Source organism: Mustelus asterias, chromosome 20 (genome assembly GCF_964213995.1).
Source record: "Mustelus asterias chromosome 20, sMusAst1.hap1.1, whole genome shotgun sequence".
In the NCBI taxonomy this organism is placed as follows: domain Eukaryota; kingdom Metazoa; phylum Chordata; class Chondrichthyes; order Carcharhiniformes; family Triakidae; genus Mustelus; species Mustelus asterias.
Window position 1 is genome coordinate 53,657,026 of NC_135820.1, and position 288,358 is coordinate 53,945,383.

At 42.5% G+C, this 288,358-nt stretch overlaps 3 protein-coding genes and 1 pseudogene across 15 annotated transcripts in view; 1 reads left to right on the forward strand and 3 right to left on the reverse strand.

Annotated features, from left to right (window-relative positions):
• Window positions 1-19,208: 19,208 nt before the first annotated feature.
• LOC144508544 (uridine-cytidine kinase-like 1) lies at window positions 19,209-156,255 on the forward strand. 3 transcript variants are annotated; one of them, XM_078236574.1, is made up of 15 exons: window positions 19,209-19,556; window positions 84,166-84,359; window positions 90,796-90,902; window positions 92,067-92,237; window positions 95,788-95,859; window positions 105,867-106,056; window positions 111,567-111,628; window positions 130,599-130,615; window positions 139,323-139,421; window positions 144,170-144,263; window positions 146,015-146,077; window positions 149,033-149,155; window positions 149,678-149,785; window positions 153,104-153,260; window positions 155,234-156,255. In XM_078236574.1, exons 1-15 carry the CDS (start codon window positions 19,450-19,452, stop codon window positions 155,278-155,280), a joined length of 1,611 nt encoding a protein of 536 aa, XP_078092700.1. In that variant the 5' UTR covers window positions 19,209-19,449; the 3' UTR covers window positions 155,281-156,255. The 3 variants fall into 3 exon arrangements, with proteins under 3 accessions (XP_078092700.1, XP_078092699.1, XP_078092701.1); XM_078236573.1 differs by lacking the exon at window positions 130,599-130,615 and adding an exon at window positions 131,513-131,532; XM_078236575.1 differs by lacking the exons at window positions 19,209-19,556; window positions 130,599-130,615 and adding exons at window positions 71,939-72,253; window positions 131,513-131,532.
• On the reverse strand, window positions 101,875-102,039 carry LOC144508819 (U2 spliceosomal RNA; annotated as a pseudogene).
• Window positions 156,256-223,777: 67,522 nt separating the features above from the next.
• On the reverse strand, window positions 223,778-257,747 carry LOC144508538 (uncharacterized). 10 transcript variants are annotated; one of them, XM_078236557.1, is made up of 12 exons: window positions 257,411-257,747; window positions 247,496-247,644; window positions 245,485-245,650; window positions 243,799-243,894; window positions 240,493-240,726; window positions 240,370-240,392; window positions 240,161-240,285; window positions 231,767-231,937; window positions 228,918-231,460; window positions 228,226-228,522; window positions 224,782-224,884; window positions 223,778-224,306 (listed from the first exon to the last, which is right to left on the reverse strand). In XM_078236557.1, exons 1-12 carry the CDS (start codon window positions 257,576-257,578, stop codon window positions 224,212-224,214), a joined length of 4,170 nt encoding a protein of 1,389 aa, XP_078092683.1. In that variant the 5' UTR covers window positions 257,579-257,747; the 3' UTR covers window positions 223,778-224,211. The 10 variants fall into 10 exon arrangements, with proteins under 10 accessions (XP_078092683.1, XP_078092678.1, XP_078092679.1 ...); XM_078236552.1 differs by having other exon boundaries at window positions 228,918-231,236; window positions 231,285-231,937; XM_078236553.1 differs by having other exon boundaries at window positions 228,918-230,854; window positions 230,903-231,937.
• A 12,784-nt stretch (window positions 257,748-270,531) lies between these two features.
• Window positions 270,532-288,358, reverse strand: part of LOC144508540 (dnaJ homolog subfamily C member 5) — a 48,511-nt gene continuing 30,684 nt past the window's right edge. Inside the window, exons 2-5 of one of the 2 annotated variants that reach the window (XM_078236563.1) lie at window positions 283,463-283,575; window positions 278,309-278,522; window positions 274,759-274,933; window positions 270,532-272,176 (exon numbers count right to left, since the gene is read on the reverse strand). In XM_078236563.1, the coding sequence (XP_078092689.1) occupies window positions 272,085-272,176; window positions 274,759-274,933; window positions 278,309-278,522; window positions 283,463-283,569 (588 nt within the window). In that variant the 5' untranslated portion in view covers window positions 283,570-283,575 and the 3' untranslated portion in view covers window positions 270,532-272,084. Of the gene's footprint in view, window positions 272,177-274,758; window positions 274,934-278,308; window positions 278,523-283,462; window positions 283,579-288,358 lie in introns of both variants that reach the window. The other variant, XM_078236562.1, reaches the window with a different exon arrangement.

Here is a 288,358-nt window from a genome sequence, read left to right on the forward strand (position 1 = left end):
ATTGGTCTCCAAAGATTAATAGTTGGAATCGCTCCTGTGGCTCTTTGCATGTTGAATTCCTAAGCGCAGCAGTGTCGAGGGCACAGCATAGGATTGAGTGAAATTCCGACCTTTACATGCAGAGGAAAGTGAAAAGCCAAGGATCACTGGAGTCAATTCAGCAGGTTTTGAAAACTGAATTTGCTCAGAAAAATGACCTGCCAATTTACAGATGGAGAGACACTTACAATTTACTTCTCTGCAGAATTGCCTTTTTTTCAGAGTTTACAGGTTTGACAGCACTGAAGTGTAAGGCAATGCGTAACAATGAAATTACTTCTTTTTGAAAATCTAAATATAGAAACTGAAAATTTCTTATATTACGAGTACTTGAGACAATATTGTTTGTTTTTTAGTTGTATTAGTTTTGCTTTTTTGTGAACACAGCATTTGGAACCCAGTGACCTAGCTGTTGCTGAGGAACTATAAATTCAGTACTCAAACAAAAAGGATAGGGATTTTGTTCAGGGCCTCTCCCATTCATATGAAAAGTAATAAAGAAAACACAGATCTGGACAGGTGTCATAGCAAAAGAAGCACCCAAAATGCAGAAAAATTATGATAGGCATAGATCTTTAAGAAAATTTAAACTGTCTTTTCATTCATTTCATACTTATCGGCTCCTTCAATCCACCATCAGCCATTAATAATGGGTGTGCTATTGATATCTCTTATTGGTCCTCTTGACATTTGCAAGCTTCTGTTACACTCAGAATCTAGCTGAGCGGATCCAGAACCCTTTTTATTTTGGGGGTACACTGCTGTCTCATTTTGCTTTACAGTAATCTTCTCAGTCCATGTTAATTCTGCATTGACAGTGGCAGGCTACCGACTGCCACTCTGACTTTATCACCAAGAGGAGGATGCGAAGGTCAGTAATGATGCATCTTTCTCATTTTGCATCCCTCCCAATCTGGATGTATCTGAATTCTACCTAGCAATTTTCAGCAGCAAAATAGCTTAAGCCAAGGAAGTTTAAATACTTCTAACTCCCATGGGGAATTGTCAGCAGCTTCCACCATCCTTTTAACCTCTCCTCATTTCTCTCTCACTTTCCCTCCTATCTTGCATCTTTTCTGTCTTAACTTATTTTCACTTTCTCCATCTCCCAGTTTACCCATCTCATATTTGTTTCTGCAGCTATGAGCAGGGAGTAGCAGCAACACTGAGGTCGTGGCATCAACAATTTGGGTGGCCAGGTTAGAGGGTATTGTTTCTCAGGTTTGACGTGAAAGGAGGTTAGAATCTCTGTCACGTTCTGCTGTTTGTCTGGGAGAGTGGATGGTTTTCTATGAGGGTGCAGTTTATTGGTGATGTCTACGGGTACGACTATGCTCCAGAAAGGATCAATTGATGGAATGAGAAAACGAGTAAAGCATATAGATTGGGTAAGATTTTTATAGATGCATTCATAGGGGAGTTAGATAAGCATATGTTAGCAAAGGGGGTGGTTGCGACGGTAGATTTATCCAAAGAGAAATGGGTGGAGGTTCAAGTAAAACATTAACACTGGCATCGACTGGGTGGAGCGAATGGCCTACAATGTAAATACATCACCTTGAGGTGAGCCTTTTTCGAAGCTATTTTTCTCAGTTTGCTGCCCTCCCACTGAGCATTCTTTCTTGCTTCTAGCAAAGAGCCACAGAGGAATAAGAATAAGAATAAGAATAAGCACTCAGCTTCATAAGAACCCCCTCAGCAAAAAGGCAGGCTTCATTGCCTGCTCTGCGGACAAAAATGCCCAGGAATTGCCTTCTGCTTTCTCCAGAGTTTCTCTTCCCTTCCACTTTCTTCCATCTACTCCACTCTGGACTAGATAGAAGAAAGAGGCAATTGTTGGGACTCCCACTGAGATACCTAGCAGCATCGTCCATTAGAGCCTCTTTAAAACATATCCTCTCTTCTCCCTCTCCCTCAGCTGGGAAACTCTCGGGACCCTCTGCCCCAAGCATTTTTTCCCTGCACAAAGCTATGGAACCAACCTGATCATCTGACAAGGATCAGTGTGCCTGAGTTTTTGTCATGGATTCAGTTTTTGCTTTATTTTCCATACTCCACTGTCCTTTTTTGCACTCACTCCCTGTGCCCATCACACACTCTCATCCACATAACACTCTGCCACCAGAACCATCAGTCCACCCACATGTAACAATCTTTGGGAAAAGGGATAAGGATGAATTATTTGAAACAAAACGTAAAGAACACCATATTGTACAGATTAGTGAGTAGCAAAACTTTCAGCTACAAATTATTTTATAAACATTGACATCCTCGGACCACTTTATTGCACATTGCTGTCATACTCACTTTCTTCTCCAAACATTGTTGCAATACCCCTTGTTCATAAGTTTATAAGATATAGGAGCAGAATTAGACCATTCGGCCCATCGAGTCTGCTCTGCCATTCGATCATGGCTGATATGTTCCTCATCCCCATTTTCCTGCCTTCTCCCAAAACCCTCAACCCATTACCAATTAAAAGTCTGTCTAACTCCTCCTTAAATTTACTCGCTGTCCCATCATCCACCGCACTTTGGGGTAGCAAATGCCACAGATTCATAACTCTTTGGGAGAAGTAGTTTATCCTCAACTCTGTTTTAAATTTGCTACCCCTTATTCTAAGACTATGACCTCTCGTTCTAGAATGCCCCACCAGCAGAAGCATCTCTGCGTCTACTTTATCCATATCTTTTATCATCTTATATACCTCAATTTGATCTCCCCTCATTCTTCTAAATTCCAGAGTGTATCGGCCTAAACTGTTCAATCTTTCTTCATATGACAAACCCCTCATCTCTGGAGTCATCTGTGACACACAGTAATGTAGATTCTTAGCGCAATCCTAAATGGAGAGCAGGGAAAGGTCTGTCAGTCTGGTGCCTCTTGCTGGAAGAAGCTACAGTGCTGCATCTGTCTGATTAATTGATTATCTTTTTTCTCAATAGCAGACCAATTATTTCTGATGATGGTTGTCACACAGGTGAGTGCCATTCACAAATAATGTTCACTTCACTCAGATATACCATTGCTCACTGTTCCTGTTCACATTGACAGCAGGGCAGATACAATTCTGGTGGCAGGCCACAAGGTTGAACACAATTGCTCGACATTATGCTTCAATTGACACCACCAAGTATTCCTAGGGTAGTCAATGCATATTTGAGGTATAAAATCCACATTATCTGCCATAATGCACATCAAACTCAAAAGAACCTCCTAAGAACAACAGATTTTGTTACCTCTGTCATCAACTTCTATTTTACTATCCATGAGCCTGTCTCAATGTGTTTACCCAATTACTGCCAAACTAAGATGTTTATATTGTGTTGTGAACTTGCGTTCTGATTTTTAAAAAAAATCATTTAACTCTAGTTTCTGAGTTATAGATATTTTCTAACTGCATAATTCCAACTGTGAAAAGAGTACTGGATCCTCTCCTATCTATAATTTAGTTTATAGTACTGCTTAAAGATATATAATGCTATACATGCATAACTTTGTTTTTGAATGAAATTTTATAAGACATGGGAAATCCTTTCTTTTCACCTAAATCTATAAGAGTAAGTACCTTAGTGTACAATACACCTAAACATGCTGTTGGAACACCCAAATATATAGAGAAGTCAGAGTTTTATCGTGAGGACACAGATCAAAATCTTTAAGATAAAAGCAAAAAATGGTGGAATCTGAAACACAAACAGAAAATGCTGGAAAACCTCAGCAGAGGTCACGAAGAGTCATCCAGGCTCGAAACGTTGGCTTTTATTCTCTGTCCACAGATGCTGTCAGACCTGCTGCGATTTTCCAGCATTTTCTGTTTTTGTTTCAAAATCTTTTAAGTTTGAAGGAAAGGTGATTTGAGTTTAAAGATTATTTTCTGTTAAATGGAATGGATGTTTATCTTTAGCATCAGAGAATGTCAAAGGATATTGACAGCACTGGCTAAAATATTTAACAGTGTCTGTGCTATGTTAGCGCTACTAGACAATATTTCGTTTGAGTGGGCTCTGTGTTCCCATAGTTTGCTAGTCTGCATTGCTTTTTAACCACAATTTTGTATCCTGTTAAAAATGTATGTTTATTTATATGCAACAAAACAAGTGCACACAAAAGATTTTACTTCATAACAATTTCTACTGATGTTACTGTGTCATGTATGTTTCTAAAGCGTAGCTAGAAAATGAAAGGTAATTGTAATAGTGCTAGGTTACAGGGTGGCATTCAAATTGTGACCAATATACTGTTCATTTTTTTTTAAATATATTTAAGTCATAATTTCAAGACTGTTCAAAATCATATAGTTTTCTGTTACATTATGTAAACACAATCTCCTTAATAAAGTGATGTTAAGTACTGAGAATGTTTCTTTGCTTTCATATTGCAAGCAATGGACACTTATCACAACTATTTTGAACCTCTGTTTTGAAAAGATCACAAACCTTTCCTGCATTCAATATTATACAAAGTTTTATTTTGGGTGATTCTACCTTGACTTTGCAAAAAGCTCCCGGGAAAAAATAAATACCAAAAACAAGCATCACATAGTGGGCTATTCACCACCCTTAATCATGTCATAATACCGTTTTACAGATACAATAGCGACCACCTTTTCTCATTCGTGAACCCTGGAGAAACTTTCCAGTACAATAAAGTTTTTTTATAATGGCCAGAATTCTCTGGCCATTCACACCGCCAGGATTCTCCAGTCCCGCTGGCAGCACACCCCTGCCTGAAGGTTTTGTGCGGGAATTGCCATTGATAGCAGCAAGACCAGAGAATCCTGCAGCTAGCAAACAATGCGCCACCTCCCGCCAGCGGGAAACATGCGACTTGGAGGCCGGAGAATCTCGCCCAATATCTTTAAAACAGAAACAAGACATTGCCACTTGATTGCAGGCATTAATGTATTTTGCAGAACACAGTTTGCCCAAATGCAGGCAATTGGGACTAGTTTAGTGGTTAAAAAAAAGTGGCAGCATGGACAAGTTGGACCGAAAGACTGTTTCCATGCTGTAAACCTCTATGACTGTGGGCGGAATCTTACTGGCACGTCCGGCCGAGGTTCGTACGATCCCACCCGAGGCCAACAGAGAATGTCGTCCTCCGAGCCTCGCCCCCTGCCTCCCGGAATTGGGGTGGGCGTGCCAGTAAAATTCCAGCCTATGAGTTCTGTAGAAGGGTCATTTGAACTCAAAAAATAAACTCTGCTTCTCTCCTCAGATGCAGCCAGACCCACTGAGTTTATCCAGCATTTTCTGTTTTTATTTAACATATTTTGCTTGTTAGTTCAAACATTGATTTTCTCAAAGTAACCTGCTAGATCGTGCCTGAAATTTTTGTCTTGCAATTCAAAAATACAGTATCCAAAATTCAAATAGCAGTGTTATTGGGCTAAAAGGTTTTGTTAGTGTTCAATTCATTTCTCCAAAACAAACTTTCCTTTTTTATATATATACACAGAAACCACTGAGACTGTTTTCCCAATAGTTTTTTTTTTAAAGTTAGAGCTTGTTAAACCTTCAAATTTCTGGTAAATTTCTCTTTGAATTCTTGAAATAGCATATCGATTTATTTTATCAATTCCAATTTCAGAAACAGTCATACCCAGGCTTAGTGATTTTTAATGGTATTTTTACATCAGTGACAAATGTGCTTGCAATCAGTTTCGAGGTAACTTCCATATCTCCTGTGCTGAAACATTTGTCTTAGAAGATTTTTAAAAATGGTAATACATGGCCTGAATAGTTAATGTCAAGTCTCTGAAAGGCAAAGCAAATGTGAAGTCTTTTTAAAAATTATTTATTCATTAGTCACAAATAAGGCTTACATTAACACTGCAATGAAGTTACTGAAATTCCCCTAGTCGCCACAGTCCGGCATCTGTTTGGGTCAATGCACCTAACCAGCATGTCTTTTCAGAATGTGGGAGGAAACTGGAGCACCCGGAGGAAACCCACGCAGACACAGGGAGAACATGCAAACTCCACACAGACACTGACCCAAGTCGGGAATTGAACCCAGGTCCCTGGCGCTGTGAAACAGCAGTGCTAACCATTGTGCTACTATGCCGCCCCAGTTGATGCGTTTTTGAACTGGCAAGGCTGTGATCCCTTGCTGTGATATCAGTGCACGTGTGATCCTGGAGAGCTGTTTAAAAAAATTAAATCCCATTGTGGCTTCACCTAATAGCCCAACAGGTTAGTAATATTGGCCAGAATTCTCCAATCTTGTTCACCCTGCCATCGCTGCTGGCGAGAATGGAAAATTTGGCACTCCGCCAAAACCCCATTCGCTGCAGTGGGACCAAGAGAATCCCAGCCACAGACAAAGTCGGAGAATTCCAACCATTGAATCATGTCTCCAAATTTAGAAACTTAATATTTAATGATGTCCGAAATATATACGTTTAGCAATATGAATGCTGTGTGATGATGTTTAAGAAAAGCTGGCAGCAAAAAGAGTTAATTCTACTGCTTGTTTTTGCTGGGGGTTGGAGAAAACTCAGCATGAGATTGTATTACTTTTGTAAAAGCTTCCCCATCGAAAGAACCAAACTCTATTTTAAACTTGTTTCAATTTTTATCTTTTCTTCAAATTTGCCCAAATTTATGTTAAATTCCAATTCTTTCAAAATCTTTCAATGCTTTGTAAGATTTCTCACCCAGGTTTATTTTTCTGACAATCAGGATTCTAAGATCAAAAGCATTAAGGAGAGACATCAGGGGCGAATTCTCCAGCAGCCCCCCTCCCCCAACGCAGTGGGTTTTCCCATAGCGGAGGCAGCTTGCCATCGGCTGCCTGTGGGATCTTCCAGTCCTGCCGACATCAATAGTAAAAAAAAAATAGTGATAGTGATTTACTTTCCTTACCTGTATTGCCATCTGGGAATCTGCTACAGAGGGACTTGGCTTCAGCAGGACTGGAAGATCCTGCTGGCGGGAAGGGCTGGAGAATTCCGCCATAGATTCGTACAAGACTATGCTGCAGACTGACGAGCTGAAGAAAAGGAGAATGTTATGATTTTTCAAGGGCCCATCCAAACACTTTTTACAGGTTGTAAGGTTGAGGGGTAATGATTTTCCCAGTTTAGCTACCGCGGCGATGGATTGGTACCCAATCTGTCCCATGCCCTTAGGGACAGTATTGCTCACAGATGACTGGCTAGCTTCTGTCACACTGTCCTGTGGCTCTTCTGTGCTGGATGAGGTGTCTCCCTCATTATTTGTATGTTTGGGAACTCCATGGTACCTCTCTGAATCTAGAAAGAATGTTTCTGTGAGACACACTTTTGGCACATCTTTCTCAACTTTCATCTTTTCCGGTTTATCCATTTGACTTCCTTCAAGCTCTTTAACCATCTCCCTCATTGTCTCTCCGTTTGATTGGAACTTTCCTGGTCCCTGTTTAACTTTGAAAAGAAAGTGTCTGCCAGCCCAATTTATGGGTCATTTCCTTATTGATTTCTAAATTCCATGGGTCCTGCCCTGACCTCTTTTAATTCTGCAGGCCTGGTTTTGGCCCCATTAACATCCTGGAGTTCTATCATTACCCATTTTAACTCGGCTGGCCTAGTCTTGACCTCTTTTGACTCAAGTGGCTTCTCCTGAGCCATTTTCCTTGGATAGCACAATAAAGTGCCTCCTGTTCCCTGTGAGGAGTGTAACTGACGGTCCAGGAAGATTCTCCTGCCAGCCATCAGTTTCCTTTTGCAACTCATTGACTTGTTTCTTCAACTCCTTGTACTTTTCTCTTCGGCTCTAAGGCAAACACACGGACACCGTAGGTCAACCTATTCTGGACTTTTTTTAACTTTGTTTCCTTTCTGAACTTCCTTAGAAAGCGTATGAACGATACACTGATGACATCTGTCACAAGCTGCTCAGATATCTCTTGCTCCAGGCATGCCTGTTTTTTTTTCACTCAGACCATCATTCAGACATTCCCTAGCATACATCAATGCCATTGTGACTCCTGGCTTTACTTGACAACTACTCCACATGCATTTATTTAGCGATAACATAAGATTGTTTCATCTCAAATTCCAGGCAATGATACCTTGACCACCATGACAACACTTCTGACAGCATATCTGTAAGATTTTGGGTTTAGAAGCCACAGACACAGATAGACAGTCAGGTATCCATACGTAATTTTAAAGTAGTTTATTAAGAAGCAAAAGTTTATATATGGTGCGTTTGTCTCTCCGTTTGATTGAAACTTTCCTGGTCGCTGTTTAACTAGAATCCTCTTAGTGGAGAAGGAGGCCATTTGGCCCATCGAGTCTCCACCGACCACAATCGCACCCAGGCCCTATTCCCATAACTCCACATGTTTATCCTGCTAACTCCCCTGACACTAGGATCAATTTAGCACAGCCATTCAACCTAACCTGCATATCTTTGGACTGTGGGAGGAAACCGGGGCACCCGGAGGAAACCCACGCAGACGTGGGGAGAATGTGCAAACTCCACAAAGACAGTGACCTGAAAAGAAAGTGTCTGCTAGCCCAATTTATGAGTCACTTTTTTTTAGAATTTCATGGGTCCTGCCCTGATCTCTTTTAATTCTGCTAAATAGACAGAAATAGTATACAACCTGTGAGAGTTCAGAGTGGATCACTGATCCCAGAGGATGATTGGATGCTTGACACAAAGTGTGTTGATCTTAGTAGCTTGTGATGACAGCCTTCTATTCTCTAGCCAAAGTGTTTGAGAATGCTTTCCCCGTCTTCCTTACTCTTTCCTGGTCCATCTTTCATCTGAAGAAGGCAGCTGTCTGAAGACAATTCATTGATATATTTCATTTCTAGGCTGTTGTTTACAACAAACATTTGTTTGAATCTTTCCAACCATTGAATACAGGACAGGTACCCGAGATGTCAGGGTGGTTACCCCCCCCCCCCCCCCCGCCACCCTGCATCTATCACTTAGCTCAAAGCCACTTTTTAGTTTACCTCATTCTGAGGGTCATTTGCTAGATAAAAGATTACACAGGGCGCCTGAAGGCTCTCTGCTATTGGTTCTGGTGTATTTGTAGTCTCACTAGTGACCACGGTGTGGGGAGTGCGATCTTTGTGACCTTTGCCTCTACCTTGTTTTGATTCCTGACTCCTTAGAATTGTTCAGAGGATTAATGTTGTGCTAGTTAATTCCATCAAAGTTTTATACAATTCTAAAAAATACTATTTTTTAAAGGTTCCTGTTTCTTACAGCACACTTACCTACATTAAACTCGATCTGCCATCTTGTTGCCTACTCACTTTAACCTGTCAATATTCCTGCAGCCTCTTTGTACCTTCCTACAACTTGCATTTACATTGTATACAGTACTTTCTGGCCCGGATTTATTTGTAAGTCCTGCCCCCAAGCCTGGCATTTCCCATCTTTATGGGCACCAGGACTAGAGTTGGGCTGGGGTTCGCCATTTAAATCATGGAATCATGGATTATGGAAAAACAGGAGTGTAGATTTCGAGTGTGATTAGAACAGGTAAGAGGAGGTCTGAACTTGATGGATTTGTATGGGTAGTCAGAGTACCCCTTTGGAGAGGTAAGGTAGTCCTTTGGATAAAGTTCCAGAATACCTTTGGGAGAGATAGGGCATTCCTGGGATTGTTAAAAGTGAATATGATTATGCACTTTTTACGCACAAACTAATTGGAACTGTCAAGCTGCAAAAGAGGTGTCCAGCTGTCAAGGAGCTGTCCAGAGATATCCACTTATTAAGGAGACATCTAGCTGGCAAATCTGTCAGTGCTATCCAGGAAGTGCCAAACTTGTCAAATCTGTCAAAGCTATCTAGGAAGTGTCAAAGCCGTCAAAAAATGGTCCAAGTATACTAGGTAAGTTAGCTTGGATGGGGTAAGGGCAAAGGGTGATGAGGGGGCATGGATTGGCATGAGTTGGCACAAAGTTTGCATAGGTTGAGGTAATGGGTGGGTAGGGGCATTATGTTGGCACAGGATTAGGAGGGGCCATGGGTGTGGGACTGTGGGACATGGGTTGGCATAGATTGGCATGCATTAGGCATAGGAAGCATTTGGGTGGTGAGGGGTGAGGGATGGAAGGGCATTCCTTGTTTAGATTTTAAAAAAAATTTAAACACAGTGTCAGAGCAGAGAGGCAGTTCTTGTACCCAGCCCATCTCTGCACCCGGCAGCATGCAGATTCATTCCAGGATCACTCGCACCAGCTTCTACTTATGCGCACTCCCCTCACTAAAAATCCCGAGCCAGCAAATTTACCAACTTGGCTAGCCCAATGCAAGGATGAAAATCTGGATCTCTGTCTCTTCATCTAAGTCATCAATATAGATTATAAATAGTGGAGGCCACAGCACCAATCCTTGTGGCACTCCACTACTCACAGTCTGTCAATCTAAAAATGCCCACTTTTTGCTTCCTGTCTGTTAGCCAATCCTCTACCTATGCTAATTAGTCCAAGCTCCATGAGTCCTCATTTTGCCCTTTGTGTGGCACCTTATTAAATGCCTTTTGGAAATCCAAATGTACTACGTCTACTGGTTTCCCTTTATCTATCAAACTAGTTGCAGGATTGCTGCCAGGCCGGGCTCATCCCCTCACATTAGCCACCCTGCCTCCACAATCTGTTTGTTGGCCCGCTCAATGTCAGAGACAGCTGATTTTCCTGACGATACAACCGCAATCAGAGCATCTGATTGGCATCTGCAGTTCACTGGGTTTTTTGAAGCCAAGGCCCAAGGTGCAATTTTCTACACGTTGGGTCAATGTTCCAGGCACAATGCTTGTTTCATGTTGATTTCTAGTGTTAAGTGAATTTCACATGCATTATCCTGTGCAAATGATAACAAACTGGAATCTGCAGTTCACAAATGTCTAACTGCTATAGGTTGGAACATAAAAGGTTAAATGTGTCCTAATTTATGACCTGGACTGCAGGGAATCCAACTAAGTGGGAAAATAAATTCACATGACTCTCCTGTTGTTGCCTCTTACTCATTGGGGAAATGATCTGATGTTTGCTCTGGAAAAAGAGTGCATCAAGATTCTTTCTCAATTCATGGAGATTATAGACTAATGCTCCTTTTCCAGTCTGGGCTGAGCTAGGGAAGGTGAGGCAACAATAATAGCCTATGGTTAAGTGGAGGTCTTTTATCTGAGGAGTAATAGGCGCCTAGGTAGGCAGGTGTTACTTGTTTGCAAGTTGATTTTTTAGTTTCAGTGAAGGAAGTGTCAGCACGGGCCAAAGATATTATCAGCACACAGTTACGCAGCACATTCTTCGAAGCAGCTGTACAATGCTGATTGTGAAATTTGGCAAACCAATTAGTACAGACTGTTGATTATCATAGTTCAGTGTCTTAATAAACAGGAAATAAATAACCAGATCCTATAATAAACAAACTGGTTGCCACCACAAAAATCCTCCTCTGAATTTTTAAGTACCGTTGGTGGCCATGCTATTGGAAATTGGTGTTCAAGAAGTCAACTAAAACTTTATCCCCTTTTCCCAGACTCTGAACTGATTCGAGGTGATAACCCCTATTGCTGACAGTGGTTATATTTTGTTCAGTACTGATAAGATCTGATACATGTGCAAGTTTGAGCAGTAGTATCAAAGTGAAGCAGTAGTATCATTTCATGGTTAGCACAGCTGCCTCACAGCGCCAAGGACCCGGGTTCGATTCTGGCCTCGGGTGACTGTCTGTGTGGAGTTTACACGTTCTCCCCGTGTCTGCATGGGTTTCCTCCCACGGTCCAAAGATGTGCAGGTTAAGTGGATTGGCCCATAGTAAAATTGCCCCTTAGTGTAATGGGAATTAGCACGGTAAATACATGGGGTTACGGGGATAGGGTCTCGGTGGGATAGTTGTCGGTGCTGGCTCAATGGGCTGAATGGCCTCCTTCTGCACTGTAGGGATTCTATGATTCGATAAATATTTCACTTTAGGTAGAAGTGCGATCTCCATGTACATGCTCCCTGGTCTTCCCCAGATGCCAATGCACTAGTCACTGCAAATGTAAAACCTCTACAAGACTCTCTGCTTGGAGAATCCTTTCTTCTACTATTTTTAAACAGCAAAGTCTATGGAGACTAATTCAATCCAATCATTACCCAGCTATCATTCAAATGAATCAATAAAGGTAACTATGATGGCATGAGGCATGAAATGGCCATGATGGACTGGGAAACATTTCTCAAAGAAAAGACAGTGGACAGGCAATGGTAGGCATTTAAAGAATGAATAGGTGAACTCCAGAAAATTTTCTTTCCTGCTTGACACAAGAGTGGTAAGGAAACCATGGCTTACAAGGGAAATTAGAGATAGTATCAGATTCAGGGAAGAAGCATCCAAATTGGCAAGATAAAGCAATAGGCCTGAGGATTGGGAACAGTTTAACATTCAGCAAAGGAGGACCCAGGGATTGATTAAGAAGGGAAAAATAGAGTATGAAAGTAAGTTAGCGAGGAACATAAAAACTGACTGTAAAAGTTTATATAGGTATGTAAAGAGAAAAAGATTGACAAAAACGAATGTAGGCCCCTTACAGTCAGAAACGAGAGAATTCATAATGGGGAATAAAGAAATGGCCGAAGAATTAAATTCATACTTTGCTTCAGTCTTCACAAAAGACATGAATAATGTACCTGAAGGTCCGAGAGAAACAGGTTTTAGTGAGGAGCTGAAGGAAATCAGCATTAGTAGAGAAATGATTTTGGGGAAATTGATGGGATTGAAGGTGGGTAAAACCATAAGACCATAAGACATAGAAGCAGAATTAGGCCACTCGGTCTATCAAGTTTGCTCCGTCATTCAATCATGGCTGATACTTTTCTCATCCCCATTCTCCTGCCTTTTCCCCATAACCCCTGATCCCCTTATTAATCAAGAACCTATCTATTTCTGTCTTAAGACACTCAATGACCTGGCCTCCACAGCCTTCTGTGGCAAAGAGTTCCACAGATTCCCCACTCTCTGGCTGAAGAAATTATTTGAGGAAGTGGCCCTGGCAATAATAGATCTATGGGTGATTATTTTCCAAAATTCTTCGGACTCTGGACTGTTTCCTACAGATTGGAGAGTAGCTAATGAAAGCCTACTATTCAAAAAAGGGAGATAGGGATAAAACAGGGAACTATAGACCAGTGAGCCTAACGTTGGTGCTGGGCAAATTGCTAGTGTCCATTATCAAGGATTTCATGACTCAGCATTTGGAAGGCACTGGTATAATCAGACAAAGTCAGCATGGATTTACAAAAGGTGCTTGATGAATCTATTGGAATTCTTTAAGGATGTAACTAGAAGAGGTGACTGAAGAGAACCAGTGGATGTGGCTTATTTACACTTTCAGAAGGTTTTCAACAAGGTCTCACATAACAGACTACTATGTAAAGTTAAAGCACATGGGATTGCAGATAATGTCTTGAGATGGATAGAAAGCTGTTTAGCAGATAAGAAGCAATGAGTTGGCATAAATGGATCTTTTTCTGATTGGCAGTCAGTGACTAATGAGGTTCCGCAGGGATCTGTGCTAGGACCCCAACTGTTCACATTATATATTAATGATTTGGAAGAGGAACCTGAATGGATTATCTCCAGATTTGCAGATGATACTCAATTGGGTGGCAGGGTAAGCTGTGAGGAGGATGCAGCGAATCTTCAGCGTGATTTGGACAGGCTGAGTGTGAGGGCATATGCATGGCAGATGCAGTATAATGTGGATAAATGTGAGGTTATCCACTTTGGTAGCAATAATAGGAAGATAGATTATTATCTGAATGGGTGTAAATTGAGAGAGGTGGGTACTCAGCAAGACCTTGGTGTCTTTGTGCATCAGTCGCTGAAAGTAAGTGCGCAGGTACGGCAGGCAGTAAAGAAGGCCAATGGTATGTTGGCCTTCATAGTGAGAGGATTTGAATATAGGGATAGGGATGTTTTACTGCCATTGTATAGTGTATTGGTGAGGCCACACCTGGAGTATTGTGTGCAGTTTTGGTGTCCTTATCTGAGGAAATAAGTCTTTGCTATAGAGGGAGTACAGCGAAGGTTTACCAGGCTGATTCCTGGGATTGCAGGTCTATCAAATGAGGAGAGATTAAGTTGGTTAGGATTATATTGACTGGAGTTTAGAAGAGTGAGAGCGGATCTCATAAAAACTTATAAAATTCTAACAGGCTTAGACATGGTAGATTCAGAAGAAATGTTCCCAATGGTGGGGGAATCCAGAACTAGGGATCATGTTTGAGGATAAGGGGTTAACCTTTCAGAACTGAAGTGAGGAGAAATTTTGTCATCCAGAGGGTGTTGAATGTGTAGCATTCACTACCACAGTCTGATTTCAAGAAGAAATTAGATATAGTTCTAGAGGCTAAAAGGATCAAGGGATATGGGGGGAAGGGGGGATCAGGATATTGAATTCAATGATCAGCCATGATCATAATGAATGGTGGAGCAGGCTCGAAGGGCCAAATGGCCTACTCCTGCTTGTAGTTTCTATGTTTCTATTACAAAACTTGTCATTACACTGTTTGTGTCCGTGCAAACTGCATAAAACCATCAGGATCAATGGCAAGCTATTAAAACATGGTAGCTTTGACACTCGGGTGTCTTGTCTAGGATTCAAGGCACTATTCTTTTACCTGTCCACGGAGACTGTTTATCTCCCTGTTCCCACATAGCAAGTTGTTCTCAGTCTTGCCAGATTTCCGTTGAAGTCTGCCTTTTATCCATTTGGTAAATAAAGGCCCAAACTATCATTTCTCACCAAGTCACCTCTCAACTGTTTTTACCCAGAGTGTATTCCCTATAATACAAAAGAAGCTGATCTCCAGAGGTGAGGTGAGGGCGACTGCCCTTGATATCGAGGCAGCGCTTGATCAGGTGTGAAACAAAGGAACCTTAGCAAAACTGAGGTCAATGGAAATCAACAGTGGGGAGACTTTCCACTGGTTGCTGCAGGAGTTTCTCAGGGTAGTGTCTTAGGCTCAACTATGTTCAGCTGCTTCATCAATGACCTTCCCTCCATCAGAAGGTCAGAAATCAGGATGTTCAATATTCAGCGTCATTCGTGACTCTTCAGATACTGAAGCAGTCCATGTCCATATGCAACAAATCCCAAACACCATTCAGGCTGATAAGTGACAAGTAACGTTCACACCACACAGGTGCCAGCAAATGACCATCTCCAACAAGAATCTAAAAATCTTCCCTTTTCATCCATTGATATTACCATCGCTGAATGCCACAGTATCAACATCCTGGGGTTGCTAGAGTTCAGAAACTGAACTGGACCAAATCTGATGTAATGATTTCCAAGGATTCTTACAATCCCCTCAGCTTCCTAGGCCCCAAGCTCTCGGATTCCCTCCTGACACCTCTCAACATCACTTAACTCCTTTAAAACACTTGTCTAAAGCTACCACTCTGACCAGGGCTTTGGTCATCTGACCTAATATCTCAGTGTCAAACCTTGTTTTATAATGCTCCTGTGAGGGTTGTCTCATTAGATTAAAGTGTGGTATGATTGTAAACCAAAATAAATCAATTTCAGGCTTGCTACCCCCTCTCACCAACTTCATTTCAAGTGACTCATTTGTTTAAACTTCATCCCAGGGAATACGAGGTGGCATTGGAGAGTGGCAAATTCTTGCGAGTTGTGCCAAGCACACCCTCTAATTCTATCTTTTACTATCGTTCCATGCTTTTGTCTATTCTAATTCTTTTAAACTCTGCAACAATGCTTTAATTCAATCTCTTCTTCTCTGCTGCCATCAGACCCATGTTAGGTTGATCTTTCTCTACACCCTAGCTATGAGTGTATCACTACGTTCTGCACCCTCTCCTTTCCTTCTCTTTGTATGGTATGTGCACAAGAAGCAATACCTTTCACTGTAAACTAATACACGTGACAATAATGAATCAAATGAAATCCAGATGTTGACTGTCTAGTAATTTCTTCCCCTCCTCTCCAAACCACAGTACAGGGTTCAGGTTTGAAGTTCATTGTCAGTTTATTTTAAATGTCTACAACAGAAGCTAACTGTTAACAGGGTTGTCCATCCACCTGGACCTTCCTGCCAATTTTATATTTACACTGTTAATTACAGTGCTATAGTTTTGGCAACTTTGCATGTATTCCAAAGGTGTGCGGGTTGGTTTGATTGGCCATTCTAAATTGACCCTGAGTATCAAGGGATTAACAAGGTAAATACGAGGGTTACGGGGATAGGGCCTGGGTGGGATTGTTGTCAGTGCGGGCACGATGAGCCGAATGCCCTCCTTCTGCACTGCAGGAATTTCACTCTATTATATTCTATTCTAGCTCACTCCAAACATTAGGCATACCACACCCATATTTGCCTGCAGGATATTCAAATATGCTACAAAGGAATGTTACAATTTCTGACATGCATGCTCCCTTCTGCCTTTGCTGCTTGTTGGAGATGGTCATTTGCTGGCACCTGTGTGGTGTGAACGTTACTTGGTCACTTATCAGCCTGAATGGTGTTTGGGATTTGTTGCATATGGACATGGACTGCTTCAGTATCTGAAGAGTCACGAATGACGCTGAATATTGAACATCCTGATTTCTGACCTTCTGATGGAAGGAAGGTCATTGAAGCAGCTGAACATAGTTGAGCCTAGGACACTACCCTGAGAAACTCCTGCAGCAACCAGTCCGTAGTATCCTGCTTTGTTGTTCTACTTCACTGTTAACTTGTGATCAATATGGAGTCATTGTTCAATGTTTCCATTCTGCTTTCCTCCAAAACTAAACCATCGACTCAGAATTTTATATTTTAAGCTCTTTTCTCTCCTTACAGATGCTGCCAGACCTGCTGAGATTTTCCAGCGTTTTTTATCTTTTGGACTCAGAATTTTCCACTGAGTTCCAGCCGTAGACACTATTGGTTTACAGGGCTGTTTTGTGCTCACACAAAATCTCGCTCTACCAGTTTGAACTTTTTCTTAGCTCTTAGCTCTGATGAAGGATCATCTAGACTTGAAATGTTGGCTCTCTCTTTATATTGATATTTTAAGCTCTTATCTCTCCCCACAGATGCTGTCAGACCTGCAGAGATTTTCCAGCATTTTCTGTCAATGTTAAGTCATGTACGGGAACAGAAGTGAAGGAGGAATGGGATGATTATGAGAGAAAAAAGGAGAGAAAGGAACAATTAGAAATATATATATTACATGTAAAATTTGTGGTTGTTAGATCTTCCTGAAAAATTCAAAACTTGAAGGAATGAGACACCACTAGTGTAATAGTTAATTTTCAATTAAAGAGTTTGATTGTAACTATCTTATAGTTAAATGTGTATTTACTCTCCTCCAGTTACCGTGCCCTAAGAGGACATTAGGGACCATGGACTTCCATTCGATTGGTCCGTGATTATACTTGGCAAAGTACTGCAGTAGTTTGCAGTGTGCCTGACCAGGAAACTCTCCCCTCCGCTCTCTACCACCTGCCATCAGGCTTATTGAAAGGACTTACAGGCTGATAATCAACTTGTTGGTCCACATTATGTTCGCACCTTCCGAGGTAATCAAGTCCTGAAGGGAGTTAAAACTGGAGCTTCTGGCCTCGAGGTAGGGACCCTACCATTGTACCGTAAGACCTCCTACCTACTAATTACCAACCCTAAGTATCTACAGCATGTTTCGTTTTTAACTACTACACAAATTCAGCAATCGCACACCATTCAACACATGCCAGTGATGAAGCAGACAGCGAAATGCTGAAACATAAACAGAAAATACCAAATAAATTCAGCAAATGTGGCAGCATCTGTGGAGACAGAAACAGAGTTTATGTTTCGAGTTCATATGACCCTTCTACAGAATGAATTGTGTACGCTTGCAGAGTGATTAGCAGTGCTGCCTCACAGCACCAAGGACCCGGGTTCAATTCTGGCCTCGGATTACTGTCTGTGTCTGCATGAGTTTCTTCCAGGTGCTCCAGTTTCCTCTACAGTCCAAAGATGTGTGGCTTAGGTTGATTGGCCATGACAATTTGCCCCTTAGTGTCAGGGGGACTAGTAGGGTAAATACGAGGGGTTACGGGGATAAGGCTGGGGTGGGATTGTTGTTGGTGCAGGCTCGTTGGGCCAAATGGCCTCCCTCTGCACTATAGGGATTCTATGATTCTATGAAATGCTGTATTTGCAAAGTTAACTGTGGAAAGGTGCAATTTGAAATGCAGCCCTTCAATTCTTGAATTTACTCATGCATCTGTTCATCACCTGAATATTTTCTATCATTTGCAAATATATAACAGCGAGTACCTTCGCCTCGTTATTACTTTGACAGCAAATTCTGACATCTTGATTTTTTAAATTTTAACCCGCTACCAAATCCTCTTTACTAATAAAAACAGGAAATGTTGGAAAAACCTGGCAGCATCTGTGGAGGGAGAAACAGAGTTAGTTTCTTAAGAACCATTTTACCAATGTCTATTCCATTTGATAGTGGTCCCATTAAAGTTTATTAGTGTCACAAGTAGGCTTACATTAACACTGCAATGAAATTACAGTGAAAATCCCCTAGTCGCCACACTCCGGCGCATGTTCAAGCACACTGAGGGAGAATTTAGCATGGCCAATCCACCTAACCAGCACGTCTTTCGGACTATGGGAGGAAACCAGAGCATCCAGAGGAAACCCATGCAGACATGGGGAGAAGGTGCAGACTCCACACAGACAGTGACCCAAGGCGGGAATCGAACCCAGGTCTTGGCGCTGCGAGGCAGCAGTGCTAACCACTGTGCTTCCCTTACCTCAAGTCTCTCCAGAAAAGCTTTGTAGAATCATAGACTCATACAGCACAAAAGAGGCCGTTTGGCCCATCGAGTCTGCACAATTGGTATTATCACTTCAGATTTCACTTGCATCCAAATTCCTGGCATGTATCTACATTGGCATCTTGGGTCCTTAAATATTTATGCAAAGAAGTTGACCCACCAAACTCCAATGCAATTAGCACCACTTTCTTGCCAGATTAGCAATAATGCTTAAACATTTAAAATAGATATACATCACTGGACAAAAGGTCAGGCCCATTTTTGTAGCATGTTCAGCTTGTACATGTTACTAAAAATAAACCTGTCTCACCACTGACAACTGGTGGATCACAATGAGGAACTCTAAGTAGTCATTTCCCACGGATAGGCTATTTCAGTTCCCCGCCCCGCCCAGGCAATACACAAAAGCAGATTTTGATCTCCTGATCCAACTCGTTGGGTTTAACATTATTTGCAAGGGTGAAGTGGAAGGTGGAGTTCCGCTCAGTTGTGTGTTTACTTAGCAGTTGCTAATATTTCAACCAAGCGTCCAGTCGGCGCAGGGCCTTGGGGGAGTTGTAGTCCTTTGTGCCGGGGCTGCCGGGCTGTAGCGAGGGGCACCGTCTGCCCACCGAACTACACAACCCAATGCGCCCGGCTGCCCCGCTGCAGCGAAGAACAATGGCTGCAACTGAGCTGGGCAGAGCTGTCAATGATGCCCAGAGTGAGGAGACCGTGGCCACCAGATCCGACAGGTAAGCGTTCAGGAAAGGGGGAGAGTCTGGAGGAGCCTGTCTTCCGGCCACACTGTACGAGCCTGGATCTTTCACTTTCATGACAGCTGAGCAACCCCCGGAAGCTTAGGGGCAGAACATGTCTCTGTATTACCGCAGCCCTGAGAGTTTTTTTTAAATACAATGTTTGCAACACTGACACTGTATCACTTCACTCTGATACAGGGCAAAATGTTACATTGCTCTCTTTTAGTGCGCTTCGTGGCTATTGCATTTGTAACATTTAAAGCAAGTGAGTAAAAGTTGTCCGAAGTTCCTGCTTTTTGCCTGACAGCTGCCTTCAGCACTTTGGCTGCTGAAGGGACAATTTGCCATTACTATTTTGGGGATGGAGAAAAGAAGTTTTGTATTTCTATTAGTTGATTAAATCTCTCTGACAAGTGATACGATGCAGAACATAAGTCGACAGGGAAGGAGAGGGTGGCAGACATTCTAAGTTTCTATACTGTACAGTGTATATGGAGAGCTATATTTAGTTCAATGTACTTGCAATTTCAGTTATGTAGAGCTACAAATCTGTAAAACATACATTTGAGGATCCTTAAATCAACAGTATGTTTTAATATCGTTTAAACTCTGTAAAACCAGGGTTTGAGGGAACAGTGTGTACTCATCATTTGGCCTATCAAAGCTCATGCTGATAGATTTTGTCTGTTAACTTCTTTAAAAAAAGTTTTATTTTCAGAGAAACTTGCATCGGTTTACTGGTATGGAAAGGCAAATGGTAGACTTTGTGTAATTTTCAAGATTTTTAAGCCATGTCTTTCACATTGCATTATCTGTGTCATGTGTTGTATGGCAGTGAGAATGAGTGTGTGTGTGTGTGTGTGTGCGGGGGAGGGGCGGGGGTGGTGGTGGAATCCAGTCATATTCTTCGGGTTATTTCTGACCTTCATTACCAAGCTATTGCTGATCTATACAAACTTATCCAGCAACTGAACTGATCTATTTGACCTCCAACTCTAATAATTAACCCACAATTCACCCCAGGGTGTGCCTACTTTCAAGTTAGACCTTGTAGCTATAAAGACAGCTTATTACATTGGTTCAAATTAGCAGCGGAGTAATGCATATGCATGGGCCTGGTTTTTGCAGTCAGTATCAAAGACACACTGTTCACCAGGGAGCTGGATAAAAGCTACCTGGATAAAAGTGAGTATCAATTTCCTCCACTTCCGACCTGCCTTTCAATCTGGCGCCATCTATAGGGGGATCTGTGGACTCCAGCACCAGTGCCCCATCAAGCGACTGGTCAGCCAATCAGATTGAAGAATTCTCCCAGCTAGCAAACCACGAAGTAAAAAGCAGGCATTGAATTCAATTCTTAATTATTTAAAGGAAAGCAAAATAAAGATTGGGACATAGAACTATAGAAAAGTTACTACACAGAAGGAGGCCATTCAGGCCATCTCGTCCTTGCCAGCCCAAGGACACCCAGGTGCCCTTTCTAAGTTTAAAGTTTATTTATTAGTGTCACAACTAGGCTTTCATTAACGCTGCAATGTGAAAATCCCCTAGGCGCCAAACTCCAGCACCTGTTCGGGTACACTGACGGAGAATTTAGCATGGCCAATGCACCTACCCAGCACTTTCGGACTGTGGGAGGAAACTGGAGCACCCGGAGGAAACCCACACAGACACGGGGAGAATGTGCAGACTCCACACAGACAGTGACCCAAACCAGGAAGCAAACCAAGGGCCTTGGCGCTGTGAGGCAGCAGTGCCAACCACTGTGCTACCGTGCTGCCCTAATCCCACCTTCCTGCACCTGGCCCATAACCCTGCAGCTTACAGCACTTAAGGTGCAAATCCAACTATTTTTCAAAAGAGTTTAGGGTCTCTGTCTCCATCATCAACTTGGGCAGCGAATTCCAGACACCCACTACCCTCTGCGTAAAAAAGCTTCTTCCTCCTGTCCTCTCTACACCTTTTGCCACTTATCTTGAATCTATGACCCCTGGTTGTAGAATTCTCCGCTAAGGGAAACAATTTGATCCTGTCCACTCTATCCGTAAGTCTGAAGCTGAAATATCATGAACAAACTTCAAAAAATAAAACAAAAATATAAGTTTAAATAATTTGAATTCTTTTAAAATATCATCCCAATTTTAAGTGTTATTGTAAGAGAATGATACTCCACACTTGTAAAATTACTTGATCTGGATTGAGATGTTGTTAAAAATATCTTATTACTTAATTATAAGGTATTCAAACCCAGTTATGGCTCATCCATTAAGGCTTAACATTTTCCACAGCCTTTACAGTGATAATGCAGGTGCAGTGCATGAAAAACTAAAGTCAGTGATTCTATGTTGTTTGCAACTGCAGAAGCTACAACAACGTGCCTGTTAAAACAGGGTATTGCTGACAACAAATTCCAGACTTCTGCATTTAATTGCACAAACACAACTGCCAGGTTTACCACAGATGTTGTCAGGTTTACACACGAAAGATCACAAGTGCTGCCAGCTCTGCACATCCATATTCTGGGCCAGTTATTCCCGTTGTTACAGAATGAACTGATCATGTGAGCAACACCATGGGGAATGTGCCGATATTAACAAGCAAATATAGCTGATGATACGTAGAGAAAATGCTAGAATCCATAAGTTGCAAGCCGTTTTGAAAATCATAATACAATCAGGCAGAATCATTGTAGTTTTGTGAAAGGAAAATTGTGTTTGATAATCTTATGCCAAAATCTTGCTGCTGTTCACGCCAGGGGATCTTACGGTCCTACCAACAGTGCATCCCTGCCATGTGGCAAGGGGTGCATTCAACGGGCAACCCCGTTGACCATAAGATCCTGCCACCAGCGACTATTGCGCCAATTCCTATCGCTGCCAAACAGGCCATGGAGAGTTTTTTGAGGATGTAACAGGCAGGATGGATAACAGGGAACCAATAGATGTAGTGAATTTGGATTTCTAAAAATAAGTTTATAAGTCGTCACATAAAAGCTTACTGCACAAGAACTCACTCTGTGGGGATTGATATATTGGCATTGCTAGAGGTTTGGATAACTAAAAGGATGTGGAGATGCCGGCGTTGGACTGGGGTGAACACAGTAAGAAGTCTCACAACACCAGGTTAAAGTCCAACAGGTTTATTTGGTAGCAAATACCATAAGCTTTCGGAAGGAGCAGCGCTCCGAAATCTTATGGTATTTGCTACCAAATACACCTGTTGGACTTTAACCTGGTGTTGTGAGACTTCTTACTAACTAAAAGGAAACAGAGAGTCAGGAAAAAAGGATCATTTTCAGGTTGACAAAACTGTGCCAGTGGGATCGGTACTGGGGCCTCAACTTTTTACAATCTGGATCATGACTTGAATGAAGGGACTGCCTGAATTGTAGCCAAAATTTGTTGATGATACAAAGATAGCTAGGAGTGTAGTTGTGAGGATGATACGAAGAGTTCGCAAAGAGATATTGATAGGTTAAGTGAGTGGGCAAAAAAATGGGCAGATGGTATATAATATGGGAAAATGTGAGGTTGTCCACTTTGGCAGGAAGAAAAGAAAAGTAGAATATTATTTAAATGGAGAGAGAGTGCAGAATGCTGCAGTACTCAGGGATCTGTGTCCCTGTGCATGAATCACAATAAGTTACCATATTGGTACAGCAAGGAATTAAGAAGGCAAATGGAATGTTGGTTGTTTTTGCAAGAGGGATAGAGTATCAGTGTAAGGAAATCTTGCTGAAACTGTACAGGGCATTGGTGAGAATTTTGCGCACTTTTGGTCTCTACATGCAGACGGATATGTTTGCTTTGGAACCAGTTCAGAGAAAGTTCAACTGGCTGATTCCTGGGGCGAAGGGTTGTCTTATGAAGGAAGCAAGCTGGGCTTATACCCATCAGAGTTTATAATAATGAGAGGTGATCTTATTGAAAGATATACAGTTCTGCAGGCACTTGACAGGGTAGATACTGAGACGTTGTTTCCCCTTGTAGAGGAAGCTGAGGCAAGCAGATACAATGTGAAAATAAGGGGCCTTCGTTCACGAGATTGGAAAATTTCTTTCTTTCAAATGCTCTTTAAACTTGGGAATTCTCTCCCCTAGAGAGCAGTGGAGGCTGGGTCATTGAATATATTTAAGACTGTGTTAGATTTTTCACAACATGGAAGTCACAGGTTATGTGGAACAGGCAAGAAAGTACAGTTAAGTCCACAATCCCATGATTTTATTGAATGGTGAAGCAAGCCTGATGGGCTAAATACCTGCTCCTATTCAAAGAACAAAGAAAATTACAGCACAGGAACAGGCCCTTCGGCCCTCCAAGCCTGCACCGACCATGCTGCCTGACTTAACTAAAACCCCCTACGCTTCCGGGGACCATATCCCCCTAATCCCATCTCATTCGTGTACTTGTCAAGACGCCCCTTAAAAGTCACTACCATATCCGCTTCCACTACCTCCCCCGGCAACGAGTTCCAGGCACCCACCACTCTCTGTGTAAAAAATCTGTCTCGTACATCTCTTTTAAAACTTGCCCCTCGCACCTTAAACCTATGCCCCCTAGTAATTGACTCTTCCATCCTGGGAAAAAGCTTCTGACTATCCACTCTGTCCATGCCTCTCATAATCTTGTAAACTTCTATCAGGTCTCCCCTCAACCTCTGTTGCTCCAGTGAGAACAAACCAAGTTTCTCCAACCTCTCCTCATAGCTATTGCCCTCCATACCAGGCAACATCCTGGTAAATCTTTTCTGTACCCTCTCCAAAGCCTCCACATCCTTCTGGTAGTGTGGCAACCAGAATTGAACACTATATTCCAAGTGCGGCCTCACTAAGGTTCTATAAAGCGTCAACATGACTTGCCAATTTTTAAACTCAATGGCCTGGCCGATGAAGGCAAGCATGCCGTATGCCTTCTTGACTACCTTCTCCACCTGCATTGCCACTTTCAGTGACCTGTGTACCTGTACACCCAGATCCCTTTGCCTATCAATAGTCTTAAGGGTTCTGCCATTTACTGTATATTTCCTACCTGTATTAGACCTTCCAAAATGCATTACCTCACATTTGTCCGGATTAAACTCCATCTGCCATCTCTCCGCCCAAGTCTCCAACTGATCTATATCCTGCTGTATCCTCTGATGGTCCTCATCGCTATCCGCAAATCCACCAACCTTTGTGTCGTCCACAAACCTACTAATCAATCCAGTTACATTTTCCTCCAAATCATTTATATATATTACAAACAGCAAAGGTCCCAGCACTGATCCCTGAGGAACACCACTTGTCACAGCCCTCCATTCAGAAACGCACCCTTCAACTGCTACCCTCTGTCTTCTTTGACCGAGCCAGTTTTGTATCCACCTTGCCAGCTCACCTCTGATCCCATGAGACTTCACCTTCTGCACCAGTCTGCCATGAGGGACCTTGTCAAAGGCCTTACTGAAGTCCATGTAGACAACATCCACTGCCCTACCCTCATCAATCATCTTCGTCGCTTCCTCGAAAAACTCGATCAAGTTCGTGAGACACGACCTCCCCTTCACAAAACCATGTTGCCTCTCACTAATACGTCCACTTATTTCCAAGTGGGAATAAATCCTGTCTCGAAGAATCCTCTCCAATAATTTCCCTACCACTGATGTAAGGCTCACCGGCCTGTAATTACCTGGATTATTCTTGCTACCCTTCTTAAACAAATTCCTTATTCATAAACATATAAACATATTCCTTATGATCTTACTGGGCTCTGTTTTAAGCTAAATAAAACTAGTTCATCAAATTGGTGCAATTGGTTTTTTAATTATTTCATGGAATGTGGACGTCACTGGCTAGGGCAGCATTTATTTTCCATCTCTAATTCAGAAGGTGAGTGTCTTCTTAATTGCTACCACCCATGTTGCAGGATCACCTGCAGAATAGTGCTGTTAGAAAAGGACTTCCAGGATTTTCATCTGGCAACAGTGGTAGAATGCAATATAGTTCTTAGTCAGGATGGTGCATGGCTTGGAGGGGAACTTGCTGGTGGTGTTCCCTTGCCTCTGCAGCAGCTAGTGATGTCCTTGTCCTTCATGATGGTAAAGATCGTGGGTTTGGAAGGTGTTGTTGAAAGAGCCTTGGTGAGTTGCAGTAGTGCATCTTGTAGATGGTACATACTGCTGCCATTCTGTTCAATGGTGGTGGGAGTGAGGGTTTAAGCTGATGGATGACATGTCAATTATGCAAGCTGCTTTGTCCTGGGTGGTATCAAGCTTTTTGACTGTTGTTGGAGCTGTATTCATCCAGGCCAGTGGAGAGTATCTCTTCACACTTCTGACTTTTGCCTTGTAGCTGGTGAGAGGGAGTGAGGAGGTGAGTTAACCTCCACAGAATTCCCAGCCTCTGACCTGCTCTTACCGTTGCGGTATTTATATGGTTGGTCCTAATTTCTAGCTAATAGTAAACTGCATCCCCCTCTCCCCAGTATGTTGATAGTGGGGGATTCAGCGATGGTAATGCCATTGAATATCAAGGGGCAACGGTTGGATTCCCTCTTGTTGGAGATGGTCATTGCCTCACACTTGTGTGGCACAAATGTGATTTGCAACTTATCAGCCCAACATGAATCTTATCATGCTCTTGCTGCTAATGTGCACAGACTGCTTTGGACTTTCAGTGTGCAGATTTTCTATAATTGTCTGTTACCTCCTTAATGTCCACTTCATTTGAAATCAACTGAAGTTTTCGATTTCTGGAGTCTTCAACCCCTGATATCCATTTGTTCACTTCAATAGATAGAAAATAGATGGGTGGAGGCCAGTGCACAAGTGGAAGCACCAAACCTAACGGGGATCATTTTCCCAAAATAAAACTAAGTGCCCAATGAGCAGGCAAACGGGAGATTTTCCCGCCCGTCTTTTGGGCACACTTAGTCAGTTGAATTTCTGGCACTCTGTACCTAATCCTGCTCGAGAGGTTGGCATCAGCACAGTGAGTAGGTCACTGCATTGGCGTCAATCTCCCAATAGGTGCATTCGCACTGCTCCCTCCCATTGCCGACCTCCCAATCACCAGCCTCCCGATGGCTCCCCTGACCACCACCCCCCCCATGCCCCCCCGCCCCACCACATCACCAGCCCCCTCAACATCCCCGTGCCTAACCGCCATAAAAAATGGCCTGGGGAAGTCGCGTTCAGCTGAACGCTGGTTGCGAATCCCACTTCAGCCCTCCTGCTTACATTTCCTGGCCTGCTGCGTTACTTGAGCAGCGCAGTGGGCTGGGAAAATCGCGCCCAACATAACTCAAATTTTAGGGATGTTATCAAAACTAAAAATGTCTCATCATTTCGTACTGATGTGTTTCAAGGTTGCCTCTGAATTAATTTAGCTTGAGAATGCAAACCCTTGTGGCTGAGTTGTACTGTCGCACTCTTGACTCTAAGTCAGAAGGTTGTGGCTTCAGGTCCCATTCAATGACAAAATTACTCCTTGCAGTACCGAGGGAATGATGCACTGTCTGAGGCCCCAGCTGCCCTATCAGCGTGTAAAAGACCTGTGTCTCTCCAACTGTCTTATGTCCAGATTCGAGGAGCCCGTAGGATAGTTACTAGTTCACTGAAGGGATTGAGATAGAAGCACAGGATGGTAGAGAGGGACCAAGGTTAATGTTACCTTGTGGTGCTGTCCGTCTCTGTCCTTCCTCGCCCCGTCTCAATCGCTGACGCCGGTCGACCAGTACTATGTGTTTGGGCTCCTGGCTGGCTCGCCAATTGTGGAATTTGCTTTCGGAAATCGGATCAAAAACTGATGAGACACAGGTTTCTCCGCAAACCTTCTTTATTGCATCGGAGGAGAGATCGCGAGACCATGCGCATCAAGCATGGGTTCGTGAGTCTCTGTCTGGCTTCCAAAACAGTTTCAGTTATACACGACGGAGATACATCCACATACTTCTGATAGCCAATAAGGGCATAGCTGTATTGTTATATTTTGATTAGATTAATTTCAAGAACAAAAGGCCAATCCCTCCGAAGCCAGAACCACAATTACCTATTAGCAGTTTCTTTAACGTGATCATTAGTTTCGGTGAGCCTCGTCACCCTCGCCTCAGGCCCTTTCCATAACCAGTTTATCCCTCAACTGATTCCTAGTTACGCATCGCAATTTTAACCCTTTCCTCTTCTCAATCTACCTTATACACATTCTCACCACCACACTTCAAAATCTCTTCATTGGCTGTAAAGGATTTGGGATCAACAATGGTTGAGAAAGATGCTACATAAATTCAAGTCTTTCTTTTGAATTCTGGAAAGCTTTTGATAAACTGCTGCATGCGAATCAATGCTACGTGCATGTCATGGATAAAGAAAAGTCTACGAACCAATAACTAATGAAGAGAAATAGGCAAAAAGCAGTAGGATGCATTTATGGGCAACATTGTTTCCTTTGATATGCAAACAAGGAAGTGAAAAATGGAATTGGCCACCAGCGCTAATACTTCCTGCCGAACAGACGATGCACAGCACTAATACTCCCTGTCCAGATAAAGCACAGGACTAACACTCCCTATCCAGACAGAGCACAGCACTAACACTCCCTGTCCAGATAAAGCAGAGCACTAACACTCCCTATCCAGACAGAGCACTGCACTAACACTCTTTGTCTAGACAGAGCACAGCACTAACACTCCTTGTCTAGACAGAGCATAGCGCTAACACTCACTGTCCAGACAGAGCACAGCACTAACACTCCCTGTTCAGATAAAGCACAGCACTAATACTTCCTGTCTAGACAGAGCATACTGCTAACACTCCCTGTCTAGACAGAGCACAGCACTAACACTCCCTGTTCAGATAAAGCACTGCACTAACACTTCCAGTCTAGACAGAGCATAGTGCTAACACTCCCTGTCTAGACAGAGCACAGCACTAACACTCCCTGTTCAGATAAAGCACTGCACTAACACTTCCAGTCTAGACAGAGCATACTGCTAACACTCCCTGTCTAGACAGAGCATAGCACTAACACTCCCTGTTCAGCTAAAGCACAGCACTAACACTTCCTGTCTAGACAGAGCATAGCGCTAACTCTCCCTGTCTAGACAGAGCACAGCACTAACACTCCCTGTCCAGACAGAGCACAGCACTAACACTCCCTGTCCAGACAGAGCACAGCACTAACACTCCCTGTTCAGATAAAGCACTGCACTACCATTCCCTGTCTAGACAGAGCATAGTGCTAACACTCCCTGTTCAGATAAAGCACTGCACTACCATTCCCTGTCTAGACAGAGCATAGCGCTAACTCTCCCTGTCTAGACAGAGCACAGCACTAACACTCCCTGTTCAGATAAAGCACAGCACTAACACTCGCTGTCTAGACAGAGCACAGCATGAACACACCCTGTCTAGACAAAGCACAGTGCTAACATTCCCTTTCCAGATGATACACAAATCCAACACTCCCTGTCTAGACAGAGCACAGCACTAACACTCCCTGTCCAGACAGAGCACAGCACTAACACTCCCTGTTCAGATAAAGCACAGCACTAACACTCGCTGTCTAGACAGAGCACAGGACTAACACACCCTGTCTAGACAGAGCATAGCGCTAACACTCCCTGTCTAGACAGAGCACAGCACTGATACTCCCTGTCTAGACAGAGCACAGTATTAACACTCCCTATCCAGACAGAGTACTGCACCAACACTCCCTGTCTAGACAGAACACAGCACTAACACTCCTTGTATTGCCAATGGACAGTGTTAAACTTACTCAAGAGCTTTAGACAACACACAATGCTAATACGCCCAGACTGTGCAAAATGCTGACATTCCTCTGTTCAGATGATGCACAATGTTAAATCTGCTCCAGAGCTTTGGCCATACACAATTCACAGTGTGGATAATAGCTTTTAGGAAACACAGACAAAATATACTGCATAGTGACATGCAGCTCCAGACTCCTTTCGTTGCTTTTACTATTCCTTGGTCAAAAATCAGAGATCACAAAGTGACCATGGATGAGCAAGGCCATGCAACCCGCCTTAAAGAACAAAGAAAGAACAAAGAACAATACAGCACAGGAACAGGCCCTTCGGCCCTCCAAGCCTGCACCGATCATGTGTTCCTAACTAGACCATCCGTTTGTAATCTTCTATTCCCAGTCTGTTCATGTGGCTATCTAGATAAGTCTTAAATGATCCTAGCATGTCTGCCTCAACCACCTTGCTTGGTAGTGCATTCCAGGCCCCCACCACCCTCTGTAAAAAACGTCCCCCGCATATCTGTATTGAACCTTGAACTTGTGACCCCTTGTGTTTGTCATTTCTGACCTGGGAAAAAGCTTCCAACTGTTTACCCTATCTATGCCCTTCATAATTTTATAAACTTCTATTAGGTCGCCCCTCAACCTCCGTCTTTCCAGGGAGAACAACCCTAGTTTACTCAATCTCCTCATAGCTAATACCCTCCAAACCAGGCAACATCCTGGTAAACCTTTTCTGCACTCTCTCCAAAGCCTCCACGTCCTTCTGGCAGTGTGGCGACCAGAACTGGACGCAGTAGTCCAAATGTGGCCTAACCAACGTTCTATATAACTGCAGCATCATATGCCAACTTTTATACTCTATGCCCCGTCCAATAAAGGCAAGCATGCCATATGCCTTCTTCACCACCTTTTCCACCTGTGCTGCCACCTTTAAGGATCTGTGGACTTGCACACTCAGATCCCTCTGTGTGTCTATACTCCTGATGGTTCTGCCATTTATTGTATAGCTCCCCCCGCATTAGATCTACCAAAATGCATCACTTTGCATTTATCTGCATTAAATTGCATCTGCAATTTCTCCGCCCAATTTTCCAGCCTATCTATATCCTACTGTATTCTCTGACAATGTTCATCACTATCCGCAACTCCAGTGATCTTTGTGTCATCTGCAAACTTACTAATCAGACCAGCTACATCTTCTTCCAAATCGTTTATATATATCACAAACAGCAGAGGTCCCAGTACAGAGCCCTGCGGAACACCACTAGTCACAGACCTCCAATCAGAAAAGGACCCCTCCACTGCTACCCTCTGTCTTCTATGGCCAAGCCACTTCTGTACCCATCTAGCTAGTTCACCTTTGATCCCGTGAGATTTAACCTTTTGCACTAGCCTGCCATGAGGGACCTTGTCAAATGCTTTACTAAAATCCATGTAGACGACATCCACGGCCCTTCCTTCGTCAATCCTTTTCGTCACCTCCTCAAAAAGCTCAACCAAATTTGTGAGGCATGACCTCCCTCATACAAAACCATGTTGTCTATCGCTAATGAGATTATTCAGTTCTAAATCAGGAATTGATCTCTCTTTGGTTGAAGATTGATTTCTTCATTAGCCGGAAATCTGAATCTATTGGTCCCAGCACCTCCTCCTTCCCGTCGCGGTGACAGGAATTGCACAAGGTAATCAAAATGTGTGACATAAGTGCCCAGTTTGTCCAATAAAACATAACCATTTCTGCTTATTTATTTGACTTATTCAGTTCCTTGATAATATATTGTATTTTAAGGAGTGCATCCTCTGACAAGCAATACAGTGGATGGATTTTTGAGATGTAATTGAAAAAAGTGTAAAGCTATCACAGTTCTGTGTATTACTTAGTACAACGTAGAGTACTTTGGAGACTTCTATTCAATTAGATGGGAAAATTAAAGTCTGCTATGTTCAGTTAAATTGTGGGAAAGTAATACGTCCAACATCAAGGCCCAAACAGTGAATCAAAAGCAGCTGAAGAGATATATAATGGTTGTGTTCATGGTTGATGACACCTTAATGCAAGAATCACAAAAAGCATGTTTTTGGGAAAGCCTATGTATAAAGTGTAAAAGCCTATAGTCCCAGATGACCATAGGCTGCTTTCCCCCTCAAAGGGTGACTGGTAGTGATTTAACTGTGGGTCACCACACCTCAGGCAAGGGACAAGGTTGAGAAGGCATGAATAATCTCAGCTAGCCCAGGAATTGAACCCATGCCGTTGGCATTGTTCCGCATCACAAAACCAGCCATCCAGCCAACTGAGCTAACCAATATATAACATCGGTAACTCTTTAGAACTGGGTGGAATATTGTAGTCCAGTTTATCCAAAAAGGTATTTAATCTTTTTTTCATTGGGGTGTGCTATCATCTATTGATGGTACCGTATAAAAGATGGACATGCCAATGACATGCCAAACATGCAAGATCATTTCTGCAGTTAGTATCATGATCCAAAACCACATGTCACTGTCTGTGAATGTTTAAAGGATGCATGAGTCAATGTGTTGCACAGGCTGGGTCGTGAGCTAATTTAAACCTTGTAAAAATGGCTGTGATATGATCTGAAGGAATGTGTCAAAGTATTGAGTCAGCAACCCACCAAAACTCAATTAGTGCTTTGAATGAAGTGGAAGATGAAGCCACAGCAACCGTGCTAGTTTTTACTACCATGAATCATTCCATGTAAGTTGGACCTGGTGTATGAGAAGACCCATTTCTCCTGCGCCAGAATTCATGTTTAGGTGTAGGTGAAAAATTGGTATGATGGAAGAAGAAGGAATGCACCCTGAAAAAGATGCCCAAGAGCAGCGACCAGCCACTGGTCTGATTTGAGAAGCGTGAATTGCAATTAGTCCACAAATCATCAGTATGCTTACATTATCACCAGGAATGCCATGTGTACATGTACACTTAAATGGACCAAATCAAACCCTGAATCCATCAAAGATTTCAGAACGTCAGCTAGCTGGTACAGCTGTTGTATGGAACAAAAATATCTGGTGTCGCGGCAGAAGACCAAGATCACTCAGGGACTACCAAAATATCCAGAGGCCAAAACCAGACCAGTTTCCAGCATATTCATCATCAGATAGCCTCAAAAACACATGTACCCATCGTGTCACATCAACAACATGGATGAAAGCTCCCATCAATTTTGATATCCGAACTGTGGAGTGGAAAGGTTTAAAAACCATCCTGGTGAAGACCACAGGACATGAGAAGACAGGATTCACGGTGGTATTAGCCAAAGGAACATATTAAAGCCTATGGTAATTTTCAGATGCAAAACCATAAGGGAGTTTTTGCGATGCCCATGCCAATGGTTGGATTGATGAGGATGGGCTGATGTCGTGGATCAATAACATGTGGAATAGGCATCCCAGTGGCCTACGCAAAGAGTACTATTAATGCGGGAAACAGTCAGATTCCATACGTGAGGTGAAGAGAATCTATGAAGAAATAACATCTAATTTGCAATTTTGCCAAGGCAGCTTACGTCTGTAGTTCAATCTTTTGGATGGGTGCCTCAATAAGCCATTCAAGGATCATGTGCTGAATAAAATTTGTGAATGGTTGATGGAGGAAAAGATCTTCACAAAAACTGGAAATGTGCATGCTGGCTTACTTGATGTTTTGTGTGGCTGCATCATCAAATCATGGGATGCTACAAGTTGTTATCAGGTTGTTCAAAAAATGAGGAATATCCAATCCAGTGGATGAAGAAGAAGATTTGTTGTGAAGGGATGATTGTGAAAGTGAATGCGCCACATCTGATCCAGAGTGAGATCCTTCTAATAATGTCAGAACCAAAGTGACTCAAAACAAATTTGATGAACTCTTTGCATCGGATGCCAATGACTATGACCTTTTTATGACCACTTTTTGCATTTCAAACGATCCTTGTAGATTATTTCATTAAATAAACCTTGCCACACTGATTTAATTTGAACTACCAGTGTTATGTTTATTTTTCAAAATGGTGACCAACACTGGCAACTTGCTTCTCTTGTACTCCATGTACAACGCAATGAAAGGATGCTTTGAGGCTTCAAAGGTTGTGCCATGATTTACAGTAATCCACATCTGGATGATTTAAGATTGTGAGAAAGGCCAAGGATCCCAACACCAGATATTGATTGTCTGAAATTAATCCTTTAATTGCTACCTGAATTTATTTTTAGCGAAATGATGATCTACGTTGTTATTGACAGAAGAATTTCTGTCTATATTTATGTATATTGTATATATTTGTGTCTACATATATATCATTTTAAACACATGCTGACCTCATGTTTAATTGTATTGCCAGCACTACTTTCATTTATATTTAGATCTCAAATGGTTTTACAATTCATTGTAAGGCATCTATATGGTAAATGTGCTCTCTACATAAGCAAAATAGTATGGATACTGGAAACCTGAAATAAGAACAGAAAACAAAAGGAAAACTCAGCAGATCAGGAAGAGGAAAACTAAGTTAACATTTCACGTCAAATGATATTTCATCTAAAAACTCACAATCTTCAGGTATTAAGATCATTTATAAGACAAATGCTGGTAAATGGGATTAGGGAGGAGGCTAGGTGTTTCTCATGTGTCGGTGCAGACTCGATGAGCTGAAGTGCCTCTTCTGCACTATATGATTCTATCATTCTATGATTATGAGCCCATATGGCCTTTTGGTTCGTATATGTTGTTCATTTTAGGGAGGCTAGAGCAGGAAGAGATCACAATCAGCTCATCATGCCTCCATACTAATGCTGCTGAAGGTGATGAAAATAAACTTGGATGTTTTTCATAATGCAAGACACTCGCAGATTGAACCAGATCTCAGTAATTCTTCTTTCGTTTTGCTGTAGGCAGCAGCTTAGCATTGGTTCATGAATCATTTAAAAGTAAAGTTTATTTATTAGTCACAAATAAGGCTTACATTAACACTGCAATGAAGTTACTGTGAAATTCCCCTAGTCGCCACACTCCTGCGCCTGTTCAGGTCAATGCATCTAACCAGCACATCTTTCAGACTGTGGGAGGAAACTGGAGGAAACCCATGCAGACACAGGGAGAACATGCAAACTCCACACAGACCCAAGCCGGGAATCAAGCCCGGGTCCTTGGCACTGTGAGACAGCAGTACTGGCACTGTGAGACAGCAGTGCGGGGCTGTGACGCAGCCCCGTAGAACTTGCAGCACAGGAAGAGGCCATTCAGTCTATCATATCTGTGTCGGAACTAACCCAACTAAAGCCAACTACTCTAACCACTTTCTCTGCATTCTTTCAAATGATTTTTCAAATACCTGACTCTCTGTTAAATAATGTTATATTGTCCATCTAAATGGCTAATTACGGTAAATTATTCATTGTGTTAAAAACCTTTGTGGGGGGGGGGAAGAAAGAAACACTCTTCTAATTTCCATCTTGTTGCTTCCAATAATAACCCTCCTGTCTATTTCCTTTTTCTTACTGATTCTCCAAACATTGGAAACAATCTTTTATGATTGACCAGCTGAAACCTTTCATAATTCTGGAAGTCCTCGATGTCCCATTATCTTCAGAGTTACATTGAGTATGATCCCATGATATCTTCATAGCTGTCATCTTTTATTCCTGACATTTTTGCTGATGATTTTTCTTTGCACTCTTTCCATGGTTCTAATCATGCTAACTATGATGGGATATCCAGCCTACCCAGTATCTTGTATAAATTCACGAGATGTATGAAATCCTGAATCCCATCTCCTTTCTTCATGGCCTTTGCTATGGTACAGTAATCTTTGAAAATCCCTATCCCCAGTCTATTGAGAGTTAACACTGAAGTGTTTTCAACCTTAGTTGACTCTTTTTATACACCCTAGACCTAAAAATGAGGAAAACCACTCCATGATTAGGATCAATCAGGTCACAAAGTATACCAGTCCTTCAAGGCAAAGATTTTTAAAGAGCTAAGGCCAAGATTTGAACTCACTCTAAACCCATTGACTTATACAGAGTTAAAATTAGACCCTTAAATTTCCAAGTGTGTAATGACTCGTCATTATTACCGCTGATGCAGGAAGGATAGAAGCTCTCGGTACATTTGGGACATAGTGTCATCTGTGGGCCTGCAGTAGATGGCAGACCTTAGCAACATTCGATCAGAGAGAGGAACTGAGCTACATTGAACTTTCTGATCTCTCACACACCACCAGAGTGGCATGGACAGTCAGTGCATGAAGTGATTTTTGATTTGCTTTATTACTGTCACGAGTATTGGTATACACTGAAAAGTACTGTGTCTTGCATGCTATACAGACGAAGCATGCTGTTCATAGAGTACATAAGGGAGAAGGAAAGGTGCAGAATATAGTGTTACAGTCATAGAAAGATCAACTTAATATAAGGTAGGTCCATTCAAAAGTCTGTTGGCAGCAGGGAAGAAGCTGTTTTTGAGTCAGTTGGTCCGTGATCTCAGACCTTTGTATATTTTTCCCGACGGAAGAAGGTGGAAGAGATAATATCTGGGGTGCGTGGGTGCCTTGATTATGCCTGCTGCTTTTCCGAGGCAGGAGCAAGTGTCGACGGAATCAATGGTGGGAGGCTGGTTTGTGTGATGGACTGGGCTACATTCACAACCCTTTCTAGTTTCTGAACCAGGCCAAGTGGTAGAAAAGAGGTCTGTGAGGTCGACCATACTGAGCTAGGAAACAAAACGCAAAAATATAAGCGAGGTACATGTTCTCGTTGTGCAGAGACTTGGATTTGTTCGATGTTTATGCATCACGAGGAAAACAGCACACTGACAGCAAATTTGAATTTGAATTCACTAAAAAAATATCTGGAATTAAAAACCTACTGATAACCATGAAACCATTGTCGATTGTCGGAAAAAACCCATCTGGCTCACTAATGTCCTTTAGGGAAGGAAATCTGCTGTCCTTACCTGGTCTGGCCTACATCTGAGTGCAGAGCCACAGCAATGTGGTTGATTCTCAACTGCCCTTGGGCAACTAGGGATGGGCAATCTATGCTGGGTAGCCAGCGATGCCCATATCCTACGAATGAATTTTTAAAAAACGATTTAAATGTTATGCAGTCAACTCAATTGTTATGGCACATTGAATCTATCCTCTGTTGTTTCAAAGATTGGATAACACATGTTTAGGCCGTACATCCTTTTATCAAACTTTTTCTCATGATATGCTACTTCACGTTACTTTACACTGAATTGCAGTTGTCGCCTGGCTCCCCAGTTCACTGACTTATTTTTGTCACCTTGCAATTTTAAAAATCCTTTCCCACTGTTTTTCATGGTTTGATATCTTGAACATCTTCTGCTCTTCATCTATCTTGCTTTGTATTAATTCTGTGAATGGTACAGCTGCAGACCCCAATGGGGGTCAGATAATTAATTGTCTTCGGTGCTGAGAATCATCTTGCCACATGTCCTCAATTCTCAGAAAACAAGAAGTAGTTAAAATGACTGACAGCTAGAAATCCAGTAAATGCAAGAGTCACACTCAGTATAAAACTGAAAAACTACCTCAAATGAAAGCTCATTTACCTCTTGAGAATTGTATAGAAATAATGAAACCCATGTGGTTTGTTAGATGGTGAGCTGTGAAACCCAACAGGATGAAGGTTAAGGTTGTCCTGTTTTCTTGACTGCGTTATGGACGGATTTATTTTATTGTGTTTTTTTCTAAGCTTGTTACTGTAACAATACTGCTCATTGTCTACTTCTGATGTCCAATTTTATCACGACACCTTTCAACGATGTGACAAGATTCTGGGCAAAGCAATCTTGCAGAGAATTTCTCACTAGTATGTTTTAATAAGTACATATCCAGTATCATGTAAATAGGACAAGCATATATACAAACTGATAAAAGGCAAGTTCAGCATTTATCCCTTGAGAGAGAGAGAGAGAGAGGGAAAGTTAATGTTTTAGGTCGATAACCTTTTTATCAGAACTGGAAGAGAAGGATTTAACCATTTATTTGGAAATACAGGTAAAACATAGAATCCCTAATAGAAGGAGGCCATTCAATCCATCGGGGTGAATTTTCCCGTTCTGCCTGCTATGGGAATCGTATCTTGACCAGGAAAACGCCCGTTGACCTCGGGTGGGGTTTTCTGGTTTTGGGGCGAGTGTGGCCGGAAATCCCACCTATCGAGTCTGCACCAACTCTCCAACAGAGCACCTTACCCATGCTCACCACTCTGCCCTATCCCCATAAACCCCAACATTTATCTTGCTAATACCCCTCACCTGCACATCTTTCGACATCATAGGAACAGGCGAAAGCCATTCAGCACTTCAGTTCCACCATTCAATGAGATCATAGTTGATCTGTATTCTAACCCTATCCATCTATCTTAGCTCCATACCCCCATGACTGATCTGCCAGTCTCTGATTTATAATTAATTGGGCTATCAACTACTTCTATAAAAGATTCATATTTCTACATTTCTTCCACCCTTTTGTTACGATCCTAGGAGAGACCAATACCTTAAAGAGGTTCAAACCTCCAGATAGTAACTAAAAGAATGACAAGTCAAGATTTCACATTTTAAGACATTTACTGTAACAACAAAGTAAAAGCACTATTTACTAGACATGATCTTTGTAGGCAACTTAAATGTTAAACCACAGAATGGAATACCCTCCTTCTTGTTTGTAATTGAAAGAAACACACTTCACAGGTATACTTTACACTGTCCTTTACTTAGACATTCATGCTGAAATCTTCTGTTCTCTAAATGGTCATATACCGGAAGATGCACTGGAGAACCCCTGTAAGTCCTCAAGCACTGACTACATGGGAATTGCATGAGGAGTTTCAACTTCCGTTGGGCAATTAGCCTGTGCCTGGAATCCTCCAAAACTCTGAATTAGTGTCAGATGGTTCCGATTTATTTAGCAGAATAGTTACCCAGGAAAGCTTCGAAGGATTAAAGAAAGTGCTAACTCTTGAGTCCTCCTGGCTAACCCAACACCCCCCCCCCCGCACCCCCCCCCCCCCCCCCCCCCACCCACCCCAACTATTGTTCACTCCCTGACGGCCCCCTTGACCACCCGACTACTGCTCTCATCCTCCAACTACCCGCACCACCCACAAATTCCTGCCTTCATCAAGCTTACCTTCGACACTATCTTCTCTCTTAGCTCGGACATTTAAACTTGTCAGAATATGGTAGCTAGTGCTGTATAAAAGGCACATGGCTTCACTTCCCCCAACATTCTTACACTCCAAGAGATGGACTCCAGAAACAGCAGCCCTGGGTTGGAAGCCCAGGAGGGAAATAGGAAAGCTGCAGATTCAGGTAAAAAAAGTATGAAGGGAGTGACAGAGCTTTGGTGATTACCACTCCAGAGAAGCTTCGGCCCTCAATTTGCCCAGAATGAATCCAAAATGATTTTTAGCTCCTGAAGATTATTCTAGTTCTTTTCTCAGTCTGCTAACTTTAAATCTTGGAAGTGTCTTTTTCATAGTTAGGTTTCCTTTTTCCAGCAATTCTCCCTCTAGCCCAAGCTAGGCGACTCTTCCAGCTTTGTTTTAATTCTCCACAAATTTAGCGCGGCATGGTGGCACAGTCGCTAACATTGCTGCCTCACAGCGCCAGGGATCCGGTTCAATTCCAGCCTCGGGTGACCGTTTGTGTGGAGTTTACTCCAGTTTCCTCCCACACTCCAAAGATATGTCAGAAGGATTAGTGGGGTAAATTTGATTTTTTCCACTGGAGTGCAAACTCCAAAATGCATTCCTACTTGGCACACCATAGGAACCTTTTGGCTTCTCGCTGTTCCCTCCGCCCCCTCCCCCCATTCCCTCCAGATTCAAGTAAAAACATTGCCTGGTGATATTCAGCCCCCGGAAGCTGAAGGGCCAATGGGAGGTTCCCCAGCAGTGTGGTCGAAAGCCCTACCAACCAAAGTGTGAGCTGTTGACAATCTGAGCATGGAGACTAAGGGTCAAGTGAAGGTATGTTTATTTTTACTTTTCAAAGAGCCACAGCTGCCTGGCCATGATCCTGGAGGGGCAACCCCTTTGGGACAGCCAGTAAACCACAGCTGTGGCCTAGCTAACAGTCATTATGGGTCCTGGGGGATGTGGGGGAGGGATTTTGCATGCCCCCCCCACCCCCCCAACCACCATCCCTCCATGCTGAGCTCACCACATCGAGCTGGATATGGTCCAGGCCAACGTGGGCTACACGCATTGACTGGAAATTCCAGTTGCTGCAGGGATGGCAGCTGAAAATAATTGACTTTAATGGGCTGCCTCCCACTTACCAGTGAGCAATTGTTCTGTCTCTGAGTTGCCCTCTTTAAAAATGACTCGAGGCTGGATTTCATAGAATCATAGACCCCTACAGTGAAGAAGGAGGCCATTTCATCATCATAGAAATCATAGAAACCCTACAGTACAGAAAGAGGCCATTCGGCCCATCGAGTCTGCACCAACCACAATCCCACCCAGGCCCTACCCCCATATCCCTACATATTTTACCCACTAATCCCTCCAACCTACGCATCTCAGGACACTAAGGGCAATTTTTAGCATGGCCAATCAACCTAACCCGCACATCTTTGGACTGTGGGAGGAAACCGGAGCACCCGGAGGAAACCCACGCAGACACGAGGAGAATGTGCACACTCCACACAGACAGTGACCCGAGCCAGGAATCGAACCCAGGCCCCTGGAGCTGTGAAACAGCAGTGCTAACCACTGTGCTACCGTGCCGCCCTATTTGGCCCATCGGCCTGCACTGACAACAATCCCACCCAGGCCCTATCCCCGTAACCCCGCATATTTACCCTACTAACATCACTCTAACACGAAGGAAGAATTTACCATGGCCAATCCACCTAACCTGCACATGCTTGGAGTGTGGGAGGAAACCGGAGCACCCAGAGGAAACCACGCAGACACAGGGAGAATGTACAAACTCCACATAGTCAGTCCCCCAGGAATCGAACCCGGGTCCCTGGTGCTGTGAGGCAACAGTGCTAACCACTGTGCCACCATGCCGCCCCAATTTCTGGCTTATGGCTACAAACTGCATGGAGGCCTGAGGCTCCACATTCTGCAGCTGCCTGTCTCCAACCCCAACCCTGACCCCAACCCATTTAAAACTCCCAATCAATGATGTTATTTCTGATGTTATGACAAAGCTATCCAATTATTCCTTCTTCCTCCCCTATCGCCCTGTTGCATTATAGGCTCGACACCGCACTGAACTGGATTGTTACTTTTAGTAGCAAAATACGTTCACTAACCTCACAAAGATCAAGGACAAGATGTTAAATCAACCAAACAAGATGTACAGTGGGTATTTCCAACTGATTCAAAAGGAGATTCAGTGATTAGTCAGCAATCTTTGTTACCCAGTTTGTTAGAAATGGATATCCTTGTGACAGGCAATGATTCAGAGTGATTGTTGGGTCGCAAATCCACATAGTAGAATGTCAGCTTGGAAAGTTTGAATGCTCCAACTCAGAATGCTTGAGAAACAAATCAGAATTAGGGAGAGTTTACCCTCCATCCCAAAACAATACATCTTGGTTTAGATTAACTTTTTACTTCATTAAGCACCTGATTTTAGCTCAGTGTAGAACTATAGCATGGCAAACAGGGCTAGTGTCAAATTGGTGCTGACAAGACACTCAGTTCATCTAAACCTCCGGGCCTCTGTTTTCTAAGATGGGCCTGAACCCAGCAGCAATAAAAATGAGGCCTAGAATCCCTACAGTACAGAAGGAGGCCATTTGGACAATTGAGCCTGCACCAACAACAATCCCACCCAGGCCCTATCCCTGTAACCCCACTTATTTACCCTGCTAATCCCCCTGAAACTAACAGTCAATTTAACACGACCAATCAACCTAAGCCACACTTTTTTGGACTGTGGGGTTTGCACATTCTCCCACGCAGACAAAGGGAGAATGTGCAAACCCCACACAGTCACCTGAGGCCAGAATTGAACCTGGGTCCCTGGCTGTGAGGCAAGCAGTACTAACCACTGTGCTATTATGCTGCCCTGTTGGCAGGATTGGGATTTTGGGATACAAGAGGCCAAGGGGCTGGAACAGACCCAAGCACTAAAGTATACCATCATACATGGTACTGTAAGGAAAATATAACAACTTATTGAGCTTGATGTGAGTACGTTGGAAACAGTATTTTCTGAAGTTGTTATTTGTGGCACTCCAGGTTGAGGTGATTTAGGGAGATTTCCACAGTCCAATCTTCAGGGACTTTTCAGAACAGTGCCATTGCCTTCTATGGGCTTTCATGGGCCTGTCAAATGGAAGAATATCTTTGGTAGCTTGCGATTGAATTCCCAGTTAACTCATTCCTATTGTCATTTTGGACAGTCTGGGATGTCACGTGGATAGGTTTCCATGAAAGGGCTCAGATTGCCTCTTACTTCAAGTTGTTACATGTACGTCTCACTGGTATTTCACCCACCTGTTTGTTATTGGGACAGTTGTACTTGGGTGTGAGAGGTCGAGGGAAATGGCTCTTTTGGTGTTAGATGAGATAGGCGCATCAGGGCAAAAGTTGCCAGAACGATACTTTCTTCAGCAGGTAGAGTTGGGCCTGAGTCATTAGCAATTTTGAATCCATTAGTACTTTCTATGATCTCTGCTAACTGGAATGGTTTGTGGGGAGTATAACCCGAATATTTGTGCATTTCTGGTCACAACTCCTTCAGCAGCCCCAGCAAGCAATTGAGTTTGTGCATTTGTGGAATGTGGTATGTAGTCTTAAGATGGCCACCTTACATTCCAATGCAGGTAAGGGTTGTGTGCTATTTCTTCTGAATTTGACTCCACTTTCCCAGCTCCCCGACTCTGCTATTTCACAATCTTTTTGAAGGCCTCCCCCTGGGTTTTATATAGAACATAGAACAGTACAGCACAGAACAGGCCCTTCGGCCCACGATGTTGTGCCGAGCTTTATCTGAAACCAAGATCAAGCTATCCAACTCCCTATCATCCTGGTGCGCTCCATGTGCCTATCCAATAACCGTTTAAATGTTCCTGAAGTGTCTGACTCCACTATCACTGCAGGCAGTCCATTCCACACCCCAACCACTCTCTGCGTAAAGAACCTACCTCTGATATCCTTCCTATATCTCCCACCACGAACCCTATAGTTATGCCCCCTTGTAATAGCTCCATCCACCCGAGGAAATAGTCTTTGAACGTTCACTCTATCTATCCCCTTCATCATTTTATAAACCTCTATTAAGTCTCCCCTCAGCCTCCTCCGCTCCAGAGAGAACAGCCTTAGCTCCCTCAACCTTTCCTCATAAGACCTACCCTCCAAACCAGGCAGCATCCTGGTAAATCTCCTCTGCACTCTTTTCAGCGCTTCCACAACCTTCTTATAGTGAGGTGACCAGAACTGCACACAATATTCCAAATGTGGTCTCACCAAGGTCCTGTACAGTTGCAGCATAACCCCACGGCTCTTAAACTCCAACCCCCTGTTAATAAAAGCTAACACACTATAGGCCTTCTTCACAGCTCTATCCACTTGAGTGGCAACCTTTAGAGATCTGTGGATATGGACCCCAAGATCTCTCTGTTCCTCCACAGTCTTCAGAACCCTACCTTTGACTCTGTAATCCACATTTAAATTAGTCTTACTAAAATGAATCACCTCACATTTATCAGGGTTAAACTCCATTTGCCATTTTTCAGCCCAGCTTTGCATCTTATCTATGTCTCTTTGCAGCCTACAACAGCCCTCCACCTCATCCACTACTCCACCAATCTTGGTGTCATCAGCAAATTTACTGATCCACCCTTCAGCCCCCTCCTCTAAGTCATTAATAAAAATCACAAAGAGCAGAGGACCAAGCACTGATCCCTGCAGCACTCCGCTAGCAACCTGCCTCCAATCTGAAAATTTTCCATCGACCACCACCCTCTGTCTTCGATCAGACAGCCAGTTACCTATCCAATCGGCCAACTTTCCCTCTATCCCACACCTCCTCACTTTCATCATAAGCCGACCATGGGGGACCTTATCAAACGCCTTACTAAAATCCATGTATATGACATCAACTGCCCTACCTTCATCAACACACTTGGTTCTCTTTCCAACATGAGCAAATGGTGCAGATATATTTGAGGAGGTTGGTTGCAATTCCAAGGGGTTGATTCTGCTAAAGCTTTTGTATGAAGGCCTCCTACTGGAGAAAGTGTTTAATTTGTGGACAACAGCAGTGAAATCTTTAAGTTGTTAGCAGGTACAATAGTGGCATTTAAGGGGCATCTAGATGAATACATGAATAAGATGGGAATGGAAGGATATGGACTCCGTAAGTGTATATAGTTTTAGTTTCGGCAGGCATCATGATCAGCGCAGGCTTGGAGGGCTGAAGGGCCTGTTCCTGTGCTGCACTGTTCCTTGTTTTTTGTTAACTGATAATTTCACCAGCTAACCAGAAACATATTGAACTGATTGTCTTCCAGTCCAAATGGTGGTTAAGTGCATTGGCCATGCTAAATCCTCCCTCAGTGTACCCAAACAGGCACCGGAGTGTGGCAACTAGGGGAACTTTAGCAATTGGGAAGGGACCTGACTGAGGTCAAGGATACACTTTAACATGGTGGTGCTTTTCTTGAGGGAGGCCTGGACTCCCCTTGTGGTGACTGTGTCCTGGAGCTCTCTATTGCACTATAGTGGGAAAGGGCTAAAGGCTGTTTGGGACCTTCAGGAACGCATGCATTTCTTTCTCCAACTATTTGCACTCTGGCAGGCATGGAGTATTCCAAGATCTCGTTGGAATTTCTTCGAGGCTTCTTTGAAGATAGACTGTGCAAGTTTGGAGGCTCTGGTCTCCAGGATCAGCCCTGGTTTGCGTGGAGTGGCTGCTCTCCTGGAGATGTCCCTGAGTTTGGGAAAACTGAGCTTACCTTCATGTATTGGGAGCTAAAGACATTTGAGGAGTATTCATAGTTTCTTACCAACCAGCGGAAAGCTAGAGCACTCAGAATTGTTGGGGTGGCAGATAATGGCATCATCTGAACCAGGCTGGAGGGAGTGAATATATTCATTATTCTTTTGTGCTTATCTCTCTGGTAGGAACACGCTTAGGTTTTGCACCTGTCAGATTAGTATATGCGCTGACTAGGAAGAATGGGAAAAGATTGAGGTTTTCTCTTATCTTGAATAATAATATTGCTGATGTTCCAATCATTCGCCATGCCCTTGTAATGGTGACCTTTGAATAAATTGTCAGAATTTGGAGTTTTAATTGATGGTGCCATAAAGTGTGCATCAGGACAAAATGCAGTACTTTTGAAAATTTGCTTATTCTACACCATAGGCAGAATTATTCATTTGAATTCGCACCTCATTGCTTCTTTTCAGTTTGGAAAACTGCCAGCAAGACTCTGGCATAGTAATGGGTATTGCTACGATGCAGAGCTTGATCCCCTTTTGAGAAGCCATGCCGATTTCCCCAAAGCTGAATATCTCACTTCATAATCTGTTAAAAATGTTTGGGAAGGTGTTAACTGTTCTTCATTAGTGTTTAGAGGTTCATTAACAGAAAGACTGACACTCACTTTAGGCGAATAATTAACAAGCTATTTATTTAACCAACCGGGAACTTTAACGAAACAAGTAACGTATGGATTAAAGTAAGATACTTCTGGAGTGCTGTTCAAATAAATACAATGTAATGACCCAAAAAAGATAACAGAAATTTAGTCACTCTCAAAAAAATATACAACCAGATGTCTTGGCTTTGGAAAAACCTTTGGAGTTCTTCTGTCGATTCCGCTGGTTGTAAGCTCTTCCTGATTTTGTTATCCTTTGTTAGATAGATGGAGAGTTCTCTTAAGAGATATTTTAAGCTGGCAGGGAGCCACTCTTGCCTTCTCCTAAGTGTTTAGAGGTGGCAGCTCTTCAGTTGAACTGCAGGCTGGCAGTTGAGTTCATCTTTAAAACCCTGATGATGTAATCAACTTTCCTACACCAGGATTGGCCGGATGTTGTCAACAACAGCCAACTTCAAATTTGATAGGTTCCTGATAGCTGAGCGTCTTCTTTAAACTGAAAGGCTGTCCAAATTCAAAAGCCTGCAAAGCAGGTTACCAAGGCAACGCTGATGCTTGGTCCTTGTTACAAATGTTGCAATCTGCTTATCCTGTGTTTTAAACGTTCAAGCACTGAACACAAGACTAGCTTTTAAAGGGGGCCACACTTCACGTAGTCAACTTCACAACAGTACATATTCTACTGAATTGGTAGAGATTGTCATTTTTCCCAGTATAGGATATCTGTATGTGCGAGTCATGTTGTATTTCAATTTTGGCTAAATCTCAGAGAGATTTGATGGAAGAGGTACAGTTTGGCCACATCCCATTTCTGTCTACCTACTAAAAGTTCCCCATGTGGTTATCAGCTTTGGAACAGAGGAACCTTGCAAGAAAGATGGTAACATCTGTATTGTATTGTAGACCTTGTGGCAATCAATGCCAGAATGGCATAAGTAAAATATGAATATCTGCATGGTTACAAGACAAAACTTTCATTTGAGCAATTTAGATAATAGCATATGAGATCATCGGTACAGACGTACATAGAATATGAGTTACGAGCAAGAGTAGGCCACTTGGCCCATTGAGCCTGTTCTGCCATTCAATAAGATCATGGCTGATCTGACTGTAACCTTCTGCCTCCCTTTGATAACCGTGTTTATCAAGAATCTTTTTACCTCTGCCTTCAAAACATTCAAAGGGCCCTATTTTACCATTTTGATTCAAAGTGCTGGGCGGACTTGAAACTGGGAGTGTTTCAGATCCGACTTTTAGACCCGTTCTCAGGTGCCCCCATACGCACTCTGTCTGTAAAATATCAGCAATTCCGAATCATGCTGCAGAAGCTTGTGGGTGGGGCTTAATGCAGCCAAAATCCTGCAGCTCCAATCGGCACCTCCAACTGCGCATGCGCAGAAACAAAATGATAGAATGCGGCTCCCCTGCCACATCTCTCCCTGGCCGGATAATGCCTTACCCTGGCCCCCACAGATATTGCCCCATCCCCCAACATTACTGAACCCCGTATTCCCCACCACCCCCTCCACTACCCAGACTGATCACTGGCCCCTCCCCCTTGGCCCCCCACTGATCTCAGGCAGAGTGGTAGCGGACTCTCCTTCACCCCCGCTGATCTCAGGCAGAGTGGCAGCATACCCCGCTTCCCCATCACTGATCTCAGGCAGAGTGGCAGCATACCCCGCTTCCCCATCACTGATCTCAGGCAGAGTGGCACGGAATCCCCCACTTCCCCCTCACTGATCTCAGGCAGAGTGCCAGCGGACCCCCCTTTCCCCATCCCACCGATCTCAAGCAGAGAGCCATTGGACCCACCTCCACACCCCCCCATCTCCTCCTCCGTCAGACGCTCGGCACTTACCTCCTCTAACTGGAGCGCCCGAATTGGACTTTTGTAGAGCATGTCCGTTTCGTGCTGAATCTAGATGGGCGAACACGGTGTTAAAGGGGGAAGTGCCAGTAAGGTTGTGTGTGCAACCCATTAAGTCAATTTAAATGCATGCAAACGCATTTAAATGGCTGCAGTGCCCATTTTGGGCGTGGTTCCAATCGCGGCCATTTTCGGGCCTTGATAAAGGGGGAACCGGTGTGGCGGTGGGTGCGGATCACCCTACTCACCTCACCCCTGGTTTTACCAAGTTTTCACACCTGAAAACGGGCGCAATGTGATGGTAAAATCGGGCCCAAAGACTCTGATTCCACCACTTCTTGAGGAAGGGAGTTCCAAAAACAAAACATCACCTGAGAGATATACACTGGAATTCTACTGCTCTGCCCGCCATTTGATTTGATTTATTATTGTCACATGTATTAACATACAGTGAAAAGTATTGTTTCTTGCGTGCTATACAGACAAAACATACCATTCATAGAGAAGGAAACGAGAGAGTGGGCAAGGGGTGGACAATGGAAATGTCCGTTGACCTCGGGCGGTGTTTCCTGGTCTCGGATCGAGTGAATGCATAAAATCCTGCCTGTATTTTATTTTAATCTTATTTTTAAACAGTGACCCCTCAGTTCTAGATTCTTCCACATGGGGAAACATACTTTCCACATTCACCCTGTCAAGATTCCTCAGTAACTTATATATTTAAATCAAGTTGCTTCTTACTCTTCAAACCTTCAGGGAACAGAAGCCTAACCTGTCCAATGTTTCCTCATAAGACAACCCACCCATTCCTGGTATTAGTCTGGTAATCCTTCTCTGAACGGCTTCTAATGTATTTACATCCTTCCTTAAATAAGGAGACCAATACTGTACACAGTACTCCATATGTGGTCTTACCAATGTCCTGTACAACTGAAGCATAGCCCTACTTCTATATATCAATTCCCTTTTCAATAAATGAGAGCATTCTATTAACTTTCCTAATTACGTGCTATACCTGTGCACTAGCCTTTTGTTATTCATGCACTAGGACACCCAGATCCTTCTGAACCTCAGATTTGCAATCTCTCACCATTTAGACAATATACTTCTTTTTTATTCTTCCTGCCAAAGTGGGCAATTTCATAAAGTTCCCACATCATATTCCGTTTGCCAGATCTTTGCCCACTCACTTAACCTATCTATGTCCTTTGTCGCCTGCTTTGTAGCCTCTTCACAATTCACTTCCTTATCTATCTTCGTGTCATCTGCAAATTTAACAACCATACCTCTGTCCTTGCATCAAAGTCATTTATATAATTTGTAAAAAGCTGAGGCTCCAGCACCGATCCCTATGGCACTATTAATTACATCCCGTCAACCAGACAAATTCCCATTCATGGCTATCTTCTGTTGCTTGTGAGCTAATCTTCAGTTCATGCCAAAGTTTCCCTGACAACATGAGCTTTTATTTTCTGCATTTGGCATCTTATCCAAGTGTGAAAGCGACGCTTCATTCTTTTCTAATTATCACATCATCCTGCAGGATTATCTTATCAAAATAATTCTTTTGGTGTTTACTGTTTATTGCTGTATAATCTGTGAACTTCAGGTGAGGCCCTCACGCTATTACGGCTTGTTTTCCGAGTAGCAGCAGCCACAGGGGAGGCTGAATTTTCCATTATTTGTGCATGCTGACATTGACACAAAAGGATTACTGACTGTACTGTAATCACTGCAAATTCATCAGGTAATAGTCAACAATTGATTACCAGAAAGTCAATGCGTGTCATTAGTTCATAAGCCGGAAAAGACTTTCCAGTGATAAACTGCATACGACATTAAGTAGCAAGCAAGGTTAAGTAGCAGATGATGACAGTAGAAGATGGAGAAAATCTCCTTTACTTGCTTTCAGGCAGGCCCTATGATAAAGGGCCCATTTTTATTATTTATTCCTTTCATAGGACTGTGAGGCACTGCTCCTTCTAATGTAACCACACTTCTTTTTAAATCAAACCTCCAATTTATATAAAAAGATTCTGAAATATTGCATTGAATTCTTACATTCTATTCAATAATCCAATCATTTCTACTCCCTTCATATTATTTGCATCAAGTCTGTCCATCGTAACTAAATGTATTAATTCATTTTATTTGTCAGTTGATATCTTCAATCTTAAGATATATGTTGTGGTTCCACCTTTGCATTTGAAACCTCCTAACTCTGTCTCCAAGATAAATAGTGCTGTGGAGCTGCTGTTTATCGTACCACCCAAGTTTCCAGCAGCTAAAATCTAGCTTTAATGTTTCAGGCCCTGCCTGCTGCTTTTCCCCAACCCCACTGTCAATTGCCTTTCCCCTCTCCCAACGACTGAGTCCCAAGCCTGAACTTGAGACCCGAGCCATGAGACCACCATCACCCATTCCTCCCCCACTACCTCCAACATCCAGCAGCAAAAATGCATTCCTGGTCATTGCAAAATAAAAAGTAGCTTAAAAGTCTCCAAATGTTTTCACAAAGCTAGGTTATCACTAGAACACCCTTTTATGCAATACTGGGCTTCTCAGGTCAAATACCTGAACCCATGTCATTGGCACTTAAGGGAACCTTAAGGTGGAGAACTGTAACTGGCTGTGACTCTTGGCGGTTGGGGGAATTGGGAAAATCTGTTCAGGTTTGTTCAAGGTTAGTGTGACATGAGGTGTGTCACGGCAAAAGAAGGGTCTCTTAAACCCCATATTCCGGCACTAGCAGTGAAGCAACTCCTAATTCAATTATAAATATATAAATGATGCATTGGTTTCTCCAGACCATGCCATGGAGATGCATTTCTGGGGAATTAACCCAGTCTTTCCTCTTTACCACTCCTACTCTCAGCGTCCACATTCCCCCAAATCACTCCTGCTCTAACATGTGGCAAATAGTGACCACAACTCTGTTAACTTTAGGATAGTAATGGACAAGGATGAGTGCTGTCCTACGGGCAGGGTGCTAAATTGGGAGAAGGCTGACTATAGCCGGATTAGGCAGGAATTGGTGGATGTTGATTGGGAGAGGATGTTCGAGGGTAAGTCCGCGTCTGGCATGTGGGAGTCTTTTAAGGAACCATTGATAAGGCTGCAGGATAGGCATGTGCCTGTAAAAAGGAAAGATAGGAAAGGTAGGATTCGAGAGCCGTGGATAACCAGGGAAATTGAGGATCTGATTAAAATGAAAAGGGAGGCGTACGTTAAGTCCAGGCAACTGAAAACAGACGGAGCTCTGGAGGAATACAGAGAGAGTAGGAAAGAACTCAAACGGGGAGTTAGAAGGGCAAAAAGAGGTCACGAGATGTTCTTGGCAGGCAGGATTAAGGAGAATCCTAAGGCATTCTATTCATACGTTAGGAACAAAAGAGTTGTCAGGGAGAAAATCGGACCTCTAAGGGACAAAGGAGGGGAATTATGCTTAGAACCCAAGGGAATAGGGGAGATCCTAAATGAATACTTTGCATCGGTATTCACGAAGGAGAGGGGCGTGTTAACCGGGAGTGTCTCGGAGGGAGGTGTTGACCCGTTAGAGAAAATCTCCATTACAAGAGAGGAAGTGTTAGGTTTTTTAGGGAACATTAAAACTGACAAAGCCCCAGGGCCTGATGGCATCTATCCTCGACTGCTCAGGGAGACATAGAAACATAGAAACCCTACAGTGCAGAAGGAGGCCATTCGGCCCATCGAGTCTGCACTGACCACAATCCCACCCAGGCCCTACCCCCACATATTTACCCGCTAATCCCTCTAACCTATGCATCCCAGGACTCTAAGGGGCAATTTTTAACCTGGCCAATCAACCTAACCCGCACATCTTTGGACTGTGGGAGGAAACCGGAGCACCCGGAGGAAACCCACGCAGACACAAGGAGAATGTGCAAACTCCACACAGACAGTGACCCGAGCCGGGAATCGAACCCGGGACCCTGGAGCTGTGAAGCAGCTGTGCTAACCACTGTGCTACCGTGCCGCCGACGAGAGATGAAATTGCTGGGCCTCTGACGGAAATCTTTGTCGCTTCTTTGGACACGGGTGAGGTCCCTGAGGATTGGAGGATAGCGAATGTGGTCCCGTTGTTTAAGAAGGGTAGCAGGGATAACCCAGGAAATTATAGGCCGGTGAGCTTGACGTCCGTGGTAGGGAAGTTGTTGGAGAGGATTCTTAGAGACAGGATGTATGTGCATTTAGAACGGAACAATCTCATTAGTGACAGACAGCATGGTTTTGTAAGAGGGAGGTCGTGCCTTACAAATTTGGTGGAGTTTTTTGAGGAAGTGACAAAAACGGTTGATGAAGGAAGGGCCGTGGATGTCGTCTATATGGATTTCAGGAAGGCATTTGACAAAGTCCCACATGGCAGGTTGGTTAAGAAGGTTAAGGCTCATGGGATACAAGGAGAAGTGGCTAGATGGGTGGAGAACTGGCTTGGCCATAGGAGACAGAGGGTAGTGGTCGAAGGGTCTTTTTCCGGCTGGAGGTCTGTGACCAGTGGTGTTCCGCAGGGCTCTGTACTGGGACCTCTGCTATTTGTGATATATATAAATGATTTGGAAGAAGGTGTAACTGGTGTAATCAGCAAGTTTGCGGATGACACGAAGATGGCTGGAATTGCGGATAGCGAAGAGCATTGTCGGGCAATACAGCAGGATATAGATAGGCTGGAAAATTGGGCGGAGAGGTGGCAGATGGAGTTTAATCCGGATAAATGCGAAGTGATGCATTTTGGAAGAAATAGTGTAGGGAGGAGTTATACAATAAATGGCAGAGTCATCAGGAGTATAGAAACACAGAGGGACCTAGGTGTGCAAGTCCACAAATCCTTGAAGGTGGCAACACAGGTGGAGAAGGTGGTGAAGAAGGCATATGGTATGCTTGCCTTTATAGGACGGGGTATAGAGTATAAAAGCTGGAGTCTGATGATGCAGCTGTATAGAACGCTGGTTAGGCCACATTTGGAGTACTGCGTCCAGTTCTGGTCGCCGCACTACCAGAAGGACGTGGAGGCGTTAGAGAGAGTGCAGAGAAGGTTTACCAGGATGTTGCCTGGTATGGAGGGTCTTAGCTATGAGGAGAGATTGGGTAGACTGGGGTTGTTCTCCTTGGAAAGACGGAGAATGAGGGGAGATCTAATAGAGGTGTACAAGATTATGAAGGGGATAGATAGGGTGAACAGTGGGAAGCTTTTTCCCAGGTCGGAGGTGACGATCACGAGAGGTCACGGGCTCAAGGTGAGAGGGGCGAAGTATAACTCAGATATCAGAGGGACGTTTTTTACACAGAGGGTGGTGGGGGCCTGGAATGCGCTGCCAAGTAGGGTGGTGGAGGCAGGCACGCTGACATCGTTTAAGACTTACCTGGATAGTCACATGAGCAGCCTGGGAATGGAGGGATACAAACGATTGGTCTAGTTGGACCAAGGAGCGGCACAGGCTTGGAGGGCCGAAGGGCCTGTTTCCTGTGCTGTACTGTTCTTTGTTCTTTGTTCTCTTTGTTCTAACTTCCAGGCTGGGAAATAGTTTCTGTGTTTGCACCACTTCCCCACCTAACTTTTCAGCAAATCCTCAGTAATTCCACTTCTGCATCAGGTCACAAACTGTTTGACAATTACACCCAGCCCCCTCCAATGCACACTCTTACCACCCGCCCAGTTAACGATCGTCTATAATTTTGAGTACAAGAGTTGGGATATAAAACCTTGGTTAGGCCACATTTAGAGTATTGCGTGGAGTTCTGGTCAAAACACTATCAGAAGGACGTGGAATCTTTGGAGAGAGAGTGCGAAGAAGGTTCACCAGGATGTTGCCTGGCCTCAACGGTGTTGGTTCTGAGGAGAGGTTGAACAAACTAGGATTGTTTTCACTGGAAAGATGGAGGCTGAGCGGAGACCTGATAGAGGTCTACAAAACTATGAGCGGCATAGACAGGGTGAATTTTTCCAAGGGTGGAACTGTCAGTTACAAGGGGGCACAGGTTCAAGGTGAGAGGGGGAAAGTTTAAGGGAGATGTGTGAGAGAAGTTTTTCATGCAGAAAGTGGTGGGTGCCTGGAACGGGCTGCCAGAGGAGGTGGGGGAAGCAGGTACATTAGCAACATTTAAGAGACATCTGAATGGATACATGAATAGGGATGGAATAGAGGGATATGGATCGAGTAAGGGCAGAAGGTTATTTTTCTTTAATTTAGCGAGGGCATCATGATCGGTATAGGCTTGGAGGGCCGAATGGTCTGTTCCTGTGCTGTAATTTTCTTTGTTTTTTGTTCTCTTTGTATATGTCCCCATGCCCTAGTTTGCAAATGCAGTTTTTATCTACAATTGGAACACCTTTATTGGCGCTTCTGCCTCAGTGAGAGATTGCAGAGTCTCTCCTCTTTTCCTGTTCCCTTGGGACTCTTGGGTTGTTTCCTGGCTTGTTTCCAAAGATGGTGCAAGATAAATGCAATGATGTAAATGAGATAAAAAGGAGTATTCCCTGCTGTCTGGAGTTTAGAAGAGTGAGAGGGGGTCTCATAGAAATTAATAAAATTCTAACAGGATTAAACAGGGTAGATTCAGAAAGAATGTTACCACTGGTGGGGCAGTCCAGAACTAGGGGTCATAGTTTGAGGATAAGGGGTAAACCTTGCAGGACTGAGGTGAGGAGAAATTTCTTCACCCAGAGAGTGGTGAATGTGTGGAATTCACTACCACAGAAAGGCCAAAATGTTGTGTGATTTCAAGAAGAAATTAGATATAGCTCTTGGGGATCAAGGGATATGGGGGGATGGCAAGATCAGGATGTTGAATTTGATGATCAGCCATGATCAACATGGATGGTGGAGCAGGCTCGAAGGGCCGAGTGGCCTACTCCTGCTTCCATTTTCTATGTTTCTTTATCTGCCTCTGTGTTTGTTTGCAGTTCCTGCTGGATGTCCAAGTGCAGTGGTGCACAGGATTTTTTTTTCCCTTAAAAAAACTTTGTTACTAACATTTGCAAAACAATATACATTATGGAACATTTCCAAAGTTAATAATGCAGAACGTGCAATAAAATTCAACATTTCTCAATGCAGCATCTGGTCTCATTACAATTGCAATATGCTTGATATTTGCCGTATACATTCCATATAAGGCATGCAGCCTGAGGGCAAAACATTTCAAACTAAATATTACAGAAGGTGCAATAAAATTCAGCTTTTATCCTTGCAGCGTGTTGCACTTAGATAAGGAGGTTCATTTGAATTTCCAGTCCAGAGGTTTGTACTTGGGTGGGGATTTTTCCGGTTGCTGTTGATCTATACTAGTCACGAGGTTCCAGATCTGTGTGACAGAGAGGCAGTTAAATGTCTGCAAGATTTTGCCAAGGGTTGGCCAGGAGTCGGGGCTATCCCCAGGACAGAAACCAGAAGCGATTCCGGAGCCGGACAGGTGCAGCACACCTTTGCTACGTTGATCCTGTTTGCTGCCTGGATAGAGAAGGCCCAGAATATCAACTCTAAAATTAACTACCAAGTTATATGAGCTTCAATCCCTGAACTTTTGAGTTTTCACTCAGATCAACACTTAAACGAGGGATTTATAGAGTCATAGAGGTTTACAGCATGGAAACAGGCCCTTCGGCCCAACTTGTTCATGCTGCCCTTTTTTTTTAAACCCCTAAACTAATCCCAATTGCCTGCATTTGGCCCATATCTCTCTATACCCATCGTACCCATGTAACTATCTAAATGCTTTTTAAAATATAAAATTGTACCCGCCTCTACTACTACCTCTGGCAGCTTGTTCCAGACATTCACCACCCTCTGTGTGAAAAAATTGCCCCTCTGGACACTTTTGTATCTCTCCCCTCTCACCTTAAACCTATGTCCTCTAGTTTTAGACTCCCCTATCTTTGGGAAAAGATATTGACTATCTAGCTGATCTGTGCCCCTTATTATTTTATAGACCTCTATAAGGTCAACCCTCAGCCTCCTACGCTCCAGAGAAAAAAGTCCCAGTCTATCCAGCCTCTCCTTATAACTCAATCCATCAAGTCCCGGTAGCATCCTAGTAAATCTTTTCTGCACCCTTTCTAGTTTAATAATATCCTTTCTATAATAGGGTGACCAGAATTGCACACAGTATTCCAAGTGTGGCCTTACCAATGTCTTGTACAACTTCAATGAGACATTCCAACTCCTGTATTCAATGTTCTGACCGATGAAACCAAGCATGCCGAATGCCTTCTTCACCACTCTGTCCACCTGTGACTCCACTTTCAAGGAGCTATGAACCTGTACCCCTCGATCTCTTTGTTCTATAACTCTCCCCAACGCACTACCATTAATTGAGTAAGTCCTGCCCTGGTTCAATCTACCAAAATGCATCACCTCGCATTTGTCTAAATTAAACTCCATCTGCCATTTGTCAGCCCACTGGCCCAATTGATCAAGATCCCGTTGCAATTGGAGATAACTTTCTTCACTTTCCACTATGCCACCAATCTTAGTGTCATCTGCAAACTTACTAACCATGCCTCCTATATTCTCATCCAAATCATTAATATAAATGACAAATAACAGTGGGCCCAGCACTGATCCCTGAGGCACACTGCTGGTCACAGGCCTCCAGTTTGAAAAACAATTCTCTACAACCATCCTCTGGCTTCTGTCAAGAAGCCAATTTTGATGCTGAAAATATCACAAAGACTCTACAACATTGTGCAATTAAAGTACAATTAGACTCGAATATTAAAATCTAACTAAAATAAGTATTTCTCATAATACCGTGATCATTAGATGGTTTAACTTCACTGCCCTCAGCAAACAGTGTATCCATTGACTTCTCATGAGCAATTTCATTGACTTTTCATGAGATTTGCTATCACTTTGTTCTCACACCCAATGTCCTCACCCACCATTTTCACCGTGGAGGGAGGTACTCCACACATCAATGGATTACAGAGGCAGTAGCATGTTATGAAGTGCAGTTGCTTTGACTCAGGAACAATTTTTATCACCTGGGTAAGAGGAGGGGGTGTTCTGTGGAGGAGGGATTCTCTTTTTAATGTTTTGTATTAGGGTGCCCTTGACAGTCAGGGCTGACCCCGCCCCTTCACTTAGCTTCTTAATGAGTTACTAACAATACGGTGGAGGAAGCCACCTTTGGGGTCAGTGGCTTTCTCCCGCCTGCTGTGACTCTCTGCAAAGAAATGAGAAAATTCCACCCCAGGTTTCTGTAACGTGACTTATGGGCTTTAGACATTTGAGGAAAAGGTCCAAATATCCTTGAGTTCTTTAGAAAGGTGTAGGTACCCCTATGGATAGGTCTACATAAACTGTGGAGAGTTTTGGGTACCCTTTGAGATTATAAACAGGAAACATGGATAAACTCTGCAGCACTGTAAATCCTTTGCCCTTTAAGTTTTGAAAAAACAACAGCTTTCTGTGACTCTCAATTTCAATAGATGTTTGTTGACATAAAGCTGAGTATTATCATTATAGAACCAGTGCTGAACTAATTCTGTAACCTATTATTGTCACCTAGTGGAAGTGTTATGTAGGTTTACAGTTTGATTGACAACTCCATTGACAGGCTATAAAGGGATTAATTGTTTTTGATGTGGGACTACAAACGCACAAGCTTGGATTTTTTCTATAAGGGATTAAGTACTTGAAGGGATTTAAATGGGTTAAATTGACTTTTATCAATGAGAGTGATTCTTAATATAGTGGAGTCTGTAATAGGTACTGATAACTTTATTTTATTACATCTCAGCATGGCTCCTGAGGCCTGCCCATGGCGGATACTGGGTGAATTGGCATGGCGGGCCTTTGGTCATGAGTTGGTGTAGGGACTATAAAGTTGGTATTAGTTGGCACTAAATTGACATGGAAGGTGAGAAGGACCATGGGGTGTGTAGCAGGGCATAGGTTGACTTGGGCCATATGAGAGCCATGGGTGGGTGTAGGTGAGGGGCATGAGGTACTTGAGTTCGCATGGATGGAGCTTGGGGAGAATCTGGGAGCGAGTGAGGGCCTTATTCTTAAGTCCCAGAGCACTGAGGTGGGCCTTTTAAACAGCCTGCCACTGTACTCGACTGACTCTGTACTGGTTCTGGTGGCGGTGAGCCTGAGTCCAGTTGGCACCCACACCCTGGAAATAAATGGAAAGTTTCCACCAATTCTACGCATTGGACTCGAGAGCAAGAATTCAGCCCTCAAGACTCCATCCAGGAAAGTGTTGATGTCAGGGTTTGTAAATGATTACACTTTAACTGACTATTTTCTCTTTTTCTTTCAAAAATCTTTCTTGCGCTAATGGGGTGGCTAATCTCCATTATTTCCCACATTAAAGTGAGAGCTTTGAAAATATGTCAGTGCATTTTGCCGCATTGTAAATATACTGCCTGTAGTGACTTAAAATACAAGTCGGTATGACTGTACCTTGACTTTCTCTTTGAATAATCATGACATTTACCTCATGCATTATAGTAAATTCTAACTTGGGCCTGAACTTTTGCTGTTGATCCCATTAGTGAAATGAATATATTGATGCGTAGAAGTATAGCTTGCACTGAGTAACTAATTAAGATGCACACAAATTTAAAATGAATTGGTTTGTTATTCATTGGTAATATTCTACAATGTTTCCCAGAGAATGCAGTGAATCACTTCGTATCCCCACATAGCTTTGAGACCAGTTGAAATATAGTCCAGGAAATTGAATTACTGGTGATACAAAAGAACAGGGAACAGGGTGGCACTTTCCTGTGTTTCCCTCTGCCTGCCTTCTGAAGAGTACCTGGCTTTCATTAACTATGCAAATTTCATTGGCCTGAATTTAACTTCTGGCAGGAGCCACCCAGGCTCTGCTGAGTTGGGGAGAAATGTGCCCAGCTCTCTGCAATTTGAGGCCTGGGAGGTTTAATGTTAAAATTTTGGGGCTGTAGTTGCATCACAGCATCCTGATACATGAGGTGTAATTCTGGGTGTAATGTGTTTACTATGTTAGGGTTTGGGGTGCGGACTGCCCTTTTCAGAGTATGGATCAGGTGACCCCTGGGCTATTAGCTCCGCCCAATGTGGGACCCTGTTGGGCAATCTTAGACCTGACTGTGAATGAGTGCATAGGTTCAATAAACAACTCTCAGTATTTAAGCCCAGTTTGTAATGTGCCTCTTAGTCCAAAGGAACAAATGTAATACTGACCACCTGTCCTGATATTCACTTTTGTTGCTTGATGTCTCATTTTGTTTACTGTCACTCCTGGGAATGTCTGGCTGGGCTGTTGTACAAAGTTAAAGGTGTCTTCCAAACACAAGTGGCTGTTTTCAGTAATGGTAAATAGGATAAATGATTCCATTGAAAGATTGCTGTAACAATTCAAGAACCTCTACCACTTAGATTAAGGAAATTTGGCACATCTGCTACAACTCTCACCAACTTCTGCAGCTGCACATGGAAAGAATTATTTCCGGTTGTATCACGGCTTGCTATGGCTCCTGCTCTGTCCAAGACCGCAAGAAACTACAAAATAGTCTTGAATGAAGCCCAGTCCATCACTCAAACCAGCCTCCTATCCAATGACACTGTCTAAACTTCCTGCTGCTTCGGAAAAGCAGCCAGCATAATCAAGAACCCCACGCACCCTGGACATACTCTCTTCCACCTTCTTCCATCGGGAAAAAGATACAAAAGTCTGAGATCACGTACCAATCGATTCAAAAACAGCTTCTTCCCTGTTGCCATCAGACTTATGAATGGACCTACCTCACATTAAGTTGATCTTTCTCCACACCACTCATTCGCCACTCTCCCTTTTCCTTCTGTGTACACACTGTATGCTTTATCTGTACAGCATGCAAGAAACAATTTTTTTCACTTTCACTTTTCATACTTTTCACTGTATGCTAATACATGTGACAGTAATAAATCAAATCACTTGTAGCAAGTGCATTTATGTGAATGTGACTTGCCCGCTGTACGCAACAGCAGGTATAGTGCGGTAGATTAATATAATACGAATGTCATCATTGCTCATCAGCATCCACAGCACTCTAAGCCACTACCTGAACAAATCTCCTTACTGCATTATTGCTGAGCTCCACAGTATCAAGCTCACATTGGCTTTTGGATCAGGGAGCCAGACCTGTCTTTCAGAAACAAGCCATCTCTAGTTTGAGCATCTCAGCAAGATCCAGAGACTAAAGAAAAGCACAAAAACCTATGCTGGAATTCTACTGTCTCGCCCACCATGGAATCGGAGCGGGCAAGATCAGACAACATAGAACATAGAACAGTACAGCACAGAACAGGCCCTTCGGCCCACGATGTTGTGCCGAGCTTTATCTGAAACCAAGATCAAGCTATCCCACTCCCTATCATCCTGGTGTGCTCCATGTGCCTATCCAATAACCGCTTAAATGTTTCTAAAGTGTCTGACTCCACTATCACTGCAAGCAGTCCATTCCATACCCCAACCACTCTCTGCGTAAAGAACCTACCTCTGATATCCGTCCTGTATCTCCCACCACGAACCCTATAGTTATGCCCCCTTGTAATAGCTCCATCCACCCGAGGAAATAGTCTTTGAACGTTCACTCTATCTATCCCCTTCATCATTTTATACACCTCTATTAAGTCTCCCCTCAGCCTCCTCCGCTCCAGAGAGAACAGCCTTAGCTCCCTCAACCTTTCCTCATATGACCTACCCTCCAAACCAGGCAGCATCCTGGTAAATCTCCTCTGCACTCTTTCCAGCGCTTCCACATCCTTCTTATAGTGAGGTGACCAGAACTGCACACAATATTCCAAATGTGGTCTCACCAAGGTCCTGTACAGTTGCAGCATAACCCCACGGCTCTTAAACTCCAACCCCCTGTTAATAAAAGCTAACACACTATAGGCCTTCTTCACAGCTCTATCCACTTGACTGGCAACCTTTAGAGATTTGTGGATATGGACCCCAAGATCTCTCTGTTCCTCCACAGTCTTCAGAACCCTACCTTTGACCCTGTAATCCACATTTAAATTTGTCCTACCAAAATGAATCACCTCACATTTATCAGGGTTAAACTCCATTTGCCATTTTTCAGCCCAGCTTTGCATCCTATCTATGTCTCTTTGCAGCCTACAACAGCCCTCCACCTCATCCACTACTCCACCAATCTTGGTGTCATCAGCAAATTTACTGATCCACCCTTCAGCCCCCTCCTCTAAGTCATTAATAAAAATCACAAAGAGCAGAGGACCAAGCACTGATCCCTGCGGCACACCGCTAGCAACCTGCCTCCAATCCGAAAATTTTCCATCGACCACCACCCTCTGTCTTCGGTCAGACAGCCAGTTACCTATCCAATCGGCCAACTTTCCCTCTATCCCACACCTCCTCACTTTCGTCATAAGCCGACCATGGGGGACCTTATCAAACGCCTTACTAAAATCCATGTATATGACATCAACTGCCCTACCTTCATCAACACACTTAGTTACCTCCTCAAAAAATTCTATCAAATTTGTGAGGCACGACTTGCCCTTCACGAATCCGTGCTGACTATCTCGGATTAATCCGCATCTTTCTAAATGGTCGTAAATCCCATCCCTAAGGACCCTTTCCATCAATTTACCAACCACCGAAGTAAGACTAACCGGTCTATAATTACCAGGGTCATTTCTATTCCCTTTCTTAAACAGAGGAACAACATTCGCCATTCTCCAGTCCTCTGGCACCATCCCCGTGGACAGCGAGGACCCAAAGATCAACGCCAAAGGCTCTGCAATCTCATCCCTTGCCTCCCACAGAATCCTAGGATACATTTCATCAGGCCCAGGGGACTTATCGACCTTCAGTTTATTCAAAACTGCCAAGACATCCTCCCTCCGAACATCTATTTCCTCCAGCCTATTAGCCTGTAACACCTTCTCTTCCTCAAAAACATGGCCCCTCTCCTTGGTGAACACTGAAGAAAAGTATTCATTCATCACCTCGCCTATCTCTACTGACTCCATACACAAGTTCCCACTACTGTCCTTGACCGGCCCTAACCTCACCCTGGTCATTCTTTTATTCCTCACATAAGAGTAAAAAGCCTTGGGGTTTTCCTTGATCCGACCCGCCAAGGACTTCTCATGTCCCCTCCTAGCTCTCCTAAGCCCCTTTTTCAGCTCATTCCTTGCTAACTTGTAACCCCCAATCGAGCCATCTGAACCTTGTTTCCTCATCCCTACATAAGCTTCCCTCTTCCTTTTCACAAGACATTCCACCTCTTTTGTGAACCATGGTTCCCTCACTCGGCCATTTCCTCCCTGCCTGACAGGAACATACCTATCAAGGACATCCAGTATTTGTTCCTTGAAAAAGTTCCACTTTTCATTAGTTCCTTTCTCTGACAGTTTCTGTTCCCAACTTATGCCCCCTAATTCTTGCCTAATCGCATCATAATTACCCCTCCCCCAATTGTAAACCTTGCCCTGCCGTACGGCCCTATCCCTCTCCATTGCAATAACAAAAGACACCGAATTGTGGTCACTATCTCCAAATTGCTCTCCCACAACCAAATCTAACACTTGGCCCGGTTCATTTCCCAGTACCAAATCCAATGTGGCCTCACCTCTAGTCGGCCCATCCACATATTGTGTCAGGAAACCCTCCCGCACACACTGCACAAAAACTGCCCCATCCAAACTATTTGACCTACAACGGAAATGTCCATTGACCTCTCGCTCGAGCAAGGCTGTAAAATCCCACCCCTAGTGTTGCAGACTGTACTCTAATTGTGCTCATTTATGTGCTTCAAAAGTCTGATGGCAGCAGGGAAGAAGCTGTTCTTGAGGCGGTTGGGACATGTTCTCAGATTTCTGTATCTTTTTCCCAATGGAAGAAGGTGGAAGAGAGTGTGTCCTGGGTGTGTGGGGTCCTTGATTATGCTGGCTGCTTCTCCGAGGCCGTGGGAAGTGTAGACGGAGTCAATGGATGAGAAGCTGCATTGCGTGATGGACTGGACATCGTTCACGAACCTTTGTAGTTTCTAGTGGTCTTGGGCAGAGCAGGAGCCATACCAAGCTGTAATACAACCAGAAAGGATGCTTTCTATGATGCATCTGTGAAAGTTGGTGAGAGTCATAGTGTTCATGCTGAATTTCCTTAGCCTTCTGAGAAAGTAGAGGCGTTGGTGGGCTTTCTTAAATATAGCATTGGTGTAGGGAGTCCAGGACAGATTGTTGGTGATCTGAACACTTAGAAACTTGAAGCTTTCGATCATCTCTACTTCATCTCCATTGATGTAGACAAGGGCATGTCCTCCACTACGTTTCCTGAAGTCGATGACTATTTCCTTGGTTTTACTGACATTGAGGGAGAGCTTCTTGTCACCAGATTCTCAATCTCCTTCTTGTACTCCGTCTCGTTGTTGTTTCAGATCTGACCCACTATGGTGATGTCATCAGCAAACTTGAAAATCTTGTTGGAGCATATATTAAGTTGATCTTTCTCTTCACCCTATCTGTAACTCCAACACCATATTCTGCACCCTATCCTTCCCTTCTCCCTATGTTCTCTATGAACAGTATATTTTGTCTGCATAGCTCGCAAGAAACAATACATGTGACAATAATAAATCAATTCAGTTCAATTTTGGTTTGCCTGCAGGTGCTGACTTCTCAGTTCCACTTTAAATTGTGATGTACTTGGAATACCATGTTGCAAATACATCTAACTTATACATAGTATGAAACGCCCCATAAGTTCTGAGTTCTTGAATTGGTGGAAAGGCACCATGCTGGCAACCCAAACATTTCGGGTTAAATATTCAGTATTCTAAATTTTCAAGTAGAGAAAGAAAATGTTGAAGCTATTCAGTTTCGTTTGAAGTAATTGGATAAATACCTGAAGTTAATAAAAAGGTAGGATATGGAGAAAGAGTTGGGGAGTGGGATTGACTGAATTTCTTATTGAAAAGAGCTGGGGCAGATTCGATGGGCCGAATGACTACTTTTGGTCCTATTAAATGGAGGTGATTTTCTGCCTCTTCCTGCTGGCGGGATCTTCCAGTCTTGTTGATGGCGCATCTCCGGGACGGGTTTCCTGGAGGCATGGGGTGGATTTAATGGGAAATCCCACTGACAGCGACGGGATCAGAAGATCCCGCTGCCGACCAACAAACCACCATGAAACACACTGCAGCGGGTGGGGGGTGCAGGGCGGAGTGGGGGGGTGGGGGGTGGGGAGGGGGGGAGTGGAGGGGTTGGGGGAGGAGGACAGAGAATTCGGCCCAATGATTCTATAAGCAAGTAACTTTCAGCAGGAAATTTAACTTGATTCTAATCAGTAAGATTTCTTAATCTCTTCAGTAACTTCCAGAAAGAAAGACAAAACTTTCAATGAGTGAAGTCAATAGCGGCATTCTTGCCACCATATTGATTGTGATCTGTTAACTCAGCCTGCATTCAGTGTCAAACTGGGACCTTCCCGATTTGTGAGTTAACTTGTCACTGGATGATTTGCTGCATCATTATGAGAACTGTTATCTGCAGTAAGCCCTCATATAAATTTGATGACTGTGTTTGGATTAAGGTTTTCAAGCTTGTATTTAATTATCGTGAACTGTGTTAAGAAAGAGGATGCAATTAAATTAATCTACTTAAAAGAATTTAATAAATGTTCCATTTACATTTATGTCCATGTACCTACATAGCTCAAGTTGCACACATTATTAGATAAGATATATAGCTGAAAATCTTTCAAAGGTTTTTCATTTTAACTTGTCCCAATTGTTGCCAAAATTACCTGAGAGTTGTCCAACAGTTAACCACACTTTGACTTTCCACAATACAACAAATTAAATATTTTTCAACTGTTTGTCATATACATAGCATTATGGACAGGAGGAGGGGTTAATTTTAACCTCGCTAATTTCTCCTCTCAACACCCATGCATGAACAGGAAGTTGTTTTTGATTTGTTTCCTTCTTTATAAGTGGTGGCATATTTCCCAGCCCCTTGGTTTTGGTGTGATCCAATTTCTATTAATAACCCCATAACAGACTCGAGATAGGATGAACTCAAAGGGTTAGTTTATTTACATGCTCTCAAAATACAGGAGGAAGATCGCAATGCTGGACTCATAGAGTAAAGAGGAATAGAGAAAAGAATGATTTACAGGACAAAGACTACGAGGGTTCCAGAGTCCAGAAGCAAAGTTCAACGAGGTATTCCTTCATGGAAGTTTGTGAGCTGAATCCTGATGCTGGATAATTCACTTTTCTGGTGGGGTTGACTTCACATGCTGAGAAAGGCACGCAGAGATGAATCAGTTTTGTAAGCGATGTTGCAGAATTTCCAGTGGATGCAGGGTAGATGGTGCCAGACTTGGGCAGAGAGCTCTTCTTCTGTGGGGTTGCTTATAGGATGGTAAACAGCAGACTGAGCTTGCAGTTCCACAGGGCAATATTACTGGTTCCACAAACAGAGGTCCATGTCACATGACTCCCACCACTCCACGTTGTCTTTGAGATGCATATCCCCCATCTAGGTCTGCAAGATGGTTAAACATTTCAGCCATTAAGAATTGAAACTTGTCCTAGCAGACAAGTTGGCCGGGATTTTATGACCTCGCTCGGGCGAGGCTTGTGAAGTTCTGCTCGAGGCCAATGGAGAATTCCGTTCTGCGAGCCTAATCGGGGCGGGCGTGCCAGTAAAACTCCGGCCATTGACTCTGGTTGGCCAACTTGGGTTATGAAACAAAGATAGCCTTTGCACAGTTCTCTTTGAATTTGATCCATGCGGTCCACAGAAGGGCATGAGTGTCTCTTCAGGGATAATGAGGTGCAAGTTTCTTTGATATTGTCAGACTTTTTGTTTGCGAGTCACTGACAGACATGGATTCAGTCATTTTAAAAAGATCCTTGACCAATTTTGTTTAAATTTAGAAATAGTCACTGGCAATATCTATATGTATTATTTACAAAATGCAGGGTGAGATCTCAGTTCCCTCATAATACATAAATGGTTCAAAATATTCAACTGTTGAATATTAGAGCAAAACAATCTTACAATTATAGAACAATTTAAACCTCATTGTTATAACTCTCAAACAATTAAAATATATTTTCTGTAATATTTCTATCTGACGATCTTGAAAAGAAGAATAAAGAGACCGCATACACATTTGGAAAATAGAGTCTAAATGAGCTAAAGGTTCTAAAGGGATTGAGAGTTACAAGAACACACATCATTAACAGTGCTGATGCTGGTTACTGGATTACATTGTGGCACAGTGAAACAGCAAAACTAAAGGATATTCAGCACTGACCTGTTTTTAATGTGTCTTTTACTCTTGGATGTACACAACCTTATCGAAATAAGTCTAACTAAGTCAGCTTCTGTCTACTAAGAGCTGGAGCAGAAGAGAGCACGTGGTGAGAGGTAGAGATGAGAGAGATGAAGTAGTTGGGAGGGAAAGGGGATTTGGGTCTTCAGTGACAAGAACCATGTCAATTACTGGCAAAATTCATGCACAACTGGTCCACTGGGAAGGCTGACTTTCACCATAAGGATGTAGGTGTCGGCTGTGACCTGCCATGAAATCCTGAGGCACGGCTATTCAGGCTTGTCGGGTAGTTAGTCTTCTGTCTGTAGAGTCTCTGTTGGGGATCTTGCCTCCTTCCAGCTGGTTCTTGGTAACTATCACTTCTTCCCTGTGGAGGGACATGTGCTTGAGGAGAAGGCAGCTTCTAGACCCTCAGAAAAAGCTGCTCCCTTGTTACTCTGAAGGGTGGCAGCAGTGACCTGCAGTTGAAAGTGGGCGGGGAATATCTTGGGTAAAGTGCCTTCCAGGTTGTTAGCAATCACTTGTCAGGAGTGGTGGCATTCTCCGACAGAAGGAGTGCCATGAAAAGCAGCCGCTTGCCCAGCCAAGTCTGCAGCTCTTTAGTATAACTGATCAAAGCCTTCACAACCTGTTAGTTGCACTGAGGAAGTTGCGTCCTGCGGATTGGAGGCACATCATGGGCTGCTCCACTGTTGGGGAAAGAGGGAATTGCCTACAACTTCAATTGATTTCCACCTCAGCCATGAGAATTCCTGATTACATTCCCAACTCACCGCTGGGAAGAAAGGATACTGACCCAACAGCAATTTTGCAAATTTCTCTCTCTGATGCTCTCTTTCTCTCTCTCTCTCTCTTTCTCCCACCGACTGCCTCCAAACGTACCTCCACTGACACAGGAAAACTCACTCCTTCCTTTTAGGTCATTGACATTTTGTCAGAATTAGATTTGGATTCCAGCCAGGATCATGTGTTTATCTAAATGCTGATGTGACAAAAACTCTTGGAATATAAATACTGCATCATAATTTGAATTACAGTGCACTGACCTTTGCCTCACTGCAAGTTCATTGCAAAAGAGTGAAGATAGAAATTCTTACCATTTGAAACCAAAACTAAATGTACTTTGTTTCATTTTACAGTGTCCTAACATATTAGCCTATCACTTTGGACATAGAAAATATATTGGTTAATCTGCAGCCTCCTGATAAGCCCCACGAGGTCCATGGGGAATCATTGATTGATCTCCCTGTGGGGTTCGTTGAGTATGAGTTCTCCTGGTTTCAGGCAGTGACCTGCCCAACTGGAACTCATTACCTGAACCTTTTATAAGGCAGACCCAGGACTGGGCCTGCAGAACTACTTGTCCCAGGCAGGGACTATTGCAGTTGAAAGTGGGCGGGGAATATCTTGGATAAAGTGCCTTCCAGGTTGTTAGCAATCATTTGTCAGGAATGGTGGCATTCTCCGACAGAAGGAGTGCAATGAAAAGCAGCCGCTTGCCCAGCCAAGTCTGCAGCTCTTTAGTATGACTGATTTTACTTTGCATTCTGAATTGATTTGATTTGATTTATTCTTGTCACATGTATTAGTATACAGTGAAAAGTATTGTTTCTTGCGCACTATACAGACAAAGCATACCATTCATAGAGAGGGAAAGGAGAGAGTGCAGAATGTAGTGTTACAGTCATAGCTAGGGTGTAGAGAAAGATCAACTTAGTGCGAGGTAATCATAGAAACCCTACAGTACAGAAAGAGGCCATTCAGCCCATCGAGTCTGCACCGACCACAATCCCACCCAGGCCCTACCCCCCATATCCCTACCCCCATATCCCTACAGGTAGGTCCATTCAAAAGTCTGACGGCAGCAGGGAAGAAGCTGTTCTTGAGTCGGTTGGTACGTGGCCTCAGACTTTTGTATCCTTTTCCTGATGGAAGAAGGTGGAAGAGAGAATGTCCAGAGTGCGTGGGGTCCTTAATTATGCTGGCTGCTTTGCCGAAGCAGCAGGAAGTGTAGACAGAGTCAATGGATGGGAGGCTGGTTTGCGTGATGGATTGGGCTATATTCCCGGCCTTTTGTAGTTTCTTGCAGTCTTGGGCAGAGCAGGAGCCATACCAAGCTGTGATACAACCAGAAAGAATGCTTTCTATGATGTACCTGTAAGTAATTCCAGTTGGGCTTCCTGAGTTATTACACCCTCATATTAAAATTAAGCAGGACAGAGATGCTGTAGAAACTATCAATGATATAACTGCAGCTTAAGCACAATGAGAGTGTTTTCATTCCTCGGCTCAACATTTTGTCAGTGTTATCAGTGAAGGGATAACCAATGCAGAAATATGTTTTGACAAGCGTAAGAAGAAAGCGGGACTTGGATAAATCTTTTCACTAAATGAAGTTAAGCACAAATAAAAAGCAACGGTGGTCAGCAGCTCCTCAACTGATGTTGAGATCTTCCTCAATCAGGAGTCAAAGTTTATTTTTTTATTAGTCACAAGTAAGACTTACATTAACACTGCAATGAAGCTACTGTGAAATTCTCCTAGTCGCCACACTCCGGCACCTGTTCGGGGACACTGAGGGAGAATTTAGTGTGGCTAATGCACGCAACCAGTACGTTTTTCAGACTGCGGGAGGAAACCAGAGCACCCGGAGGAAACCCACACAGACATGGGGAGAATGTGCAAACTCCACACAGACAGTGATCCAAGCCGGGAATTGAACCCAGGCCCCTGGCACTGTGAGGCAGCAGTGCTAACCATTGTGCCACTGTGCTGCCACTCCCCCCCCCCCCCCCCCCCCCAAACCCCCCTCCCCTCCCTCAGAACGGTGCAGGAGATTTGAGTAAAGGATAGGTGAGCAGGATCTGTTATCCTGTATCAATGGCAATCAGAACCTGTGTTCTGTAAATTGGTGCTTGCTTTTGAGTTGACCTCTACAATATTGAAGGTCAAACCCTGAACCGCCCGTGCAGCAATAAAAGAAATTATTGTCATCAAAATAAAATGATTTCTTTTGTAATGGTCATTAAAAAAAGACAATCCTAGAGACAGTAAAATGTAATATCGTAACGTGTTGGCCGGGACTTTCCACTCCCATTCACGTCAGGCAGGTTCACTGACTGGAGAGGAAAATATTGCGAAAAGGCCAAAGTCGCCTTTCACAATAATGTTAAATCAGAAATCGATTGCAACCCCTCACCCCCGTCAGTGGCAGGCCTCATTCCCAATGATTGGCATCAGGAACCCCATTGTAATAAATTAACATATCATTATGGGGCCGATATGGGGTGGCATGGTGGCACAGTGGTTAGCACTGCTGCCTCACAGTGCCAGGGACTTGGGTTCAATTTCCGGCTTGGGTCACTGTCTGCGTGGAGTTTGCACATTCTCCCTGTGTCTGCATGAGTTTCCTCTGGGTGCTCCAGTTTCCTCACACAGTCTGAAAGATGTGCTGGTTAGGTGCATTGGCCATGCTAAATTCTCCCTCAGTGTACCCATATAGGCACCGGAGTGTGGCGACTTGGGGATTTTCACAGTAATTTCATTGCAGTGTGACTGTAAGCCTACTTGTGACTAACTTTAACTTTATATGCTGGAATCATTCCCCCATGTCAAGAACTCCAACCAGGGCAGTGTGCTGTCATAATGGCGGGCAGCACGATTGGTCTCAGAGGGTATGTACCTGGTGAGCAGTACTCACAGGGAGCTTGGAAGTGAGGGCAGCGCTCAGGCAAGAGAGGGCAGTGCCTTACCTGGGTGAAGATTGTTTCCTGGCTTGCTCGCTGTGCATTGAGGTAGCCTTTAAATGTGGCACCCATATCATTGAGTCACTGATCTGATGGCGGGACGGGTGAATCAGAGGCTGCCCATCAGTGATACGTCTCAAAACCCATGATTGCAACTTTCTTTTTCAAAGTCCTAAACTATATGGCAGAAAAAGCCACCATTGCCATCGGTGACCTCAGTGCCACTTTTCCTGCTCAAATTCGGCCTTTGCCAATATCAGAGAAAATCTCGCTCATTCTATTGACGTGGGAGCAATTTCTTTGGGCTCTGAATAATTTCAGGTTACAATGGAACTTGCAATTAGCCAGCAAGAGAGGTTGACTGTATTTTAACTAGTGTTAAACAGACATGAAATGGGTAAGAGCTATATTTCAAATATGATGCGAAAGAATATTGAAGTTATTTTTTATTCATTATTGGGACATGGGCGTCACTGGCTAGCCAGCATTTATTGCCCATCCCTAGTTGCCCTTGTTCAGAGGGGAGCTGAGATTCAACCACATTGCTGCTGCTCTGGAATCACATGTAGGCCAGACCGGGTAAGGATGGCAGATATCCTTCCCTAAAGGACATTAGTGAACCAGATGGGTCTTTCCAACAATTGATAATGGCTTCATGGTCATTAGTGGATTCTTAATTCCAGATATTGTTTATTAAATTCAAATTCCATCGGCCGTGGTGGGATTCAAACCTGGGTCTCCAGAACATTAGCTGAGTTTCTGGACTAATAGTCTAGTGATAATACCAGTAGGCTATCTCCTCCCCGAGTTGTGATGCTATATTTTAAACATCATTAGGCCTTATCTTGGAATCCAGGACTTAGTGTGTACAAACGCTCATTGCCTCGGGCCACTTGTGGCAAGATACTTGAGGTCAGCCAGCATCCATTGATTTTGTACCCCAGGAGATGTTGGCATGTTAAGTAAAAGAAACAATTTGGTGAAATCAATTGAAGTTGAAGTTACGCATTATGAAAGTTTGCTTAATTCCACCAGTACACCTTGAATGATTACTCCATTAAATCACTTCTCTTGTGCTGGACTATTAAAGCTCTGACTGGGAAGAGCATGGAGGAGAGCGAGTGCAGAACTTTGTGCCTGCCTCCATGTCAGTTTGCCAGTTCCATCCCACCCCCCTGGTCATTTTCCCAGAGGGAATTTGGGAGGGAAGGGCTATCTACCAAGAAGTGGTGGGGAGCCAATTAAGACACTTTAAAGGCCACTTAATGTGTATTGTCAAAGGGGCCTCCAGGACCAAGGATTAGGCTGCATTGTTGAAGTATTTATTATGAACCATGACCATAACTTGCGTCTCCATTAAAATTTGATCTTTTTTGTCCTCTATTTAGGCCTACTTTCTCCTTGTTCTCTTGCTCTTTATGCAATTAGTAAAATATTTTTGGGTTTTACTTGATTTCATTTGCCAGTGTTTTTTTTCATGCTCCCTCTTTGTGTCTTTTCACTCTGCACTTTCTGTACTCCCCTTGGTTTTCTGCAATATTGAGCTCTCAGCCTCTGTCATAAGCTTTTCATTGTTTTTTTGCTTCATTTCGCTCTTGTATAACCCTTTGACATCCAGCAGGTGGGTGCATCATGGTTTGGAAATCCCATTTTTTTACTTTGTGAATGTCTTTGTTCTGAACTCTCTTGATCTCCTCCTTGAATACCTCCCACTGCTTTGACATTGATTTACCTTCAAGTAGCTGTGTCCTGAGTCTCTTTTTGCCAAATCATGCCTCGGCTTAATAAAGTTAGATGTACTCAATTTTAGCCTCTTTCTCGTGATCTATTTGTGTCCTTTTGCACAACTATGTTAAATCATAGAATCTGGAATCATAGAATCCCTACAGTGCAGAAGGAGGCCCACCGAGTCCGCACCAACTCTCCGACAGAGCATCTTACCCAGGCCAACTCCCTGGCTTATCCCCGTAACCCCATGTGAGAGGAAAACAGAGCACCCGGAGGAAACCCAGGCAGATATGGGGAGAACGTGCAAACTCCATACATACAGTAACCCAAGGCTGGAATCTAACCCGGGTCCTTGATGCTGTGAGGCAATAGTGCTAACCACTGTGCCACCGTGCTGCCACCACTGTGCCACCATGCCGCAGTCTAATTGAACCACCAAAATACGCTCCCATTGATACCCCTGCCACGTGCCAAACTTCATTCCCCAAAAGTGAGCCCAGAACGACCTTCTGTCTCATTGGTTTTACTATGTACTGGTAAAAGAAATTCTCCTGGATGCATTTTAAGAATGTTGTGCCTTCTGTAATGTTCACCCTAATTTTATCCCAGGCAAACATTCGGGCAGTTGAAATCCTCTCTTATTGCTGTCCTTTGTTTCAATGCTTCCCAGCAATTTGCTTACATATTTGTGTGTCAATCTCTTTCCCACCACAGCTACTGCTGAATCAAAGATGACGTTACATCATGGGATGTTGTGAATGTTGAAGCTACTCACCAACATTTCAACTATTTAGAGACAGCTGAATATGGAAATTGGAACAATTTCACTTCCACGGTGTGCATTATATTGCAGCATGATAGTTGTCATGCATTTGTCCCCCTTGTCACTTAAATAAAAAGTAAAGTCTTCCGAGCAGTGTGCTCCTTCGATTTGAATTCACTGAGCCAGATTTCCAGTGAATGATTATGTGTTGTGCTAGCGGGTGGATTACGTGTTGTGCTACAGCATGGTGTGTGGCTTTATGAGTTTAGTTATGCATTCTAGGGGCTCCTAAAGGAATTGCCTGACATAATGCCATGAAGCACACTCCAGGAAATGCAAAGTGGTTTTAGTTGAGAGGCCACAATGAAAGCCTACAACTAGGTGGTGAATTGTACATTAAACAGTGGGGTTTTTTTAAAATTTAGCTGTTATGACTTCAGATTATTTATTTTTGTCCTGCTCTGGTCCATACCTTCCTTAAATGACCCATTGCAGCCAAATGTCATATGCAGATGACCGCTTACATCAAAATGGGCAGAGTGTCAAGGGTCTTATACGAAGAGACTGCTATTAATATCAGGTAATGAACTTAATCTCTGGGATACATTATCCTCTTATGTGTTTTGACTGCAGTTCGACCGAGAGCCATTGCTTTTCACTCCTTTTTGATCAGGAAAGGAAACCAGGGAGTTAGTTTCATTTTGAGTTTCGTTTTCATTTCCCTGACTCACCAAACATTTATGAGGAAGCCCACGGAAAAGCCAGCCAGAACGTTGCCTTAGTACTGGGCCATAAACAATGAAATAAAAGCCCAGAATTCAGTGTGCAGCCTGGAGAGTGCAAACAGCCCCATTGCAATTAGGATGAGCTCTCTCCCAGTTTATTCAGGTGCCAGGATATCTGGATGCTGGTCTCTAAGGTCAGATGGCAGGTAAGCTTCTTTGTTTTCATTTATTTGGTGTATTTTGATGTATTTTTAGGGTGCCCTCTCAAGTTGTTAAATGTTTTTGCTGTAGGCTTATTATTTCAGTTTGAAAATGATAAATGAAGTGATATATCAATGAATGTTTTGATTTGTGGACTTCTATAGCGATCTTCGTTTAAAGTTTATTTATTCATGTCACAAGTAGGTTTACAGTAACAGGGCAGCACGGTGTCACAGTGGTTAGCACTGCTGCCCCCGATTCCCAGCTTGGGTCACTGTCTGTGCGGAGTCTGTAGGTTCTCCCCGTGTCTGTGTGGGTTTCCTCCGGGTGCTCCGGTTTGCTCCCACAGTCCAAAGGACATGCTGGTTAGATGCATTGGCCATGCTAAATTCTACCTCAGTGTACCTGAACAGGTACCAGAGTGTGGCGACTAGGGGATTTTCACAGTAACTTCATTGCAGTGTTAATGTAAGCTTACTTGTGACACTAATAAATAAACTAAACTGAACAGTACAATGAAGTTACTGTGAAAATCCCCTAGTCGCCACACTCTGGCGCCTGTTCGGGTACACAGAGAGAATTTAGCATGACCAATGCACCTAACCAGCAACTCTTTCGTACTATGGGAGGAAGCCAGAGCACCCGGAGGAAACTCACGCAGACACGGGGAGAATGTGCAGACTCCGCAGTGACCCAAGCCATGAATCGAACCAGGGTCCCTGACGCTGAGAGGCAGCAGTGCTAACCACAGTCCCACCGTGCTGTGTTCATTGAATTTTACAACCTCTAGTTGAATGTATTCCTCGTGAAGGGATAGCTGGGGGAGGGGGCAGAGGGGGACATTACCAGCCTGTGATCAGTGTAACTTGATTCTAACAAGAGAGCAAGCCATCCCAAGCATGATGAGTATTATGATACTGTTACAGCACAGCAGCTGAGTTTTTGGTGAGTTTCTGCATGTTCTTGAGTCAGTGGCGGCGAGGGGGCAATGTACAGGACAGTAAAACAACACCTTGTTTTGCATGAGAGGTGGACACCATCAGGACTGTGGTGAAATGGTAGAAATTATATTCCCTATATAATACAAGCCACAGGGTGTCCCGGTAATTCCTTTCTGAAATGTGAGCAAGGCTGGTGTATGAGCTGGTGTTACATAAGAGTAACTGCTGCAATTCAGTTTCTTCTTTTATTACTGCATCTATTTTCCTCAACTAAATTTCCCTCAGTGATACACAATCTTCGGTGAGCTTCCCTTTCCTCCAGTTAAAACGTTAGGACTATAGAAGACATTGTCTTCAGCCATCCCCCTCCCAACCACTATCTTACCTTGAACCAGTCTTTGCCACCTTGTCATCCTATTGAGCTGCCAATCCCCACATTTTCCCCATCACAAAAGCTACTTATACCACCGCAACCTCACCTGCCTGTCAGCCTGTATGCTTCCGTATGTCTCGTTGGTGCTTTTGTTGTCTTCAGACTTGACTATTTCAAAGCTCTCTTGGCTGTCCCCCCTCCCTCAACCTTCACCCTCCATAATCATCTGCTCACCCAAAACTCTGCCACTTGTGTTCTATTCTACACCATCTTCTTTGTCACCTATATTGATCCCCCAACAAGTGGAGGGGTGTTACTAAATTGGTCATCAGTAACTAGTGGCATTTTCTGCAACTGTTTCATTGTGTAAAATAATAAATTCCAAGGAAGTGGCTACTGTTATATATTTGGTGCTATTGTTGCACTGTCACTTTAAGAGTCGAGTCACGTGTATAGTTTGTGACATTATCGGCTGCTTGGCAGGTGTTTGCCTAGTCTCCATCAAGCCCCTGTAGAGTCAACAGCTTATCAATAATCCTAAATCTCTGTAGAGTCAACAGCTTATCAATAAACCTGTGTTGTTGTTTTCACCCATCCCACCGGCTATTACTTTACATTATATACTGCACTTGCTGGATAAAATAACCTTAACAAGCCATTTATCATGTTTCAGTTGTACTATATAAATTGCACAATGTGGCAATTTACTCTGAATCACTTGACTGGTGAACTCATAGTCTGCCCGATTAGCATACATTTATACTGAGCTGCAATTATATACCTGTCAATAATTCATTTGCAATCTGCGCTAACAGCACAGGAATTTTTGGAATTTAGTTTTACCTGCTGAGGTGCTGTAGAAAATGCAAAGCTATAGGCCAAAGTACTGTGGTCAGTGTGACAAATCAAAAAGGCTCAATGCTGATCTCGAAAAAAGATGGCCACAGACATCTTGTGATCTCTATGGCATGGATTTCCCCTTTTCTGATGTTTGAATTTAGCACCAACTCAAGGTTCGCTCCAGGCAACAATAGTGATGACATCACGCAGGGTAAGTAGGCAATAACATTGATGTATTCTAACAGACAGCAAGCCAAGAAATACAATGCTATGATTATCCTTTACTTTCAATTAAATTTGATGGAAAGTGAAATAAATAATTCAGAAATGAACATGGGATTAAGGTAGAAGCTGAAATATATTTTTAAAAGTTAAAAAGCTTTTAAAATATATATTTTTTAAATTATCTTTTTTATCATCAGTAATCATCACTGCTGCCTCACAGCACCAGGGACCCGGGCTCAATTCCGACCTTGGGTGACTGTTTGTGTGGACTTTACACATTCTCCCCATGTCTGCATGGGTTTCTTCCAGGTGCTCCGGTTTCCTCCCACACTCCAAGGATGTGCAGATTAGGTAGATTGGCCATGGTAACTGTGTGGGTTTACTGAGATAGGGTGGGGGAAAGGGCCTGGGTAAGATACTCTGTCATCGATGGGTTGTGCGGCCTCTTTCTGCACTATTGGGATTCTATGAATCTATGATACCCTTAAAAATGCAGTTACATCTCATTCAACAATATGTAACTTTTTAAAGGGTTTATACAGTGAGACTGATAGCACAGTCTCATCAGTTGGGTGATTTGTAATTGATTGCAGTTGGTGAAGATCTCAACAGCGCACCCTTTTGGAGAAATATAAAATCACTTACAGAAATGTCTGCATTCCCATGTTTAACGGACCTGTGCTGACTCCAGAAGTTGCTGTCAGTTGCACAGGAATTTAAGTCACACAGCGACCAGGAAATCAAACAGGGGCTGAAACCAAAGGAGATTCTGCAAGCAAGGCTCACAAGCAAATTGAATTTCCGGTACACTGCTTGTGAGTTTCCACCTATTAAGACGCAAGGCAACATCTAAACTTTGCCAAGAATAATTTCTAAGATGCTATTTTTCATTTGCTTTTCTAAAAACTATTCCATCTTTTGGGACAGTCTTGGCTATAAGCTACTTCAGGTACTTTGCAATGAGGTTTGATCTGTGCAATTATCAGCAAACATCGCCCACATGCGACCAGTAGACCAAACCCTGAGTGACAATAGTTCCACCGTGTTCTTTGTGTCCTCTTCATTGCAGCAAATCTGAGATTTTAAATGCATCCAAAAACATGTTTTTTTCTTGTTGCCAACAGTGTCACAGTGGCAGCATATTGCATCAGACATTAATCTAGAGCATAGCATACTCAGTATTAATTGATGTGGTGTTACAACAAAGAAGAAATACATTTAAATTATATATACGTGTACCTACAATTTGTTACCAGAGGAAGGATAGTGTGGGTGGTGGTAATCTAAACAACATGATAAGAAATCTCTTCAAATAAAGCTAAATAAGGTGTGGTGATGTACAAAAGCAAATCTTTCTTTTTTTTTATATTTGTTCATGGGATGTGGCCATTGCTGGCTAGGCCAGCTTTTAGTGCCCATCCTTAATTGCCCTTGCGAAAATGATGGTGAGCCGCCTTCTTGAACCGCTGCAGTCCATGTCTTGTAGGTACGCACACAGAGCGAGTTTCAGAATTTTGACCCAGCAACAGTAAGGAAATGTGATATGTCAAGGATGGTGTGTGGCTTGGAGGGGAACTTGCAGGTGATAATGTTTCCATGCAGCTGTTGCCCTTGTTCTTCAAGGTGGTAGAGATTGTGGGTTTGGAAGGTGCTGTCAAAGGAGCCTTGGTCAATTGTTGTAGTACATCTTGTATATGGTACACACTACTGTCACTGTCTGTCAGTGGTGGAGGGAGTGAATGTTTAATGTTGATGGATGGGCTGCTTTGACCTGGGTGGTGTTGAGTTTCTTGAGTACAGTTAATGGAGCTGTACTCATCCAGACAAGTAGAGAGTATTCCTGACTTGTGTCTTTGTAGCTGGTGGACAGGCTTTAGGGAGTCAGGAGTTGAGTTATCCTCTGCAGAATTCCCTGCCTCTGACCTGCTCTGGAAGCCACAGCATTTATCAGCTGCTACCTTGGAATATATAAAAGACCATGAACACCAACTGAGGTGTAATTTCCTCCAGTGTATTTTTAGTGCAAAGTGAATGTATTTGTGTTTCCATTCCTGCTGTGTTAATTTTTACATGTTTAATTTCCAATTTGTTAGTGACTATATTAAAATTGCCCACAATACAAGAAGCACATTAATCAGGCTGATGGAAATTAGTGAGCACTGCTGGGATTGGGCAGGTCCTAGAAGAAGGCCCAAGGACCCAGGGACCAGATAAGTCTGGGGTTTTGGGTGGGTACGGTTAGGGAGGGATGTCGGGGGGTGGATATGGATGATGCAGTTGTGTGTTTTTTCAAGCAGGTGCATAGGGAAGAAAGAGGGAGTGTGCTATCTTAACAGTCTTCTCCCCGAAACGCAAAGGGCACCCAGTGTTATGGGGCGAGCAATGTATTATCAGTGTCAATTGGCTTGTTCACAAGCTCAATTGACCCTTGATTAGTTATTTAAATGTGTTGGGCAGACATTTTATAAGTTTGAGCCCTGGGAAGGTGGTGAGGTTGGCTCTCATCCTATTTTACCCCCCTCCTCCCGCCAAAAAAAGGGCTGGCGGGGCACCTAAAATCTAGCCCATTGTTCACACAATTGGCTTGAAGAGTCTGTTGTTCATTACATGGAGCTACTGAACAGCTTCCAACTGTTACAATAGGACTTGTGACTTCTGTTCATAAAGTGGATACTGAAGGAGCAGGGTGAGGATGAAGGAGGTGAGTGGGTGTGAGGGGGAATGGGGGTGAGGTGGGGGCTGAAGTGATCAGAAGGTTTAGGCGAGCCGCTAATTGCCTCAAGTGCACAAAGGCCAACGGTTTTCTTTTGGAACAGACATGAGCCTTTTAACCTGGCTACTCTGGACAAAGCCTGACTCCACTCCCATCATGGGCCTACCGCCTTCGATCCCTCTCCAGGCCACTTAATGCTTGAACCCAAAAAGGTACTGAACATCGAGGCAGAAATGGGATCAGGACAGAAGCTTTCGTCCCATCTCCTGATTCCTGTATCCCACATAAAAATCCAGCCCCTAGTTGATGTCACTGCCAACTTGGACATATCTGAGAAACATTAAGCCAAACAAAGAGAGGAATCATCTTTTGCACACTAAAGGAAGTATAACTGCTATTAACATATCTTCATGTTTTGGTGCATGACTCTACTCTAGGCCAGTGAGCTTGACGTCCGTGGTAGGGAAGTTGTTGGAGAGGATTCTTAGAGACAGGATGTATGTGCATTTAGAACGGAACAATCTCATTAGTGACAGACGGCATGGTTTTGTAAGAGGGAGGTCGTGCCTTACAAATTTGGTGGAGTTTTTTGAGGAAGTGACAAAAACGGTTGACAAAGGAAGGGCCGTGGATGTCATCTGTATGGATTTCAGGAAGGCATTTGACAAAGTCCCTCATGGCAGGTTGGTTAAGAACGTTAAGGCTCATGGGATACAAGGAGAGGTGGCTAGATGGGTAGAAAACTGGCTTGGCCACAGGAGAGAGAGGGTAACAGTTGAAGGATCTTTTTCCGGCTGGAGGTCTGTGACCAGTGGTGTTCCGCAGGGCTCTGTACTGGGACCTCTGCTATTTGTGATATATATAAATGATTTGGAAGAAGGTGTTACTGGTGTTATCAGCAAGTTTGCGGATGACACGAAGATAGCTGGACTTGCGGATAGCGATGAACATTGTCGGACAATACAGCAGGATATAGATAGGCTGGAAAATTGGGCGGAGAAATGGCAGATGGAATTTAATCCAGATAAATGCGAAGCGATGCATTTTGGAAGAACTAATGTAGGGGGGAGTTATACAATAAATGGCAGAGCCATCAAGAGTATAGAAACACAGAGGGACCTAGGTGTGCAAGTCCACAAATCTTTGAAGCTGGCAGCACAGGTGGAGAAGATGGTGAAGAAGGCATATGGTATGCTTGCCTTTATAGGACGGGGTATAGAGTATAAAAGCTGGAGTCTGATGTTGCAGCTGTATAGAACGCTGGTTAGGCCACATTTGGAGTACTGCATCCAGTTCTGGTCGCCGCATTACCAGAAGGACATGGAGCTTTAGAGAGAATGCAGAGAAGGTTTACCAGGATGTTGCCTGGTATGGAGGGTCTTGGCTATGAGGAGAGATTGGGTAAACTGGGCTTGTTCTCCCTGGAAAGACGGAGAATGAGGGGAGATCTAATAGAGGTGTACAAAATTATGAAGGGTATAGATAGGGTGAACAGTGGGAAGCTTTTTCCCAGGTCGGAGGTGACGATCACAAGGGGTCATGGGCTCAAGGTGCGAGGGGCGAGGTATAACTCAGATATCAGAGGGATGTTTTTTAAACAGAGAGTGGTGGGGGCCTGGAATGCGCTGCCAAGTAGGTTGGTGGAGGCAGACACGCTGGCATTGTTTAAGACTTACCTGGATAGTCACATGAGCATTCTGGGAATGGAGGGATACAAATGAATGGTTTAGTTGGACCAATGAGCGGCACAGGCTTGGAGGGCCGATGGGCCTGTTTCCTGTGCTGTACTGTTCTTTGTTCTTTGTTCTTTGTACCATAAGTCTATTACCTGTTCGGAAGGAAAGAAGCACTGACATTAAGTGCCCAGGGAGAACAGCTACACTTGTGATAATCAATTGACAATCCCAAGTATTTTTTGACCAGTAAAATACAGTTTATTAAACCAATTTTCAGGGTCATCTCTGTCCCTGAATGAAAATACTGTTCTCTTAGTCAGCTTTCAGTATCACAGAATGGTCACAACATAGAAGGAAGCCTTTCGGCCCATTGTGTCTGTGCCGGCTCTCCAAAGGGCAATTTACCGAGTGCCACTCCTTGGCCCTCTCCCTGAGCCCTGCACATTCAGATAATAATCTGATTCTCCTTACATACCTCGATTGAACCTGTCTCCACCACACCAATTGCTTTCTATGTGAAAAAGTTTCTCCTCATGTCTCAATTGCTACTTTTGCCAACTACATTCAATCTGTGCCTTCTTGTATTCGATCTTTCCATGAATAGGATCAGGTTTCCCCTATTTACTCTGTCTGGACCCCTCATAAATTTCTACACATCGATCAAATCTCCTCTCAACCTTCTCCAAGAAAAAGAGTCCCTATCTCTCCAATCTGTCTATCTATCTACATATGGCTGTGACACAAACCACGCTGATATTAACTGCGAGGGCGTCTCAATGTGAGACATTAGTTTGTGGTGGTGTTCATTATTGTTTTTGAAATGTTGTGAGAAGTCATGTGAAACCACGCATGAGAATAAGTAGCCCAGTTGTATACACCAATTACTAAAGGCTAATTATTAAATGAAAGAAAAGACAAATACACATGAACAGGACTATAATTCTTTAAGACACATAAACACTGGAGTAATCCATATATATATACACTGTTTTGTCTAGAAATTACCCCTTTTTCCAAACTATATTCCCGTTACCTGAATTCAGTAAGACTTCCCAGTTCTGCAAACAACATCCATCTTAAACAAATCTATAAGTTAAACCAAGCTTATAGTTACCAGACAATACCAGGAAGATGATCCAGTCTGAGAAGTGTCTTTGCCTGGTTCAGTGAAGATAGATAAATTGCCTTTACAAAGGTTTCTGCATTAACTTGGCTGTAAGATTTTAAAGACAACCTTTGCTACTAGCTGGCTTTCTGTTAAAGGTTGCCCTGGCCTTCCTGTGAGATGTTTAAACTGCTGACCTTCCAGTGATGTTGAACTGGCCAGGCTGCTTCTGCAGGAGTTGACAATTATACCTTGGCTCTCTTTTATTCTGCGTACTGTTTATTGGCTCATTTGTTTCTTCTACATTCATGACTCTCAAAAATTAACATCTGTATGTCTCTCTTGATCTCTCAGACATCTTGGTAAATTGCTTCCTGATGATAGGGCCATTTACATTTGATCTTATCTAGATGTCTGCTAATCTTGTTACTGGGAAAAGGACGCATCTCATCAGCCCCTCTGAATGTGGGCTTCAGACAGATTCTCCCTTATTGCTAGGTAGATTACATCCTTTCATTCCCTTTGTTAATTCTAGCAAATCCATGACAGGCCGGAAAAAGATGGGCTGTAAAAAGATAGATTGTCTCTCAACATCATCTGGTTTCCATCTTTATTGTTTCCAATGTAGGGGCATTCAAATTAAAATGCATTGGCAACATGCAACTATAATCCTGGCAGTCTAGCTCCTGCAGTTAAAACAGTTTGATGCTATTCCTTAATCGCTGGTTTGTCCACTTTGAGTTTCTAGGTTTGTCAGTCTGGGAAGGTTCTTTATAATGCCTAAGGCTTCCCGGTGGATAAATCCTAAATCAGAACATCATAATCTGCTGGTATCAATAATGTGGATATATGAAATTTTATGGGAACATGGATTTCAGTTTTGCATCTGATCCGGAAATAAACTTTGTATCAGCAACCTGGGCCCTAGCCAACAGAGCTGCTGCTCCTTTGTAACATTTTGGATGCTTGACTAGAACAATACACATTTACTGCAAGGATAATTATTTAACTGTTCAAAGTATGAAACTACTTTTAATCTTATCATGCCACCAAAACACACTGATGCTTTTTATCAGATGCTTTGATAGCAAATTGGGGAGTTAGGGGCAGAGGCATTAGAATCACGGTTCACGATCTAGTCGCTTAAGCTGAATATGAAAATACATGGATTGATGTAACACAGGCAGCACGGTGACACAGTGGTTAATGCTGCTGCCTCACAGCGCCAGGGACCCTGGTTCAATTCCGATCTTGGGTGACTGTCTATGTGGAGTTTGCACATTCTCCCCATGTCTGGGTGAGTTTCCTCTGGGTGCTCTGGTTTCCTCCCACAGTCCGAAAGACATACTGGTTAGGTGCATTTGCCATGCTAAATTCTCCCTCAGTGTACCCGAACAGGCGCTGGAGTGTGGCGATTAGGGGATTTTCACAGTAACTTCACTGCAGTGTTAATGTAAGCCCACTTGTGACACTAATTTAAAAAAACACAGGATTCAATATATCTGTTCATAGCCAATGTTAAATTACCACTGAGCAAAGCCTGTTTGTTCAAACATAATGTCAGAAAATAAGTTCAACTTTCAAAATAAATAGATGAAGTTTAGGTGATGACCTTAGGGTAACCTTGTTGTACATATGCAAACTGACTAATGCAATTGCTCTAAGTATGTTAAGATTTCCTCAGTTTCTGGAGCATGTTTTTTCTCACAGAAACTCATTGTTTTTAAGTCTTAAAATTCTGCCAAAGCTCTGGTGAAGTCAGATTTCACTTGAAACTACCGCCCACCCACCACGGGAATCAGAGGGGGCGAGGGGGGACAATGGAAAGGTCCATTGACCTCGGGTGGGATTTTACGGTTTTGGGATGAGCGAGGCTATAAAATCCCGCCCTACAAACTCTGTTTCTCTCTCCACAAATGCTGCCAGACCTGCTGAGTTTTTCCAACACTCTCTGTTTACTCATAAAATTCTAATGTTTTTTTCATATAAGTGGCTAATTAACTTAAAGGACAAGATCTGCGACAAATTTTAAGTCTTTTGCTTTATTAATGTAGGAGAGCAGAATCGAAAGAATTCAGCAGACATTAGTTGGAGAATGAATAAATATTTTACTAAAAGATCAATAGTACAAGGTACACCATAGGACGTTCATCGGGGTTAATAATTTTCTTGCAAGGACGTGGTTTTTATGCTGAAATTTGACGTGCTGTTTTTATTACAACTGATAAATTCAATCATGTTATTGTGAAATATGAGTTTTAAACCTTAATGATAATTCTAACTGAACTCACCTGGAAGAAAACTGACAGGATCGGTATGGCGTCCTGTTCTATACCCCCAGGATCAGGAGGTTAAACAGCATTACAAAATTCACACATAATCTGTGTGAACTGTGTGCATGCTACAGCTGTGTTTGTCAGTGACTTTTCAAGTCAAAACTGCAATGTAAGACTATCTTGTATGCTGGAAGTGGAGAATGGGAAACACAACCTGATATTCCATTGAAACATCACATGCTTTATTCCTTCACAGGTTAGTAAAATGGAAATCCTCTATCATGGAGCAATAATGTATAATGAGGTTCTGACATTAATCTCACCAATAATTTTAATGGCCTGAAATCCATGTGCCAGATTTTCAGTCTTCTGCTTTCTCCCAGTGGGCGTGCGGACTCGTTCACCCCTCGTCGCTCATTGTAATCCTGCCTGAGTATGTGTACGTGAATTATCTTTGTAAATATCTGATCAAAGGTGTAAGTCCGAAAGATTCACTGCTACTTAACACTCAAGGCATCCAAATGCAAGTTAGTCTTCCTCTGAATGTATTGGAAAATTCGTTCCAGAGAAACTGAGCTGCTGAATTTCGTTGTGCTTCCCATTGTCCACTTCCAGCATACAAGATAGTCTACATTGCAGTTTTGACTTGAAAAGTTATTGACAAACATAGCTGGAGATGGCACACAGTTCACACAGATTATGTGTGAATTTTGTAATGCTGTTTAACCTCCTGATCCAACCATGTTAATCGTTCTGATTGCTGCAAAGTGCTTTTATCAAACGTAGATAACCCAGCATTACAGAGTATTTAAGCACAGAAATAGGCCATTCAGCCCAGCAGATCCATGCCAATGTTTAATCCCCACAGGACTCGCCTTCCACCTTAGTTAATCTGATTTCATTAACGTTTATTTTCCTTCATTTATTTATCTAGCTTCCCTTTCAATCTATCTATCCTGGTCCCTTCAACGACTCCTTGTGATAGTGAGTTCCACATTCTAAGCAGTCCTGGGTAGAGAAATTTTTCCTGAATTCCTTATTGGATTTATTAGTGATAGTTCTCCTGGATGGCCTCCATATCAGCAAAGAAACTGGCAGAATTTTACAGCCCACCACCCCCCCCGCCCCCCCATCTCCCACCCACCTGCAAACCTGCTGACGGAGGATTTCAAAATTCCATTTTTGGTTCATTACAAACTGGGTATGAAATGAATCCCACGCACGTTGTAAAAACTCTATTTCCAATTTTGCAGCCTCTTGCCTGTATATTTGGCAGTAGTTAAAATCACAAATGACTATCATTGTACGTCGTTTGATTCATTTCACTTATTCCTTACATATTTCTTCCTTCACCTCCTTTCTACTATTAGTCTGTCTTTTGTAGTCTGCCTTAGGGTGACTTATCACTTTTATTTCAATCCACGTGAACTTCTGAGCCCTTGAAGCAAGCATTGCAAAATGTATTTCAAGTGGTTTTCCCAAAATGAACCCATAGTTCCATTTAACAGAGTCATAAAAATTTATAGCAGAGCAGGCCAGATTTTCCCCAAAGATTCCTGACTCGAAAACAAACCCAGATCCTGCTTCCCACCTCTGTGATGAGAATTCAGCCTGAGGTGTTTAAATGGCAGAAGCGATTTGACATTGAGTTCTGATGGTACCTGTGGGATGAACTTCAAAAGGTCCAAAAGCCTTTTGTTGTTTCTGAATGAAAAGACATGTATATTAACTACAGGGACAACTAACACAACTCTCTTCTTCTTTGCAGTGGCAGCAGTGAAGAGGCTTTAGACAGATTATTACCCCCTGTGACTAATACTTTCTCACCACGAAAACGAACCACGAGCCAGTGCAAATCTGAACCACCACTTCTAAGAACAAGCAAGCGAACAATTTACACTGCAGGTCGACCTCCTTGGTACAACGAACATGGGACACAATGCAAAGAAGCATTTGTCATTGGTAAGGAATACATGTGTGTGCTGCACATGCGTCTGCTGTACATTTGTGTGTGTATACGTGTTGTGTGTGACTGTTACAGAATTGGGTTTTCAATATTTCTGATTGAAAACTCTTTGCAAATGATGTAATTTACCCTGTTGCGCCCTTCCCAAATACTATGGCCGGAATTCTCCAATCTCGTACGCCACGCCACCGCTGCCCGAGAACAGAGAATTTGGCGCTCAGCCAAATCTTCATTCACTGCAGCGGAACTGGAAAGTCCCGGCCATGGGTGAGGTTGGAGAATTCCTGCCAATGTCTAAATGTCTTGATGTGTACGTTTAAAGCCGATGGCGACCACAGAGAAAATATAATCATTTCCAAATTGTGGTGTAAATCAAAAAGAAACCGGGAGCAATATCAGTGTCCCTGACACAGCTTCTTCCATCTGACGTAGAAACCACTTCAGGCATAATTTCAGAATGTGCTTTAGATGTAGAGTTTGGCCGATCAATATTTCCCCCTCCCCACCGGCACACCCCATTGATTAACACTGGAAAATCAGGACTCTTCCGCTTCCTAATGTCCAGATGGCTGAAAACCAGCCTGCTTGTCAGATCCCATTTTCCCAAGCCTCAAGCAACCAGCATTCCAACGGAGGACAAGAAAATGTTTCAAAGACATGCTAAAGCTCACCTCAGAGGATGACAGTATTGGCATTAATGATTGGGAGGAGTTTGCTACCAATAGTTTAACATGTGAGGCCCACCCACAACAGAATAAGTATAGGAGTATACCTATTGCACCTCAAACCTGTCCTGCAATCATTCAAATCATCTGCCTCAACTCCGCTTCCTGCAACATCCATTGATTCTCCTGCATTCAGGAGAATGTCTCTTTTATTTTCTCTTCATAAGGACAGGCAGCATTAGTGTAGAGAGCACCTCCAGTCACTGACCTCAGCTACGGATAGCTGACTGAACTTTCTTTGACGATCTGTTTCTTGAACACTTATTTGCACATAGTTTGTTCCTTTTTATTTCTTCCATACTTTCGACCGGAAGAAATATTTGTTTACAGCTGATTCCTTTTTGACTTGAATTTAAAAAGTGTAAATGTAACTAAAACCAGAAGGATTTAGTATTAGTAAAGCAAACTGGATTTGTCATTTGAAGCACCAGTTACATTGGGCAGAATTTAATGCCCTCTCCCCAGGCGAGTTCGAAGGCGGGGACGTGTGGGGGGTAGTGTTGGAGTGAGGGGGGTGCATTCAGTTGCACTAGAGGGTTCTGGGACGGGACACCGCCATCTTCCAACCTCTGTGCCCCAATTAAGTCGGGGGGTGAGAAGGCTCATGAATGGCCTTCCTGCACTAGTGCCAGCTGAGGCTTTTAAGTGGGCAATTAATGCCCATTTAAAGGCCTTACTCCATCATCTCTGGTATTCAACCAGTGGTAAGTGGAACAGTCGCCATAGTGGCAATCGTCATTTTCAGTTGTCTATTGACTTGAGGGTGACTTCTACCCGAGGTCGCTGCCGTGGGTCATCATGCGACTGAGCAGGCCAAATTTCGACCCGCAGATCTTTCGGCACACGGGGAAGGGCGTACCGTTAAATAGTGGGATCTGCAGTGTGATATAACTTTATTGACAAGTTTCGCTACTCTAAACTCTTGGGAGCAAGCTCCTCCCAGACATTAATGCTAATACTGTCATGTCAAGGTGAGCTTTAGAATGTCTTTGAGACATTTTTTGTCCTCCGTTGGCCATTTGAGGCTTGGGAAATTGGGATCTGATGAGCAGGCTGGTTTTCAGCCACCTGGACACAGTGTCCAGTCATACAATACCCTCCTTGGTCTAGCTGAGAATACAATGCCCTTTTTAGTATACCTGACAATACAATGGTTTTATAGTCACCTATTAGGAATAAAGATGCTCCAGTAATAAATTGCCCAAGTATGTTCTAAGTACCCAAAAGAGAAAATCTCAGCAGGTCTGACAGCATCTGTAAGGAGAGAAAAGAGCTGATGTTTCGAGTCCAGATGACCCTTTGTCAAAGCTAAAAGGCATAGAAAGTGGGAGATATTTATACTGCAGGGTGAGAGAATGAAAGATGAGTCATAGCCACAGAAACCAGGGGTAAAGACTGCTAATGGCAGTCCACAGAGAGAATAAAGGGTGTGAATGGCCAAACGGCAGAGTAACTGCAAGCTGTGACACCTGGAGATGTTGGGGGGTGGTGGGGGTTGGGGGGAGGGCGGTGGAATGGATGAGACCGAGGTAAAATTAGAAAAGGGGAAGCAAAGGGGGAGAAAAAGTAAGGGAAGGGGGATAAAGTGGGGAATGAAGAAAAACAATAAAGAAATAAAAGGTAGAGAACAGTAAAAAATTAAATAAAATAGAATGAAAACAAAGGGGGCCGAGGTGGGGTAGAGCAAATCATCTGAAGTTGTTGAATTCGATGTTGAGACCGGAAGGTTGTACAGTGCCTCACCGGATGTTCTAAGTAAATGGTCAGACAATCACTTCAGAGCGGCAGCTCATTTTAATTGTAGATTTCCTTCTGGCAATGAGTTGAGCTTCCATAAATATTCACGCTATGATGAGTCCGGCTTCTGTTAGGAGGCCTATAAATTACTCCCACCAGCTCTTTTCGGTAAAGAATTTCACAGAATCGCTACTCACTGAGAGAAGAATTAAATCCTCATCTATCTTAAATGGGTCACCCCTTATTCTGAGATTTTGTCCTCCAGTCCTAGGATCCCCCACAAGGGGAAACAACCTCTCAGCATCTACCCTGTAAAGCCCCCAAGTATCTTGTATGTCTCAATAGGTTGCCTCTCATTCTTCTAAACTTTAATGAGTACAGATCTAGCCTCTCCTCATTGAGACTCCCACCATACCAGGGATTAACCAAATGAAACTTCTCTGGACTGACTCTAATGCCAGTATATCTTTGTTTAGATAAGAGGAGCGAATCTGTTCTCAATATTCCAGGTGTGGTCTAAGTAGTAACTTGTATAGTTTTAGCAAGACTTCCCTATTTTATACTCTGTGTCATCCTCACCCCTTGGCCTTTCCACCTACTTTTGTGTCATCTGCAAACTTGGCAAAAGTACATTCACTTCCCTCTTCCAAGTCATTAATATATATTGTAAATAAATGTGGCCACAGCACTGATCATAGAATCCCTACAGGGCAGAAGGAGGCCATTCAGCCCATCGAGCCTGCACTGACAACAATCCCACCCAGGCCCTATCCCCTTAACCCAATATATTTACCCTGCTAATTCCTCTGACACTAAGGGACAATTTAGCATGGCCACTCAACCTAACCCGCATATCTTTGGACTGTGGGAGGAAACCAGAGCACTGGAGGAAACCCACGCAGACACAGGGAGAACATGCAAACTCCACACAGACAGTCACCTGAGACCAGAGTCGAACCCGGGTCCCTGGCATTGTGAGGCAGCAGTGCTAACCATTGTGGCACTCCAGTAGTTATAGAATCATGGAATCATAGAATCATACAGTGCAAAAGAGGTCCTTCGGCCCATCGAGTCTACACCACCACATTAGAAACACCTGAATTCCCACCTGATCCCACCTGTCAGCACTTGGCCTATAGCCCTGAATGTTATGATGTTCCAAGTGCTCATCCAGATACCTTTTAAAGGATATGAGGCAACCTGCCTCTATCACCCTCCCAGGCAGCGCATTCCAGACCATCACCACCGTCTGGGTAAAAAAGCTTTTCCTCACATCCCCCCTAAACCTCCTGCCCCTCACCTTGAACCTATGTCCCCTCGTGACTAACCCTTCAACTAAGGGGTACAGCTGCTCCTTATCCACTCTGTCCATGTCTCTCATAACCTTGTACACCTCGATCAGGTAGCCCCTTAGTCTTCTCTACTCCAATGAAAACAACCCAAGCCTATGCAACCCCTGTGCAGAACTTCAATGTTCCGGCAACATCCTGGTGAATCTCCTCTGCACCCCCTCCAGCGCAATCACATCCTTCCGATAATGTGGTGACACAGTACTCTAGCTCACCGAAGTTCTATACAACATGACTTCCCTGCTTTTGTAATCAATGCCTCGATTGATAAAGGCATGTGTCCCATATGCCTTTTTCACCACCCTACTAACATGCCCTTCCGCTTTCAGAGGTTTTCAGAGGTTTTTTATAGGTTGCCAACCCGGAAAATGCTCCAATGATCCCAAGTCTCTGTCTCCTATCGGTTAGCCAATCCTCTATCCATGCTAATATACTACGCCCAACACCATGGACTCCTGTCTTATTAAGTAGCCTTTTGTGCAGTGCCTTATCAAATGCTTTTTGGAAATATATTGGAAGGATATTACATCTACTGGTTCTCCTTTATCTATCCTGCTCATTACCACCTCAAAACAAATTCTAATAAATTTGTCAGGCATGATTTCCCCTTCATGAAGGCATGCTGACTTTTCTTAATTATATTATGCATTTCTAAAAGCTCTGCTATTACATCCTGTATATTGGACATTATACCAGTGACAGAAGTCAAACTAACTCACCTATAGTTACCTTTCTTTGTTGTCTTCCTCCCTGTTTTGAATAAGGGTGTTACATTGGCAGTTTTCCAATCCTCTGGAGTTTTTGCAAAATTTAAGGATTTTTGGAAGACCATCCACTATCTCTGTAGCAACTTCCTTGAATATCCCAGGATGCAACCCATCAGATCCAGGGGACGTATGGGTCTTTAGCTCCATTAGCTTCCCTTGTACTGTCGCTCTCGTGATAGTTATTGTGTTTATTTTTCCCCCCCATCCCGCTCCTTGACCATTTAGCCATTTAGTATTTTTGGAATGTTATTAGTGTCTTCCACCATGAAGACTGATGCAAAGTATTGATCATTCCTTTGCCATTTCCTGGTTCCCCATTTTTTTCCCCCAGTTTCAGTCTCTAAGGGGCCTGTGTTCACTTGGCCTCTCCCTTCCTTTTTAGATCTTGCTGATGGTTTTTATACTACTTTCAACAGGTAATTGGAAAGGCAATTGGAATGTTGGCCTTTATTTCAAAGGGAATGGAGTTTAAGATTACACTGGCTGATCTTCTGTCATACAACCCCGCCACCATTCCAATGGACATTGGGACCTGCCGCTGATTGCTCCCTGTGCTGGTCTCCCCCATGCCACCAGTACTGGTCAACCCTCCCTGCAGAGTTCCTCCCTTGCCTCCCCTCACCTTGTCCTTTTAATAGCTCCATCCCTTCTCAGGCTTCACACCCCTTATGGCTGCTCCCTTGGAATTGCTCCTGGCACTGCCAGGGTGCCTGGTGGGTAGTGCCAGGCTGGCACTGTCCAAGGGGTACAACCGGCCCTGCCTCCGACCATTCAGGTGGCTTCAATGGCCTCCAGTCCCACTGGTGAGGCCATCACGTCTGGTCACCGCCAGTGGAAACCATACTTGATTCTCACTGGTGAGGACCTTGACCGGTGAGGGGATAAGTACAAGTGAGCCCCGACAATAGCATCCGGGACTCAATAATGATATGTGTATTTAAATCGGCTCTGCATCCTTTCCGGGCACGAAGCCAATTTTGTCGGCAAATCAGTGTTGGTAAGATGGCAAGAGGCGAGAAGCCAGGCACCATCCTTGCAATATCTTACCAGCTCACCTTGCTGATCGACTGGCAAGACGAGCCGATAAGATTGTGCCCTGAGAGTTTGAGATAGCCGGTGTCTTTGTATTCGAATGACCCATTCAATTTGAAATTACTCTTTTGAATTAGTTTCAGGAAAACGTATCATCATCATTCTGAAATGTCCTCTTTGTTGCCTCTAGAAACAGCCGAGAAGTTTCAATCGACAAAAGAAGCCAGGTCATCCTTGGGCTGCTTTCCTTTGCTGCCTTTTGTGATCGGTTTACATAGGATCATAGAAGCCTACAGTGCAGAAGGAGGCCATTTGGCCCATCGAGCCTGCACCGACTACAATCCCACCCAGGCCCTATCCCTGTAACCCCACGTATTTACATTAGCTCGTCCCCCTGAAACTAAGGAGCAATTTAGCATGGTCAATCCACCTAACCCGCACATCTTTGGACTAATATATAAAAGTTAGTCTGAAGTTCAGAATGCATTGGGACGTGACAGAATGTAGATTGAGGATTGCATTTTTCTAGATGGCAAATCCCAGTCTCAGTGTAGTTGTTAGGAGAATGAAAGCCATTCTTTGCATGAAATGGATAAGGAGACAACCCAGAGGCAAAGATCTATTCACGAACCACTTAGTCCTGGGATTTAAAGTGGGCTTTTTATAAACCAAGGTATGAATTACCAGCTCCTCCCTCGAGATTAGGAGCTGATTGCAGCCAGGAAGTCACTTGCAGAGGAAGGTTAGTTATGTGAATATTTTAAAAATTGTTTTGTTACTTGTCCAGAAAACCAGCAGCTTCATATTATATTACTTTTTTAGGGTTGTGTGGTGGCAGTGCTTCAGGGAAAACTACTGTGGCCAGAAAGATAATAGAAGCTTTGGACGTTCCCTGGGTCGTGCTGCTATCCGTGGACTCCTTTTACAAGGTGCGTGTGTGCTTTCTGACTTTAAAATTCTAGTTCCTTCATCCATCCCTCCCCCCTCCCCCGCAGGACAGGAACACTTTGATTGGGAAATTCCTGGGCTTGTAATAGAAAGCTGAAAACTAAAGGAGAAACCTTCCTAGTCGCAGTCTCCTTTTAAAATCTTTTAAAATTTATTTATCTGATTAAATATTGCAATGTTGTTTTTCCTCTCCAAACTGCATCACATCCTGTCGGGGTGGTAGTGATTGTCAGCAGTTTAAGGTACATTGCTTTAAAGATACATAGAATCATAAAATCCCTAGAGTGCAGAAGGAGGGCCATTCAACCCATCTAGTCATAGAAACATAGAAAATATAAGCAGGAGAAGTCCATTTGGGCCTTCGAGCCTACTCCACCATTCATTTTGATCATGGCTGATTATCAAATTCAATATTCTGATCCTGCCATCCCCCCACATTTCCCTTGACCCCTTTAGCCCCAAGAGCCATATTTAATTTCTTCTTGAAATCTCACAATGTTTTGGCCTCAACGACTCTGTGTGGTAGTGAATTCCACCGATTTACCACTCTATGAGTGAAGAAATTTCTTCTCCTCAGTCCAAAAAGGTTTACCCCTTATCCTCAAGCTATGACCTCTAGTTCTGGACACCTCCACCATCGGGAACATTTTTTCTGAATCCACTCTGTCCAATCCTGTTAGAATTTTATAAGTTTCTATGAGATCCCCTCTCACTCTTCTGAACACCAATGTCTGCATTAACTCTCTGACAGGGGATCCCACCCAGGCCCTTTCCCATAACCCAATCTATTTACCCCACTAATCCTCCTAATCTACACATCTTGGGACGCTAAGGGGCAATTTAGCATGGCCAATCCACCCAACCTGCACAACTGTGGACTGTGTGAGGAAACCAGAGGAAACCCACGCAGACACGGGCAGACTGTGCAAACAATCACCCAACGCCGGAATCGAATCAGGTCCCTGGCGCTGTGAGACAACAGAGCTAACCACTGTGCCACCGTGCCGGGTAAATGCACATCATATCACAACAGCCAGCTAGTGCCTGTTAACACAATATTATCAATAGCATTTTTTACTGTACGCTCTTCCTATAACTATTGCTGTCATGTGTGCCATACTCAGCATCCTTTGTTTTGCCCATAGGTGCTTACTGAAGAGCAGCAGGAGCGAGCTGCCAACAATGAATATAATTTTGACCACCCTGACGCGTTTGACTTTGATCTCATTGTGTCCACTCTCAGGAAGCTAAAACAAGGAAAAAGTATAAAAATCCCTGTGTATGATTTTAAATCACACTGCAGGAAGAAAGAATGGGTAAGTTCCATGCAGAGTGAAGCAGGGACTGCTCTAAAGAAATGGTTAAGGAAAATTAAGGACTAATTGGAGCAAAACATTTGTCATGTTAATCAAGAAATAAACCCATTTTGGCACATATTCTAGTACAAAGAGAAAGGCATTGGCCACGATATGGCGGCCGCACGAGCCATGGGCTCCAATCCCATAATGGGCCATTAGATCTCGCGAGAGGCCCAAAAGGGGATTTGCACCGGTGAGATTTTGGTTTGGGATCTTCCCTGCCCCTTCTGGGCGGGAGCTTCATTATGTCGCAGGCAAGGGGTAGGGAAAATCGGGAAACATGATCTTGCCGGTGAGAATCGCATTTCCCGATTCTCTCTATAATTTCTGCCTGTGTCTCCATTCTCTCTCACGGCGAAGACGGGCTGAAAATACCCACCCCCCCCTCCCCTCCCCCCGCCCCCCAATACTTTCTTCTATTTGTCGGTAAAAGGTGAAAGAAAGTAAACTGAAAGTTTATTTAGTAGGCTTACATTCACATTGTAATGAAGTTACTGTGGAAATCCCCTCGTCGCCACACTCCGGCGTCTGTTGGGGTAGACTGAGGGGGAATTTAGCATGGCCAATGCACCTAACCAGCATGTCTTTCGGACTATGGGACGAAACTGGAGCACCCAGAGGAAATCCACACAGACACGGGGAGAACGTGCAGATTCCACACAGTCACCGAAGGCCAGAATTGAACCTGCGTCCCTGGCTCTGTGAGGCAGCAGTGCTAACTATTTAAAATAAATTGGGTAAACCCTTTGCTGAAATAATTTAGAATTTTGGACAAAAGTGTTGAGCATTTGCATATTATTATCCCTTATGTAGTTTTGTGACACCCACTCAACAGGGTGGAATTTTCCATCTCTTCCCGCCGGTGGGATTTTCTGGTTCCACGGAAGTGAAAGGAGGTTTGCCTGAGTGTCGAATTCTCCGTCCTTGCTTGTGGAGGCGGAGGGGCGTGGATGGCCGAAAGATTCCAGCCAGAATATCAATCATGGAACTGGTGAAAGGCAACTCCTAAATGTGGTGAATCAAATGCTTCGCCCAAAGTTGAGCACTTTCCGATTATTGCACAGTGGCACGGTGGTTAGCACTGCTGCCTCACAGCGTCGGAGAACTGGGTTCAATTCCCGGCTTGTGTCGCTGTCTGTGCGGAGTCTGCAAGTTCTCCCCGTGTCTGTGTGGGTTTCCTCCTGGTGCTCTGGTTTCCTCCCACAATCTGAAAGATGTACGGGTTAGGTGGATTGGCCATGCTAAATTCGCCCTCAGGTATGTGTTGATCTGTTATATCCCTCACTTGGGAATAAAAGACTTGAAAGATTCAACTACTTCATGATATGAAACAAGACTTTACCATCACTTCCTTTGTTGCGGCATGGTGGCATAGTGGTTAGCAGTGCTGTCTCACAACGCCAAGGACCCAGGTTCGGTCCCGGCTTGGGTCACTGTCTGTGTGGAGTCTGCATGTTCTCCCTGTGTCTGCGTGGGTTTTGTTCTCACAGTCCAAAAGACGTGCTGGTTAGGTGCATTGGCCATGCTAAATTCCCCCTCAGTGTACCCGAACAGGCGCCAGAGTGTGGCGACTAGTGGATTTTCACAGTAACTTCATTGCAGTGTTAATGTAAGCCTACTTGTAACAGTAATAAATAAAATGTTAATGAATGGCATTCACCCTGTTATCAGGAAAACATTGCGCAATTTTGACAGGGATGGCAAGGCTAAGGAAAGAGGAGAATATCAGAGTCAAGTTGAGTTTTACATTTATAAATAATCTTATTAGGTCAGCTGAATAATCTTAATTTCTCGAATCGAAACAGATCATTCAAGGCTGGTTGTTAACTGATATTGAGCATGTGCTATCTCTCCAAAATCTGAAGAACAAAGAAAATTACAGCACAGGAACAGGCCCTTCAGCCCTCCAAGCCTGCACCGACCATGCTGCCCGACTGAACTAAAACCCCCTACCCTTCCAGGAACCATATCCCTCTATTCCCATCTTATTCATGTATTTGTCAAGACGCCCCTTAAAATTCACTATCACATCTGCTTCCACTACCTCCCCCGGCAACGGGTTCCAGGCACCCACTACCCTCTGTGTAAAACATCTGCCTCGTACATCTCCTTTAAACCTTGTCCCTCGAATCTTAAACCTGTGACCCCTAGTAATTGACTCTTCCACCCTGGGAAAAAGCTTCTGACTATCTACTCTGTCCATGCCTCTCATAATCTTGTAGACTTCTATCAGGTCGCCCCTCAACCTCTGTCTTTCCAGTGAGAACAAACCAAGTTTCTCCAACCTCTCCTCATAGCTAATGCCATCTATACCAGGCAACACCCTAGTAAATCTTTTCGGTACCCTCTCCAAAGCCTCCACATCCTTCTGGTAGTGTGGCGACCAGAATTGAACACTATATCCCAAGTGCGGTCTAACTAAGGTTCTATAAAGCTGCAACATGACTTTGCCAATTTTTAAACTCAACGCCCCGGCCGTTGAAGGCAAGCATGCCGTATGCCTTCTTGACTACTTTCTCCACCTGCGTTGCCATTTTCCGTGACCTGTGTACCTGTACGCCCGGAGCCTTCTGCCTACCAATACTCTTAAGGGTTCTGCCATTTACTGTATATTCCCTATTTGTATTAGACCTTCCAAAATGCATTACCTCACATTTGTCCGGATTAAACTCTATCTGCCATGTCTCCGCCCAAGTCTCCAATTGGTCTATATCCTGCTGTATCCTCTGATGGTCTTCATCGCTATCCGCAAATCCACCAACCTTTGTGTCATCCGCAAACTTACTAATCAAACCAGTTACATTTTCCTCCAAATCATTTATATATATTACAAACAGCAAAGGTCCCAGCACTGATCCCTGAAAAATGCCACTTGTCACAGCCCTCCATTCAGAAACGCACCCTTCCATTGCTACCCTCTGTCTTCTTTGACCGAGCCAGTTTTGTATCCACCTTGCCAGCTCACTTCTGATCGCATGTGACTTCACCATCTGCACCAGTCTGCCATGAGGGACCTTGTCAAAGGCCTTACTGAAGTCCATGTAGAGAACATCCACTGCCCTACCCTCATCAATCATCTTTGTCACTTCCTCGAAAAACTCGATCAAGTTCGTGAGACACGACCTCCCCTTCACAAAACCATGTTGCCTCTCACTAATATGTCCACTTATTTCCAAGTGGGAATAAATCCTGTCTCGAAGAATCCTCTCCAATAATTTCCCTATCACTGATATAAGGCTCACCGGCCTGTAATCACCTGGATTATTCTTAAACAAAGGAACAACATTGGCTATTCTCCAATCCTCTGGGACCTCCCCTGTAGCCAGTGAGGATACAAAGATTTCTCTCAAGGCCCCAGCAATTTCCTCCCTTGCCTCTCTCAGTATTCTGGGGTATATCCCATCAGGCCCTGGGGACTGTGTCATTGTGTAAAGTGTCATTAATGTTATTAAACTGGCTTATTTTCTGTTGCTACAAATTAATTCATTGTATGCATTTTGTGCCTCAGCAAACATTATATGGAGCCAGCGTGATTATTTTTGAAGGCATCATGGCATTTGCTGACAAAGAATTGCTGAAGGTAAGTGCTACTTTATTACCATATAATCACAGAGCTCCTACGGTGCAGAAGGAGGCCATTTGGCCCATCCAGTTTGCACTGACTCTCCAGGCCTGGAGACACAGAAATGTAAATTTAAAATTCTCAACTTTATGTTCAAATCCCCCCAAGGCATCACCCCAGAGCTGTAGTCTTCTGCAATCTCCATACTCATCCAGTTCTGGCCTTGTATTAAAATTGTAGTAATATTGCCGAAAAAAGAGACATGCTGTCGAAGTTTTTCATCTTGCACTCTTCAGGACATATGCAAGAATGCCAAATTTCAAAGAGAACAACAATTTGTTCTGTATGTGAAAACAATGCTGATTATTTTGCAATTTTCCCCTTGTCGAAATGCTTCCATGAAGAATGCACCATAAAGAGTGAAATTTTGTAAATAGGGCCTTAGCCATTTGCTTACTGTGCAAACGTGCCATGGAAATAGGGCATATCAAAGCGATCCTGCGGGATAATGGCTTTTCTGATCAGACCACAGCTTGTTGTGTATCACACCACAGCTTGTCGTATATCATACATACTCACGAACGGGCCTAAGAACACCATTGCCGGATCTGAAAAGTGCCCATTCTACCTAAAATTGCCATGTAAGGGTAAGTTATCTCAAACATTTTAGCAACAGATGAAACCAACTGCTGCCATCTTTTACTATGCAGTATTTTCCACAGGATGCTGCCACCAAGACAAAAAGTCATTCTACAAATGAGTAATGTGGTGTATGAATTTCAGTGCCGGTGTGATGCCAACTACAGACGAATTATATCAAACAGAATAAGCCTTTGGCTGTTTGCAACAGGCAGAGTACAGACCGTACTCTACCAGCCCATACTTGCAAAGCTCCGAGCATAATTTCTAATATTAGATGTGATTTTGCGATTGGGAAACACTCCAGCGAGTGCTAATAATTACACTCATAATTTTAGATTATCAGTCAGCCTCCCAATGTGGCTTGCCAATGCATGCTAAGAGCTAAATATTTTCATATACAGGAACCTTCCTCTGCAGACGAAAGGAACCTGTCCAGGTGTTGTGCCTTTTTTGAGGGCCACACTCCCTCCCCTACCCCCCACTTTATCCCTGTACCCCATGTGTTACAGCGCTCCGAAAGCTTGTGCTACAAAATAAACCTGTTGGACTTTAACCTGGTGTTGTGAGACTTCCTACTGTGCTTACCCCAGTCCAATGCCGGCATCTCCACATCATGCCCATGTGTTTACCATGGCTAATCCACCTAACCTACACATCTTTGGAGACTGAAAGTATGGAGGACAATAGTTCCATGATGCATTCTCCATGGCAACCAACCTTTTTTTCATTGTAGTATAAATTGTTGTTCCCTTTGAAATTTGGCATTTTTACATCTGTCCTGATGCGTGTGAGACTCTTTTTACAGCAATACTGTAGTTGTGTTATGCCAAATGACTAATTGGATCCATATAAACATTGTTTTCATCCATCTTGCTTTTACAAGCTTCTTTAATGGTAATCATGTATTGATAGTATGTGATTATATGCAAAACTATAAAGGTATCAGTTAGCTACAAATGCTACAAGCTAGAACTTGTACCTCAACCAGAATAATATGCGCCTGTTTGGCTCTGAATGAGTGTAAAAGTCAGCAACTCTTCTCCAGCATGTTGACTATGCCACCGTGCCGCCTTCATGGATGGTGCATGGAGAGAGTAGGGACGGAGAGAGGGATAGATGAGTGACGGGGAAGGGAGAGACAAAGAAAAATGCAACAAGTAGGAGAAGGTGCCTGAGAGAGAAGAAAATGATGAGAGGTATCAGGGAGAGGGGTGGTGGGGGAGAAAAGGCAGGGAAACTGCTTCAGTGAAGGCAGGGTAGCAAATCAATGCAGTGAAACGTACGTCGACTTGACACTTCCCTCGTTTATTTTTATTCATCAATTATCTTTTGCGATTTGTTAAGCCAAAGATTTTCAGCAACCGGGGGCTGATAGAGCCACCAATAACCTTGCTCAAGAATGCAACATGAATGCACATTACAAATAAATTCTAAATTATCTCCTAGATATTGGGAAATATCTGTGCTATAGAGCCACCCAGTGGTTTCTGTGTGGAATTATATCCAGATTTACAATGACAGTCCGTATTCCACAGCAGCTGGTAGTTTTGGGACCGAACATTTTTGCTATTAACACTGTAAAGGCCAACACAGCACCATCTACAGGAATAATAGGTATTGCAAGTTAACTCACAATTAAACTTTGGGAAATTCATAAAATCCCTACAGTGCAGACGGAGGCCATTCGGCCCATCAAGTCTGCATTGACCACAATCCCACCCAGGCCCTATTCCCATAACCCCACATATTTACCCTGTTAACCCCCCCTGACACCAAGGGTCAAGTTAGCATGACCACTCAACCTAAAGATGTGCGGGACATCTTTGGACTGTGCGAGGAAACCGGACCACCTGGAGGAAACCCCGCAGACACGGGGAGAATGTGCAACCTCCACACAGACAGTGACCCGAGGCCGGAATTGAACCTGGGTCCCTGGCGCTGTGAGGCAGCAGTGCTAACCGCTGGGCCACCGTGCCGCCCCAAAGTGAATGTGGAACACTTAAAATAGATAATTCCATTAGAATCAGTGGCATAAAGGTTTTCAGGATTGAATGTGTGTTCATCTGTCTACCTATTTAATATATGATAGAGGTATTATATTTTTATGCCCATATATATGGTGCTTGGCTATTTAATAGTACAGTGTGTGACGTACCAAGGTCAGTGCCCTCGGACTCCAGTGTAAATCAGACAGTAGGATCGTAGAAATTACAGTCGGGAAGCAAACCATTTGGCCCATCGCAGCTGTACTGAATTTAGCTCTTCAACTGTAAATATCTTCTACATTCCTATTTCTCTACCCTTGTCTTGTACCCTTTTCAAATGATTATAATCTCTGCCTCAGAAGTCATTTAAGATATTCCATGTATCAATGACATTCATGTTGATTAATTACTTCCAACTCCCGACACTATGTCTTTTGTGTGATAATCTTCAGTCTGCACGTCCTTTTTCTTTTATTCATTCGTGGGACATGGGCAAGGCTGGCTAGCCAGCATTTATTGCCCAACCCCAGTTGGCCTTGAGAAGGTGGTGATAAGTTGCCTTCTTGAATCGCTGCAGTCCATGTTTTGTGGGTTGACCCACAATGCCGTTGGGGAGGGAATTCCAGGATTTTGACCCAGCGACTGCGAAGGAACAGCGATATATTTCCAAGTCAGGATGATGAGTGGCTTGGAGGGGAACTTGCAGGTGGTGGTGTTCCCATGTATCTGCTGCCCTTGCCCTTCAAGATGGAAGTGGTCCTGGGTTTGGAAGGTGCTGTCTAAGGATCTTTGGTAAATTGCTGATGAATTGCTTTATTATTAATGAATTCCAAACAGTGGTAAGAACTTTTCAGTACTCAAAAGACACTGCAATTGGAAAATCTCTATTGGACCCTATTTCACTTCTTTTGACATACGCTATTTATCATATTGGTGTTGGATTTTTTGAAAATTTGAAGTATATCTCTCCTGAATGCAACAGTTTAAGATAGTGGTATCACAGCATAAAATTTACTGTACCTCAAGCACTTTAAAGCACTGTTGCTTTTGAGTGGTACGTTATGCACTAATCAACAAACGCAATGAGAAGCAAAATACTACAGATGCTGGAAATCTCAAATAAGACCAGAGAACGCCGGAGATATTCAGCAGTTCAGACAACTCTGCGGAGTGGGAAACATAGTTCATGTTTTAGGTTGATGCCCCTTTCATCAGAAATTCTGATGGAAACATTGGGCGGAATTAGTCCTGCGTGTTCGGTGAGGTGGCCCTCCAATGACGAGCTTTGTCAGCCATTGGGAATAGCTGCTCCACTTGGAAGGAGGTCTTGTTCCAGAAGGCTGCAGATGTCAGCAGTGAACTGTTTTTGAGAGCCTGAGTTTCTTGAGGCACAGCCGCTCAGTGATGTTGAGGGAGCTGATGCTCTGCCTTTATAGCCTGTACTCGGGGTGTTGCCTCCTTCCGTGGATCTCTGTATCCAGTCTGTCTCCCCTGTTGGGGGAGTGGGGGTGGGGGGGGGGGGGGGGGGGGGGGGGTGCGGGCGCAGGGGAGGTCATGCTTCTGTGGAAAATGCAGAGGGTGTTGTTCTGGCTGCTGCTGGATCAGTGGGTGATGGGGAGGTGAAAGTGGAGGCACAAAATCTGCTCCCATGCCTATTCGCATAACCACACATGTTTACCCTCCTAATCCCTCTGACACTAAGGGGCAATTTAGCATGGCCAATCAACCTAACCTGCACATCTTTGGACTGTGGGAGGAAACCCGAGTACCTGGAGGAGACCCACGGAGACACGGAGAGAATGTGCAAATTCCACACAGACAGTGACCCGAGGCCGGAATGGAACCTGGGTTCCTGGCGCTGTGCTAAGCACTGTGCCATCGTGCCACTCCAAAGTGAATGTGCTCCAATGCCATGCTGAAGACTGGTAGCAGGGAAGTGCAGGTGAAGAGCCTTCCAAGAAGTTGGCAATCACCTGTCAAAAAGTGAAAGCGCTTTTGAAAGAAGTGCTTTGAACAGCAGTATCTTAATGAACGTGGGTGGAGCTCTTTAGTGTAACCGATCAAAGCCTTCCTAACGTGTCAGTTTCACTGAAGAAAGTGCTCCCACTGTGCACTTAACTCGGAAACCCTGGCAAGTTGCTAACAGGTTGGGAAACAGGCCCCATGGCTGGGAAATCCAGGATTCAGGCTTAAAATGGATCCTGATTGCCTCATAACTACCTCAACAATTGCCAAAATTGTGCTGCCCTTTATGCCAGCCAATAGCACACCTTAGAATCATAGAAACCCTACAGTGCAGAAAGAGGCCATTTGGCCCATTGAGTCTGCACCGACCACAATCCCACCCAGGCCCCACCCCACATATTTACCTGCTAATCCCTCTAACCTACGCATCTCAGGACACTAAGGGGCAATTTTCAGCATGGCCAATCAACCTAACCCGCACATCTTTGGACTGTGGGAGGAAACCGGAGCACCCGGAGGAAACCCACACAGACACGAGGAGAACTCCACACCGACAGTGACCCAAGCTGGGAATCGAACCCAGGTCCCTGGAGCTGTGAAGCAGCAGTGCTAACCACTGTGCTACCGTGCCGCCCATTTGCCGCAGGTTTCCCAGCAGTGATGAGTGTGTTTAATGGGAAACCCTGTTGACAATGGTGGAACCATATCCTGCCACTGTGGAAACGCACCACAGAGGGGGGAGGAAAATCCCACCCGATTTCTTAACATCCAAGATGATTTCCTTCCCACCTTCTAACCCACTCCGGGGAAAGTTTGAAGAGGGCAGGATAACATTGCAACCCAGTGTCATTTTCTGGGACTTGTCCACCCCAAATGCACACCAGAACCTCCTTCCACCATGTTGGGAAAATGCTGCCCTCTGTTCCCAATTGTCTGCTAATATTTGAATGTAACTATCCAGAGGTAATGGTTTCTATACATGATGGGAATCTATAAATGAACCTAATTTAGTTTAATTTAGCTTGTTGTCCATGTGTGCCAGCTAATATTGGACCGGATCATTCATTATGAAGTGTCATCCTATTATTAGTGTGTGATTGACCAGTTTGATTCTTTCATGTCCAAATTACTGATGATATTTCAATGTGATAGAGTAGGGATTTACATTTGATAATTAAGTGTTAAAATTCTAAATTCAGTCCAAGTGGTTGTAAACAATAGTGATAACCCGATTGAGGCGTTAAATTCAGATTAAATTTAGTGCTATGAAATTTTTTTTTAATACTTTTCCAATTCGATCAAATCAAATCCAATTCAGAGTCTCAACCAGTTGAGACATTTCAGATCCAGGCTGACAAGATAGGGCGAGCGACCAAACCACCCTGTCCTGGGCCTGATCTACATGAGCCAAGCTGATTGGAGAAGGGGGAGGTTCCTCCTCCAAGACTTGAGCTCATTTGCATCTTAGCCAAAAGGCCGAGATGCCGCTTTTAAAAATAGCTTTATATGAAACTTCAGTGTAACCTAATGACCTCAACCAAGTGCGGCCGACCATGGGCTGCCGACCATACTACACTTGATCTTAGCCAAAAGGCCGAGAAGCGATATGAAATGTTGCAAATGTGTAAGAGCATCGGACAAAGGAATATTTCATATTTAGCTACTAGCCACTGTAGTTAACTATTTGGATGTCCTTTTAAGGTCAGTTTTTTTGTTGGTGAGATTTTTTTAATGCTAAGGAATGGAGGACTATTTTTATGGTTTGCTGGGGTCATCATGAAATGGCCATGGGTTAGTGCAATAAATGCACTCCTCGTCAAAAATGATAGGCACTTGGACTGGATTTTACATCTCCCATCCCCCATAATCCTGCCAGCATATTTGAAAGTGGGACGCTTGGAGAATAAAACAGGCAACCTCCCCACCAGCTTCGAATCCAACCTCCGCTTCTCCCCCAATATTACAGCAGGCAGGGAAGAGATCAGGAAGTCTGCCTGCCCTTGGGCCTACTGAGCTCATAAGTGGCCAATTAATTACCTTCTAGCAGAGGAAGGTGCAGACAAGGCAGATAGCCTGGCAGTTTACACTGTGTGGGCAACTATCTGGCAAGGGGGAGGTGGGTACTTCCTTTAGGAGCTCCATTCTGTCCAGTGGAGGCACAGCCTTCCCTCCAGGATCAGAGCTTCCTTTGACCCTCTGCCATGGCATCTCTAACCTAGCCCAACACTCTGCTTGCTGGGGTTACCCAGCTATGTCCACCTAAGTACCAGACTTACCCCTGAGTGTGGGTTTCTTGACTCTTCTTCCTCGGGACTGTCTTTAGTTCCAGCCACCACTCAATCCTAGCGCAGTTGGGACTACAGACCCGCCAGCCAATCAGATTGGCCAGTTGCCCATCCAGGGCAGAACTTCCTCCCAGATGGGGCCAGAAGTCGAACTCTGAATCGATTAAGGCTGTTCCCAATGGGGGCAGGGAATATGTAAAATCTGGCCCCATGTTTTATTGGTCCACCCTCTGAAGAAACTGATGGAACTTCTTTGTCCATTTTCAAATTCAACCATTTTATTTATATTTGTTCATTCATGGGACATGGGTGTCACTGGCTGGCCAGCATTCATTGCCCATCCCCAGTTACCCTTGAGATGGTGGTGGTGAGCCACCTTCTTGAATCACTGCAGTCCATGTGCTGTGGGTTGATCCACAATGCCATTAGGGAGGGAATTCCAGGATTCTGACTCAGCAACTGCAAAGGAACGGTGATATATTTCCAAGTCAGGATGGTGAATAGCTTGGAGGGGAACTTGCAGGTGGTGGTGTTCCCATGTACCTGCTGCCCTTGTTCTTCTAGATGGAAGTGGATGTAGGTTTGGAAGGTGCTGTCTAAGGATCTTTGGTGAATTGCTGCAGTGCATCTTGTAGATAGTACACACTGCTGCTACTGAGCGTTGGTGGTGGAGGGAGTGGATGTTTCTAGATGTGCCAATCAAGCAGGCTGCTTTGTCCTGGATGGTGTCAAGCTTCTTGTGTGTTGTTGGAGCTGCACCCATCCAGGCAAGTGGGGAGAATTCCATCACATTCCTGACTGATGCCTTGTAGATGGTGGCTAGGCTTCTCTGAGTGCAAGATTAACCCGTGTGGAAACATGTTCCCAGAAAATTCTTAAAATATAAACAACCCTGGGTTCACTGCCCTTGAATGTGAAACCAGTTGTGAATTTACACCTCCTAACTTAATTAGGCATCAGTCCATCTTGGAGATGGTGGACTTCACCCAGGATATCTGTCACTTTTGTATTGAACATTGCCTGTTGTGGCTGTGGAGGTTCATTCTTGAGTAGCTGTCCCTTCCGTTGCTGACACAGATGAATCGCGGGATCTCTTTTCCGCAATCTGGTCATTTCTTTTTCCCTCTGTTTTTTCCTTACCCTTCCTGGGTGGGATTTTCTGGCTGCGCTCGCCCTGAGACCGGAAAATCCCACCCGAGGTCCCTGGACCTTTTGCATGGTCTTGTCCCGCCCACTACAATTCCTGTGGTGGGCGGGATGGGAAAATTCTGCCCAATGTTTCCAGGCACTCCTGTCAGCAGTGAGGACTCCCCAATGTATCGACCCACTAACTAACTTCGAGTCTCGTTTGCTGACATCCTTGCATCACAGACGTGGGAAACTTGTTGGTCTGGTGTCAATAACAAGCTCGCTATTGAGTATGTCTTTGGGGATGTCACCACCATCTATTCAGCTTATGTAACCCAGCCAACTGAGTCACCACTGACTTAAGAGATCAGCATGCTGGGGATCCCTACATGCTGGTGTACTTCCATATTTGGCACACTTGCCTTGTCAGGAGATGCCCAATATTATTCTGAGTAGGGAGGTACCTTCATTGCCTATCGCCTCCTATTGACAGGATATTTACCAAACTCTAAATCAATAATACTTTCAGACACAGGGCGGGATTTTACAGCCTCGCTCGAGCGAGACCAGAATTTCCTGCTGGAGGTCAACGGACATTTCCGTTGTGTGTCCCTCGCCTTCTCCGATTCCGTAGCAAGCGAGGCGGTAGAATTCCAGCGACAGTTATTCTCCCATAGCAGAGCTGGCAAGCCAATTAATCAGTTCATATTGGCGTGACAGAAAGATCCCGCCAGCCTGAAAGGCTAGAAAATTCTTGCTGGTATCTGCAAAATTGACCTTTAAGAAAGAAAGATGTAGAGAATCCAATTGATCACAATTACACAGAAACGTCCGCACCAGGTATGTAGTAGGGTTGGATTGGAGCCTGTGGCCTGCAAGGAAAAAGTCAGTGTGATAACCAACTATTATTTAAGAACTTCAAAAGCAGCAAGGAAAATATGTATGCAGTTTTATGTGAACTGAATTTTTTTTTTTAAATGCAGAGGTACTGGGAAAACCAGAAGAAAATTACAGCAAAGTACTAAATGTAAAATAAAACTGCTGTAACCTGCCTTATTCCACATAAATTATATCTGATGGAATCAATTTACACAGAGACTGAAGTACACAATCAGTTGGTTCACTTGCTGAAAACCCTTTATTAAAGTTTATTTATTAGTGTCACAAGTAGGCTTACATTAACGCTGCAATGAAGTTACTGTGAAAATCCCCGAGTTGCCAAACTCTGGTGCCTGTTCGGGTACACTGAGGGAGAATTTAGCATGGCCAATGCACCTAACCAGCATGTCTTTTGGACTATGAAAGGAAACCTGAAGGAAACCCACGCAGACATGGGGAGAATGTGCAGACTCCACACAGTCAGTGACCCAAGCCAGGAATCGAACCCGGGTACCCTGGCGCTGTGAGGCAGCAGTGCTAACCACTGTGTCACCGTGCCACAAGTTGATGTGAAACCTGACATGCGTCGTTATTGAATGAAGAAAACGTTGTAACTGTACCAATGTCAAAATGCATTGTGCTAATATTTTTAGAGTCTGATTTCTATTTCATCCATTTCTAAAAGTGTTGTTCACAATGAATGCAACCAGAATCAAACTGGTATAAAAGGAAAGCATTCTTTATTAAATTGAATGGTTAGGTTTTGTGTTGATATAACTATTAACCTTCACATCTGCCCCAGTCCGCTTTTATGTTCAAAGCATACAGGAAGATGTTTTGGAAAGATTTTGCAAACACACTAAAATTTAAAACTTAAGGAAAAACTTGCAGTCACAGGTAGGACGTTAGTGATGGCAATTAAATAAACAGTCATCATGTTGATAGGAAACCAACTGCATTGGAATAATTAAACTCTAAAAATAAATAGCGTGTGTTTTATCCACAGTTCTCAGGCTTGATGTATTTCTTAAGAAGTCACATTCCATTGGTCGCGCAAGGGGAAACTGCTTCGGAAAAAAATATAGTATTGCGTTTATGCTTACAAATGCCCTTTGCTTAACATGCTGCCTTGTGATTGCAGCTATTGGACATGAAGATTTTTGTCGACACAGATTCAGATATTCGATTAGTCCGACGCCTACGTAGAGATATATCAGAGCGGGGGCGTGATATTGAAGGAGTCATCAAGCAGTACAACAAATTTGTCAAGCCATCCTTTGAACAGTACATTGAACCAACAATGCGTCTGGCTGACATAGTGGTCCCACGAGGTAAAACTCAAGTGATATACGGTTTTTAATTTATTAAATGTTATGTTCGTGAAGACTGCCATGATAAAAGTTATCCAAAAGATATAGAAATCTTTAAACATTTGTTCAGTTAAAACACATACTTGAATGACATTTTCTTGTTTATTGACCATTTTAACTCTACCACTGAAAATGAAAGGTTTCCATTCAGTCCCAAGATTTTAGAATCCCTACAGTGCAGAAGGGGGCCATTTGGCCCATCAGGTCTGCACCAACTCTTTAACACAGCAACATTCCTAGGCCCTATCCCCATAGCCCCACGCATTCACCTTACTAATCCCCCTAATCTACACGAGCAATTTAGCATGGCCAAGCCACCTAACATACACATCTTTGGACTTTTACTGTCAGCGCTACGCTTGCACCAGTGTGACAGCACGACACACACAATCAGGCCTGTTCTGCCACAGAATACTGATGGAATTTAATCTGGACAAATGTGAGGTGATGCATTTTGGCAGATCCAATTCTGGTGGGAGCTATAAAATAAATGGCAGAACCATCAGGAGCATAGACACACAGAGAGATCTGGGAATACAGGTCCACAGATCCTTAAAAGTGGCAGCACAGATGGAAAAGGTGCTGAAGAAAGCATATGGCATGCTTGCCTTCATCGGATGGGCATCAAGTATAAAAGTTGGCAAATTATGTTACAGTTGGATAAGACATTGGTTAGGGCACATTTGGAATACTGTGTCCAATTCTGCTCACCACACTACCAGAAGGTCGGGGAGGCTTTGGAGAGAGTACAGAAACGGTTTACCAGGCTATTGCCTGGTACGGAGGGTATTAGCTACGAGGTGAGATTGAATAAACTGGGATTGTTCTCCCTGGCAAGATAGCGGCTGAGGGGCGATCTGATAGAAGTTTACAAAATGATGAGAGGTATAGATAGGGTGAACAATTGGAAGCTTTTTCCCAGGACAGAAATGACAATTGCAAGGGGGCACAAGTTCAAGATAAGGGGGGAAAGTTTCAATGGAGATGTGCGGGGTAAGTTTTTTACACAGAGGGTGGTGGAAGCCTGGAATGCGCTGCCAAGGTGGTTGAGGCAGATACATTAACAACATTTAAGACTTATCTTGAAAGACATATGAACAAACGGGGTATAGAAGGATACAAGCGGTTGGTCTAGATAAGTAAACATGATCGGCGCAGGCTTGGAGGGCCGAGGGGCCTGTTCCTGTGCTGTACTGTTCTTTGTTCTTTGTAATACGGCACTAAAGTCCCCTGTGCATAATTAATGAGGTCAAGGCCAAAGGATATGGTGTCCTTTCCCATCAGCCCCACAGTGGGAAACATTCCCTGTTGCCGTCCCCACCACAGGCATCCCAGATGGGAGATTTCCACCTGTAACGTTTCAAGTCCATGTGATTCTTCACAGAGCGTGGGCAACAAATGCTGACTTTGTCCCAAGAACTGGTTTAAAAAAAGAAGCTGGGAAATATTTTCTGAATAGTTTTTATTTCTTCATCTTTGAATTGAAACCTTTAAAACCTGGCTGTGCCCAAGAAGAAGAATGTACTCTCCCTTTTAAAACAATCGTCACTTGAGAGCATAATGGGCTGACTTTTCACCCTGAAGTGGTGGAGGAGTTGGAGGTGAGCTGGCTGGCAATTTCACACTGCCAGTGTGGCCTTGATTCTGGTCTGTTTTTGGGGAGGTGGGTGTGAGGGTGATGGCTACCCAGCTGCCTGTGGTTGATAACCAGTTAAACCACTTAAAGTGCCAAATGAGGGCACCGTCTGGATTTTTCAGGATCTTCTTTGAACTATCTCCATACAAGTATATCCCTCCTTAAGTAAGGTGGCCAAAACCACACACAACACTCTAGGTGTGGTTTCACCAATGCCCTGTACAATCATAGCGAGACCTCCCTACCTTAATATACGTACATACGAAATAGAAGCAGAAGTAGGCCATTCGGCCCTTCAAACTGCTCCACCATTACATGGCATTATGGCTGATCTGTCAGTCTTCCATGTTCTATATTCCCATCTACACCTGATAAACTTAGATACAGGGTAGGCAAGAGAATTAATCTACCCGCATCTTAAGTATATTCACTGCCTTCTGAGGCAGAGAGTTACAAAGTTGCACAACCCTCTGAGGGAAACAAATTCTCCTCATATCTGTCCTTAAAGGGCAACCACAAATTTTGAAACGTTGCCCCTTAGTTCAGGACTCGCCCACAAGAGGGAACGTCCTTTCCACATCCACCTTATCAAGACCATTCAGGACCTAATACACTCCAGTCAAATCACCTCTCACTCTTCTAAACTCCAGTGGAAAGAGGCCCAGCCTATACAACGTTTCCTTATAATGCAGGTATCAATCTAGTAAACCTCCCCAGAACTGTCTCCAATGCATTTAATTCCTTCCGAAATAAGGAGACCAAAACCAAAAAATACTCTATCCCACTTGCAGTAAAGGCTAACATGCCGACACTATAGTTAAGAAAGCTCACCAGCGCCTCTACTTTCTCAGAAGACTAAGGAAATTTGGCATGTCAGCTATGACTCGCATTAACTTTTACAGATGCACCATAGAAAGCATTCTTTCTGGTTGCATCACAGCTTGGTATGGCTCCTGCTCTGCCCAAGACCACAAGGAACTATAAAAGGTCGTGAATGTAGCCCAACCCATCACGCAAACCAGCTTCCAATCCATTGACTCTGTCTACACTTCCCGCTGCCTCGGCAAAGCAGCCAGCATAATTAAGGATCCCACGCACCCCGGACATTCTTTCTTCCACCTTCTTCCTTCGGGAAAAAGATACAAGAGTCTGAGGTCACGTACCAACCGACTCAAGAACAGCTTTTTCCCTGCTGCTGTCAGACTTTTGAATGGACTTACCTGGCATTAAGTTGATCTTTCTCTACACCCTAGCTATGACTGCAACACTACATTCTGCACTCTCTCCTTTCCTTCTCTATGAACGGTATGTTTTCTCCGTATGGCATGCAAGAAACTTTTCACTGTATGTTAATACGTGTGACAATAATAAATCAAATCAAATCAAAAAACATTCTGTTTACCTTTTCAATTGCTTGTTGTACCTGCCTGCTGGCTTCGTGCGATTCTTTCAGCATTTTGTATAGTTCTTTTGAATTTTTTTTTAAACTATTGCTCTAGCTGGACTAAAACGCAAATTCAGAAATCCTGTGATCTGGGTGACGAACCTTACATACAAAATATGAGCAGGAATTCGACCATTCAGCCCTTTGAGCCTGTTCCGCCATTTATTAATTTCATGGCTGATCATCCAACTCAGTAACCTGTTCTCGTTTTCCCTCCTCCACTCCCATTTCTTTGACTCTTTTTGCCCCAAGTGCTATATCTAACTCCTTCTTGAAAACATGAATAATGAAGGCCTTGATCAGCTGGATAGTCAACATCTTTTCCCAAAGGTAGGGAAGTCTAAAACTAACAGGCAGAGGTTTAAGGTGAGAAAGGAGAGATACAAAAGGGTCCAGAGGGGCAATTTTTTCACACAGTCGGTGGTGAGTGTCTGGAACAAGCTGCAAGAGGTAGTAATAGAGGCGGGTACAATTTTGTCTTTTAACAAGCATTTAGACAGTTACATAGGTAAGAAGGGTATAGAGAGATATGGGTCAAATGCAGGCAATTGGACTAGCTTAGTGGTTTAAAAACAAAAGGGTGGCATGGACAAGTTGGTCCGAAGGTCCTGTTTCCATGCTGTAAACCTCTATGACTCTGTGTAATGATCTAGCCTCAACTGATTTTTGTGGTAGTGAATTCCACAGGCTCACCACTCTGGGTGAAGAAATGTCTCCTCATCTCAGTTCTAAATGGTTTACCCTTAGACTGTGACCCTTGGTTCTGGACTGCCCCGCCATTGGAAACATCTTTCCTGCAATTACGCTGTCTAGTCCAGTGAGAATTTTGTAGGTTTCTATGAGATCTTCTCTCATTCTTCTAAACTCCAGCAAGTATAAGGAATTGCCTTTTCAATAATTTGTGTTTGAATCTACAATGAGGTTTAATATAACTATCTCTGAAATCCTTCATTCAGTTCACTTCGATGGATATTTATATAAGTTGTTTATGTGGTTGTTGAACTTTCCATTAGAGAAGTTTACTAGCTTGAGATCTAAATGGATAAAGTGAAGCTAAAATCTTTCAAGCAATTTAAGTGTTAATAAGAATTGAAGTTAAGGATGTGTTGCATTGCTTTAATGAGACTGCAACCAATGCTGCTAATGATTAGTGTTCTACTAATTTGAGTCATGTTTCCAAAATACAGGTAAATCCAGTAATCCTGAACTCCCAGAAGCAGTGCTCAATAGATTTGCAAGATGTAGAATCAATATTACAATGTTGTACGCCAATGTCCAAACTCCTAGAATCATAGAATCCCTCCAGTGCAGAAGGAGGCCATTTGGCCCATTGAGTCTGCACCAACCGCAATCCCACCCAGACCCTATTCCCGTTACCCCACATATTTACCCTACAACTCCCCCAGACACTAGGGTCAATTTAGTATGGCCAATCAACCTAACCCGCACATCTTTGGACTGTGGGAGGAAACTGGAGCACCCAGAGGGAACCCATGCAGACACGGGGAAAATGTGCAAACTCCACACAGACACTGACCCGAGGGCCGGAATTGAACCTGGGTCTCTGGCGCTGTGAGGCAGCAGTGCTAACCACTGTGCCACTCCTGTTCAGTGAGACTGTGTACTGGAAGTGCAGGTTCACTGACTTGATATGACTTGTGCCTTTGACCCTTAAAGATTTTACATATTAACACACTAATGTAAATTAAATGGATAGTAGCTTGGATTACAGCTGGAGCCTACCATGCCCCACCTGACCCCAAAAAATGTCCATTTTTAATTCCCATCGTTACTCTTTCTCCACCAACACACACATAGTACAGGGTAACTAACAAGGACTACATGTTGTTAGACCACCACTGTAAAATTGAGTCGTGGAGAGCACTGGAAAATTATTTTCAAAATGCACAAATGATATAACAATAATAGATTGAAAGTTGTTTGTCAATAATTTGCATGCTTGTGAGACTATTTTGTTCCATTGGCAAACTTTAAAGACGCATCCATGAAATTTCTTTGATATTTTAAAACATTTTAAACATGCTCACATTGCGTGTTAAAATGGTGAGCAAACTAATGTCATACAAAAGCTGATACACTATTATCGTAGTGTGATTTCACCTCTTTCGTTTCACTCTGTCTTTCCCAGATGTGCCTAAATTAAAGGCACCCACATAATCCAGGACATCATTATTTGATCATGTAAATGCACCTTGCTTGCTAGCGAACTTGATACCAGTTTCAAACACCCCAAACTGTGACTGAATGTAGGACGCAATTTCTATTGAAAGGCAATGCGGGGGAGGTGGCAAAAGTTAATTTGAAAACATATCTGTTTTTGCTGGCCTTGTCACTGCAATCGATGTTTTACCTATTCCCTTTTGCTTTAAGGAGGAGGTAACATGGTTGCCATTGATCTAATAGTCCAGCATGTACACAGTCAGCTAGAAGAGGTAAGCCAAACTTTTTAAAAACACGGTCGCTCTTAAAGGTCAGCGGAAAGGCGTGGCATGGTCACTCTTAATGCTGCATAAGATTGTAAAGCTGGTTTATTGTGGATGTGACGGCAGCTGTAAAATGAATCTATTTATCGACAATGCCACTGGCCACAGTGCAGCCCTGGGTCCTTTCTTTACTGGAGAGCATTGCACAGAAATGTTTTACACGTCAGTAAGATTTTGGATTTCTTCTGAAGTGCTACAAACAAGTTTTGACAGTGAAATCAGCAGCTAAATAAGAGGGTGTGAAGCTCAGATGATTTGTTTGCTGAAGCATTTCCTTTGACTGAACCTCAATCCTTAACCCTTTCACCATAATGCACTGAGCTAAAGAAGGGACTTCTTCTTTGACATATCGATTTCCTTTTCCTCATGTAAATTTAAGCTGCTATGGGTGCAATCTGAAGTACTCATTACTACCTACAAAGGATTTTGTTTAGATGTGTTTTTGAGTGGTGCTTCCATAGGGAAAGGGCCCTAGGGTACTGTATATGCTGGACCAGTTTCATGAGTTAACATAATTGTCTAACAAGTCCAGTAAAAGTGACTTGTGACTATTTTTTAACTACCTATTGCGCTGTTGCATTTATAATTTCACTTTGTGATTGATTTTTTTGATTGATTTTGATTATTAGTATGTATTATCACAGTCTGTTCAATGAGTGTAAAATGGCAATTTTTCAATATAAAAGTTTTCCTTGCATGCAATCCATGAAACCAGAAATCTTAACATCTAATTTTAGCCTGAAGCAGCCAATGTCTGAAGCATTATTAGACTATTTCCCACCACCCCCACCAAAAGAAAACTGATTTTGGTTATGTCCTTTCCACTGGACATTTGATGCCAATGGATACTCTTGTGAAGAAATCACAGGTCTTTTTTTGAACTTAAAAATTTTAAATACTAGCCAAATGGTTCAAAACCATGAGCATTATGGACAGAGGTTGAGGGGCAACCTGATAGAAGTCTACAAGATTATGAGGGGCATGGACAGAGTGGATAGTCAGAAGCTTTTTCTCAGGGTGGAAGAGTCAATTACAAGGGGGCATATGTTTAAGGCTCGAGGGGCAAGGTTTAAAAGAGATGTACGAGGCAAGTTTTTTACGCAGAGGGTGTTGGCTGCCTGGAACTCGTTGCTGGGGAGGTCGTGAAAGCAGATACGATAGTGACTTTTAAGGGGAGTCTGGACAAATACATGGATAGGATGGGAATAGAGGGATATGATCTCCGGAAGGGTAGGGGGTTTTAGTTCAGACGAGCAAATGGTCGATGCAGGCTTGGAGGGCCCTAAGGGCCTATCCCTGTGCTGTAATTTTCTTTGCTCTTCATTATTGTAATACCTGAGATTAATGCATTCCATCATCACTAGACCATTGGGACTGAAATACCTTTTGGGATTTGGATTGTCCTCTAGTGGGCAAATGACAGAACACCTCATTAACAGAAAACAGTAAAGACCAGATGCAATTTTCAGCCTTTCAAATGATGTAAGTTTGTACCAGAGATGTACACAAAGTGGCATATGTATCCATCCTTCTCATGTTCATGTGGTGGTGCCACCCTCTTGCCCCAGTGGATTTGGTGCTGGAGGGCAGCCCCAGGTGTGACCCCAATACAACCACTTAGAACATGACCAACAGATTTTTGTCTCCTGTTTCTATTTTGTCTACCAGCTGCTGACATTGTGTTAGACAACTTTTGGAAACCAATGTCTTATTATAGGGATACTGCCTTGATGAAAACTGTCTGGTGAGTTTTGTTTTGTTTGGGGAGAGGAAAGAGCTAAGAAGCCAGATAGATCAGCTTTGACCCATTTAACGTCAACTAGAACAGACATTCTGACATGATTTACTTGTGATTTGCAAAAAACCAAAGCTTGCAGAAAATTCTTCAGAAGAATGGTACACTTTCAAATCACAATTCTTCTTGTTTCATTTCATTACGCAATTTAACAATTCAGTCTGATAAATAACCAATATCCAAGTTGTTGCAAGTTGCTGTCTCTAGCATCCTATTTTGAAAGAGACCACAGGATGTTAAGAGTCCTTGAAGTTTTTCTGATGAAATGCTACAATAAAGGGACTTTACTGAACATTGGGCAACTAGTTGTTATCTACAAAAAGGAAGAAAGTCCAAATGAATGCAGAAAAAGTGAGAAACTGACATAATCTGTAATGATTGCTTATGCAGTCAAAGTAAAACCAGGCTGTTATCAGCCATGGTTCACTTCCCTGGTCGGAATCTGGATCCATTTTGCTAAAGAACACATGATTTCCAGAAACTGGACTGTGTGCTTCCCCAATGGGGAGTCATATCATGTTTACATCTTCTGGTTCAGCTCACTTGACAGCTCATTTATTGTTAAAATGCCCAAAAGTTCAATACTTCGAGCTGCTCTGAGCTTTCCTTCCATATCATGAATTTCAGTTCTTGTCAGCGTTGCCAGTGTACAGGGAAATGGATTCCATATAGCCCACGCTTGTGTCAAGATGTGTCTTCAAAAATTAATTTCTTGTCACTTTACAACAAATACAGCATAAAAAGTACACCCGAGTGATTCTGGGGAGGGGAAAGTACTTGCTAATTTCATACACTTGAATAAAACTCTAATAGTCTTCTCCGATGTTATCCATCCATTGATTTAAATTAGGTGTCCTTAATCATAGTCATTGATTCATGTGATGAGACAGTGTAGGAAAGCATGTTGTTGTACAGAACAAAAGCAATGTCAGAATGAATGACTCAGGTTTGCAATTTGACTTTGGACTTTAAGTTCTTGACTAGATTGTTCAGACACAGACTTTTATTATCCTGGCTCTTCTAAAAAAGACGCTGTTATAACTTGCACATTAATACATCAAAATGTAAAGATTATGTTCTTGTAATTTGACTGCCCTGATACATTTGAGTCACTGTGATGCTGAATTTCTGGTTTCATGCTTGTGTTACCCCACTTGTAATCCACTGCTTTTTTTAAACAAGTATTTATATACTGGTTAATTGGGGAACAAAATGTGATCTAATAACTCATTGGAATGAACAGAGAATAAGTGGGATCTCTTGTTGATGCTGGAATTCATGGGCAGAATTTTATACCCCTCCCTCCAGTGGGATTTTCCAATCCCACCAAAGTCAATGGACTTTTGAATGGCTCACCACATTTTACAACCCTGCCCCCTCCATGGTGCAGTGATAAAGTTCTGCCCATATACATTTTGACTGCTTGTTCTGAACCCAAACTAATTTGGAACTGCATAAATATCCTTAATCAATTATAGATTATCTCTGTAAATTTAATATTCTGGTCTGATTCATTCTCTTAAATAATATCTGACCTGTAAAGCAACTGATGGCAAAAATAGAGTGTATGTTACCCTGTAAGCACAGACTTCTAGTGTCTGTGCGCTCCCTAAATTAACAGTTGGTAGGTAAGTGGAATAAAATGCGGTTTGTAATGGTATTTTGTCATTCAGTGTATACTGACCTTTCTGCATGTACCTTAATGCAATAGCTTTGCTGTGTGGCAACATTTTCACCTTCATTCACATCATGGTTTTTCTTTTCATTTTTTTAAATTTTCCAAAACACATCAAAGCTCTTAATGTTAGTTTCATCTTTTGAATGAAAATACAGGTGGATGAAAGATATTTTTTAAAAAAACCTTTGAGCTGGTTTACATTGTGCTGATGATGTTAGTTAAAAATTCGTTATATGTTGAACGTATCTCAAAACTTGCATGCCTTGAATTGAGTTTCCATTGCATTGTAATGATGCCTCGTTTGACCTTTCGGCTATTGAATTTCCATTACATTTACAGCAGTGAAGCCTCTTCTCTTCACCACATATTCACTTCACTAGCAATAGTCTGTACTTTTACTGAATTCTACATCGTCATTGATAAACTGCAGAATCTAGAACACCTTTATGCATTGATTAGATTCCTACCTGTAGTGTATTCATGTAAGGCATTGCCATAAGTTTTAAAAGTGCACCATTTAAATATTCCTTTGAGAGTTAAGTGACTTGAATACAAACTAGTAAAAGCCAAGTTCAAGACTGATTCAAGCAAAGGATCATTACTATCCGGTTGGGTTGTGAAAGCAACAACACATTTAAAAAGCAGTTGTTGCAGCAATGTGAGCAGGTGGAATACAGGTTTCCATTTAAGGATAAGTTAGTTGGACAAGATGACCTTCATCTGTACTTACCGTTTGGTGAATGAAAGTTGTCTCAAAGTGCTCTGATCTACCTGTCCATGTGCATAACAAGAATCGCAATTATATGGAAGCTTACTGCAAGGCTAAATATAAAATTGATGCTTTGATAGATGAAAGTTCTATAAATGAAGAACTTTTTAATTGGAAATATTTAAAATTAAATGTAGCGTTTTAAAACATTTTGTATTTGACACATTTTTACTGCCCATACATTATCATAAACTGAATTGCATTTGCTGCAAAATAAGCTTTACTAAGGAGCTAACTATTATGATACTGTTAGTTTAATAATAGACTTTATGCTGCTTTATCACTGTTTTATTGGGTTCTTATTTATTGTTTTGCTTGTTGAGAGTTATCTATCATTTGTGTTAACATGCAAGAGGTACAGTGAGAAGCTGTGGCCAAGATAATGACCTGATCTTCGTTAACTGACCTTAGTGAAGAATTATTAATGATGTGGAGATGCCGGCGTTGGACTGGGGTGGGCACAGTAAGAAGTCTCACAACACCAGGTTAAAGTCCAACAGGTTTATTTGGAATCACGAGCTTTCGGAACACTGCTCCTTCATCAGGTGAGTGGAGAGGTGGGTTCGCAAACATAGCATATATAGATTTTGTCTCTGAACCCACCTTTCCACTCACCTGATGAAGGAGCAGTGCTCCGAAAGCTCATGATTCCAAATAAACCTGTTGGACTTTAACCAAGAATTATTAAGGAAGTTGTGTTTGATCTTGCTGGAAAGGAGACAAGTTGACTTAACAGAAATTCTCAAAATGGTGAAGGTTTTGACAAGTTTGCTGCAGACAAATTTATTCACATTGATTGGGATACAAAATCTTAGGGGTATTATTTTAAAGTGTGAACAACCAGGATATTTGGAACCTGACTCAGTAACACGCACTCCAACTACTGGCAGTACCTTTTGAAAAACTCTGTGCATTCATCGGCAATATTTGGAATGCCTCAGCTGCAGACGCTATTTAGACCAGAACTTCCGATGGACGACAAAGGAGTGAGCACCACAGGTTAGCTCACCTACCAAGTTTCAAAAACCTCCAACCTTGCCAATATTGTCTCAACTAGCAAGAGACTCGGAGCTGCCGCTACTTCCGAGGCCCCAAAATAGTGTTTCCACAGGCCCACATCACCCATCATTAATAATCAATGGAGTGCCACACTTTCAATGCACCATCAATGGTCTGTACAACCCCTAACATAATGACCATTGATGATCCAAACCATGTATTGACACATGACTTATAATATCCATAGAATGAATAGAAACCGGTGAAACCTTTTGTGCTGTTAAAATATTTTCGACTGAATTTCACTCTGATGCCCTGAAATTCTCCATTGGCATTAGGATTGGCTACTGTTCTCCAATGCCAGTTCCGCAGCCTCCTTTTCTGTGAGGGTCAGGATACTGATTCCTCAGACATCTCCGTCCATCTTCGCCTGCTCCCTGATGTTATGCACTCTTGTCCTGCAGGCAGAAAGAAGGATCGAGTGTCATTTCAATGGGCTCCTAATCCCTTTTAATGTGCATGCAGGCCTTTAACAGCTATGGTCACCTCCCACGCACTCCCCTGCAACTACTGCAACTTTCACAGCGTAAACTGGTGCCCACACATTTCATCTGGTGCTGAGGCCGAGAACTCAGTCTCCTGTGTGGCATCCCTCTCCACTCACACATTTAGGTTGCTTGATGACCATGTGACTGGTACTTTATAGTGACCGTAGCCATTTACCCTTGTGAAATGTAGGAGGCTGTTGACTCACTTTCTGAACTGGGCCCAGTTTTGCTTGTGGACTCTGCAGCTGCTAAACTTCACAGCGTGCTGTGTTCAAGCTACCTTGGTGAGGTGGGATAGCCTCCTGTTGCCATCGCTGGGGAACAGGAGCCAGTCCCAAATGGCACAGCGGACAACCTGCAGGGAGGCATCGCTAAACTTTGGGCTCTCACTGTTTGCTCTGGGACCATCATTCTAGACTAGCAGATGGTAGCATCAATTGAAGTTATCTGGGGTGGGGAGATCGGAAAGTTCCAGCAGTAGCTGTAGTCTGAAGGTGTCCACTTGCAGAGCAGCCAAATGCTGTTGAGTTGCAGGGAGTGAATGCCTGTCTGGGTGCTGTTTAATATGGTGTCCAGACCTTAGATAGGTGAGTTAATGGCAGGTTCTTAATGTCTACCCATCCACGCAAGATAATTGACCAGAAACTTCATCCAGGAATATCTAATTGACTGGTTGCCATGTGATTGTTTGTGAGCAGTCACCCTGCCTACAAATGCAAATCCTGCACATTTGCGGTCCAGCCGAGTATAGAAATCATAGAAACCCTACAGTGCAGAAGGAGGCCATTCGGCCCATCGAGTCTGCACCGACCACAATCCCACCCAGGCCCTACCCCCACATATTTTACCCACTAATCCCTCTAACCTACACATCCCAGGACACTAAGGGGCAATTTTTTAACCTGGCCAATCAACCTAACCCGCACATCTTTGGACTGTGGGAGGAAACCGGAGCACCCGGAGGAAACCCACGCAGACACGAGGAGAATGTGCAAACTCCCATTCAAAGCCATTGGGACACAGGACACTACAAGAGGATTGCGGCCAATGTTTCTAGTTGATGACCTTTCATCAGCACTTCATAGCCGTGTGGAACTGCTGGGTGCCCCAGATTCACCCAGAGCGGCAGCAATTCACTGGTATGTGAATTAAATCAGTCCCCTTAATCTTGTGAACTTTGAAGGGGATCTGGGGCAGGCAGATTTTGGCATTTAGACCGTGACATGCTATTATGCAGATTTTTATGACCCATAACAATGATGGATGGAATTCTCCACCACCCCCCCCCTCCCACCACCCCCACCCCAACCCCCCATTCCACCCTCCTCCCATTGGCAGATCAGGAAACCCTGGGAGGCTGACGTGAACCTCATCTGCATTCCGTTAATGTGATGCAGATAAAGCCTCGCCCCCCCAACATGCCAGACTTTCAGTGATACCTGTAGGGAAACATGCTGGCGTAAAACATGTTCCTACAACATGGTGGGCAGACGACAGGATTCATCTGAACAGTGTCTGGGGCTGCCTTCGGAGTTCAACCAAAGAACACCACAGTAGTGGGTCAGGAAGCATTTTTAGGTGGACCGTAGGTGTCCTGGAGGGGGTCCACCTTCAGCCTCAGAATGTTCCTGGAGATCCATCTTCTGGTCTCAGGGAGTGCTCCCAAAGATCTACCTTCATTTTCAGGAGATGCACCTTCTTTCTTCAAGAGTGGGCCAGTGATGTTGGCGCCTTTTCAATATGACGTCCAGACACGAAGCCGGACTACACACCATCCAGGCCCATCCCAACACTGAATACGGAGTGAAACACCTGGCTGCATAATTAATGAGGTTGAGGCTGGATGATTTGGCGTGTTTTCCCACCAGCCACTGCAGCGGGAAACATTCCACATTCCTGCCCCAGCACGGGTCTCAAAATGAGAGAACTCTGCCTGATAATTCAAAACATCAAGTCGACATATGCAGCCTCATGTTTATCATGGTGATTAATTAACAGAAGGAATAGCTAAATAAATACTTCGATTTGATTTATTAAAACAAAATTCTATCACAAAATGTGGGCATCACTGGTTGTGCCAGCATTTATTGCCCATCCCTAATTACCCTTGAACTGAGTGGCTTGTAGGCCATTTAGAGTCAGCTACATTGCTGTGGATGTTGAATCACAGGTAGGTCAGATCAGGTGAGACTTCCTTCCCTAAAGGGCATAAGTGAACCAGATGGATGTTTAAAACAATCGACAATGGTTTCCTGGTCATCAGTAGACTTTTTAATTCCAGATTTTTATTGAATTCTAATTTCACCATCTGCCATTGTGGGATTCGAACCCTGGTCCCCAAAGCATTACCCTAAATCTGGGGAATACGATTCTAGTGACAAAATCACTACACCACCTCTCCATTTCTTAGATGATCCAGCTTTGCTTATTTTAATTGGTAAAATATTACATTAATTACATTAATTGACTATCATTGTTACTGATCTTCAGTGATTCAATTCACTTTGCTTCTTCAACAGTTTTAGTATTTCTAATCAAAAACAGAAAATGCTGGAAAATCTCAGCAGGTCTGACAGCATCTGTGGAGAGAGAATAGAGCCAACATTTCCAGTCTGGATGACTCTTCATCAGAGCTTTTGTCTCAGATTCCAGCATCCACAGTATTTTGCTTTTATCTTAGTATTTCTAATTGTTGCTTAGTTTATTTATTAGTATCACAAGTAAGCTTACATTAACATTGCAATGAAGTTACTGTGAAAATCCCCTAGTCACCATACTCCAGCATCTGTTTGGGTACACTGAGGAAGAATTTAGCATGGTCAAGCATCTAACCAGCACCTGTTCGGGTACACTGAGGGAGAATTTAGCATGGCCAATGCACCTAACCAGCACGTCTTTTGGACTGTGGGGGGAGACCCACGCAGACACAGGGAGAACATTTAGACTCTGCACAGTCAGTGACCCAACCTGGAATCGAACCTGGGTCCCTGACGCTGTGAGGCAGCACTGCTAACCACTACGCCACCATGCAGCAACAAAGGAAGCGATGGTAAAACTTTGCTTCAGATCATGAAGTAGTCGAATCTTTCAAGTCTTTTATTCCCAAGTGAGGGACATAACAGATCAACACATACCTGCTCCTGACTGAGTTTCACATAAGCAGTGAGAATGAGACTGCTGTAATTGGTTTCAAAGCTCCTCTTTATTGAGCTTCTAATTGCCTGTTCTCACAACTGGGCTGACAATACTTGTACGTGTTTGTAATTGTAATTATTTTGCTTCTAATTATTGATTTTAAAAGGTCCTTCCTAATTAAAAAAAATCTTAACAAGAAAGCTTACGTTGAAGCTTTGTGTGTTGGGTTATTTTAAAGTGCAGCGCCATCTGGTGTCAGATGCAAACATCAGGATTTTCCTCTGCTTCCCTCTGTTCACTTGTCTTACCTGGGGTGTTTGCTATCTACTTTTGTCACCCTTCTATATTCTCTCACATTTTGAAATCATCAAAAAGTGAAGAAGTAGTGATGTTGGATGTTGTGGCATGGTTGGCACGGTGGCACAGTGGTTAGTACTGCTGCCTCACAGCGATGAGGACCCGGGTTCAATTCTGGCCTTGGTTGACTATCTGGCCAGAGCTCTACCGTCCCGTCTGCCACAAGAATCGAAGCAGGTGAGGGGCAGACCATGAAAAGGTCCATTGACCTTGGGTGGGATTTTATGGTTTCAAGATGAGCGAGGCCATAACAACTTTCCCTCTGTGTGGAGTTTGCACGTTCTCCCCATGTTGGTGTGGGTTTCCCCTGGGTGCTCCAGTTTCACCCCACACTCCAAAGTTGTGCAGGTTAGGTTGATTGGCCATGCTAAATTGCCCCTTAGTGCCAGGTAGATTAGCAGGTTAAATACGTGGGGTTATGGGGATAGGCCCAGGATGGGATTGTTGTCGGTGCAGGCTCAATGGGCCAAATGGCCTTCTTCTGCACTGTAGGGAGTCTATGGGTCAAACATGTGGTAAAGTGGGGAGGGAAGGAGTGGCTTGTGGTTAGTGTCAAGTGCTACTCATGAGTTTTCCTCACGCAATGCACCAGATAATGAATTGGTGGTGAGGCAGTACTAACAGCCAAACAGTGCATTTTTCAACAAACAGATTTTATTTGTAGTCTATTTTAAAAGAGCCTGAATGATCAGAACTTGTACGTAAAATCAATCCCAGTCATTTAGAGCACTGTAGGCTCCAGATCTGATAGACGGGGAAATCTCCCAATCCTCCCCCTTGTGGCTGGGAATAGTGGTGCTATTACATGCAGCCATCTTTGTGCTGGGGAACCATTCCTTTGGGCTCATGATCTGATTTTTGCAATCACCTCCCCCAGCCCTGACATCCCTTTCAATTTCAGGTAGAAGGCTAATCCTGAATTATTTAAATGATGCCTGGATATTAAAATGGCCGGGGTCTCATAACGAGTTCCCTGTTGGGCGGGCGGCGGCGGAGGTTCTCTTCTGCCTCACACCCTGAGATAAAATCAACCCTAGTGATTCTAGTGTGCTCCTCCAGTTACTCATTGAACTTAACGGCTTTGCTCAATGAGCTAAGTAACATGAAAGAGTGGAAGCAACAACACTTAAAGTGAGGTGGGAATTCATGAGAGAGATATGAAATTTGCTGTGTAATTGATATCAGGATTGTGTGTACTATAAGTTAGTGTTAAATTTGGATTTGGGCTATAGATTCAGAAGCTGAAGGTTACTTAGAATCTGCAACACAGAAATAGGCCATTCAGCCAATGTAGTCTGTGTTGGCATTTATGCTTCACATGAGCTTCCTGCTAACCTCCTTCATCTAACCTTATCAGTATATTCTATATATTTCTACTTCGTGCCTCTATTTAGCTTCCCTTTAGGAGGTTTTCCCACTGCCGGTTGACTGATTAAGTGGGCCTGGCCAGCATCTTTTTCCACTGTGGTGGGCTGCATGAAATCTACTGAGAAAATAATTGTTACCTACATCGTCCTATTCAATACATAGAATCCACAGTGCAGAAGGAGCCCATTCGACCCATCGTGTCTGCTCCGACCACAATCCCACTATAAAGGAGCCCTATTCTCATAACCCCTCATATTTACCCTAGCTAGTCTCCCTGACACTAGGGTTAATTTAGCTTGGCCAATCCACATAACCTGCACACATCTTTGGACTGTGGGAGGAAACCAGAACATCCAGAGGAAACCCACGCAGACACGGGGAGAATGTGCAAATTCCACACAGTCAGTGACCCAAGGCCAGAATTGAACCTGGGTACCTGGCGCTGTAAGGTAGCAATGCTAAACACTGTGCCACCGTGTCACCCCAAATTCTTTTTGTGACTTCCTACCTCACCAACCAGTGAAAGCAATCTATCACCATTTAACTTATAACCCTTTTGAAGACTTTTGTTGAGTCATACCTCAACTCTGCAAACACTAATCAATAAAAGTCCTAACTTCTGAAATCTCTCTTCCAAAATGTAACCCCCTCGCCCTTTTATCAGAGAGTGAATCTACTACGCTACATCTTTTCCATTATTTATATATGTTTCCTGTCCAGAACAAAGACCGTGCTCCAGCTGTATCCTAACTATGATCCTGTGTGATGTTGTACATTACTTCTTTGCTAAATCTGGAAATTAATGACCTAGCATCTATGGTGGGGAAAATATGTGACAGCATTCTCCATGATGATAGCAGAGGAGGGGGGTCAATGGATTTAGTATGCATTTAGAAACAAAATATCATGCTTCACTTATCTACTGGAATTCTTGGAGGAATTAGTGGTTAAGGGTTACGCTGAGAAAATAATTTCCTATGGCATTTGTTAAGGTGCTTCAAGTTAAAGGAGGTTAAAGCTCATGCATTTAATACCTAACTGGTTAGATGGATAACTAGACTAGCAGTAGGAATCAGAAGGTGATAATAAATGAGGAAAACATTTGCTATTTGACATGCGCTGATAATACATTTGTCAGCTGCATGTTGGAATTGTATGATTCAAGTTGACTTTTTAACCAATGAAATAACAGATTAAGCTTTGAGTGTTCTTCTGTGGCCCACATTCAGTACGCAAGTCTTGGCAATATAGTTCATAGAGCCAGGCAAATCAGTTCTATTCATGTTTTTTTCTTATTTGCTGATTTGAACTCTTCTGGATTTTAGAAGAATGAGTTTAGGGAAGGATTCTCTCTCCACATATGCTGCCAGTATTTCCAGCTTTTTTTACCTTTTTATTACGAACAGCAATGTTGCGTTACTGTTGGATAAATCCGAAATCGAAATGCTAACCTTTTGTAGGTATCAACAACTTGAGTTGCATGCAAATAAATGAGAAGATGAATTTAAAAATAGAATCGTAGAATGATTATAACTTAGAAGGAGGTCATTCAGTCTGTTGAGTCTGCGCTGGCTCTCTTTAAGAGCAATTCAGCTTGTCCCACCATCCCCCTGTCCTTTCCCCGTAGCCCTGCAAAGTGCTTATCGAGCTTCCTTTTTAAGGCCGTGATTAAATCTGTCTCCAGCACCCTCTCAGGCTGCTCCTTACAGATGATGCGACCTCACCACCATCAGGAAATGAAGTGTAAACGGGCTAAAGCCCCAGCATCTTGTGGGAAAAAATGTTGGCGACTATTTACTTCCCTGATTTTGCATTTAATTAGTCAGGTTCACCCTCTGCCGGGCTGCGGGGTTGGAAATGGGGATGCAGGAGGAAGCAGGGATTTTTTTTCTTATTCATAAGATTTGGGCATCGCTGGCTAGCCAGCATTTGTTGCCCATCGCTAGTTGCCCTTGTTCAGAGGGCAGTTGAGAGCCAACCACATTGCTGTGGCCCTGGATTCATATGTAGGCCAGAACAAGTAAGGACGGCAGACTTCCTTCCCTAAAGGACATTAGTGAAGCAGATGGGTTTTTCTGACAATCGACAATAGTTTCATGGTCATCAGTAGATTCTTAATTCCAGATGTATTTAAAATTGAAAGTCCACCATCTGCCATGGCGAGATTCAAACCCAGGTCCCCAGAACACTAGCTCAGTTTCTAGATTAATAGTCTAGCGATAATACCAGTGGATGCAATGAAGATGTCCTTGAGAAATGTTTTGGCTTCACTGCTTAATTGCTAATGTATGGCACAGAACAGGTGTGAGATCTAGCTTTCTTTTGGTCTGTCCACAACCAACCCCAACATGATTTGCTTTTCAGCTTCCTCTCTGGCCACAGCCCACTTGCCGCTGGTTAAATACCAGCAGCAGCGGGATAAGACCCTCAACTGGTGGTGGGGCAGTCTCTAAGCATTCCTGCCCCAGGCAATTGGGGTAGAGGCAGGCAGGTGGTGGGGTCTCCACCCAGCACCCACCCACCCAATTTAAATGCCCACCCCGCCTCCAAACCCACTTCGGGGGGAGGTGTTAAATGCCCACAGGCTCAGAGTGTGTCAATTGAGATGAACTCAAGCCTGCAAGCAGCTTTGTTTATAAATTGAGGAACTTAAGACTCACTTTGTACTTACTGGTTGTCAGATTGGACATTTCGAATAATCTGGAGCACCTTAGCTTGAAAAGGACATTAGAGCATAGAACATAGAACAGTACAGCACAGTACAGGCCCTTCGGCCCTCGATGTTGTGCCGAGCTTTGTCCGAAACCAAGATCAAGCTATCCCACTCCCTATCATCCTGGTGTGCTCCATGTGCCTATCCAATAACCGCTTGAAAGTTCCTAAAGTATCCGACTCCACTATCACAGCAGACAGTCCATTCCACACCCCAACCACTCTCTGAGTAAAGAACCTACCTCAGACATCCCTCCTATATCTCCCACCATGAACCTTATAGTTATGCCCCCTAGTAACAGCTACATCCACCCGAGGAAATAGTCTCTGAACGTCCACTCTATCTATCCCCCTCCTCATCTTATAAACCTTTATTAAGTCGCCTCTCAACCTTCTCCGCTCTAAAGAGAAAAGCCCTAGCTCCCTCAACCTTTCCTGATAAGACCTACCCTTCAAACCAGGCAGCATCCTGGTAAATCTCCTTTGCACTCTCTCCAATGCTTCCACATCCTTCTTATAGTGAGGTGACCAGAACTGCACACAATATTCCAAATGTGGTCTCACCAAGGTCCTGTACAGTTGCAGCATAACCCCACAGCTCTTAAACTCAAACCCCCTGTTAATAAACGCTAACACACTATAGGCCTTCTTCACGGCTCTATCCACCTGAGAGGCAACTTTCAGAGATCTGTGGATATGAACCCCAAGATCTCTCTGTTCCTCCACATTCCTCAGAACCCTACCGTTGACCCTGTAATCCGCATTCAAATTTGTCCTACCAAAATGAATCACCTCGCACTTATCAGGGTTATACTCCATCTGCCATTTTTCGGCCCAGTTCTGCATCCTATCAATGTCTCTTTGCAGCCTACAACAGCCCTCCACCTCATCCACTACTCCACCAATCTTGGTGTCATCAGCAAATTTACTGATCCACCCTTCCGCCCCCTCCTCCAAGTCATTGATAAAAATCACAAAAAGCAGAGGACCCAGCACTGATCTCTGTGGTACACTGCTGGTAACTGGTCCCCAGTCTGAAAATTTTCCATCCACCACCACCCTCTGTCTTCTATGAGATACGGTAAGAAGTCTCACAACACCAGGTTAAAGTCCAACAGGTTTATTTGGTAGCAAATACCATAAGCTTTCGGAGCACTGCTCCTTCATCAGATGGAGTGGAAATGTGCTCTCAAACAGTGCAAACAGACAAAATCAAGTTGCAAAATACTGATTAGAATGCGCATCCTACAGCCAGCCAGGTCTTAAAGGTACAGACAATGTGGGTGGAGGGAACATTAAACACAGGTTAAAGAAATGTGTATTGTCTCCAGACAGAACAGCTAGTGAGATTCTACAAGCCCAGGAGGCAAGCTGTGGGGGTTACTGACAATGTGACATAAATCCAACATCCCGGTTTAGGCCGTCCTCATGTGTGCGGAACTTGGCTATCAGTTTCTAGTCAGCGACTCTGCGCTGTCGTGTGTCGTGAAGGCCGCCTTGGAGAACGCTTACCTGAAGATCCAAGGCTGAATGCCCGTGACTGCTGAAGTGCTCCCCCACAGGAAGAGAACAGTCTTGCCTGGTGATTGTCGAGCGGTGTTCATTCATCCGTTGTCGTAGTGTCTGCATGGTTTCCCCAATGTACCATGCCTCGGGACATCCTTTCCTGCAGCGTATCAGGTAGACAATGTTGGCCGAGTTGCAAGAGTAGGTACCGTGTACCTGGTAGATGGTGTTCTCACGTGAGATGATGGCATCCGTGTCGATGATCCGGCACGTCTTGCAGAGGTTGCTGTGGCAGGGTTGTGTGGTGTCGTGGTCACTGTTCTCCTGAAGGCTGGGTAGTTTGCTGCGGACAATGGTCTGTTTGGGGTTGCGTGGTTGTTTGAAGGCAAGAAGTGGGGGTGTGGGGATGGCCTTGGCGAGATGTTCGTCTTCATCAATGACATGTTGAAGGCTCCGGAGGAGATGCTGTAGCTTCTCCGCTCTGGGGAAGTACTGGACGATGAAGGGTACTCTGTCCACCGTGTCCTGTGTTTGGCTTCTGAGGAGGTTGGTGCGGTTTTTCGCTGTGGCGCGTCGGAACTGTTGATCGATGAGTCGAGCGCCATATCCTGTTCTTATGAGGGCATCTTTCAGCGTCTGCAGGTGTCTGTTGCGATCCTCCTCATCTGTGCAGATCCTGTGTATTCGGAGGGCTTGTCCGTAGGGGATGGCTTCTTTAACGTGTTTAGGGTGGAAGCTGGAGAAGTGGAGCATCATGAGGTTATCCGTGGGCTTGCGGTACAGTGAGGTGCTGAGGTGACCGTCCTTAATGGAGATGCGTGTGTCCAAGAATGCAACCGATTCCGGAGAGTAGTCCATGGTGAGTCTGATGGTGGGATGGAACTTGTTGATGTCATCATATAGTTGTTTCAGTGATTGCTCACCATGACTCCAAAGGAAGAAAATATCATCGATGTATCTAGTGTATAGCATCAGTTGAAGGTCCTCTGCGGTGAGGAAGTCTTGTTCGAACCTGTGCATGAAGATGTTGGCATATTGAGGTGCGAATTTGGTCCCCATGGCTGTTCCGTGTGTCTGGATGAAGAACTGGTTGTTGAAGGTGAAGACATTGTGGTCCAGGATGAAGCGGATGAGTTGTAAAATTGCATCTGGAAACTGGCAGTTGACGGCATTGAGAACTGAAGCCGTTGCAGCAATGCCATCATCGTGGGGGATGCTGGTGTAGAGTGCCGAGACATCCATTGTGACGAGGAGTGCTCCTGGTTCAACTGCTCCATGTGTGCTGAGTTTCTGTAGGAAGTCTGTAGTGTTGCGACAAAAGCTGGGTGTTCTTTGTACAATGGGTTTCAAGATGCCCTCGACATAGCCGGAGAGGTTCTCGCACAGGGTTCCATTGCCTGAAACGATGGGACGGCCAGGTGTGTTTGCCTTGAGTATCTTTGGGAGGCAGTAGAGATCTCCAACGCGTGGAGTACGTGGGATGAGAGCACGGAGGGTGTTTTGAAGGTCCGGATCAAAGGTTTTGATCAGAGTGTTGAGTTGACGGGTGTGTTCTTTGGTCGGATCTGTGGGTAACTGTCTGTAGTTACTTATCCAATCGGCCAAATTTCCCTCCATCCCACAACTCCTTACTTTCTTCATGAGCTGACCATGGGGGACCTTATCAAACGCCTTACTAAAACCCATGTATATGACATCAACTGCTCGACCTGCATCTACACACTTAGAGTTACCTCCTCAAAGAATTCATTCAAATTTGTGAGGCAAGACATTGATGCCTTTGGATGGGTTCAGGAAAGAGCATGAGGAACGATCCAGGATTGTGGACCCCAATATCATGAAAAATTCCAATAATAGATCTTGTTTTTGTCAGAAAACAAGAGGATTGAGTGTGTTTAAAATACCTGGAGTTACATATTTCAGAGATGTAATTGAACGGACTATTAGCACAGAAGCCACGGAGATGGTTTAAAATTAACAAGAGGTCCAAAGCATTTCCTCTCTGACATGTAAATATGTGGCCTGGCCATGGGTGTAAGCCCAGGCATTTCCATTAAAGTTTAGTCAACAAAATAAATGTGCCAATTATTCCCTTGTATAGTCAGTCTTAAGATGCGTAAAGCACGACAATGTTAGGAGCTCAGCTTATTTAGAAATAAAATTGACAAATGCTCATCTCAAGGGTCAAATTCCATCAGCAGTGATAGATGACTGTGATCAGTGCAAGGTTAATGTTCGGACTTAAATAAGAAGCAATGTTGAGCCAAGCCTATGCCTGCCAAAATATTTTGTCAAAAAGTAACTAAACCCTGCTTATTTCTACACATGTTTCTCACAGACCTATAATTTTCTGATTAACAACTTCAATAAGAGTTGGCAGGCAAGAGAAAAAAAACAGCTTAGTGAATAGCAAGGAATTCAATGACCCTGCTACTAATGTATTTCCAGGAAAAGGAATGGCAGATCGCTCTCCTGCTGGAATGTTCTAGAAGGTAGGCACTTTAACCATTGCAGGGCTTTCTAAATCAAAGTAAAAATGCTAAACGTCTTGGCCAAAATCTTACTACCGTTCACGTCGGCGAGATTTTCCCATCCTGCCGCGGTGAACGGAGGTTTGGCTGGCTGCCAAATTCTCCGACTTCGCTGCAGCGGGAGTGTGGATGAATGGAAGGTAAGATCACGCCCTATATTCAAAATTTTTCATCATTGCTTTGACACAGATGCATTAGCCACACGTGATGCAATCAAGTTACCAATATTGTGAACAAAATGACATTTGCCAACAGTCTTGATCAGTTTGATCTACAAAGATGCATCAAAAGTCAATCTTATCATTTCCCATCAATCTTTAGTATTCTGTCACACAATACCCAGTTGTCTAAAATGCAGAACCTTTCTTGTTTTCACTCAATTGTAAATTTAATCCAATTTGCATGTTGCAATTCAGGCTATTGTCCAGCTCTTGCACCCTTGTGTCCATAGCAGAGGTAATTTCCATAAGTAGATCAATGCCTTGAGTTTCCACTTGGGGATTTGACAGGATAAAGATGGAACCCTCAGAGCAGTGGGATCACTAGCCAACAGCAGCCCATTCATGCCATTCCTCCAAATCTTCTACAGAAGAAAGACATCTTTTAAGGAGTGAGAATCCAAGTATCCTGTGGGAAACCGAACAACATGGTGTATATTTACCCCCAAAGGGCTTTGATAAAATTCCACACAAAAGTCTGTGGCAATTAATAAAGAGGGAATGGATCTGCCTGAAGGCTATGAGACATTGAGTACTCATTAGAGGAGTAGAATGGTAATGAATGGTCTACCTCAGAACGCAGTGCTGGAACTACTGTTGTTTCTCATTTACATAAATGCCCTATATTCAGAAACCCAAAAGACATAGTGGTCTAATTTACTGATGATATTGAATTAGGAAGGACAGTGAAATTGGCAGTGGTAGCTTAGAAATTACAGAATGAAGGAAGTTTCACAGTTTGTGAACTGTGTGATAGTTTTGGCAGAGGAATGAGAATACCAGGGTAATGAGAACGTTTCAGGAGATGCCAATAGTTCAAAGGGTTTCGATGGCCAGCACGAGATGGCCTGCATTTCATGCACATTTATGCTTTCCATATTTGAACTTCAGAGATTTTTCTCACTTGATATTGTATTATAGAAAATAAGAACATTGAAGGATGTTCAGTGTGCAAAGGGTTAAGGCACTGCTCTGCATTATTTGGAAACCTGTACATTTGCCAGAAAACGAGGATGGGTTCAACCTTCAGTTCACTAACCAGATTCTCAGGTTTTGCCTATCATCTCATCAGTTCGAAGATTCTCATAGATTTTTTGGTCAGATAAATATTTTCTCCTCTTAACCCAAACCCCACCCCTGGTCCAAGTATCAAGAGGTGAATTTTCCACAGAGCAAAGCTTTTGAGAAAAGGTACATGTAGCTGTGTGTTTCAAAATATGAATGAATTCTCCTTTTATTTAACTTTTTTTTTCTCTTGTATGTGTATTAAAAATGAACAAATGGGTTACTGTTAACATCTCAGCGTGAACTCAATGTAAGGTACGAACAAACAATGGTAGGCGTGCACCATGTATTGTGAACGGTGAGAGGCACTGTGAATACTGGTCTATGCTTCGACACAAAGAAGTCCTGCACCTGCCCCCATGTTTACATATTAAGTTGTTTCATGAAGATACATGCTTAACACCTATTAATTTTTGTTAAACTTTAAATACTTTTTTTCAACCAGTAAACATTCAAATTATATATAAAAAAACATGTGACGGAGCAAGGTGAGTACTCAAAATGTCTCCATGACGATAGTTATTTTGAAGGACTGTTGTTCATGTACAACTTTCTAACCTTCCTGGTCTGTTTGAATCAGTGAAGTTAAAAATCAGAGAAAAGTTAACGCTGACCCTCTTGATCAGATAAGATAGTTTCCAAGATTTAAGATTATTCAATGATGTACTCGTTCAAATAAACTTTCCATCAATGGTCAGCCACAGTACCAATGCAACAGGAAGTTAACTATCTGCCTTAGACACAGGAAGTTTGGAGGCTTTAGAATTTAATGTCATGTTTGATAGCTGCAGTATGTGACATCTACCATGTTTGCCGTGTAATTCTTTAGAAATTTTTTTACACTACAGTTCCTGTCAGTTAAAAATAGAAGAAAACTTGAAAAAAAAGCAACTATTTTTGGTCCATTGTGAAGTACGTACTCTACTCATACTCAAGAGTTTTAGCTTCAGACTATATTGACAAAATGAATTGCAGCAAAAAATTTCTAAAGAAATGATCGTGCACTGTGTAGCATGGTAATGTCCTACTGCCACTGGGGAAAGTTATGATTTTCTTGTGTTGTTGGGTATTAATAAATTGAAATCTCTTCTTTCCTACCTATTCTGAATTTCCTTCATTCTCCTGCTCCGAATATAATCCCCAACTGAACAGAGGAAACTGCGCTGGGATATGTGAGGAGAATTTGCATACTTCATTGATTTTCCTAGCTGTTTTTGCATTTCAAGCCTGTGCGTGGCTAATTAGAAAGCAAAAACTAATAACTGCTTATAATGTTTTTTTTAAAAATCATTTACCATTAGCGCAGCCATACAGCAACTTGGATGTTTTGAAGTGAAGCTTAATTTAAATAATTTCCCTTATTCTTTACCTTGCGAACAATTCAACAATTTCCTTTCTTATATTGGGAATTTCATGGCTGATTTATAGAGAAAGGGGTTCATTGTTCCGGTAGCTGTTTGCTGCTTGTGTTGCTTTTCGCTTGACATGAACTGGTTATAACAGTTGCAACTAATAACTGGACTTGGATTTGGCTTGAGATTTGACCACACGTGGCATAAGTATTTCAACCCTAATCAGTACTAAATTTGTAACTAAATCTGAGCTTTCATTGGAACTGTCTTGTTTATTTAGATCTTCAAAAAGAATGTGAAGCACCTCGACTTATAAACCTATTTTTATTTCACATCAATACTTATGCTCATGATGTGGATCTAAAAGCAAACTTTTTTGGCTTTGGTTTAGGGCAGCAATTGGGAAAACTGATGCCTTAACACCAACCCCATAAGAACATGTTCTACACCAGTGCGCAATTTTGATTTATTGTCCCACTGAAAAGAGAATGATGCTAAATGTATTTAGAAATTCTTAAAATAAAAGTCCCAGAAAATAAACAGCACAGGAATCCATTCTACCCATCACCTGCAATTGAACTTCCCTGCCCTTTTTCTCCATCCCTTCATATTCTCCTGTTTTGAATGGCCATCCAGTTCCATTTTAATAATGTTCTAGTCTCTACATTATTAGCGCATGCAGTAGCAAACATTTGTTCCAACTTCCTCCCTCCCCTTCTTCCAGCAATGTCCCTTGTTGCCAATTCATCAAGTGACACAAACAGTCTGTCAACATTTACCATCTCAAACCTTCACCTTTTCTGCTCCCAATATTTATTGATACTGGATATTTAAGCAGATTCCTTAGTAATTAGAGATCTTGGAACTTATATCCTCAGTTGCACACTGTTAATGATTGACTGCACCTCTAAGTGTTAATTGGATTCAATTGATGCCTCAAGAGAAAGGAAGGTCTTGTGGAATCTGAAAATCCATGCTATTTCCATTTCTCAATAAAGCAACATATCCACACGGTTGAATCAGATCTTGGCTATGTTCAGTTGTGTCTCAAGTTATTAATAACATATTATTGTGGTTTGTTCGCTGAACTGAACCATAACAATAAAGAAAAAACGATACGACTTCAAACAGGAAAACACAGAGATATCCGTTAGCGTATTTCAGCTTTGTCTTGCAAGTGAAAGGGCAGGGGCATCTGCCCTCCATCTGTTTATGTGGCTAACTCAAATATGTCGCCATAGTATAGCAAGCGGTGGATATTGTAAATATGAATGGTGGATACAGTGTAGATCTTTAAGTGGAATCAGAATATTTACAGAAAGTGCTTATCTTGGTGAGTGGCTTTTCTTCCAATTTATTTTTCTTTAAATATTGTATTTGAAAATGAGGGATTCCTAATCTTGGAATTTAGATAGATGGACCGAGCTGCTGTGTTGAAGTATTCTGTCTCCAACTTTGATTGCTGGTAATTGTATTATCATTTGCGGTTTTCTCTCATCTCACAGCGAGCAACGATATCAAAAATAGCTCTCAGTTAACAAAATAAATCAAAATAAAGCATTGCCTGGTGTAGCTTAGGAGCACCTTCCTGAAGAGGAGGACCATGAGCTGAGAAGACACACAATTCACTGGTCTCTCTTTGCCCTGGGCCTACTGAGCTTTTTCTTTCCTCACGCCTTTTCCAATGTCAATGCAATCATTTTTTTTTATTCATTCTGTTTTAAAATGATGCCTTTGTTCTCTCCCCCTCCCCCTCCCTAGCACATGTAAAAGCCAAGTCTCTAGATTTTAAACTGCATTAATACTGTGTAGGCGGGCTAGAAGGTAACCACGAAGGCAAAGCATAACCTAAAAAAAAAGTCTTGCCTTAACTTGTCCTTGCGCGTTTAAGAAAAGATTGTGAACCACTTAAACTTCAGCTTGTTAAGTATAGCGGGTTTTGTTAGGAACAAACTATGCATAAATCCTCAGTAAAACCTGCAAAGAACTGAAATGAGGCCCTAATCCCCTCGTGAAGAGCAATTGAGCAAATATGCAGTCATAAAGCCAATAATTGAAAGGGAACTCCAGTGCATAGTAGAAACAAAATGCCACCTGACTGTCCTAATTTTTTTAGATAAGCCACCCAGCCTATCTTTATCGTTGTATCCAAAATGACCAATATTGGGCATCAGCCTCCTATCTCCACAACCTCCAGAAATTATTACAAATTAAAGAATGTGCCTTGACCTTGATGCATTCCCAACATGTAATTTTCCATTCTCCATCAAATAATGATAATGGGCTAACTTTGCCCCATGGCTGACACCAGCTCCTCAGTTGTAGCTACTTGAAGCCCTGCATACTAATGAACTTTAGATCCCCATACTAATGAGCTGTAGTCCCAAACTTTATTCCTCATTCCATCTTTCCATTAGGCTTTAACTTGAGCTGAAACTTGCTTACTTATGATTCATCTCCAGTATCTCCTCTAGTTAGTCATAGTTATTGAATGAGTCTCAACATATGAGACCATGTGACATCGTGTGGCTGAATCTGACCATGTTTTCAACAATTAACTCAAGGTGCACTTTCTGCTGATGACAGTGAGGAAGAAGAGAGATGCAACTATTAAGAATGGGCATGCTTTCCAATTTACTTTCCCTCAACATGGGTATAGTGAGGCCAACCACAGCTGCACTCTGCGGCCCCAGCTAAGATGAGTGAAATCAATGCAGATTAGTATTCAATAGGACACTATAGTCTATTTACTCACATATACTGTCGGCTAGTTCAGTCCCAATTACATAACTCCCTGCATTTAGCGCCATGGGGGCAGTTGTTTCAATTGATTACAAATCGAAATTGGGATATAGAATAGCACCCATTGTAAGAGGTCCCAAAGTGATCATCATCAACACAATGTGATGTGAATTGGAATGTTTTAAGCATAAACAGGGTATAACACATCCCTAAAATGCCTGATTTCTTATTCTGTAAATCTAATTTTCAGGAAGCGTTTAATAGGAATCTACTAACAATGCAGAACTGATGCACTTGCAGCTTAGTTATACTGGGTTTCACCTACCGAAGATGCATATGTAATCGCTGAAGCTTGAAATCATTGCCAAACAACTGCCAATATCGCTTCAATTAAGGCTGACATTTCTATCAGGGATTCCACAATTCAATTAAGACATATAGGTTTAATTTCATCTGCACTTTGGTTATTTTGACCATGTTATGCCAGTTAACAGAGATTTTGAGAATTTAAGGGGTCCACTAGGTTTTTTCTAAGGTCTTTTAATTGTGTCCATATTTACAAATTGATAGCAAGCAAAGTAAGTACTATTCAAATGTTTCATCCATTTTTAATGTAAAATAGGGATGTGGATTGCCTGAATGTAGTGAAGTGAGTGATAAGAGACATCTAATATTTTGTATCAAAGTTCACTATTTTAACAGAAGTGTTAACCCATTTAAAATAAACTGGTCCAAATATTCCACTAAAATATCAGTGAAAACAAATTTGGCATATTTAAGAGTTAAAATTGAATATCATTTATAATAATTTCCAGGCTATCATATTGAGCACTGCATCTGTTATTCTATCGCATTAGCCACATAAGAAGGCAGCAAACTAGGGATATCTGATGCAGCTTCCCTTTACTATAGGATGTACACATGTTGTTCTACGTCATGAGTATAATGTGGGAAATGTAAAATTACCCAGATTGGCAGGAGGAATAGAAGAGCAAATTATTAAACCGTGAGAGGCTTTTGGTATACAGAGAGATTTAGGTGTCCATGCACACAAATCACAAAAAAGTTGTGTAGTTGCTGCAAGCAATTAGAAAGGTAAATGTAAGTTAGCTTTTATTACAAGGGAGTGAAGAGTGTAAGTGTAAGAAAGTCTTGTTGCATTTATGTAGGACTTAGAGGAGAGCAACTTACAGCAACTCCTGGCATCCGCACATGCATAGTGAAGGGGAAGGTGATGGCCTAGTGTAGTATCGCTGGACTATTAATCCAGAAACTCAACTATGTGCACAATTTTGGTTTCCTTACCGAAGGACAGACATGCTTATCTTAGGGAGGTTCACTATACAAAGAACAAAGACCAGTACAGTACAGGAACAGGCCCTTCGGCCCTCCAAGCCTGCGCCGAACGCGTTGTCCTATCTAGACCAATCGCTTATATCTCTTTATTCCCCGTCTGTTCATGTGTTTATCTAGGTAAGTCTTAAATGTTGCTAATGTATCTGCCCCAACCACCTCACTTGGCAGTACATTCCAGGCCCCCACCACCCTCCGTGTAAAAAAACTTCCCCCACACATCTCCATTGAACCTTTCCCCCCTTATCATGAACTTGTGTCTCTTTGTAATTGTCATTTCTGCCCTGGAAAAAGCTTCCAACTGTTCACCCTATCTATACCCCTCATAATTTTATAAACTTCTATCAGGTCGCCCCTCAGCCTCCATCTTTCCAGGCAGAACAATCCCAGTTTATTCAATCTCTCCTCATAGCTAATACACTTAATACCAGGCAACATCCTGGTCTCTCCCTATCTTAGGGAGAGTACAACTGAGGTTCACTAGATTAATTCCTGTGGTGAGAGGCTGGCCTATGAGCAGAGGCTCAAGTAGAATGTGAACTTTAACAGAATGAGAAGTGATTTCATTGAAATTGATGATCCAGATCTGTGACTGGTGATAAAGTGACAGCACTTTGCTGTTGACCTTGTAAATAGGTGCCCACAGTGATCCACCAATCACTGAGGTGTGGATTTCATCCTTCCCAATGTTAATCTGACCCTGGAGCCAATCACGGGAGGTGTCTGGTATCCAGCAATACTGTCGCATTGTCATCAAGCAGGCTAAGCAGCCAATGACATTGCAGCAATCCTGGATGTAAAATGCACTAATTAGCCTTCAATTGTCAATCATTTTGCAGAAAGCACAGTAAAGATTGGGATATACATATGAGTTTTAAGCAGGCACTAAAATCTCATAAACTTGAGAAAGTATTTTTATTATGTTAAAAATCTATGAACACTCTTTCACAATGGAGAAATTTGACATTCCATAAACAGAAAATTCGTGTTTCAGGACCAGGCAGTTTTCTCAGCAGTAATTATGAAGTTACTATGCCTTTCAAACCCCCAGTACATCTCTTGCAACAAGGTGGGACTAAGAGCATAAAAGTTAGGGTTAGGTGGAGCGGCCATGCTAAATTGACCCTTAGTGTCAGAGGATTAGCAGGGTAAATATGTGGGCTTGCGGGGATAGGGCCTGGGTGGGATTGTGGTCGGTGCAGACTCAATGGGCCGAATGGCCTCCTTCCGCACTGTAGAGATTCTATGTGGAAATTCCCATCAATTCAAATGATTTCAGCAGATTTCCCTCTGCAGTGCCTTCAACAGTGTGCCCTAGGAGGAGCATGCAGGGAATCACTGACAGCAGCTTCTGATTGTCACATTTAATATTGTTATTCTTTTGTGGGACATGGGCGCGCTGGCTGACCAGCATTTACTGCCCATCCCTGGTTGCCCGAGGGCAGTTGGGAGTCAACCACATTGCTGTAGCTCTGGAGTCACATATAGGCCAGACCAGGTAAGGACGGCAGATTTCCTTCCCTAACCAGTGAACCAGTTGGGTTTTTCCAACAATCAGCAATGGTTTCATGATCATTAGTAGATTCTTAATTCCAGATATTATTTATTGAATTCACATTCCACCATCTGCTGTGGCAGGATTTGAACCCGGGTCCCCAGAACTTTAATTGAGTTTCTGGATTAATAGTCTAGCAATACTACCCTAGGCCATCGCCTTCCCCTTCACTATGCATGTGCGGATGCCAGAAGTTGCTCTAAGTTTCACAGTTGTAATGACAGCTGTTTCACCACCATTACAGCTGTGAAATCCAGGCCAGAAGATGCTTGAGAATGCTGGATAGAGTTGATGCTCAGAGGCTAATCCTCCAGCTAGAGACTAGAACCAGAGATCAAAGTTTCTGAATAAGGGGTTGGGCAATTAGCACTAAAGCGAGGAGAAATCTCTTTACTTGGGGGTCAACCAAAGAAGGATGCATAGTTTTGAGTGTGTTGAAGATTTAGAATGGTAGGTTATTGGATACAAAGTGAATTGAGGGATATGGAATCGGGTGGGAAAATGAGACCAAGGGCCAACCATGATCTAATTGAATGGAGCAGGCTCAAGGAAATGTATGGATTATTCCTGCTCCTGTTTCACCCAGCCACCAATACAAAAGCCAAACTAAAGGAAGCAGTTATCAAAGACTATGAGATTAAACTGTAAAACCCGCTGCATTTGTTACATCTTCAGGGCAGCAGAAAAAGAACACTCAAAGACCAGTTTCTCAGAATACTTAAAGGAAACTGCACCTCAAAGGCCCCAAGGAATTATCGGGGTTCTGGATTTAATACGGACTGCCAGGGTGAACAGGCCTGCATTTCCGCGGGGCAGGCCGCACAGCCCATTCCTGCCGGCGGGAAACCTGACCCCCATCAAGTCTCTGGCGGTAATAGTTTGACGTGGCGATTCAGCCCGTTGGCTAATTAGGCTCAGAACTAGTCACCTGAAGGTCATTATCCCACGCTACCCTCACCTCACTGGTGACTCCCTCCCACCTTGCCCCCATTTCCCTATGTCCCTCACTGATTCTAGGCCTCTCCCTAGCTGCAAAACAAACAGCAGCTTTCATTCCCAGTGATGCTAATGGGCACTGGAGAGCTTCCAACAACTGATTGGCCACAGTGGGCTTTCTACCGCTGTGGTCCTATATCCCAGAGAAAACCTGACTCCGGGCAGTTAAGCACCCGATCCACTTCAGAATAACTAAATCCAGCCCATTGTTTGGACCCAAATGACTTGGCCATGAAAGTAAAGGCTAATACTGAGAAGTTTGCTAAAGATTACTTGTTGATAATCTTCATTGTTAAGGCCATCATTTTGGACCAGTAACATTGGTCCTCTTGCTTTCTCATCTCCCAGCAGATGACCAAGACTTATGTTTTAAATCTCTTTGTCTCATGCATCAATTTTAATGTTTTAGAACATGCCTGAGGACAGAAGCTATCTAAATGTCTACATCGCTTTAGAAATTGACAAAAAGCTGGCACCAAGAATAGTTTTAACTTTGGGGTTGATGAAAAGTGGGCGATATAACATTGGCTACATGTTAAACCCTTACCCTACTATTCATTTTCGCAATCGGATCGAGAAAGTCAATTAACATGTAGCTGATTTGATATCACTGGCTTTACACTTGGCACCAAGTTCAAATTATCCCTGTGCCACCCCATTATTTTTCAAAAGCTGCTGCTTTGCTTTTAGTGATTGGGCTAAAATGTACAATATTTGATTGGAAAATTCTGTTTGCTTTTTAGTTATTCTTCCAATATTTAATGTGTTCTTCGTCCAAATTTGCACCAATTGTATTTGTTTTAAGTGAAGATCATTTTCTTTGACTCAAAAGTCACAATTTGATCTAATTCCTGCTGCTTTCTGGCTATTTGCATAATCTAAGAAGCAAACTTAATATCCGAGAGTTTTGTAATTTGTCTAGTTGAAGTTCAATAACATGGTTTTCCTCGCTGTATTACTTCAGGGCTACCTTGGCTTCTGCCCACCAAGCACAACCACTGCCAAAGACGTTGAGTGTGCTGAAAAGCACTCCACAGGTACAAGGGATGCACACATTTATTAGGTACTGTATCCATTTTGCCAACTTGGTGTATTATCTAGAACTCCTTAATGCCCTGTCTCTCTCCTTCCTGCTCTGTTAGAAACACCTGCAAACCCATCTCTTTACCCAAGTCTATGGTCATGTTCTTAATTCCATCAAAAAAACATAGAAACATAAAAGCGTAGAAAATCGGTGCAGGAGAGGTCATTTGGCCCTTCGAGCCTGTCCCATCATTCAATATGATCATGGCTTTATTTCAATGCCATACTTCCGCATTCTCCCCACTCCCCTTGGTGCCTTTAGAGCCCAGAAATCTATCTATTTCTTAAATATATTCCGTGACTTGGCCTCCATGTGGTAGAGAATTCTACAGGTTTACCCATTTATTCCTAATCTCTGTTTCCTGTCTGCTAGCCAATTCTCAATCCATGCCAATATATTACCCCCACGTGCTTTAATTTTGCACACTAAACTCTTATGTGGGACTTTATCAAACACTTTCAGAAAATCCAAATATACGACATCCACTTGTTCTCCCTCATTTATTCAAACTCCAGTTTGTCAAACATGATTTCCTTTCATAAATCCATATTGATTTTGTCTAATCCTGTTGATATTTTCCAAGTGTCCAGTTATCACATCCTTTATAATAGACTGTAATGTTTTCCTGACAACTGATCTTAGGCTAACCAGTCTGAAATTCTCTGTTTTTTTCCCTCCCTTTTTTAAATAGCAGGGTTATATTTGCTGCCCTCCAATCTGCCGGGATTGTTCCGGAACCTACAGAACTTGGTGACAACCAACACATCTATTATTTCCATGGTTACCACTTTTAGTTCCCTGGGGTGTAGATTATTAGGCCCTGGATATTTATCGACTTTCAGTCCCATTCATTTCTCCAACACTATTTTTTAATACTATTTTCCTTCCAATTCCTCCTTTACACTAAATGTTGGGTTCCCTAGCACTTGGGGAAAATTATTTGTCCTCCTCCATGAAGACAGAACTAAAGTAATTGTTTAATTGCTCTGCCATTTCCTTGTTCTATAGTATAAATTCTCCTGTTTTGGACAGTAAGGGACCTTCATTTGGCTTCACTACTCTTTTTTTTATATACTCACAGAAGCTTTTACAGTCCACTTTTATGTTACTTGCAAGTTTACTCTCATACTCTATTTCTCCCCTCTTAATCAATGTTGTGGTCCTCCTTTGCTGAATTCTAAACTGCTCCCAACCCTCAGGCTTGCTACATTTTCTGCCAACTTTATATGACTCCTCTTTGGATCTAACGCTACCCCGAATTTCTTTTGTTAGAGCCGGCATTCGTTCCGCTGTTCCTCTGTCGATAATTTGCAAGAGATGCTATATAAATGCAAGTTGTTGCAGTAGTGTAGCGTTTTACACACGAAGGAGTCCAGTCAGTCTGTCACATTTGTACTTGCTCTCTGAAAACATCACCCAACTAGTCTCATTCCCTTTCCCTGTAATCTTACATTTCATTTCCTATATCTGCTCCCCTTTCAGAGCTATGGTGTAGTATTGTCAGAAAATAAAGTCCCTTATTTTTACAAAGCTTTCTGAAATTTAAATGGCTTGGACAAATAAAACTAGACCTCTGTATTCTTCCAGGTCATTGACAATCCACTCTTCTGGTAAAGAATTGGTTTGAGAGATTAATATATATCTCGGTTTATTACTTTGCTAGCACGTCCCTCCATTGACATACCTTTTAGGCCATTTAAAACTAACAAATTAACTATCAACTTGGCTTAATGTTCACCCGAAATAAGGAGTGAGCTACTGAGGCTGAAAGCTTGAATAAGGTGCTGTTACTGACCTTGAAAATTTGAATAAAGTGATCATTACTGAGGCTGAAAAACTGCAAACAAGAGTTTTTTCAATGTCCCTTTGGCTGTTCTATTATTTTATTATACGGGGCAGAATACTTCAGAATTAATTATTTGTTTTGTCTGTATCCTTACAAAGGTATACATTATTTTAACCATTGAAGAAGATTTCATAGGATGCCTGCAGTGTAGAAGGAGGCCATTTGGCTCATCGAGCCTCCACCAACGACAGTCCCACCCAGGCCCTAACTCCACATATTTACCCTGTTAATCCCCCTGACACTAAGGGGCAATTTACCATGGCCAATTAACCATGGCCACCTAACCTGCACATGTTTGGACTGTCAGAGGAAACTGGAGCACCCGGAGGAAACCAACACAGACACAGGGAGAACTTGCAAACTCCACACAGACGGTCACCCGAGGCCGGAATTGAACCCAGGTCCCTGACACTGTGAGGCAGCAATGCTAACCACTGTACCACGTGCCATATATGCCATATTACAGCCATATGCCAGATTACTAATGATACTCCACTAGATGCTTGCATATCCGAGAGGCCATCCACATTCACTCACATTGTCTCTCGTTGTAATTGTTTCTTAAGTGGTTCTAGAATTTTTTAAAATATGTATTTTTAAAATATGTATTTTTATAGAAGGTTTTCATTTTTAACAAACAATGCAACAAACTCTCAAGGATTGCTACAGTACAGCAATATCATTTTCAAACGAGTACATGCAGGAAAGACAGAAAATAAAATACCACCCTGCCCCCACCCTCCCCCCCCCCCCCCCCCCCCCCGCCCTTTCCAGGCCCTGCCCTCATAGGCCCCATACCCTTCAGACAGGCAGTGCCAAGGTGCCAGGCTGGCAATGCTAAGGTGCCAGGCTGGCACTACCCAAGGGGCAACGCCCCCTTGCCCTCAGCCTCCCCGGGGGCCTCAATGGCCTCTGGTTCTCCTGACGAGGGGAGCACCACTGCTGCCTCATGACTGTTCATGGAGAGCAGGAGGGCGATTCTCCCAAAAGTGCTGAATTGGTGGGAAAACTGTTCTAGATCGCGACAGTTCTGACAGCTCAGCTTCTCACCTGAATCTCCACACCCAGCAATGCAGAGGGCCCAGTCAGGAATATCATTAAAAATCCAGGGGGGATGGGGCCTATTCACACCAGAGTTTGACAGTTCTGGAGCTCTGTGCTTACGCAGTGGCCCCAAACTGTCAAACTCTCGCTTGCTGGCCAGTCCAATCGCTGGCCAGCCCAGGACCTCCGCCGTGCTGCCCCTCTAGCACCCCCCACAACCCGATCGCAGCCCCCAAAACAATTCCCGGGCCAACCCTGACCCCCCCTCCCCCCCCCCTCCCGGAACGCCCCGATGCCCAGGCCTCACCCCCTCGCGATCCCCCCCATCTCCCCTCACCCTGGCAGACCGCCCGCCCCAATCGCTGCCCTCCCTCCTTTCCAGACCGATCCCCATGCAGGGTGGCAGCAGGACCACCATCCCCACCAATCGCCCCTAGGCCCTGTCCACAATAGGCCCCACGCCCCTTGGCACTGCCCAATGCCAAATGGGCAGTGCCAACGTGGCCTCTGGGCATAGGGATTTGCCCCTTGGGCAGTACTGGGGACACAGACTGGCACTACCAAGGTGCCCATGCCCAGGGGCACCACCCCCCAACGCCTGACCCCCTGGGGGGGCCCTGATTGCCCCCCCTTCATTCCGGCAGGGTCTCCCACTAGCTCCCCGAATGTGGGGAGCTAGCCTGAACCCCGCCAGAATGAAGTACTCCTGGCGGGATGGGAGATTCAATCGGGACTGTTTGCCGGCTCTGGGAGATGCGCGTGCGTTCCCGGCGCATGCGCATATCCCCGTTCAAGGCCACAGACGCGCAAGTCCCGGCTGGACCCGCCAGAAAAGTGGCGGGCGTGGATGGCAGAATCGCGGCCCAGGTGTTTTTGTCGCAGGAGAGAACCTCTCCTGGCGAGGCCATAAAGGCAAGTGAGCCCGGACGATTAGGCGCCAGGATCAGTAAACAGATGCAAATTAATATTTAAATAAATACCGGTTCCGGTAAGATCGCGTGAGCTGAGAAATTGGGCACGATCCTGATTTCATGGCTCTCGTGTGGCTTTACTGGCTTGTCCCAGTAAAACCGCAGTCAGGGTATATTACTCAGGCCCTATTCCCACCTTATCCCTGTAACCCCACACATTTATCATGGCTAATCCATCTAACCTACGAATCTTGCGACAGAAAGGGGCAATTCACCATGGCCAACCCACCTAGTCTGCACATCTTTAGAGTGTGGGAGGAAACCCACGCAGACACTGGGAGAATGTCTGTAAACTCCACACAGACAGACACCCAAGGCTGGAATTGAACCCGAGTCCCTGGTGCTGTGAGGCAGCAGTGCTAACCACTGTGCTGTCAAAAAATAAGAGATGATTTTATTATTTTACACACTACATTGAAAATGTTGTGAATTTGGAGTGGAAATTGCACTATCGAACAGCTGAGTCACTGTTTGATTTGCTGTTCTGTCCCAAGTGAAATCATCTCAAGCAAGTAGTCTTGTAAAACACCACAAGTTGATTCACAGAGCCGCAGTAAACATGCATCATCTCAAACCATGAACCGTGAGACAGGTTTTCTTAGAAAAATATAGCATGCGCGGAGGCACAAGATAGTAAGGTACTAGTGATATAGGACCTGAAAAGGAGAGAGACATCACAAAAGCCAGTTGGTAGTGAAGTTTTTGTTTAAACAGTAATCTCTGGTAAATGTCTAGATCTGTTCATGTTATGGGAATTGTCTTTTTTTATACACAATTGTATTATTGAGATGCAACTTATTCTTGTAACCACTATGTGCACTTTCAATTGGAGTACCAGAGAAGTGACTATATCTTTTCCTTTTCAGAAATAAAGACACAAGTCGAGATGAATTTATATTCTATTCGAAGAGGTTGATGAGACTATTGATCGAACATACACTTTCACTGTTGCCTTTCCGGGTATGTACATAAGTAACATACATTTTTCAGAGAACAGGTGGGAGAATGGGGTTGAGAAACATATCAGCCATGATTGAATGGCAGAGCAGACTCGATGGGCCGAATGGTCTCATTCTGCTCCTATATCTTATGGTCTTATTACTGCATAGAAACAGGTTGCTCAGTTCCAGTGACTGATTTTAGTCTGCACCTGCACTGTACTGCTTGCTCCCATGCACTTAAATACTATTCTTTTTCACACATCTAACTGCCTATATAGTTAAAATGACCATTGCTCCAATAGTGACAAATGCCAATCTTCACATGATGTTTCCAAGTGCATTACATTAAGGAGCAACAAGCTGATAGCACGAAGGGACATGTGCAGGGAACCAAAGGCATGTAGCTTTTGAAAAACATGGAGGAAGGAAGCTGGAAGAATAGCCCCCATGGTCAGGAGCGTTTTGGTCAAAATTGTGGATGAGGGTACGGAGGACGAGGAGAAACTGTTGTTAAGAGAAGTGGAGCTAAGATATGGTAATTCAAATGGTAGATCATTCAGACAGGGTGGTGTGTGAGGCAGTAAGAATTTCTAAGTGAGGATGCAAACTTTGAAATGAACTCATTTTGTGTGTTAAAATGGCTGAAAACTGTGAAACCAAAACCCAAAGGTGTTCTGTGCTCCACAGGTTTCTGCAAGTTTCAACATTCGAGTTCTGGTTCCCCTTTCTACTGCCTTTAAATACTTTGCACTCCCTATAGCTAATCTTATAACTAACTCTTCAGCGCTCCTCGACCTTCCTGATCTCTTGCTGCCTTTTAAAATTCTCCTCCAGATTTTTTGGATCTCTCCATGGCCTTGCCTTCTGCATCTCTGCAATCTCCTCATAGAAATCATAGATCATAGAAACCCTACAGTGCAGAAGGAGGCCAGTCGGCCCATCGAGTCTGCACCGACCACAGTCCCACCCAGGCCCTACCCCCACATATTTACCCGCTAATCCCTCTAACCTACGCATCTCAGGGGCAATTTTAACCTGGCCAATCAACCTAACCCGCACATCTTTGGACTGATACCTACCTGATACCTCTCTGAGATACCTGCAGTCTTCTAATCCTGGCCTCTTGTGCATTCCCAGTCATAATTGCTCCACCTTTGGTGGCCATGCCTTCAGTTGCCAAGGCCTCAAACTCTGAATTCCCTCCCTACAGCTCTCCACATCTTTACCTTGCTTTCTTGATTTGATTTGATTTTTTATTGTCACATGTATTAGTATACAGTGTTTCTTGCACGCTCTACAGACAAAGCATACTGTTCATAGAGACGGAAAGGAGAGAGTGTAGAATGTAGTGTTACAGTCACAGCTAGGGTGTAGAGAAAGATCGATTTAGTGCAAGGTAGGTCCATTCAAAAGTCTGATGGCAGCAGAAAAGAAGCTGTTCTTGAGTCAGTTGGTATGTGACCTCAGACTCAGTCTGCACCTTACCCCTGTGTGTGCGTGGGTTTCCTCCCACAGTCCAAAAGACATGCTGGTTAGGTGCGTCAGCCATGCTAAATCCTCCCTCAGTGTACCCAAACAGGCGTCGGAGTGTGGCGACTAGGGAATTTTCACAGTAACTTCATTGCAGTGTTAATGTAAGCCTACTTGTGACATTAATAACTAAATTGAAACTTAAACTTAACTGTCCATTAGTGTTATGCGGGCAGGCTGGTATCATTCGTGTGCATGTTTTTCCTGATGAGAATACTGTTTCCTGGTGTTTTGTGGCAGACATGTATGGTCCAGACATTGCAAGGAGAAAACTATGAAGGAAGAAGATTTGATGGCACAAGAGTAAGTATGAACAACACGTTGTGAATAATATTTCACATATAATGCCATTTTACCATGAGCTCAATGTTAACAATCTGCTAGAAACTGTGCCAATCTTAAATCATTGTTTACCCTTTCTCAGTAATTGAAATTGAACTATTTAAAAGCCTTGCATGGATCCAGAATCAGCATTTGTCTGTGTTTTAATTATCTTAACAATGCCACCTTGTATAAAGATCAAATGGTAGAATTAGACACGTGTGTAATGTGTAAATGAGAAATCTTTTGTTCAATAAATGACAATTTAGTGGCATCGCTTTGATAGTTTGTGTGCAGGGTAACTATATCAGTGCATCAGCCTATCAGCAAGTAGTTATAAATGTTATTTCTGAATTAGATAGGGAGTCAATAACTGTTCTATTTTTAATTGGATAAATGGGAGAGAAAGAAGTTATTTTAGTAGCAGACAGTTTTGGGAGACTAAAGAGTTTATCAGAAACTGAAAGTCAAGGAAGAGGCTAATGAATTTGTCTTGCAATAACAGTTATGTGAATATGAATATCACCCACTTATTAGATGTGCTCAGTGACCCGCGTTTAATAGTGTGTGGAATTTTCCCAAACAAAAAGGAAGCGATTAGTGCAGTGAGCCAGGAGACTCATGTGGAGGCTGTTTCGTGGGCTTCCACTGGGCGCCATGGCCTGTGTGAGACTCCGGCCACCGGATTTCCAGAAATTGTCCCGGAGCTGTATAAATGATTTAAATTAGAATTTACATTTCATTAGCAGGCCCGGGACTGAAATCTCTGGGCCCACTTGAGTCCCCCTATCCCCCCCCGGCCAGGGGTATTTCACTCCAGCGAGATTTATGTTAGCTTCCCACGTGCGGGGAGCTGGCAGCCTGACCCCGCTGGAGTGAAGAGAGCCAGGAGCCCTCCCAGGAGGACTGAAGTGAGGGGGAATGCCTCCCTGGGCATTGCTAGCTTGGCAGTGCCAGCGTGGCCCCCTGGCACTGTCCAAGGGGCAAGGGGCTGTGCCAAGAGGGTTAGGCCAGAGGGCCTACTGGGGGGTGGTGCCTCAGTGGAGGGGGAGCTCTGTGATGGTGGGGGTCCTACTGCCATTCTGCACTCGGGGCGATGACAGAGGGAGGGAAGTCAGCGATCAGGGAGTGGGGGGTTGTGTGTGCCAGCGATGCAGGGTCGCGAGGCCAGCAGTGCAGGGCTACTGTGCATGTGCCAATGCCGGCGCTTACAAATCAGCGCATACACAGTGGCCCGCTCAGCGCTATGCTGCCGGCCTCTCCAGCGGGAATAGGCCCCGCCCAGTGATTTTCAGCGTGATTTACGCTAGTGCACTCTGCACAGAGTGTGGGAGATTCATTTTGAAATTCCCACTGAAAAAACCAGCGTGATTTCCTCCAGTTTTTACACAAATCCGACATTTAGAATTTATTTGGGAGAATCCCACCCACAGTGTCATAACAGGGTGCAAATGGTAATCCGCCGTGCCGGTCTTTTGGGCGAGCTCGGCCCTGCAATCTTCCGCAATTCTGTCGATTTCTTTGACAGCTGGGAAATTTGCGCCAGTGGCGGGGCGGGAGGATGGGGGGGGGGGGTTGGGGGGTGGGGGGTTGCGGGGAGGCTAAGTACGCCGGTGAAGCCAGCTTCAGAGCGCTTGGGCGCCCCAATCTGCTGTTGAACTGGGAGACCTCCTACCCTACCACCCCCACATCGGCATATGATAGACCCCCACACTGAAATGGGTCACTGGCATCGGGGCATCAGGACCCTCCCGATGAGTCCCCTAGTGGACTCCCGACATGCCCCCACCCACCCATCATGGTCCCCTCCATGACCCCTCCCTTCACATAGCCCTCCCTCGTTGTCCATAGCCACCGTCATTGTGCATAGACCCATTGTCATATCCCCACCCCCATTCAGGCCCCACCCCCACTTCACCCTACACTCTTGGCACTCTCCCTGGCACACGTACAGTGCCCAATCAGGCACTGCCAGTGTGCCAGGTGGGCACTGACCTAGCCATGCCTGAGTGGTCTTCAATGGCCTCTGATCACCCCCCTCTGGCGTGGCTATGGAACCTGGTCCCTGCTACTGCAGAACAGTAATGATTCTCGTCGGCGTGACACCTCACCGGCAAGATTGGAAGCATCGAGAGGGGGGAGGGGAAGCAGCCGTGTCGGTAATGCCATGCCGATGCAGGCAGTCTAAAGGTCATGATCTTCACGCCCTTTCTGGACACGAAGCTGTCCTCACTGGTAAAGTGAGGCCAGAAGGGTAGCAATACGATTTATGCATGGCTAGGCATTGCCAGGGTACTGCCTGGCCTTGTCCCTCTCCCCCAAGAGTTTTAGGCCTCGGGGGGAGGGGGCTCCCCATGACGTCTGGTGAACCTGTTGTAAATGGCGCCAAAGTGATGTTGCATCAGCAAGGTTTGAAATACCGTGAGGGGTCCATATATGGTGAAGGGGGGGCCTGTAATTGTATTTAAATGTATTAAAATCAGGTTCATGCAGGACGGCGAAAGTCACAATCCCGCCGGTGAGATTTGCAATTTCTGGGTTTCGCCAGACCTCGAGCCCTCTCTGCCGTTCCTGCGGATGGTGAGCACGGGCTCAAGATCGCCCCCTCTGTTACAAACAGAACCCCCTCGCCTCCGTATCTGTGAGATGTGTAATATTTTTAACTGATATTAGATATGTAACATTAGGCTTCAGTACATTTCTGGTGTTATATCATTATGTGGATTCATGTCACATTTGGACAATAGCAGGACCAGGAACCTGCCCCAAATTCTGGATTACATGTGGGCAACAGGTCACCAATGTTGTTTAGAAAACCATTAATGGAGCAATTAAACCAACAAAGTTCCTTTCAGTTCATTTGTTTAAAAAAATGATGTGTTTTGAGCTGGGTCTTTCTATTTGTTGTCATTGCACTTTTTTTTATCATCTCTAAAGATAACAGGAGTATCAATTCTAAGAGCGGGGGAGACCATGGAGCCGGCCTTACGAGCAGTGTGTAAAGATGTAACTGTTGGTAAAATCCTAATCCAGACGAATCACGTTACAGGGGAACCCGAGGTAAAAAGAAATGCAGTTCCACTGCATCTTTGTGCTTTGACTAAATGGAATCAAGTTTACTGTAACAATTAGAATTGAGTCATAGAACCCCGACAGTACAAAAGGAGGCCATTCAGCCCTTCGAGTCTGCACCGAACAACAATCCCACCCAGGCCCTATCCCCGTAAACCCACGTATTTACCCTGCTAGTCCCCTGAGGGTACTAAAGGGCAATTTAGCACAGCCAATCCACCTAACCTGCACATCTCTGGACTGTGGGAGGAAACCGGAACACCTGGAGGAAACCCACGCAGACACAGGGAGAATGTACAAACTCCACACAGACAGTGACCCAAGGCTGGAATTGAACCTGGGTCCCTGGCACTGTGAGGCAGCAATGCTAACCACTGTGCCACCATGCCACCCCAACCACAGTGTCACCGTGCTGCCCATGAATAAGTCCATGCTATTAAATCTCTGTGTTTTGATGGACTGTACACTGTTACTGCCGGCTCTCAAAACGTGTTTTCTCTCAATTTGTAGCTTCATTATCTGAGACTGCCAAAGGATATCAGTGACGATCATGTCATTTTAATGGATTGCACAGTGTCCACAGGGGCTGCAGCTTTGATGGCAATCAGGGTGTTGCTGGTAAGAATGAACTTCTAGATAATATTAGATCCTTTTTTTGGAATATATAATGTTTAAGTCATTTTATTTGTATCTTTTAATTTGGATTCCAGTCTCAAGGTATTTGTGAGCTGGCTTCTAGTCCTATGTTGCTAAATATGATTCCACCATGCAGTGTCAGACCGTTAGACCCAGTTTAACCAGGATCTTAACAAGTCTTTTGCCAGTCTATAAAAATTACTTTAGCATCATAACTGTTAGGAGTTTGCTTATAAAGACTTTACAGCGATGGAAAACTCGCGATTGAGGGGACAGTTTTCCAGGTAAGTGCTGGCAGCAGGAGGGCCTTGCTCTGCTGGCACGTCCTAGAAAATTACCTCTTAAATGTGGGACTGTGTCAACAGTTTAACCTCTTTTTTTATATTCATTCGTGGGACATGGGCATTGCTGGCTGGCCAGCATTTATTCAGTAAGAAGTTTAACAACACCAGGTTAAAGTCCAACAGGTTTATTTGGTAGCAAAAGCCACACAAGCTTTCGAGGCTCTGAGCCCCTTGTGTGGCTTTTGCTACCAAATAAACCTGTTGGACTTTAACCTGGTGTTGTTAAACTTCTTACTGTGTTTACCCCAGTCCAACGCCGGCATCTCCACATCAGCATTTATTACCCATCCCTAGTTGCCCTTCAAAAGGTGGTGGTGAGCTGCCTTCTTGAAACACAGCAGTCCAAGTGCTGTGGGTTGACCCACAATGCCATTAGGGAGGAATTCCAGGATTTTGACCCAGCAACTGCAAAAGAACTGCGATATATTTCCAAGTCAGGATGGTGAGTGGTTTGGAGAGTAACTTGCAAGTGGTGGTGTTCCCGTGTATCTGCTACCCTTGTCCTTCTAGGTGGAAGTGTCGTGGGTTTGGAAGGTGCTGTCTAAGGATCTTTGGTGAATTGCTACAGTGAATCTTGTAGATAGTACACACTGCTGCTATTGGGTGTTGGCGGTGGAGGGAGTGGATGTTTGTGGATGTGGTGTCAATTAAGTGGGCTGCTTTGTCCTGGATGGTGTCAAGCTTCTTGAGTTTTGTTGGAGCTGCACCCATCCAGGCAAACAGGGACTATTCCATCAAACTCCTGACTTATGCCTTGTAGACGCTGGGCAGGCTTTGGGGAGTCAGGAGGTGAGTTACTCGCCGCAGTATTCTTAGCCACTGACCTGCTCTTGTAGCCTCAGTTTATGCGGCAAATCCAGTTGAGTTTCTGGTCATTGGTAACCCCAAGGATGTTGATACAAGTGGTTTATAGCCTACACAGTCACCCTGGGGGAGTTAAAAAGCACTAAGGCACTTAACTGGACAACCAGGGTGCTTCCCAGGACCCTGAGGGCAGAAGTTGTGCCCAAAAGAGCTGCTGGCCATTCAGAGGCTGACAGCTGTACAGAACAGCCACGTTGGCTCTTCCAGGAGGCGTTCGCTGCTGGTTGTACAAGCATTTGAGGCCTATTGTCACTGGATCCCACAGCACGTTATGGTGTGAAGGAAGTTGTAGGTTGGAGTGTGTGGGGTGGGCAACAAAGGCAGGGTGGTGACTTTCAGCAAAGACACCCCCCCCACCCCAGTCCTTCCAGATACCAGGTCCTATGATCAGGCACTGAGTACCTTTTTACCAACTGACGCCTCCAGGAGCCTGCAAATAACCTACTTTTTAGTAAATCAATTGAACTAAATTAAACAAACTAAGGGACAAAACAAGAAGGGCAGCCCCCCCAAAAAGAAGAGAATTACCCAAAACAAAAACAAAGCAGAAAGAAACTTAAAACATTAAACCAAAATGTGATTAAAGGGGCCAATAATACACCCCAGTCCCTGCGGTGCCCAACAACCACAGAAGGCCTTGAGGGTGTTCTCGGACACCACATGCTCCCCCTCCAGGGACACCCGGCCGTGAATATAGCCATGGTAAAGGGTCAGACAGTCGGGTCGGACGACCCCCTCAGTCGCTGCTGCCTGAACATGTTTATAGTGGGTTTGGCTACGTCCAGAAGCAGGTTCACAAGGAGGTTCCCCACCTTTCCCACCCTCCTCTGCAGCGGGCGCCCATAAATCAGGAGCATGGGGCTGAACTGCAAACAAAACACCAATGAAAGATTTTTTAAATAACTAAAAAGGTAGTTCAACCTATAACAATTCATATAGACATGGTCCACGGACTCCACAAGATGCCTGCAAACAGCCCACACAAGGCTCCTTGCATGTGAGCCCTGCATTAAATTGCCCACTGAAGGGCCTCAGTTGATGGCAGGGCAGGAAGGCACGGCAAGGGCCATGCCATGGACTTAATCAGGGTGGAAGTGGAAAGGTGACAGGGTCCCCACCCTCCACCCTTCCGTCTATTTACATGACTCCCCTCACCACCAAACTGGCCACCGGAGAGGGCATTAAATTCTACCCCCCCATCCACAACAGATTGCCTGGATTGCAAATAAGTGAAAACTATTGAATAGATGACCAACACTGTCTAGATTTTTGGATTAGAAATGTTCGTTTTGTTTAGGTAATCTAATCTTTGAGCAGTGTGATTCATGGCGTTAATTGGTGCTTTAATGGGGCATTTGTTTAAAATTGGAGGTGCCTCTATAAATAGGCGGCACAGTAGATTAAATTAATTAACCCCAGTCATCCAAACAATTTAAACTATCAAAGCTGACTGAATTGATTGCAGCTATTCTTCCAAAATAGAACAAAATGATCAAACTGGATATGCAGCTGTGTCAGCATCTGCACACGTGTGTGTCCTGAGTGGAACCCCTCAACCAGGACTCAGTTGTGACGAAGGACCTCCACCCAAGATGTCAACCTGTATTTTTTTTCTCTAAACTTGCAGAGTAATTCCAGCACCTTCTGTCTGATGTCAGATTTGTAGGCTGGAATTCTCCGGCCGTCCATGCCAGCGGGATTCTCCGGTCCCGCCAACAGCGCAAAGCCATCCCGCGGGTTTCCCGCCGGCGTGGATTGACGTCAATGGGAATTCCCATTGACAGCGGCGGGAGCAGAGAATCCCGCTGCTAGCAAACAACGCGCCACCTCCCACTGACGGGAAACATGCGGCTGGGAGGCTGGAGAATCTCATCCGTAGTATGAGATTAATCTGCACTGCCAAAACACCAATAGCTTTTGAATGGGTTATAGGGCTTTGAAGAAATGTATTTGCAAAAACAATTACACAACCATTAGATGTTTTAATCCAATTTTACAGAATGCAGTTTTAAGATGAGAAAGGATGGTTTCATTAAACTGATTTACACTGTCTAACTGGTGTGCACCTGATTTTTGTCACGCCTCTCTGCAGGATCACGACGTACAAGAAGATAAGATCTTTCTCATCTCCCTGTTGATGGCTGAGATGGGGGTACACTCAGTGGCATACGCCTTCCCACAAGTAAAAATTATCACTACTGCTGTCGACAAAAAAGTCAATGATTTGTTCCACATCATCCCTGGCATAGGCAAGTATTTCAAAGCAAAACTATTTCTATGACTCCATCAATATTAAAAAGGAACAGGTGAATATGTTTCCTATCAATATTTCCAGCCATTATATGATCTACTTTCTGATCGGTAAACCTATTTAAGTTAAAGTTTATTTATTAGTGTCACAAGTAGGCTTACATTAACACTGTAATGAAGTTATTGTGAAAATCCCCGAGTTGCCACACCTGTCTGGCTACACTGAGGGAGAATTTAGCATGCCCAATGCACCTAACCAGCATGTCTTTCAGACTGTGGGAGGAAACCGAAGCAGACACGGGGAGAAGATGCAGACTCAGCACGGACAGTGACCCAAGCCTGGGTCCCTAGCGCTGTGAGGCAACAGTGATAATCACCGTGCCACCCCATTTAACCATTTATTTGAAATAAATGGTTAAAATCGGCCTAGCACAGAGAGTAATATTATGTGTACACCCATATTGTCCAGCTTCGAGCAGTAAAAGGACTGTGACGATTACAGGCGGGGGATGGGATGGGTTACCATGAAATTTCCAACCTCTCATTCCCTCACAGTCAAATTCACTGCATTTTCAACTCTGACCAGAGGATTCTCACAGTAATTTCATTGCAGTGTTCATGTAAGCCTAATTGTGACACTTATAAGCTAAACTAAATTGAACCCTAACCGCCTTGCTCTCATTAGTACCTCAAGATCTGGGCCTTGATTATAAGGCCCTTTATTTCCTATTGATTTTTTTTGGGGGGGGCTTTTATGTCCAATTTTTTAAAAGATTCTCTGACATCTTAATATAACCAAAGTTATATTTTATATGAGTTAATGTCATATTAATTAGCCAATTAAAGCTTCTTTCCAGGTTCCCTAATGTGCATTTCTGGAGACTCAGCAGTATGACATGGCGGCTGGGTTAAACACTTTACCCTCTGTGGTTGCACTGTTTGGTGCCAGTGGAATTGTGAACTTTGCTTGCCAAGACTATATTCAACCAATTGTGGGAAACAGAAACTTTGGGACAAAATAAAGAACAGGTTGCTAAGTAATTGCCACTTTGTTTATGACAGTTTGCTAATCTGTCATTTCATTGTGCTTTTGTGATTGCCTTAACTTTGACCCTTTTCATAGAATCCCTACAGTGCAGAAGGAGGCCATTTGGCCTCCTGCACCTACTCTCTGACAGAACATCTCAGCCAGGCCACCACTTTGCTCCATCCCTGTGACCCCATGCATTTACCCCGCCAATACCGCAACCTACACATCTTGGGACACTAAGGATTAATTTAGCATGGCCAATCCAACTAACCTGCTTGTCTCTGACTATGGGAGGAAACCAGAGCATCCGGAGGAAAGCTCCAGAGACATGGGGAGAACAAGCAAACTCCAGACAATCATCTAAGGCTGGAATCAAACCCAGGTCCCTGGCACTGTGAGGTAACAATGCTGAACACTGTGCCACAGTGCCACCATCTCAATTTTCATTACCATTTCATCAACTAATATTAAAAACTCCCTACATTTGCCTAATCAAGGTTCTGTCAAGATACCCTCTTTACCTTGATTTAAAGCAAAATACTGCAGATGCCAGAAATCTAAAATAAGAACAGGAAATGCTGGATTAACTCAGCATGTCTGGCAGCTTCTGTGGAGAGAAACAGAGTTAAGATTTTCGATCTAAGTGATCCTTCTACAGAACCAATTCCTCAAGTCATTCCCAATACAGTACCTTTTCCATTGCTTCTATATCCTGCCCATGGTGGGAAATCCATTCCATGTCCTGATGAGATCAGGATTCTGAAATGAGAACACTCAAACAAAATTCTCACAGTGATGACAGCTATTTGACAGCCATTTCACAATGTTTACGTGCTCCCCTGGTGTTGAGACTCTTTGCAGTGTCCTTTTCAGTTAGCATTCATGTTGTTGGAGGAGTTTCAATTTGAGATGATGGGATGTGGCACATTCTTCTCATTTCAGGTAACTTTGGAGATCGTTACTTTGGAACCGATGCCCCCGCAGACTGATGTGAGGATGATGACTGTGCATCACAAAGCTGCGCATTTTTTACTTCTGCACTTTCAGGCATTACAGATATTCATAGATCACTGGGTGAATTAAATGAGCTTCACACAAAGTGTTGGTCGGATGCACTTTGCAACCTGCATTCTTTAATTGTTATGGACGCAACATCACACGGGTCTTGGATTGGATAAGAAAACCTTTGCTTTGCACCAAAAGTGCTGACTCTAAAAATTCACCCTGTCATCTCCTTTCTTTAGAGTAACTTATTAGCTTACTTCCGAGCAAAATAAAAGAGTTTGATGGTTGTGGTACCTACTAGCTAACAGTATCCTGCAGCCAACTAATTGTTTGTATACAAAATCATTTTTTTTTAAAGAAAATGACTGCATATTCTTGAACTATTAGGAATAATGAAAATCTTTTTCAGAGCTCTGGAAAATTCACTTTTTTATTATTATCATTACACTTTTAGTCATGTAAATGAATTTTAATTTAAAGATAAATGAATGTAAGATTGCGCACAGTTATTTAAGCATTCTCTAAAGTACTGTTTAAAAACTTAATTCAGGGTCACAGCACAGAAGATGTCTTTGCGAGTTGGGTATCCTTGTCGCACTCAGTTTTATGTTGTGGTATCATGACTAAATGCTTTCAATGTGTCCTTTTGTTTTGGACGTTACAAAATCACGGTTATTGCATTACACTTGGAGGTTGTTCCTGAGCACTTTAGAAGAAATTAATTTGTGCAATTTGTCATTCCTATGAAGAGAGTTAGTACGGATTTTGAATGCATTGTAAATCAGTTAATACCTGAGAAAATATTCACTGTAAAGTAATATCTCCACTGTGACCATGATCATTTTTTGTGTGACTATTAGTTATTAGCTACAGTACTTGTAATCTGAAGTTGTTAAGGAATCCTGCCATTAAGATATGAAAATCTGATGTATTTTAAAATTAAAACATTTATATTTTGATCTCTTGACTGTGTTTCCCTTCAGCACTTCCGGTGCACACTGACAGCTTACAATTAGCAAATTGCACATTGCAAACACTTCAATTTTCTGATCATTACATAAATGATTGGAAAAATTCCTCAGTATGACTTTGTGTACAAAATAATATATTTTTAAAGTAAACAACTGCATTTTCTGAACCAGTAGGGAAAAAACCCTGTCAGAATTCTGGAATGTTCACATTTTTTATTATTATTATTACTCTTTTAGTGATGCAAATGATTTTTAATTTAAGATAAATTAATGTAAGATTGCGCACAATGAGTTTAGCATTCTCTAAGCTCTTTAAGCAAGACCACACAGAACTGAAGTAGAAAATCCAGGGAAGAAACTCTCTTCTCCACAGTGAGGGAAGGAAAGAAAAGGGCTAAACACTCAAATATATCACAGCAGCCCATTGGAACAAGGAGCTGACTGCATGCACATCACTAATATAGGGATGCCTCCATGTGACTCCATTCCCACAGCAATGTGGTTGACTCTCAACTGCCCTCGAGCAACTAGGGATGGGCAATAAATGCGGGCCAGCCAGCGATGCTCATGACCCATGAATGAATTTTTAAAAGGAGCCACCATTGCTGTTGGCTTCAGTGCCGCTTTTCCTGCTCGACATCATCCTTTCCGGATATGACAGAAAACCCCGGCCACACTCTTCCAAAGGATGATAACTATTTTGTGTTTTTCAGCCACGCGCTATCCATTTTATTGTGCTTCAGGAGTCAGTGATTTTGATTTGATTTGATTTGGTGTATTATTGTCACATGATATTGTTCCTTGCGCCCTATACAGACGGTTTGAGATGTTGGGTGGATTAGGCGTCAAGACTAATTGAATGTTTTGCGCACAAAGCACACATTCCACTTCTGTTTCACAGAATGTTCACATTTCATAAATTAATTTTATTGATATGTCTAGTGCCAACAATGTAGTCAAATACCTGATCGTGATTTCATCCCATCAATATCTATCCATTACACTGTACTCAGTGCCTGCTTTTGGTCAATCATAAATGTATGTAGCAAATACTTAAACTATCTCAATTAGTTGTCAAACTAAGGTAACTATAACAACAATCTATATTTATTTGACACCTTTCATGTGTGGTAAAACCTCCCAATGCATTTCAGAAGAGTATTATCAAACAACATTTGACACTGATTGATGTAAAAAAAGTTGGATCAGATGACGAAAATGGGAGTCAAGTAAGGGAGGAAAAAAATGGCAGAAAGGTTTAGGGCGGGAATTCCAGAGCTTGACTGTTAATGGTAGAATTATTAAAATCAGGGATGCTCAAGAGACCAGAATTAGATGAGTGCAGATTTCTCAAGGGTTAGCAGGCTGGAAAAGAGAACAAAAATAATGTCATGGAAGGATTTGAAGACCAGGGTGAGAATTTAAAAAATTAAGGTGTTGCTTAATTGGAAGTCAGTGTGGGGTTAGGGGCAAAGAAAACTTAACGCCAATTAAATTACTGGCAGTAGAGTTTTGGATGACCTTTTATTCAAAGAAGATTATGGCCTGAAACATTGGGTGGGATTTTCCACCCCCACAGCACCCACCCCAACCTGTGCTGTGTCTAGCAGAGGCAGTCCACCATTGGCCAGCAGTGGGATCTTCCAGATCCTTGCACCCTCCGCCTTTGGTAAACTCGTGGCAGGGGGCCGCATTGGGACCGGAAGCACTTGTTGGTGGAAATGGTTGGAAAATTTTGGTTATTGAGATTGAATTTTCCCAGCCGTAAGTAGACGGGCAGGGTGGTTGGTAATATGGTGGGGGTGGCATCAGGAGTGGAGCCCGACATCTTCCTGCCACTATGACACATCAGCGGTTGGAACCTCAGCAGTGTTAGTCACCCACTGGATAGCCAATTAAGCCACTAAAGAGGCCAATTAAGGGCAACCTCCCAATGGCACCGTCACTGGAATTTGGAATCTGATCCCCCACTGCATCCCATTGATCACCAGGCCCTGCCTAAAAGTTTATTTATTAGTCACAAGTAAGGCTTACATTAATACTGCAATGAAATTGCTGAAATAGATCTTTGAAGGTGCCTTGGCATTGATGCTCCCTCTTGCATTGAGCAATAGCCTCCCCTAGCAGTGGCACTGCTGAGCTACCAATCCTGGTAGCTCAGCACAAAAGGTAAAAAGCTATTAGAGCCGCCAGACCGGAGGGGCCTCCACAATGATGTTGGCCCTAGCTGTAGCCATTTCAGACTTGTGGCTCCATCATAGGAGCATGGAGCCTCCAAAGTGTTGCTAGGCTCTGGACTCAGCAGAAGGGCCCATCCAACATTGGGGAGGTTCAATTGGTGTGGAATAGTGGATCTTAAGTGGGACCTTAACTGCCTTGACCAGCTGCCCAGCTCTGTGGAGCAGGCTGCTGAACCAGCCCATCCAGGGGAAACTCACATCGCGGTGTGACAAAATCAGGGAGCCCTCCCAATGGAGTTTTCTGATGCTTCCTGGAGAGTGTCTGCATTGGAAAAATCACACTGCAAAATTTGAAAGGAAGATATGTTAAATTATTGTATAATTACTAAATGGCGGCCATTATATTCAATACAAGTGAATCATTAAAAGACATAATCATTAGTAACAGAAAAATCCTGTCTTCAGTCACTAGGTACCACAATAGAATCTTTGCTGTGTAAATATAAATGGTGCAGTGCAATTTCCTTGTAAGGCATACCTTGAACTGCAGAGATAGATTTAGTGTATTTTAAAGATAGTCCCAGGCTGCTATATTGCCAAGGGACTATCCAGTTCAGCAGTGGAAAGTTCATTCATATTTTTATACGTGGAAACGCCATTAGCATTGTGTCAGCAGTTTAACCTCAGGAATGTTTAGTGCTTAAATGACTGTAATTGAATATATATCTATATATGTGTATATATATATAGGTATGAAAAAATATTGCATTGTTGGTTAAATTCAGACCTGGTTTCACTTTGTAACGTACAAGGCAAAACTTAATTGTGCTGCTGCTGTAGAATATATTAGCTCAATTTCACAGTAGTGCACACCACTGACCTCGAAGAAAGCTGCCCACAAAGATCTACAGATCTCTGTGGCAGGGATTTCCCCTTTTCTGGCATTAATTTGCATCTGGCACCAAGTCAAAGGAACGCCAGGCCTCCAGGAACAGTAATGTCAGCAAGAAGGATACGCAACCAATCACATTGAAATGTCCCCATCAATATCCCCCCTCATTTCTCCCAGCCGCCTGTAGAATGAATTTTGGTTTGTTAACTAATATCAGGATGTCCATTAACAGTAGAAACACAAAAACCTAGATATAATCTACATTTAAAAAAAATTATCATGGGTTTGACAGAAGGAAGGATACCACCCCCAGTCATTGATCAGTTAACATGCTAGTCCACAAATGACCAACTTTACTGCATTAAATTTTAAGTTTCCTATGGTGGCATCTCTAAGCTTTTAAGTTCAATCCCATAACCATTTCACTACCATACCGAACGGAGAGCATTTGTTAGGTTTTACATTGTAGTTTGTGTTTTAGTCATTTTAGGAAGAAAATTGAATTGGTAGCAATGATTCGAGACAAGAACACCATTGTTTCAATTTGACAAGCTCAAAATAAAGACCCTTTGAATTACTCTTTAGCGATCTGGACTCGGAATCCAAATTTTTCAGTAACTTCCTAGAAATGCCTCTTTTTTATGTGTCGAATATCTTTAGGGTCAATCTTCCTTTAATAATTTTGCCACATCAACTGTAGCAGAATGACTAAATCAGTGGTATTTATAGGCCTCAAAATCCTCTAACTGTTAAGTATTCTCTAACTTTTCAATGTACTTCCAGCTCACTGCTTCCCACTGCTCCTGTCTCCCTGACTCTCCAGGGGGAATTTTCCCATCCCGTCTACCATGGGAATCCATTGACCTCGGGCAGTATTTTCCGGTTTTGGGGTGAGCATAGCCAGAAATCCCACCCTTCTTCTCACTGCTTCCCTCCCATCACTTCTCCCACTCACTACCTCACTCGCTCCCCCCTCCAAGTTCACCCCTCTGCCACTTGCCCCCTCCCACGCTCACCCTCTCCCTGGCTTACCTCCTCCATGGCTCACACCCTCTCCCACTCACCCCCTCTCCCACTCACCCCCTCTCCCACTCACCCCCTTTCCCGCTCACCCCCTTTCCCGCTTACCCTCTCTCCCGCTCACCCTCTCTCCCGCTCACCCTCTCTCCCGCTCACCCCCTCTCCCGCTCATCCCCTCTCCCGCTCACCCCTTCCCGCTTGCCACCCTCCAGCTTGCCCCCTCTCCCGCTCCCCCCCTCACCCGCTCACCACCTCTTCCACTTGCCCCTTCTCATCACATCTCCCACTTGCCCCCTCCTACAAACCACCTCTTCCATTCTCCCACTTGTCCCTTTCCCTCTCACCATTTCTCCCACTTGCCCCCACTCCCATTTGCCACCTCTCCCACTCGCCCCCTCTCCCTCCAGCTCCATCTCCCACTAAGATTGCCTATTTGCACCTCTGCAACATCGCCCACTTTCATACTATCCCAATTGTCCTGCTACTGAAACCCCCCTTCATGCCTCTTTGACCTCTAGACTTGACTATTCCAATGGCTGGGTTTGCACACTCTAACCCTCGTAAAGTTGAAGTCATCCAAAGCTTCGCTGCTCAGGCTTTAACTTGCACCAAATCCCCTTCATCTATTCACTCCTGTGCTCACTGAGATACACTGGCATTACCGTCAATTAAATTTTACACAAAGCAAAATAATCTGTTGGGATTTACACGTGATTGAGCTAGAAGCTTCACAAAGGGTGTTTTATTAATGTTGAAATGTGATATTATGCAAATATAAAATTAGTCACTTATTAGTCCAAATTCTGAATACTGCTGAATAAGGAGCCATGCAGTCAAAGCTTTTCTCAAGCAATACTCAAATATAAAATCAGTTTTTCAGAGCTAGTGATCGAGGCTAGTTAACAGTAATTATAAATTCAGTCTGCCATTAAAATGTAATAAAATTTAATGGGTATAGTTTTCTACTTTCTCAATGGTGAGAAGCTAGAAACACTGGAGGTCTGAAGAGTTCCAAGTAAGCAGATCATTAAAATGTCAAGATCAGGTACCAAAAATTAGCAGCATGGCTAATAGAATGCTAGCCCTTACATCTAAAAGGATATGATACAAAGGGGAGATGTTATGCTTCAGCTATACAAAGTCCTGTGTAGGCTACACCTGGAATGCTGTGCGCAGTTCTGGTCTCCACATCTGAGGAAGGACATACGTGCACTGGAGGTGGTACAGCAAATGTTGACTAGATTGTCTCCTTGGATGAGATGGTTGTCCTATGATGCGAGGTTGAGTGAATTGGGCCACTACTCTCTGAAGTTTGGAAGAATGAATGGTGCTGTAATTGAAACTTACAGAATTATGAAGGGGTAAAAATTAGATACAGAAAGGTTGTTTCCCAGCCTGGGGAATCTAGAATGGCAGGGGCGCTGTCAGGACAAGGGACCAATCATTTAGAATTGAGAGAAAGAGAAATGTCTTCATTCAAAGGGTGATGAATCTGCGGAATTCTTTATCCCAGAGGGTTACTCAATCATTGAATATATTCAGAGGCTGGGTTAAGCAGATAAGGTGATCATGCCACCCTGAGTGTCAGCCAGGGTGGCACAGTGGTTAGCATTGCTGCCTCACAGCACCACGGATCCAGGTTCAATTCCAGCCTTCAGTGACTGTGTGGAACTTGCACATTCACCCCGTTTCTGTGTGGGTTTCCTCCAGGTGCCCCGATTTCCTCCCACAGACCAAAGATGTGCGGGTTAGGTGGATTGCCCATGCTAAATTGACCTTTAGTGTCCCAGGATGTGTAGGTTAGGGAGATTAGCTGGGTAAATTTTGATTTAATTTATGGTCACATGTATTGGGATACAGTGAAAAGTATTGTTTCTTGTGCGCTATACAGACAAAACATAACATTTATAGCGTACATGGGGAGAAGGAAAGGAGAGAATGCAGAGTGCAGTGTTACAGTTACAGCTAGGGTGTAGAGAAATATCAACTTAATATATTGTATATATGATACGAAGGTCTGAGGTCACGTACCAACCGACTCAAGAGCAGCTTCTTCCCTGCTGCCATCAGACCATTCATAAGTTTGGTGGCAGCAGAGAAGAAGCTGTTCTTCAGTTGGTTGGTACATGAGCTCAGACTTTTGCAACTTTTTCCCAGCGGAAGATGGAAGAGGGTGTGTCCGAGGTGCGTGGAGTCCTTGATTATACTGGCTGCTTTTCCAATGCAGCAAGAAGTGTAGATGCAGTCAATGGATGGGAGGCTGGTTTAACGATGTGGGATGACAGTGATATGGCCTGGGTAAGATACTTCGTGGGAGAGTCGGTGCAGACTCCATGGGCCAGGTGCATCGTCGGGATGCCATGATTCTATGATCATATTAAATGCTGGAGCAGACCCGACCGTCAGATGATCCACTCCACCTTGTATTTCTTATTTTCATATATTCAAGGGTTTTTACAGTCAGACTAATTGTGCACAATGGCAAGTCCTTCTCAGTTCAGTAATTTTTAATGGATTGCAGATGGTGACAACTTCAACAGCATATCCTGTATATAAACATAGAATCACTGACAACAAGCTCTGGATTTTTTATGTTTAGCTGCACATTTCTATTGCAAAATTCAGGCTAATTTATTCTCCTTTGATTTGTGAGCTTGAACTGCTTTTGTTGTCTGACACACGAACCTATATCCTGAATTTGGATTCCACACTGTAAAGTCTGTTTTCGGAATGGTCGGAGACATCAGTCAAGAATTTTTGTCTTCCAAAGCACAAATCCCTTTGTTAAAGCCTGACTAATTGAGGATACAAAAGGTGATGGTGAGCATGTAAATCTGCCACTTGCCTTTGGAGCTCCAAGTACATGATTGACACCTACAAGTTTTTAATGAGAAAAGCAAAGAATATATGGAAAACCTCACATGTTGTTATAGCTGCTGTCCTGTCACCAAATTACTGTCTGTGTAAGCTGTAAATTGTTACATTTGACAATAAAGGTCATCTCTGTAAAGAAACAGTGATCAGGTGAAATTGTTGGCTATATCTCTACAGCGCAACTGTTTTTTTTAATGCAAATTTCCTTCATAAATAATTGGTGAAGAAGAAACTGCTCAAAAGATCAGTTCGTTATCTTCCTATTCTATCATGTAAGTGAAATGCTAATTGGTGTAAGAATGTTACAATGCTGTTCAGTAGTCAATAGTAAACTGGAAACCAAATAATTCTCCTTTCAATACTTTTTGACAGTTGCATTTGGAACAATGCTATTTTTATGAGATTATTGGGCGGCACAATAGCACAGTGGTTAGCACTGCTGCCTCACAGTGCCAGGGACCTGGATTTAATTCTTGGCTTGGGTGGCTGTCTGTGTGGAGTCTGCGCATTCTCCCCATGTCCGTGCGGGTTTCCTCCAGGTGCTCCGGTTTCCTCCCACAGTCTGAAAGACCTGCTGGTTAGGTGCATTGGCTATGCTAAATTCTCCCTCAGCGTAGCTGAACAGGCGCCAGAGTGGGGCGACTAGGGGATTTTTACAGTGACTTCATTGCAGTATTAATGTAAGCCTACTTGTGGCACTAATAGCAATTTCTGTCCTGTGTGAGATACTCTAATGAACAGTTCTGTACAAAAGCCAAATGAATTTAGTATATACCATTATCTATTTCATTTCAATGAGTGTAGACATTAGGATATATATTTCACCAATTAAATATGTGTATCTATCCATTTTTGGTCTGTGTTGAAATCCATCTGCCATACTCCTGTCATCACACTTAAAACCTATGTCTCTGATGCGCGATTGATTCACACGGGAGGCTAGGACGTACCCGGGAATAAAGGCTTTTATTCACGACAAAATAGGAGCACACTACTTAACAATATTATCCCAGACTAAAGGCTACTAGGAAGTAGCAGTGACCTTTATACTCCTGTAAGAAGGCGGAGCCAAACGGAGTGTACCACATAAACAATGATAACAGGTGGAACACCCAAACCCTAACCCCAACAGTAACAAGAGTAACATATGTACAAGTACCCATAGTGGTAACCATCTATGGTTCACCACAGTCTCATTATAATTTTTTTGCTCCCATCTAATCACTTTGCACCAAACTTTTTGTCATCTGCAAACTTGGATATATGGCTCTCTATTGTGTTCTCAAAATTGTCAATAACTATTGACTGATAAACACTGAACTTCGACAAGGCCCACGTTAAGAGTGTGATAAAATGCTCCTGCATTCCTGGATAAAGTCAGTTCTAACAATACTCAAGCAGTTCAGCAACATCTATGACAAAACAGCTCCCTTGGTTAGCACCCCATCACCGTCACCTTAAACATTCACCAGCTATAGTGTGTGCCTTACACAAGATGCCACTTACCAAGGTTCTTTTGACAACACCACCCAAACCGTCTACCACCTGAAAGGACAAAGGAGCTTGGGAACACCACCAACTGCAAGTTCTCTTTCAATTAATACCATCAATTAACACACCATCCTAACCTGGAACTATAATGCCATTTTTTCACTGCCAGTGGGTCAAAATACTGAAGCTCTCTTCCTAACAGCACTACGGGTTTACCTACACCGCATAGACTGCAGCTCTTCAAGAACCACATACAATGGCAGATAATCCACAATCCATTTGTATGGAATCGTGAACAAAACTTTCCTAAACAGGATTGTGTTGGAATGATTTGCTGATCGGATGCCAGCATACCATATGTTGTAGCTGTTGCTCAGTATAACAAGCAATGAAGGAGTGGTAAGGTTAGCTGAGGGCGTTACGTGGACCAGTTGTAAAGATATATAATAGATTAACAGGTTAACTAATTGTGTGCATGCTTTAGTTAATTATCTGATGTTGGGTAGCCACAGCTCATGAATTCTAATGCTGGTCATCCACTGCAACTATTCCTAAGTATAGCATGAACCCTGACCAACACATCTTGCTTGGTTTGTTACATTACTTTGCATAAGAACATGGGAACAGGATTAGGCCATTCAGGCCTCCTTCTGCACTGTCATGATTCTATGATTCTATGAATTAAGGAAACTCCAGCTGATGATCGATGCAACTGACAACATCACCTGTGGGCAGGAGTTTGCCACCACCACGACGTGTGGTTTCAGATGCTCCCAAGCAGATGCCAGCCCTGTAAAAAAGACATCAGCAGAGCTCTTCCCTCACTACCTGCACGGGACAACTTCATGAGTGGGATTGTTGGGATTGCCAGGTCCCACTGAAAATCAATGGACACTTGGCTAGGCTGCCGCACCCCCTGCAGAGGGTTCCACCATAGAAGGGTGGGAAAATCCTAGCCCACATGTGGCACTTGCGGCAAACATTTAGCCTGTTCAGTCATCAAAAGAAGTGCAGCAGATGATCTCATCTAACCACAGCAAAATTCTGAGGTTGCATTCCCAGCATCTGCCCCAGATGAAGCAAGCCAACCACGAGATTTATTTTAGATGAGTATAAGGAAATCCCACAAAGCCTATTCTCCCTGAAGGAATTAGTCACATTTTACAGTTGGCCTCAAATCTGCTCGCACAGGGAGTGGCTGACTGAAAAATAGTCACACTTTGTTATTTAAACTCAGCTGGAATAAACAATATAAATTGACTTAATATGGGTTGTGTGATTATACTGAAAATGAGTTCATTTGTGATAGTTCAAAGTTTCTCATCAATTTTTCTTTTCAATTACTCTATAGTTCCAGAATTACAACAACTTCAAACTGTCGCAGGTTGAATAAATACCTTTATTTTAAAATTGCATACATTGAAAACTTTGAAGGAGGTTCACTATTCAAAAGCTAAATCAGCCATGAATAATTTCCTGTTTGTAGACGCTTCACCTAGATTTAACCTCATGACTCAATCAATCTCAATTACTCAAAACTTATTGTAATTTGGTAGTTTGGCAAGAATGGTAAATCAGCGTGAATCAGGGTGTGAATCACAAGTTAGATCAATCTGGGGGTTGGAAGAGGCAGATCAGGAGAAGAGGATGAGGGGCCAGTCAAGTAGCCCACTGATCCTAATTGGGGAGAATCGTGGGGGTACGGGGTGGAATTATAGCTCTGAAGATTGGGTGAGGAGGATGCAGATATTTGGAGGCCTCTTGATAACATTGCAGACTTATGAGAGAAGGTGATTGGATGGGCATCTAAACCCAGTTGCCAAAATCTGTATTCAGGATGTAGAAGGTTCTTTGGAACAGTATGCAGATAGCCCAACTAGAGAGGGGGCTGTACTGGAAAATGAGTGCTGGGAAATGAGCCCGGTCAGGTCGTCAAAGTTTCGGTCGGGGAACATGTGGCAAATAGTGACCACAACTCTGTTAACTTTAGGATAGTAATGGACAAGGACGAGTGTTGTCCTAAGGGCAGGGTGCTAAATTGGGGGAAGGCTAACTATAGCCGGATTAGGCAGGAATTGGTGGCCGTTGATTGGGAGAGGCTGTTCGGGGGTAAGTCCACGTCTGGCATGTGGGAGTCTTTTAAGGAACAGTTGATAAGGCTGCAGGACAGGCATGTGCCTGTAAAAAGGAAGGATAGGAAAGGTAGGATTCGAGAGCCGTGGATAACCAGGGAAATTGAGGATCTGATCAAAAAGAAAAGAGAGGCGTACGTTAGGTCCAGGCAACTGAAAACAGATGGAGCTCTGGAGGAATACAGAGAGAGTAGGAAAGAACTCAAACGGGGAGTTAGAAGGACAAAAAGAGGTCACGAAAAGTTCTTGGCAGATAGGATTAAGGAGAATCCAAAGGCATTTTATTCATATGTTAGCAACAAAAAAGTTGTCAGGGAAAAAGTTGGACCTCTCAGGGACAAAGGAGGGGAATTATGCTTAGAACCCAAGGGAATAGGGGAGATCCTAAATGAATACTTTGTATCGGTATTCACAAAGGAGAGGGACTTGTTGACTGGGAGTGTCTCAGAGGGAGGTGTTGACCCGTTAGAGAGAATCTCTATTACAAGGGAGGAAGTGTTAGGTATTTTAGGTAATATTAAAACTGACAAATCCCCAGGGCCTGATGGCATCTATCCTAGACTGCTCAGCGAGACAAGAGAGGTAATTGCTGGGCCTCTGACGGAAATCTTTGTCTCTTCATTGGACACAGGTGAGGTCCCTAAGGATTGGAGGATAATGAATGTGATACCGTTATTTAAGAAGGGTAGCAGGGATAACTCGGGTAATTATAGGCCAGTGAGCTTGACGTCCGTGGTAGGGAAGTTGTTGGAGAGGATTCTTAGAGACAGGATGTATGCGCATTTAGAACGGAACAATCTCATTAGTGACAGACAGCATGGTTTTCTAAGAGGGAGGTCGTGCCTTACAAATTTGGTGGAGTTTTTTGAGGAAGTGACAAAAACGGTTGACGAAGGAAGGGCCGTGGATGTCGTCTATATGGATTTCAGTAAGGAATTTGACAAAGTCCCTCATGGCAGGTTGGTTAAGAAGGTTAAGGCTAATGGGATACAAGGAGAGGTGGCTAGATGGGTAGAAAACTGGCTTGGCCACAGGAGACAGAGGGTAACAGTCGAAGGGTCTTTTTCCGACTGGAGTTCTGTGACCAGTGGTGTTCCGCAGGGCTCTGTACTGGGACCTCTGCTATTTGTGATATATATAAATGATTTGGAAGAAGGTGTAACTGGTGTTATCAGCAAGTTTGCGGATGACACGAAAATGGCTGGACTCGCGGATAGCGATGAACATTGTCGGACAATATAGCAGAACATAAATAGGCTGGAAAATTGGGCGGAGAAATGGCAGATGGAATTTAATCCAGATAAATGCGAAGTGATGCATTTTGGAAGAACTAATGTAGGGGGGAGTTATACAATAAATGGCAGAGCCATCAAGAGTATAGAAACACAGAGGGACCTAGGTGTGCAAGTCCACAAATCCTTGAAGGTGGCAGCACAGGTGGAGAAGGTGGTGAAGAAGGCATATGGTATGCTTGTCTTTATAGGATGAGGTATAGTGTATAAAAGCTGGAGTCTGATATTGCAGCTGTATAGAACACTGGTTAGGCCACATTTGGAGTACTGCGTCCAGTTCTGGTTGCCGCACTACCAGAAGGACGTGGAGGCTTTAGAGAGAGTGCAGAGAAGGTTTACCAGGATGTTGCCTGGTATGGAGGGTCTTAGCTATGAGGAGAGAGTGGGTAAACTGGGCTTGTTCTCCCTGGAAAGACGGAGAATGAGGGGAGACCTAATAGAGGTGTACAAAATTATGAAGGGTATAGATAGGGTGAACAGTGGGAAGCTTTTTCCCAGGTCGGAGGTGACGATCACAAGGGGTCACGGGCTCAAGGTGAGAGAGGCGAGGTATAACTCAGATATCAGAGGGACGTTTTTTACACAGAGGGTGGTGGGGGCCTAGAATGCGCCGCCAAGTAGGGTGGTGGAGGCAGACACGCTGGCATCGTTTAAGACTTACCTGGATAGTCACATGAGCAGTCTGGGAATGGAGGGATACAAACGAATGGTCTAGTTGGACCAATGAGCGGCACAGGCTTGGAGGGCCGTAAGGCCTGTTTCCTGTGTTGTACTGTTCTTTTTTCTTTGTTTATGTGACTCCACTAAGTCCTCATTTCCATGAAGCTACTGGGTTTCCCCACACTGTGGGAACCAAGCTAGCAGCAGTTATCTGACAATCTGTAATGAGTCTTGTAGCCTCATGATCACATCCCAACCCTCTTCCTTAGACCATTTTTTTATATTTAATCTGGGTTAAAATCCCACCACTGCAGATGGTGAAATTTGAATTCAATAAAAATCTGAAATTAATAGTCTAATTCTGACCATGCAACTATTGGCAATTGTTCTAAATGAGTGGTTTACTAATATCCTTCAGGGTAGGAAATCTGCCATCCTTACCTGATCTGGCCTACATGTGTCTCCAGATACACAACAATGTGACTGACTCTTAATTGCCCACTGAAATGGCCTAGCAAACCAATCGGTTCAAGGGCAATTAGGGATAGGGAATAAATGCTGGCCTCAGCTTGTGATGCCCACATCCCCTAAATGAATGAAAGAAAAAATTCCCACATTAACTTTGCTTTCTTCTCCACAGATGCTGCCTGACCTGCTGAGTATTTGCAACCACAGCATTTTATTTTGTACTTTATAAATCCGAGTCGATTTTCACACCACGTGGCTTAAAACTGAAGCATTATGAGCTTATCTCACTATCACTCTGAAGCCTACTTAGTCCCTGACTTGTACTAACATCAACGTGAAATCAAAATAATTTCTCACAGATGCTAAACTTAAAAAATACTCATGCTCATTTAAACTGATTAAGCAAACATCTCCAAATTTGAGTTCCTGAGAGCCCTGGACACCATTTTTAAAGGTTCATTCACACATTCCAAATTTGACCTTATTTAGATATACCACGCACCAGCAAAAAAATATTGGGTTAGAAATCATGAAACATTACCAATTACAGTCACTGTTTAATATAAATCAAGTGCTTATGTGGGAGGATAAAACAATCAACTACAATGGTAGCCAAACTGTTCCACTACAGTTACAGCACCGACATCTACCCAACAGCATGGAACATTTCCCAGTTATGTTCTGTTCAAGTAATCCTGTGCAAACACTTTCAGAGAGACTGAAGAAGTAAATATAGAAATCTGGCTCATATCACAACAGAGGTTCATGGTGGCACAGTGGTTAGCACTGCTGCTTCACAGTGCCAGGGACTTGGATTCAATTCCCAGCATAGGTCACTGTCTGTGCAGAGTCTGCACATTCTCCCCACATTTGTGTGGGTTCCCTCCGGGTGCTCTGGTTTCCACCCACAAATCTGAAAGAAAGGCTGGTTAGATGCACTGGCCATGCTAAATTCTCCCTCAGTGTACCCGAACAGGTGCCGGAGTAGGGGATTTTCACAGTAACTTCATTGCAGTGTTAATGTAAACCTACTTGTGACACTAATAAATAAACATTGTTACAATCCTGGACCGCTGCATAAAACGTTACTGCAACAATTTAAGTTAACATTTCCCATCTTTATTGTCGGTACTAATGTGAGAGGAATATTCTTAAAAGAGTTTTGAAAGCTCTTATCCCGTCTTCAGAGACATCAAAATGTGTTGCTTCAAAATACATAAAGTTCTGTTGCATACTAACTCGTGTTCACTGTGCAGCAAAATCATTTTGTTCCTCGTGTACTCATTTAACCTGGTACTTCTGTCATCAACTCTCTTCTGTACAGGAGGCAACCATTGTTGTCATGCAAGAGGTTACAGCACAAAAGATAAAATCCTATAAGGGAAAATACAGATAAGTTTTGCAAAATTTATTATTATTGTCCATATAAAGCCTTAACAGAAAATCTTTTATACAGGATAGAAGTTGACGTTAAAATTAAGGCAGGATCTAGACAGACAGAAAGCTTCTTTAGAATTCCAAACACTTGTGTTAAGACTATTTGGTTACTAAAATTGCTGAAATTAATATCATTACTGAAGTTTTCAGAGCTGTGTTCTCCAAAGACTGGTGGAGAGTTGTAAAAACAAACAATATGTTTGTCAAAGCTATAGTAGGGTTTGAACCCTAGATTTACATCTATTTCATATTAAACATTCCCTGAACATGATTTTAACCATTGTCATAAACACTGAACAAACAAAAAATTTTGTCAATCGACCTCCAACTCTTTAAACCACACCTCATTCCAAGTATACTATCCTACTTTTTAACAACATGTTGTTAAGATTGTCAGGAAAAGATTATTTTTCTGGGAGGACCGTCTACTTTCTGTAAACAAAGGTTAGAGAGCCAAACTTCCCTTTGCTCCACTATGGCCAATGAGAAGAATTACTGAGAATATGGAGACAAGGCAATTGACTTTTCTTGGATTGATTTGCCATTTGGGATCAATATATGCAAGCTGTCTGTTTGATACAGGAGGGCTTTTTTGCTGACCAAACTGGTGAGACTCCCAACAGATTTTTGTCCCTGAAACTCTGGAATTCTTAGCTTGCATGTTTTAACAATACTTCCTGCAGGAAAGTTCCCCAGAATCTCCTTTTGTGTTGCTACCGATAACTTTCAATTTACGACAATCTTGTTTGGATTTATTTCCCCCGTTTACCATCACGAGTTGCCTAACTGAGCTGTGTAATTACTTTCATCTGACACAATAGCTGGGGCGGCTCGGTGGCACAGTGGTTAGCACTGCTGCCTCACAGCACCAGGGACCTGGGTTCAATTCCGGCCTCAAGTCACTGTCTGTGTGGAATTTGCACTTTCTCCCCATGGCTGCCTGGGTTTCCTCCGGGTCCAGTTTCCTCCCACAGTCCAAAGATGTGCAGGTTACGTTGATTGGCTATGCTAAATTGACCCTCGTGTCAGGAGGATTAGCAGGGTAAATGTGTGGGATTATGGGGAAATGGCCTGGGTGGGATTGTGGTTGGTACAGACTTGATGTGCCAAATGGCCTCCTCCTGTACTGTGGGGATTCTATGGTTAAGTCAGGCTCATGTGTAGATTATTGTGTCCCATTTATGTTTAGAAGTGGGTTATGATGTTTTATTGATTTGCTTAAATGTTTGAAGAAAGCTTATTTAATTAAATCTGTAGAATTGTATGGGGGATGATGTACTGGAAATGCTGAAAAACCGGTGGCCTGCTGCCACTTAATCTAAGTAATTGTTCATAAGGTAATGGTTGGGATGAGTCCAATAATCCAATCCTCAGATGGCTGACTTTTGTGCAGTTCATTAAATAATGTATTAATTCCCCCTGTCCGTGATGGTCAACTCGTATTGGAACACAGCTCCAGGGATGGTGGTGGCCTCATGATGTTCAATTATTTCTCAAGTAGGACTCTGGTCAATAGGCATTGGTGTGAGCATAATAATGTCTTTAATCCATTTCCACCTATATGTGATTCTATAAAGAACCAATGGATAGCAATCAGAATAGAGAATGTTTCTTTGCCCAGCAGACAATGAAGCCAACTGTACATTCTCACCATCACTTTGGCTGAGATCAGTTAATGTGCCATAACACAGGATTCCTGCAGGAAATACATAAACCTATTGAGCACTGATCAAAATGTTTCTGATTATGATTATGACAGAAATCATCAAACACTGGATTTATTCTTTGATGCGTTAGAATCAGAAAATGAGATGTAAGGGTAAATTTTTGCATCTGATGAAGTTTAATCCTGAATTGTTAAATTCTACTGCAAATATAACCAGAAATGTTACACACTGCACAAGGCACCACAATCCCAGAAGCAATCTCTAGCAATCCAGACTCATGCGTAACATTCATATGCTCTACCTCACCCTTACACCTAACCCATGCTGTAAGCCCACACCCACATCTCACAGTTTCCACAGACTTCCAGCAATGGCAGTCACATCACCCAACACAATGAACACATTCACTGACATTCTTCCCTCTCTCATGCAAGACAGGGTGGCGCGCAATAGGAGAGAGAAGCAAAGAACTGGAGGGGAACAGGCATGATTGCACATTCTCACCACATGGAGAGGCATGCATTATTGACATGGCTGTCACTGAGACTGTGGCAAGAGGTGTCGCTGAATTCATCGAGGAGAACATTATGTTGCTGCATTCTGAAATCCCATTTCACCCTCATTTCACAATGTGCGTGAAGTATAGCTAAGAAAGACACTATAGTTAACAAAGTCCACCAACGCCTCTACTTTCTCAGAAGACGGAGGAAATTTGGCATGTCAGCTACAAATCTCACCAACCTTTATAGATGCACCATAGAAAGCATTCGTTCTTGTTGTATCACAGCTTGGTATGGTTCTTGCTCTGCCCAAGACCGCAAGGAACTACAAAAGGTCGTGAATATAGCCCAATCCATCACGCGAACCAGTCTTCCATCCATTGACTCTGTCTACACTTCCCACTGCCTCGGTAAAGCAGCCAGTGAAATTAAGGACCCCACGCACCCCGGACATTCTCTTTTCCATCGGGAAAAAGATACAAAAGTCTGAGGTCAAGTACCAACCGACTCAAGAACAGCTTCTTCCCTGCTGCTGTCAGACTTTTGAATGGACTTACCTTGCATTAAGTTGATCTTTCTCTCCACCCTAGCTATGACTGTAACACTACATTCTGCACTCTCTCATTTCCTTCTCTATGAATGGTATGCTTTGTGTAGCGCGCAAGAAACAATACTTTTCACTGTATGTCAATACATAATAAATCAAAACAAAGTACAAGCTAAAGATAGTGTAACAATGCACCTCTTTCTTTCCATCCATCCCCCACACCACCTCCACTCCTGTATATTTATGTGCTTCAGAGCTGTGTAGAGATAACACTAGTTTCTATGTGTGTGACAAAAATGTATTCACAGTGCTTTAAAATGGCTGCTCTTTCATGCTTCCAGCAGCGAGATTTCAGCTTCGTTTACTTTTCTCAGAATCTATACCCAGGCATAATTAATCAAGCACAGTGAGCATCAATAGTAAACCACTCACATAATCAAACACAGAACATGTTTCTCTCTTGTAAAGCTAAAGACCTTATTTTAAATTAAACCCTTCTAAACTACAAACATATTGTGTGGAATTTTACGACCTCGCTCGAGCGAGGCTGGTAAAATCCTGCCCGAGTCCAATGGAGAATGCTGTTCTGCGAGCCTCACCCGCCCCTGATTCCGAGGCAGGAGAGGCGGTAAAATTCCAGCCATAGAGTCATTACTTAGAGTTCAGCTCATCTATTTCTCTAAATACTGAAATAGTCCCTGAGATAGAAAGGTCTCTGTTGACTGTGCTGAGATCCACAAACTTGAGCTTGCGGTTCTGCATAATCAAATTGGTTGCATGACCCTGCAAGATGCTCAATCTTGAAGTATTACTGATGAAGACAATATGACTATCTGTATGTGTGCAGAGGTTAATGTTAGATTCTGATGCAGCTAACAATATAGTTTGATGTTAGTGATTGGTGCAGAGAGTTCTAATAGTAGTACAATACAACACTGTTCTACAATAGTGGTAAATATGCCAATATTCACAAGTGCAAATGTAGGCTCGCACTTCTCATTTTCCAGTAGAGTATTTGCATTTAGTTTCTAAAACTGCACACCCTGCTTTTCCCGGTTGTGTACATATCTCTGACTACAAATGAAATTTCTCTGTGTTATTTAGATTGGCACAGCATTACTAATTGAAGTAGTAACTTCTTAATAAATTTAATCCTGACTTTTCTTTGGCCTGAAGATGGGCACACTCTGAGAGCACTTACCACCGTGTTGGATATTGGCGTGTTTCTGTGAGCTGCTCAAACATTCACTAGCCTTCTGCTCCGAGATATTGAAATGATGAGATCTTTATTTGTTGTCATACATGTTCATAGAACCATAGAACCATAGAAAATTACAGCTCAGAAACAGGCCTTTTGGCCCTTCTTGTCTGTGCCAAACCATTTTTTGCCTAGTCCCACTGACCTGCACTTGGACCATATCCCTCTATACCCCTCACATCCATGAACCCATCCAAATTTTTCTTAAATGTTAAAAGTTTACCACTTTATCTGGCAGCTCATTCCACACTCCCACCACTCTCTGCGTGAAGAAGCGCCCCCCCCTAATATTCCCTTTAGACTTTTCTCCTTTCACCCTTAACCCATGCCCTCTGGTTTTTTTCTCCCCTGGCCTCAGCGGAAAAAGCCTGCTTGCATTCACTCTATCTATACCCATCAAAATCTTATACACCTCTATCAAATCTCCCCTCATTCTTCTACGCTCCAGGGAATAAAGTCCCAACCTATTCAATCTCTCTCTGTAACTCAGCTTCTCAAGTCCCGGCAACATCCTTGTGAACCTTCTCTGCACTCTTTCAACCTTATTTACATCCTTCCCATAACTAGGTGACCAAAACTGTACACAATACTCTAAATTTGGCCTCACCAATGCCTTATATAACCTTACCATAACACTCCAACTTTTATACTCGATACTCCGATTTATAAAGGCCAATGTACCAAAGGCACTCTTTACGACCCTATCCACCTGTGACGTCACTTTTAAGGAATTCTGTACCTGTATTCCCAGATCCCTCTGTTCAACTGCACTCTTCAGAGTCCTACCATTTACCCTGTACGTTCTACTTTGGTTTGTCCTTCCAATGTGCAATATCTCACACTTGTCTGCGTTAAATTCTATTTGCCATTTTTCAGCCCATTTTTCTAGTTGGTCCAAATCCCTCTGCAAGCTTTGAAAACCTTCCTCACTGTCCATTACACCTCCAATCTTTGTATCATCAGCAAATTTGCTGATCCAATTTACCCACATTATCATCCAGATCATTGATATAGATGACAAACAACAATGGACCCAACACCGATCCCTGCAGCACACCACTAGTCACAGGCCTCCACTCAGAGAAGCAATCCTCCACAACCACTCTCTGGCTTCTTCCATTTAGCCAGTGTCTAATCCAATTTACTTCCGCCCCATCTATACCCATCGACTGAACCTTCCTAACTAACCTCCCATGAGGGACCTTGTCAAAGGCCTTGCTGAAATCCAGGTAGACAACATCCACCGCCTTCCCTTCATCCACTTTCCTGGTAACCTCCTCGAAAAACTCTAACAGATTGGTCAAACATGACGTACCACGCACAAAGCCATGTTGGCTCTCCCTAATAAGTCCCTGTCTATCCAAATATTTGTAGATCCTATCCCTTATCACACCTTCCAATAACTTGCCCACCACCGACGTCAAACGTACTGGCCTATAATTTCCCGGATTTCTTTTGGAACCTTTTTTAAACAACGGAACAACATGAGCCACCCTCCAATCATCCGGCACCTCCCCCCGTGAATACTGACATTTTAAATATGTCTGCCAGGGCTCCTGCAAGTTCAACACTAGCTTCCCTCAAGGTCCATGGAAATACCCTGTCCGGTCCTGGGGATTTACCCACTCTGATTTGCCTGAAGACAGCAAGCACCTCCTCCCCTTTAATCTGTAAAGGTTCCATGACCTCCCTATATGTTTGCCCTATTTCCGTAGACTCCATGCCCGTTTCCTCAGTAAATACGGATGCAAAAAAACCATTTAGTATCTCCCCCATCTCTTTTGGTTCCATACACAGTCTACCACTCTGGTCTTCAAGAGGACCAATTTTATCCCTCACTATCCTTTTGCTCCTAACATACCTATAGAAGCTCTTTGGATTTTTCTTCACTCTGTCTGCCAAAGCAACCTCATGTCTTCTTTTAGCCCTCCTGATTTCCCTCAGTTTGATGCCAAGCCACCATCTTGGCTGTGGATACAATCAGTGCCCAAAGGAGCTTGCAGGGTTTCACAGCAATCCATGCTCCAGGAGATTACCTGAAGGTTGGCTGAGATGCCAACCCAAAGGAGTGCCAGTGCCTCGGCAATGCGCAAACCTGCTGTCCTCTCTCACGATGACAGCATTCACATTCTTGCCATTGCCATTCCACCAATGCCCTTGATCTTGCCAGTCATAGTAATCATAGAATCATACAGAACGAGGTCATTCAGCCCATCGGGTCTGCACCAATCACAATCCAACCCAGGCCCTATTCCCATAACCCATGCATTTACCCTAGTTTGTCCCCCTGACACTAAGCGGCAATTTAGCTTGACCAATCCGCCTAATACACACATCTTTGGACTGTGGGAGGAAACCGGAGCACCCGGAGGAAACCCACACAGACACGGGGAGAATGTGCAAACTCCACACAGACAGCGAACCAAGCCGGGAATCGAACCCAGGTATTTGGCGCTGTAAACCACTGTGCCATCGTACCGCCCATACCCTGTGCCACCATGCCGCCTAATTTTAAGTCAGTCAGCCTGCCCAGACTGATGCCACCAAATTGAGGATGGCGGGCTCTCAAGGTCCAGAGCTGCTGAAGGGTGGCCTGCGACTGCAAACCTGGTTTGAGGAGGTGGCACAGTTCTATGGCCACCCCGTTAATGAAGTCTCCTTCTTTACTCAGTGTCAGTTTTTTGTCTGATCATGTTCCTGTGAAGTATCTTGGAATGTTTCAGCCATGTTAAAAGCACTTTGTATAAATGCAAGTCATTTGTGTTGATTCCACCGGGGTTGAGAAAGGAGGGAAATAACCAGGATTACTTTCTAACTATTCCTGCTTGAAAAGCAGCATAAAAATCAGGCTTCTATGTGACTCCTACCTCCATGTTTGAAATGATTGCTACAGTTTTCAAAGTCCAAGTTTTATTGAAGAATAATCACCTCGCTAAGGTTCCTGTAGAACCAAACCCCAGCAGGAGTTAGCAGCATCAGGAAATGAGCTTGATGTCCGTGGTAGGGAAGTTGTTGGAGAAGATTCTTAGAGATAGGATATATGTGCATTTAGAACTGAATAATCTCATTAGTGATAGACAGCATGGTTTTGAACAAGGGAGGTCATGCCTCACAAATTTGGTTGAGTTTTTTGAGGAGGTGACAAAAACGATTGACGAGGGAAGGGCCGTGGATGTCGTCTATATGGATTTTAGTAAAGCGTTTGACAAGGTCCCTCATGGCAGGCTGGTGCAAAAGGTTAAATCTCATGGGATAAAAGGTGAGCTAGCTAGATGGGTGGAGAACTGGTTTAGCCATAGAAGACAGAGGGTAGCAGTGGAGGGGTCTTTTTCCGGTTGGAAGTCTGTGACTGGCGGTGTTCCGCAGGGCTCTGTGCTGGGACCTCTGCTGTTTGTGATATATATAAATGATTTGGAGGAAGATGTAACTGGTGTGATCAGTAAGTTTGCGGACGACACGAAGATTGCTGGAGTTGGAGACAGTGATGAATATTGTTAGAGAATACAGCAGGATATAGATAGGCTGGAACATTGGGCGGAGAAATGGCAGATGCAATTTAATCCAGATAAATGCGAAGTGATGCATTTCGGTAGATCTAATGTAAGGGGGAGCTATACAATAAATGGCAGAACCATCAGGAGTATAGACACACAGAGGGACCTGGGTGTACAAGTCCACAGATCCTTAAAGGTGGCAGCACAGGTGGGGAGGGTGGTAAAGAAGGCATATTGCATGCTTGCCTTTATTGGACGGGGCATAGAATATAAAAGTTGGCATATGATGTTGCAACTGTATAGAACGATGGTTAGGCCACATTTGGAATACTGCGTCCAGTTCTGGTCACCACACTACCAGAAGGACGTGGAGGCTTTGGAGAGAGTACAGAAATTTACCAGGATGTTGCCTGGTATGGAGAGTCTTAGTTATGAGGAGAGATTGGGTAAACTGGGGTTGTTCTCCCTGGAAAGACGGAGGATGAGGGGCGACCTAATAGAGGTGTATAAAATTATGAAGGGCATAGATAGGGTGAACAGTGGGAAGCTTTTTCCCAGGTCGGAGGTGACGAACACAAGGGGTCACGGGTTCAAGGCGAGGGGGGCAAGGTTCAACACAGATGTCAGGGGGACGTATTTTACACAGAGGGTGGTGGGGGCCTGGAATGCACTGCCAAGCATGGTGATTGAGGCGGACATGCTGGGATTGTTTAATCATAGAAAAATCATAGAAACCCTCCAGTACAGAAAGAGGCCATTCGGCCCATCGAGTCTGCACCGACCACAATCCCACCCAGGCCCTACCCCCAGATCCCTACATATTTACCCACTAATCCCTCTAACTTACGCATCTCAGGACACTAAGGGCAATTTTTAGCATGGCCAATCAACCTAACCCGCACATCTTTGGACTGTGGGAGGAAACCGGAGCACCCGGAGGAAACCCACGCAGACTTATCTAGATAACCACATGAACAGACCGGGAATAGAGGGATACAAAAGAATGGTCTCGTGGGCACATGAGCGGCGCAGGCTTGGAGGGCCGAAGGGCCTGTTCCTGTGCTGTATTGTTCTTTGTTCTTTAAAAGAAAGGAAGGAAAATTGCATTCAAATATACGATTTGGGTGCATTTCCTCAGAGTTTCTCCTGTTCCACCACCATATCTTCAATGGATTTTTTTATTCATTCATGGGATGTGGGCATCACTGGCTGGGCCAGTTTCTATTGCCCAGTCCTAATTGCCCTTGAACTGAATGGTCTGCTAGGCCATTTCAGAGACAACCACATTGCTGTGGATTTGGAGTCACATGTAGGTGAGACCAGGTAACCCTAAAGGACATTGGTGAACCTGATGGGTTTTTACAACAATGGTTTCTTGGTCATAGAATCCCTACAGTACAGAAGAGGCCATTCGGCCCATCGAGTCTATACCAACTCTCTGACAGAGTGTCTTACCCAGGCCCTCTCCACACCCATCCCCAAAATCCCACACATGGCTAATCCACCTAACCTATACATTTTTGGACACTAAGGGGCAATTTAGCATGACAATCCACCTAACTTGTACATCTTTGGTGTGTGGGAGGAAACCAGAGCACTTGGAGGGAACCCAGGCAGACACAGGGGAACGTTCAAACTCAACACAGTCAGTGACCCAAGGCTGGAATTGAACCTGGGTCGCTGGCACAATGAGGCAGCAGTGCTAACCACTGTGCCACCATGCCACCCCCAAATTAGACTTTTAATTCTAGATTTGCTGAGGGGGGATTGAAAACTGGGTCCCTGGAGTATTACCCTGTGTCTCTGGATTACCAGTCCAGTGACAATGCCACTACAGCACCACTGATTGAGTTCAGTGTAATTCCAGTTGACACATGTAAATTCCAGTTGGTCCAAGTATGACACCTCTGGAGCTATACTCAACAGGCCACTGAAAATGTTCCATCTTTTATCATGATCCTGTCACAAAGTGGTTTTCTGTGATCTGTGTACTTTGCTCTTAATGATACAGCCCATATCTGACTGTGAAAAGAGGTGAACTACCATCTCACTCTTTTTCCACTAGGTCCTGATATACCTCACCTCCTTTTCGCATGGTGACCCACAGTGGTTAGCACTGCTGCCTCATAGCGCCGGGGACCCCAGTTTGATTCCTGGCTTGTGTTCACTGTATGTGTAGAGTCTGCATGTTCTCCCTGTGTCTGTGTGGGTTTCCTCCGCGTGCTCTGGTTTCCTCCCACACTCCAAAAGACGTGCTGAATCGGTGCATTGGCCATGCTAAATTCTCCCTCAGTGTACCCAAACTGGCGCCAGAGAGTAGCAACTAGGGGATTTTCACAGTGGCTTCATTGCAGTGTTAATGTTAATGTTAGTGTTACTTGTAACACTAATAATAAATAAACAGTTGAACTTCAGTATTTTCTTGCACTTAAAATCATTGGTCTGTAACTTGTGTTTCTGATCAAAGTACCCTCACAACACATGCCACTAGCAAAAGTAATATGGGTGTCTGGAAAGTGGTCTAAAGTATCACCTCTGTGTCATGAGCGACTGTACCTGGAATGGGGATTTGCTATCGTTTAGTTCTGATGACTCACTCAACTCTCATTAATTGCTCTAAGATGCAAGTCTGGAATACTGGCTAGGTTGACATGATAAACTTGGTCAAAGTGGTCAATAAATAATAGTCAGACAATCTGATGAGCTCTAGAACTCGAAATCCAAAATTGGCCCCATCATTGCTGTTGAGTTAGCAGATTGGATTGTAGTCCTGGCGGTACTCTTAAAAAAAAATGCTAATTAAGTTTGTGTGTATAAATAGAATACACATCAGATTGAAATAATCTATGGAAAAAAAAACCACTGGTACCACAACCAACATAACTGAGTTAACCCTGTGGTCCTGGTGAGTATGTGGCTAGTATCATAAGTGGTTCCTTTTTCCATAAGCCATATCCTTTGTGCCTGATATCTCAAATTTGTAATAACCCTGATGGCTTAATAGAGCTGAATAGTTTAACTGTGTTCATTGACCATCTCAACAAATATTGTGAAATATATTTACACCACTCTTTATTCAAACATTGCCATTTAAATCAAATTTTATAGCTCAAGTAGGTCAGTGCTTGTAACAGTACAACAGACCTTTCATTCTCAAGTACCATAAAAGCTTACGTGTTGTGCTTGTCACTGTTAACTATACTCAAGAGATAATTTTAAGTGACTAAGGTATTTAAGAATTCATTATAAATGTATTAATTTTTAAATAGTTTGATCGTCAATATATTTCAGTTGAAAAATGTAAAGATTTCATTCAGAGTAAAGACAGGAAGGATGCTGTGGTTCAGCTCACAACGTGGAAACTAACAATCGCTCTGATCAGTTTCCATAATTGCATCATGCTTGCATTAATCCCTATCTGACATGAATTATTGATTTGGAGTGGCTAACATTTATATCTCTATATTCTTTTCATGAGTGTCAAAAGTCGTGGATTGTCTTAAATTTAACTTTAACTTCAGTTATAGTGTCAGGCAATGCGAGACCATGAGTTTGGAGAAGAGAAACTGGGATCTTTTCACTAAGATATATGTAAATTGGGAATCCTTTATATATTCTTTCACGGGAGGTGGGCATCACTGGTTAGACCAGCATTTATTGCCCATCTGTGATTCCCCTTGAGAAGGCAGTGATGAGCAATTGGGGCATCTGTGAAAAGATGACTCAAGAGAGTTCTCCAATGCTTTTTTTTAACCTCGTGTAGGTTGCGTCCTGACAGTACGCACCATTGCACAGAAACACTGCTGTGTTCTTCTATTTCATTTAATTCATTTTGCACTGTACATCAAACTTTATTGATTTTTTTTTACAAAATATCTACTTTTAATTAACCATATTGAAGAATAGTCAAAAATGAGTTGACAAGCCTTCTTGGGTGTAATGGAAAATTCACCACAAACCATACTATAATTGATAAACAGGAAGTGAGTTTGCTGTGTGATAGTATATAGTAGCCAGTTCAAAGCAGCAGGGCCTTTTGGAGACATAATGCAAAGGACACTGAGTGTTACACATACTGTTGTAGCATCAACTTCACTCTTTTGTGGAGGCTGTTTTGTGGGTAGCAACTGTTAGGTACTTCAAGAATTGCAAACAGTCACAGGTAAACAGGTAAGATGTATTCATCATATGTATTCATATTTGTCAAAACATGCTAATGTTTATTTTAACCATTGGTAATAATTACTTTTAATATTTATGAGTAATTAAAATGCACGTTGTAACACAAATACACGACGGTATAGATTTCAAGACTGATTCATATTTTCAGTGTTTTAGCTTGCATTATTTTATCATATTTTTTCATGGATTAAAAATGCCTTTGTTCATCAGAAAGCCAATTGATTTGACAAAATTATTTAAACAAGTTTCTAAAATATTCTAGGCAGCAACTGATGAGAAAGTAAATTCTGCTCAGTGTATTTCAAATACAAATATCACTTTGTTCTTTCTCTTGCAATTCACCCTTTCGAGAGCAAAAATGGATTCAAAATATTAACCTCTAAGGAATTTGTATCGAGACTGATTTGACAGGAGATATATCACATATCTTTTATGTACTAGAATAAATTCTTTGTCCCAGACACTGGAAATGTGGCGTGAACAGATTTTCTACTTGCACATCCTGCATTTCTTATAAAAACAGTTAAGTCTTTAATTCACTCTGTTTGCATTTAGTTCTAAATCACTACACAACAATGAGATGCAAATATACATCAAGCATTTTCAATGTGTTGAGAATGTTGGGCATTTTTGATATTGACTAAAGAAGCTTTTCAGGACCATATGGATGGGTTCCTCATAAAATTATAATACGCTGTGTCAAATTGGTCAGATTTGAAAATTATATAATTATAAATTGAAAAATTGCAATGTGGGACACTCCAAACAGTCTGCCGGAGATGTATGCTGAGAGATATTTTTAAGCATCGTTAGCTACTCAATTCTGAAACAGTTAATTATTCTTATAAAAAGTTGGATGCTTTTCAGAGCCTTTTATTCATTGCACTCTGTAAATAAGCAACATTTACCCTTCAATCTATTAGATAAAAATGAATAGCTGTACTAGGAGTAACAAGTGTTGGATTTTTTTGACTAGAGTAATTCTAAACATGATCTGTTGTGAATTAAGGGTCACAATGGGCAGGATTCCCTGGCCATTCATGCCGGCAGGATTCTCTGGTCCCGCTGCAGTGAACAGAGATTTGGCTGGATGCCAAATTCTCCGTCCACGCTGGCAGTGGTGGCGGGTCATGAACAGCCAGAGAATTCTGGCCAATAACTATGGAAGGTTTCAGAATCTTAGCACTGAACCAATATAACCAGTCTTGTGATGCTAAAGTAAAGCCATGTATATTAGAGTTACAATTAATAAAAATGTCAGTAAATTTGTTATCTAAATGTGGTAATGAGGACACTGGTAATAGCTTAGAGCAGTCATATGAATGGTTTAATATATGGTAATTGCTAACACCTTGGGTCAAAGCAGGTACTGCATACATAAAGGTATCAGTTATAATATAAAATGTTCTTAGTACAACAAAAAAGGAATTTCTTTATTAATACTGATATTATTGAGTCTGTATTACCCCTTTGAGTTTTGAAAGACCACTTTGCTGTAGATGCTTTATTTTTTCATCTAACATTTGGAAAAATTATGCCTGGGTCTTTTTAAGATGGTTCTTTTGTTGTAGAATTAGAAGAGCTGAGAGGAACATTAAAAATGTGTAGAATGGCTCAGAGGTTGCACTCTGACCTGTGAGCTAGAAGATTGTGTCCGGAATTCTTCAGTCTTGTTCACCCCACCACAGCAGCCAGCAAGAACAGAGAATTTGGCGCTCAGCCAAGCTCCATTCATAGCAGCGGTACCAGAGAATCCCAGCCCCACCTGAGGTCGGAGAATTCCGGCTTGTATGTTCAAGGCCAGCTCTATGACTTGAGCGTATAAGCTAGGCTGAAAACCCAGTGTCGTGCTTGAGGGAGTGTGGTGCTGTCTTTCGGATAAGGCATTAAAATGATGCCCCATCTATCTTCTCAGGTGAACATTAAACGTTCCATGACACTCCTTAAAGAGGAAGAGATTTTTTTACTGTATTCTGACCAACATTTATCCCTCAAAACATAGCAAAAAAAACTAATTAGTTGTTTATCAGGACTAGCTCTGCGTAAGTTGACTGCCATTTCCCAATATTACAAACACAACTTGTATTGCAGGTAACAGAAATATCCCAAGGTGCTTCACAGATGCATTATCAAATAAAGCTAATGGTCAACAGTGACTGCACTTTCAAACGTACTTCATTGACTGTGAAACTTTTAAAGACATCCCGAGTTCATGAAACGCATTATTAAAATGCAAGTTTGTTCTTTCTTAAAATGGTCATGGCTGACAGTGGACTAAATTAGTTCCAATCAAGTTAAATACAGAACTTCCTTTGCATCATCAAAATGTTTATCCTCTCTCTCAAGTTGCACCTGTAGAGATTTACACAGAAAGGCAAGCTATAAAGAACATTCTGACATTAACAATATTTTTAAAGTAACTTGAAATGTGTGACCTTGTATTTTAATTAGCGAAATCTGTTTCCAGATTTGTTACAAAAATAGTTTTGGAGGCTGGGAATTTTACTTACAATTGTGGACGTTCTGCTCCTCATGTGCGTTGAATGTAGTAGGTATTCTTAGCCCACAATGGACATGTTTCCTACAGTAGATTTGATTTCTCTACTTTATATAGAAATAAATGTCTAGTGTAAGATCCTGTATGAAACCTTCTGAAAGTTTTCACTAAAAGTTCCAAAAATCTCCCTAAAAATCAGCCACAAGATTATTGAATGGCAGAGCAGGCTCGAGGTACCGAGTGGCCTACTCGTGTTCCTGTTCCCAGGTCATATGTTTGTATGTTTGTTTCTCATTTTCCAATCATGATGCACCTTGGCCAGGATTTTCCGATCCCTCCCGCAGCGGGAATTAAGATTTGGGCGGGACAGAAAATGTTATGGATAAGCCAAGGGTTCGTTGTCTTTGGTGGGAATTTTCCAGTCCAGGGGCAGGAGGAACTGATAAATCCCAATCATTATAAAATGTTCATCCCCAAAGCAGCCAATCAAAACGAGTGAATTTCTATTGAAAAACTGATGGGACAACTTCACCTCATGATACATTTCGTAAGACAAGCAAATGTAAGTCACACGTGGAGATCCTGATTTGATGCCTGGTTTCTAATGAATGACCTGAGCTCAGGTACTACAATTGGCCTTAGCACATTGGATTAGGGAGGAAACATTAAACCATGGTTCCTACCCCTGAGCACTACCCAGTAAACCCTGTTGAATCTTGCACGTGTTAATGTTGAGAGGCAACAAAAATGGCAAGCACCACACAACTATTTGCACTCACATTTAGATTAACACATGGATTAATCACCTATGTATCAGGTACTGAGGGTGGCTGGTTCACATTAAGTTGTACCATATGAATAGTCAAAAGCTTCAGGAAAGGAGAGAAGAAATTTAGAGGGAACAAAAATATGCAATTATAAAACCTGGGTGCCATGAGAAGTGAGTATCTGAATCTGAAGTCACTTAATAATGATTTAAATATAGAGTTGAACTTTTCCCAATCCAGTGCCTGGCATATTTGTTGAGCTTTCAGAAGGTATGTCACTTTCACCTTCAAGGTTGCAAAATTAAGATTCAGAAGGGGCATCATCTAAAAACGTGACCAATTCGCTCAGAACCACTGTGGGCCAAAGAAAATCCACCCATGAAGATTATTTCAGATTTGCAGTAGTCATTCAATATAGTTTGTGAAAATCTTATTGTACTTCCATGATCTGTTATTGAATATTCCACCTGATTCAGGAACCGAATCATATCGCAATTATCACACAGATGAGCATTTTTGGAAATTGGACAAAATAAATAGAATTAAAGATAGATTTAAAAATTGAGTACTAAAGAATCTCAGCCTTATTCCTGCTATCAGGCTGTAGCTTTTACACCAAGCTGCTGCTGTCAATAAGCAAATAAGTCATTTAATGCATTATCTACAACCTGTATTATTTGTATAAACACTTCTGGATAACAAACTTACTGCAATGCTCTTCATTTAATGGATCCTATCAACTTTAAAATGCTGGAAGTGTCATTGCAAATTTAAAAAAAAAATCTTTATGTCCATGATGAATAACAAATATGATTTTTTTTTCACCAATCTCCTCCACCTACTGACATGTTGTCATTATATGACAATTGATACTGAATAAATGACATTGGATTAGTTAAAGAAATGTATTCATGTCTGCTCGATATTATTTCAACAGTACGACTCTTCGTAACAAAAAGTATTAATGTGAAAAATTGAATCAATCTTTCCCACAGAACAACTGTACTTACCAGAGCAATCTTAGCTGACTGCAGGATAAGTGGCCATAGAATGCAAATTCTGTCTTTCAATACTATCTAAAATGATGTGTCATATCAAATACTGATTTGTATATAGTTTTAAATCTATTTCATTGATAATGAAACAATGGCAGAACAAACCCCGGAATGGTAATGATGCAAACATTATGTACAAGCTGGTGTCTTATGTCTTGATTTTAAATACATCCACAAAATTAATATTAAACTTCATGGGGGCCTTTTGGATTGACAGATGTGTAGCAAATAGTCTGAACTCAGACACGCATGGAGTTTTACATTCAATTGTTGTACAATATTTTCTGAATACAACAGTTATCAAAACTGTCATTGGGCAAATAGATCATTTCTAGTCTGTTTTGCACAGATGTTGATCTGAGTATTTTATTCTAAATAATGGAATATGGCCATAAGTTCTTCTTTGGATTGTGCAGAATGTTTTGGTTATGTTGTTTGAATGGCATGTGTAATTCTCATCATTTATGTGCAGGTTTAGACAGATTGCAGTCAGGGTGTTATTTGAAATTCGTTTAACGATTGTATCACAAGGCTTGCCTTTTACTTCCACCCCTTGGAATTGGAGCCTGTTCTGCTTTGCCAAGGTTTTATGCTCCCTTCTGCAACCTGCATTAACTATTCATACATTCTCTTGGCCCCAGAAATGTTTTATATTCTTTCTAATTTCACACATAGTGCTTCCTTTCCTCCTCACTCTTCGTCCACTCTGTCAGTTATCCATCATCCACTGAAACATTTCATAAGTCACCATTTTTCTGTTCTTGTGTATAATTTTCCCACTCCTTTCTTTCATCCACTTCCTTCTTATGAGCTCTTCATATGTAATATTTCTGCTTCTGTTAAAGGGCAATACTTGAAATGTTGATTTGTGGCTTGTCTCCACAGAAGCAGTGCTTGACTTGCCAAGTGTTCCAACATTTTATGTTTTTCTACAAGTCTTTTTGTCCTAAAGTAACATTCCATGCTGTCCTTAACGATGAGTATGACTCTATCAGGAATCAATTGATGCTTCATTGTGATCTCTTATAGAATTCTGATGATAGTAAAGACAAATAAAGTAGACAATGAAATTAAGATAAAGAGTAATGTGCTTTCTTCCGTTAATCATTACTTTGCTACATGACTCTCGTTAGGTGCCCACATGGCTTAACTTGCAATCAATCCATACTGAAATATACTTGCACCATAAACATGGAGCTCTGCATCAAGAACAACAAATTTAATTTGGCCAGTGCATCTGTTTCCGTTAAGCTACATTGAGCTATGTCAAATCCACAGCACACTAAAAGGCCATGCACGTTTATAAGCAAACAGTGTATTCTTGCTATAACCATAGCTTCACCATCAATGCATTGCAGTTAAACTAATGACAAAAAATTATATTTTGATGTCACCTAATGATTTGATTTGCAATCATTTTGTCTGAGTTATTTGTTCTTCACAAGCCACAGAATGATGGGCGCTTATTCAAATAAATTTAATGACACAAATATATACATTGGGCAGAATTTTCCCAAAAATGTGTTGAATGGGTGAGAAAATGGTAGGTTTTCTTGCTGTTTTTTTCAGTGAGGAAAGTAATGTGAATTTTCGGCATTCTGTGCAAAACAGGAACCGTCATGCAATTCTCACCAGTGGGGTGGGATGGAGCCTAATCTGGCCCCAGAAGACGGCTGCTGAGCTCTTGGGGCACCGTTGCACAGGTGCCCCGATTTCCCAGTGCACTAGGAGATCTCCTGTCACCCCCCCCCCCCCCACCCCCCCCGCCGCCCCGTCAGTGTACCCGAACAGGTGCCAGAGTGTGGCGACTAGGGGATTTTCACAGTAATTTCATTGTAGTGTTAATCTAAGCCTACTTGTGACTAATAAATTAACTTTACTTTACTTTTTTATTTCAGAGTCTAGGCTCCGCAAGATTGATTTGACTGCAAATGGTTGGAATGTCATGCATTGGCTGCTGCCCTCTTTGCCTTAATTCCTGATAAACCTTGTTAGGTTGTTAGTAGTTGAAGTTCTGTGTAAGAAGCGTAAATATGCAAAAGTTTAGTATATACTGCTTTGTTTCAGTAATGTTGGGACAAGCAATAACAGCCAAATCTGTTTTTAAGGACATACTTGCATTTATAGTACCTTTCACGACTTGTAGATGTCTCAAATTCCTTAGGAAGTGTCACTGAAGTACTTTTGAAGTAACCAATTTGTGCACAGCAAACTCTTATAAATGACAATGTGATAATCAGATAACCTGTGTGATGTTGATCGAGGGATAAATATTGGCCAGGATATAAAGAACAAAGAACAAAGAACAATACAGCACAGGAACAGGCCCTTCGCCCCTCCAAGCCCGTGCCGCTCCCTGGTCCAAACTAGACCATTCTTTTGTATCCCTCCATTCCCACTCCGTTCATGTGGCTATCTAGATAAGTCTTAAACGTCCCCAGTGTGTCCGCCTCCACCACCTTGCCTGGCAGCGCATTCCAGGCCCCCACCACCCTCTGTGGAAAATATGTCCTTCTGATATCTGTGTTAAACTTCCCCCCCTTCACCTTGAACCTATGACCCCTCGTGAACGTCACCACCAACCTGGGGAAAAGCTTCCCACCGTTCACCCTATCTATGCCTTTCATAATTTTATACACCTCTATTAAGTCTCTCCTCATCCTCCGTCTTTCCAGGAAGAACAACCCCAGTTTACCCAATCTCTCCTCATAACTAAGCCCCTCCATATCAGGCAACATCTTGGTAAACCTCCTCTGTACTCTCTCCAAAGCCTCCACGTCCTTCTGGTAGTGTGGCGACCAGAACTGGACGCAGTATTCCAAATGCGGCCGAACCAACGTTCTATACATCTGCAACATCAAACCCCAACTTTTATACTCTATGCCCCGTCCTATAAAGGCAAGCATGCCATATGCCTTCTTCACCACCTTCTCCACCTGTGACGTCACCTTCATGGATCTGTGGACTTGCACACCCAGGTCCCTCTGCGTATCTACACCCTTTATGGTTCTGCCATTTATCGTATAGCTCCTCCCGACATTATTTCTACCAAAATGTGGCATAACTCTCCTGTTCTCCTTTGAAATAGTGCATAGGTTCTTTCACATCCATTTGAGAGTGCAGATGGAACCACATTTTAACGTCTCTTTCAAAATTTGACATTGCCGACATTGCAACACTCCCTCAGTACTGCACTAAAGTTTCAGACTTGATTTTTGTGACCAAGTCTTGGTGTAGGACTTGAACCCACAACCTTCTAACTCAGAGACAAGAGAACATGAGAAGTAGGAACAGGACCTGATGAACCTGCTCTAACATTCAATCCAATCATGGCTGATCTAAGGCTTTAACTCCACTTTCCCACCTGCTCCTCATATCCTCAAAGGATAAAACACTTAAATAGTTTATTTAAGTGTTTTATCCTTTGAGTCATGACTGACATCTTGTTACATAGGAACAGATGTAGGCCATTCAACCCCTCACACATATTCTGTCTTCAGTTAGCCTCACTCATATTCTGTCACTCAGTTAATCACATCATTTACCAACTAAAATCTAGAGCTCTTAACTCAATTGATACAGAATGCAAGGCATTTCAGGAAGAAAATTCCCAATTCCCACTACTATTTGTGTGAAGAAATGGTTTCCTCATTTCACCCCTAAATTGTCCAGCTTTAGTGTTACAATGATGGCTTCTTCTAGATTTACCCGCAAGGTAAAATAATTTTGCTGTATCTACCTTATTGAATCTCTTTATAATTTTAAACAACCCAATTACATAACCCCTCAACCTTCTAAACACAAGCTGTCCTCATATTTCACTACTTAGAACCTTGATATTATGCTGGTGAATCTGTTCTGTATCTGCTTCCGAGTTCAATATATCTTTCCTGATGCTTAGTCTCCAAACCAAACATGGTACTCAAGATGGAATCTGACCAAAGCTCTGTAGAGCTGAAACATCACTTCCCCACTTTTGAATTCTGACTCTCCTGAGATAAAGACCAGCATTCCATTTGTCCCTGTGCACTAGCTGTTAGCAATTTGCTTCATAGACACCTAAATCCCTTTGACCCTCCACAGCTCCTGGTCTCTACCCATTAAAATCATTTTCAAATTTGTCTTCTTCATTTCGAACGTCGATAATCTCACATTTCCTCCATCTGCCACAGTTAACCCCCTCACTTGATCTATTAACGACCTCCATCCAAATTACTGTGCCTCCCAAATGTAGTGTTATCTGCAAATTTGGACATACACCTCCCTGTCCTTTCATCCAATTCATTCATGTGTATCTTGAAAAGCTAACGATGCAATTTTGGTCTCCAGGTAACAGCCTTTGTCACAAGCTGCCAATCAGAAACAAATTCTTTATTCCTATTTTCTGTCACCTACCTTCCTAAGTCTAATTTCACACATGTTTTGCAAATGATCTCTTGTGCAGAATCTTCTGGAAGTCCATGTTGCCAATATCCATAAGCACTCCTATGCACAATGCTAGTGACCACCACAAAAAGTTCAACCAGTAGGGTCAAATGGTCGCTACCCATTGCAAATCTGTGATTCCCTTTACTCAGCTGATATTTGTTCAAGTGCGAAGAGAAATAGTAACTTTCCCACCATTGATGTTAAGCCAGGTCTGTACTTGCCCACTATTTTAGCAGAGGTACTAATCTATTTAAAATAAACAGTTAATGGCCACAGTAAATTTTGGACCACATTTAGTATTTATCTAATAATATTACTAATATTAGTAATAACATTAATATTAAATCTCTTTATAATTTTAAACAACTCAATTAGACAACCCCTCAACCTTCTAAAGACAAGGGACTACAAGCTGTCCTCATACATTAACACTTAGAAGTGTCATGGTGGTACAGTGGTTAGCACTGCTGCCTCACAGCGCCAGGGACCTGGGTTTGATTCCTGGCTTGGGTCACTGTCTGTGCGGAGTCTGCACATTCTCATTGTGACTCCGTCAGTTTCCTCCAGATGCTCTGGTTTCCTCCCACAGTCCAAAAGACGTGTTGATCAGATGCATTGGCCATGCTAAATTCTCCCTCAGTGTACCTGAACATATGCCGGAGTGTGGCGACTTGGGGATTTCCACAGTAACTTCATTGCAGTGTTAATGTAAGCTACTTGTGGCACTAATGAATAAACTTATAAACTTAATTAGAAGCAATTATGTCGAGGCTAAAATGGTTAATATTGCCAAGCAAAACTAAAGGAAAGAACTAACCTGTGGAATTATAATATTGCATCTTCAAGTAATGTTGGTAGATTCATTGAAGTGGTTCTACATGTGGTATCATTCATTCTTATAAGTTGAAAATAAAACCCAAACCTTACCAGAAAATCTTATTGTATGCACATTCTAAACAAAAATGATGTTGAAAAATTTTCCATAAGTAGCTTACGAAGACAAACATTTTGAACTTGTTGGGAATTTGCATACGATACATTCACATTTGCAAGTCATTTTGGTAAATATTTTCATTGATTACGAAATCTTATTTTCCATTGAATTTTTTGTCTTTCCCCATGATTTAAGAGGATTGATTTTTGAACAGTCCAGGTTTATAGTTTGTAAGGACCAGACTTGACCAAAGGACCATTGAACGACCAGAGCTGAAAGAGCTGAAAGTTGAAGGAGCTGAAAGTTGAGATGTGCCTCAAGGACTGTCTAACCTGAGAATGGTGAAAATGAAGGTCAATCTCAGGTTCGTCAGCCCATGAAACACTTCTCGTTTGCTAAGAAAAAGGCAAGATCCTCTGCAAGCCCATTAGCATCAGAGAGTGTATATCTATATTGTACATCCATTGCTCTAAAAGTTAGCCATTTGCTGCACTCAATTCTGATTTACTTATGGACATTAATCTCACTATCTTTTGTGATATATTTGGATCTCTCTTTGAAAAAGTGTAATTTATGTTCATTGTATGTGGACTGTTGAAAATTAGTTGTAATCTATATTTTAACTGCACATAATTCATGATATGTATATAATGCTTGCTAAATATAACATCTATCTGAATGATTATTGGGAGATAAACAAATTGTTTTAGTAAGGTTGTGTCAGATAGTGCACTAGAAATTATCTCGCCATGATATAAAATATTGGAATTGTTATTAATTGGTGAATCATGTGATGTTCGATAAATCATTATTTTTGACATCAATAAAATGGTGATCTTCATTTCATAATGTTGTCAGCTGGTGTCTTGTAGCAGAGTTTTTTTTTACAAATTGCACGGCAGTAGTTATGTTGGGCTGGGGAGCCGGGTATGCAGACAATTTGGCATCGGACATCTGTGCGCCAGTTTGCCAGTATGTTGCCAACTCTGGGCCATTTTGGGAGGGTTTGGTTCAGGGGTGACATCCACCCACCTGAATTTTCCAGTTAATACAGGTTCCCCGCTGCGACAGAAAGCAGTGGTGGGGCAATGGGGGGAAGCTTACCTTACATCCTTATTTGGATGGCAAACTGGTTACTAACTGGCCTCCTTCTTCAAAATTGTACCGGGGTCCTGACTTAAAAATGAAATTCAGTCCAAAATGAATGCACAAGCAATATTTCGAATGAGGTCTTTACTAAGATCTTAAGAAATGCCTACATTTTGTAAGTGGTATTAGATGAGTGATAAAAGTCAAACAGGACAATGAGATAATTTATGGCTCTCGGTTGACATCTCATCCAAAAAAAACCTCTTTACTTCCTCAGGACCATGTTACAGTGTCCTGTGTAGATTGTGTAGTCAGATACTGGACTGCAGTTCGAGCCCGCCTAAAGAATTTAATTGCAGCTACTACAAAGGTACTTGAATTTCTGTAAACTCAGAGTATAATCCGCAATGCCAAATCACAGGCCCAAAAAGTGGAACTTATACACTAGGGGTTTTACAGAAGGGTAGCTTTATTTCTCAAACTGCAAGGTAGATATCTCCTTTTGCTGGAATTATTAGTCAGCAGGTTAACTGAAAAAAACAATTAAATATTATGGATTGGAACATAAAAAAATGATGCTTTAAAATTATTGCTTGCAGTACTATCCAGAATATTTTTCAGAAAAGGGCGTTCCGTAGAGTTGTAAGCTGTCATGAAGAGAAAGACCCATGATAATCTATGTGATGCAATCTATCTCACTCAGAATTCTTCACCAATTCTGACCTACAAGGTGTGGGTATTCTTCAATCAGTTCAATCATATTCTTCAATCAATTCAGCAAATTTATTTTGTGTCACAAAGCAATGCAAAGGTAATATTTAACAATGACAATAGATATAGAGCGAGACTTGGCTCTGACAGTTCCTGCTTCCGAGCCTTCTGAGGCACAATCTTCTTTTCTCGCTGTGTTCTGTTGACCATTGTCTGTATGTCGTCTTCTGGATGTGCCAATGATGTCCTGCAATCCCCGTTCTTTTATCCCTATCGAGAGATGCCTAGCATGCTAAATAAGGCCAATATGACTGCATCAAGTTGAGATCTTGGTAGTCTATGGACTCCCTGTGCCCCAACACGTAGACACAAGATCTGCCTGTTTTTTCCAAAAGTTCTAAGATTCACACTTATGTTAATAGCTCAACCTCTGCAATTCTACAGTTTCACATTCATCTTGTCTTGTCTTTCTGCCAAGGTCTCCATCTTAACTCTTACACAAAGGTCTTAACGGAGTGTAGCTTGAGAAAGCAATTTCACATTAAAGCAAGTAATAACACAAACAGACTTCAATGCACTGGCACATGACATAAAAGCAAAATACTGTGGCTGCTGGAAATCTGAGATAAAAACAGAAAATGCTGGAAAACTCAGCAGGTCTGGCCACATCTGTGGAGAGAGGAACGGAGTTAACATTTTGAGTCCGTGTAAAAAAGGTAATTTGGATTGAAATGTCAACTCTGTTTCTCTCAGATCTGCTGAATTTTTTCAGCAATTTCTGTTTTATTTTGTATATAATTAATTATTTTTGTTTAATTGTTCTATCGTTCATAAGCATAAAACATGTTATAGTCTGTAATCTCTGCAGTGACGCATATCAAGTTGGTGTATGGGGCCTCCTTCCATCTGCTGGCCTTGACCTTTTTCAGGGTGAGCTCTGTGTGGTTTCACACATGAACGCTTTTGAACATTGACAAATTGAAAGTTTTTATTGAAGCTGACCATCAAGCTTTGCAGTCCAGCTTTGAATTACATATTCTTACGAAGAATGTTTCAGAATGACTATTATAAGCAATTCATTAAAAAATCCAGCTAAAATGAACCGAACATCCAAAACGTGGATCCTGCATTTTATTTTAACAATAAATGAATGGATCTCCAGTTCCTGTAACCCTGCACAGTTACCATGGCTAATCCACCTAACCTACAGATCTTTGGACACTAAGGGGCAATTTAACATGGCCAATCCACCTAACCTGCACATCTTTGGACTGTGGGAGGAACCTGGAGCACCCAAAGGAAACCCACGCAGATATGGAGAGAATGCGCAGACTCCACACAGACAGTGACCCAAGGCAAGAATCGAACCTGGGTCCCTGGCCCTGTGAGGCAGCAGTGCTAACCACTGTGCTGCCCTGTTCCTGTTCTGCTTATATGCATCCCCTTTGCATTATTCGCAGTTTGCGTCACATTAGCTATTAGACTAATCTTTGTAAGGCTGCATCCTTGTCCATGGCGATGTTTTCCCTCAGCACACCATGTGCACATGTAAAACTGCTTCTGCAAAGTCATTCACTGTAATAAAATGAAGGGTAGGATTTTCCTTGCAGACATCTGAAGCCTGCACCATGCGGGAAACATTAACTCAATCTGATTTTCCCCAGAGCAGCCAAGTGGGCTTGCTTTCGAATTAAGGATATTGGTTGGACTCTCAAAGTTGGAAAGCCAACCAGAGACCTTCCAGCGTGAAAGAAGCAGTAGGAAGCCATGGCAGGTAAGTCAGGGAGAGGGCACTTCCAAATGGAGGTGGCTCTCTCCAATCTTTCCAAAGTTTAAATAGAAAATTGCATCTGCAGCTGGGTCACTGTGGGATGGTTGTACCCCTCTTACAGTGTGGCTTACAGCTGCCTTTACATTCACCCAGGTAAGGAAGGCTTCTAAGCCTGCTTGGAGTGTGGAGACCCCCAATCTGCCACTGGGAGGCCAGTTCCAGATGCCTAAATTGCCTGTGAGAACCTGGAGGCTGGCTCAAACATACCAGATGGTCTCCTTCAATCAGCTCTTAATTAAGTTAATTAGCTAACTGCCGCTTGTTATCGGCGAGGCCTGCCACCCCCACATGCGCCACCAAGAATATGGCCTGGGGATGCGATGGAGCTGCGGGAACAGTATGCTAACTGCTGATGCTATTTTTAGTGCCTGCCTCTGCTTCCCAGCCCAGGTGGGAGCTCACAATCCAGTCTGAGGTATTTGTTTAGAATAACTACCTTCCTCGTGTATTTGTTAATTGAGTTACAATTACAACTAAGTGACAGGGAGTGAAATAGCCAGCTAATTTTTTATTCTGAGCTCGTTCAAGGTTTTTTGTCCTCCAGGATTGAATGAAAAGTTGACTTTTTTCAGATTTTTCAGAGCATTTCGGCCTCTCTTGATAGAACTCCATCTTCAACTTATTGGCTGGACTGGCCTGGCGTGAGCTGGTGGCTAACTGAAATATTGTTAGACTTTAATAAAATGCAAATACCGGAAATGTAAAAAATCTGCAGAATCTGCTAGAAATAGACAGCAGGCCCAGTAGTATTTGAACAAAGAAAAGTCACTTTAATATTTTGGGCCAATAACTTTCGTCATCATTTGTTATGCACCAGCTATAGAATCATAGAATTGTTACAGCACAGAAAGAGACCATTCAGCCTGCCGTGTCCTTGCCACCCTTTGTAGGAGCAATTCGCCTAGAATCACTCCCCTGCCTTTTACCCACAGCCCTGCACATTTTCCCTTTTTTGGAAAATAGTCCAATTTTCTTTTAAGTACCTCGATTGTACACGCTTCCATCAGGCGGTATATTCCAGGTACTAACCACACACTGCTTAAAGAAGATGTTTGTCCTCATCTCGCCATTGTATCTTTTGGCAATTATCTTAACTCTGTATTCTCTGATTCTTGATCCTTCTACCAATGGAAACAGTTTCTCCCTATCTACCCTGTCCAGACCTTCATGATTTTGAATACCTCGATCGAATCCTCTCTTAACCTTCTCCAGGGAGTATAGTCCTAATCTCTCCAATCTACGTCACTGAAGTTCCTCATCCCTGGAATCACTCTTGTGAATCTTTCCTGCGTTATCTCCAATGCCTTCACATTCTTCCTGAACCAGGACTGGATGCAATACTCCAGTTGAGGCTGAATCAGTGTTTCATCAAGGTTTAACATAGCTTCCTTGTGTTTGTATTTTATATTCCTGTTTACAAAGGCCATGTTACCATATGCTTTACTAACCACTCTCTCAACTTGTCCTGCCACCGTCAATGATTTTGTGCACATATACATGTCCCTCTGCTCCTACACTCCCTTTAGAACTATACCCTTTATTTTATATTGTCTCTCTATGTTCTTCCTATCAAAATGAATTACTCCACTCTTCTCCTCATTAAATTTCATTCGTCACTTGTTCATCCATTCCACTTGCCTGTTTATATCCTTTTGAAGTTCTACACTATTCTCCACACAGTTCATGTTACTTTCAAGTTTTGCGTCACCTGCAAATGGTGCCCTGTACAACATTTGTTAATCGAACATCTCCCGGTTACACACACAAATTGATCTTAACCATCAATATTAACTAAACTTAGGAACATCTACAAATACTTGTACTATTACAGGCTGTATATCATTCGGAGGCTGTAAATGAATGAATTTTACATTATTACATTTTTTCGGTATGAAACCTTAAAATATAAAATGAAACAGAAATTAATTTTAGAAGTCTTTAGATTTTATGGTAAATTTAATTAAAAGGAACCAATGTGAAACTGAATCAAATATTGCAAAAATCACACTTCAGACGTCACAATTTGAATAAAATACCTGCAATTCAACTAAATAATCTTAAAAGTGAGAAATAAAAACTGTCATTTCCTTCTGGTTTCTTTGACCTTGAGATAACCTGATCTACTTCTGAGACAAAAAGCCAAGTAAGTGCCAATCTACAGAAAATTCCAACAGGAACAAATTCATTTAGCTTTTGATGAACCAACTAATGGACAACTAATATAATATATTATTTATTAGTGTCACAAGTCAGGCAGCATGATCGGTGGAGGCTTGGAGGGCTGAAGGGCCTGTTCCTTTGCTGTAATTTTCTTTGTTCTAAATAGGCTTACATCAATACTGCAATGAAGTTACTGCGAAAATCCCTTGGTCGCCACACTCCGGCGCCTGTTCGGGTGCATTGAGGAAGAATTTAGCCTGGCCAATGCACCTAACCAGCTGTGGGAGGAAACAGGAGCACCCGGAGGAAACCCACGCAGACATGGGGAGAACATGCAAACTCCACGCAGACAGTGACCCAAGCCAGGAATCGAATCCGGGTCCCTGGCACTATGAGGCAGCAGTGCTAACCACTGCGCCACCGTGCCCCCCCAATAAGGCCAATGCCAGTGTATGAAATGTCAAATATTCGAGTATAAGAATTATCAAATCATGCTTAAGGTCTTGACAAAACATTGCAATACAGTTCTCAAGAACCATTCTAGTTGTAAATTATGAGTAAAAGGGTATGGCTTTCAGAAGTTGAAGCCAATTATGAGAAAGGAAGTGGAAGGACCACAGAATGATGAGGGTGTACAGGAAGTTGAGCATGTATGGCACATCATCTACTAAGTAGAAAAGGGAAGGCATAGCAGATAACACAGTGCCTTCAGTAAAGAAAAGTGGACTCAGCAAATAAAGTTACTTCATGTCTTCCTGTTCCCTACACACTCTCACAAACTCAAAGACTTCCATGTAGTTCCTTCATAAAGTGGAAATTCCTTCACTGTCACTGGGTCAAAATCCTGGAACTCTCTCCCTAACAGCATTGTGAATGTACCTACACCACATGGACTGCGGTGGTTCAAGAAGGCAGCTCACCACCACCTTCTCAAGGGAAATTAGGGGTGGGCAATAAATGCTGGCCTAGCCAGAGATATTGGGCTGCCAGCTTCATTGAAATTAACCGGAAGGGATAGGGATGGAGCAGCAATGGAAGGAGAATGATTGAGAGTTATGTGGAGTTGGGGAGCACTCTCAACTTGCCCAAAGATCATAGCCCTAATTTAGTCAGCCTCTTGTCATAGGGACTAATCTAACACTGTACCGTCTCCCTGCAAAGATATCCTTTGTTAACTATGGATTTCAAAATTGTGCAGGTATTCCAGGTGTGGTCTTACCAAAGCTTTGCACAAATGTAGCAGGACTTTCTTATTCTTAGATTCCAGTCCACTTGCAATAAAGGCCAACATGCCATTTGCCTTCCTAATTGCTTGCTAGCTTTCTGTAATCCTTGCCTAAAGACCCAAATTCCTCTGAACATCATCATTTACAAGTTTCATACCTTTAAAAAATATTCTGCTTTTCTATTCTTATGAACAAAGCAAATAACCTCTCACTTCTCCACATTATATTCCATTTGCCACCTTGATGCCCACTCACTTAACCAGTCTACATCCCTTTACAGCCTCTTTGTGTCCCCTTCACAACTTGCATTCCCTCCTAGCTAGGGGCACAGCAAGTTCTGGAGCACAAGTCTTCAGTTCTATTGCCAGAATATTGTTAGGGCTCATTGCCTTTGCAGTATCTAGGGCCTTCAGCTATTACTTGATATTATGTGGAATGAACCAAATTGGCTGAAGACTGGCATCTGTGGTGCTAGGGATCTCTGGATGGATCATCCACTCAGCACGTCTGGTGAAGATTGTTGCAAATGCTTCAGCCTTATCTTTTGCACAGATGTGCTGGTCTCTCCCATCATTGAGGATAGGGATATTTGTGAAGCCTCCTCCTGCAGTGAGTTGTTTAATTATACACCACCATTCACAGGTGGATGTGACAGGATTGCAGAGCTTAGATCTCATCCATCGGTCGTGGGATCACTTAGCTCTGTCTATCATTTGTCGCTTATGCTGTCTTATGTTGCAGCTTCAGCAGGTTTACACTTCATTTTTAGATATACCTCATGTTGTTCCTGGCAGTCCCCCCCACACTCTTCACTGAACCAGGATTGATACCCTGGTTTGGTGTAATGGTAGAGTGGGTGATATGCCAGGCTGTGAGGTTACAGATTGTGGTTGAGTACAATATGGCTGTTGCTGATGGCTTACAGTGTCTCACGGGTGATCGGTCTTGAGTTACTAGATCTGCTTGAAATCTATTCCATTTAGCACGTTGATAGTGCCACATAACATGTGATTCCTTGTGTACGACTATGTCATGCTGTTGCTTGCCTAGTCTGAGTGACAGATTTTATTTTAGCAAGTGTGCCTAAATAATAGTGGGGAGCCTGAGGCCCCAATTTCAGACCAGATCAGACTTCCTGGATGCGCTGTTCCCAACTCCCGGTCTGCAAACAAGCCTAAGAGAATTTCTAGCCCCTGTGTTAATGTAGGGAACAGCATTCACAACAGTGCTTGCATTTCTACTAATCCTATTTGTAATGATCTCTTTACACCATGTTTGCCATTTGTGTCAACAGATTTATTTTTTCATGGGAAGGACAACTAACTCTTAAGAAGTAAAATAAGGGACACTTCAACCATGGGACCAGGCAGGGCTGAGGGGATTTTCTGGTGACCATGAGATTGGGTAGCAGGAGGGGTCCTGAATCCGTAATATCAAGGATGGGGTTAAAAATCAACTAAAACTTACAGCTCATCTTGTTGAGTCACAACAATATCATCACTCTACTGGCCGACCCACTCACATGCAGTCCTGCTCAAATCCCTGGAGACTCCCAGGATCAGTCTCCCATAGGCCATTCCAGAAATAAGGGAGAAAAGGCACCCCTTAAGGAACACAGGACAAACAGTAAAAATAAGGGACAATCCCCTAAAATACGGGACAATTTGTCACTCTGCGTATGAGTGAGATCAGGCTGAGGAATGGGTTATGCTGGGATGCTCATCTTTTCAGCCTTTGAAAGCCGAGTTGATTCTCATTATACTTAGGCAACAGCCTAGAGGGACCACCTTCTCCAACCACCGCCGGAATTTTACCGCCTCGCCCGCCACGGGAATCGGAGCGGGCAAGGGGCAGACAATAGGAGGGTCCGTTGACCTCGGATGGGATTTTGTGGTTTCGGGATGAGCGAGGCCATAAAATCCCGCCCCACATCTGCTGGAGCATCGAGGATCTCTAAACCTGTGTCTGCACAGGCTCCGAAAAGAGGAAGTTCAGCAGGACTGTGGGGATGCAGTTTAGCAGGGCTGTACAATTCAGCAGGGCCACAGGGCAGGAATCAATCACAGAAATCCTACAGTGCAGAAGGAGGCCATTCAGCCCATCGAGTCTGCACCGACAACAATCCCACCCCAGGCCCTATTCCCACAACCCAACACATTTACTTAGCTAATCCCCCTAACCTACACATCCCGGGACACTAAGGGGCAATTTAGCATGGCCAATCCACCTAACCTGCACACCCTTGGACTGTGGGAGGAAATCGGAGCATCCGGAGGAAACCCAGGCAGACACGGGGAGAATGTGCAAACTCCACACAGACAGCGACCCAAGCCAGGAATCGAACCCAGGTCCCTGGAGCTGTGAGGCAGCAGTGCTAACCACTGTGCCACCAATGTTGGCAATGCTGCAAGGACATAATTAAGCTCAGTCAATCAGAAAATAAAAAAGAACCATCAGCAGGAGATATAAATTATTTTTGTGGATAAAATGGACAGTAAGGCCAGAGAGACGATAATAAACAATTAAATCTCCTGTCTTTACAAATATGTCTGCAGTGCCCGAGCTGAGCAAATGCCTTGGTGCAATGCCACCTGGTGGAAGATGTTAAGGATTGCAACAAGATTTCAAATAAGCAGCTTAATAACAAACACTTGATTGTGATCACGTAACGCTCATTTAAAACACTCACATGATCTGATCCCCACAGCAACACCTATACGTGTAAAGTGAACCAAATATTTCTTTATAAAAACCTTATGTGGTAAGCCATTGTACGAATTATCATAAATTATTGTATCCTAGATCTCTTAACGAGCATCAGGGTCAGAATCATAGAATCCCTACAGTGCAGGAGGCCATTCAGCCCATCGAGTCTGCACTGACTCAGAATTTAACGACCACCTCCCCCAATCCCCATAACCCCTAAACCTGGGAGACTAAGGGTGGAACTTTCCTGTCCCGCCCGCCACGGGAATCGTAGCAGGCGGGGTGGGGGTTGTGGGGGGGGGGGAGGGGCGGTGCAGATCATGCAAATGTCCGTTGATCTTGGGCAGGATTTTCCGGTCTTAGGGCAGGAAAATCCCACCCTAAGAGACAACTTAGCAAGGCAAATTCTACTAACATGCGCATCTTTGGACTGTGGGAGGAAACCGGAGCACCCAGAGGAAACCCACACAGACACGGGGAGAATGTGCAAACTCCACACAGTCACAGTCAGGTTACTCTGACTATACAGCTGCATTTAACAATGTGGTGAACTTGCTTCACTTTATCAGAAATAGTGCTAGTGAAAGCCTTGATTATTTAAAGGAAGCTATATCAGCAGACTCCTGATGGCTTCACTGCACAACGTGAATGCTTGATGAATCATTATGCTAAATTTGGTTTTCGAAATATATGTACAGGTGGTTACCCGGAGGTGCTGAGCATGCATCATAAGTGTATTGCTCTCTGGTTGGCATTCAAGACGACAGCTGGGGTGTAATCAAGGGCCCAAAGCCATTGCTGTATCCAGTGGATTTAATTGTATCTCGATATTGCATGGAGTGAGTTGAATTTTGTTTTCTGGTAAGTTGGGATCTTCAGCAGTAAGCCAAGATTCATCATCCACTTGTCCTTTGCACTTGCATTCCATCATTGAACCCTGAGTTGTTCATGGAACTCATCCCCTGCTGATTTTGTACAATTGTCCACTGCCATTCACTACTAGATGTGGCAGGGCTGTTAGCTGTGGATCACATAGTTCTGTCTATCACATGTGTTGTATCTTCTCCAGGTTGGTACCTCATTTTTAGGTTGTTGCTGGCATACTCCTTTACACTTCTAATTGAACCAGTGTTGGTCTCCTGGCTTGATGGTGATGGCAGAGTAGGGGATATGTCAGTCCATGAGGTGACAGATTGTTGCTGAATACAATCCTGCTGCTCCTGCTAACCCACAGCGCCTCATGGATGCCCAGTTTTGAGCTGATAGATCTGTTCTAAATCTATCCCATTTAGTATGGGAGTCATGTCCACAACACAATGGAGAGTGTCCTCACTTCCCCTTTAGAGGAACTGTAGAGTGGCATCTCTTACCAATACAGTCATGAACAAAGACATCTTAATCTTAGCTGTTGGGTAGCACGGTGGCACAGTGGTTAGCACTGCTGCCTCACAGCACCCAGGGACCCAGGTTCAATTCTGGCCTTGGGTCAATGTCTGTTTGGAGCTTGCACGTTCTCCTCGTGTCTGCGTGGGTTTCCTCAGTAAAACCACGTGCCCCAGTTTCCTCCCACATTCCAAAGATGTGCGGGTTAGGTGGATTGGTCATGATAACTTGCCCCTTAGTGTCAGGGGGACTAGTAGGGTACGTGGGGTTGCAGGGATAGGGTCTGTGTGGGATTGTGGTCAGTGCAGACTCGATGGGTCAAATGGCCTCCTTCTGCATTTTACAGCTTCTATGATCAGTGGCAGGTAAAATGACAATGATGCAATCAAGTACAATTTTCCCTCATGTTGGTTTCCTCACTATTTGCTGCAAGCTCAGTCTAACAATTATGTCCTTCAGGTCTTGAGCAGGTCATTCCTGGTGATGGTCATTGGAGTTCCCCATACAAAGTACATTCTGTTCCATTGTTGGTCTCAGTAGTTCTTTAAAACGGTATTCAACACAGAGGCATATTAATTCATCAGTTGAGGGAGGTTGGTTAGTGGTAATCAGCAGGTTTCCTTGTTTATGTGTGAGCTGATGCTATGAGACATCACAAGGCCAGAAGTCATCATTGAGAACTCCTAAGACCATTTGCTCCAACTCCCTCCCCAGAGACCTACCCAAGGATTGTGACGGAGGAGTCGGGGAGGTTTTCTGAAAGTTATAATTCTGTCAGTATGACCGTGCCACGCTGTTTCTTGACTAGTCTTTGGGATAACTCTCTCAATATTGGCACATGCTACCACATATTAATTAGGAGGAATTTTCCTGGTTGATTAGGCTGATGTGCCTATTTTGTGTCTGAATCCTGTGTTTCAGTCAATACTGGGTGGTCCGTCAGATACAACTAAATGGCTTACTCAGCCATTTCAGAGAGTAATTAATAATCACAATGGTAAGTAAAAGTGAACCAGATTGGTTATATGATAATTCAGTAGTTACAAGATCATCAATATTAATATTAGCTTTTTATTCTAGATTTACTTCATTAACTGATTTTGATTCCCTGGCTTTGCTGGGATCTGAATTCGTGCCTTTGAATCATTAAGCCTCTGGGTCACTAGTCCAGTAACATAATCATTAGAATACTGCTTCCACTTTACACCAAGTATTAGATTATGCTAATTTTCTTCAAATAAAGTACTGAACGACTCACAATCTTTATAATAACAATGGCTCTGAATTTCTGCTGGATCATTTATGTTGTTTCTCCAGAGTCATAGTTGTAGAGTCATAGAGGTTTACAGCATGGAAACAGGCCCTTCAGCCCAACTTGTTCTATTGATTTCCCACTGAAGTTCAAATGGGAAATTGGGATAACTTCATCAGGAATTAAGGGCTTCGAGAATGAATTTTTAAGCATTAGGCAGCAGGGGTCACAGCAGCAGCAGTAGCCATAGTCTGCCTTGCAAAATGAGACAGTAGTTGGGGCCTCTTTCTAAAGTGGGTGAAGGGGTCCTTCAGTGTATGTAGACCCAGTGTGAGTTTTCTGGATCTGTCTCAGGAGCAGTGGGTGGGAAGACTGTGCTCCTCCAAAAAGGATTGTCATGAACTTCAGCATGTTCCTGCAATAAGGGTTATTGCCTGTTGGCCCAGATGGCCATGTTTTTCCCTGTGGCAGTGAAAGCCAACACAGCATCTTTGCCTCAGACCTTTTTCAGGGCGCTGCAGGAAACATTACGTACACCTCGCAACCTGCTGTTTATCAGCACTTCATTTGGGTCATCCGTTTGCCAGAGCTATTGATTACGTACATCTTTGTCCCAAGGAACATCAGATTTTTAAAAATTTCTAAGATTTGCTAATGTGACTATTTTCTCTCGCATTTAGGGGATCATAAAGTGAACACATTTGTAGCAACAATTACAGCAGCAGTTGCTGCCATGTTTAATGCTTTTCTGCCAAAATTCATCCTATAATTTTCTTGCGGGGAGGATTGTACGATGTTTGAGGAGAAAGAGCCAAGTAAGCCATTTAGTTGTATCTGACAGACCACCCATTATTGACTGAAACACAGGATTCAGACACAAAATAGGCACACCAGTCTAATCAACCATGCAAATTCCTCCTAATTAATATCAGTAAAACCAGTAAAGCTATCGGGGCACCAAGAAACAGCCTGGAGCAGGAAAAGATTTCATTTCACCAATGTACAACAGGTCAGTGAGCATTGGCATAGAATAATGCATACCGATACCAGTTTACCATGGCAGCAGTCAGGGTCTCTTCAATCTATCTCAGGTAAGCTTCACCCCATTATTCCACCTGTCAAGTAACACTAGAGGATAGATGCCAGGGGACAAGAGCTACCCCATCCACACATGGCATTTAACACTCCTCTGTAATTCCAGAAATCTGTAAAGATAAGTTACAACGAGAGCCATGGGAACACCAAAGTGATATCTGAGCACACATTTAAGTTCTTGAAGCAATGGTTTAGTCACCTGGATAGATTTGGGAGCTTGTTTTGGAGGCTCACATATTGTATAAAGTGCTGCATGTCGCACATACTCACAATCCAAAGGGAATTGTATATGGTGGAGGAAGATTCGGGTGAAGTCAAGGTTCTAGCCAGAGGGGAAAGGCTATACAACACATTGCAACCAAGGATATCAAGAGTGAGTTGATTCCACATTGGTTGATCTGCTCTTTCTCCTCAAACATCGTACAATCCCCCCCGGAAGAAAATTGCAGGATGAATTTTGGCAGAAAAACATTGCTGCTGCAATTGTTGCCACAAATGGCAGGGAGCCTGTAATTCCTGCATTGTTTCAGCACACAGGATTAAACAAGTATTCAGGGCAATGAGCCAGATGCCCTGTTTATGATGTAGGTTAGCTGATGTGAAAGAAATCCATCCCTACAGCACAAGTGGAGTATTCTCAAACTCCCAGTGACTGCACTATAGACAGCATGAGCACAAGTCTGACAAGATGACAGAAAATAGAGGAGATCACTTCATCATCTTGAAGTGCCAGATAGACTGGATGAGTCCAAGCCACCAGTAAGGGCAAAGAGGGGGGTGATAAAACCAGTAAAGCTTTGGTGAAAGAAGGTGGTTGCATTGTCTAATTTTGACCCTCCATGAACTCCAGAAAGGAGTCTTTCACCATTCATCAGAACACTAAGCTCCACAAACTTCACAGGTAAAAGTCACCACTGCTACTTTTAATCAGTGGCAATTTTCAGATGGTCAAATCTTATAATCTTGTAAAACTGGGGCAAACATTTTTAAAAGGGTAAGTGTGCTGTAGACAACAATGCCGCAGGCTGGATCAACATTAAAGACAAAAGCTCAACTTTTAAAAAGTGCCTGGGTTATAGATATCCCGGGTAAATTTTCAACATGTATGAGAAGATTTATTCTAGTTTACATGGTAACAGGAAGAAACAGCAATGGGGGCAATGGGGAGAGCAGTAGTAACCTTTCAGAGGAGGGCCAATAGAAACATGGTAGAGGAGGATTGATAATGCTGAGATTGTGCAGTTAGTGTAAAAGATATAAAGGGGAAACTTACCTTGGCACTCCTGCTTGGATCATGAACTGATTACAGCATTATAGCTCGGTACCCTGCAGGAGAAAATGGATAAAAGTACCTCCCCATTAATTTGCTGCAGACTCTTCAGAAATTAACTTCTTTGTCACTTCTGACTCATCAATCCATCTACTGTTTCATGTTTCAGCCATGCTAATAAGGCATCACCCACAAACTCACTCCTCTCGACAGCAATGCTCTCACTTTGTCCATCTCCCACCCATTCACTGCTAGAAGACCAAAGACATCCGCATTGTTTTGTCAACTCACTGACACACATTGTGATGAATACCACCAAAGATCAGCTGCTACTTTATAAGATAGTTGGGAGCTTGAAAGTGAATGTACAAAAAGGTTATTAAATGGAACGTGCCTTGTGATAAGATTGTCTACAACGTGTCATTCAATTGTAACATATACAACAGAGATGGATTCTTTACTGCTGTGGCAAACACACTGGGAGCCATGCATCCTGTCCCTGCTGAGATCTAAGACAACTTAACTAGGTCTTAAAGAGAAGTCCCTGAATACAGAGTACTGACAAGTCTGGCAGCTTCAATTGTTCCTTCATTTTGTGTGCTTTTATTTTTTTTTCTTCTTGAGGAAAGGCATGACGTGTTTTAACAGCTCGAAATGTACTAATTATTCCCAGTACATGAAACCAGGTATCAATCTCCAGTGAAATCACAGCGCATTAGTGGGGTACAGGATATCATCCAGGGAAAAGCAATTTCAAACATGCCACTTTTTAAACTGTCAGTGGACATCTCTTCCTTGTCACGTTAGATATGAGCGTCACAGACAAAAATATCTCTTAAGCCTAGAAACTATTCTAAATGATTTTAACATTAGAAAAATTCAAAAGCAGACTCTCCAGTCAAAGCTATGGTACTGAACATTACTCGGGACAGTTTGAAGGTGCAACTGATTTCAACATTGCTGTACTAAACAGCTTGTGTCAAAAATGGGTGCAAAATGATCAAAGTGATTGATACACGCACTTAAATAATGATAGTGCAGGGCAGGAACTATACCGGTGTTTGTGTCTCATTTAATTATAATTGGTGAGCTGTCAGCACTATTTGTGTTATTTATTGTCAGCTCACTGATTGGCCTGGTGTCGAATTGAGTCATAATTACGCCATTTTAAAGCAGCCTGAACTTCTTAAAAGAGAGGTGGACTTTGGCCATGTTGAAGCATAACATTCAGTTGTTGTTGTAAAGTGAAGGTGGCAGCTAGGAATGGTTCTGATTTTCTGACGCTCCTGTTGAAGTCTTTGAAAAAGGGGTAACGAGAAGGAGATTATCTCAACGGAGAGAAGTGGAATCATCTGGAAATTTAGGGAGGGAATCTCAGAGCATAGCATCTAGATCACTGAAAGCATGGCCATCAATGGTGGGGCAATGGAAGTGCTGGTACACAAGAGGCCAGCATTGTAGGAATGCCGATTTCTCAGAAGGTTGTTGGACTGCAGAAGGTTATAGAAACAGAGAGGGGTGGAGTCAAGGAAGGATTTGAACATGGAGAGGTATCACAAACAGTACACTCATTTGTAGATGGGGAATAGGAGTAAAGACCTCCTAAAGACAGATTGCATGCACCAGGCAAGGAACTGGCACCACATACAGCTTGGAGGTTCACTGAACGTAGGTGCACAGGAACAATGGCGGGAGGGTGGATGGCTCCAAAATCAGCCCACTGGAGGGTGAACACGTAGCTCTGCTGCAGAGGGCACAGATGTTGACTTGAAGGGCCCAGATTACAGGCCTATGAGTGAGTGAAAAGACCCATGCAGCATAAATGAAGTGGAAAAGCCAGTGGGGTGGGGTGGTGGTGGGGAGGGGGTGTTGAAGTGCAGTTGGTGGTGATGAATGGTAGGGCCAAATATTCAGATGGCAGAAAAGTAAACTGGAGAAGAAATTATAAATTATCGGCAGGACTAAATTGCTGTCAACATTGAAGTGTGGGGACATAAAAAGAAAATAACTAGAGTTAGCAAACTAATTTTATGGTATGATCAATACTGAGAGGAAGAGTAGGTCTAACAGTAATAGAAGTAGCACTTACCAATGTTACAAGAGAATTTTTAAATGAGGACAACAGCAAATAAGTATAATGAAAAGTCAAGAATTGTAATACATTGAATGTCAATTTTAAAATAATAATTAGGTTACAGAAATACATGATATATTGATCCTGGTGGAAAATTATGGAACATATATTTGCAAGAAAATACACTGAGTTGAGGGTGCAGCCTTGTCAAACATTTCTTCTGTTTTAGTCAAAGTCTTCAAAGATGTGGAGATGCTAGTGTTGGACTAGGGTGGGCACAGTAAGAAGTCTCACAACACGAGGTTAAAGTCCAACGGGTTTATTTGGTATCATGAGCTTTTGGAGCGCTGCTCCTTTATCAGATTGAGTGCCACTCGCCTGATGAAGGAGCAGCGCTCCGAGAGCTCGTGATACCAAATAAACCTGTTGGACTTTAACCTGGCATTGTGAGACTTCTTAAAGTCTTCAAAGCGACTCATGAAAATAAATAAAATCATCTGCTGAAACTGCCTGAATGCTCTTTCTTATGATTTATTTGCTCAGTAACTCTTTTGATGAATGATATTCCAAACAAATGGCCATCACTGTGGGGACGGTCGTTCACTGAAGCATTCACTTTCAGCACAGCAAAGGAGATTATCAGGACTGACAGTACAACTGCTGATTAAAATATTCTTGTATAGGAGATTTATTTTCTAAAAAAAGTTTATCTGGTCATTGTTCTTTTCTTTAATTCAATATCTTTAAATAGTGGTGTATGGCAGATTATAATTATTGACCAAACATCTCTCAGTCAGGTTTTTCTTGATCCCATCATCTATTTTTTTCATTCCTTATTCTTTCATGGCAAAGCCAGCATTTGTTGGCCATTGCTAAGTGGCCTTGAACTGAATACTTTGCTAAGTCAATCCAGAGGAAAGTTAAGAATCAACCACATTGCTGGGGGACTAGAGTCACATGTAGACCAGACCAGGTAAGGATGGCAGATTAACTTCCCTAGTTCCCTAGTGAACCAGATTTTTTAAAATGATAATTAGTAACAGTTTCTTGGTCGCCATTCCTGAGATTAGTTTCCAATTCCAGAACTACCATTTGAATTTAAATTCCACCAGCTGCTGTCATAGGATTTGAACCTGTGTCCCAGAGCATTCGCCTGGGCCTCTGGATTATAGTCCAGTGACTAACACTTGATGCTTAATTTATTAAACAACATAATGTGACAGCTTAATTGACTGAAACTAATAATAGAATCCTACAGTGCAGAAGAAGGCCATTCAGCCCATCAAGTCTGCACCGACCACAATCCCACCCAGGCCCTATCCCTGTAACCCCATGCATTTACCCTAGCTAGTTCCCATGACACTAAGGGGAAATTCAACATGGCCAATCCATCTAACCCACACATCTTTGGACTGTGGGAGGAAACTGGAGCACCCGGAGGAAACCCACGCAGACACGGGGAGAATGTGCAAACTCCATATAGACAGTGACGCAAGCCAGGAATCGAACGCAGGGCCCTGGCACTGTGAGGCAGCAGTGCTAACCACTGTGCCACTGTGCTGCCCTTAATGTTCTGTCAGGATTCATTCTTTTGTATAATCATAATCGTAGAATCCCTACAGTGCAGAATGAGGTCATTTGGCCCTTCAAGTCTGCACCGACTCTCCAAGAGAGCATCATACCCATGCCCTATCCCTGTAACCCCGCTAATCCCCCTAACCTACACATCTTGGGACACTAAGGGGCAAATTAGCATGGCCAATCCACCTAACCCACACATCTTTGGACTGCGGGAGGAAACTAGAGTACCCAGAGGAAACCCATGCAGACACTGGAGAACAAGCAAACTCCACACAGACAGTCATCCAGGGCTGAAACCGAACCCGGGTCCCTGGCGCTATGAGGCAGTAATGCTAACTAGTGTGTCACCGTGTTGCCCAACTAAAATAATAAAACGAGCTCTGGGTGTAACTGATACTCTAGTGCTTGATCTAATGAGAATCAATTAATGAATAAATCTGGAATAAAAAGTTAATTTCTGTAATGTTGATTTGGAAACAACCAGATTTTTGTAAGTAGTTACTGGAGTTACTGAGCAAGAAAATCATAAGAAAGAGCAGTCAGGCAGACTTTTCATTCTACTTATTTTCTGGTGTCTTCATTTAATAATTCTCTTGTAACATTGGTAAGGACTTTTTCTATCATCTAGATCACTTATGCCCTTGAGGGAGGAAAATCTTCTGTCCTCACCCCAGTCTGGCCTTCTTGTGACTCCAGACCATTGGCAATATGGTTGATTTCCAACTGCCCTTTGAAATGGCCCAGCAAACCACACAGTTATATCAAACTGCTGCAGAAAGGTTACATAAAAATATAACTGAATGGACCACACAGCATTGACTTACACTGGAAACAACAAAGGAATACCCAGCCCAGTCAACTCTGCCAAGTCCTATTGTGCCCAGTATTGCTCTCCTTACTTCAAGAAGGATGTAAATGTATTCGCATCAATTCAGAGAAGGTTTACTAGACTAATACCTGGAATGGATGGGTTGTTTAATGTTGGACAGGCTAGGCTTGTATCCATTGGAGTTTAGAAGAGTAAGAGGTGACTTGATTGAAACATTTAGGATCTTGAGGTGTCTTGACAGGGGTTTTCAAGGATGGTTTCCCTTGTGGGAGAATCTCGAACTAAATGTCACCGTTTAAAAATAAAGAGTCCCCAATTTAAGACAGAGATAAAGAGAAATGTTTTCTCTCAGAGGGTCATGAGTCTTTGGAATTCTCTTCCCCAAAAGACTGTGGAAGCAGAGTCTTTGAATATTTTTAAAGCAGAGGTTGATAGATTCTTAATAACCAACAGGGTGTAAGGTTATTGGGGGTAGATGGGAATGTGGAGTTGAAGTTACAATCAGATCAGCTATAATCTTATTGAATGGCAGAGCAGGCTGGAGGGATCGAGTGGCCTACTCCTACTCCTAATTCATATGTACTTACGTTAGTATGTCCTCATTAACATCTGGGGACTTGTGCCACAGTTGGTAGAACAGTTCCGCAGACTAAACAAGCAACAGCCTGATACAGTCATACACACCAAATCATTCCTTACAACCAATGTCTCAGACTGATCCTTCATCATTCCTGTGTATGTCCTGTCCTACTAGCAGGATAGACCCACCAGAGGTGGCGGCATTGTGGTCAACAGTCAGGAGGGAATAGCCCTGGGAGTCCTCAACATTGATTCTGAACCTCTTGAAGTTTCATGGCATCAGGTCAAACATGTCCAAGGATCTCTCCTGCTTATTATCGTCTATCACCCTCCATGAGCTGATGAATCAATAGTCCTCTAGGTTGAACACCACTTGAAAGAAGAATGGAGGGAGAATAAGGGCAAGGGACAGTTGTTCAGCCAATTGATTCACTCCACATGCTATCAAGAAATGGTTAAAGGTACTGGATATTGGAAAGTTGATGTGACCCTGATAACATTCCTAGCAGTAGTGCTAAAAACTTCTGCTCCAAAGTGAGTTGCATCCCTAGCCAAGCTGTTCGGGTACAGCATCTACCTGGCAATGTTCAAAATGCCCAGGATGCCCTGTCCACAAACCACAGGACACATCTAATCTGACCAATTGCTATCCATCAGCCCACTCTCAACCATCAGCAAAATAATAGAAAGAGTTCTCAATCCTGGCAACATCCTCATGGGAAATCAGGAGGTGAGATCAGAGTGACTGCCTCTGACATCAAGGCAGCATTTTGACTGAGTGCGGCATTAAGAAACCTTACCAAATGTAAAGTTAACGAGAGTTGTGGTGAGGGTTAGCTACTGGCTGGAGTCATACCTAACACAAACTCTGACTGCATGGTTCCAGCAGCATTGGGGGAAAAACTAATGGATTCATCATTATTACATCTGTACTTAGTCCTCCATTGTATCTTGTGGAATCTCAGAGAAAACACACTGTAGGAGTTAGGATATTTTTATCAGCTTAGCCTGTAACAAAACAATTTCTATCGCACTCTTGTTTAAGTGTACTCTTATTTTCGGGAGAGTCCCATTGGTCATGACTTGAAACAGTAAACTTTAAACTTATATTTTTACCCAGTTCAGTTTCTCTGAAGGAGTTATGTCCATGGACTAAGGTGGTATTTCTGCTCACACTCCTGCTTCTCACTCAACCTCAGGATTTCACTACAGGTCATTTCCAGGTTTGGGAATTTGACCCTTGTAAAGGAGTTTGGTTACAATGATAAAAATAATTACAATCTGATTGTTCTAGGCTGTTGGCATCTTTGCTTTCAATTCAGTTGTGTCTGGGGCAGTGCACGAACTGCTGGATTCATAGAAATCATAGAAACCCTACAGTACAGAAAGAGGCCATTCGGCCCATCGAGTCTGCACTGACCACAATCCCACCCAGGCCCTACCCCCATATCCGTACATATTTTACCCTCTAATCCCTCTAACCTACGCATCTCAGGACAGTAAGGGGCAATTTAAGCATGGCCAATCAACCTAACCCACACATCTTTGGACTGTGGGAGGAAACCGGAGCACCCGGAGGAAACCCACGCAGACACGAGGAGAATGTGCAAACTCCACAAAGACAGTGACCCAAGCCGGGAATTGAACCCAGGTCCCTGGAGCTGTGAAGCAGCAGTGCTAACTACTGTGCTACCGTGCCGCCTGATATAGATTTTAAAAATATGTGTGTGTGTACATATGGGGGGTGGAGGGGTGATTCTTTTATCAGCAGGGAGTAAGCACTCCCTCAAGCGGCACTTTGGCACAGTGGTTAACGCTGCTGCCTCACAGCATCAGCAACCCAGATTTGATTCCTGGCTTGGGTCACTGTCTGTGCGGAGTCTGGACGTTCTCCCCGTGTCTCTGTGGGTTTCCTCCAGGTGCTCCGACTTCCACCCACAGTTAGTGTACCCAAACAGGAGCCAAAGTGTGGCGACTAGGAGATCTTCACAGTAACTTCATTGCAGTGTTAATGGAAGCCTACTTGTAACACTAAGAAATAAACTAAACTAAACAATATATGGAATGCATAAACTAGAGAATGTGGAACCCATTCATGAATATTGAACATAGTAAGAAGTCTCACACCATCAGGTTAAAGTCCAACAGGTTTATTTGGTGGCACGAGCTTTCGGAGTGCTGCTCCTTTATCAGGTGAGTGGCATGTTGGGTTCACAAATAGGGCATATATAGACGCAGACTCCATTGCAAGATAATGGTTGGAATGTGAGTCTTAACAGGTAATCAAGGCTTTGCAGGTACAGACAATGTGAGTGGAGAGAGGGTTAAGCACAGGTTAAAGAGGGGTGAATTGTCTCAAGCCAGGACAGTTAGTTTTATCCAGTTAGTAATATTTTGCAAGCCCAGGCAAGTCATGGGGGTTACAGGTAGTGTGACATGAACCCAAGATCCCAGTTGAGGCCATCCTCATGTGTGCAGAACTTGGCTATCAGTTTCTGCTCAGCAATTCTGCATTATTGTGTGTCTTGAAGGCCAGCTTGAGAATGCTTACCCAAAGATCGATGGTCCCAAGGCATGGTACAATGGTGAGACCATGCAGATGCTATGACAATGGGTGAGTGGGCACCGCTCACCAATCACCAGGCTGGAGTGTTCCCTTCCTGTTGAGGAACACTTCAGCAGTCATGGGCATTTGATCTTCGGGTAAGCGTTCTCCAAGGCGGCCTTCAAGACACACAACAGTGCAGAATCGCCGAGCAGAAACTGATAGCCAAGTTCTGCACACATGAGGACAGCCTCAACCAGGATCTTCGGTTCATGTCACACTACCTGTAACCCCCACGACTTGTCTGGGCTTGCAAAATCTTATTAACTGTCCTGGCTTGAGACAATTCATACCTCTTTAACCTGTGCTTAACCCTCTCTCTACTTGCATTGTCTGTACCTGTAAAGACTTGATTACCTGTTAAGACTCGCATTTCAACCATTATCTTGCAATGGAGTCTGTGTCTATATATGCCCTGTTTGTGAACCAAACACGCCACTCACCTGATGAAGGGGCAGCACTGCGAAAGCTCCTGCTACCCAAATAAACCTTTTGGACTTTAACCTGGTGTTGTGGGACTTCTTACTGTGAATATTGGAGAAAGAAGTATCCAAAAGAATATTTTTATCTAACCATTGTTCTTTAAGTCGTGCATATTTTTAAAGCTATTTGAGGCTACCTCGACGTGTTCTTTGAACGGATCAAAATAGCGGGCGGCTCATTTCAGCACCAGGGACAGCGCTCGATGTAAGCGTCGCTGTCCAAGCAGCAATCTCCTTCCAGTTTGCCCCATCCACAGGGACATGCAGTGAAAACACTGAAGTTTGCGACTCGACAACCGGGGAAACGTCTTCTTACGTCAAGGACCACGAACTCCGCCGTTTGATTGGCGTCACTGTTTATGTAAACTCCTTCAAAGATGGCAAAAGTCACTTAGGGGATACCTTGATTTCTACGCTCCGGCGCGCATTGCCTTTCACTTGGGAATCAAACTCAGTGACATGTTGGAAGTCGCTGGATTTTACCTGTATATAAATGTGGCAATTCTGCTGCTTTTCCATTTGGAATCACATCCTTGCAGAACTTGGATTGAGAGGGGGAAAACAGACAAGAAAATCGAAGGAAGTCAGCGCTGTAAGTTCCATGGTGAATGCGGTTTGATGAGGCTGGGTGGTATTGGCAAAAACAGGAAGGCGCTGATCAGAGGCGATAGTTATTGTAAATACAACGTGACGGATAGCTTAAATAGACTTTAATGATCTGTGACCAATTAGCTACCGTTCCGAGGCTGCATTTGCAGGTTTAAAAACTGTGAACCATAGTTTTTAAAATAGACCTATTATATTTCATTGAACATGTTAGAAACGGTTCGCAACTGATTGGTTTTGTTGTGTTACTGAACTGGATTAAAGGTCAAGTTTACACATATTTCAAAGATTAATAACTGCAATGTAAGTTACATTTACTGTCCAGCTTGAAGGCAGACAACCTGAGCGACCAATATCATTTGAAACGAACTTGTTTTGTACAATTCCATTACTTTAAAAGTACTTTACTTTGGTAACCAGAAGTTTAACACTATTTATTAGTGTCACAAGTAGGTTTACTTGCAATGAAGTTACTGTGAAAATCCCCTAGTCCCCACACTCCGGCACCTGTTCGGGTACACTGAGGGACCATTTAGCTTGGCCAATCCACCTAACCAGCAAGTCTTTTGGACTGTGGGAGGAAACCAAAGCACCCGGAGGAAACCAAAGCACGGGGAGAACGTGCAGACTCGGCACAGACAGTGACCCAAGCCAGGAAGCGAACCTGTGAGGCAGTAGTGCTAACCACTGTGCCACCGTGCCAATTAAGAGATTTGACTTGACCATCGTTGGTTGGTTAGGAATATAATCCTACATACTGTGATTAAAAATGTTACATTGGAATAATACATGCAGTAACAATCACTCAAACATTTGCAGAAACATTTTCTGTTAATAATTGTCAAGTCAGAGCTGAATGGACAGGGACAGACTGAAAGACAGACACAAGTGTATTTGAAGAGGATGGTTTTATTGAAGGAACTGAAGTACACTCATTAATTTTAATTGTGTTTATCTAATCCTGTCACCAGCTTTGGTGAGCACATGATAAACCATTGCCTTATCCATGAGGGATTCTGTTGTTTTGTTTCTGCATTTTCAGATTCCAAATCTAGTTTGACACTCTGTCAAGATGAATAAACTAGTTTTGGCAACATCCCTATTCGTGCTCGGCTTTCTTCCCGCGAAAGAGTCGCATCTTATCACAACCCCTAACCGGTTTGACTCCTACATCAGTGAAGAGCCTGACCTGGATCTGGAACAGTGGGACCACAGCCTCCGTCTCCCATTTCACCAGAATCTGCTCCAAACGCCTCCTGATGATTCCAAGGCCAGGGCGCAGAGGTCAGAGCCACCCCTGGTAACACTGGGCTACCCCATTCCAAACAGCCAGAGCACCGGAGAACTTCAGGGAGGCGGCGGTGACACGTACCGATCAAAAAGATACAATTCAAAACCCAACTCTCTCGACCTCACCTTTCATCTATTGAGAGAATTCCTGGGGATGGCTAAAGCTGAAAAATTGGCCCAGAAGGCAGAGAGTAACAGACTGATTATGGAAAGCATTGGAAAATGATGCTTTTGATGGACATTCTACTACAATTAGTTGTCCAATACTTGTGTGACGTGTGTTATATATACCATGTTATTTAACACTGTATTGAATCCAACTTGTTCAAATTATACAACATATATTGTTACTGTTCAAAATGTGTAATAAAATGATTACACAGTATGGAACTTCATGTAAAGAATGTACATCTCAGCCAAGTTTCGTGACACGCCAGTGCTCTTTGGTATTAGTGTTTGTAGTTCAATACTCAAAAAACAGTAAACATGTATCGGTATTTTAAAATGACTCAGAAAAGTTTACCTGTTTGTGATTTTCGTGTGCAGCCTTTCCCAGATTTTTGGGTCAGTATCATATCTAGAAATTACATTTGACCAAATTAATTGTGCGATCTCAGTGCTTTCGGGTGCTATTTTAACACAGTCCTTAATGCCCGCGCCAAGACAGAGCAATGTCACTGCCGTTTAGGCTATATTACCTTGTTAGACAAATCAATTATCTGACAATGGCATTACTATCAATATCCTGGGGGTTACCATTGATCAGAAACTGAACTGGAACAGCTACATAAATATTGTGGCTACCATAGCAGATCAGAGACTGGGAATTCAGGGACAGTAAATCATCTCCTGATTCCCCAAAACCTGTTCCCCGTTTACAAAGCAAAGTCAGGAGTGAGACGGAATACTGTCCACTTGCCTGGATGAGTCCAACTCCAACACGCTCAAGAAGCTTGATACCATCCAGGACAAAGCAGCCCACTTGACTGGCACCCCGTCCACGAACATTCACTCCCTCCACCATCCCTGTACAGTAACAGTAAAAGGTAGTGTGTACCTTCTACAAGATGCACTGCAGTAACTCACCAAAGTTCCTTCAAAAGCACCTTCCAAACCCATGACCTCTACCACATAAAAGGACAAAGGTAGCAGATACATGGAAATGCCATCACCTGCAAGTTCCCCTCCAAGCCACACATCATCCTGGCTTGGAAATACATTGTCATTCCTTCACTGTCACTGGGTCAAAAATACTGGAACTTCCTCCTTCATAGCCATTTGGATGTACCTACACGACAGCAGTGGTTCAAGAAAGCGGCTCATCACCACCTTCCCAAAAGCAATTAGGGATCAGCAATAATTGCTGGTTTAACCATTGATGCCTATATCCTATGAACCAATTGACGGCCATGGTTATTCAGAGAGCTGAGTTCAAATTCCCATTCTTATTCTTAACATAGGTGAATCTTTGATTCGCCTAAAGTGGCAGGTGGCCAGGAGCAATGGAAATTGGGCTGCCAGTTTCATATTACTGGATCACTGTGGGGGTTGGTGAAGAAACTGTCCAAAGGCAGCAGGAAAGGGGCAATGCAGGCTGATAACAGCCCATTGCTTTAATGTGGAACCAAGAGGATCGCTGCTCTCTTTGGCTCCTCGTTGAAGTAAGCATAACATCTTCTATTTCTGTGGCAGTGTCCCACAGTCCCTTTAAAGTCTGTTGGCCTGGCTGTTGCGGGCAGCAGCAAACAGAACCAAATTAATTAAGGGGCCTGAAATCAGCATTAGGCCCCTATTTTGTATAAGGTAAATGGTCTCATGGATGTGTCACTCAGGCATCCTCAATGACAGCAGCTCTCCCCCAACCATCCAGGGCAGTGACTCAAGCACACAAAGTGGAATGTTTCAGTCCTGGAGCTTGTTGTCATTATGTTGATGAGGATGAATGTGTTGTAATCTTCAGATGCGGGAACATTCCCTGCGTCAATTTGCCACTTAATGGAGTGGAAATTTGTAAGTATGATATATTTTTATGCACAAAAACAGACAAAAGGCAGACAAATTTAGAAGTGGAATAACCCAATCTGTGCAAGCATTGATACTATTGTTAAATTTGTGGGTCCTTTGTTTAAACAATATGGGCATAACATAAACGAGGTGGTAGACCACTTACGTGAGTAAATTAGGTTCTGAATTGAAGGGTCCCAGTCAGAAAATAGTCAGTGATAAGTGATATCAACTTAGGATTCATCAACAACCTGCACTTTAGTTGTGCATATTTTAAAACAATATTCAACTACTTATCAACTGTACATTAATATCACTTTAAGCACAAAGCTGCTTAGAGAAAATCTCATTGTAACAATGCAGGCTAATTAGATCCCACCATACTACTCTAACAAAGGCTTTGTGAATCAAATTGGGTGATTTTTTCCATTAACTGACATGTGAAACCACATTCCCTGAAATAATACAATGCTTGGCAATATGCATTAATAATAACTCTTTCCTCAAAGTGCAGTCTACTTCAGTGATGCAAATATGATATGCAGAAAATGGACAAATGAGTCACTAAACAAACTAGTGATAGATTTAAGTTGATTCGGATATAATCATTAAAAGAGAGTTTTAAACTGAATAGTGGGGCAAGGGATCAAGTTGGGGAAGATGTGTTGTGCCAAAGAGTAGAGACAAAGCAAGAGAGGAAGGTACTAATATAGGAAATTATATACAGACCATGGCAGGAAGGGACAGAGAGTACAAATCTAAAAATAAAGCAGCAGGTAAGGCTAGATGCTAAAAAAATAATAAAAGGACAAAACTAAAGGCTTTGTATCTTAATGTAGATAGCAGCGTAACATTCGAAACAAAACAGATGAACTGAAAATGCAAATAGAAATTAATAAGTAAGATAAGATAGATATTACAGAGATATGGCTACATGGCCACATGAGACAGTTGACTGAACTATCCATCTTCAATGCCTCTCCGTCTTCATTCATCTGAGCGGGCTTATCTATCACGTCATATAGAATCTCCCACAATAGATTTTCTTCCAACCCCACACTGCTGTCGCTGGATATCGCAAAGACTTATCCTTGACTACATCTCCCTCCCACGTCCAATCTATATATTATTCCCTGGAGGGGCCACAATTTCCTTCACTTAAAGGTTGGGAAGACCTAAGTCATGGCACAAACCTAGTACCCTTACGGCAAATTTCACCTCCCTCCCTTGCCATTGTATAAACTGTACCAGACTGTTCACAACTTCAGCATCCAATCTGATCCTAAGATGACCAACATTATGTCCTTTCCATCATAAGGATCACCTACTGCCATATTGCCAGCCTCTGCTGATAGAGCTCTCAACAATGCTTTTGTTATCTCCAGGCCTGACTATTCCAGTGTTTTCCTGTTAGATCTCCAAACTTCCATCCTCCATATTGAGTTGATCCATATTTAAAACTCCAATTCTCACTTATGCATCATCTCTGTGCTCGCTGACTTACATTGTCTCCCAGTGTTCTAATGCTTTGATTTTAAAATGTTCATGTTAAATTCTCTCCATGCCTTTATCTTTTCCTACTGCTGTGTAATGTTCTTCTACTCTACCCCACACCCCCTCCATGAATTCTCCATCCCACAAATCTGGTCACTTGGGATGTTTTCCTATGTTAAAGGCATTATATAAATCCAAGACCCACTTCCTTTCCCCTCACCCTCCCTGACTAAAAAGGTGGTAGGGAATTCACCCACTAAAGTGGGCGAATTAGTGACTTAGTGTCCTGGGATGCGTAGGTTAGAGGAATTAGTGGGTAAATATGTAGGGATATGGGGGTAGGGCCTGGGTGGGATTGTGGTCGGTGCAGACTCGATGGGCCGAATGGCCTCTTTCTGTGCTGTAGGGTTTCTATGATTTCTAAGATTTCTAAAAAGACAGTCTTTGGGCTTTCCACTGCATTTCACACTGGGGGCAGTGGTAATTGGCTGAGGGTGAGACTCTTGCCCCCACCTTGGGAGAAATTCCCACATTAGAGAGCTGCCAGCCAATCTGATTTGCTGGGAGAACAGGCAGTTCCTGAGCAAGAGGAGGTTATGGAGCTGGACTTCAAGGTAAATCCTGGTTATTGGCAGGGCCTGGCTGACAGGGCCCAGTAGGAGTGACAAGAAGTCATGTTTGAGAGGCCAGGGGCAGAGGTTTAAATTGTGGGGGTATGACCCTGAATTGGTTGGGGTGGGGGGGGCTACTTCTGATGGACATTAGAGGATCCTCATTGGATGTTCCCTCTCTTCCCTCTTGCCTGATGCCAACCCATCCAGTAAAATCTGCTGGGCTCCCCATGTGGCATGTGCATCTCCCGTTACTTGCCCACTTAAGGATCAATAAGCCCAAAAACAGGCAGGGTGCCAAGTGCTGCCTCTGCTGATTGGAAAATAGGGAGAGGTCATGGGTGGGCAGATAGGCTGCCGGACTGTCAGTACCCTGCCTTCAAACACATCAATGCAGGGGCAGTGGGGCATAAAACCCAGCCCCAAGTTGTTGTTTCTGTCTGTCTTATATTTTGAGAGTCTGTTGATTTGTATATGGCTTTTAAAAAAAATTAATAATTGATAAATAAATCCAGAATCAGAGTACTCTGGTCTATTCTCAGCAACATCTTTCAGATTTTCACATATGAGCAAATTAACAGGAACTCTCAACTCTCCAAAATCTAGAAGATATGCTATGTGGAGCACTGAAGCAATCATTTGGACACACTTGATTTATCTGACTTGCATTGTCTGGTGCTTACACTGACAGCAACAAAGGAATTGCTAACCACTAACTCTGATATCAGCTTGTAGCATCAAAATAAAGACTCCAATGTTAATAGTAATTATAATGCATGGCAAAATATTTATTTCCAAAGAGAAATCAGCTTTTTTTAAAAAATTAAAGCAAAGATATGAAAATATCTTGACTTAGATCAAACACTTGTGTGGGGTAGATTTGACCATTGGGTCATAACACTACGTGTATTGCATCTGGAAAAAATATCCTTCTTTAATCGTGAGTTCCCTGTGGTAATATGTATTATTTACAGGTCAGAATTAATAATTGTATCTGTGTCATGTACATAGTTTTGTATTTACAAACAAATCCTTGGGGAAATCAAATGTTTTTTGCTAGCCTGAACTAAAGGAATTGTATGATAAATGAATAAAGCGTGGAAATATTCATACCTGGCTTCAAGAGCTACAAAACCACTGGTGTTGTTTTGTAGCTCGCAGTAGAAAAATAGACTCAGACCAAACAAAACAGTTCTGAATCTTAGACAGTGGGCGCACAGATCTAAATTGGACAGTTCAATTGGGCACGGGGATTGTGATGCTCTAATAACCCATGCCCATTCAATGTAATGTTGCATACTGCCTGTTCATTTCCACGATTGTTACATTCAGTCACCACTAAGCACTTGATTAACCAGTTGCACATGTCAACAAGGAGTCCAAAATCATAACCAGCCAGCACCAATTAAAGCCAGTTAAAGGTAGCCTGTGCCTCTGAAAGAAGTATAGAATCATGGAAACCCTACAGTCAGAAAGAGGCCATTTGGCCCATTAAGCCTACACCGACAACAATCCCACCCAGGCCCTATCATTGCTGATGCTCGCATACCAGTTGAACACTGAGGAAGTGGGATCACTTTTCCATTCAAGCATGATACCAGAATTGATATTTGGGGCCCACAAAGCACCGTGCATACAGTTAATGATACGTTGCACCATGGGGAGGTCCTTATAAAGTTCCATGCTCACTCTGCCTGCTTTGCACTAACAAGAGAGATGAAAACAGTTTAGTTCTTATTGACTAGAGAGTCTCTTTTATATGACAGTGAAGGACAAACTCTAAAATGTTGCCAATATCTCTCGCTCCCCTCTCTTTGAGCAGCTTGTCTTGCTCTGCATGGCCTTTGTTCATTCTCTGAGTTATTCGATATTCTTAGTGGGGAATGCCTTCAAATACATTCATCTCTAGCTCTGAAGTCAGCAGAAAGTATTTGGCACCTGCTAGATCATTCACTGCAGAGGTTTTGCAACAACTATCGAAAGCATTTAAACTGTTGTAGAATCATAACCAGAAGAAATTAACTAGCAACTGACGATAAGCAGTTGATGATTCCTTTAAATAGCACCAGTGAGTGGGGAGGACCTTCCTGTTGCTGAGTGTTCAGCTTTGCAAAGTTCAGCGGGCATTAGCTGGAGCGTCAAGGTACAAAATGTCACCTATTGCATCAACTCGTCATACTGACTCCTGTCAGGATCTTCATTTTTCTGGTGATCATTCACTGTGTGTGTCCGCAATGCCCTCATCAATATGGCATCTGGCATAATGTATGCCACTTTTGTAGCTCTAAGAGCATTCATAGCATCCATAAAAAGGGCAATAGCTAGTCCAATTTCTTGCCCATAGTTATTGTTACAAAGTAATCAAATGGGGAAACTAAACTGCAAATACAATATTTTTGCTAAATATTGCTTACTCTTGAAGCATTGTAAAATATACTAAATTATTCTGAAGATCAAAAATGAAAGTATAAACTAATTCAATAGTCCAAACAGCTCAAACTGAAATATTCCAATTACATTGAGTTCTCTTTTTTAACCATAAAAGCCAAATGAATGTTATTTTCCTCTGGTTTAAAGACAATTCTTACAAGTGATTGCATTTTTAATGATAAGTTTTATGATCGCCATTTAGTTCTTAGTGTGTGGTCTTATTCCAGTTAAGATTAGTGAATTACCTCTCATTTAATAAATAGAACCAAATATGTTAATTCCCACTAATATCCAGGCTGCATTAGAGTATTTTCGTCATCTTAGAGTTTTAAATCATTATTCCTTAATTACAGAAGAATTATTAAGAACATCGGCGTTAAGTCCAGAGTTTGCACAATACTAAGCATCAATAAACACAGACAACTCTAAAATATAACAGCCAATCGTTTTATTACAAAAGAAATGCAGAACTGTGGTTTTTAACAGAGCAATATCTCCTGCGTGTGTGATGTTGTTTACTTTTTGATTATGTGTTCATAACAAGTGAACAATATTGAGAAAAGAGAACTTTACAAATGAATCGGAAAGACTCCTCTAGCTTTGTAAAGGAGTTACATATAAATACCCATTCTCTACTTTCGGAATAAACTAAACAGGACATAGACCACCTATGTTTTAACAAGCTTTTCTCTTGTATGTGGTTCAACATTAATAGTGCCACTTGTCACTTCAAGCAACAAATGACTGTCGCCACTTAAAATGCATAGCAACAATGGAGAAATCCTTCAGCTGCTCTACTTAGTAAGTGCATTCAACCATGAAAATGAAAAGATATGGCGAGGAAAGTCAGTAGTGCTAAGCTCACGACTTGTCGTCTGTTGTACGGTGCTTTCTGCAGCCGAATCTGGGCTTTCCATCTGGTTGGGGATTGTGGGGCTGGAGTGGTGGGTGGGGGGCTGGAAACAAGCAAAGTAGCTTCATGCAAAGTTTGAGAATTGCACATTTTAAATTTGAAAACATTACTGCAGCTCAATGAAATTGCCAAAACTATACTGTATTGCATAATTTAAATGTAGATAACATGAACAAATGAAGGTGTATAAACCTGTGACTATTTTATCCATATTTTTAAATGTTCAGATATTGCAAATGACAATACATTTACCATGCACAAAATTAAACATTTGCAGCTATTAAAAGATGCGCAAGATAATCGGTAATGGATGGAACATTAATTCATATTCAAACAGTAGGACAAATGGCTGAGGGCAATTTTTCAAAGAGTAATATGAACATAAAACAACATCTATTAGCTTTCAACCAGGGCAAACAGAATAAACGGAGGTTTATTTTTCTGAAGTGCATCATAGAAATAAAATTAATTACATTTTTGTTTGCTTGTTAAAGAATCTAGAATAATTGTTATGTTACCTTCTTCATTAAAAATCCATGTATAAGCCATGTATTCAATCTTAATCCAAAGGTAGTGCAGTATGATCATCAGTGTCAATATTGAAAGGCAGAAGCCTAGAGCCTATTGAAGAATAACAGACCAATACAACATATATTGGAATGAAGACAAATGAATTAAGACCAATTAATCCTTACATCAAAAAGCACCATTTGACATGGGCATGGCACTTTTGGACAAAGTTACTATATAAACATATATTAATCAATATTGTCTGCCATGTTTCTATCTTGTATTTCAATAATAAAATGAACAAATTACTTGCAACATTCTGCTGAAGCCGCTCCATGACCAATCTCCAAGAAATATCGAATGATTCAAAGTGAGTCTCCCAATTTCTTCCCCAAAATACCTGGCTTTACTCATCATAGACAAGACTGGGAGTATTTGTACAACCAGCCTCTGTGTCTGCATGAGATAGTTCTCCATAATTCTTAACTGGTAGTTGGTTATTTCAGTGCAGAGGGTATGGAGTTTGGAATCTGGCACTTTAAAACATGAGTCATTGGTGTGATACCTCATTGTATGGTGCTCGATGGAAATGCAAATCCTTTAAAACCACTACAAGTAATATTCAGTTGGAGTATTAGAAAAGTGGTCCCTCAAAATAAAAACACTTCATGTGGCCAATTTCCCCATTTGGGCATTCCTGATTATCAAAAGTAAAAATGGTGTTTGGGATCAACCCCGGGTCATGGCTAGACTTTCTTGCTATGTGCCATAGGTTGGTCATTGGTTGGAAGGTAGAAGACAGAATAGAGATAAAGGAAATGTACTCTGATTGGCAGGATAGAACAATATGTAACTGGTAGGTGTTCCCTAAGGATCTGTACTGGAGCATTAGCTTTTCACTACACAGAACAATGACTTGAATGGGGGAATAAGGAGATGTATGTCCAAGTTTGCAGATGACACTAAGTTAAGGCTTAGTGGAAGCCCTAAGGGAAGGCTGTGAATGTTGTCTGTATGGATTTTAAGAAAGCATTTGACCAAACCACATCAAAGCCTCTTTGAAAAAACTTGAGGGTCAGTGACAGCTTGGATTAAAAATTGGCTTCAGGACAATTTTTGTCCTGTAGATTGTGGTAAATGGTGTTTTTTAAAGACTGGAGTATGATAAACAGTGGTACTAGGACCACTGCTTTTTTGATATATATATAAATAAATAACTTTAGGGACTTGAATAATGGGATAACATTTCAAAATTTGCCAATGATGCCAAACAGTGAGGATGATATCAAACAACTGCAAGTGGGGAGGCATGTGGCAGATAGAATTTATTACAGAAAAGTGATGCATTTCAGCAGAAGGGGTAGGGAGAGGAAATATACACCTAATGACACAGTTGTAAAGTGTGTATGCAGGGGAGAGGGATGTTGGGACTCATGTGCATAGGTCCTTTGCAGGTGGCAAGACATATTAAGGAAGAATTTTTTTATGCAGCAAGTGCTGATTGCCTGGCACTCACTGTCTATGAGGTTGGCTGAGGAGAGATGATCAATGATTTCAAAAGGAAATTGGATATGTGCCTAAGGAAAATAAACTTGCAATGCTATAGGTATAGAGTGCAGGAATGGAACTGATTGGGTTGCTCTAGACAGCTGGCATAGACTCAATGGGCAGAATGGCCTCCTGTGCTGCAATGATTCTATGACTCTAACTATGGTAGCTGGAGTTCAATGTAAGGAAACATGAGAAGGGTGATTCTCCTATCCCGCTGTGCTGTTTTTGTCGTGCAGCAGGCTGGGAGACTCTAGCTGTTTTGCGGGCTCCCCGCTGGGCGCCAAGGCCTCCAGGCATCTCCCAGCACCGGATTTCTGGCGCCATCAGCTCCACACCAGAAGTCGGCACAGAGCTGCATAATTTATTCAAATTAGAATTTTAATGTATTTTAATCTCATTAGCAGTCCCGGGACTGAAATCTCTGGGCCCGCTAGCCTCTCCAGTGTTTCATGCCAGTGGAGTTTAGTATAGCTCCCCACTTGCTGCTGGCTCGATCCCGCTGGAGTGAAGGGGGAGCAAACAAGGCCATTGCCAACCTGGGCCCCTGGCATTGCCCAAAGGGCAAAGTAGCAATGCCAAGGGGGCACATTGGCACTGCCCACCAGGCATAGGGCAGTGCTAAGAGGTGGGGGTGTGGGGTCCCGCTGCCACTTTGCACTTTGGGTTGAGTGACAGAAGGAGGGAGACCAACGATCGGGACTGCAGGGGTGGGGGGGGGGGGGGGGGGGGGGGGGGTGCCAGAACTGCAGGGGATGGAGGGGGGAATCAGGAGATCGGGGCTTCCAGCGATTGAGCTGGCCAGAAATCGAGCTGGCCAGCAATCAGCAGGCTGGCAAACAGGGGCCACTGTGTATGCGCCAATCTCGGCATTGACAGATCGACACATGCTACAGTGGCCTGCTCAGCTATGCTACCTTTGATGTGGAACCTTACCAAAAATGTCTTTTTGAAATCAAAGTAAACCACATCTACAGGTTCCCCTTTCCCCATGCTGCTTGTTACTTCCTCAAAGAACTCTACTAAATTATTCAGACATGATTTCCCTTTCTCTATGTTGTCTCTGTCTGATTTAATTGGATTATTTGCATAAAATTCATGAATGGACAACGTACATTTCAACACAATGAGGACATATAAAAAGAGCATGCATCTGAAAGGCTCCTTTTCTGACTTCAGGATTAGACAGCTAATTAATTACTTTTCAAGTGTGGTAATACAGGAAAACATAACAGCCGATTCACATATAACAAGTTTGCATAAACAGCAATGAGATAAATAAACTGTTTTGGTAATATTGGATAAATGTTCTCCAGGACACCAGGGAAACCTCTTGGCTATTCAAATTATGTACTTTCTTGCATGCACTTGGTGGCAGGACCTTGATGCAATGTTCTGGCTGAAAAATGGCACCTCAACCCATGGAGTACTTCATCAGGACTGAACAGAATCACATTAGCCCATTGTGATTGTGTTGGCTATTTGAATGTTGTTCCCATTCCCTTTCCGTTTCCCCATTTCCTTGAAAACCTTTTCCCTTTGTGTACTTCTCTATTTTCCTGTTGAAATTTATTACTGAATTTGCTTCCATCGTCCTTTCTAAGCACAGCCATTTCAGTTCATCATAACTTGCATTTTTAAAAATCCAGTTTTGTCACAAAGTAGTAACACCAATGCATTCAATTTTCACTGATTGCTGTGGACCTTACCATTTAACAAAACCATTATCAAATAGTGCTCTTTGTTACAAGGAATGCAGGCAGACTGAACAAGCAAAACCAACGTGGACAGATGAATGCCTGAGTCTGACGGTGAAATGGATGAAGTTACAGGAAACCACATCAGTCCTATGATGTATGATGGTCACTCCTGTAGAACAGATGTTAAAATCTTTCTTCACTGACCTGCATTACAGGTGATGGCACTTCGTTTTCACAGCTGGATGACTTCTTGGCGTCTGTTGACCCTGCAGCAGTATCGTGCTCTGCCTGTATCTTACTCTCTACCATTGCTGGTGGCTCAATCGGATCATGAGAGGTGGCATCCTGGTTGGTACTTGCAGCAAGCCCGGTGGTATTAATCACGTGCCAGGAACCACACTTATGCCAACCCGGGTACAACCTGGTTTCTTCATCAACCACTTCCAACAATTGTGGCATTTTAAAATCATCAGCCTGAGGACTTCCTTTTAATATATCATCCTTAACAAAGGACAAATACAAGAGTAAAAGGGAATGTGTTAGCAGTCTTCAACAATACTATAATACTTATTTTAGCTACTGAAGGCTTTACTTGTCTAAGATTAACTTGAACAGCAACAAATTACAAACAATATTCCATTCAATGGCACAGCAGCTTTTAATAACAATATGTAAATATATATATGTATATCATATATATATATATATAGTAACAATATGGTAGTAGTTTAGTAACATGATCACTAGCTCAAAGACAAAATGTAAAGTGCGAGCATCCACAAAAGTAGTTAAAAAGGTTTCAAATTGGCATTCAAGGTGAGTCAAGATAATGTTTTCAATTACAATTTGTCCTGCAGTTGCTCAGCTAACACTTTTGAGTATTCAGAAATAAATACCTGTTGTACAATTGTTTCAAACTCCTCAACTTCAGACTCATTCTGTCCAGATTTACCATCCTCGGATTCTATTAATGGAATTACAGACTGTCCACTTGCAGGAGTTCCATCTACAGCACGTAGAGATGCCACTTCAGATTCTCCCACTATGGAGAATCCACTCAGAGAAATTGAAGATGTATTACTGGAATCTGCGACTGAAACAATTGCATTTGCGGCACCTGAAGGCGGAACATTAAATTCTTGCATTGCAGGTACTGTACTTATAACACTTGGGGATTCAGTTATGGGTTCTTTTATGACAAAGATTTGTTCGAGAGGAACTAGAGTTGTAGAAATGAGTTCTTTTCTTGCCAGTACTCCAGTGTTCAGAGTTGAAACATTACTTTCCTCCACTTCAGAGACTGTATTTGGAACATCTGGAGATGTTTTGGTGGATTTTTCTGTGTTAGGAATTGTATCTATAACATCTTGAGTTTCAGCACTTGACTCCTCTATTGCAAGCGCTCTATCCTTAATGAAACAAGATGCAGCATTTGATTTAGCCCCTGGAGGGAGCTCAACCATGGCACCTGAAGACTCAGAACTGGACTCTTCCTTTTCAATGGCTTCAATCACAACTCCTGAAGATTCAGAACTGGACACTTCCTTTTCAGTGGCTCCAGCTACAACTCCTGAAGATTCAGAACTGGACTCTTCCTTTTCAGTGGCTCCAACCACAACTCCTGCCAATTCAGAACTGGACTCCTTCTCTTCAGTGAATTCAACAGCAGCACCTGAAGACTCAGAACTGGACTCCTTCTCTTCAGTGACTCCAGCTGCAACTCCTGAAGATTCAGAACTGGATTCATCCTCCTCAGTGACTTCAACCACAACACCTGAAGATTCAAAACTGGACTCCTTCTCTTCAGTGGCTTCAACCACAGCAACTGAAGACTCAGAACTGGGCTCCTTCTCCTCAGTAACTTCAACCACAGCAGCTAACGACTCAGAGCTGGACTCCTTCACCTCATTAACTTCAACCACAGCACCCACATACTCAGAGCTGGACTCTTCCTTTTCAAGGACGCCAACCACAACACCTGAAGTTTCAGAACTGGACTCTTCCTTTTCAGTGGCTTCAGCCACAACACCTGCCAATTCAGAACTGGACTCTTTCTCTTCAGTGAATTCAACAATAGCGCCTGAAGACTCAGAACTGGATTCCTTCTCCTCATTAACTTCAACAACAGCACCTGAAGACTCAGAACTGGACTCTTTCTCCTCATTAACTTCAACAACAGCACCTGAAGACTCAGAACTGGACTCTTTCTCCTCATTAACTTCAACAACAGCACCTGAAGACTCAGAACTGGACTCTTTCTCCTCATTAATTTCTACAACAACACCTGAAGACTCAGAACTGGACTCTTTCTCCTCATTAACTTCAACAACAACACCTGAAGACTCAGTACTGGACTCCTTCCTCTCATTAATTTCAACAACACCTGAAGACTCAGAACTGGACTCCTTCACCACTTCAACATCAACATCTGAAGACTCAGAACTGGACTCTTTCTCCTCATTAACTTCTACAACAACACCTGAAGACTCAGAACTGGACTCCTTCTCCTCATTAACTTCAACAACAACACCTGAAGATTCAGAACTGGACTCGTTCACATCATTAACTTCAACATCAACACCTGAAGACTCAGTACTGGACTCCTTCCCCTCATTAACTTCAACAACACCTGAAGACTCAGTACTGGACTGCTTCACCTCATTAACTTCAACATCAACACCTGAAGACTCAGAATTGGACTCTTTCTCCTCATTAACTTCAACATCAACATCTGAAGACTCAGAACTGCACTCCTTCTCCTCATTAGCTTCAACCACAACATCTAAAGATTCAGAACTGGACTCTTTCACATCATTAACTTCAACAACAGCACCTGAAGACTCAGTACTGGACTCCTTCCTCTCATTAATTTCAACAACACCTGAAGACTCAGAACTGGACTCCTTCACCTCATTAACTTCAACATCAACATCTGAAGACTCAGAACTGGACTCTTTCTCCTCATTAACTTCTACAACAACACCTGAAGACTCAGAACTGGACTCCTTCTCCTCATTAACTTCAACAACAACACCTGAAGACTCAGAACTGGACTCGTTCACATCATTAACTTCTACAACAACACCTGAAGACTCAGTACTGGACTCTTTCTCCTCATTAACTTCAACAACAACACCTGAAGACTCAGAACTGGACTCGTTCTCCTCATTAACTTCAACATCAACACCTGAAGACTCAGTACTGGACTCCTTCCCCTCATTAACTTCAACAACACCTGAAGACTCAGTACTGGACTGCTTCACCTCATTAACTTCAACATCAACACCTGAAGACTCAGAATTGGACTCCTTCTCCTCATTAACTTCAACATCAACATCTGAAGACTCAGAACTGCACTCCTTCTCCTCATTAGCTTCAACCACAACATCTAAAGATTCAGAACTGGACTCTTTCACATCATTAACTTCAACAACAGCACCTGAAGACTCAGTACTGGACTCCTTCACCTCGTTAACTTCAACCACAACACCTGAAGCCTCAGAACTGGACTCTTTCTCCTCAGAGACTTCAACCACAACATCTAAAGATTCAGAACTGGACTCTTTCACATCATTAACTTCAACAATAGCACCTGAAGATTCAGAACTGGACTCTTTCTCTTCAGGGACTTCAACCACAATACCCGAAGACTCTGAACTGGATTCTTTCACCTCATTAACTTCAACCACAGCACCTGAAGATTCAGAACTGAACTCTTTCTCTTCAGAGACTTTAACAACAGCACCTGAAGACTCAGAACTGGACGCTATCTCTTCAGTGGTTTCAGTGACCTTGCCCACAACATCTGGTGATTCAATTCTAGCACTTTCTAAATGTCCAGTCACAATTTCAGTGTTTTCGTTCCTGTCAGCCGCATCTTCCCCATCTTCAAATCCTTCTTCAGATTCCTCTTCAACTGTAAATAAATATGCTTTACATTATCATTAGCATTGGAATAAATAAACATTGGAAAACACAAATCTAATTTATTTGTCCAATAAACTATTAAAATAACATTTGTATCTATAGAAGTGATTTGGTTTCTTCTATTTGTTTTACTAAAATGTTTATAGCAATATTCACCTACTATTATTTGAGTACATGAAGACCTAGGTTTGGATTTTGTAATGACAGAGAGGCTCTCTGCTGTATCCAAAACAGTGAAAATGTCTAAAAAAACAGAAGTCCTGCTCCCAAACACAACACTGCCCATTTTTGCAGGAGTGAGAATGGGGGCAGGTTGTGTTTCACACACACACGGTTTACAGAGACAGCTGGCTATTTAAATCATCAGCTGCCTCCACTGGTGTGGGATTTTGTTAGACCAGGAGTGTGAAAATCGACATGTGCAGATTAGACCAGGTAAAAGCTAGTTTAACTTGGATAGATTTGTTTGGATAGTCAGGGTACCCCTTTGGAGCAAGTCCAGGAGCACCTTTAGGCAAGCAATGTGCCCTTTGATGGAAGTCACTCGGGTCTCGGGTCACTGTCTGTGTGGAGTTTGCACATTCTCCTCGTGTCTGCGTGGGTTTCCTCCGGGTGCTCCGGTTTCCTCCCACAGTCCAAAGATGTGCGGGTTAGGTTGATTGGCCAGGTTAAAAAAAAAATTGCCCCTTAGAATCCTAAAATGTGTAGGTTAGAGGGATTAGTGGGTAAATATGTGGGGGTAGGGCCTGAGTGGGATTGTGGTCGGTGCAGACTCGATGGGCCGAATGGCCTCCTTCTGCACTGTAGGGTTTCTATGATTTCTAAGTTAGGAACACGTTGCAGTAAGTCAGGTACCTTTTTGAAGTGATTAAATAAGTAATCAATATGCATAAAAAAATGTACAAACTCATCACTATCAAGCTCATTGGAACTGTCAACAGGCCTGTCAAAATCAACTGTCAAAACTTTCAGAAGCACCTGTCAAAACGAACTGTCAGCAGACAATGCATTTAAAAGCCCAGCCCTTTAAATCTTTGACAAAAAGGTCTGGGGTGTTAAAAATAAATGATTACTTGCTATTTCACTCTGACTGTTGAAATAGGCCTGTGGGCTTTCATTACTGGATTACTGCTGCATGACAGTAGCTTCCATTTTACTGTTTTATTGACAGCTACGGTGATTACAAACTTTTTGATGTGGGCCTGAATTCCAATTCCTGGTGTAATAAGAATGAAATATTTGTTATTATAAAGCTTTATTTAATTGAAGGAATATAAATGAAATAAATGGGATTTTATGAATGAATTTATTCGATATAGTGAAGTCTGCAATAGGCACTTAGAACTTTGTTTTATAGAATTTTATTTTAACTCATCTCTGCATGTCCTGAAGTCTGCCATGGTGGATACCAGCAGAGTTGGCATTGTAGGTGTAAGGGTAAAGGGTGGTGTATGGGCTGATATGAGTTGGCACTAAATTGGCATAGGGGCTACAATGGCCATGGGGTGTGTGTGTGTGTGGGCATGAGATGACATGTGTTGGCATTAGGGTGAGGCATGGGGAATGTGTGCACAGACTGCAGGCATCTGAGGAATGAGAGTTTGAGGATGTTTTAAGTTGTAATCTTTATTGTTTTATTTTTGGACAGTGCCAGAACCTGGAGGCAGGGCTTCCACCCAATTTGTCTCTGCACCAGGCAGCCTCCTCACGTCTTCCAGTTCACCTGCCCTGATTCCTACTCTAACCCACCATTCCCCCAATCAAAAATTCAATGTCTGGGCACCTATTTTTAAAGGTCAGGTTTGCAGAGCCAGGAATTTGCTGGCTCGATGCACCCAACCCAGGAGAAAAATCTAGAATTAGTGAACCAGCATTTAACAATATGGTTTTAGGTCCAGCAAGAGTGACGAAAATTTAATAGATTAGTGCATGAATACATGAACCAGTGGTTTACTTTTATACTCTGCATATAAATTGACTCCCATTAATATGTAATATGTAAAGAAGTTGGTGGTAACTCTTTCATTTTGCAGATTCTGAAACTTGTTTTGTGTCTGGGTTCTCAGTGTCTTCGTTGAATCATTTCCAGGGTTCAACATTCTATTTTATCCCATTCCTGATACCATGTTTCAATTATAAGGACAGCAGTCTTCATTAGCGTGAGAGATCTTTATAGAACTCATCTTAAAATGTCTACCTCCTGAAGCAAAGTGCCTCATAGCAGAGTCACATGACTTTGGCAAGCTAGTTATTCGGACAGAATTGCATTTCCAAAACCCAACAACCTGGAAGCATCCACTGGACATGAGTGTTATAGTAATGGTGACCTTGATGGCTACTGGGAGGGCCATCTTCCCATTGCTTTGAGGCTCCATTTTGGTGTAAAGAAGGTGGCATAATATGTGACAACCTTGTTGATGAAGTGTAGCCTCCTCAGACACTGCTCCTATTTTTGGCAGTTGTTCTGTAAGAGCACCCTTTGTGGCTGTGGTGAACCATTGTTGGTTCCCACCAGGTAGTGCTGAGCCATGGTCTGGCCAGTACTATGAGTCTGTAGATATGTTACTGTTGGGGTTAGGGTTGGGCTGTTCTACCTGTTAATATAGTCCTATGGTACACCCCAGTTGGCTCCGCCCCCTGGGAGAGGTATAAAGGTCACTGCTCTGCCTGGTGACCCTTTAGTCTGGGATCGTATACTGTATATAGTAGCTCTGTTATTGTTGGCAATAAAAGCCTTTATTTCCCGAGTACATCCAGCCTCTCGTGTGTTATATCGCGCATCAGTGGCTATGGCTTTCTATGAATCATCCTTCTTCTCCTTGTCCCCTCTCTACCTCTTAGTCATGTTGCAGACCAAATGGCATTGTAACAACAACTCCCATACCAATGGAAGACACTGGTCTTTCCTCCCTTCCTGTGTGCAGCAAGGTTTCCTCAAATTACTCCAGTAACTCAAAACAGTGCTTCCACAAACTTTACCTTAGACCATGTTGAGGGCCTATAGTCAGGATTAGTTAGAGGACTGGGAAAAAGGAATTCCATTCATACTTTTTGAAATTAGGGACGCACCTAATGAATCAATAAAACTCAGTCCGTCTGAATTGATTTTTGGTCATGAGGTAAGAGGGCCACTTAAATTGATCAAGAAGAAATCGATGAGTCAGTGTTCTGCGGCTACATTGTTGGACTACGTGTCAAACTTTAGGGAGAGATTAACTAGGGCCGGTGAGTTGGCTAGATAGCACTTAAAAGGGGCACTGTATGAGATACAAAAAGAAGCAGAGAAGAAATCTAAAATTTGTAATTTTGTTAGTGGGGAGAAAGTACTGGTACCATTACCAATGGAGGGTTAAAAGCAAGGTTTTAGTGGGCCTTATCAAATTGAAAGAAAATGAAGAGAGGTGAATTATTTGATAAGAATGTCAGATAGAATGAAAACTTACAGAGTATGCCATGTGAATATTCTTAAATGGTATTTTAGAGTCATAGAGGTTTACAGCATGGAAACAGGTCCTTCGGCCCAACTTGTCCATGCCGCCCTTTTTTTTTTAAACCCCTAAGCTAATCCCAATTGCCCGCATTTGGCCCATATCCCTCTATACCCATCGTACCCATGTAACTATCTAAATGCTTTTTAAATGACAAAATTGTACCCGCCTCTACTACTACCTCTGGCAGCTTGTTCCAGACACTCACCACCCTCTGTGTGAAAAAATTGCCGCTCTGGACACTTTTGTATCTCTCCCCTCTCACCTTAAACCTATGCCCTCTAGTTTTAGACTCCCCTACCTTTGGGAAAAGATATTGACTATCTACCTTGTCTATGCTCTTCATTATTTTATAGACCTCTATAAGGTAACCCCTCAGCCTCCTACGCTCCAGAGAGAAAAGTCCCAGTCTACTCAGCCTCTCCTTATAACTCAATCCATCAAGTCTCGGTAGCATCCTAGTAAATCTTTTCTGCACTCTTTCTAGTTTAATAATATCCTTTCTATAATAGGGTGACCAGAATTGCACACAGTATTCCAAGTGTGGCCTTACCAATGTCTTGTACAACTTCAACAAGACGTCCCAACTCCTGTATTCAATGTTCTGACCGATGAAACCAAGCATGCCGAATGTCTTCTTCACCACTCTGTCCACCTGTGACTCCACTTTCAAGGAGCTATGAACTTGTACCCCTAGATCTCTTTGTTCTGTAACTCTCCCCAATGCCCTACCATTAACTGAGTAAGTCCTGCCCTGGTTCAATCTACCAAAATGCATCACCTCGCATTTGTCTAAATTAAACTCCATCTGCCATTCGTCAGCCCACTGGCCCAATTGATCAAGATCCCGTTGCAATTGGAGATAACTTTCTTCACTGTCCACTATGCTACCAATCTTGGTGTCATCTGCAAACTTACTAACCATGCCCCTATATTCTCATCAAAATCATTAATATAAATGACAAATAACAGTGGGCCCAGCACCGATCCCTGAGGCACACCGCTGGTTTGTTAGGGAAGACAAGCAGAAGAACAATATGTTAGTTGGTACAACTCAGAGTGAAGCAACAAATCCAGATGATTCTGAATTTGACTTTCCTCAAATTAGATTGGACAATGAGGAAGTAATCAAAAATTAGAATAAATTACTGGGTACAGTTTCATCAAGCAGTCTTACTTCACTTCGTTGTACTTTTCTTTTGTCTATGGGAGTACTATTCAATAATGAAGATATGAATGGAAGCAAATGAGTGCAATGCAAAACTGGTGAAAGTAGAGAAAGGGAACCAGTTACTGGAAGATGATGTGAATGGAAATTGAGTAGATGCAAAGACAGATGCAGGAAAAGCTGACTGACTCGGAGCCTGTTCCTGAGTTGTTGAAATTAACTGGGCAAAAACTGCAGGACTGTCAACAGCAGCTCATCATCTATGAGAAGAAAAAGGTAGATCAGTCAGCAGACGCATGTGATCTCAACGTGGAAATTGAGGAGCAGAAGCATTGTACTACAAAAGAAAAGGAAAACAACGTGAAGTAAGACTGTTTGATGATTCTGTACCATTATTCCAAATGAACAGCTGGGATAATCATAATGAATCTGTACAGCTTGCACAGACATGGATACCCAGAGAAACAGTACTGTTCATAGATGATGTTCGGCCTGGAGCTGTTAAATGAAGAGGCTCTCATTCTCTCTCTCTATCTCCAGAAGTTTTCTTAAAGCCCTAAGGCTATTAACCCAAGTCAAAGCAAGTATGCCTGGGTTTTGCCAACTAATTTTAAAGAGAGATTTAAGTCTTTTAGAGAAATATTGCTTGATTGGAGGTGATAGGTTAGCAGTTAGGATTTGTATCTTATCATGTTTAAGTATTATTCAATTGTTAAAGGTTAAGCTAATTCATTTGTTATAATTAAACTGTGTTGTTAACTAAAGTCTGTTTTGATAAAAACTTCCCAGTTTGTAGTAGAATTGCACCTGCAGTGAAACACCTTATCCTCACACGAATGCCAAAATAGAAAATTGTTGGGGTCTAGTCTGACTTCATAATATGCCCTGGGGTTTCTGATCAGTACCCGAACACACAGAATAGATACATTCCAACCACTTAGAAGAAGTCCAAGGGATGGACCCACTATCCATAGTTAAGTAGATAGGTTAAAGATAGTATCAAACTTAAAGAAAAAGCATATAATTGTGCAAAGACAGGTGGCATGTCAGATGATTGGACAGAATATAAGAAACAACAAAAGATGACAAAAAGATTAATAAGAAGGGGAAAAATAGAGTATGAGAGAAAGTTAGCCAGAAATATAAAAACAGATCGTAAGAGTTTTGATAAATAGTTTGAAAAGGAAAGAGTTACAAAAGTGAGCATTGGTCCGATAGAAAGTGAGTCTGAAGAATTAATAATGGAAAACAAGGAAATGTCAAAAGAATTGAACAGATATTTTGCATCAGTCTTTACAATGGAGGATACAGTTAACATTGCAGAAGCAGCAGGAAAAGGAAGGAGGGAGTAACTCAGGAAAATTACAACCACCAGAAACGTGGTATTCAGTAAATTGTTGGAGATACGGGCTGACGAGAGCCCAAGTCCTGATGGATTTCATCCTAGGATCTTAAAAGAAATGGCTCGTAAGATAGTTGAAGCATTGGTTTTAATTTTCCAAAACTCCTTAGATTCGGCAAAGGTTCTATTAGATTGCAAATAGCAAATGGAACTATTATTCAAAAAGAGAGGAAGAAAGAAAGTCAGAAATTACAGGCCAGTTTGCTTAACATTTGCCGTGGCAAAATATTAGAAGCTATTATTAATGAGATTTAAGATGAGGGCCTATTGCCCTTATCATTCTAGTTGGTAGAGGTCATGGATTTGGAAGGTGCTGTCAAATGAGACATGGTGAGTTGCTGCAATGCATCTTGCAGATGGTACACACTGTAGCCACAGCACACATGGCAGAGTGAGTGAATGTTTATATTGGTGTACAAACTGCCAGTGAAGAGGCCTGCTTGATGTCAAGCTCCTTGACTGTTTTTTGGAGCTGCACTCCAGACAAGTGGAGAGCATTCCATCATCCCCTAACTGGTGCCATGTTGATGATGGACAGGCTTTGGAAGATGAGTTAATTTTTGCAGAATTCCTAGCCCCTGACCTACTCTTGTAGCCACAGTACTTATATGGTTGATCGGTTCAGTTTCTGGTCAATGGTTACCCCCTGGATGTTGATGATGAGGGATTCAGTGATGCAAATGCTGTGGAATGTTGTCCAAAGTCTTGCTGACAGTTTCGGTATCTGATAAGTTGTGAATGATATAATACACTGAGCAATCATCAATGAACATCCTCTCTTCAGACCTTTCATCAGAGGAGAGGTCATTGATGAAGCAGAGAAAGCTTGTTGGGCCTAGGACACAGAAAAACTCCTGGGGTGATATCCTGCGACTGAGTTGATTAGCCTCCAACAATCACAACACTCTTCCATGTGTTAGGTTTGACTTCAATCAGTGAAGAGTTGTCCACCAACGTCCCATTTACTTCAATACTCTACAGGCTTTTTGATGCCACATGTGGCCAAATGTTGCTGTAACGTCAAGGACAGTCACTCTCAGCATACTTCTAGAGTTCATTTATTTTGTCCATGTTTGGGCCAAGGCTGTAATAAGGTCTAGAACCCAGATTGAACATTGATGGGTAGGCAATTACTATGTAAGTATCACTATACAGCACTGTCAATGACATCATCCATCACTTTGCTGATGATTAACAGCAGATTTCTGGAGCTGTGTTTGGTCAGAGTATTTGCTAGACCAGAGAAGAGTCCAATAAAAAGCAACTAACCCGCAGCCTTGAAGGAATGAAAAGGTTCAATTCAGTTCCATCTTACCAGCTAAACATCCAGACCCCAGTGGGGATCTGCTGGTATTAATTCATAGGCAAGAACTTTTCAGATGGTTGGGGGTTGGGGGTGGGGTGGGGGGTGGGGGGGGGGGGGGGCGGCGGGGGGGGTGAATGACACATCGCCTCCAACTACAGCAGGCCCAATGTCGCTTTAGATCTAATGAGCGCCGATTGCCAGAAGGTGGGACTTCTGCCATCACCAGGAGGAAGTCTCACCTTGGAAAGCAGCCAGCCTGATTGGCCAACATCTCTCCAATCGTTCCAGGAACAGCACTGCAGTGGCCAGAAGGGTCACTGCAGCTAGCTGCCTGGGACTAAGTGCCAGGACCTGGAGAAAAGATAAGGGGCAGAGGCCAAGGGGCTAGGGGGTGTCACAAGGGGGGTCAGGAGATCACCGGGCTCTAAGGGGAAGCCCCCCCATCAGAAGGGGACTTCTGATGGAGGCATCCCTCACTCAAGATCAAACTTAGTTCCCCCTCCTGACTTCCCGATCTAGCATCTGCCAACGAGCCTAAAAATTGGGGCTGGGTGGGAAAAGGCCCTTAAGTGGCCATTAGGGCCATAATTGGGGCAAGGGTGGGCTTTCCCTCTGTGGCCCTGCCCACACCGACGTACAATCGCAGTGGGCAGAATTACAGAGGGAATTCCATCCTTGAAATTTTACCCCCTCTCCAGCCTCAAAACCCACCAAGGGAAAGTGCAAAATTCTGGGCATTGCTTAATAGCACTTTAAATAAAACTCATGATTTTTTAAATTGCCAATAATGGCAGCTGACTGAAAGAAAGTTCTGGGAAGAATAAGCTTATGCAGAGAGACTCCTTTACCTTTGAGGAAATTGATTGCTTGGAGTAGATTCTGTTCTTTCTCAAAATCTACATTGTAGTGATCCATATTTTCATAACTGCCCTCCAAATCTTCGATCACTGACACTCTTGTCGATTCTGAAAGTCTAATTATAGAAGAAGTCTTACTAATTAGATTGAAAAGAGATCCTTCTTCAATTGGTAAGTTTTAAACTGGTGTCTGTACTTACTTTGCTGTCAGTATCTTTGCATTCTGCAAAAGAAAAATTAATTAAATTGTAAACTTTCTGAGCAAAGTCCCTACAAGGAAATCAGAGAGATAATGAAAACAGAATGCAGAAAAATATCAATACCTGCAGAAAGACTACCATTTGTGGTTCCTCCAGAGACTGAAGTGCGGATTCTATGAGCTTGGACGTGGATTGAAAACGTTCAGAGTATGCCTTGATCAGAGACTTGCAGTGGGTCATTTTTTCTTCTTGCTCGCTTGCAATTTTGTGCATCATCTCTTGTTTTTTTGCTTCCAAGATTGCAATTAGGGAATCCAGCTTTTCACACATAATTTCTATTTGGCTTCTACAGTTGTCCTGGAAAACAACATGGAACAGGTTGTTGTAGAATGAGAGAAATGCACATTAATGTAGTCTCGTTAAAAGTCAAAATGTAAACCTAAGGCCTGCTGGGAAACGCAGCTTCAAAATCATTGTTGATTACTTTCCTGAGACATTTCAATAGAACAGGCTGACCAAACAATATAGTGGGTCGATGTGCTGAGATATGGTGACATAACTGTAGATTCCAGAATTCAAATGCATGAATTGTCCATTTAGTTTGAATGTTCATTGCCAGCTTCACTAATAATTCAACAGTTTTTTTAATACCCAGGCAGATACATATTTTCATACATATATATATCAAAATATGAGTTACATTGAAGGTAATAATTCTTTTAATAGCACCAACTGGACCAAATGACAATGGTGACATGAGAGGGATGAAATATAGGTGCAAGTGAAGAAATGTGTCTGATAGTTTAATTTGATAAGAGATGAGAGGGCAGTGGTGTCTATGGAGGAGGAATCGGTTAAAGGAGAACCAGTAGAGTTATGGATTATCGCTATGACTGTGTCTGATATGTTTATGTCTGACTGCGCTTCCAGATGTTGTTTACCATCAACTCCCTGTCTACCTCCAACTTTTTATCCTTACCCTTTCTCCTTCAAGTCACACTCTTGACTTGGAACATGGTACAGTTAAGAGGCTAATACAATTACCATATTTTGGGACTGTAGCTTTAAGTATAGGGTAAATGATAAGGTCATGTGACCTGTTCTGCTTGTTCGAGATCAAAGGATGGCTTAAATTGTTTTACTGAGGAGGTGGTGAAGGAATTTACACTTGGAGACAATTACATCAGTCTCTGAGATTAAAATAAATAGACTTTGAGTCGCCCAAAGTGCCAGAAAGGTATTGAAGGTATTGGGTTATAAACAGTTGTGCTATAAACTGTCCATTCACTTTCAAGATGAGAGGGACTTGGGATCAAGGATAGTTAATTAGCATTTCTACAAGAATGCAAAGTTAATGGGGGAATTTTACTAAAAATGGCAGAGTGTTGGTTCAGGAGATAAACATGCCAGTTTTCTCCCCAGATCTTACCACATTTGCCACAAAAAACAGGTAGTTGTGTTTCACGCCATCATGTGGGGGGCAGGGCCTCAACACACCAGCAAAGCCCAGCTGCACTGAGATTGGGGTGCCATATTTAAACCAAACAATGATCTCCCTCCTCCACCAATCAGGAGGTCTGAGGGCACCCCTCCCCCACCTCAGAGAGACAGGAGTTCAGTGTGGTTAGCTGGGAGAAAGGATGCTTGGTTTTGTGAGCTACCACAACCAGATACAAAAGGGAGACAGACTCCCTGCAGCAAGCTAAGAATCCTGGGAGACTCAACTTGGCATTGGCTGGGGGAAAAAGAATCAAGGGAACAGGCTTTACTGCTGGCAGTGGATTTAAGGAACTCTCTGAAAACTGAGTAAAGCAAATGGATATGCCCATTGGAATTAATACTCAGTCAAACAGCGATGCAAGAACCCATTGGAAGCTGGAAGCAAGCATGGGCAGGTGCCATAAGGACTATAATTCTGTGCAGAATGTGATGTGTGATAAGTATAAATGGGAATGTTCCTCTCTGTGATTTAAAATACAATTTGACTACAAAAAGAAAATAAAATAGTTTTTAGCCAATAGTGATTTTAGTCATTTGTTACAGTAAAAGTGTTAATACATGAATTCTTGCCATGCCATTCTTACAGTTAGTAACTGGAAGTTTGAATCTCTTTTTTTTTTAAGTTATTGGTCTCTATCTAAATCATGACAAAATATGTTGCTGCATGGTCAAAATCCTGGAGTTCCATTTGACATGGATAGCAGTGAATCAAGATGGTGGCTCATTATCATCTCAATGGCAACCAAAGTGGTCAGTGGACTTTGTTTTTCATTTTGTTGTCTCATGAATGAATAATAAAAAATAAAATCTCTCTGATTTAATCTCCCAATTTCAGTGACACAAAATGCCCCATTCTTCTGGCCCACCACTGTCCCTACCTCCCTGACCACTCCTTTGACCTCATAGATTCCTTCAGTAGATCTCTTGAACCCCATCCCCACTTCACACTGTTATAAATACCTAATTCATGGTTCATAGTAATATTTTAGAGGTCATTTTTATTTCTGAGAAGATTCAGGTTTTAAAAATTCAAGTAGAAATTGGATTAAATGCAATTAAAGCAGCTTTGTGACTATTACACTTAAAAGGCTGTGTCCATGTTGACTTAAGGGATTAATAGCCAGAAAGGTAAAGTCATAAAACAGCAGATTGGGTTGCTTGGCTAGGCCAGAGAGCCCCAATTGCGAATCGCGATGGCCTGGAGAATTGGGAGTTGGCCGGAAAGTGGGTTTTACGCCGATCACCTAACTCACTGCGACCCTGCCAGGCCGCGCTCATAGCCCCAATTGGGTCCCAACCAGAGTGGGCCGATGCGTATTCAAATCAATGCATATTGAAATGTAATTAGCAGGCTTGTAGTCTGAGTCAAATGGCCCTCACTATAACACCTGCCTGGCGTGTAGGACCCTGAGGGTTGAGGAAACACCACCAACGCCTCAGCAACGACAGGCATCCTCCCTCCACACCACACAGGCATGAAGTTTATTCGATCTGACCGCCCCCCCCCCAACCCCCCACCCCCCCCTCACCCCACTCAGGCTCCCTTTGAAGTTAGGCTGGTTAGGTGCATTGACCCGAACAGGCGCCAGACTATGGCGACTTGGGGAATTTCACAGTAACTTCATTGCAGTGTTAATGTAAGTCTTGTGACTAATAAGTAAACATTTTACTTTTTTAAGTGGTTTGCAAAAGAGGAAGTGAAACCACGGGCTGTCAATTGGGATTAGACTCTGTCTACGTTGCGGTCAGGATTAATGGAGTACTTGAGGTGCATTCAATTTTGAAGGGAAAGTTGCTTTGATTTTCATTGGCAAGTTGCTTCCTTGTCATACCTCTTTTTTTAAAACACGTATTTAATGTTGTGCCAAACTTTATCTTTTCACGCCTACACACGAAGGTTGGACTATCCTGGTTTAAGTAAGTTATTACCTCAATATTTTTGCTAGTTTCCTCCAGATGAGCAATGGATATTTGAGTTGCATCGTTAGCTGCAACAAGTGCTCCAACTTCATCATTAAGTTCACACTGAGAAACAAAGGCAACATGAGTAAGTTTTACATTTAAATTCAACAGTTTTGAAATGTGTTTTAATATTCAGTGACCTCAGCATTTGGTGACCACATTTCCCGACATTGGTAAAATAATTTGTATTTAAGTGAGATGGCAACCAATCAGAACGATGCTATACAAACATTTCAATTAAGAGGAAGTGATAATAATCATCTGAAGTTCCTTCCTGCCCTTGGCCCAATTTTTGGAATCCATTTAGTCTCTTGAACCACAAAGACTAAGATATAAAATACTTGTTCAAAGTTTCTGCTGTTCCCTTGTTCCTCATCATTAATTCCCCAGTGTCATCCTTACTATTTTACTTCCTTTTTATATACTTGTTTCAGCTTTTATTGCCTGGTTTTATATTTCTTGCAAGTTTACTCTCATAACTTACAAGAATCATAAGAACAGGAGTAGGCAACTCAGCCCCTCGAGTCTGCTCTTACATTTAATATGATCATGGTTGATCTCATTTAGGCCTCAACTCCACTTTCCTGCCCATTCACCATAACCCTTCAAATACTTACTAATTAAAAATCTGTCCACTTCTTCCTTAAATTTACTCAGAGTCCCGGCATCCACCACGCTCTGGGGTAGTGAATTCCACAGGCTCACAACCCTTTGAGAGAATAATTTCTCCTCATCTCTGTTTTAAATCTGCCACCCCTTATCCTAAAACTATGACCTCTTGTTCTAGATTGCCCTACAAGAGGGAACATCTTCTCCACGTCTATTTTGTCAATCCCCTTACCATCTTGTACAGCTCAATTAGATCTCCTCTTATTCTTCTAAACTCCAGGGAGTATAGGCCTGAACTACCCAATCTCTCTTCGTAAGACAAACTCCTCATCTCTGGAATCAACCTAGTGAATCTCTTCTGAACTGCCTCCAATGCCACTACATCCCTCCTCAAGGGGATGAAAACTGTACACAATATTCTAAGTGCGATCGCATTAATGCTTTGCACAGGTAACAGCAACATTCCACTGCTTTTATATTCCATTTACCTTCCTTATTACCCGCTGCACCTGCATACTAACTTTCCGCGATTCATGCACAAGAACACCCAGATCCCTCTGCACCAAAGCACTTTGAAGTTTCCCTCCATTTAGATAATAATTTCCCTTTGTATTTTTTCTACCAAAATAGGAGGACTTCTACCTCTTTAGTATTTTTTCAATCATCCTTTGCTGGTTTCTAAAGTTTTCCCTGGCTTCCCACTAATCTATGTACACCTTTCTGTTTTCAATTTGATACCATCTTTAACTTCCTTAGCCACATCTAGTGAACTCTTCATGTACAGTCTTCCTCCATTTTAGAATAATTTAACAATCCAACACTACCCCATGTGGATCCTTACTTTTGTTTCAGGAGCAGTAGCCATTTGGCGACATTGGGAGTGTAATGAAATGCAATAGCCATCAGGAGGTAGAAAATATGGCGCAATTTTCTACTTGTTAAGAGAAAGTCAGGACACTTGAGGTAAGGCTTGAGTATGAGGGGGCTGTCCCTTGATTTATGGTCACCCCACCTCAGCAGCAAATGCTTAAAATGTGTAACTACCTTTTGTTGCTTGTAGACAGTTAGAAGAGGGGCAACTTTACAATCCTTGTGTGCACCAAATACTTTGCACAATGAACAGGTGGGTACTGCACACGAAGTGCAGTATATATTAATCTTTTCCTCATCGTGCTCTTCACAGGTCGGTTGTTCAGGCTTTGCAGTAGATCTAGATTGATCGTATGAAAATTGCTGAATTATTTATTGCATGCCTTGACCGGTCAGTCACAAAATGCATAAACAGGATACACCAAAATGTATTTAAACATAAGGCTTCAGTTTTATTGTCTAAGATTAAAGGTACGTAAAATATATATTTCACTTACTCACTGACATTCAGTTTTGGTTCCACCAGGGTCACCCAGCTTCTAAACTCATTACAGACTTGGTTCAAACATGGACAAAAATAGCTGAATTCCAGAGGTGAGGTGAGGTGAGAGTGATTGCCCTTTGTACCAAGGCAGCCTTTGATTGAGTGTGGTATTAAGGAGTCCTAGCAAAACTGGAGTCAATGAGAATCAGGGGGAAAACTCTCAGTTCTTTGGAGTCATACCTAGCACAAAGGGAGATGGTTTTGCTGGTCAGAGGTCAATCATTTCAGTTCCAGGACATCACTGCAGGAATTTCGCTGGACAGTGTCCTGAGGCCCAATCATCTTCAGCTGCTTCATCAATGACCTTCCTTCTATCATAAGGACTGAAGTGGGGATGTTCGTTGATGACTGCACATTGTTCAGCACCATTCATGACTCCTCTGATATGAAAGCAGTCCATGTCCAAATACAACAAGACCTGGACAATATCCAGGCCTGGACTGACAAGTGTCAAGTATCATTTATGCCACACAAATGCCCCGGCAATGACCATCTCCAACAAGAGAGGAGTTAACCATCACTGCTTGACATTCAATGGCTTTACCATCACTGAATTCCCACTATCAATATCCCTATTGACCAGAAAGTGTATTGGACTAGCCATATAAATACTGTGGCTACAAGAACAGGCAAGGGGCAAGGAATCCTGCAGATTGTGTCATCCCCTGACTCCTCAAAGCCCATCCAACATCTTCAAAGCACTAATCAGGAGTGTGATGGAAATCTCTGCACTTGCCTGGATGAATGCATCTTCAACAACACGCAAGAAGTTCGACGTCATCCAGGACTAAGCAACCCGTTTGATTGGTACCCCTTCCACAACCATTCCCTCCCTCCACCACAGATGCATAGTGGCAGCCAGTGTGTACCATGCTCTGCAAAACTCACCAAGGCTCCTTAGGCAGCAGCTTCCAAACCCACGACTACTGCCATCTAGAAGGACAGGGGCAGCAGACAGATCAGAACACCACCACCTGGAGGTTCCCTCCAAGTCACTCACAATCCTGGAACTCCATCCCTAACAGCATTGTATGTCTAGCTACACCACAGAGGCTGCAGTGATTCGAGAAGGCAGCTCACCACTCCATCGCAAGGGCAATCAGGGTTGGGCAATAAGTGCTGACACAGCCAGCCATGCCCACATCCCATGAAATGATTCTTAAAAAGATGTTAAACGGTGTTAATTTTTCATTAATACCCATTGTTCTTTATCGATTATGACACAATGTCCCTCACAGAATTTGTCACTGACATTCATGTCTGTCCAAGATTTTTTTCTGAATATATTTTAATACATACAAAGCATTGTAGTTCTTAACAGCTAATGGTATGAAAATTATGGGTCAATTCAACATGACATTATATACACTGTATACAAATCATCTTTGCACATGTCAGCCAGTTTCATGACCCAATTTTACTTTGAACTATATGTTTTTGCCTTTTATGCTCTTGAACAATTCTTCAACCGTTGACTAACAGCTGCTTCAGATTAAGAAAGAATCCTCCATGGATATTATTCCAAGTAGTTTAATTATCTTATCCCTATTAAACTTTTTAATGCAATCCTTGATGATAAAATTCTACCAAAAATATACACAGTTTTTCTTTTTTTTCACTGGCATGTAACAAAATTCTTACCTTGAAGATTCTTGTTTGTAAATGTCGATAATATTTTCCACCAACAAATTTCGCTGCAGTCCATAAACTCCATGTCTGTCCAGGATAACCTCATGGCGACAGGATGGACACCGGAATCGACCCCCTGAAACTCCAGCTGTGCCCCGAGACTATCCACAAAGGAAAATCCAGTTTAGATTACACAGACTGGTATTTGCACATCCAGCTCTGATATCCAAAAACAGAAACAGAATAAAACAGCACACAACAGAAAAAGTTGGATACAGCATTGCTGGGACTGAATTAATGCTTTACAAACCTGCATTTACATTTGCATGTCAAATGCAAATGACACACGATGACTTGGATAGTCAACATCTTGTCCCAAAGATAGAGGAGTCTAAAACTAGAGGGCATAGATTTAAGGTGAGAGGGGAACGATACAAAAAGGTCCAGAGGGACAATTTTTTCACACGGAGGGTGGTGACTGTCTGGAACGAGCTGCCAGAGGTAGTAGTAGAGGTGGGTACAATTTTGTCTTTTAAGAAGCATTTAGACAGTTATATGGGGCGGCATGGTGGCACAGTGCTTAGCACTACTGCCTCACAGCGCCAGGGACCTGGGTTCAATTCCCGGTTTGGGTCACTGTCGGTGTGGAGTTTGTACGTTCTCCCTGTCGGTGTGGAGTTTGTACGTTCTCCCTGTGTCTGCGTGGGTTTCCTCCGGGTGCTCCGGTTTCCTCCCACAGTCTGAAAGACATTCTGGTTAGGTGCATTGACCCGAACAGGCGCCAGAGAGTGGCAACTAGGGGAATTTCAAGTAACTTCATTGCAGCATTAATGTAAGCCTTATCTGTGACTAATAAATAAACTTTAACTTTATGGGCAAGATGGATACAGAGGGATATGGGCCAAACGCAGGCAATTGGGACTAACTTAATGGTAAAAATTGAGCAGCATGGACAAGCTGCTCCTAATCAGGCCAAAGGGCCTGTTTCTATGCTGTAAACCTCTATGACTGTAATGTTATAATGAACATTGATGTTTTGATGGTATAGGTTCTCTTTTAAAACTTTTCCATTAATGAGTCAATGTTCAGTGTTCAGTGATAGCAAAGAATGACCAGCAGACTGAATTAGAACCACAAAGTAGCCTGAATGTAATGAGTTCAGACTATCATTCCATACATTATGCTCATACATCAAGTCATGCCTCTTAAAAAAAAGATGTCACTATGTCTGGTGTCTCACTAGTGTTCAGTCACCTGCTACCTTGCAGTAAAGTTGGGAGAGATATCTGTACAATCTTACCTATATAATGATGGAATACTGACTGAATCTCTGGTGCTACAGTTGGGAACAAAATCTTTATTTTCTTATGGGCATTGGGACTTAGGATCATAGCATTGTTACAGCACAGAAGGAGGCAATTCAGTCTGTTGGCTTCTGCCAGTTCTCTAAAAAAAAGCTCAGCTAGTCATAATCCGCTACACTTTCTCGATAACCATGGAATGTGTTCCACCCGGGACTGGTGACATATCGGCCGGAATTTTACCGCCCTGCCTGTCATGGGAATCGGAGCGGACGAGAGGCGGACAACGGGAAGGTCCATTGACCTCGGGAGGGATTTTACGGTTTCTGGATGAGCGAAGCTGTAAAAATCTGCCCATCAACTTTAAGAAAAGTCAACCTCTCTAATAATTCACCTTTATCCATTTTTAGCCCATCCAGAATCTCATCTGCCTCCTCTTTCACTATGACTAGGCAGCGTCTTCTTCCATGGTAGAGGCAGTTGCAAATTATTCATTTAGAACCTCAGCCATGACCTCTGCCTCCCCTCCACTCCTCTTACCATCACTTCGCTATTAAATGCCTATAGAAGACTATTGGAATTCCCTTTTTTGTTGGTTGCCAATCGCTTCTCATACTCTTTGTTTCTCTGATATCATTTTTCACTTCTCTTCTGAACTTTCAATATTCAGCCTAGTTTGCACTTGTGTATTATCAACCTGATATCTGTCAACGCCCCTTTTGCTTCATTTTATCTTTTCTGTCAACCAAGGAGCTCTGCCTTTGGTTGCCCTACCTCCCCAATTTGTAATAACGTATTGCGACTGCACCCGTATTATCTCTTCTTTGAAGGAAGCCCATTATTCTGCTAAAAGTTTTGCCTATCAATCTTTGATTTCAAATTACCTGGGACATATCCATTATCAACCCAATGAGATTGGCCTTCCTTGATCTAGTAGTTTTATATTCTATAGCTCCTTGTTCTTTTCCAAGACTAATCTAAACCTTATGATACTATGGTCACTGTTCCCTGAATCTCCTTGACTGATTCACTTGACCCACTTAATTCCCCTGAACCAGATCCAACAATGCTTCCTTTTTTAGTGGGCTGGAAACATACTGATCAAAAGTAATTCTCCTGAACACACCAGAAACGCTTCCTCCTTTCTGTCCATTACACTATTATTATCCCAGGCTATATCAGGATTAGGAGCAGGAATTGTCATTTAGCTCCTTGAATATGCTCCACCATTAAATCTTGGCTGATTTGTGACCCAACTCCATTTGTCTACCTTTGTCCTATTACTCAAAGAGGATGCGACTATGCAGTGGAAGTGCATTCCACAGAAGTGATTCTGTGGAAACCTACCTTGATAGTTGGGTAGCCATAGACCCTTGATGATCTCCAGCCCCCATCTTTGTTTCTTGGTGTACAGGAACTTTGTATGGCAATCTGTGATATTGGGACTGAATTTCAATTAAGTAGTCACAATTCTCCTGCCCATGTAGTGGGAAACCTGGAGGGTTTTCCATTGGCGTTAGCAGCGTCTGACAGCTGGGATTCTCCATTGTTAACCCATGCCTAGTGCTCACGGATGGCAGAAAATTGCGTTTGTGCCCCCTTCATTATTGCTTTCACTCACCAAGGCTCTATTCCACCTTTATACTCTGTCAATGTTGAGACTTTGATGCAAGGCTATGGAGTTCTATTTATCCCTTTATCAATGCTGAATGAAATGATTGGCTTTCAATTACTTCCTGGGTAATGAGATCTCTCTCCTTTGTGACTGAACTGGATCCTGTTCATTGTAGCAGTGCCAACAAGTGAGTGTGCCTCCCAAGAAGGAGACCCATGGCCCAGTTTCATGGTCCTCCCACATTGCCTCATACCCCGCCCAGATAAAACCAATCTTATTGCTTTTGCACAACTCCATTGTTCTGGGATCAAAAATGGTGCTGCTACACCTGTACTTCAGGACCAAATTCGAAAGTCCCACCTTCAATGTCCACAGGCCCCCAGTTTACCTGGAACCTCATAATGTGCAGGTGGAACTACCCCCTGTTATTCTCCAGCCTCTAAGCCACTAATACTGGATTCCATCAACATTGTGGACACTCCATCCCTCATCCCTGAGCCCATCACCTATGAAGAACCAATGCCCATATAGACCCAATCTGGAGGTTCTGTATACCGTGACATACAGGGGTGAACCCCCTCCGCACTCCGCTATGAGAATTTCACATACCCCTCCCCTCCCTTGTGTTATGTCTTCCCTATCTACACACTGCAGATGCCCCAGTCACCATCACCATATTCTCTGCAGCCCAAACAGAGACAGCCAAGTCCAAGGACAGTAACTGCAGGACAGTCCTGCACACCAAGCTGTTCTTTATTCCTGTGGAGTACACAGCCCTTGCCCCTCCCTGCAGCTGGGATACACCATGCTCACAATGATTGCTCTTGCTGCATGCCCGCTGCTCTTCTGCACCATCTCCTTTCTCTGACTACAGATTGTGAGGTCCATATTGCACCTGAACTGCTTATCATCTGTGATTCCTTTCCATTTCATCGGAGGAATCTCGGCCCTCTGTGACACCTGCCTACAAGCCCCTGAACTAAAACTGAAGACTTGACATATTTCCTCTTACCATAAGAGGACTAAGGACAAAAGTGACCCTCCCAAACCACTTCCAACTTCCGAGTGTTGATGCGAACCATCCCTAATTTGCCACACTAACAATATTCTCCAGCCCCCCTTTGACTCCTTGTTTGTCAGCATTTCATGTACCCTTGTTGTGGTCCAGCTTTCTCGCCCTCAGTCTTCCCTTTGCCTTCCATTGTGCAGCCTTGCCCTTCCCCCCTGGCCTTGCACAGCACTCCTTCCCCCTTACCCATTTTGAGTTTGCCCTTCCACAACTGCTTTTGCACACCCTCTTTCCAAATTGCCCCTCTTGTGTTTGCATTCCCACCGCTCCCTGGCCTTGCACACTTTGCCTATTGCCCCCCTTACCTATTGCCCTCCTTGAGCTTGTCAGCTTCACCCTTGTTATATATTTAAGCAAGGGCTCAGGTTATTTTAAGTGCTGATCACATGTTCTGATGGTGATGACATTATGTTGTGTGATCAGGATTCAGTTTGTACTTGATGCAGAGCAGAAAAAGCAGGTCTTCAATAAGACCTATTGTGTGTCTGTTTGAATCCACGTGTGCAAGTCACATTCTTTTCTTTCTGTTAAAATCCACAGCTCCTAACATAGTCAGGACATTGCGACCCTCACCTCACACCCCAACCTGAACTTCAGTCAATCCAAGAGGAGGGTGCACGAGTCTCACAGTCCCGTGCTGTCTATACAGGTAACAGTGGTAGGCATGGGGAGCAGAAGACCCCTCAGTCCACAACTCCGAGCTCAGCACTAGTCAGAGTTGACCTGAGTGGAGGGTCCATGAGTTCCGCAGAACAGTACTGTCCATAAAGATGAGCTTGGCTTGGAACTGGGGGTCACAAACCGGTCTGCCAAAACAGAGAGGCATTCAGCACAGCAGGTAGGCTATGCTGTTTGACTCACCTTGAAGTCTCGAGTGAACAGAAATGTGCATGCCACTCCTTTTCAAACAGGCTTGAGGCCAATGTAATTTCCTGCTGGCATGACACAAGATTGGAAAGTGTGGGGGGATTCTGAAGAGCTGCTGTTTTAATGAGCATTCATGAGATGCAAATGGTGTTCATGCCACCAGGCAGCGGGAAAACCAACCTGCCACTGGGAGAACTGCAATGGGTTTTTATGCCGTCGTGTTTCCAACATTTTGGCTCCCCCAGACTCTCTGCTCCAGCCTCCAATCAAACACCGGCAGGATGGGAGAATTCCACCCAGAGGGTCTGGTGGTGAGCCACCACCTCAATGATATGTGCTGATGTGCCAGTGAATGTGGGTCCCTTTTTAGTTAAAAATGTCTTTAATTTTGAAAAAGTTCAATATGACACCCACTGATGATGTCTTCAACCAGAATTCTTCTCCCTCCAGCCCAATGTTCTCCACATTTATACCTCCCAGTGTTGGGGTCAACACCCTGGTCCACACCAAAACTTGGTTACATTTTACTTACAAATAGAAATGCAAGGGATATTAAAAGTAACTTACAGCGTAACAGAAATACAGGAGACAGTAAGATACCTGACACAGAGGCTAACAGTAATTGACTAGAATGCTTCATAATTTCTAAGTCATTAATGTGTCAAGTGGAACACACTGTGTACTTACTATCTGTTCTACGGAACTGGAAACCTGTGCTCACTTACCCATGATGTGGAGATGCCGGCGTTACCTCACTTACCCAGCCACTTCCGATCTGACAAGTGGAATATCACATAATTCTGTCTTTGGTTACAGTTAACGTTGTGCTGTAACTTCACTAAATTAAGTTTATTTATTAGTGTCAAAAGTAGGCTTACATTAACACTGCAATGAAGTTACTGTGAAAATCCCCTAGTCGCCACAGTCCAGCGCCTGTTCGGATACAACTGAGGGAGAAATTAGCATCTAACCAGCATGTCTTTTGGATTGTGGGAGGATACCGGAGTAAACCCACGCAGACACGGGGAGAACGTGCAAACTCCACACAGTGATCCAGATCGGGAATTGAACCCGGGTCCCTGGTGCTGTGAGGCAGCCACTACGCCATTGTGCTGCCCAATTAGTATCTCATTTTAAATTATGCCTGCTTCTGTCACATTTGTCTGCATTTCCCATTGTACATGACTGATCTTCCAACTAGATGGTGATGGAGGAAGATAATGTATACAACTCTGCTGCTGTTGGTGCCTCTCGGTACTTTATTTCGATGCCCACTCTGACCTCAATATCTGTTCTTCATCCATCCCAATTAACATAGTTCTATTGGCAGATGACACAGTAAAGTTTATTTTTACATTTGTTTATGGCAGATGGGGGCTGCTTGCAATGGCAGCATTAATTGGCCATCCTTAATTACTCCTGAGAAGGTGGTGGTGAGCTGCGTCCTTGAACAGCTGCAGCTCACAAGGTGTAAATACAACCACAGTACTGTTGGTTGGTTGGTTGGGGGTGGTTCCACGATTTTGACCTAGCAACAGTGAAGGAATAACGATGTAGCTCCAACTCAGGATGGTGTTAGAGAGGAACTTGAAGACCGCGTGGACTGCGGGGTTCAAGGAAATGGCTTACCACCACCTCCTCCAGGGCAATAAATGCTGGCCTTGCCAGTGATGTAAACACCCCATGAACGAATTTTTATGAATAGCCTTGGTACCATCGGGTTTCTCTTTGTTATAGACATAGAACTTTCTGAACACATTCAGCAGCAGTAAGCACACCAACCAATCTACCAAAAACATTTTCTATACCCTTGCTTCCCTCTCGACAGCCTCAAACAGTATTGCTATTTAAGAATGGGGGCTGGTGGTTCAGAGGTGAGGTGGGGATGGGAGAAATATGTGTTGATCACTAGATATTTCCTTGATCTTGTTTGGACATCAGAACTCATGGGAGCTGGAACCAGTGGTAAAAACATCCAGGGCTACTTCCCTCTGACTTCACTTTTGTTCAGCAAACCTTCAGCACTCCTGGGGCCGAGGCAGAGAGCCAATTAACATCGTTACAGGGGCTGATGTCACAAATCTAGCAAACCCAACTGTCCACTTTACTACCAGCCAGATTCTGGCTGTGTTCCCAGCAGCCCATTTTATCAGGGATTGCAAAATTGGCTTGCATAATATAAACACATTACATATTGTCAATAGATCAACCTAATTCAAAACAAATTCTTTGGAACTAATTATTTTATTTAAAATATGCCACAAAATTCAATTTGTGGCAGACGCGGATTTACAGTTCGTGGAGCTCTGTGCTAACCTTCATTTATGGGCCCCCACTAAACTTCACACCCCACCTGACCCCAACCACCCTCACCCCACAGAACACAAAGGCAGAAGCCATAAAATACACAAATTGATCACTGCTCTTTAACTTGTAAAAAAAAACGTGCTTGGCATTTCAGAATCCTTCTTGTTCAACTTGTTCAGGCAATGTGGTATCTCCAGAAATCAGCAAGTCTAAGTCATCAGATAGTTCACTCATACTTTAGGATGAGGATGAATGTGCAGTTTGTGTCCTGTTCAATACTTCAAACTTTTTAAAGTAAAAAACAAATGGTCTGAAGTAAAAGACAAAGTGTCCCTTCATAGTGCTAAAGAAACTGATCTTGATTTTAATGAAGGATCTGAAAGAACAGACGTTTGCACAGTAAATCCCATGTTTTTATCAGCTTCAATTCAACTCTGTAAATATTGGATTTATCTTCTGACCATGAAGATGTGATTTTGGATTTCAAACAACACTCACTCTATTCTTCTCCTGCCCATTCCCTCCTCACAAATTCTACCTCCCCGTGGATCCCCAACCCCATCACAAACTCTCCCTCCCTCGAAAATGCAACACAGCCCTCACCACACTCTGCCTCCCTGTAAGTCTGCAATCCTGGATAACCCCCTCATAAACTCCTCCCCCCACACCTTCACACTCTTCCCCCCCCTCCATTTCCCATCCCCTCACAATCTTTCCTCACCCCTCACACACTCTCACCTCGCTGGCCTGGGGTCTTCAAGGCAGCCGCCAGCCTCACTCATCATCTCCTTGTGGCTAAGGCTTGATATAAGTCCTCGCGCCTCACTGTTGCTGGCCTGCCCTGGCTCGAGTCGCAAACCTGGTCGTCTTGCTGACCTCAGCTCATGTTGGCTTATGGTGCATTGTGCCTCACTGTCGCTGGCCTGCCCTCAGCCCTGGGTCAAGTCGCAAACCTGCTCATCTTTCAAAAAAACAGTAAAACCTCAACAGCCTCTGCTTCGCCCTCCTAGCCAAATCACCTCTCTTCATTCCTTGCTAGCACGTCTAAGTTAACCATTCATGTGGTCTGGACCAGTGTTTTCCCACTCTTTCAGACTCAATAATCAGAGTCTGATTTCGCTCTGCATTGCCTGCTCAAACGACCTAATCAGCAAGGAGTAATCAGGCTCTGACTGAATGTTCAGTGCACTGGCCGGTAAAACACTGCCCCTCCCCTCCCCACCCCACCGCCCCCGAACTCTCCCCACCAGGTTTGGGGAGGATAAAATGATCTAAGCAATAAATAATTCCGCTGGGTTTGATTTGGAAAGGATTGAAGTTAAATGCTTGAAAAGGATTGAAATACAATAGTTGTCACTGGGTTTTAAGTTAGTAGCAGACTCAGTCCCTAAGATTCCATCCTCCTCACTGATAATTACATTTCCAAATCAAAAGAGCTGTGGCCCTAGTAGCCACCCTGAGGCAGCACAGCATATTTGATAAACACATTCACCAATGCACTCAGCTTCCCATTGCATAGCCAATTTTATATCCACACTGCCAACATCCGTTGAATCCCATGGGCTTTGACTTTGCACACAAGTCAACAATGTGGCACTCGATCAAATACGTTTTGAAAATCCATATACCCATCAATTAATTCATCAAAGAGCTCAAATCAGCTAACAAATCTCCAGCTCTGAAGAAAAATCATGCGGGCTCCTAAAACGTTAACTCCGTTTTTCTCGCCACAGATGCTGCCAGGCATGCTGAGTTTTTCCAGCATTTTCTGATTTTAATAACAAACGCATATTGGCTGTCATTTATTATCCCAGGTTCTTTCAAGTGATTATTTTATAGTGTCTCAATGTTTACTAACCACTGAATGGACTATAGTTATCAGATTTATCTCTTTGGCTTTTTTTTTACTTAACAAGACCAATTTTGGAAACATCAGATGCTCCATAGGTGTTATTCAGTCACAAAGCACACGAGCTCTTTTCCACTTTGTTTTTTCAAAAAAGAGACAAAATTTTCAGGAGGTTTCGGGGTATACAATTTAGGATGGAGATGAGGAGACATTTCTTCACCCAAAGAGTGGTGAGCCTATTGAATTTATTATCACAGGGAGTAGTTGATGCCAAATCATTGAATGTATTCAAGAGGCCGCTGGATATAGCACTTGGGGTGAATGAGATCAAAGGTTATGGGGAGAAAGAAGGATTAGGCTATTGAGTTGGATGATCAGCCATGATCGTGATGAATGACAGAGCAGACTCAAAGGGCCAAATGGCCTTCTCCTGCTCCTATGTTTCTATGTTAGACTAGAGTTAGATGTATTTTGAATCATATTTACTCATTTAATATGAAGCAACCTCAAAATTCTTTTTTTTAAAATCTTGACCTTCAAAATAATTAATTGCCTTTCATATGGTGCTATATGTAAGTATTGAAAAGTAAAGCTTTTGTCTATTCTTTTAAGGTTGGTCAGTATTAAATTGCTATCAGAACTACCACATAGGGTGGAACTAGGTAAAACTGAAATAGTTCTGAATCGTCATGTAGCCAGAGGATAAGTAGAGCAAACTGCTTACAATAAAATATAATTATCTTTCAAACAATGCTCATCCTCCCCCCTCCCCCAATAAATCAGTCCGTATACATTTAATGGTGTGATTTGCTATTAGCATCTTACATCTAGAGAAAGTTTAAATTTTGACTGAAATATCCCTGACTCCAAGCAAACTGGTAGTTTTACACAGGTCTTTACATTAGAACACATCTTTTACCTGAAAGACATCATTGGCACATTTTCTGCACAGGTTATGCTGACAGGGCAGGATCACGACAGGCTTGGTAAACAGTTCCAAACATATTGGGCAGATCAGCTGCTTCTCCAGATTATCCATAGTTTGTGAATCTCTGTAGATTGAGCTATATTCCATCGGGACAGACATGTCAGAAACAGATTTTGCAGGAAGATCTCAAGACTGAACTGGAGGATTCAGCATGTAACTTTCCCGTTGTTTTCTCAGAGTCTTCCCATTGGAAAATATTCCGAGCAAGAGGGGAGGAAGAGAACTGACAGCTTCACAGTGCTTTGCTGTGCATCACATATCTGTCATTGTGTTTAAATTTAAATTGCAGGCGTCACATGTTGTGCAAGTAGACATGCCATTGCCCATATATGAAAAGTCTAGAATCTTGTTTAAGAACCACCACTCTGCTCATGTTACTTCCATTCATATCACAAGGGAACATGGCAATTTTAAGTTTATGACTCTACAGGCCTATTGGTCTAAGACAAAACTTATTTATAGCGCAAAACTACAAGAAGTTGCTTTCATACGAATTAAAATTGATCACCACTTGAATTTCTCTCTGCAGTAGGTCTGCTATTTATATAAATTCAGTTGAAATGCATTGTCCAGTTTAAAAGTAAGTCCATTCCTTGATCATTTTTGATTTAAAAGCAAGATCCTTCAGAGTTTACTGCCAATCTTACTTCTAAGGTTCCTCAAGCATTCAGTTGGCCAGATTTTAAAATCCTACATTTTGTCAGTATAATCTATTCTTGTGTTGAAAAACTGTAGTTTTAAGAAGAAGGAGATTCCCTTGTTAACTCCTTCACTTTGAAGATGCTGAAACTTGCTGGGATCCAATTGCATTCCTGAGAATTCACCAGTTCCTTGCCCACGTGACCATGCTTTATGCATAAGCCTAAACAACAGCTGTGAACTATTCAACTCTGCACAACCTCACTAATAAACCCAATCTGCTCCACAAGCATGGACAAATTGTAGCTGGAATTGCTCCTTTTATTTCACTGGCCCTTACTGCCAAGAAAGGTCAATTGTGATGGTCAATTTCTATCCTCACTATAATCAACCAACAACTGTGAAGGGCCCAGCTGATGTTAAACATTAGGGTTTCCAAATCCCTGAAGGGAAACTTGGAACGCCTGCTCTCAGCTGTATTTTACAAGTTGGCATAATGTGAGGAAAGATGTGAAGATCACTGAAGGATGTCCAAGAAACATAGAAACTAGAAGCAGGAGTAGGCCATTTGGCCCTTTGAGCCTGCTCTGCCATTCATTTTGATCATCGAATACAATATCCTGATTTCCCCCCCATTCCTCCAATATTTCTTGATCCCTTTAGTCCTGTGATGATTTTAAACAGAGTAAGTTTTTACTAAACAGTAAAGCGCACAACAAGAAAATCAACTAAAGATACACTTAATTACATTAATGGTTTTTGTTAGGAAATCATGATAAAATGAAAGTAGTAAAGGATCCAGTAATTGGCAATGTGTTCTGGTGGGGTGCATATTTAAAGAAAAACAAACTAGTTTGAAATAGAAATTGTGGTAAAGGCAGATTGTTTGGGTTAATGGAACTAGTGGCTGGGGTTTTGCACTGCCATTTGCAGCAGAAATGGAGGCCAGGCAGGGGAGGAGCAGGCAAAATATAATGAGACCCAAAAAAAGGGGACTTCATAGAATCCCTATAGTGCAGGAGGCCGCCATTTGGCCCATTGAGTCTGCACCAACCACAATACCACCCAGGTCCTAATCCATAACCTCACATATTTACCCTGCTAATCCACCTGAAACTAAGGGACAATTTAGCATGGCCAATAAACCTAACCCACACAGCTTTGGACTTATGATGGCAAGATTTCCCACAGCGAATGTCCTCAGCCCTCTCCATTGGTGTGATACAGTTCCCGCCGAGAAAGGTGGAGGGAAACTTGGTTGAATTCATTATTATATCTTTAGCAGTCAGTCCCTCTGTAGCCTCACCCAATGCTCGATAATCTGCCCCTGCATTGTCACGTCAACAGCTTTTTAAAATAACGGGAACCTGGCGACCTCACTGCCGAAAGGGAGTCCAGGGGCAGGCGCACAGCTTGGCACAGGAGTCCAGGATGGGGAGAAGACCCCGGCAGCACATGGGGGAAGCCAGCTAAGGGGCTTTTTCTTCAAGGAGGTTAATGCCACAACTCCGGGGACAAAAGGGGGTATGTGCTGCAGGTGGCCATTGAGCTCAGGCTGTTGGTTTGTGGAGAAATCTAATGAGTGAAGGCAGGCACAAATAGATTCAGAGTTAGGTTTAATACATTGACAAAGGTGGTTTAATCCTTATGTAAGTGCTCACTATCTACAATTGCCTAACAACATCAGTGCCCACTCAATGCAACTAAACTCTCTTCACCTTTCTAAACCCACATCTTCGACTTGCTACCTGCCTAGAATCCAGAGCAGAGTTGGAGGCAGCCTTTTGACTGCTATGCTCTGCAGTCCATGATGACTTTAGTGGGCATCCTCTGGGGCACCAGGGCCCTTGCAAGCTGCTGTGGTGTGGTAGCATCGCCCTCCTCTGTGTGCAAGGCTAAAGCTGAAATAATCAGAGAAGGGAGGGAGTCAAACGGGCCAGGTGGTCTCAGAAGCCTCCTGGGTGGAAGGCTCTCTTTCTCCTCCTCCCTATAGGTGCTCAAAGGCCCCTGGCCTCCTCCTTGGACAGAGAGGAAGCTAGAGTGAGGTTCAGCAGCCCTGCCATCTTCTGGCACTGGCACTTGTGGATGCCCACAAGTGCATGCACCATGGATTTCACACCCTCCACCATGGAGCTTTTAATTGGACAGAGAGTCAAACTGTATTTAGCAATCTAAAACTGTGTTGGCAACAGCACCAGTTTTAGCAGCTTGCCGAATTATGGCAGAGAATGTTAGATCTTTTTGGGCAGCTTTCTTCGAGTGAGTGCCTTTGTTTTGCTGTTGATTGTAAAATCTGGACCAATAATGCCAGTAATTTCTTGGGAATTGACCTATCCATGTCACTGCAGCTCTCAGCTGGTAGGTGTCTTATGATTACAGCATCACTATAAGGAAATCAGAATCATCGTCTTGGTCAGTAAGCAAGTGGAAAAGTATTTAAACTGAATCAAATTAAAAGATTTTGCCACATGTATCTGCATTGGATCTATTTGTTTCAAATAATTAATAATGGCATGATAAATGAAGAGTTTTGTTGCACTATTGCTAAGAATTCCACTGCTAATGCCAGAACTCATTTTATTAAAAGCCTTCCTAATCAAATATAGATTCTGGTGCCAGAGACTCCAGGCAGCTGCAAATTGAACCCATCTGGAACGTGGTAAGGATGGTTAAAAAAGCATTACGAAATGAGCAGGCTAACATGAAAAATAGGCGAGTTCTACTTCTTCTATAACAGTATCATGTTGCACATTTAATGCAGAAATATTACAAGACACTTCACAGAAGCACGATCAGATAGTGATATCAAGAGGATTGAGGGGTGAATTTCAAGGAGAGTCTGCAATTTTTAGAAAAAACATCACCTGTAATTATGCATTGTGCAATGGAAGTGTAATTACGCAGTAGACAGCAACACTCTAAACATCAATGAGAATCAAACCCTCTAGAGCTACCTTTACTAACTCCATGATAGCTCTGTGTTTTGAATGCTGCACTCATCTCTAAAGACTAAAGAGCAGGGGGGGGCAAGAGCTAGATAACCAAAGAAAAATACTTGGAAACACTGCCAGAACCATCACATGCAAACAGGAGTACAATACAAAATACATGAACACTGCAGAATTAATAGGTTCTGCATGGCAGTTCTGGATAGAATTTGAGTAAGAATGTCTCATTTATAACACTGTCGGGTCCTGTATTATTTTAGGAACCAATATTGGAAGCTACTAAACAGCCTGATCAGCTCTGAGCAATTCCGCTATCTACAAGATAGCAGAATTGCTCAGAAAAAACACTCCCTTATAGCTGCAAATTACCTTTGTCCCAGTGTTAGAAACTAGAAACATGATAAGAAGAAACATATTTAATAGTCAGTATGAAATGGGTAGAGGATTAGGTTAATCCTGTAAGTTTTATTTTGCAAGAAATTGCTTAAATGTCACTGGAACTAGTGGAATGATTATTCTTAGGTTATGATAGTTCACCTAAATGTTGGCCATAGCTGGGTAAATACACAAATAGATAGCCATACTACAAAGCCAGGTTAGGTTTTTCATTTAACCTTCCTTAATTAAGCTGCTTGCTGAACATAGGAGTCAATTAATTTGAGCAACTATGAACTCCCTGGGTGAATCTTCTTACGGTTCAATAGTCTGATAAGGAATTAAAACAGACTGGATAACCATCATGATCAGGTTATTAACAGACAATATGAAATTACAAACTGAGGGGCAGCAGGGTGGCACAGTGGTTAGCACTGCTGCCTCAGTGCCATGGACCCAGGTTCAACTCCAGCCTTGTGTCACTGTCTGCGTAGAGTTTGCACATTCTCCCCATGTTTGCGTGGGCTTCCTCTGGGTGCTCTGGTTTCCTCCCACAGTCCAAATATGTGCAGGTTAGGTTGATTGGCTATGCTAAATTGATCCTAGTGTCAGGGGATTAGCAGGGTAAATATGTGGGGTTACAGGAATAGGGCCTGGGTGGGATTGTGGTCGGTACAGACACGATGGGCCGAATGGCCTCCTTCTGCACTGTCGGGATTCTATAATAGATAAATAAAAACAATGAGGCCCCTGACTGAAAGTAGCACACAGAGGCTGGAACATCTGGCCTCAAACCTGGGAATGACATTTAACTAGGATCCGCTGGGCAGGAACCTGATCAGAGCCGCTTGGCGGCAATCCCATTTAATGTTTGACATCTGGAAGGAGGTCATATTCTTTAAAAACTAAAATTTATTAGCATCACAAGTAGGCTTACATTAACACTGCAATTAAGTAACTGTGAAAATCCCCTAGTTACCACACTCCAGCGCTTGTTTGGGTACACTTGAAGGAGAATTTAGCATGGCCAATGCACCTAACCAGCATGTTTTTTGGACAGTGGGAGGAAACCGGAGCATCCGGAGGAAACCCACGCAGACACGGGGAGAAAGTGCAGACTCCACAGACAGTAACCCAAGCCGGGACTCAAACCTGGGTCCCTGGCACTGAGGCGCAGCAGTGCTAACCACTCTGCTACCATGCCGCCCTTTGCTGATTCCTTTCCTCTAGAAATACAAATCATTTCTCCAGACCCAAATAAGCATCTGAGAAATCTGGCTACCTTAAACTTGTGAAGTTATTGGAAAAGTGTTCCCGATCTGGAATAGCCACGTAACTGAAATAGGTTACGGTTATAAACCACTTCAATTGGACTACTATTGATAAAGCGGGCAGCACGGTGCCACCGTGGTTAGCACTGCTGCCTCACAGCTCTAGGGACCCGGGTTCAATTCCGGCCTCGGGTCACTGTCTGCTTGGAGTTTGCACTTTCTCCCTGTATCTGTGTGGGTTTCCTCCAGGTGCTCTGGTTTCTTCCCACAGTTCAAAGATGTGCAGGTTAGGTTGATTGGCTATGATAAATTGACCCAGTATCGGGGGGATTAGCAAGATAAATGCGTGGGGTTACGGGAATAGGGCCTGTGTGAGGTTATGGGAATAGGGCGTGGGTGGAATTGTGGTCAGTAGGCTCGACAGGCCGAATGACCTCCTCCTGTACCATAGGGATTCTATGCTTACAAACTGCGCTCTCAACTTCAATGACATATGGGCATTATACATCCAGGTCCCTCTCCACCTGCATCCCCTTTAGAGTTGCACTGTTTATATTATATTGGGTAGAATTTTCTGTGACAACTGTGGCATATTTCGCGGCAGCAGACCCAGCCCACCAATGGCAGGATCTTCTGGTCCCGCCGCTGGCAACAAGATTCCCTGTTATATGCAACACATGCTGCCAGGAAACCCGCATCGAGGTTTCACTGTTGGCGGGACCAGAAGATTCTACTGGTAGGAAAATTCCAGCCTACCAGTGTCTCTCTGTGTTTTTCCTACCAAAATGAATCAATTCACATTTCTCACTTTGAACTTCCTCTGCCACTATTCCACCCAGTCCAACTTGTCTATGAAGCTTTGAAATTCTACACTACCTGCCTCACAGTTCACATGCTTCCAAGTTATGCATCATCCTCAGATTATAAAATTGTGCCCTGTGCAGCGAAGACATAAGTCATTAATATCTATCAGGATGAGGAAAGGTTCCCATAATACTGACCCTTAGGAAACTCCACTACAAATCTTCCTGTAGTTGAAAAACACCCATTAACCACTATTCTGTTACTTGTCATTCAGCTAAGTGAAAGAACTGTTCACATGTGCCACCTGTCCTGCCTGCTCTACAGTGGCACTCAATACTTATTATGGTTGTACATTTTTGCTGTATAACAAATGTTATAACAATCTTAATGACCAACTTTGAAATTCTACACTACCTGCCTCACAGTTCACATGCTTCCAAGTTATGCATCATCCTCAGATTATAAAATTGTGCCCTGTGCAGCGAAGACATAAGTCATTAATGTCTATCAGGATGAGGAAGGGTTCCCATAATACTGACCCTTAGGAAACTCCACTACCATTGGCCATTTGGGCCAAAACAGTGGGTCAGAGTAATGTGCTCTTTCAGACAGTTGGTGCAGAATCGATGGCCCAAATGGCCTCTCTCTGCACTGTAGGGATTCTATGAGATAACCAAAAATGGCTGAGAGCAAAATATGACTGATATTTGGTTGCACCAAAATAATGCATCCCTGACCAGATATACTACCTCCACTATGTCTGCATCAATCCTGAAACATATGAAAAAGACTGAAGTGACATAACAATTTTCAACATTCCTTTTCCTTGTGTATAGCCACTGTATAATTTTACACAACATAGAATTGTACATGAGGTGCATTTTGTACAGTAACAAATTAAATAGTTCTTTTGTAATCAATCCCTAACAAGTGACCATACCATGTAGTTTGCAATTGATTTTAATTTATTAATAAATTATACTTGAATTAATATTAAACTGATGAGCTCAACAATCAGACCAGAAATTGCTGAAAAATAAACACCATGTGAATGACACAGTTATTAATGTTCAAATCAGCAAGGAACTTGTGATAAGGAGAAATACTGCAAATTGCCAATCACCACATTTTTCTGGGTGGTTTGTGAAACTAGCTGGCAAAGATAGCATCGTGCCCTTAACATTATCATGATTTTCACTTGCACATCAAAGCCTACCAAGTCATGAGCAGAGAAAAAAAACTGCTTGACTTTGCAAACTATCACAGCTGAATGTAGGAGGGAGATGGTCTCTAGGCAAAGAAAGGCATCATTTATTACAATAATTGTGAAATATGAAATCTTGACGTGGCATTTTCTCAGCTAACAACCAGAAATTTGAACTTCTTTTAAATTATTGGTCTGGACGGCAAATGTAACACACAATGTAGTCTTTCTTGAAGCATCTGTCAAGCGAGAGGCATGACCTTGAAATGGAAAAGTCAAAGCAACCTGGTTCTTCAAAAGCTTTGGGTAACCCAGTGGTTAGCACTGTTGCCTCAGTGCCCAGGACCCGGATTCAATTCTGGCCTTGAGTGACTGTGTGTGAAGCTTGCATGCTCTCCTGTGTCTGCGTGGGTTTCCTCCCACAATGGCACTGCAGGTTGGGTGGATTGGCCATCCTAAATTGCTCCTTATCCATCCAAAGACATGTAGGTTAGGTGGATTAACTTTGGTAAATGCACAGGGTTAAGGGCGTTGGGGTAAGGTGCTCTTTCATAAAGTTGGTGTAGAATAGATGGGCCAAAACAGTGGGTCAGAGTAATGTGCTCTTTCAGACAGTTGGTGCAGATCGATGGCCCAAATGGCCTCTCTCTGCACTGTAGGGATTCTATGAGATAACCAAAAATGGCTGAGAGCAAAATATGACTGATATTTGGTTGCACCAAAATAATGCATCCCTGACCAGATATACTACCTCCACTATGTCTGCATCAATCCTGAAACATATGAAAAAGACTGAAGTGACATAACAATTATCAACATTCCTTTTCCTTGTGTATAGCCACTGTATAATTTTACACAACATAGAATTGTACACGAGGTGCATTTCGTACAGTAACAAATTAAATAGTTCTTTTGTAATCAATCCCTAACAAGTGACCATATAATGACTCCTATTTTACAATTGAAAATAAGGGGGAGTTTGGAAATAAAGCAAATGCACACAATTGTTTTTTTAAGCAACGGAAACACATTTATTTTACAACTGCAAATCAAATAAATTACCAATGATTTTCAGCAATACAGTACATAAATAACCATGCTAAAACAAGCATTACAGTTTATTTTATGTACAGGAGTCCATGGGCATCAAGTCCTGTAGTTAACATAACCACATCTACTTACATACAGTTTCAACTATGGTCCTTTAAGAATAAACCAAAAATGTTGCATAACGATGGTTTATTCTGATTTTACACCAATAATTTGAATTTTAAGGAACTTGTCAAATTTCAAATACAGTTTACACAATGCATTCTGGCTTTACATTTTTTTCTCTGCAGCCACATCCGACAACATCTGGGACAATTTGTAACTCACTGTTATTCCTGTACCACACACGAGAGCAGTGTGCAAATAAATAATGATGGCATTATTAGTTTTAAATTCAGGTAGCTTATATTTTAAAAAATGAGCTTGTTTGATCACTGACAACAGACATTTACTGAATGATAAAACACACATCTCTTCTGTATTTGCAAATTTCAGCACTATTATATTACAAAAAAGGTACATAAGCTATCTCGATTTTACCTCAGACAAACTAAATTACATCCTTGGTCTGTGAAACTGATATTTAGTCACAACACTTTCACTATGTTTTACAACTTTAAACTTTAAAAACCTAATTTGGAGAACAAATGTTTCATTGAATTAATTGATGCAGAGCGGAGAGGAAGCAATAATAGGCAAAAGACTGTCATCCTTCAACAGAAATAGAAACAGACTAGAATGTTCATTTCACTAACAAATTTTGCTTTTCTTCAGCATCCAAAACCTAATAATGTAATAAAACAGGGCAATTATCTGGCACCGTTGACTGATGAGTATCTGTTTACAAAAACCCTAATGTTAATTTTATCTGAATTTCAGTAATGTAAAATCACCAGTGGTCACTAAATTAAAATTATCCCCTATATTGTAACATTTACTGATGGTTAATTGATCAAATAAAAGCAGACTGCAAACTATTTTTAATGGTCCTGAAGGTTTGAACTTTTAGGAAACTAAATGGTTTTCTACAGCTTGCTACTTACATAACGTCAGCCACTGAGTGTATCTAACAATTATAGAAACATCCAAGCAGCAAGAAAGACGAATACAAAACTATATTCAGCACCTGTCCTCTTCATTCAGAGACTGTTCACCAAGTCCTTGGGAATGCATTAACTGTATTGCAAGACACTATAGATCATTTAAACTTCCAGACTAATGAACATGAAAAAATTAAGTTCTGTACCCCATCATTCAGCTCTGTGATACTTAAAATTGTCAAAAACTTTTATTCTTTTAATTCACACTATAAATGCTAAATATAAACTTCTATGCATGACATGAAAATAATCATATATATATATGTATAAACACAAAATTTACACGATCAACTATTAAAAAATCAATTACTTCTATATTCTATGTGCATCTGAAAATGAATTACAGAAGAAAGCAATTACATTTGTCACAACAGCATTACATTTCCACGTATTACTGCAGCAGATGTATTACTATGACAACCAACTAGACTGAAGCCACTTAACTTGCATGTTAACGTAAATGAAGCAAACCATGCTAGTAATGCTAGTTCACTTTGAATATTTTAAAATCAATGATGAAGTTTTCACAAGCTATTTAATTTAACATTACCGGTTTTAATCACGTCTTGACAAAAGTCAGAACCAGAAGGAATGCACACTAAAAACTGTGGAGACAGGGTGACCTAGGAACAATGCTTTCATAATTCTACGGTCATGGCTTTGAAGGCTCACACTGGTGGGTGGATGAAACTGGAAACTGTAATGGGAATATCTTTCGTCAGTTGCCATGCTTCAATTATTTCAACAGTGCATTCTGAAGCATAGAAAAGTGGGACCATCTTGTACCGTACTAGAGCCAGCAGATTTAAAGTTTTTTAAAAAGATTGCAGCTTCAATATTTTTTCAATTGGTATGATAAATAAACAGAAATCGAGAACATACAGAAGGGATAGGAAAAGATTTAGAACACATGCTACATGCACATAAAACTTTCAAACGAACAGTGAGAATAGTGAATGATTCAGGAGGGTTGAACTAGGCTAATAATTTTCTCAGTTATATCAGCTATGTGAACATCAACAAATTCCATTTGGCCCAATGCTATCCATGTTTAATTGCAACAACTTGATTTACAGGTACATCAATCTATGTTGGACATGTGTTCTGGGTCTATCAAGACATTTGGTTGGCTAGATCAGCTGATTGTAAATTAATATGCATACTTTCAATAGCCCATTGAAGAACTTCACTGAATTAATGATAATAGTTAAAAGTCAATATGGTACTTAAGGTGTCAACCCTGCAAAAAAAATCTAGACACTTCACATAGGAAGCTTATTCACAGAGATCTATTTCTAATCTCGTGATTTGTATGCTGACAAAAGTACTAGAATAACCAATTCTTATAAGCTTATGGAAGCAATGGCATCACTGAGCACACAGTTAAAAGATGAACACACAACTTGCATTTAGTGTTGCTTTATGACCACTGGATGTCTCAAAGTACTTCACAGCGAACATGTACTTCAAGTATAGTCGCTGTTGCAAGGTTGGAAACGCAGCAGCCAGTCTGCACACAGCAAACCCTCACAAACAGCAAAGTGATAATAATCAGATAATCTGACTTTGTAAGGCTTATTAAGGGATAAATATCATTCAGAACAAAGAATAATTTCCTTGCCCTTTTCCAAAATAGTGTCCTGGGATCTTTCACAGCCACTTGAGTAGGCAGATGGGGCTCTGGTTTAAACAGGCAATTTGAATACAAGGTGAAACATTCAAGGACTAATGAGATACATGGAGGTGTAAATTAAAATGTAGGAACTCAATGCATCCCACTAACTACAGGAACAAAATTAGTATATTTTAAAGGAAAAGTAACATTAGCAATATAATGAATATTATATATTATTGTTGCTTTCCATCTGTAAAGTTATGACGCCAAGATCACAAACAGTGACACAAAGTGACTGCAGCCATAGTATACTGAGATTATGATACAGCTCTTATGACTTCAGAAATGAGTACGTGGAAAAATATTTAGAATGTCTAGAGCCTTCAAGAATATGAATCTGTTTCTATAACTCAAACACAATACTCCTCTGCCAGCATCTCTCATTTTTATTCAACACTGCTTAGTGTTCATCTTAGCGCAAAATATGATTTTCTATAGTAACTTTATATCCTATACAGATTAAAAACTAAACAAGAAACAAATATCCAGTGCAGCAATGGAGTGAATCATCATCCAAACTGAAGTAGTCACTTGAATGAATTCCTTCATTGATATTGAAAAGTTTATTTTAATTAAGTTTTAAAAAAATTGTTGCCCCCTTCCCTCCTTGAGGACGGCACAGTGGCTAGCACTGCTGCCTCACAGCACCAGGGACCCGGGTTCAATTCCTGCTTGGGTCACTGTCTGTGTGGAGTTTGCACATTCTCCCTGTCTGCGTGGGTTTCCTCCGAGTGCTCTGGTTTCCTCCCACAGTCCAAAGATGTGTAGGTTAGGTGGATTGGCATGCGAAATTGCCCCTTGGTGTCAGTGGGACTAGCTAGGGTAAATGCATGGTGTTATGGGGATAAGGTCTGGGTGGGATTGTAGTCGGTGCAGACTGAATGGGCAGAATGGCCTCCTTCTGCACTGTAGGATTCTATGATTCTAATCTATGATTCTAAATGATTGCCAACATTGTTAAGATTTTGATCTACTAGCTGAAGGCTCATTAAGGTCAAAAATTAAATGCATTAGCTTTCTTATTTTGTTTCCCATTGAAATAAAGTTGGGGAATGAAGTATTACTGATTAGGGATGCAATGGAACTTATTCATGTTGCAACAGTACTCTCTCTCCTAAAATCAAATACTTTGATGTTACAATGGTGAAGGAGCCAATTTTAAATATAATAATTTATACAGAGGACTGTAAAGTCTAATATTAATACATTGCTCACAACACACAACAGCAGAGGATTTGGTGGTATATAGGACTATGTGTAGGTAATAAAATATTACACAGCTCATCAGACAAGTTAACACAACAAAGCAGCTTCATAGCCTTACAGAAAACTATTTAAGCTTCCTTCTATCATTTATTTAAATCCAGCCCCTTGAATACAACCATTTATCATTTCTGCAATAAGCAAGTATGACGAAAGTTTCAATTCAGACAGCTACCCAATTTATAAAGAAACAAATGCAAGAAAATGAAAGCTGGATTTCAAATAAAGCACAAGGAGAAAAATACAGACGACAATTATTTTGTAGATCTTGCCTAGAGCTAAACACACTTGGTCCATTTGCACAATTGCAATAAATAGATACAAAATCAATACCACCATGCAAAGCTATAAGCAAAGTGCAGCTTTCCTTCACTTCAGTGTTGATTCATAATTTTCCATCTTGGACACTCAATATTAGCAAACAGCACTCCCAGCTCTCTCAGTACCACTATGACAATAAGTCTCAGCCTCTTCACAAGAGCATCATTTTCAGCGTTAATTTGACAATTATTCATTTCCAACATCAGCTATACTGTGATCCAAATGACACTGCCAATTCAGCGCATACTGGCATTGAATTCCAGGCAGTTTTGTGAGACCAGGCTTCTCAGAACTGGGCTGAGACACCCAGATTCACTTCACTTGGGGCTTGTATAGCCAGTGGGCAATGACAAGTTTTCTCCTCAACAGCCTGGACAAAATTCAAATCGAGGTTTGGGAAATGAGTGGATAGCATTTTTAAACATTTAATGAAAAGTCTCAACAATTCTTGGAGAAAATAGTATTAATGTTCAATAAAATGTGGGTTAGTTCTGGACTCTGCCCAGCAATTTGCTGCAGCTGTTATCATACATTATCTGCTGTTAAAATACACAATAAATTGACTATTTTTAAAAATCTTGAACTTCATAAGGGAAGGCTCACAAATACTTCAGACCGAAATCAGAAGTCTTTACACTTTTATAAACTAAAAGTGATAAATTAGTAGAGAAATAATTTTACTTGTTGCCAAAGGTCATCCTTTAAATATATATGACCATCAAATCATACCACAATTAAACTGGAAATGTATATTTCAAGTTTAGTTTTCAAACTAACATATTCCAAAAGTCAAAACGAAAAAAGGGGACATTTTTCTAAATAATCATCCAGAGCAGGAAATTAGATCAAATAATTTAGCTTCGAGACAGAATGTGCTGTAATACTATACATCAGGAATTCTAAGCATGTCAGATGTGCAAATGTAGTTCTTGTGTGCTGTTGTTTAGCATTCTATTATCTTCTTCAATGAAACAAGGAATCCACAGAGAAAAAAGTGCATGTAGGAATCATTTTCCAGAAATACTAATGACTTAAAATTTTTAAAAATGTAAACAATTTATTCTTAAACTTTGACCCAAATCTGCTCTACTCGTGTGCACACAATTGGTTACACTGGCTCACTGATGCAGCCTGATATTTTTTCAGGAGTGCAGTAGAAATATTAAAAAGTTTCCTTTCAAAAACAGTTCTCATTCTCGTGTGTAGGGTTTTTTGTAGCAGAGCTACTGAACGAGTCCATACTTTCCAGCAAAGCTACTGAATGAAGTATGACATGAAACTGCCAGTTATACACAATTGAAAAATACCACACGATTATACTAACTCTGGACGTCAGCATTATTTTGAGCCTCAAAATTCAAGCTGCAGCTGATACTTTAGAAATTTCAAAAAAAATAATTCTTTAGACAGATAGATGGCATACCAATTCCTGTTGCAAATAAATGATAGCTAGATAACAAAACTCCTTGAATCTTAAGCACAAAATGTGTCATAATGGCAAAGACAATTATTGGCCATATTTACCCACACCCCCAAAAATAAAAAGCATTATAAAAACTCATGATTGGCAATAATCTACAAAACCTAATGGAAGGAAGGGACAGTGTTAGTGTCAGTGGATTTCTAGCTGTATCTATTTTGGTTGCTTATGTGCACTGGTTCTACTGTAAGTCAACATTGAGATATCAGCCCATACGCACCTTACAATATGCAACTCAAATAAAGTGTTAAAATGTCTTAAAATACTGCTTGCTACAGTATTTTGTTATAAAGGTAACATACAATGGCAAAGGCAAGATAAAGGGAAGGTGGTCTCTTCAATGTTGGTGGCTGCTCTCATCTTGGCAGACAATCTTGTGAAAATTCTTTCCCTATCTATAGCTTTAACTATCCCAGTGTTGAAATGAATTTTAAATATAATTTTTAATTACAAGAGCAAACTTGGTTTAATGAAATCATTCAGTGTGATAGCTGGGGTGACTGTCACTAGTCAGCTGGGTTGTTTCTGTGGCCGACGTGGGCTGCACCACAATTGCTCCATCTCCCTCTGTATAAAAAAAACAGAATGTTCGAGAAACATGTCATTTTTAAACTAATTTCAAAGGCAGCATTATTTCTCCATCTTTTATGCATCCTCAACCAAAATAATGTCATTTTCTGTAGGGATATGTACAAGTGTCACTCACTGAAATGTAGTTTAATTTAGGGACCCAGGTTTTCAATTTAAACAGCTTATTTAAATGTATTTGAAACAAAAGAATAAAATTTAAAAAAAAGAACAGGGTCATCTTTTGGTTTGTTGATCTCCACGAGGATCATAACAAAAGGCAATGCATAAGCTACATGGAAATCACAAATGTACCCACTTCCCTGAATGATATGCCAATATTTTGAGTCTTTCCTGGCTTTGACACTGAGCCAGGTCATTTAACACCAAACGATTGCTGCTGCTCTATAGTTCCTCATTTTTTTAAATTTAAGGACAGACATTTAAATTATAATTCACAAAAAAATACTATCTGCAGAAATCATATTTTGACAGTTTAATACGATCTGTTTTTTGGTTGTATGGAAAGAAAGTGCCATCATGGATACGGATTTATCAAAAGAATTCTTCCTGATATTTCAATGCGCACCTGCAATTAGATCCACATTATAAAATTTATCTGTAAAGATGAATTTTCAAAACAGGTACATAATTATGGCTTTCCATTCACTATTCATCAAGATCCTGAATGCCTTTTCATGTCCAGATGTATAAATGACCAGTGTATACATTAGACTTCACTGCAAATATGTTTGATACAGGTAACAGATGCGGAATGACACTAACTACCAGACTCAAATGTTCATGAATGACTGCTCAAGAGACAGCAGCTGCGAAAATACTGTGACATGCACTCATCCAATTGTTCTCAGTCTGCCTGCCCATTTCAAAATACTAGCCAACATTTGAGAGATTAGTTCTTTGGGGGGGGGGGGGGGGGGGGGGTACACACTGCAAACAATGGAATAGTTTCCATGTTCTATGCATGAATGACTGCAATTTTAGTTGAGGCATTTGATTTGTTTTTAAATGGAGTTATCAACAACATATTTCTGTTCTTCCCCAACTATTCCTAAAATCTAAAAGAAAGGAATGATCAGATTAGACAAGTACAACTGCAAAAAGGCGCCAAGTCCTAAGTTCCATCGTTTACAAGTTACAGTTTATTGTTGAAAAATTGACAGGATACTGGTATGGTATTTGGGCACTAATAATTAAATTCCAATATTAAAGACGTTGAGAGATTGATTTCTGGACATGTATTTATGCCAACCATAAATCAACTCTAAAGTCGATTAAGCCACCATAGTATCAGCAGTTTGCATCAGTGAAATCAGCTTTTTAATATTTAAAATTTTCACACCATCTTTTAGCAAAGATTGTACTCCTGGATCTTTCCCCAAATTTATGACCAATTTATTAAATAACAAGCTGATCTGCCTTCTTTGCGCTGGTTGACACTACTTTTTTCACATTCCCAGGTTGTGACTTTTTTTTACAGGTCAGGGCAGACCAAATATGAAACCAAAGACAGAAAACCCTAGAAAAACTCAGCAGGTCTGACAGCTTCTGTGGAGAGAGAAAAACAGAGTTAATGTTTCAAGTCCGCATGACTCTCCTTCAAAGCATGGCTTGAGCATCATTATGCAGCTTCCAGGCTACGATGGTCACCATGGGTCATCATTCACAATGTTCCTCGACTTACTGATAGATGGAATTGGTGCAGATCACTTTTTTCTTTCCCTGATTTCTCAGGACATTGCAAGGTACTTCATGCAATTACTATGAAGTGCATACACTGTTGCTAACGAGGTGAATTTAGCAGCCATTTTGCACACAGTATTTAATTTTAATTATGTTGGCTGTGGGAAAATGTGGCCAAGATAGAAAACTCATTACTCAGTTTCCTATTTCCATTATGTTTTTCTACACTAAAGGTGCTGTGTAAATGCATATTGCCGTAGTTAAAATTTGTTTCAAGGAATTGTTGCAACAAAACCTTTTCTCTGATCATTTCAGTAGTACCTGAGGTAGTGTTGTCGGCTATGTGAAGATATTGGCAATGTTCATCTAAAGAATGCATTCTTCTTCCTCCTCAAGGCATCATGCCCTCAGAAGGCACTGCCAATCATGGATTGCCAATGGATTGGTCCATGATTATGCTTGGCAAAGTACTGCAGTGCTTTGAAGTCCTGAAGTGGAACTTGAACCAGAGCTTCTGGCCCAGAGTAGGGATGCTACCACTTTACCAAAAGACCCCTTGCAAATAATGAATTCACACAATTTGAAAAAAGTGCACTCCCAGATCCTACCAAGGCAATTGTAGAATTCATAACTGGGATAAACATAAGGTGCTTATAAAGATATATATTTATTTAAAATAATGTATATTTTCTATTCAGGGTCTGTTTATTATCCAAAGCAAAATATCAGTTAGCTACAATGCCATTTACCTTTCCAATTATTCACGGAACTAGTTAAATGCTTTGACAGATGTAGTACTTGTGGCACTTTTAAAAATACTGCTTAATGTTTTTAATATCGGCAAGACTGACATCAAGCATCTAACTCACACTACTTACCTCTTTCTAAGTCTGACTGTAGCTGTGCCTCCAGATCTTCTGGAGAGACATAATAATCGTGCTCTTCACCCTCAGGAGGCTTCGGTTTACACTTCCCACAGCAGCAATTACAACAGCAGCAGAGGCAGCAGCAGAAGTAACAGCCTGTAATCACTCCGCAGAAAACGAACAGAGCCTGCAGTTACAAAGAAAGGTCATTAACAAGTGATACTATGGGGATTGTAAGCAAGGTACAGCAACAATCATGGATGATTTTAATATGCACATAGATTGGATTAATCAAATTGACAAGGGGAGCCTCAAGGGAGAGTTCATTGAATGTATTAGAGATTGTTTCTTAAAGCAATACATTGTGGAACCAACCAGACAGCTCAAGAGCGGAGATAAAAGCCCACTTTTACAAGGCTTTAAAAAGAAATTTATCACTGCCTGAATGACCTGGTAGTACAAATTTCTAGACAATTCTGCAAAAAAGTGTGCATTTTTTAAAAGTCAACAACATTCTTCAAATCTAAATCATCCCCAAATTCAGAAACTGTCAGGCAATTACAATTCAATGCCGGAGATCCTATATTGGCATTTCTTTAATTTATAGGGAAAGGTGGTGTGGTGGAGGAGGAGAGAAAAGAATAGATAATTGAACGATGTGCTTCAGAATGTTCTATTTAACTGCTAATATTTCTCTCACTGAATATGAGGAGACTGGAAATTTAGAAAATATAAAGAAAACATGAAGATAAAACGCTGCACAATTAATCATGAACTTTCTTGATCAAGCAATTGACTAATATGGATAATGCCACTGAAGTGGAGGAGGTAAAGAGACTGATTGACATTAATAGGATTTGCATATTTCAGTCAGGGGCTTCTGTATAGTTGGAAAGCAATATAAATTAAGATCCAACTTTTACAAAAATGTGTTATTTATCTAAATATTAATTTCTACCCAAAGTCTTGGCTATTAACCCGAACACAACTATTAAAGCAAATTTTATTCAAGTTCTTAGTGTTCTTAATTGCAGTAGAGATTCTAACAGAGGTGAAATAGTCTGCTTAACTACAGCGTTAATGCTCAATATTACTAACCTTTAAAATTTACTTCAAAAACATAAAATCCTGTTGCATTAATGCTTCAATTAGTAAAGGCTGTATGTAACTGAGTTACATAAAACAGAAGTTTGGTTTGTGCTGTCAGCTCCTCTCAACTTTGGTGGCAGCAAGGGCACTACAACTAACCTTAGTGACACTGGAAGGAACAAAACAAACCAGCAAAGGACATGTTGTTAACCTCCATATATGACCCTTGCAAGAAAGTGTACCAGTGGAGGTGCTGGCTTTGGGAACTCCCTTAATTAAGTATGTTGTCAAAACTCTAGTTAGAATTAGCATTTCAATGAAAGAGCAGAAGGCTACATGCATCTGCATAACTGGATTCCAGCAGGGTGTCAATGTCTTCTTCGGGAGAAGAATTTGAAGCAGACAAATAATAAAAAATTAATGCAGAATTTTTTTTAAAAACATAGATAAATTCAAAAACCCATGCCCAGAAAGCAGATGAAAGATTGAAACGTGTACTTTGTATACTATCTCAAGGTTGAGTCCTTATGAAAGAATGGGAATTCCAAGCATTTGGAAATTAAGGACAGCCATTCCGTTTGGATATTTTAAAATCAACAATTGGTGGATGCCAGCAAAAAAAAAATTATCGTTGCCTGAAAATTTGTATTTTCTCAGGAATTAACTCAGGATTTTTGTCCAACAGTTATGACTAACTTTACTAATTGTATACTGGACGATAAAAACTGGGTTAGGAGCTGTACGGGATAGGAAAAGGAAAAACATTTCCACATTATAAATTTGCGCTTTAAACTGTAAACCACTTCATTGACAATTTCCATTGCCCTGTTACACTGCAACATATGGGCAGGACGGACAAGGAATATGTAGGAATAATATGCATTCTGAATCAACTTAATGCTAAAGCAGGAAAGGTTTAAAATCAGTTGCCTGGCTCTAATTTAGAAGGTGACCATTGTCTTTGATTTCCAAGTTCCTTTATTAATGTGGCATAATACCGATTGGAACATGTGAACAGCATTATTTGGTTGATAACAGAATAAAAAAATTGAACTGAAAAGACTAGTGGTAAAAAAGGTCAAGATTCATTGTTGTTTTCACAGATTGTAGCTAAAAATACAACCAGGTTATTTACTGATGTTATCCTACCAAAACCTGACCTCTCCTTGTTTCTCTTACTTGCGCAGCTCAATAACTAAGTTAATTTACTTTGGAATCAGAGTTTACAACAAGTGTGTGTGTTGGAGAGAAGTAAAGCAGAGAGGACACTGACAAATGAGAATTGCGCAGAGGGCACGGAAACTCTAAAGAGCAAGGACTTGGTTCTGCAGTTTTAATTCAAAGGTGATGCAACTATTGCTTAGGGGAACTACAGTGAGACTATTAAAGGGAGGGGGTGGAGAGAGAAAAGAAAGGAAAGCTGCTTCATTTATATAGTACCTGACAAACACTGATAATTGTCAGGTAATCTGTTTTTTGGTGTTTGTTGAGGATAAATATTGGCCATGAGTACTCCCCTGTTTTTTGATAAAGTGTCTTTTACATTCACCCAAAGGTAGAAAAGGCCTTGGTTTAATATCTCATCCAAAGGACAGCACCCCAAACTGGTGTCAGCCGAGATAGGCACAATACCCTATTCCAGAGTGCCTAATTTCTTTCAATAATATAGTCATCAGTCAATCGTTCTGATGACGATATGAAAATGGAAAATTCCATGGCCTGGAATTTACCATTTTTAAGATAGTGAAATGGCCAACGTTACTATCATTTCAGGTAAAACTTCTGGCACATGCGTAGTTAAATGTGGAAACCCGGAAGTTGCCATCAGTGATTACCCCACTTCTCACAGGATGTATCACTGCTCCCTTTACAGATGTAAGCAACATAGAATGTAAAACTGTTCTGAACTTCAACTTTTTACACATTATCTTTGCTCTAAAGAGAAAGAACGCAAAGTCAAATTGAATGTGTTGCATCAGAATTTTTAATCACCTCTCTGGCCCTGAAAAATTAATATTGACCAAGTTGGAGTCTAATTCCCATCAGAAGAACATTTAACAATTCAATTATTCCCTCAAAATAATTAATTTTCACTTTATTTTCTTAAAGTTTATGATATTTCAGTTTCTATCTTGATCTCATGTATGTCTGTCCCAATCACAATTTTGCTTTCTGTAAAAGTATTGAAATATGGATCATAATGTCTTTGCAACTTGGTGCAATGTAGTCTGTGAGAATTCTTCAATCTGACTGCTCATTAGCCTAAATGCACTATGCACCAATTCTGCCAAATTTAAAGTCGTATCCAGTTAGGGGAAGTGGACACTCCAGAGTCCACTATATCTTTGTAAGCAGCTTTTCTTTGAGGTCAGGAGTGATCACCGTCTTTTCAGCGCTGACAAAAAATCTCAATTCATGTCCCTAAGTGATTAATATTTTAGCTGAATATTTCAGTACAATCAGAAATTCTCACCTTTGCCCACCAGCTAGATAGGACGAAGTATGTATTTACGTTCTCCTCACCAAACTGTTCTGCCACGTAGAGACCCAATGAGCCATACTTATCATAGATATTCCGTTTTGTTGCATCAGTCAGAATTGCATGAGCATTGTTTATCTCTTTAAATTTCTCTGAAGCTTCAGGATTATCTGGATTCTTGTCGGGGTGGTATTTCAGTGCTAGCTTTCTGCATAAAAAAGCAACATACACAAACAGTTAGAAGAGTGTATTCGCTTTTGTGAACACTAAAGATTGGAACATTTTGAAAGTTGTACCTGCCGAGCTACAATAAACTTAGAATTTTCAGGTCAAGTTACAGAACAGATTGATGCTTAATGTTAAAAATTATTTTTGGAACTGTTAACTTCAGTATGCTACCCAGTTTTCCATCACACTGTAGATACTTTTTGGCAAAGTACTTGTTAAGACTATTTACTTTCCAACACAGCGCATCAATATTTTCCCTGTAGTATGTCATGTACATGGATATGATCAGGGTCCCGTGCCACAGACAATGAAAAGAAACAAAAGATTTTGCATTCATATGGTGCCTATATTGTGAAAATATGCATCTCTGTGGAACACAGACAAGTTTTTAAAAAATGGACAGTAAACCAAAACAAAGAAATGTTAAAAGATGCCAAAAGGCTGATCAAAGAGGGGCATTTTAAGGAGAGGTTTAGGAAGGAAAAAGTGCAGAGCATAGGATTCAAGATAGTTGAAAGCATCTTCATAGCCATAACCCCCCCTTCTCTAATCTCCAATTCCACAGTCCTCAGAGATACCTCTGGTCTTCTAATTCTGGGCTCTGAGCATCCCTTTTTTTTCATTGCTCCACCATTGGTGGGCAGTGGCTTGATTTGCCTTGGCCCCAAGCTCTGGAACAACAACTTTTTTACTTTCCTTTAGTCACTCCTTAAAGCCTATCCCTTTGTAGTTAAGCTTTTGGTCATCTGGCCTAATATCTCCTTATGTGTTTAGAAGTTTTAAAGTTTATTTGTCATAAGTAGGCTTTCATTAACACCGCAATGAAGATACTGTGAAAATCCCCTAGTTGCCATACTCTGGCACCTGTTCAGATATACTGAGGGAGAATTTAGCATGGCCAATGCATTCAACCAGCATCGCTTTCGGACTGTGGGAGGAAACCCACACAGACATGGGGAGAACGTGCAGATTCCACAGACAGTGACCCAAGCCAGGAATTGAACCCGGTCCCTGGTTCTGTGAGGCAACAGTGGTAACCACTGTGCAACTATGCCACCCATTTTTATTGTGCTCCAATGGAGCTTCTTGGGACATTTCATTATGGGCGGCACGGTAGCACAGTGGTTAGCCCTGCTGCTTCACAGCTCCAGGGTCCCGGGTTCGATTCCCAGCTCGGGTCACTGTCTGTGTGGAGTTTGCACATTCTCCTCGTGTCTGCGTGGGTTTCCTCCGGGTGCTCCGGTTTCCACCCACAGACCAAAGATGTGCGGGTTAGGTTGATTGGCCAGGTTAAAAATTGCCCCTTAGAGTCCTGAGATGCGTAGGTTAGAGGGGTTAGTGGGTAAATATGTGGGGGTAGGGCCTGGGTGGGATTGTGGTCGGTGCAGACTCGATGGGCCGAATGGCCTCCTTCTGCACTGTAGGGTTTCTATGATTATGGAGCCTTTAATGGTGGGCCAAAGGCGAAGGGGTCAACAGCAATTGCCACCACCACAACAACTTTTATGGAATTATGATTCCTGGGATGGCAGGACTGTCATATGAGACACGAAATCAGTTAGGATTATGTGCATTGGAGTTTAGAAAAGTGAGAGGGGGTCTCATAGAAACTTATAAAATTCGAACAGGGTTAGACAGGGTAGATTCAGAAAGAATGTTCCCAATGGTGGGCGAGTCCAGAACTAGGGCTCATAGTTTGAGGATAAGGGGTAAACCTATTAGGACTGAGGTGAGGAGAAATGTCTTCACCTCGAGAGAGTGGTGACTCTGGAATTCACTACCACAGAAAGTAGTTGAGGCCAAAACATTGCGTGATTTCAAGAATGAATTATATATAGCTCTTGGGGTTAAAGGGATCAAGGGATACAAGATGAAGGCGGGATCAGAATATGAAATTTGACAATCAACCATGATCATAGCAATGGTGGAGCAGACACAAAGGGCCGAATGACCTCTCTTCCTCCTATTTTCTATGTAACCGATGGTAGATTTTAATGAAAACAGTTTGAAAATACATAGTTGAATTTACTGTATATTTCTGGCAACTTGAGTATCTTCTTGTGAACAAATTGCACCCTCTGGTGTCCTGTTTAATAGTTACAGTACCACTTTAAAATATTCCATCATACACAATTTTTAAAAAATCACCATAACATAAGAAATAAAAGGCTGGAGTAGAACCTGCTGCACAATTTAATATCATAACTAATCTACCTCAACTCCACCTCCCTGTACATAGAACCCACAAATATACTGATCTCCATCTTAAATGTAATTAATGACTGAGCATACACACTTCTAGAGTAGAGAATTCCAATAATTCACAACCCTTGGAGTGATAACATTTCTCATCTCCATCCTAATTGGCCAACCCCTTATTCTGAGACTACGACCTCGTGTTCTGGATTCCCAGCCAGGGGAAACATTTCCTCATTATACCTTGTCAAACTCCTTAAAAATTACAAACATAGGAATTAGGACCAGCTGTAGACCACTTGGCCCCTTGAGCACACTCTGCTTGATATATTTTAATTAGATCACCTAATTTTCCTAACCTCCAGAGAATATAGGTCCGATCTATCCAATCTCTCTTTTTGGGACAATGTCCTCAGCCCAGGAATCAGTCACTGCATTACGTCTAGGCAATTACATGCTTCCTTGGATAAGGAGATCAAAGCTACATACAGTGCTCCATGTCTGGCCTTCCAATATCCTCCACAATACTGTTAAGTTCTTTACTCTCATACACCAATCCCTTTGTAACCAAAGCTAACATGCCATGTGCCTACCCAATTGCTTGCTGCATCTGCACATTAATTTTGTGATTATTGTGTACATGGATATCAAGGTCCTTCAGAATGCAAAGTCTCTAGTCGCTCACCATTAAAAAATATTACACTTTTTTTTTCCAGCAATACTTAAAAAAGACATGTTGTTGAAGGTTTTCATCTTGCATTCGAGTCAGATGCAAGAATACCAAATTTCAAATGGAACAACAATTTATATTGCATGAGAAAAAGGCTAATGAATGATTGGCAAGTGGATTCTGGTTGTTCAAGGCATTGCCATGGAGCGCACACCGGGGAATATTACCCCCAAAACTTTGTTTAATTCAAAAACACGTAATGCCTGGATGTGTTCTTTCTTTTAGAGGACAGGACCTTGTGTGTGAATTTATGTAGCTTCTAGCAATCGTAAATCAGCCACATTGTGAGCCCAACTAAATCTTACATTGGTTATTAGTGTAATTCTTAGCAGACGGGATTGTTCAGCAAGTGTTATACAATCAGAATTACGCATGTTGGACTTCATACTTCAGCACGTTGTATTCCACCTGTCCTGCTCCTGCCCACTCACCTATCCTGTTTCTATCCCTCCACAGCCTCTTTGCATCCTTCTTATTGCTTACTTTCCCAACAAACTTTGTATTATCAGCAAACGTCAATAAGTTGCACTCATCCCCTGATCTAAGTCATTAATATAGATTATAAATAGCTGATATCCAAGTACCCATCCTTACAGTAATCCATTAGTTAGATCCTGACAATTCAAATATGTCCTATTTAGTTCTAAAATGTTTTCTGCCCATTAATCAATCCATGCTATATATTACCCCCAACCTAACGGAAGATGATCACATCTTTGTTTGGTTAAGGTAGGAGACTCATAGGACATTTCTGAAGTTAGGAATGAAATTGTCACCTGTCCCTAACCCTGAACCCATTCCTCATGAAGTACTGCAAGATGGTTCTAAAGGTGCTGGCTGCCTTGTTGCACTTCGTTCTAGTGATCTTTCTTTGGGTGTGCAATCTAGCACTGGGGCTTCTGTCGAGTCCACAAAAAATTGCCACTGGGACTTAAGGTTTTTTTTTTTAACCACTGTGACCATGGCATGCTACCTATTACTAATTCCCTACTAGTAATCTAGATGCCCAGGCCAATGCCCTGGGGGCATGGGCTCAAATTTTACCATAGAGGCTGGTAAAGTTTAATTCAATTGATAAACCTGGAATATAAAACTAGTCTTTGTAATGGTGACCAAGATAATACACTTGGTTCACTCTTATCCAGCCTAGCCTACATGTAAATCTAGATCCACAACAATGTAGTTGACTCTTTCCTACCCTCCAAAATGGCTTAGCAAGCCACTCAGCTCAAGGTAATAAGGGGTGGGTGGGTGGGGGATAAGGGGTGGGTGGGTGGGTGGGTGGGGGATAAGGGGTGGGTGGGTGGGGGGGGGGAAAGAGAGAGAGAGAGAGAGAGAGAGAGAGAGAGAGAGAAGGAGGAGGACTCCACAAAGAGAGGGGGAGTAAAAATGGAGAATGGCAATTGCAAGCTGGTTTTGTCTCTGCTATGATTTTGAAAGATGAGTCTAAAATTATTTAATGGGATCTTGCTATTTACCTCAAATACATGTGCCCTTAAACATCCTTAAAAGATAAGTAAAGCTGCTCATTTGTACAACTAAGTTTGGTAGCCTTACAAACAAGAAAAAGGTGCAATTTGATTTCTCATTGATCTTCACCAACTGAATCAAACAACTTGATTACATTTTGGATTTATGATTAACACATTTATTTTTGCTCTTTAAGTACAATAATCTGACATAGAATCATAGAATCTCGATAGTGCCAAAGGCCAGTCAACCTAATCTGCACTCCTTGGAGTGTGGGAGGAAACTGGTGCACCCGGGGGAAACACGCGCAGGGGGAGAACGCGCAAACTCCACACAGACAGTGACCCAAGGCTGGAATTGAATCTGACTCTGGCTGTGAGGCAGCAGGGCTAACCACTTTGCCAGTGTGTCGCCCACAGTAGCGTTCTGAAAGATGCGTTATGGTCAATACAGATGCAACTTCAGATTTAGTTAGTTATGTCGGTTCAAGATCTTCATTTTTATTCCATTATTGAGCTACTTACCTGTATGATTTCTTAATGTCCTCTGGTGTAGCATTTTTGTCAAGTCCCAGAACAACATATAGTGTTTCCCCTGAGGTGGACAATGAGCGCTGCCTTTGGTCAGCCATTTCGCACTACTAGAAGAGAAAAAAATAATTAAGGTATCAAGAGGCTATTTCTCAATAAATGAATAACTAGTTCAAATTAGTTTTATACACAGCAGGCAAAGTGTATTACAGTTTAACATTGTTAGTATTTTAGAAATAATATGAATTACAGGATAAAAGAAGAAAATTGACCTATTTGGTCCAGTTTATTATATGTGCACCGACTGATTAAAAACTGTAGTAGCAAAAATGCTGAAAATAAAATGCTAGAAAAAAACTCAGTAGGTCAGGCAGCATCTGTGCAGAAAAACAGAGTGAGTGTTTCAGCTAGGAGATCTTTTCTCAGAAGTGAAGGAAGATACAAGTGCTTTTGAGGTAGTGAAAGGGGCAGGAAGGAGAAGATGTGTAATAGGGTGAAGGTTAGGGAAGATTAAATAACAAAATATTTCATGATGTTACAGCCAGAGTGTGGTGATGGAACATGTGCTGGAAAATCGCAGTAGGTTTGACAGAATATGTGGAGCGAGAACAGAGCTAATGTTTCAAGTCTGTATGACACTTCGTCAGAGCATGTGGTAATGGATTTAATAAAGAAACAAAACAAAGTCCAAATGAGGTATAAAATGCTGTACAAAAAGCATCTGAATACAACATGAAAGGATATATAAAGAAACAAGTTGAAGATCAACCCAGCAAAACAGAAAACGATACGGGGGGGGGAAAAAAAAAGAAAATGGAGGTAGAAGTTATGATATAAAGTTGTTGAACTAAACGTCAACTCCAGAAGACTGTAGAGTGATAAAACGAAAGATAAGATCCATGAGCTTGTGTTGAGTTTCAATGGAACACAGAAGACAATGGACAGAAAGACCAACATTGAAGCTGGTGGAGAATTAAAAATGACAAGCAACCGTGTGCTCGGGGTGATGTGGACTGTACAGGTGTACGCCACAAAATGGTCACCCAGTTCTGTGTTTAGTCTCCCCAGTGTAGAGGAGACCACAATGTGAGCAGCGAATACACTATACTAACTTGGAAGAATTATGGGTAAATTGTTGTTCAACTCAGGAGTGATCGCAGTTCTGGACAGTGAGAAGGAGTAGAAAGGGCAAGTGTTGCATCTCCTATACATGCATGGAAAGGTTCTGTGGGGAAGGAAGTTGGTGTTAATAGTGATGGGGAGTGGACTAGGGGGTTGTGCAGGGAATAGTCCCTATGGAATATTGAAAGAGGAGAATGAGAGAAGAGTGTTTGGTGGTTGCAAAACACTGGAGCTGGCAGAAACAGAGGTGGATAATCAGTTGAATATGGGGGCTCGTGAGGATAAGGAAGACTCGATTATGGTTTTGGGAGGGAAGGGAATGGGTGAATAGATATAAGCAAAATGGACTGGACAAGTTGGAGGGCCCAGTTAACCACACAGAGGAATTTTCAGTTGAGGAAAAAGGAAGACTTGTTGGAATCACTGGTGTGGAAGGTTGCATCATTAGAACAGATATAATGGAGGTGGCAGAAACTGGAAAATTGGAATGCAGTCCTAATAGGAAACAGGGTGTGAGGAAGTGCAGGCAAGGTATCTGAGTTTATAGTGAAAATTAGCTGGTGGCCTATCTACACAAGTGGAGACAGAGAAATCAAAGAAGGGGATGGGTGAGTTAGAGATGGACCCGGTGAGCATGAGGGGTGGCTGGGAATTGGAACAAAAGTCCAGTTCATGGTAAGAGAAAGAGATGACACTAATATAGTTAATTTATTGGAAAAAGATTTTAAGGACAGAGCTGGAGTGTAACCACAATAATAAAAGTTCCACATATCCCAGAAAGAGGTAGGCAGAATGGGGACCTATGTGGGTACCCATAGCAACAACACCTAGTTGGAGGAAATAAGTCGAATTGAAGAAAGCTGCTCAGAGAACAAGCTCAGCCAGATAGAAGAGGAAAGAGGATGGAGATGTAGAAGGATTGGATGCCCATAAATGAAGAGGAAGTGGCTACAGCCAGGAAACTTTACAATGTTGGAAGTGATGTATAGCATAAGAGCCATGAATGAAGGTAGAGTGAGACTGGACTAAGGGAGAAAAAACTGAGTCAGAGGAAGAAATAAGTTCAGTGCGGCAGAAAGGCTGAAACAATAGGTCAGGCTTGCTTATGGATTTTGGGAACTTTGAGGTTGGAGGCAGTGGAGGGAAAATCTCCAGAGATACAGGATCAGTCATTGCCCTGGACACAATGACACAGTAGAAGAGGTATGGTTCCGGGGGGAGTAAGATGAAGTGTCAGATTTGGTGGTTCAGCCTCTGCTAGGTGGATATCCTGCATCCTATACTACCCAAAAGGGATGCCAATTGTAAGCTCAAAACCTCCATTACTGTGGTGCATATTCTCATCTTTTGCGATTACGGTGAAATGCACAGCATTGGATGTTTTAAGGTGTGTTGGATACAGGTGTTAATTGAAACTAAATATTTTCATGTACAACAGTATATTACAGAAAATGTACTAATTATTCAGTTTGGCCATGCATAGCCATTTTTGCTCTTTATTGGATATTCTACTGTACATGGCTGTTAGTGTAACTGAATTACACATTTTTGAAATATATCCCAACTTATAATAAAGCTCAAAGATATTGAAATTTTGCTACATTTGCACAAGAAGCTGAGCAAAAACTAAGATAAAGACCTCCCATGCCCATTTGTAAACCAATGTTTTATACAAGAGGTAGATTTCACTCCATCCTATTTACACATTATATTAGTAAGTTGAGGATAACACCACCACGATACCACTCCTGTCACAATGACCCTTTATTGGCTGCAGCAGCACAAAAATCAATACAGGGTTGTGTTGTGAGGTCAGGGTTTAGGTGAAGATTATGGGGATAACCTATTCTCCTAAAGTATGCTGCTCAAGGCTGTATTTTCTCAAAACCATGCCTCTTTATTTACAGCTAGTATTTAGACATTTGAACTTCTACACTAGGTTAGAGTTTCTCCTTCCAGATCTCTCTTCTCAGTCACGATCACATCAGCATCATTTTTTAAAAATTGGTTTAGGTAGGATGCTCAGAGTCGGTACAGACTCGATGGGCCGAATGGACATTTTCTGTGCTGTAGGGATTCTATGGTAGCGGTGCTAGGTTTGGAAGCTGCTGACTGAGGAGGTTTGTTGAGTTACGATAGTGCATCTTATTGATGATGCACACTGCAGACACTGTGCATCGGTAGTGGAGGGAGTGAATGTTTGTGGATTAGCTGCCAATCAAATGGGCTGCGTTGTCCCGGATGGTGTCAAGCTTTCTCAGTGTTGTTGGAGAAGCATGCATCCAGGCAAATGGATTGTATTCCATCACACTCCTCCTGACTTGTAGATGGTGGACAGGCTTTAGTGAGCCAGGAGGCGAGTTACTTGCTGCAGGATTCCTAGGTTCCAACCTTCTTCTTGTAGCCACAGTTTTTATATAACTGTCCCAGTTCAGCTTCTAGTCAATGGTAGCCCCCAGGATGTTGATAGTGGGGGATTCAGTGATGGTAATGCTACTGAATGTCGAAGGGGTAATGGTTAGATTCCCCCTTGTTTGAGAAGGTCATTGCCAGTACTTGTGGTGTGAATATTACTTGTCACTGATCAGTCTAAGCTTGTTTCATTTGGACATGGACTGCTTCAGAATATCTGAGGAGGCACGAATGGTGTTCAATATTGTGCAATCTGCGAACATCACTTCTGATCTTATGATGGAAGGAAGGAAGGTCATTGATGAAGCAGCTGAAGTTCATTGTGCCTCGGACACTACCCGAGGGATGTCCTGGAACTGAGATGATTGACCACCAACAACCACAATCATCTTTCTTTTTGCCAGGTATGACTCCAATTAGCAGAGAGCTTTTCCCCCGATTGCTATTGAATCTGGTTTTGCTAGGACTCCTCGATGCCACATTCAGTCAAATACTGCCTTGATACCAAGGGCAGAAACTCTCACCTCTGGAGTTCAGCTCTTTTACTGATGTTTGAACCATGAATGCAATGAGATCAGGAGCTGCGTTACCCTGGCAGAATCCAAATTGAGCATCAGTGAGCAGGTTATTTGTAAGCAAGTGCCACTCGATAGCATTGTAGGTGATCCCTTCCATCACTTTACTAATGATCGCAAGTAGGCTGATGGGGTGGTAATTAGTCAGATTGGATTTTTCTTGCCTTTTGTGCATAGGACATAGCTGGGCAATTTTCACACTAGCCTGGTAGCTTTACTGGATCAACTTGGCTATGGCTGTGGCAAAGTTTGGAGCACAAGTCTTCAGTATTATTGCCAGAATATTGTCAGGAAGTGAAGACTTGCATCATCCAGTGTCTTCAGCCATTTATTGATGTCAAATGGAGTGAATCGAATTGGCTGAACACATTGGTGATGCTAGGGACCTCCCAAGGAGGCAGAGATGGATAATCCACTCAGCACTTCTGGTTGAAGATTGCTGCAAATGTTTCAGTCTTATTTTTTGCCTTAATGTGCTGGGCTCTGCCATTATTGAGGATGGGAATATTTGTGGAGTCAATGCCGCCAGCGAGTTGTTTAATTGCCCACCACCATTCACTGGATGTGGCAGGACTGAGAGAGCTTAGATCTGATTCAATGATTGTGGAATACCTATCTCTATTACTTGCTGCTTATGCTATTTGGCATGCAACTACTCCTGCATTACAGGTACACCAGGTTGACACTTCATTTTTTAATTATGTCTGGTGCTGCTCTTAGCATGCCCTCCTGCATCGCCCTCCGCTGAGTCTCTGGCTTGGTCGTAATGGTAGACTGGGCC

What these genes read in the sequence shown, in the direction of transcription:
- LOC144508544 (XM_078236573.1), top strand. Translation starts at nt 19,450, where the DNA reads ATGCGCCCGGCTGCCCCGCTGCAGCGAAGAACAATGGCTGCAACTGAG. An exon ending in CTGACAAAGAATTGCTGAAG is followed by an intron (nt 95,860 to 105,866) that starts GTAAGTGCTACT and finishes TTGTGATTGCAG; the next exon opens with CTATTGGACATGAAGATTTT. An exon ending in GGGATGCACACATTTATTAG is followed by an intron (nt 139,422 to 144,169) that starts GTACTGTATCCA and finishes TTTCCTTTTCAG; the next exon opens with AAATAAAGACACAAGTCGAG.
- LOC144508538 (XM_078236550.1), bottom strand. Translation starts at nt 257,578, where the DNA reads ATGTCTGTCCCGATGGAATATAGCTCAATCTACAGAGATTCACAAACT. An exon ending in GTGCCAATGATGTCTTTCAG is followed by an intron (nt 247,645 to 257,410) that starts GTAAAAGATGTG and finishes CTTTGTGGATAG; the next exon opens with TCTCGGGGCACAGCTGGAGT. An exon ending in GCAAAGATACTGACAGCAAA is followed by an intron (nt 240,286 to 240,369) that starts GTAAGTACAGAC and finishes TTCTATAATTAG; the next exon opens with ACTTTCAGAATCGACAAGAG.